We start from the raw sequence: 234,293 nt of genomic DNA, 5'->3' as shown, positions 1-234,293 counted from the left end.
TAGAACAACAGAATGACTGTCTCCAGAGTCTTTAGATGTGGAGCACTTTCAGCCATTAAGTTGCTCAGCTGTTCTCATCGCTGTGGTTGCATTAACTTTTTCATTGGCGAAAGAACAAAGAAATCCTTTATATTGCACAAGGACATACATGTTGTGTCAAAACTTCAGCCCCGCTTGTCATTCAGACTGTATGAGGCCTGGTGTGATTCCAGGTCTCGGTAATGACGTGTATGGGTCTCCTAATCTATGGAGTAGTCAGCTGATTTGAAAAGTCATACGTGGGTTGAGTGCTTCATGCACAGGGTTTGTGTGCAGCAGAGGCAGTACACTTGCCAAGACCAACCTACGAATCAGGATGATTGTGGATTTCATGTGTGGGCTCCACTCTGGGATGCTAAAATATGAAATAAAGATCAAACTTGCAGTTCATATCCTACAACATGCCTATTGTTACTCAAGACTTGTACATCTTGTTATCCGTCTGGGACTGATTGATCAATGCTCTGGTAATCAATAGAGACTTTTCATTGTCCTGTCCTTGGGAGAACCTTTCAACATGTCCTTTGAAGATTAAAATACTTGATCGATGAAATGCACGCATGCAACCAGCTACCTCAACTTAGATCTGATTTGTGTGAAAATAAACCACAACTGGTGCAATTTTAACAGCTGTTGGTTAAGAGGCACCAAACTATGTCTGAGCCATGACCTTGGCAGCCATTCGATTTGTTCGCTTGTTGCTCACCCACTTGTGTTTTTGTATAACAAAAGTGGGTGCTTAAACAGCTGCATCATAACCTCCTGGCTTTACTTTGTCGCCACTGTGTTGCAATGAAATACAAACAATCTGGTCCAAGGTATTAGAGTCAGTGCAGCATGTCCAATAAACTGATCAAACAACACTAACTATATGTGGTGATGTGCTTGGACTAATATTGTCCCGCAGTATTATTAGCTCAAAAAACATATGCCACTCATAACATACCAATCAGCCAAATCGTTAAAGCCACTGAGATGTGAAGCAGATAGCATTGAGCATCTCACTGTAGTGCAACGTTCTCTTGGGAAACCTTGGTTGCAATCACGTGGATCTTTCTTTGATACATAACAAATGCACCCACCGGTCCCACTGCAATTCCATCTGCTAACGGTGGGCTCCCTTAGCAGGATAGTGTGCACACACATTCAAATCCAATTCAGGATCCACAGAGGCTCAACTGTAAAACTCATAGGTTCCACAGAATCTGCCTGTCTGCCAGTGTCAGGACCCCAAAGGACTGGTGTCCATACCCTGATGTGTTTTTCAATTTTATTTATAATAGCGCCAAATCACAACAACAGTTCCCTTAAGGCCCTTTACGTTTCAGGTTACAGACCTAGCAACAATACAGAGAAACTCCCAACAATAAGACAACACTCCATGAGCGAGCACTTGGCGACAGTGGGAAGGAAAAACTGCCTTTTAACAGGAAGACACCTCTGGTAGAACCAGGCTCAGGGAGGGGCAGCCATCTACTGCGACCTGTTGAGCGCGTGGGGAAGGACACAAGACAAAAGACACACCGTGGACAAGAGTCAGAGATTAATAATACCTCATAATTAAATGCAGAGAGGTAAATAAAACACAGAGAGTGAAAAAGAATCAATCAGTGCTTCATGTGAAGTTCCCAGCAGCCTAGGCCTATTGCAGTGTAACTAAGGGAGGGTTCACCGTCACCTGATCCAGCCTAACTATACGTTTCATCAAAAAGGAACGTTTTAAATTTCTTCGCCTGTTCTGGTGTAACAAAGAGGGAACCTATACAATATTAGGCCGTTGAGTATGACATCAGGGCTAATCCAAAATGCCTGCTCAAAACCAAAAGAAAAACGCGTGCAACCGGCCGTTCAGCCCTAGATGAGGGCAGTTAGGAGAAGAGCATGCCACAGAAGGCTTCCTGTCAAAGCAGGAGGACAGGTATGGTTGCCTTAACAACCGGTGCAACACATTCTTGGATATAGCTACATACATTACTGCTATAATTACTGAGCTTCCGGTCAGACAAACTGAGCTCAGAAGAGACAAAATCCTGCTTCAGATTGTTTTTGAACTACCTATTATACATCAAAAGGACTTTACGATCTAAAACTCTATACTTGAAGTGTCTGGAATTAACTATTTGATCATAATTTCAACCAGTGACCAGGGAAATTCAGATAGTAACGCTTTTGCATAAAGGCTCGTCACTTACACTGCCACCAATTATACAGGATATGTAATATTAGTCCCATCGTCCAAATGGTCTGCATTATCACAGGGCTATCTTAAACCCCAGATGATAAAACATCCCTTGAAGTCAAACGCTGATAAGTGATTTCAGCGGATAAGACTAAGCAGATAGGCAGAGGAACGAGAAACCCAATTTTCATGTGACTTGGAGATAGCTAAATTGTTCACGGTGTTGACTTTATGTTTCTCTTTTTTCCCCCCTCCTGCCTTATTCTTTGAATATAAGCGATGGAAAAAGTCATAGTCTTCTAGCATCAAAAAGAATCTGGCATTTATTCTGAGCTTTGAAAATGGGCTTAGTTCTTATCACCAACGGTGTGCATGGTAATTTGCACCTTGCCTAGCGCTCATTCTTCTGAGATGGGTCACATACGCCCTGTGTGTGTGCGTGAGTATATACGTGTGTGAAACAGCAACAGAGAGTTAGAAGAACTGAGCGAGACGCAGCAATAGCATACGTAAGTGTGTGTGTGTGTGTGTGTGTGTGTGTGTGTGTGTGTGTCCATGCATGCTTGTGTCTTCTGACAGCCCGAGAGTAAACAGAAACGATATTAATCCCCCCCCTTTTGCTCCCCCTGCCCTTGTGTTTTCGTCATTTTTAATAACACGGTTTCTATTCAACAATTAATCCAATTAACAAGGATCCAGATAATTAATGAACATGCGTTTAGGCCCTTTTGAAGAGAGGCTGTTAGCTCCCTCACAATGAGCTTTGAGAGCACCTTGGGTTCTCGAATGAAAGTATGCTGCTGGAAACAATCGAGCCCTCGGTAGGGCCCCTGCAGCTTTTCACGGCTTGCCTCGGGGGCCACAGCCACGGGAACGCGAGTCAGAGCTGGTGACTCTGTCGAGGCAAGGCTGTCTGCGATAAAGACTGCAGCTCTGGAGGAGGCGAACAGAGAGAGACCCACGGGCTCTGATAACACGCATACATACAAACAAGTACAACATCTCTCTCTTTTTCTACCGACTTGCTAGTTTGGGGACTGTGGGGAGAAACTGCCGGCAGAATCTGGGTCATTTACATTTTGAGGAAGGTGTGAGCACAACGAGAAAGAAATAAATGTCCTTCTAGCAACCACAGCACATACAGAGAAACGCATAATGCCCCTATTATTCATTTAAACTTGCATCATAGGCGTGACATGACAAATGCACTATTCTTCCTTGTGCATTGTTTCCCTCACACTTGTTTGTGCTTGGTGGTACTAAACAGTGTCCATGCAGTATTTTTTTTTGTCTTCAAATAATCACCTGATGTAAGCATTGGAGATACAATGGACAAAGAGTAAGCGAGTGTAAGTGAAGCAAAGGTGGGGCATGTTCAGATGACAGGCTAATAATGAACTTCCCCTCTAGGTATACTTTAGTGGTCTGTAAAGATTTGCAAAGGTCAATCAATTTACAACCTCTAAACTGCTTTGTAGGCACTCATTTTAAATGTCAATATTGCCACATATGTTGATATTTAACTGTATCTGTGTTTACCTCTCAGTAGCTCCTATCGCCTATTGTTAGGAGAAGCTCCAAACATTTCTGGACAGAGTAATTAAAAACTGCATTTTAGCAGTAAAAGTAGTTCTTAACTTTGAGAAGCTGAGAGGTAATTTGACTTTTTCTGGACAATTCTTCCAAAAATACAGCCATAATTTATTATGAAAAAATATTTCAATGGTGGAGAGTTACATTAATGATTAAATTGGGGCAGCATCACTGAAAATACTGGTTTGAACAGCCATTTTGCTACTAAAATGTGTTTCCAGTGCTGCTAAACATCTCTGCCATCTGTCAGAATTCTTAATGCTCATCAGACTCAATTTTTCCTGACAGTATAATAAGTGAACAGCAGCACCGGTTGCATTAAAACTGTTCTGTTAATTTACATCATCTTTTTAGTTTCGTGTAATATTAAAAATGCATTCACTGAAGCACACAGCATACACTATAGTTAAAAAACAAGAAGCCCTCTTAGCTCTGAAAAAGTGAAGCCATTGTGAAAGTAATGAATAAGCCCGATATCCTTCTAATGACCAACAGGGGGTGACCCTGCATGTTGGAGTCATAGATGGTACAAAATATGGATATGACACGCGGGCTGGAAGCTGCAGTCTATCTAAAGCCCAGCAGATGTGGATGCAAAAAGACCTCTGTTCCTATGTGACATCATGCGCACATTGCTCAAGGGTTGTCCGCCATATTCGATGTGATGGAGCCAGTGGTTGCTAGGGAAAAATTATATTGGCAGAGGTTTCTACCTCTTGAAATTAATTGCAATTTCCCAGATGGTTGTGGACCAGTGTCTTGGCCTTCGTGACTGGGGGCCTTAGTCACTTGAACCTGTATGATTTTTAGATCCAAAATGGCCGACAAGTCAACGTCACATGGTCACGTGAATGTAAACCCCCAGTAGAAGGCTTTGGAGCACCAGTTTTCTTTCTGTCGTGACTCTGTAAAAGCTTTCCCGCTAGGTTTATGGGCTCAGCCGCTTATTTTGGGTCAAACTGAATAAAATGAAAGTTGCCAATCACAAGTTGTTAGCCAATGAGTTTCACAGACAGACCCACTCTTTCCATTCACATTTCGAAATGTTCAACTTGAGGCTTCAACTTGAGAGACCAGTGGCTGACGACATCATGGTTACATCCATTTTTTATACTGTCTGTGGCTGCAAATAAGAAGACATTAAAAAACGAAGACCCCAACTTTGACTATTGCGAAAGATGCTAATTTTGGGAATTATGTCCCCTTTTGGATTAAAATAAATGACAGACCAGATAAAGAAGGACATTTTAAGGAATCAGCTGCTGTTTTTCTCTGATAAGTACATTTTAAGTGCCTTTCCCTATCCAAAACTATCATGTCATTAATATCACAGGGAATCACTCATAGCCAAGCTAGCTAGCTAGCTAGCATTAGCTTTGATCAGTCTTCTTTTCCAAACATGGTCACGTCCCATTTCAACTGAAATGGCGCTGGCCAAATGCCAAATCAATGTGTAATGACATGGTGGCTGCATTCATCTTCTATCTACAGTCGATGACACATAACAGTGGACTGTCAGTCAGTCACTTCGCACATCAGTAGGAAATGAATTCACAAAGTATAATGTCATTCATGCTTGAAGGGCCTTTCCCTTTGCTTGTTTCATTCTTGTTTATTCTTTACTAATAGTTGCTCTCAGCAGCTTTCGGAGTATATCTAAAGAGGAAACTCATAAACTTTCAGAACAGTTTACAATGATTCCTCTAATCTACAAATATAAACCCTGGTGCTTTGGAGTGGTTTCTATATATATATATATATATATATACACTTAGCTAGACTGGTGTGAGTGCGGTCTCATTTGTGTGAATTTCTAGCTCGAAATACCTCGACTGCATGTCGCCCTGTGATCTATTACAGATGCGAGCGATGGGGTCAGAGACCTCTATACATCACGTTATATTTGACGCCTGCCTACTCAACACGTTATAAGGTTAGTAAAGGGCAAAATGCATGTTTTGAAACTTAGCTGACTTAGATTTGTGCTCTCTAAGTGGTTGCAGAATTCATGGACAGGAAACCAGACCAGGAAAATATCCATGTGCTAAAGAAAGAAAAGCCAGCTGCTGAAGTGCTAAAGCATGGGGCAGCATGAGGAAAAAAAAATCTATCACAATTCAATCTGACACTGCAACATTCAAGCTCTTGTGTGTTTCCACAGCCCCTTCTTACCCCCACCACCCCCCTTCAGCTATACACTATTTTCTATTTTGTTAAAGGTCACCTTGGGTGTTGTAGCGTAGATGGTCCAGTGGTTTGGCAATCTGGTGATGGAAATGCCTGTTGGCTCGCCTGTTGTCACTCAGACAGAGAAAGGGAGGGAGAGAGGTGTAGGACAGCTGGAACTACTCGTGATAGTGGGCTGTGGATGGGAAAGCATCGCCTCCAAACTCCCACCTTGAACCTGCTGATCATCAATCAGACACACAAAAACCACTCTTTACCATTTTGCAGGATGAGGCACTTGTACAGGCCGGAGGATATGTTTCGCAGGCCGCCCGGTGAGATCACACCGGTGTGAGCGCAGCTTAAAGAAGTCCAGCTGATGCTTCATCTGTCCGTACCAATTGTTAACAGTGTGGACTCGTTGCCGCTCCTCCCGAAGATGCCTGTATTTGTTTACTTGCTTTTTTGCCTGTTTGTTTGCACCTGCCAAACCGTAGCAGGGAAAAGAAATGAGTGTTTGTGAGTGATAAGACCTGTAGGAGAGGAAGAGGAGAAAGATGAACAGAGAAAGTGGGAGACGGATAGTAACGGAGGGGAGAGAGGCAGAGAATCCTCATTGATCACATCTGCAAAGAGAAGGATCGATCCCGTGGTGTGGTCTGGGATATAAACACATGCGCAAACACACAGGATCACACTGGCAATCATGAGCACTGGTAAGAGAATCACTATATACATATATATATACATATATGTTCTCCCTCTACACCCCCCCCCCCCCAATTTTTTTGCACATGTTGAGGAGCGTGTCAGGCTACATTTCACTGTGTGTTATACTTGTATAACTATGCATGTGACAAATAAAGAACCTTGAACCTTGAACCCTTGAACACTTCAATCAGGATGTGAGTTTTTAGCATATTTTTATTCATATTTAAGGGGAGTTTTGTGGAGGGCTGCGAGAGGGAAACAGAATTTCAGCTTTAAAGTGTTTACATTATTTCTCCACTCTTGAATTAAGCCTGTGAATTAGACACCTGGCACATGGAGAGGCAGATAGATAAACCATTGTGCTGTCCTGTCTCGCACATGCTCAGTAGCTGCCCGGATGAGCAACGGAGTCTGCCAGGCAGACGAGAACAAGACGAATCATTCCCCGGGGGGCATTTATTTGTGTTGCACAGCACAATCCCTTCATTGCCGGTTCTAACAATCTGCCTTTTGAGACTATAACACTGCAGTAAGAGAGACAGGACATCAGAAAAAAAAGGGACCAGATGAAAAGAGGAAGGAAGTGATAAAGAGGAAGACAGATGAAGACTTCCCGAGTGCTTAATCAATCCTTCAGTGTGCACAGGGCTACATTACTGCATGCATCACCACAACACAGCTTTTTATCATATTAAGTGTGACCCACATGGCGGAATTATTTGATTTCCAACACGCGGAGATGTTGCACACAAAGTGGGACATTCGCATTCAGCTTGTTTGTTCAGATAAGGGAGCGTGGTGATGTTGTTAAGTGGCAGTTGTCGCCTCAATTCTCCTCTGTTTTTCACTTGCGAAGGGGGGAAAAAACAGACAAACAAGTGGTTTCTTCTTCGGTCTCTTATTTCTCTTTTCTGCAGCTGACTGCTCCTAAATCTCAGGTCTGGCTGGAGCTAGACAGCTCTCTCTACCAGGTGACACAACATCCCCCTTCCCTCCATTCATCCATCTCGACGTGGCCCACACAGCCTCTCTTTCCCTTCATTTCTCTGCGCGCTGGATTCATCTCAGGCTGCCCGTCTGTCTCCGAGCTCAGGTGCAACCAATCTCCCTGTCCTCCTCTTTATTCAGCGTGCTCTCTCTCTCTCTCAAACAGACAGCACAGGCATTGTCATGGTGCCTTTTCCTCTTCATAATTGTTCCCTTCCTCTTCCTTCCTCAGCCTTTTCTCAATCTCCTTTTTTTCCTCTCCATCAACAAAAAGCTATCAGCGTGTTTGTGTAGCTTTTGTTGCGCAGCTCACTGCAGTATAAAAGCCTTTGTTGGCCTGCCACCACTATGATGTGGCGAGACGGAGATGCACAAGGACAAACTTGAGCTCTGTGGAGCCGGCTCTCACGACGTCACTGTTCATTCTGAGAGAAGCGTCTCATCCTGCTGCTGCTGGGGTGCGAGCTAGACACGCACCTACTCACTTGACTGAGTAGTCAACTGTGTTGATCTGTGTGGCTGGATGACGTCTCTGTATGTATGGTCCCATGTCGGCGTACCGAAGTGTTTCCGACAGTGAAATAGCTCGCGCGTGCTCCTCGGTGGGAGTAGCTGCACGGCGGCGGCAGCTGTTGTGAGTGGCTGAGCTTGCTAAGCTAATAATAAACCTTGGAGCGGAGCGAGTGGCTGTGGGCCCCACACCATCTATGGTTGACCCGTGAAGTTGAGCTGTAACAGAGAGTGGCCATCAGGAGAGATCCTGGATTAGAGAAAGCCATCCCAGTAACATGTGACTTACTGGAGTCAACCTAGAGCCTGCAACGTAACAACGCAGCTGGACGACATTGTTGCTTTGACACTATGTGGTTCTGTCCCAGTGTAGAAAGTCGGGGTAAGTTTGTAAGGGATGTTTGATTGATGCTGGACCTATACAATTAGCTTTCATGAATTAGTTTCTCATGAAAACACGACAACACTTTGGAAGAAGAGACAAGCAGATATATGGACACATTTTGTATTTGATGTCTAGAAAAATAAGACACTTTTTAAAACATGCGAAGCAACTCTCACTGGGAAAAACACAAACTTCACCTACAATAATCTTATGATTTTGTCAACTAAAATTTGACTAAACTAAATGGTGTTTTGTTCAAAAGACTGTGATTAAAGCTAAATCAAAATTTACTGTCAAAATTAACAGTGGTTCAGAGGAATTTGTGGTTTTCATCCCCACTAAGGACAAAGGTAAGTGTGCAGGAATGGTTAATGTTGGGTTTGTGACACCTTAAAACAGCACAAACCTATAAAAAACATGCCAGTGAGCAGTACGATGTTTTTCCAAAATGCAGTTAGAAGGGTGTTAGACTTGTGCAGAAACTGGGATAAACACATCTAACCATGATTCAAACAGAATCAGCAGATTTCCCCCTCTATCTCTGCAGCTATCTCTGTTAACAACAACAGGATGGTTGGTGTGAGGTCGTTAAGTAACACGTTAGATTAATACCACTGACTCCACGAGCTATCAGCAAAATCTTTCAAAATAGACAAGGAATACCAAAGGAGAGCAACAAAACAACTCGGAAATCCGCTCAACTGAAAATAATAATGTGGCTCTATCAGCGGCAGATAGTATCTGCTGTAAGGAAGAGGAGCAGATTGTTGTAACCTGCACTCTATGACTGGAGGAAATGCACCGAATGGGTGGCAATTTATTTCTTTGTGAATGTTGGTGCACCTGCAGTCATAAGATGATCAATTGCTCATTATGACTGAGGGGAGAAGGGTCAGCATATTATGATCAGGATCATTTCAGCTCCGTGCTAAATTTGTTGCCGCTGTGTTTTGTTTTGTTTTTCCGTGTCTGAGAACAGGATGAGAGATAAGGTGGGGGGGAAAGAATTCGGGTAATGTCATGCATGTCTTTCTGGCCTGTAGGTCTGAACCAGCCATGCGGCGATGCTTTTGATAGAGCAAATAACCTCAATGGCTGCCTTCATTCCTGTTCATTTCGCACTTCACTCTATTACTTGGATGAGCAATTACAGCAGTGTAGCTGCTTGGCGTTGGGTTGCCATTACTGCGTGTGTTCGTTTGGTTGTGTTACTCGGATTGTGGGGGTGTAAATATGTTTACACGTTCACATTGTGGGGAAAAGCAAGGAGATGATTCGATTTTTAAGGTGGAAGTATGATTTAAGGTTAGTTTGGGGTTAGATTTAACCTATGAAGATAAATTGAGTGTTTCTGTGCAATTGCAAACTCTGTGTTAACCATCCTGGTATCAAAATAAAGGTAACACTTGTGAGATCTCCTCATAGGTGTAAGGATCACAGCAGATGCTACTGTATCAAAGTAACTGAAGGTGGAACATAAAAATATATATAAGATTTTCTTCATATTTCATATCATCTAACACCTTTAAAAATATGTAGCTGTAGACCAAAAGCTCAAGAAATCCATGAATCTGCATACGGACATTATCTGCTGAAATTACTTGCTTTGAAGGTCATTTTTGCAAAAATTAAAATCATACCAGCAGTCACCTCGAGGTGCTTTATATGCAAGGTAAAACTCTTCAAGAATAGACAGAAAATCCCAACAATTAGACGGCCCCCTATGAGCAAGCACTTGGCAAATGTGGGAAGGAAAAACACCCTTTTAAGAGGAAGAAACCTCCTGCAGCTATCGGTTGGGGGTGAAAGGGGTTTAGGAAAGTAGAAGTTATGGTTAGGCTCACTCTGAATTGATCTTCTTTTTGAAACCATATTCTCAAGCGTTCCTTTCCACACTGTCCCCTTTCTTCCCGATGAGTATGATTAGCGCCTGTGATGTGACCTAATTGGAAAAAAAATCACATTGCCTGGCCCTTTAAGTGTGACAAAGCAAAGTGATCCGTATAATATCTCTTGCATGACACGGTGTTCAAAGATGGGAGGGGGCGGTGGTGAACAAGGGAGAGAAGTCCCATTTCTAAAACCAAGATTTGAAAAAAAGCTTAACAAAATTGTTCGCTCTGTTTCACTTTGTCCTTTTCTTCTAGTTCTCCTCTTTATCTCTAAGCTCTTTGCTGGCCAGCTGCTACCCTGTGGCTCAGTAAAATTGGACAGGTGAAGCGGGACAGCGGGGCGTCACTGATACAGTTCGACAGAACTGCAGGCTATTCAGAGTTCGATATATTCATTAAGTGAGAACACGGGTGAAATTGTATGCCCCCCACCCCCTCCACAACGCACCCCTTTAAAAAGTAGTCAAGTGGCTATACCGTTGCTATCTTTGTTTTGCTATGCAGCTGCAGTTATTAAGGTGAAATATGTGCTTTGTCTCGAAATGGGACCTCTCCGCACTACCTTACGTCTTTCACTTCACAGATCAAGCACGAGGCAGGAGCAGCTCGACTTGAGTTCAGCAGTGTGGAACACCTATTCAGTAACGTTCCTTTCAGGATGTGCTGAGGTTGAAATATGAGCAATATGAACCTGTCTTCTGCTTGAGAATAGATTCCTCCGCAGGCCTGTAAAGCTGCTTTCGCTGGAGACATGACTTACAATAAGAGATGGCGCAAGTGTCCTTGCGAGTTTCAGAAATCAATTACGCTGTGTTTTCCCCCATGGGTCGCAGTGTTGTATATGTATATGTGTCAGTGAGTGTATGTGCATGTGCGTGCTGAAATATGGCTGCTAAAACTTCTGCTGCGTCTGTGAAGAAGTTTACAGCAGAGGATAGAGAGCGAGAGAGGGGAGCTTCACTCAGTGTGAGAACAGAGAGCTGGTTACTGAGTTACTGGCTGGTCCGGATAAACAACGAGGCAGGCGTGTTGTCATGCACAAACACCAACAAATAAGCCCGCATACACACCAAGTGTTCCCTAAGATCACTGTGGGGTATTTGAGTTCAAATATCCAACATAAATGCACGTTCAGACAGGCTGCGTCTCCAGCTGGGTTAGTGACAGAATGAGTGCAGTAGTACAATACGATACAAAAAAGAAAAAAAAAACAACCCCAAACCCCTCCGCAGTTTCTGCGTTACTGAAACCAATCTTTTCTATATCTCAAACAGTATTATCAGCTTTTCAAAGGAAACCTTTGTGGTGAAGCGATAACGGCTTTCAGATCTGGAGATATAAAATACTTTATATTTATATTTCGAAATATCATAAATACACACGTGCTTCGGAGACAGCTGCTGCTGGAGCTGTGGACGCCAGCGTAAGTCTTGTCGCTGTACATTGGCATCTTCTTTAGCCGACATAAATCCAAGATGGCCAACGCTTCAACAGCAACATAAGTGTTTGAAAGGCGAAAAAAATAGATTCTGCGGGATGATTTACTTAAATGCAACAGAATTTTTAATGTTTTCATACATTTTAAAAGAGGCTTTGAAACAAACGTCAGTATGCACCGAGGACTTTCCATCAGCTGTCTAAATAAGTCACTAAAGAAACGGGAACAGAACAACAAACTGATAGCACTTTAAACATGCCGCTGTAAATTAAATCTTAAAGACGTGGACATGGCTGACAGCCCCTTCCTCTCTCCTTAGTTCGTCAGGCAGGACTGATAGGTGGGGATCATGTATTTGATGTTTATATAGGCGTCCGGTCCTCCGTAGCGCTCAAAGATCTGGAGAGTCTCGTTGATCAGTTTGCCAATGTCCTCTTTCTCCAACTGGTCGTAGTCGATGCCATCTCCGAGATTTTCTAGGGGACGAGCAAAGACATAAACCAGACAGAATGAGGAGAAACAAAACAAAGATGGCGTATATTCTAGGAGCGCCCGGGTCATTTCAGACTGTGAGGCTGATGTCAGGGCTCACAAAGCACCACCTGTGGCCACAGCGCATTGCTTTGAGACTGCAGACCGAGTCGGCAAATGCCATCCTTCCATCTGACTTCAAACCCAGTGGACAGACTGAATTTAATTTACTCCTCTTATGCCGAGGGACCGAACGGCAAAAAGAGTTTTCAGCTGAAAGTTTAATGAGGCGGCCTGTGGAGGGGAGAGCGGCGGAGAGGACGCACGAGGTAGTGTGTGCTCTGCTGCTGCACAGAGCACGCGCCGGTGCACATGAGGCATGAGCAGTGAGCTGGAGTCATGCTCCAAAGGTAGGAATGTGCTCAGTGTGTGTGTGTTTGTGCTGTTATCTTCTTTCACTGATGTGATTGTGTGATTTTGATTTGGAGTAAAATCTGAGACAGTAAAAATCCTCAAAAACACACAAAGGAGCTGATCCTCTGCATTTCAGTTAGGACCCCTGCAGTTTATAGTTGTGGATCACGGCTTTATTCTGGGATGTCGGACACAGTGGGTTGCAAAGAGGCTTGCAGGTAATGCTCAAAATGACATTAGCTGAACTGGGATTGTAACTGACCTGGAGTCTTTGGTTTACTGAATTTAAATAAATTCCACAGCTGTGGACGTACATCTGTATGTAATTAAAACTCGTTCACTGCACGATGAAAAAATCTACATCTCTTTGACCCAACTGGACTCCTTTAATGCTACGCTTTGGCTGCATGTTTGCATACTCCACTGTGATTAAAAATAAACTTGTGGCTAACTGAAAAGCAGTGAAACCTGCCCTCCACTATCACACACACACACACACACACACACACACACACACACACACACACACACACACACACACACACACAGTGCAGTAAAACACATAAAATTACAACAGCCGAGCACACAGCGCAGGAAGAACTTGTTATCAGGAAAACATTCCTGAGGTGTCCAGGCTGCACTCCTCCTTCCTCCTTCCTCCTTCCTTTTCACCAGCAGGCACACTTAAATGCGCGCGCACACACACACACACACACACACACACACACACACACACACACACACACACGTTGACTTTATCAGCACACAGCAAACTGCCAATCTCATGCCAGTGCACCGGAGGCTCAAAACACTTTTCAGAGGAATGACACACACACACACACACACACACACACACACACACACACGCACACACACACACACGTCCAAGTTTGTTGCCAATTTAAGGCCCTGCTCAACTAACATATCCTGAAGAAAGAGTGTAGATTTTATTTCTGGAGGCTATAAAATAAAACAAAGAAAAACAAACCGGTCATTTGACTTTAGAGAGATTTGAGAAGAGAAGAGGATGTGATGTGATGTGAAAAATTAAAAGCAGCACTTAAAGGAGGACCCGGCAACCCCTTCTTTCACTCCTAATTAGACGTGGAGAGAGAAAGGGGACACTAAACCTCACGATAACCTCTTCCAAACACTCCATCCTTTATTCTTTCTCAGTCTTTTCTAATCACTCATCTTCCCTTACAACCCCACCAACCCTCACCACCCCTCCATCTTTCTCCTCTCCTTTCCACTCGTCCATGGCCTCCTCATTAAAACACAAAGACAGCCAGTCCCATAAAGTGGACTGTTAAGCAGTAACATGTCTATGATCTCAGTCTGCAGCTCTCGCTTTTTGATATGTGGGGGGTTGGTTTCCAGCTGTGCTTTGACCAACAGTTAGCCCAGATACACTTAAGATTTTTACAGCTTTGGCTTTATTTAGCAGCTATTTACTGTTTTCCTTTTAGAGATACAACAACTACAATAGTCGCATACGCTGAGGAATGCATCATTCGAGAAAAGCTCTTATTCACATCAAAACTCAGGCAGTGGTTCATTTTGGAGCGGCCCACAACACAGGCGTCCGCACCCTACTAGTTAGCAAAGTTTTAAATAGCATCTATAATGCAGCCAGTGAAAGAAAATCAGAGATGTGTGTAAGCTGGGCAGTGAGAGGTAATGAGTACAGTGACTCTTACAAACTTGCAGTCTGCTTCAGCTGCGTGTGTGTGTGTGTTTGCACAAAAGCATGTTGGTGTAGGTTACAAAGCCAAGTCTGTGGAGAGTTGCCCCCTGTTACTGTGGAAATGAGCAGCCAAAGCCAGCCCAGAGGGGGAGCTTGGCCTTCAGACAGAGAACACAGGGAGTCGGGGAAGAGGTGCAGCTTGGGAACCAGCGGAGCTCCGGCCAGTTTCCTGGGGCCTGGAGTTGGGGCAGAGAGGTTGTGCAATCTGGGGCCTTTCAGCCCATCCAAACACATCTCGCCTGGTGAGCTGTTGGGAGGCCAGTAGCATCTGAAGGCAGAGAGCAGAAGAATTTTCAGCGATTCTCAATATTTAAAGAGCAGAAAGGGGAGAAGTGTGTTTAAGCAGGGATGGAGGAAAAGGAGTGAGGAAGGAGAGGAGGGGTGAGGGTGTTAAAAGCAGCCTCTGCAAATGTCCTTCAGCAAAATAACTTCTCTTTCTACTCTTGCTTTTTTTCCCCTTCTCTCCCCCCCCTGCTTTTTTTTCTTCTTCTTTCCTCTCTCCTTTTGGCAATATCCGCAACCCTGGGCAAAGAGCGAGACAGAGGGAGAGCGAGGGGAAAAAAAAATCTTTAAAAACAATCATAATAAAAAAAAACTCCCACCCCATGAACAGAAGGAAAAGGGCCCTAGCAGGAGCCGGCTCTATGTTCCTCTGAGGAAGACGAAAGGTCGATACAGAGGCAGACAGCGGAGGATTCTCGGTGCAGCGACATTTGCTACACAGAAGGTGGAGGAGGAGGAAACGCAAGGTGGCTTGGAGACGCCGCTTTGTTTCTGCCTTTTATGCTAAATCCCCGGGTTTAAAGGGGGCCTTTAGCACATAAAGCGAGGTGAGGAAGCTGGAAGGAAGAGGTGAAATTATCTATCTATCTATATATCTGTCGATGCCTCTCTGGCTCTGCTGTGATTTCTGCCAACCTACAGCAGACCAAATCTAAACTACACACAACAACAGCTGCAGCCTTCCTCCTCCTCCTCCACCTCCTCTCACACCCTGGTCTTTCTTCATCCCTCAATCCCCACGGTCCTAAACAACCTGTCTTCCCACATCAAGCTGAAGACGAGCTGTCACAGATGGAGGCAGCGCTCGCTGTTTCTCCGAATTACCTCCAAATGTACAGACAGCGGCCTTTCGAGGCATATTTACTGCTGGCAAACTGGGTCTAATGGGTTATAAGCAGACCTCCTTATTGCTTCATTTTTCCCTCTGAAGCTGTAACAGAGCTGCGCTCTTACCCAGCCCAAAGATTTCTGACTGAGGTTAGTGTGCATTATGTGTATGCTGTGAGGTTATAATCCCCTTCTCCCCTCTGCTGCCAGGGACTGAGTGACACACACAATGCAAAGGCTTTGGGAAGTTTAGCTCGAAATTCCAGTGCTGGCTCAACGTAGCATCATCCCACCTGCTTTGTTTCTAATCAACTTACGCCTGGTTATGGAGGTTCCTAATGAAAGCAGCTTAGAGAACAGACCCCCCAACACAATAGCCCTTTGATCATAGCAGCCAGATGCTGAAGAGACTCAATGAATGTGAGAGACTTGTTTTTCTTTCCTTCTTCTTCTTTTTTTTTTTTAAAATTTCCTCTGAAGGGCTTTGGCCTTGCTGAAAAAGGGAAATGGAAGAATGCAGGTTATGAGTGTGATGGAGCAGCTTGAGTTCCAGGAATATTTTGAGCATTGCTGCACAGCTGACTGTGTTACAAGAGTGCATGTGTTGCATATCTTTCCTGCTCACAAACCCGATAGCACTCGAAGTCCATTTTTTCAGGCAGACTAAAGAGCGTTTTCATTCAGAAACAAAACCAAACAGAACAGAGTAAATTCCATGAAATTCAATTTTTTTAAAAACCATCAATGTTTGTAATTGTTCTTTCATAGTTATATAGTCGCAGTTTAATGTGACTGTTTACAGAATTTGAGCTTAAAAAGGGCTAGAGAAAGGGGTCGTGCATTTTCTTCGCCTTCTGGGTACAGTGTTTAACGCCTTCAGGTCTCAAAGGACAAGGAGTGAAGAGAGCACAGCGGCGGTCTGTGTGCAATGGAGGGTGTGTGGGTTGGAGGAAGGAGGTGATGGGAAGTGGATGGGACCATTGGAGGAGGTCTGTGCTTAACAGCAGGGCTCTAATTAAAAGTGCCTCACAGTTGGGTGCCAGGCAGGCCTCGCATAAAGGGACTGTGGTGGAGAGTGTGAGACTTGATGTGTGTGTGTGTGTGTGAGAGAGAGTGAACGTATGCTAGTGTGTGTGTAACCACAGGTGTCTGTGAAGGAAAGGCAGAAAGACAGAGTGAAAAGGGGCTTGTATATGCTCTTATATGTGTAATTCTAAGTACTGTATGTAGTTTTATGAGTTTACTGCATGTGCGTGTAGATGACATAAGCATTTTTAAGTGATTACATGTGACAAGGACAGAAAGAGCTAGAGAGCAAGTAGGAAAAGGGTCCTTTCTTAAAAATATATACTTGCAAAATCTAAGAAAGGCTCACAGGATGTTCAAAAATACAACAAACACCACCTCACCCTCAAATACTGTTCTTCCCCTCTCACTGTGCCATTGTCCCCCCCCACCACCACAATGGATTAGGCTAGGCTGATGGACAGCATAGCTGTGGCTCACATATACATCCACCTACACACACACACGCACGCACGCATACATATACATAAACATGCACGCACCTGGAGCTGGGCTCATTCCCTGGCTGTTGCTTTTCCATCACAACCTCTGTGTGTAATCAATAATAACATTTCAGCTTAACACAGCTAGCCCCAATGAGGGCTGCAGCTCCAGTGGCATTACATTAAACACATACACACACGCAAACACACACATGCACAGATATCCAGAGGAGAGACGTAAAACAATAGGCTTATGGTCAGCAGTAGTTTATTAAAGCCCCGGCTCCTGCACCGGCCCTCATCTGAGTGCTCGTGCTTACTGAAGTCTAACCTTTGCTGTAGGTCAGCGATCTCATTTTCCATGTGTTCACCCAGCCCAGCAGTGCTCAATCTATAGGCTAGGTGAAGCAGAGTACCACTTCAACCCTGTGAAAGTTGGACATCAGCAAAGCAGCAAAGCAGGCAGATGAGAAAACGTGTCAAGGTCAGGTTGCAGCCCGGAAAGTAACACCGGAGGAGTGTGTAGACAAGGCCGAGACTAAGACGTAACCAGCCGAGGATGCTCCTGAGCTGCTCAGGTGCTAAAACTGTTAGATTCCTATTGATCTGGGTCCCACTGGCTTAGTAGACTACATCTGTGCGTGGATATACAGAAACTGAATTCCAATTCCACGCTTCCGCCAAAATCATGCCGTGTCTTCGGCTAATCCCAGGTTGTGCGAGGGATTGAAAGCCCGAGCGAGGCAAGGTGAGAGGCTCATCGCACTTCCACACATCACAAAACCCTAATTTTACTCATTTCTTTTTCAATTAGCCCACACGACCTAGCCATGACCGAGAGCAATATCAGTTTGCACCATTTAGTCATGCTTTTAATGCACAAAGAGGGCTCATCTTAGATGATGGATCAATGCTATTTGCCAATCTGTTATCATGTCCATTATTGTTTCAATTACCACCACTCAGATAATGGTTATCCCAGGCTCATCGTATCCAATTTTAGCTTGATACATGCATCTCGAAATCAGCCCCAGCATGCTTATCACAGGTTTAAAGGAAAGAGCCATCCCATAATATGTGTGCAGGTACATTACACTGATGGGCAGTATATGTTTTAATTCTTTTTAGATCAAATTTCACATTGTTTTAGGCGCATAAGTGATCCCTGTTGGCTTGCTGAGGTTTTAATCTGGGCCAGAAAATATGCTTTTTATCACGAGTCTGGTTAGACAGTGGGTCATACATAACCCAGCACCGCCTACAGACAAATCCCACAGAGCAGCAGCAAAGCTACACTCTGAATTCAACTGTACTGAACTCTAAGAGGCTGCGGCGGCTCAGGCTTCAATAATACAGAGGTCGATCCTGAAAATTTGGCTTTCTCGTGGAAGAAGAATGCCAAACGTACCTGCCGTTCTTTTCAACATCTTCCACAGAGATTTTATAGTAAATGATTGTGGACCACGGACATGTTCACCCAGCTTCCGTCTCCAGTGAAAGGTTTCATAAACTGCAATAGGTTTTATAGAACAAAACAAAGCTTTTAACAGTATAGCCGACCACAAAGGACCTACCCTTTCCCACTCTGCCCGTCTGTGTCGCTCCCTGGCTGGGAGCTGAGTGTCAGTGCTGTCAGGTGTGAGTCAATGCCGTCAGATGTGATCTCATTACGCCAACTTACCTCAAGGTTAGCAGCGGGCTGCTGGCTAGGCACAAAATCGATCTGCACCAGGGACAGGCGTTAAAGGCCACCGCAGTGTGCAGTGCGAACACCCGGACACAAGCCAAACACGCACTGCGCTTTGAAATGCAAAGGCCACTTAAACAGGAGTAAGCACATAACATACGTACACAGAGAAACTGAATGTGTACTATAGAGTCTGAGCCCACAGGAATTTGGCGTAGCTTATATATAGATAAAAGAAAGACTTTATAATGGCTACTGTTAATAAATAATCAATTATTCATATCTAAAGTTTAGTTAATAATGATTTTATTATGAAAATAAAATAATAACAATGTTGCTAATTTTTATTAACGTTACATTTTATGATGCTTTTGCCATTAGATTAGTGCAACAATGGTTGCAATGTCAAATTATTTTTTTTTAATTTGTGTGATACATATTAGCAGAATTAAAAAACAAATCTAAATCTCTGCAGCATCTTTACAATAGGTATATAAACAGTGTTTAAAAATGACGTACTAAATAAATAAAATAAAAAAGTATTTATTTGATTTAAAATTTTAATTTTAATGCAAAGAATATATATAGTTTATGGCTATTTTACATGGTTATCAGCCACCCCATAATGACTTTAAATATAGATGAATAATACTAACAATCTCTTTAAAAATAATTTCATTCTCAAATACTAAAATAATAGAAGCAATAATAAACTGGTAAGAAATCATTTTCAGAATAAAGAATAAATATTTTCAGAATAAAATAGCTGTTTCTAATCAGCTATGATACATTTATAAATATTTAATATTACACAAACTACTGAAAAACTGACATTAAAGAAATCATTAATAATTAGCAAAGATAAATAATATCAGTTTAATTGCCTGATAACAATTAAAAACAGACTACAATTGAATAAATTAAATAAAAAAATACAGAAGAATATGGATGGATTCACCCTTTTTAAGGAGTGGAGTGTTTGCCCACAATTTAAAAACATGTCCCCGCGCATTTACACATCTGTGGAGGTCACAACACCACGCATTCCTTACATCTCAGCATGCAGAGAAGTTAAATTAATCATGGTGCAAAAAATATACAAACAAAAGGGAATAGTTTAATTCCTATTCAGGGTGGCTGATGACTTTCAGAATACTGGAGGAATTAATATTAATAGCAAACAGCTTGGCTCGTGCACTTTTGCTCTGGTAGCAGGTGTCTATATGTGGGGGATACAAGCGCCTTGCTAGGGCTACCTGCCTTCCCTTCCTCTCATTTACACATCTTAATGGGTGCAGAGAGCATATGCTTTAGCCGATCATTTTTTAAAGATTTACTTTCTTTGAGAACTACTAAGCTATTGAATAAAACATACTGCACAGCTCGGGAACAGTGTGGCTACTCCTTTCCGTTAACACCTCCATGGTGAAAATCTGGATGCACAAGTATTACATTTAACCTCATATTATAGTCTATAAACACTGTGAATAAACAGATTAATACAATCCTATGTTTATGTCTCGTGGTTTATGTCTAAGGATAAGAGCCACACACACACACACAGACACAAAAGGGAAGGGAAGCTGAAAGAGTTTTCTAAGCGTCTCTACCACCTCAGACGCTTGAGAGACTTCCAACTGCCCTCCAAGGTGCTCAGGAACTTTTAGTCGTGCACCATAGAGAGCATCCTGGCGGGAAACATCTTAACCTGGTTTGGGAACAGCACCATGCAGGACAGACGAGCTCTACAGAGGGTTGTGCGGTCAGCTGAGCGCACCATCCGCTCCGAGCTCCCTGACCTGCACTCAATCTACAGCAGGCGGTGCTGGACCAAGGCCAGGAAGATCGTGAAGGACCTCAGCCATCCCAACAACAGACTGTTCTCTCTGTTGAGGTCAGGAAAGCGATTCCGCTCCCTGAAGACCAACACAGAGAGACTGAGGAGGAGCTTCTTCCCGCAGGCGATACGGTCTCTCAATCACACCACCACACAGTACTGACCCACACATATGGTTCTTACACACACACTGGACTTTCTGGACTTTGGTTTTGCACAACACTGGTCACTATATTCTTCATTTCCGGTTAATACTTGTACAGCTGCTGTTATTGTGTATATATTTATTTATATTTAGATTTCTTCATACATTCTTATATAGTTCTATATTGTGTATTTTGTTGTACAGTTATTTTATTTTCAACTTTAATTTATATATTTATCTTTATCTTATTCTTCCCAGTTAAATTTACCCTTCATTCTAATTTGTGTTGTACAGTTATTTCATTTTTAACCTTAATTTATATTCTATTCCTTCCTAGTTAAATTTACCCTTTTTAATTTTCATATTTATTTCCTATCTTATTCATAGCCTTTCCTTTTTTGTTTTCTTTAGGTCACGAGCAGTTGTCCAAGCATTTCACTACATATCGTACTGTGTATGACTGTGTACGTGACAAATAAAATTTGAATTTGAATTTGAAAAATCAAAAAAATTGCTAAAACGGACTCGAATCAGAGGAATTGCGTCCTGTAAACGCAGCAGAAGTCCAGACGGCAGCCCGTGTGGGTTTCAGGCGGAAAAACTGACAAATAGAAAGCGATGGAAAGAGAGAGGAGGAGAGGAAGAGCGAGACGCAGAGGGAGGAGGTCGGGCGGTGCAGCAGATTCCAAGAGCATTTCCCTTTGTCCTCTTCGCTCGTCACAAGAGGAACATTTGAAGTGACGTGCAAATTTAAGTCAGTGACAAATCAAAGTCCTTCATTGATGTTACTCTGAAGTTTGCTGAGTATTCTCCCTGCACTTCACGTTTTTTGCAAGTCACTGAAGGAATGTGACTGCAGTCGAAACATTAAAAAAATATGGTGGGTTTATTTCTGTATTTTCTCCTCACACCTAAAATAGCACCTGTACAGCCTTATGACTGTACAGACACACACATGGACACACACACACACATACTTATGCCCATACACAGTGATGGGCTATGTGCCTGGCTAATAAAATCACTTTAGCCTTCATAACCACTTTAGCCTTGGAAGCTGCCATCAGTGGAAGGACAAACACACACACACACACACACATTCACGCACAGGAACGAACAGTGAGCGGTCCAGCCCTTCCATTAGCCTAATGAAGTGGCTCCCTGAGATGGATGACATGACATCACCTCCACCACCAATCACAATATCACCCCTAAAAAACCTTCCACTAAAAGCCCCACCCCTCCTCTGATACCGCACCCCCCCACACCGTTGCTTACAGCACCAAATGGACGGCGAGCTTTCCAGGACCCATTCGGCCCGCTCACAACACTTTTATTGGTCTGGTTATTTATCTCTTTAATGCAATTGGCTGGAGCAGAGGCCTCATGGATGGGGAGAGCTAGTAAATCACGGCGGGTTGAGGGCAGCGGTGTGATTAAAAGAACTTTGGCTCAACAATGACAATGGCACCAAGCGGACGGCACTGAGTCCACTTACATTCTAAGCAGAAAGAAGCGCAGGGGAGGGGAAGCTGTTCACTGATGATATTTACAAGAAAGGACAATGCACATAAATACAAAAGTGCATTATTGTTTTTTTCTCCATGCAGACAGAAAATCAAGTTTTTCAGCCAGTGAAAAATGAGGATGCTTTCTCCTAATCAGATAAATGGGAGCTGCATATATATCTGTTGTGTGATATTATAAGCAGTACTTTTGGATGTAGTCCTGTTATGAAGCTTTGAGTTGCCATCTTGGCAAACCGTATGCTGTCCAGTGAGCAGCCAATGAGCATATCCTGAATAAAGGTGTCAGTATACCTGCCGCATTGGTCCAATGGTCTCTATTTATGCTCACCATTAAAGCGCAGTAAGCCACTGCAGCATTCTCCTGGACAACAGGTGTCGCAAGTCACACAATACCGCCACACCTGTTGTCCAGGAAGAGAAGAAGTTAAAACCCAAAACAAAGACATTTCTGAGAGTTTGTTTCAAAGTTTTTTCCACAAAGTCTCGTGTTTCCAAACTGAAATATTAAAATCATGGCAAAAATCTAGTGTACATCTACACTTGTGTCTTCAACTCAGCTGAGACCGGGAGTGAGCGGTAAGCACAAAAGCAATCAAATCCTCCTGACTCAGAATGAATAATTTACAAAATGGACTTCATTATCTATTCGATATGACCCGACACTAGGGAGTGAGTCCATGAAGTCATGAAGAAGGTGCTCGCTGAGGTCTCAGTGTGAGGAAGCTGTTTTCCCATATACGTCTATACAACCGAAAAAGCAAGCCAAAGGCTTTTGGCAAAAACAGGAGTCGCCCCCTTCTGGTTACTGAGATAAATGCGTATTTCTTGCATTTCTATGACTCTCCGCTTCAGACCTGGAGGTTAGCTCCATATTTCAAAATATCGATGTTCAATATCAAGTGTTTCCTTGCCATTTTGGAATGGGATGAAATCTTTAGTAGCTCTTAAGATGCTCTGCGTTAGTTGGTTAGAAAAGAACAAAACAAAAAACAGATGCTATCAGTGTCACGGTTCAAATGTCATTTACTTGCAGAAACTTACATGCCTCTCCACTCATTTAGAGTTTTATTGCAGATGGCAAACTATCTACCAAAACTACAGACAGGGAACACTTCCTGGTTAAAGTCACACAATCTAGTCCCCTTTCGCTCCCTTTCCTCCGTCCACTTCCCAGAAGGACAAAGGAAAGCGTTTATTGGTGGAAAGCTGCAGGTACAGGCATCCATAAACAGTCAGTGTTTTATAGGGAGTGGTAAGGCCTGGGGTTCTGTCACGGTTTATGACTCCCCAAACTCTTTAAAGCAGGAGAGTTTAAGTGTGGTATTTACATAAAACAAGCCAAGGTGTCTGTGTGAAGCAGACCTCACTGCAGCATGGGACATGCTTAGCATTTCTTACAGATCGATAATCTGAGCGTGACAATCACGAGTAAGAATATTACTCTATATTTATATTTTTCCTCTATTTGTGGATCTAAACTAAAAATTGTCTTGTTTAAAGAGTATGTTTTACACCTGAGCAGCTGTGTGTAATAAAGTGTCGCAACATTTTATACCTTTGTAGCACCAGCACATTCAGTACACAGTCAAACTTATTTCCAGCATTAATACGGCCTCATCACCTTTTTTCCAATGGCATCTTTGCCTCCTGTCAGCTTTCCCCTTTTTGCTCCAGCTTTATTTATTTACTTATTTATTATCACACTCCACATGGGAGGGAAAATAGGAGATGACTGATTAAAACACAGTAAACTCTATATAGCTATCCAACGGGCCTGCACAGGTATCTGTGTGTGCGTATGTTTACTTATTATTAGTGGATGTCCCCTACCTAGTGAGGAAGGTGCATCCCAAACCGAAGCAGAAGGGGAGAGTATAGGAGGCATAGGAGGATGCACATAGGGTGGCGGGATGAGGGGGTGTAGAGATGTGCTGGGACAGCAGTACCACCCTGATGTGAGTCATAGGACACACTGTCAGCAACCATCCAGCATCACACACTGAGTCATTACGCTACAGGAGAGAAGGCGACAACAGTAGCCATGATCAAGGAGAATGGAAAAAGGCCCATCAGTGATAGATGGAAAGAGAGGAAATAGTCAGCATCAGCAGTAATGGTGGCGGCCTGTCTGTCATCGTCAGTGATTATGATGACGATGATGGTGCGAACACTTTCAAATGTTTACAAGTGCAACGACAACATGGTAAATTATTGATGCTCTGAACTCCATTTCTTCTCCATTTTAGGTGATCAGATTAGGCTTTATCTCATTTAGACATATTTAATTTTTTTATTTGGCGACTGCCTTTCCAAGAAGCAAATGTTTTTGTTTTTTTTAAAAAACACCTTCAGGGTAAAGGAGGTGGATATGGGCTTTCACAGAGCACACTCTCACTTTTGATTTCTTACTGCCACTCAACTTTTTTTCTTTTAATCCAAGCCAGATTTTTTCCGTGACCCTAAAGAAATCATAATCAAGCCTTAATCACAGCAAGATGAGAAACCGGCAATGATTGCATCTTCCCCATCTGTGATTTGCAATGTCCTTTTTAGTCCTTCCAATAAGGTCATAAAAAACTTTCTTAAGGACTTAAAAAAGTGATGAGGACAATAAACAATTAACTGGGATATTCAATTAAAGGGAAAAAAAAGTCAAGCAATCTGCCTTTTGCTTTTTTTAAACAACAGTGGAAAAAATGAATCTTTGCTACATGTATTACGTACTATATTTATAGTTGGAGGGACTATAAATGCAAGTTCAGAAGAGCCAGATGTAGGATATTCTTACTAGCATGCAAGCAAAACTTGGATACATTACAACCAAATTTGGGTTAAAATGAAGCTAAGCTGATACACTTGTGTGAAAAAGAAGTCTTATGAAATACTAAGTATGCCGCATGATTCAATAGCATGTAGCATGTTATGTAATTGTTATCACTGGTTTCTGAATATCACCATTTTGGAAGGGTTTCCCTCTCGTCTTTGCAACGTTGTTTCAGTTCATTGAGGTCTACAGATATTTGCAGAGCGCTCTTAAGGTCCTGCCACAACATATCAATCAGGTTGAAGTCTGGACTTTGACTGGGCCATTGCAACACCTTAATTCTTTTCTTTTTCAGCCATTCTGTTGTAGATTTGCTTTCGTGCTTGGGATCATCGTCCTGTTGTGTGACCCAGTTTAGGCCAAGTTTTAGCTGTTGGACAGATGCTGTTTGACTCTAGAATACTTTGATATACAGAGAAGTTAATGTTCAACACAATGACTACACGGTGTCAAGGTCCTGTACCTGCAAAACAACCTGTAGTCTACTGCGATTCATAGTTGGTTTGAGGTGTTTGTGCTCATAAACATATCCATTTTGGTCTTGTATGTCCAAAGGCGATTGTCCCAGAAGTCTTGTGGTTTGTTCAGTTATAATTTTTCAAACAGTCTGAGATGAAGCTCTAACATTTTTTGCAGTTTCTCTGAACATTGCACAGTCTGACCTTGAGGCAATAGGACATGAACTCCTGGGAGGATTGTTCTTTTGAATGCTCCAGAACTGAACAAACTTCCAAAACGTTGCCTTTTATAGAGGTGCTCACACTCCCTGATCATCCTTTAACCAAACACATTTAATTAGCATGATCTCACTGCTACACACCCTCATAATTCTTATGAAAACAGCAATGGTGTACTTAGCTTTTCTGTAGAAAGCTTTTGCTTTTCCATGACGATGCCTAAAATTACAATATTCTACATTTTTCTCCATAAACGCAGACTTGCAAAATGACAAAAGAAAGAAGGAAAAACTCGTTTTATGTTTTTGATAGATAAACAGTATAGCAGTAATAATATATTGATGTCATGTTGTGATACACCCTGATAGCTCAATAATTATAACTGCTTAATAATCCCACCACCTGGTGCGTTGACAGAGGAGACAAATTCATAACATATGGCATAACTATCTCCAGTGAGAACCACAAATGAAATGTCACAATGCAACGGATTTTCCGGACTTGTTTAATTATGCAGTCTCCTTACACCTCGTTCTCGTTGACAATATTTAACACGCAGCTGCGCTAAACTGTACAACATAAAATGCATTTTCTTTTGACATCTTGTTGGGTTTTTTCCCCCCTGAACTTCAGAATAAGACGCACTATTTGAAATATGTTGGCATCTATCGCCGATCTGCAAAGGTTATAGAGTGCTGCATGCGTATGAATATTAGCGTATATGTGATAGCGCTTTAGATGTGATTAGGGCTTTGAGATTTGAATTATCTCCCCGTTATGTACTCCTGCAACAGACACCTTCATGTCACATTCATACATCACCATGCAAATAGCACAATAAACATCCCCCCGATAAGCACTGTATTTGTCTAGGGATATGTTGACAGCTGACAGGCTTTATTCATAAGGTGCCTGTGAGGCTTGTGAGTTTTTCTCTTTCCAAGCGGACGTTTGTATCCATGTAGTACCCAGGCTAAGCACTGTCCTCTGGCCAAGTGGAAAGCAGGACCATTAGGTCGGCATAGAAGGGACCATTTATTTGGCTCTTTTTCTGGCTGTGGCTGTATTATCTGCCATGATGCTATTTGTCTGAGACCAGCCAAGCCGCCAATGCGTCAGGAGTTGGGGGTGTGTGTGTGTGTGTGTGTGTGTGTGTGTGTGTGTGTGTGTGTGTGTGTGTGTGTGTGTGTGTGTGTAGATGAATGATGGCTCCAAGACTCAGCCAGTTTTGCTTCGCTGACAAACTGGGGCAAGAGCTGGAGGGCTGAGGCGATGAGAACGATGACAAAGAGCAAGGATGGAGGCAGGCGCAAGGGACACTCTGGGGTGGCCGGTTCACCAGAGGACACAGTTTAACAGCACCTGTATGCAATGATTGATCAAAAGAGGAGGAGAGAGGGCAATGGTGTTTGAGATACTGCATGATATAGGATGAAATTATGTGACAGACATACAGAAGAATACAGAGTTCGAGAGGTGTAGGTGTGGAGGAGGAACGTAAAGACGGAGTGGGAATAAAACAAACAAAAGAAAAACTACAAAAAAAAACCCCACACACAAAGAGCAAGGGCCCCAGATGAAGTCATAGCAAGAGAGTGGGAGACAAATAAAGAGAAAAGGTCGCTGGTGCAGGAATGTGTGAGCAAAAGAGACAGAGAGAATATATATTTGTCCCCTGATGGGAGTGTGTTAGGAGTCCATCTGGGGAGAAATGAGATCAGTAGCTGACTTAGTGGTAGAGGAAGACTTTGCTGCCCTGGAGCTTACACACAGACTCAACACCTTCTCCCATTCTCTCTGCTTGGCTCTCTGGTCTCACACAACCTGCAGCGCATTTAATCTGCTGGACCATTTTGTGCATGTGCTCAGGCTTCTGTGTGTGTGCCCACGGACACCTGTGCAGTCTTATTACCCAGTCCTACTCCACCTCTCCATCAAATGACTAGGGCAGTCTGGCCCCCGCCCCACTCTCTCCTCGCTATCTTTTTCACTCCATCCCAGCTGAGACCACAGAGGAATCTCCTCATAGAATCACCCACTAAATCATCTATCCACCAAAGAGACACCTTGGCAAACACTCCTACTGCCAGCTTTCATTTTCAATCCAAACACACACAGGATAGACAGTGGGTGGGTTTGAATTTGGGGGGAAGATACGTGGAAGAGCTACTTTCATGTTTCACTTTATATATGGACCCCAAATGTATCAATTACAGGAAGTTATCAGTAACTGCTGTTAGCAATCAGGCTCTTTGGTGGCTCAGAATGAGCCTTTGGGGGTTTACTACATGTGCATCATGTGAGTAAATCTCAGGGTAATTTGGGGTTTTATTGATTTTTTTTGTAACTGTTCTATACACAGGCTCAAATATAAACTCACACTCCTACTATGTACCTTAGCAAGTTGCCCCTTCAAATTAATGTCAGGCTTGAGCTTTGGTAGTTCCTTGATTTCTCCTGAACATCCTAACCAAAATTTCCTCTCCTTGTGTACAATTATTTGAACTCATGATCTTGGAATGTATAGTTCTCCTCCTTAGATTTTCACTGAGTTCCTTGAACTTTCCCTTTGTTCCGAGTATTGGTCAATCCAATGAGTGCTGTCAAAAAATATATTTTATGTTGCAAAGTGAAACTAACACTTGTAGTCAAGCATAACCACTAGGATAAGTTAATAGGCCATGGCTAAGATTTAGGTGAGTGTATATATATTTTTGAACCTGTGTGGATTAGTGGTTTGTCATCAAAGATGAATGTTGTACAATTATTCCAGCCTGGAAAAAGCCCCAAATTACCATGACATTCACTCCCATGATGAGTGTATTTATGTACTTCTGACCACAAATGTATCATAGTGATGAATGTGTGTGGTTCAGGTTTGGGGAAGACTGTTTTCGTATTTCTCTGTGTTTGGTTGCAGGTGGTTTGATCCCGCCTGGTTTCCGCCCTCGGGTAGAGCAGGTTTGCTGTCACACACCTGCAAGCAATCTGCTCAGTGAAGGCTGTTTGTTTAAAGCTGCCTGTGACGGGCTCTGCACCAGACTGTCCTCATCACTGTGGTAGTAAATTAGATTTCTGAGTTGGTTCCTGTGCTTATTCATCAATGTTTAGTAACTCCTGTCTCCTGTGTTTCCTCCAGTGCCCAGTCACCTGATCAACCCTCTTAAGAAACTTGCCCTCTGGATCACAAATAAAATTTCTACAATCCCCCCCCCCTTTTTTTTTTTTTTAACCATACAGCTCCTGTATGCTGACCCACTCTGAACTTTGCCTCTCCTTTTTCACAGGCCCTCCCTGTGTGCCAGTGTTGTGTTTAGGGACAACTCGGGTTTTCTCTACATATGTTTCACAGTTGTTTTAGCTTCATCAGCAGCCTCTGTTAGCTATGAAAATGAATGTGTTTGTGTATGTGGAACCTGTTTTAACCAAGTGACAGTCTTCAGGGCTGCATATTGAAGCGCCTAAGACATTTGCTCTCTTGGCCACTTGAGGCTGACTCCACAGGCAAGTCGATCCCCACAAACCCCCCAGCTTCAACCATGAAACAAACTTCTTGGTACAAGAAAGGGTTTGATCTACAGGCAATTTCACCTGCTAGGTCCCGTTATGCTAGTCACATAACTGGACCTCTGGACTGTGTTTGTGGTGGTAATGCCTTCTGGAACACATTCAATGGAGTTACCTGAATCATAGTACGACTTTCTCTGTTGATGGTTATGAATGGGATTTGCTAAAGCTTCTCTCTCTCGTTCAAACTTAATCTTGCTTGCTGAAAAAAACAAAAAACAAAAACAAAAAATAAAAAACAGGCAGCATGGGATTAGCAAAAATGCTTATGCTGAGTCACAGTAGCAATGTAGTCTACACTATATTAACTTGATGTGGTCTGGTGCAAACAGGTGACACATGTACTGTGTGAGTTCACTGTGCAAAGGATCCTTTTTATACAGCATAATCACAGGGTGCACTCAAATCCACTGACGAATATCAACATCCCAGATGACACAGCACGGATCTTTTTCTACCCAGGAAGCCAAAGGAAGACAGAAGAAGGCTTATGTATAGTTCTGGTGACGCTGAGATGAAATGTGCCAGAGGGGAACCAGATGAGGTAGGAGAGTAAGGGAAGCCATCGGGGAGGCAGATTAGAGAGCCTGGAGGCTGCTGAAGAGGGGAAAAAAGGAAAGAAAAGCTAGAAAAGGGATGAAACACAGAAGGAGCTCTGTGGAGGAGTTAGCTAGTGGTTAACAGTACCTGACAGAGATAACACTGCCGGTAGGCTTACCTGATTACAGCAGTGTGCTGGAGGACAATAAAAAGACGTATGCACATGGCGCGTCATGCACATACACAAACACTGCAAACACACACACACACAGACACACACACACACAGAGCCAAAGGGCTCAACAGGAAGCAGTAGCTGCAAAATTCTGGATAGATTCGTACATCAGAGTGGACTGTTTATATCTTCAAGTACTTCTGTATTGCATAAGGTGTGCGAGTGCATTACATTCAAGAGGAAGAAATACATCAGATGTATTAGCGAGTTCGCCAAAGCTATTCCTCCCCCTCACTCTTCTCTGGTTGCAGAACAATCAAGCAGAGGCTCATATAATACAGTCTCTCCGCGCTCAAACTTTCCTCTTGATCTATGTTTCATGGTGTACGAGACCGAGCCGGAGCGCACAGCACTGCGGCAGGCGTATAAAGTCACAAAATTATCCTGGCCTTACAGGACGAGGAAGCGAGAGGAGTTAATTAATCACTAGTGCCTCATTTTCTCTTTATAACGCTCTCATTTACTCTGTGGCTCATTTCTGTGTGTCACTCTTCGCTCACTGTCTTCTCCCACTGCTGATCTGTGTAAGGTGTTTGATGAGGGTAGCAGTGGCTAAAGAAATAACTGATAGTTTTATTTTATTTTTTTGGTTAGCTCTAATGCCAGCTTTACTCTTTATTAATGGATGGACCCAACTTTATGCAAGCAGCATAAAGCTGAACGATTAGCTAATTAGCTGCGTGTGATATTTCGTGTCAAAGAAGTCGGTTTTCTCTCTACGCAGGCGGTTCTTTTAAGTAGAGATGAAATTAGTTTATCAACAGGAAATTAATCAGCAACTATTTTGATAACTGATTAGCCTTTTTTTTCTGTTTCCAAAAAAAAGACACATTTTCTGATCCCGGCTTTTTTTTTTTAAATTAATTATCTAGAGGTCTTAGAGGCTGTTTGGCAGACAAAAACAACAATTTCAGGACACTGCCTTTTTACACTGAACTGAAAAGTTGATTGCTTAATTAAGAAAATGATCAATTATGGAAGTAATTACTAAATTCCTGGTCTACTTACAGCTGTTGCAGCTTTTTAAAAGCTTCGCCTAGAACTGAAGACGACGGGAAAATAATCCCTTGTAAATTTGATCATAATTGGGATTTTCTTTCTTTTCTTTTTTTTAATTATGCTACATGTTCAGAGAAACTCATTTGACTTCCTGGCTCAAGAGAGAGGGACAGAGTTGAGTCAATTAGTCATTTTTGGTGATCATTTATATTAATAACAAGCAGGAGTGTGTCTGCAGCTCTGCCTCAGCTCATGTTCCTGTGATGAATGGTTTATTAGTTGGTGTCCGATCTTTCTTGAATATTCATTATTAGTGTACACATATAGATTTTTATGCAGCTGCGGGTACATTGATTCCTTTTAATCACCAGGAGTGTTATAAAATAATTAAACACTGAGAAAAGTTAACACATTCATGTGCAGTTGCACAAATCAAGGTGATATGTTGTTAACAAACTGCGACCAAAGTGAACAAAGACAAAACCTCCCTGTATGAACTTCCTTCAAACTGCAATCTGAAGTTACTACATGACCCACGGGCCTCCTTCTGCGGTATCCTGCAGAGCCGCAGCTGGACATGGGCGTGAGATAGAAAGAGCCAGATGCACGGCGAGAAAAACACAGGAGTGGGAGGTGGAGAAAAGCCAGTCAAAAGTTATGAAACGTGCCCCTTGAATAATCAACGCCCAAATCAATTTGTTCAACGTCCAAGGGAAGCGGATGGACTACAGAGGAATGCGTGGAGTGGGCGGTCGCTCGGTGCATCCAAGTCCATATCTCAGACAAACACACAACAGCCAGAGAGACTGCCTGAGTGGAGAGAGAGATGGCCAGGGGGGATGGGACCGAGCTGAGACACACACACACACACACACACACACACACACACACACACACACACACACACACACACACACACACACACACTCTCTCTCTTCTTCTTCCTCTCATTCTTTCTCCAGTTTTTGATAGATACTGCAATGCACATAAATTTCCATATTTCTTGGATTAGCGAGCACTTCTATGTTCATACATTTTTAACAATACTTGCTATTTGGCCAAAAGTATGTGGACACTGACGCTGGAACATTTCACTCATTAAGTTTAAGACCGATACAACTTGGATATCTCTATCCATTCATTTTCTTCTCCTTATTCAAGTAGAGAGGAGAACAGCCGAAGTAAGGGCGTCCAGACCTCGGTCTCTCCAGCCACCTCTTCCAGCTAATCCTGAAGTGTTCCCGGGCCAGCTGAGAGATGTAATCTCTCCAACATGTCCTGGGTCTCAGTTAAATATAATACCATGTTCCCCGTGCCTTCACTGCTGGTCGGCAGTTTTGTTTCCCTCACCTCTGTCTGTGTGTCTGCCTGGGCGCGGCAAGTTGCAGTGCACATATATCCCTGGTCCTTCCATTCACTCTTGCCAGACTATTCTGCTGCTAGGGTGTAACGCTTAGGCTAATTCCTAGAGTTTTACTTGTTTGTTAAGTTTGAATTATCCTTGGCTCTTTCTCCTTGTACTCTAGATCCTTCTTTTGTGCCAGCCGTCACATCACAGGCCCAGTCTGCCAGACTAACGCCAAAGAACGTCACCTGCCAGTCCACCCCACCCTGCCTCTGCTTTGGCGGCTAAAGACCTAAACATCATTTTCACAAATAGAAATCAAAAATTCCTGCAACAACAGCACAAAAATATATGCATTTCTTTAATTTATCGCCTTACCCTCCCACTGTTACATTTTTACTCAAAATGTCCTAACAGGGAAGCTTCATTGGACCGAACTGAAGTATGAGTACGACTTGTGGAGTTGCAGTGCAGTACAAGAGTAGAAAAGGCCCGCAGGCAGCAACTGGCCCACTGTGCCCCGCTCAATAAAGGCAGTCGTTTTATGACCCCGCCTCTTGGCATTTTGATTTTAATACTCTTCCTCTTTTCCTTGTGTCTTTCTCACTTCCCCTTTCACTGTTTCTTTTGTCGCCAAAAGATCTGTATTTTCCTTCACTTCTATTTGAATTCCTGCCTCGTCTCCAAGAACGGCGTGTCTGTCTACTGTCTCTGCCTCCTCGCTCCTGAACACTGGCAGAGAGGCGGCCTAAAGTGGCGGTGGGAGGGGGTGGGACAAATGCTGGCCTAACCAGATTAGCAAGTATCCTATTTCTTACACTGACAAATTAATTTCCGTACAAATTAAATGAAGGGACTCTCCCTTGATAATTCCCTTGGAAATTGAAGATGGTTTGGAAGAATGTAATAAAACAGCATCTTCTACAAGACACACACACAAAAAAATCTAATTACTAGCAGAGAAAAATAAAGGTAGGCTAATAAATTAGGGGAAATATAAAGGCAAGAAGCCAGAATACAATATGGTCTCTGAAACCAAGTAATGTGAAACAGAGCGGTTACTAGTCAGGTGGAGTTAGGCTGAGCAGAAATCCAGAAAAGGGTGAGAAAAGAGAAAAACAAAGAAACAAAAACCAGCCATGTCTATTACAGGATCTGCTATATTCCTGCAGGCAATGGCAAGGCAAAGGTAAAAGACAATAATGAAAGTGAGAGGGAGAGGGTGGGTGGGATAACAGAGGATGGGGAAGGAGAGGAGAAAATAAACAGCTCCCAGACAGAGACAAAAAAGAGAAGGATGGATAAAGAAGAGTGTGAGTGGCAGGCGACGGCACAAGGCTGTCTGGGCTCCGGCTGTTCAGATCCACTGACATTTACAGAGTGGCCGATCGCTCCTTGCCATCCTACCCTTGAAAAGTTCAAACGCACACTGATCCACAGAGGAAATGCTATGCCATGTGGATTAACACACTCTCTCACATCTCTCTGCAGGCCTCCCCTCCGTCTTTGTGTGCTGCTGCTGTCAGTCTGTCTGTTTGCGCATCTGTCTGGTTTCACGTCTGTCTCTTACCCGTTTCTGCATTTTCGACAGCACAGGACCAATTCCCCCTCTGATTCAAAAACGTAGCAAAACTTTCCGTATGTGTGACGATGTGCTGCAAGCTTGTATGTGTGTCTATATTCTCTCTAATAAAACCTTTAACCAGCTTTTAGCACATTTCTTCGAAATAATCTCTGTCAGTAAATGCATCACGCTGAATGAACACGGGGGCATGTGTGTGCTGGTGTAAACAGGTAGCTATGGGTTGGCTGTCTGCAGAAAACACTACAGAAGCAAAACAGCAATGGTATTTTTTTTTTTGCTTGGACTGACAATGGAACTGTCACTGAAAGTAACACACAAGTGACATGGTGGAGAAAATAGATTAGGAGTCTTTGCAAAACAAATTTGGTGACATACCAAAGCTGTACCAGGAGTATTATCCATTTCCAGGACAATGGGAAAGGAGCTCCCACATAAGAAGGATTAATTTACAAAGGGTTTCTGAGCCTAGCTTTAATGTTTTGGCTCAGTTTCAATGTCAGGAATTTGGGAAGAGATAACAAAAGTCCCTTTTTTCCATAGAGTGTACATAAAAGATGGACTGGAGATGAGAAATATGTAGGGTGCAAGATAAAGTTTTATCAATTTCCAGGTGAGCAACAGAAGTGACTACCAATGACACTGAAGAATACATTGATTGACATATGACCTAGCAGTAATTGCATAATAAGGTTCCTTAAGCAACCGGAGCCTGGAAAGTCCATAAGCAATCAGCTGTCAGCTGCAAAGCAATGTGGGACGAGTGGGCCGCTTCCAGTGTGGATGCAGCTTAAGATAGCAACAGCCAAAATCCTCAGATCGACGCTTCACAGGACCCGGCTAACAGATGGTTGACCTTGTGGTCGCTATGTCCTTCTTTTATAAACAGTCTATTGTTTCTGACAGTCCACACTAAAACAACTAATTCAACATCAAATAAAATTATAAGAAAAGAAAGTTAAACTAACAGAGAGACTATTACTTTGTCTTTGACACATTTCACTGTGTGAGATAAATGGGCCTTATGTATGGGCATTGCTGCTCTGCTGCTCATTGGGCCTGTAAGCAGGGGAGCAAGTCCCTAAAGTCCTCAGAAAAGTCATTGCATTACAAGTGTTGCATTGCAACACAGGCACTAAGCTGGCAACAATAACGCGTACTGAAGCGTGAGGTCAGTGAGAAGGATGCTAAGGGAATCCCCTAAATTTAAAATCCTACCCCCCAAAAAAACATAAATACAAAGGTATAAACATAATAAAATGTAAAATATTAAAGATGAAAACATTAGTTCAGAAGTACAGTGTGCATGAGGACCTGCCTCAGCTCTGATTGGCTGACAGACAGACAGAGGGTGATGAATGGGAACCCCCGGCTGCGGAAAGGTTACTAAGATAGGTCCAATTAGAGATGAGCAGTCGCTCAGGTTTTTACCCAGCAGAGGAACTCCCCAGCACCATATCACTGACATTTAACCCTCACACCCTAATCACCAACACACACACATACATACACACATGCACACAGACATATGTTTATTGATACTCTGATGGGTGGGCCATTCTCCCACGACAATGACAAGAGAAAATAGTTTTCCTATCACATGACGTGCACCTTAAACAGAAGGCCAAGCCTGTAATAGTTCATGTGAGATGAACATTTATAAAGATTAACATTAAATGGTGCAAACCTGTCTAAACACTGTACTTCTTAAACCTGCGCAACACGTTCTCACGTAGCGTAACATTTTACGCTAGGTGACAAATCGTCGACATATTACGCTTTCAGCTACCCACCACGTTCCTAAATGACGACCTCGGAAAAATGAGGAAATATGAGAACCGTCTGGACTGAATCTACACATGTTCGCTCTTTTTCTTCAAATCGCTTACAAACACGCTATTTAACGTCATTAAAGTCCTGGTTAAGGTCAGGATTAAGGTTATCGTTAGAGCTAAGGATAAGGTTAGGTTTAGGGCTGGAATACAGGGCTGGAACGTCTATTACCGCGGGAGCGTCATTGCACTGGATTTCAGCCGCGTACCATAAGAACGCCGAAGGTCTCCTTTCGCGTTCCTGAGGAACGGGACGTGACAAAACGTCGGTATATTACGCCTCGGGAGTGAGAACGAGCTGACCTGCAACCATGAAAAAAGGCCACGTTCCTTGTGGTGTTAATATTTACCAGCTAACTTAAGCTCCTGACCACAGCAAATCAAACAATGCTTAAGCTTGGGAGCGATACAAGTGGAGCAGACGTGCGCCTTTGTTATCTGGCAATATTTGGATAAGGCAAATACAGACAACAGCTCAAAAGTAATTTTAGCGCCTTTGCTGATTATCCCTCTGGCTACAGTGCTTGAACTTTCAGTGCTGCCCCCTCCCAGGCCCACATGCATCCCAAAGTGAATCCACCTGTGGAGATGATGGTCGGCCTGCCCTCTTCATCACCTCTTAATCAGAGTGTTGGCACTGGCTGCCCAGAATTGGATCAACCTCTGTGACCCCTGCTGCTGCTTTCCTTCCAGAGGTCAGCCTCACATCGCTGCGCTCTGCGTCTGCGAGGCAGCGGCGCGTTCTCTTAAATAAAATCTTATTTCTCTCTCTTTCCGCCTCTTTGTCTTTATCTCCCTCTGGCTTGGTGTATTAACCCAGGCCTGATCTTTTGCAGCTCAGATTTGAGTTTTTTTCTTTTTTCTTTCCCTCTTTATTCGGAGTTTTGCGTAATAGCTCGTGTTAGTCTGGATAGAATGTTTGTTTATTTATTTATTTTTGGTTTTGAGTGCGTCAGTCGATATTACCACGACCAATATTTATGACAAATGATTAACAAGACAAGCTGTTCTTTTAACCACAGGTAGAGCAGGCATGCAGAGGCATAGCTTTCTTGATTGGATTCGATTGCAGGACAGCTGTAGTGTAAACAACACTGATTGCACATTGTCTGCAGAAACTCTTACTTAGTGTCCAAGATTAGGGTTTGTTCACCCTCCAAGGACTGGTAAACAATGACAGAAAATAAAATAAATAAACCCACCAGCTGCCAAGAAAAGTTTCACTGGCTGCTTTTAATGTAAATTTGTTACCCAGACGATTTGCAGCCAGAAAGTTAAGGACACCAAAACAACTACTTGTAACTGGAATAAATCTCTCCCGGTTACACCCTGCATTTAGCTTTAATAACTCTGACTTTCATTGGTCAGAGTAATTTTCCAGACACAGGATGAGAAGATGTTACGTCATGTGTGCTCAAAGTGTCAGTATCAGCGTTGTGTGAATATACAGCAAGGCTGCTTTTAGACATTAATCTGATGTCTTAATGGGGCATCTGCATGTGACATCTGCATGTCTAAATGAGGACCATAGTAAAAGCGGTCCCACCAACAAGCTCACTCAGCCAGACCTAGTCATCCCTATCATAATGGCACAGGTCTAAAATGCTGTCAGGGGTTGTGGTGCTAGAGAGAGGACACAAATGCACGGCTTGGAGGCAGACTGTATGAAAAATGAGCCTTTACTGGCCAATTAAAAGAAGCAAGAAACACAAAGCCCCAAAATGAAACAAAACATGAATCTAAAAAGAGGAGAATGACGAGGATAAACAGACCGAAATGACAAAGACAAAGGGAAAGACGGGATAGCGGGCTTTTCAATTTCACTAATTTGACCCTCTTTGTCTCCTCTGTCCTCAGGCCTCCTGCCTGCGACCAGGAAATCAATCTTAGTTTGCCATGCTGAAGGAGATCTCTTTCTGAAATGCATGTGAAGGACAGAGGAGGCTTGCTGGCAGAGCTATAATTGAGGACGCACAGGTGCATCCTTTGCAGAAGTGTGTGTGTGAATGGGTTTGCCTTTTTTTTTTTTTTTATTACCTCAGACAGACAAATGAAGTGTAGCAAGAGGGGAACTCTAAACAGCTCCTTTTTATTCATACGCTGTTTCACTTAGGTAATCAAACTTGGCTTCATTTGAGGAATTCACGGTGTGCAATTTGGGAAATGAGAACAGATACAGAGGGGTGATTGGTGATTAGGCACATGTGGGAATGAAACACAGGTGAAACAAATGGAGAGAAAAGAGCAAAAGGTCAAGAAAAAAAGAAAAAAAAAACCATAAAGACGCACAAGCGACCCCCCGAAAGTGAAACTCTTACAAATACAAATGCCATAGTGCCACAAAAATGCTCCTCTCCATACCTTTCAGTTACAGAACTGACACTGTGCCTCTTTAGTAAATTCAGCAGATTTTGTATGTCAAAATAAGTTTTGTGCTTCTGCAGACGTTAGCAAATCTGTCCCAAAATGTTCCTGTTTCTTTAAAATTCCAACCTTTATAATAACGGGATATTTGTCATAGCATGTTCTTGTTTACATGACCCGCATTAAACAGCAAGGTAAGAGGACGCTGGTGAAGTAAGATGCACATTTTGTTTGCTATCTTCTGCTCGCTGTAGTTTCGACACTGGATGGATGTCCAGGGTCACACGTCAGATAAGGTCGTTCAAATTCTCAGTGCACCGCTCTTCTCTTTTCCTAACTCCTAATCGAGTCTCCTAACTACCTTTCCTTGATCTCGATGACGTATCCATCTAGATCAAAGAAAGGTGGCTAGGAAAAGGATCTAGGACGCACCCTTACTCTTGTTTGAATGCATCCTTCACATTGTCAGAGAAGTGTTTCTGTTCTCACCTTCCTGTGTTCACTGACCTGCTTACATATTCAGTATAAACACTACATTTACGTTTCTTTTGCTTCTTAAAACTAACTCAACCTAAACTAAGAAGGCATCAACAACACATACACGCACATGCGCACACACACAAATAATGTAAAACTGTGCTTTTCTTGACTTCCATTTTAGAGCCACATCCAATAAGTTGCCTGATGCTTTGCTCCTGAATCATTCCCCTCAGGTATGTAAGCTCTTCATTAAAGCTGTGGCAATCAGAGGGGGGGGAGTACTGCTCCTCGTAAAGAGAATAGATTACTTCCCCATCTTTCACAGAAAGCTGTTTGCAAGAGTAGACACTCTCCTCCATTTTCATTAGCGACCTGACTACTATATATTCTCCATATAATTGAGGTTGAAACCTTCTGCACTGTAATGGGTCTTTCCATAACAGTCTTTTAAAAGTGAAAGTCTGCCATCCTTGGGCACTGTGTGATACGGGCTTGTGTCGTGCAGAGTGCATGTGGAAGTGCGTTGCAAGGTGTGTGTGTGTGCTGTTATCAGACTCATCAGTCCTTCTTATGCCACTTTTCAAAGGCAGCTTTGAAAAAACAAAGGCACATCCTCACGGTCTGAGAACTAATATCGGAAAAAACTAGATGGACAGAGATATTTTACACACACATATGTGTATATCTGTCTTTGTCATGTGCAACCAAGCGTTTCAGCTGGTGCAATTTGGCAAAAATAAGCGTAATCTTCGAAAATCCAATTTTTTATGCATGAGTTTATGCAGGAGTTTAAAATTCTCCTAATCATTATTTTATTGGACTCCTTTTATGTTGCTTTTATGTTCTGTCCTTTAATGAAGTTTTATGCCCGCTGTTGTTTTATGATAAGATGTTTGTGCAAGAATGAGATTATAATGTTTATGATTATTTTATACACTACAAACCACTTTATAGGCCTAACAGTAAGCAATAACTGCAGGGCTTTCTGAAAAACACAGGCTTTGATACATTCACCCACTGTAGCTACTAATCCTGCCTCTCTGCTCTGCATGCAGCGCGCTGGGCTAGTTGAACTCACGTGGCCAGGGTTTTATTCAAACTAGTTTCCTTAAATTATCAGGCAGGGGAGATATTACCGCACGGTGAGCTCAAACACAACGCAGGTGACACTTTCCCCTGTAATCTCAATTTTCTCTCTGTTTCTCAATCAGACTGAACATCTGAGAAGATGACATCTAAGGGAGACTTAAGCTGATGAAAGGCAGCTATCGGGAGTCGTATTTAAAGCGAAGTCAAGATGGTCAGCGGTAAATGCAAGGTAAATTACTCAGCTAGAGCAATTTAAACGGCTAATGAAATGAAACATGTCGAGTATGCCATAAAGCAGCAATTTTAGATCAGATCTCATTCAGGGCCTTGGATGATTTGAGCTTTGCTTTCCACTATAGATGGATAAAAGTATAGAGCAGACACTGTGCCATAATATGAAAAAAAGAATGATCTGCTTTCGCCTTCAAGTAGATGAAAGTCATATAACCCCCTCCTACTACCCATCTGGCTTTAGCTTGTGGTATCATCATCCAAACCTTTGAAAACAAGTTCCTCATTATCTGAAAAACCCACCTGCACTCTCCCTGCATCTCTTACTTCCAGCCTATTAGCCTAGCTTACACCATCAAACCTTCTTTGAACGTGGACAAGTCAGCATCCCGAAGTTAGTGTGGGTGATTTGTAGCTCTGTGGAAATTGGAAGTTGCAGCCTGAGTCAAAGATGAGTCGTAAACGGGTGGGAGAAGAGGACGACAGCACTCAGATTCAGAGAGGGAACTGATGAAGGCCATCAGCCTCCCGTAGATCAGAAGCGCATTCTTAATAACCATCTCGTCAAAACACAACCCTCTGCTCACACCCCGGGTCAAAGTGTACAAAATAACAAATCAGAGCGTCTACGGGGAGGACTGACTTACAAACTGCATTTCTGTCCCTCTGCTGAGAGTAAACCCCACAATTCAAATTCTGCTCAAATTCTCTCAAAATCTTTTACACTTACAGAGTTTGTTTTACTCAAGTTCACCTGTGTGGCGATGTGGGGAATTCATAAAAAAGGAGGGTAAAACTATTGTTCTTCAATTATTTTTGAAGCCCAGCTTTTAGCTTATTCATCCAGGTTGATGTGGTGTGCAGTGAAGTGACGAGTTTGAAAGGTCACTGCTTCAGAGGTTGTGAAGTGTATTCAGACTGAGTGCAGAGTTAATTAATTTTTCTCCACTTTTGTTATTTTCTCTTATTGGGTTTTTTTTGTTATTTTTTTAGGGCTGAAGGATTTCAAACGTCTGCATTTAAATGGAAAACACTGCAAGCTAGCAATAAACACACGGATTTAAACCAATCTACATTTTTATATAAACTGTGTATGGCTAATGCTCTAGACCCGGGAAGGGCAATTAATTTTCCCAATGGACCACCAATAAGCTGGTAAGAGCACACGCCACAATTAGGCACTGGAAATGTGAAATGAACCTAGTAAAAACACCAGCATTTATTATCACTGTTTAATCAATGTTCCTAAAATCAATTATGAACAAAATGTGCCTGTTTTTACAAAATCTGTGCTAATTCTATGTGCTAAGTGAGAGAAATCTGGTCTGTTTTGGGCTTAAACAAACGCATTAGAGTCAGGTTTAATGTCTGAGGTTAAAATATGAAGGACAGCAGACACGTGATCTCCACTGAGAGAGGATCTGAATCTGGATTTGTTAAACTTTGTCTTGAAAGAAACTGCAACCTTCTTGTGAAAGCTTCCACCTTGCCTTGCAGTTTGGTATTTAGCTCATTCATTAGTGCAGTCACATCAACAGCAAATGCAAGATGTGGTGAGAGCTGTTCCAACACATTTTCACATTGCTTTCAAAATGAAAGCAACAAAGTTGTATGATGAGTTGGCAATTCCGTTTTCTCATTGACCTCATGAAGTCCAGTCAGGGACAACCCAAGAGCCTCAACACACACAGATATCATCAATATCATTTCTGCTCCTTTTGGGCTGAATTCATGTCCAGTGAAAGACACTATTAGTGTCTAACACCCTGCCTGAAAAGTGATAAACTTCACATAACACCTGCTCTTTATTAAGTTAATTAGCATATTGATAATCAGGTCATAATTGGGTGAAAGTGGGTTATGTTTATGTATCAGCATACGTGGTGTCAGGACTGTAAACCTATGCAGGTTAGAGAGACTTTAGAGAGGACATCTAACTGAAAGTACATTAGTGAAGAAGTCCTGCTCTCTTGTTTCACAGTGGAAATGACCCCAGTGGTTAAGAATGTTGCGTCGCTGTTCAAAAACTCTCCTGCACACATGCTTTTCTTTCTGCCTTTCAGACACTGAAGAGCCACAGATTAGAACAACCTGAAGATTTTACTCAATTTCATCACACACGTATCTTTACAATATTTGGTACTATGGCCATCACCCACATCTTTTAGCTTGTCTGTGTGTAAGAACGCCACCTTTGAAAATTCTTTATTGCTATAACCAACATGTCCTGAAGGACCGCCTTTTCTATCGAAATACAATATTTTCACTTAAGATTAGGGTTACATCTCTCATCATGGTCATTATATAACCTCCTACATCTCCACAAGGCTGACAAAACTATGCCATCACTGATCCGCATAAAGCTACACTGTTACCAGCAGACGTGAAATGCTGACTCAGACCAGGATCCCCCAGCTTATTCTGGTTTCTGTGTCAGAGGGTGTCTGTGTTTGCTTAAATTAATGCGCATGTGTGAGTACATCTTGCTTTTAGTCTCTGCATCTATAATGTATGAGGCAACACTGTGCATGTTATCGTGAGCATGTATGCCATTGTTTGTGTGTGTTTCTCTACAGTGATGTGATAATGCATCAGCATCTAAAATTGGTTGCGTATGTGTAAGAGTGTGTGTGTGTGTGTGTGTGTGTGTGTGTGTGTGTGTGTGTGTGTGTGTGTGTGTGTGTGCACGCGTGTGTGTGTTGGTAGCTGTACAACCTGGCCCTCCAGGGGACCATCAGTGTGTGAGTCTTTCAGAGAATAATAAATTTGTGCAGGGCGAGGAAAAGAGAGGCTGGGACCGCCAATCGATCCCACCACTGTTTCTCAAATTAGGAAGGAGGGATGAGCGCGAGAGACAGGAGGAAGAGGAAGACAGGAAGAAGAAAAAGTCAGACAGTAACAGAAAGACTAGGGGAAGGGGAACTGAAGTAGACAGTGGCAGAAAGCATTTTAATTTGAAAACGTACGAGCAGAAGGGAAGCACGTGTGCAAAAAAAGCATAAAGAAAGGAAGAGCAGCAGATGCAGGTACTGTTGCAGTGATTGAAGGAAGTGAATAAAGAGAAAGAGCCAAACAATGAGTCCAATTAAGTATCATCCCAGTGGGGAAGAGTGTCACCATCCTCCTCCATCCGGGCTACACGGCAGCAGCTTCCAGGGACACACTGCTGGTCACGTGGCTCAACACACAAACCTCATGACACATCCACTACAACTATTAACACGTACACGGCTGCACAATTTTCTCACAGCTGGAAAACACATATCTTAACGGATTGTTCACACAGAAAAGACATTTACACACACGCACGCACACCAATGTGCAATCGTGCACATCTCCTGAGGGACACAGCCTTTGGAAGACCTGGGGAAGAAGAGGAGCCAAAGATGGCTGGCGCCAGCAGCTACTGCTCCCAGGGTGCAGATGTGTGCCAGGGGCTAACCCACTCATCTCTGCTCTGCCCACCCACCAGCTGCTGCTGAGGGGTAGCAAACATGCTGCCCCAGAGTAAGCCAAATCGATTACAAACACACAAGTTAAGAATACACTCGCATACACACAAGGGAACGTGAGCACACACACAGACGCACACACACAGATTCATACAAATAATCTAACTCATGTCTCACACATAAACAGGCGATGGCCTCGGGGATGGCTTCCTGTCTCTTAGAAAGGCCAAGTTAATGAGTGAGGCCTCCGGCTCTACAGGCTTTGGACTATAGCAGACAGAGTGTCTGAATGACTGACTATGGCACTACAGTGGGATTAGAGGGATGCTTCATATTGACACAGAGAACAAATCGACATACTCTAATAATTCCCTTTCACATTCTGCGGCGGTGTGAGAGGAAACAGCAAATGGATAGGAATAATAGAGGTCGAGGCTGACGGTCCCCTGTGAGTGCTTTCACCCCGCTCCCCCTCCTCAGCACATCCCACGCTCAAACAGACAGATACGTTAATGCACACATCTGAACACATGCAAGTGCGCACACAGACACAAGAGACACACACTGAATAGAGACAAGTGATCCTTTTGACTGCAGGCACTGAGTCCTGAGTTACAAGAGAAAGACAGCGCGAGAAATACGATTTTTTGGTGGTGATGGTGGTGGTGGGGGGGGGCGTATGAAAGGCTGAGCGAGGCAGACTGAATGGCAGGAGGGAGGTGACGAAGGAGGAATAGAAAGTGTAAAAGTGTGAAAAGAAAGCCATGTCTGCATTTCAGCATGTGTAAAAGGCAGCAAGAGAAGAAACCCTGCTTCAGATTTAATCTGGGCCTGGATGCAAACAACACCCAAAGCCCAGCCTCTACAGGGTGCTGCGTGCACAGAGAGTGTGTGTGTGTGTTTGTGTTTGTGCATGCAGGGGTGGGGGCAGCTGAAGGATTGGTTGCCAGGGAGATTCTGACATATCGGGCCCCACTCCCTGCTGCCCTCAGTTTAGCCTCAACAAGTCGGAGAAAACGCTCTGCGGCGGCCCGGCTAATTTACAATCTTTCTCTCTTGTTCTTTCCCACCTGTCTCTCCCTCTTCCTCCTGCCGCTGTCTTCCTTTGTTTGCATCAAGGTTATATGATTCTCTGCTAAGAATGCTTACTGGTCTTTGTACTAGTCTTGACAAATTTTCTTAATCGGTTTTACCTGGACCACTGAACGATTAATTTCCCTTTCTCTTAGTCTTTCTAGCACCTCTTCTCATTTCTTCCTCTTCCTCTTCACAAGCCTCTGTACTCACTTTCCTCTATTCCCCTACTTTATTCTCACTCTAAGGTAGGCTGATATGGTCGGGACCTGTTGTTCTCATCTGGTGACAGCCAAACAGGGCCTGTTGTAATTAGTGTGGAATTCTAATGAGCTTATCAGGTCAAAAGCAGCTTAGTCCTCCAGGACCCTAGCAGGGTGGAAATTAGCCCTGCTCCCCTCCCAGACAAAACGCACACACCCGCCTGCACATTACACAAAAACACATTGTGCATACCGATGATACAAGCTCGATTCATTAACAGACACTCGCTGACAAATTCAGCCTCACTCTCTCCCCTCATAAAGGGATTAGCCCACTTTACATCAGCCGGTTAACAAAAAAGCGAATTATTAATGCGAGTGGCAACAACAATAAAGAAGGCAACAGCACTGATGTGTAAGGCTGTCACTGTGCAGTAGCTGGAGGGGTGAATAAGTTATCTGAAGACAGGATTGTAGGCACAGATAAATAAACAAGCTCAAACAGGCGCATGCACGCAGTAATTGCCAGCATGTACACAAAAGCAGTGCAACCTTTTCTTTACTTCTCTGTGATGGTGTGGAAAGGAGCAGCAGCTTTTAACATAAAAGCTCACGCTCTTATGGTCAGCAGTCTGCTGCTGCAGCCAGACATCTCCATTAAGTATCTCCACAATTAGTTCTGTGGAAGTTGCGCTGATATGCAGAAAGCAGAGGGGGAAAGGCGAGGTACATTGATTAAGCACTGCAACAGCTGCACCAACTGAATTACACTCAAGAATTTCAGTTGCACATTTCAGCCATCCTCAGATTTGATATTTCCATTAAAAGGAAGCCTATTTCAACTTGGAGGGCCTTAATAAGCCTAAAATGTGCTCTCTTGCTAAATTACTCTGTAAAACAGATGAATTGTTTTATAAATCCTAAATGTTTGACCCACAGAGTCAGCCATAACTATGCCAAATGCATTTTGGGTTAAGGATATAGGTGTTATTTCTGGTGGACTGAGGTAAGAAGTATTAACATTTTTTTCTTTTTGTTTTTAGTGAGCAAAGTGGGCTTCACAGCCAGAAAGAAAAAGAAACATGGCTGTGTTTTTGGTGCTTCTCTCTCGCATTTTATTGAACTAAAAGAACTCATAAATGCTGCTGTCTATAAGCAACGACTAAGATGTATTCTTCTTTTCACAGCAGCTCATTTTCCTCCATGTCCTCCTTCACTACATCCATGAACTTTCTCTGAGGTTTTCCTCTTTTCCTCCTGCCTGGCAGCTCTTCAACATCCATTGTACAAAATATCCACTATTCCTGCTCCGCACATCTCCAAACCAACCATCTCAGGCCTGCCTCTCTAACTTTGTCTCCAAACCACTCAGCTCGTCTTTTCTAATCCTGTCCATTCTGCTCACTCCCGAATAAAACGTTAACAACTTTAGCTCTGTCTTCTATCTCTTGGTCAGTTCCACTGCATCCAAACCATACATCATAGCAGGTCTGACTACCCTCTTGAAAGCCTTCCGTTTCACTCTTGCTGCTGTCCTTCAGTCACAAATCACCCCTGACGCTCATCTCCACCCACTCCACCTTGCTTGCACTCTCTTCTTCACCTCTCTTGTGCACTTTCCATCGCTTTGGATGGTTGACCCCAGGTACTTAAACTCATCTACCTTCTTCTTCTTGCATGTTTTCCTTTCCACTTGTCTCCCTCTGATTTGCCCACATACATACTGACTGACATGCTGACTTTCAGTCCTCTACTCTCCAGAGCATACCTGCACCTCTCCAGGCTCTCTTCAACCTGCTACAAAGACACAGTGCAACTCGTTCTGACCTCCTCTATACTTCTCCATCAACACTCTCAAAGCAAACATCACATCTGCAGTGCTCTTTTTGGGCATGAAGTCATACTGCTGCTCACTGATCATCGCCTGGCTTCCTGTGATGTAGAGTCTGAGTAATTTCTTGTAATGTATTTTTCCTAATTTACATTACACCCAGTTTCAAATTGAAAAGGCGGGACAGAAAACATCGTTATGGCGCTAATTAAACATTATTCTTACATAAACAGCGATGTTGGCCCATGAATTAAAGGATTATTTCAAATCCCTTTCAAATCTCTTTCAGTAACAATGTCTTCATAGTGGGGAAATCTGTAAAAAAAAGTATAATGAATGTACATTTGATACAGTGGTGAAATGGTTAAATGCACAAAGATCAGCTACACTACTAAAACGTTTGCTTGATATTGTGTAGATCCAGCTCATGTCGCCAAAACAGCTCCGACCCAGCAGGGCACAGACACGGGACCTCTGCTGGTGTCAGCAAAAATATTTACGTGGGTGGTGTGTGTCACCTTAATGACGGGACTAAAGGTTTCACAGCAAATGTTGCATTGTAATGAGATGATTAATGTTATCCCCTTTACCTGTCAGCGCTTTTAATGTTGTGGATGATCAGTGTATCATTGTATGTCAGTGTGTAATGGTGGGAGGCCAGAAGACAGTAAAGGATTATGGGAAAAAGGAGGAGGGGGGGCTGAATAAATCCATTTCCTGTGTTTGGTGCTGTAGCGCAGCCCTTCCATCTGTTTTATTCCAGACTGGTTAACATCCAATCACTTACTGTGATAGTCCTGGGTGTGTGTGTCTGTCTGCATTTCCGTACCAGGAGAAAAATGGGATGCAAAAACTCCTACACTCAAAATGCTTAGATCTTGAAAGCAGATCGGTGAAGCAATGCGTTTGAGGCAGAAACGAACGCTGCATTTCACCCTTTGCTCTCTCTGAAATACAGCACGACCCGCTGAAACAAGCAAAGCGTATCGCCAGGCACACGACACAGGAGATCATCAAAATGCAATCACGCAGCCACGGGAAAATATTAAAGTCTGCAAGGTGAAAACATTAACCTACCTCTGTTAAAACAATAAAAACACTGAGACATTGTTATTTTTGTAAGATACAAATAGCTTTCTTTTCATGCTTTAGTCTTGGGTGCTACAGTCTGGATTTAAAGCGCATTAGAGGAGTCTAAATGGACCGTCTCACTTGCCTTTACTCTGTAATACACACATCCAAACGTCATCGTGTTATTTAAAACCACAATGTCATGTGGAAAGTTGCCCGAGTTATTACTTATAAATGTCTTCCTGTTGGTAGATTAAGCCATCCATCTTTATGTAAGTGAAATTTACACATCTATCCAATACATCTCGCCTAGCGCCCCCTGTTATTAATGCAAATCCTGGCCTTAAAGGGGGACCAGAAAGGGCCAGACACAACTGAGAGCAAGAGGGAAAAAAAGAGCAAGAGTAGCAGTCTTCCAAGGTGAGCAACACAGTTAGCCACAGCGAGACCACATGGCTGTGGTCTCTGAGAGTTAATGAAGCAGTCCTTCCCTAATATCTCAGCCTGCATCCACTACAGCACAAGGTAAGAGACTGGCAGATAACCCTCTCCTCTGGCCTGAAAACTAATCCTGCACACAACTCATCCCTCACCACTCACCCTGTAAACCATACCTACCTCTGTCCCAGACAAAGGCATAAATCTGCTCTTGTTTCCAGGTAATAAAGAACTTCTGATATAGCAAGAGAGCAAGAGTGAGAAAGAGGGAACTGCAGTGGCAAAGAAACAGATTTATTATAGGAGTGAAAACACATCCTGACTAATGACGTGAGTAAAAGATTCATGGTGTTGTTGTCAAATGATCTAATGAGCATGGTGAGAGAGAATTACAATTAGGGAGTCTAATGCAATCGCATAGTCGGACAAAATACCGAATACCAAAAATCGAATGTTTTTCTAGGGGAATGTTGTTCAGAAAATAAGCAGAAAGTTATTTTGCCATTAAGTTGAAGCGAACTGAAATAGTTTTTATTGCACAATATTAAGTGCATAAACACAACAACAGTAACAAATGAAACAATCAAAGCTTTATATGTTTGAAATACTATGTTCCCATATGGAAAAGATATATATAAATCTTATAAGGTTTGTGTATCTGTCTTGTGTGAAACTTGTATGAAAAGCATACAAGAGTAAAAACAGATATAAGATCCCTTGAAAAATTATATAATGAAACTTGTATGTTTTGGATACTTACTAAAACAATATATGAAAGTAATGTGAAAGTGGCCACTTTCATGAGTAAATCATGTAAGCCTTATATGATTTAGTCATATAAGTTTATATGACATATAAGTCATATAAGTTTTTACTATTTCTTTTCCATATGGGTTCCTTCACGGGCAGTTGTATCCATGAAACACAGCAATGGATACGTTACGTTACTCCACTGATTAGCTTTTGACTGTTAAAACAAAGCTAAAAGAACCGTCTTTGATCAGGAACCAGTTAAAACAGCTCTCTGTGCTCTGTTTGTTCTGTCGGGTAAACTGACACCACAAATCTAATCACACATTTATTTTAAGATAGCATCACTGCATCAGTCTGGATTTATATAGTAGGAGTGGAAACTCTCTTTTTCTTTTACCTGAGTACCAAAAGTAACCTCTAACTCTATCATACCAACCTGTGATAATACCAATAGTAATAACAATGTCGTATCGTGATATATAAATGATTGTGTCTTAGGAAGTAGAGCAAATCATCTAATGATCAGCAGGTTGGTGGTTCAAAGCATCCTTGGGCAAGATACTAAACCCTGAGTTGCTCGTGATGCATTCATCAGAAGCGCTTTGAGTGCTCAATTAGTGCACTCAAAGCACAATAAGGAAATGGAAAGACCTAGTGGTTAAGCAGGGCTTGAAGGAGATGGTTAAAAAGCTTGACCCAAGATAAAGTATCCCAGGTAGAAAATATCCTTATTATGTGGCAAATACTGTTCAGCTTCTGAAGAGTTTCAAGGTTAAATTACTTTAGTTATCATTAAACTCAAGTGTTAGGCAGTTATTTTATACTTGTACTTTAAATTTCCATGGAAAACACTATCTAGGCCTAACATGTCATGTGCTGTGTCACTGTCACTGTATATAATAGTGAGTCACTGCTATTGTCTTATAAAGCTGCTGCTGGCACCTTGTTTCAATTGATTCACATTTTGAATTAGACATTCTGCCATCAGCGACAATCGCTGCTGCCTGCAAGTTACAATCACTGTGTATCTCTCTGTATTTTACTTTCTATATTGTCACAAATATCATAATCGTAAATAAATATCGTTATATAACTTTGAGGCTATGTCGCCCACCCTTTACCAGCATCTTACCTTACCTAAGATGCTCTTAAGTGCTACAGAGTAACTCAATCAACCTACTGTGGTGTTATTTTCAGTTAAAACATTACCTGCTCTAACCAAGGCAACCCAGAGGAAGCACCACAAGCAGTAACCGGGCCACTGGCTAACATCATTATTCTGACTGCCCGTCACCGGCAGCAGTCGACACTGTCGCTATGACTTGCCACCTCAGTAATGCCGGCGCGCCAGATGGAGGAACGCACAAATTAGTCACCGGACTTGTCTATTCCTGCCAGACTAACACATCTCTTGAACCAAGAGGGATAACGTTTCTGTATTTGCATTTCCAGACCCAATGTGCATTTTGTCAAACTAACAAATGTGTTTTTAATCGGAATATTTTTCTCTGTGTGCAGAGCAGAGGCAGCCTTAAGACTGTCAAACTGCTGAATGTGCTCAGGTTTTTTTTCATGGTGGGGATGGGAGCTGTGCAACCTTACTTAACTCTGAATAAATAAACACTACTTAAGAAAATGATTACATTTTACACGTTTTTTTAATAGGAAAACCCTGATGCTTTGTTGCCAAATGCTTTGTTGATTTGCTTGGGGTTCTGCTTTGGTTATAGTTGTGTTGGCTACCAAAAAGGTTAAATAACACTTACTCTTTGAGGTCTGCTTAAATGACTTGCTGGGATCTTTTCCTTTTTTTTCCTTTTTTTTTTGAAAACTGCCTACAGCTATACAGAAGCCTTTCAAGCTGTGTGAGTGTCTGAGGATATTGCCTTACTACTGCTCGTCCCCTGGGAAGCCTGGGTTTCTGCACTGCCTCACACATTGTATCTGATAACATTTCCACTAATATCAATATTGTATAACTCAAATGCTTGTCACATCTCATTTTTCTCCGTTTCATCAGCAAAACAGACCTGACGAATTGTATTTCTTGTAATACGACAGCGCTCTTCACTTAATATATATTTGATCTGGATATTTGTCTTTCACACCAATGCACCAGACAGAGAGGGTGACTTTGTTATTGTTGTGTTTGATTCATGCCTATGTTGTGTTCAATTCAGGCGCACTTATACATCCATCTGTTTCCAAGAGAGTTTGTTAATTAATATCTTTGGTTCCCTCCCTGGTAGCTGCACCTGTATTCTCACCCATTCGTAGCACCTAGGATTTTACAAATCTGTCTTCAGCACAGTCAAGTATAAAGCAGAAATCAATGCCATCCATCCTGTTTCTTGTGGAGACAAAGTAAAGTAAAGCCATAAAGGTTAAGTCTGCCCGTCTGTCTGTCTTAATGGCAGAGTCGGTCCTCTTTAAGTAACGCCAGCTACTCAATTACACAAGAAAACTCACACAGGCAACAAAACAGGAGCAAACTTGTTAATGTGCACGTTTAGTTTAGTACATGATCGAATGATTCATCAGTTTTCAGGTTTTCCGTTGTTTCCTCCTCGCAATCTATTTGACTGTCAGTTGGCCCGCGGCACATTTAAGGATTAAATGTGCTCCATTTCCATTCCACCACGGCAAAAATCACATCTCATGTCTTGACGCCTGGCTGTCATTTCACAGCCATGCGTGGAGTATACCAGAGATCTCAATCTTTAATGCGGCTAATGTCAAACAGGGAGAAACGGAGAGGGAAGGGAAGAGAGGGAAGGAGGAAAAGACACAGAGACCAAGAAAGAGATGACAGCGGAAGAGAGACAAAGGCGAGAGAAATCAACAGTGATATTCTTGGACTGGATGTGAGGCGGTAAGTATGAGAGGATGGGGGGGGAGGGAGGGAGGGAGGAGGAGGAGGAAAATGTCACGGCCAACCTCTAATGAAGGGCCTTGCGGGAACTATAGTTAGATAAATTATTTAAAGGCTTTCATTTAAAAATGTCCAAAAAACTGTGCTGCGATGATTTGCGCAGGGGCTGGGGAAAGGTCAGCTGTGTGTTGGGAGTGCTTCATTAACCTCCCACCACCTCCCCACCTCAATTATTTCTGTCAAAGAGCACCTGGAGGGGAGGGGGGGGGGGATAGGGAAGACTGGAGACAGGGAGGGAGCGTGACTGCTGCGGTCGAGCTGATACCACTCTGCTGCTGGTGTGGCTGCCGCTCAGGAGATGAGAGCTGAGGGGCTTCGACTATGTTCAGCTTATCTCAGAACCTGGTGGCGGTCGTTTCCAGGTGGAATGTTTATGTGACTTCAGTGTTATAAAATCCCCCGAGACGTGCAGGGGTAAAGGCTGGATGAACTAGTACATGTCCTAGTATGTCTGTGTGTGTGTTTGTGTATGTAAGTGTGTGTGTGTGTGTGAAGAAATGGGTTGGGAGGAAGCTGGCCTAGGGCTCGGGAGTGTTAAATGCTTTGATCTTGTAAAATGTTTTCTACAACTGTGGAGCTGACGGAGCTGCAAGGAAGTTTGATCGCTTAAACACATGCACACACACACACACACACACACACACACACACACACACACACACACACACACACACACATTCATATAAAGTAACTTTTTTCACATGTGTAGCAGGAGGTCGAAACTTTCTGCCATTTTTCACTCCATCACTTATCTCATCTCTCACGTTGCTCTTTTAACAGTCCATATGTTGAAAAACGTTACTTTCAGAGTAAAGTGTATGCGTTTATGAAGAAGAAGAAAGCATTTAATGGTTTAGCTGAATTATACTATTGGAACTGCACACAGTTTCAACAAACGTAGATACATTTGTGGTCCGAGGTTTACACACACCATACCCATCATCAAGGGTAGGACTGTCATGGTAATTTTGAGCTTTTAATGAATTCTTTGAACCGCTCTTTCTCCAGGGTGAAGGATTGTACAGCATACATATTTAATGTTTTTTTAAAGAAATGGACAGTTAAGTTTGTATTTATTTTGTATTTTCTAAAAAATACCTTGTGTTTTTATTCATAACCGCTTAGCAAGTGTTTGCAAACCACTTGCCATCTTCAGTATAAACACCATGGGACTGTGGCAATCTGCTCACGAACAAATCAGTCGCAAGGATGTTTTTGGTGTAGCACCGTATACGTCTCTTAGATAGCTTGCGTTAGATAACCGCTTTCAGCAATGACTCACAATTGGTCAGGAAATACGCCTTTTCTGTAGTGACTGGTGGTTGCTAGGTGGTCCTCAACAGGCTTTACCTCATGATGTAAAATGGAAAGCCGTTCAATTTATATTTCCAGTTATCTACATGCCAGCATTATTGCTAACTACTACATAGTTTTATGTGGATTTGTTTGTGACTGATGACGTAATTTGGAAATGGTAAGCTAGATTATTAGCCACATCAGCACTGGATCTTTTACAGAGTGTTTTGCTACAAGACAAGTCTTGAAACTGGGTACTGTTAGCAGAAAAGCTAGCAATAATTAGCTAACATTAGCCAAAAAGAAAACCAATTTGATGCCAGCTTGGAGAAGAAGCTGTCACTAGCTGTCTCCCATCAACTTATTTTATCTTACCCTGCTTTTCTGGAATATATATGGCTCCATAAACAACTGAAATAATTGCATTAGCTTGCTGTAGGGTCAGTATAGCATTGCATATTTTGCCAGAGGGTTAAGATGAAGCATGTGAAATAAAATGTCACATACTGCTAAGGTCATGATAATGCTCCACTTTGGGAAAAAAGGAAAACCCTTAATAGGTGTCTTCAAATGTTCCCAAGGCAGGAATTTATCTTAAACCTGTCTATCTTCCTCTCTTTTGCTCTTTGTCTTGTTATTCTGATCCCATCCCAGTGAGGCAATAGCAGACTAATTGTCAGGCTGTTCCTCTAATGCCTGATTTCAGGGTTAGAGGGCAGCTGTCGGCTCCCCTGAGCTTGTAAAGATGATAGTACCAGGGGGAGAGACAGTGTGAGAGAGAGAGAGAGGGAAACATGAAAAAAGTAGATGGACAGAGAATCATTTTGCTTTGATTCCCTGAAATTTTACAGATTTTCTAAGAATCCACATGCAGGACTGACAACAGTCCAACAAGCTGCAATACATTCCAAAAGTGGCAATACGGAAGTAAAAAAAGTGTTGAAGCTTGGCATATGATGGAAGATGGTGTTTCAGCATTATGTATTATGAGCCCTATTCAGCTAGCAAGTGTCGGGCTGTCTTCTACTTAAGAGCCTTAATATAGGCTGCTACATCAAAGAGGTGACTAATCAGGCAGACGGAGAGAGGTGTCACAGAGTGTCAATCCTTCAGGGCCGCTGCACGTCTCTCAGGAAGCCCAGTCCATCAGCTTTGACCTCAAATACCCAACACGCAGCACATGCACGTGCTGTGTATGCAAAAAGCACACAAGCACACATAGTAGCGTGCAAACACAAATGCACATATATGCCCAAACACATGCATACGTCCATGTTCGTTTGCTAACATAAGCGCATACATGTACTGTAGGCATGCTAACCCAGCAAAACTCATTTAACTGAAAATCAATGTGAAAGATGACTTGGTTCAATGATAGGTCTCTGTTGATGAGAGCTGATTAAAGAGGTAAAAAATGGAAACTCATCTTGATGTATTTGGGTCAATTTCACGTCCACAGCCGTTGCTTGGTCAGGCCTATTTCTAGCAGAAGTGGTGGCGGTAATTAATGGGTGATAACGGACACATTTAATTGGCTGTAATCTATCCGATGAAGCGAGGAGCTTCCATTCTTTTGAGGACAAAGGCCCGTTGGGAGGGCGGAAGAATGTAGCTTCATCTTTAATGCTGCAGGCATACAGTGCAGAGTGGACCATACATCAGCATAACAATACAGCAACTCTGCGATGCCAAACAATTAAAAGCTACACTGCGCATTTAAGACATTGTAAATACACATCCTTCGCTGCGTGAGCATGGCTGCATCTTTCTCCATGAACAAAGTGCAGGATAAAAAAGTCCTTTCTACTTAACATAAAACTCAGCAAATCAGTTCAAGCAGGCGATGCACTATATGTACTCATAGCTGTTTGGTTCTGCCCGAGAGCTCACTATACAATCTAGATCTTCCATATGATAGAGAAGAGAAAATGCAGTCTGCCAAGAACTCCTCCCAGAAGAGGGGTGAACACTTATTTGCATTGAAATGAACTGTCTGAGGCATGTGTGTGTATGTCTCTGCGTGTGGCAACAATACTTGCTCTGTGTGTTTTGTCAAGAGGGTGCTGGCTTGTGTGCATGGATCACTAGTGATGGGGGTGACTCTGCAATCTCACCACCCAGCCTCCAGCCCCAGGGGGACATGTGCATGTAGCTGTACTTACAAATAGTCTGTGTTTTCTGTCCATTCCAGCTCCACTGCCATGCCTTCTCTCCCCATTAACCCCCTATAGTACTGGCAAACATAGCAGTGTCAATGCCATTGAAATGACGGTATCATAGCTAATTCTTCACTCATCTGTAATTGTTCTAAATCAGATCCTAACCTTAATTACCATGGTTTGGACGATTTATTTTTTTGATTGGGGATCTATTTTATGTGAGAGGTCATGGGGATGTAGAGCACATATTTCACCTCCGGCTCTCTTATAGCTAAGAGACAAAACAGTGGATGCTGCAGCATAAGCCTTCTGTACCTTACATGTAGTTTTGCACAAGCCAGCCTAAATCTTTTAAGCCCCAGGTTTGCCACAACATTAGTTTGGAGAACATCAAACAATAGTTGATTAAGTCTGGCAGCAAATCTGCTACGGGGCATGGTTTTACTTAATACTCACAACAAGAGAGATTGTGTTATGATTTCAACTGACAGTGCTGTTATTCTAAGAAAATTTCTATTGAATCTTGCCAGTTTACACTTGGTCTCAATACAACATCGCTCTCCTCTTCCCCCCCCCTCCCCCATACAAAATGAATACTCCATATTTCTCTCCACTGAGAGCAATCAGCTCAGATTAGGGATGGGTACCGAAACCCAGCATTAAACAAGCACTGGGGCTAAAACACTAAGGCTCATATTGATAAGCTCTGACATTATCAGCTCCGCTGTCATTACTGAGAAATTATGATGCATTTTTACTGTTCCCTCTCCAGCAGAGAGAACCCTTTCTTGGAGTCTGTGTACAAGGAACGGACGCAGCTGTCTTTCTTACAGGCTTCAGCATCATGCAGCAATCACACACACAAACCCACAGAGACCCTGCTCTTAGTTAGCGGGCTATATGTTTAAGAGGGTGGTTAAGATATTATAGCGATGGTTATAATTCTCATAACTGGGCATTATGCAGTATACTTATATGCTTCACAATCTGCCACACAGTTATATTGTAAATGAGGCCCAAAAACTAAATTGTTTGGGGAAAGCCACACCCCTTCACCTTAGGTCTGACACGTTTGGAAAAAGGATTTAATCAGCATATAGCCACTTAAAATATTATCAATTGATTAAACTGCCACTTATTTCTCACTCCACTGATTGTTCTGTAAAAATGGTTCATTAACCTTGTGAAACAGATAAACAATGAGAAATTTCTCAGTGACACAGCGGTCTGACCCATACTGTTGTTAGCCAAGCAAGAAAAGAAAAGAGTAAACTAGCAAAAACATTAAAAAAAAGTTAGTTTAGCTATGATCTTTAGCACTGTATTTTTATTAGTCATTGTGTGATAGCAAAAATATGTAAAGCAATTAAGATCTACAGCAGTAAAAACAATATATTCCAACATTTGCCTCAAAATTCTGGTGGACTACAATTATAAAAAATACTCAAAAGCATCTTTTGGTAGTAATTGCTAGTAATACATTAATTAAACCCTTTAACAGAACTAATATTTATCAAATGCGATAAACAAACACAAAAAATAAAATAAAAAAGGGGGGAAATAATGTGGAAATCACAGACAGTCAAATCAATTATAGACAGTTCCAATAACAGAGGAGCATTTTTACCATTAGGCCTATGCAAACATTTTCTAGGGTAATAGAAAAAGTCATTAATGAAATTGCCTCTCTGCTCAACATTATATGGAAGACATTATGTGCGTTGTCTAAGATGAATTAAATTTAGGCTCTAATAGAAATTCAAGAAGGAAACTTTGTTTAGATTCATTCCCAGACTGATGTCGTCCTTTGCTCGGTTCTATTTTGTCACAAAGGCAAAGCTTGCAGTGGTCTTACAAACAGACAAGCACAATGTCACAGACTCACCAATCAATCATCTGTTTGTTAGCAGTAGGCCTCAGAATACATTAGCATAGCAACATTCACATGTAATATTGCTTTTATTTTTTTATTGACACAAGAATAAATGTATTTATTCTGTGTGTTGTTCCTGGCTCTGTGTGTATGTGGATGCCCACGAGTCTCTGTGTGTCTTATTGTCGTGACTTCAAAGCTCAGGCCTTATTGGTACGGTAGCTGAGCCCGCACTGATGTTCAAATTGAAAGCCCATTTTGTTACCACTCCATTATTCTGCCTGATTGCCTTCTTGTTAGCTGCTTTCTGTGGGAGGTTTTGATTTTGCCCTGAAAAACATGTCTGGCTGCTTTGACGTCATTTTTTTTCCAGCACTGAGGCAGCATTAGCAGGGATACTGCTGTTTGTAGCAAGTCCATATCCGGTCTATGACTATGTGGCTGTTAAATGAGCTACAAACTACCAAATAAATAGCAATTGTGTTTTAAAAATATTTAACAGCTGATTGTAAGTACGTTTAATCTCTTAAACTGACTCACTACCACTCTGCTGTGTACTCCTGCCTGCAAAGGCTCATTCTCCAACCTGTTTGCCAGATCCATTTGAATTGCTCAACAAAATTTGAGATGTGGCTGGCGATGCAGAGGTTTGGAACCAGAGTAAGTTGAGCCTCCCTGTGCAAAGCATTATCTATGGATCACAGCACGTCTCCACTGAGTGCTCTTTATAGGTAATCAATAGGCAACTGGCTTATGATGGCTCTCACTCATTACAACTCTTTAATAAAAGCCCACCCTGCGGTGACTGCGGCATTGAGCAGTATGAATACTGCCACATGGGAACCCAAGTCTCTGTTTACGCACAGGGAAGACTAAAACTCACAAACAAATATTGAGCACATCATACTTGCTAGCAGGCAGTTTAATCTAAATCATCTATAGCTGTTCCGACAGCATTAAGAAATCTAGCCCTTTCTTACGTATCCTGTTGGTGAGGACTTCTAAAGTATCTCTGACTTAATCAATATGCACATCACCCAATTGATAGGGCGCTGTGTCATGAGAGTTTCCAGGAGACTCTCGAGAAAAAGGTGGCGCACCCGCTTTAATGCTCCAATCAATGCACTGCTGCCTGCATTTATCAGCGACTAAACTGCCAGACTACAATTCTTGTGACCAAGAGAGCTGAGCTTCAATTTGCATGGTCTCACATAACCTTCAGCAACATATGGTTTCCTCTCTTATTCGCCCCTAAAGCTGGAGGTGTGTATCGTAGTAGCTATTTTCCAATGGCTGAAAAGCAGCTGTCCCATCTCTCTGCACATATGGAGCCAGGTGATGAAATTCATACTACACCAAAGTTGTTGTTTTTTTTTTTTAATCTCTGTACTTTCTAATGAGGGGAGGCCTCATGTTAATCTATAGGTGGGTCACTTTGTTATATATAGAGGGTCAGGGGAAGAGGTCCCGCATGGATCAGTTTCCCATTACTTTGCCTTCATATGTCCAGGAAACACAGGGAGACAAAACTAGAGAAGGAAGTAAGTGACCCTGCTTCTACTACTGCATACGTCAGTACTCAATAAGCACAGATGTTCTCAGTCTACCTTAAATTACCCTACAGCATCTGTTTCAGCTTGCCATCGGCCACCCACACACACATATGTATGGATGCAAATACACAGCATCCTAAATGAAAACACAACAATATATAATTAGGGAAACCTACTGTAATAAGAAGTTTGCCTCCACTACTCTCTACTCTAAATACAAATATAAAACAATACAAAGCAAAGAGGCTAAAAATCATCAGCAGAGAACCTGCTGACTTCTTCTGTAGACAGTGTGCAGTTATGAGCATCCTTAAGGTGCCAGTATCCGAGGGGAAGATGACCTTTCTCTTCCCAGAATAGCAGGCCTGTGGGAAACAAAGACTATGGTGACAAACACAAGAGAGTGACTGTGACCCCTCAGGGGCCAACACACATGCTCTGAACACAAGCTCAACTCCAGAGCTTGCTCACCTGCGTGCAACACACACACACACACACACACACACACACACACACACACACACACACACACACACAATATATATATATATGCATGCTATAGCCTTAAAACTTTTGTTTCAAATCAGTGATTTCTTCAAAATTGGATTTCAATGATAAAATGAACAACAATCAGAGCTGAAATAGTTGAAGGAATATCTTTGTGGACCATGTTATGCTATAATAGTTTTGGCATTAGATGAGAAGAGTTAGATGAGTCACATAAGAAGTAAAACACCACACACATACGTTGGCAAATAAGCCACAACCGTCTCACAGGTAGCAAAACTTAACAGAAAGACTAAAAATCAAAGAGTGAATGATAACAGTAGCAGCATTTTTCTGTATTTCATTGCTTTTGAAGTTCACGTGGCTGTCTACTTCTTGACCGCCTATAGTGACGTCCGGGATTCTCGTTGTCATGGTGCGGTTGCCAGGCAACTCCAAGATGAGTGAGCTCACAAATAACCATGAGCCCTACCCAGTTCAGACTACAGAAAACAACGAAAGAAAAGAAAAAGTGTTCAAAACTTTAAGAGAGAATTGTGTTATTTTAGAGTCACCTCTCAAATAAAAGCCCCCTTCTGCCCCCAGGCCAGCAGATATCATATTACATACATATTTTAGCCTAGCTTAAAAAATAAAAACAATTCAAATTTAACTCCATATGATTCATAAGATTATGGGTAGATTTATGTATTTAACCCTGTGTCTGCACCTCCTTACTGCTGCCTCTTTCCAGTGAGTTGTGTGTGTAGAAGCATCAGCTCCACCACATATTACACTTGCATCAGAGTCACTGTTGTTTTGTGAACTTTTTTTGTTGAGAAAAACAGATTCTCCTTGGGATGAATTGTACTACTACTTAAAAGATGCTGTATTTTTAGTAGCCTTGTACACCTCTGTTGAAGTGAAACCTTTAGAGTACTAGCTAAAATGGAAACTTATTAACTTGTCATTGGTCATTGAGTTACCTTGAATAAGGAAATAGTAAGTTTCCCTGGACCTTTAAGATAAAATGTCCCTGGTGTAGCAGCATATTTCCATATATTCGTTTTTGTTTTTTTGTTTTTTTTTAAAAACAACCATGAAAGAAAAAATAATTTTTTGAAGAAAAATGTGAGAGGAAGATACTGAAACAGTTTGCTATCAAAGCACCGTGAGACCACATCTGTGTAGTATAGATGTGGTTCACAGTAAAGGAGAACATCGAGGCTTGTAGAGAAATGAGGCGAGAGAGGCTGGGGATTTGCTTCTCCATCCACGCAGACTAAATATTTGATGGGAGGAGGTGGTGGAGAAGACAGAAGCTGAGGGGAGAGGAGGAGAACCATGGGTGCATCTCCTTTGGGAGTAATGTAAAGTGTCCCAGGCATGCAGAGGGGTTGGCGGGTCAGCACGTTACAAGAGCTGCCACAAACCTCAAGGTGAATAATTCATCTATCTTGGGTCAACAGTAGAGCAGAACAAAGAAGCTAAGGCTTTTAGCACTTGGGCTACACTGAAGGAAAAAGCGAAAACTATGCATCAGCTCGGTTATGAAAAGGAGGACTGGGAGCAAACACGGAGCATAAAAGATAATGTTAAAGCCTTGGCTGGTACTGAAAGTCAGATAAAGTTAATTATGTGGCCACTGTTGCAAGGCGTTAGATGAAGGGTCCACCTTGCATTGTTATCACCAACACATACATAGAAAAGAAAACTAGGAATACTGGATTTGTATAAATCACCACAGCAGTGTTTTGTTTATGCTCCTAACATCTTTTGATCCTGTGTTTCCAAAGCGAAGATGTTAGAAAGTGCACAGCATGTGCAAAGCTTTCACCGCAGAGGTCAAGAATCTGCCTATAAAATATGATCCCAAGCAGACTGCATACTCTACATTCCACGTGACAGTGTGACGTAGACGTTGATGTTTATATCCCCTCTATTGACTTTGAAGGGCACAGAAAGTGTGTGTGTGTGTGTGTATCCTGCACTCACGCTTGTGTGACAGAACAGATCCTGAAAGTAAATAAGGCACTAAAGTGGGAATTTTCTCAGTGTTTGCGCAGCAGTGACAGTGTGCCCTATTGCACTCGCACGCAAGCACACACACATATCCTGATAACGGTCTTCTGTGTCTGTGCAACTGGTGTGGTAACAATATTATTTACAGATGAAGCTGCACTGAATTAATTATGCAAACAATGTGCAATGTGCATTCTAAATGATAATACTGTACATCGCCAGCAGCCTATTTAAATATTAATCTTTCCTTTATTAAATGAAATTTAACCATTAGCAATGTTGCAGCACTGAAAAGGCAACGCGCTTGAAGCGTATTCCATGGAGAAAAACATTTCAAGTGACGCTACTGATTTCTGAGCACACCGTTAGCTCGTAGCTGAATACTGAAGTCATGTGCTACATTTGAGAGATTTGTTTCATGTACGTCTTTAACACCGTGCAGCTTACAGATGACAGTTTATGTCAGGGAACTTATTTTACATGACAGGCCACACATAGCCCACTTTAATCCTAAGTGGGCAGAACCAGTGAAACTCTCCTTTCTGTAGACAAAACGAAGTTTAACTGCTAATTTGATCCCTGCAATATATGATTGCAAGAAAAAGCAGCATTTCTTTATCAGGTTTTTCTAGCAGATAAAGAAATGTTCCTGTATTTAAAAAAAGCATCTGTCAGAATGACTCTTTGAGTTTAAATTGTGAGAAATTATTGTGTAAAACAACATAAAAGGTTTTGATAGCACATTGCTTGGACTGTTCTGTAATTATAAATCAAAAGGTTTCTGTTAATTCACAGAAAACAGCCTTTTAAAAGAAATAGTGGAACATACAGGACTTTTTCTGTCATTTAATTGTTAAATTGTATTATTTTATTACTTTGGTGCAGTATGAATGGCCATGTAGGGATGCTTTTATCAGGATGAAAAGCTGTAAAACTTGAAAATATATGAAAATTAAACAGTTAAAAGTCAATAACATGTGCTGTCGTTCACATTTTCCAAAGCCATCTATTGGAGTCTGTATAAGGCTGATTATTATGGCATTATTGGAATATGAATTCTGGAGTCATGATAAAACAAAAAAAAAAAATTGTGAGTGAACCATGATCTTGACTGAACATCAGTTGATGAAGAAAATAATGGAAAAAAGTTCCCTCGAGCTGTAAATGAGGATAAGATGGACAGACAGATCAGACAGACTGACAACAGGAAAAAACAAAATAAAAAACAACAGAATAAAATAGAACCTACATGGTATAAGTAAATAAAATTCCAGTGTTCATACCACTCTTGTATGATAGAAACATGACAAAAAAAAGCTGTGTTATTGACTGTATGAGCAAAATACATCAGTTAGAGACAGTGCAGAGACTGGCTGGCATATGATGAGATAATGGGGTATATCTGTCAGTGAAATATGCCCAGAAGGGGCAGTAATGGGGTGTGGGTCTCTAAAGGGGTAGGGTTGGGGGGGCACACTGTGGCAGCATTACGCTGGCTTTGTTTGGTTCAGTGAGAATGACTATGGGTGACCGAGTGGTTTTCCTGGCCGCATTAAAGTGGAACTTCTGTGTGAAAGAAGACAGAGGTGACAAAAAATGACAGTCGCAGATGTAATATGACTGCCACAGCAGGGACGCCTGAAAATCTCAAGTGCTTTGCAAACAGTGACCTGTTTGAAATGCGGGTGTATCACACGAATCCAGACAGAGGTGATAAAATCTATTTTATTCATTGTTTATTATGAGTGTCCTTGCCGGAGACAACAAAATCAGAAGCCTGTAGAAATGCCATTTGTTATTTATTTTGCAAAACCGCTTATGAAAGCCGACAGCCAACCTGACGCAGGGTGCGAACGCTGATCCAAAGCGGGCCGGACAAATGTCTGCACACACACCAGCACTCTGTCGCTGCCTGCCCGCGGAGATGTCAAACACGATGATGTGGGAAGAAGCTGGAGGAGAGCTCTCTGCTTGCCACTACCAAGTCAGGAAGCCCAAAAAATTCTCATGCGAGGACGCGGATTCATACGTATGAATACACGGGAGCCATCGTCACACATGCACTCTAATCTGAATGACAACAAAGTGGCCCACGAATCTAATCCAGGCTGTGACTGGAACGATCACCTGTTTTTAGCAAACACAGCTAATGCTGGCCTATTCATCTCACTCTTTTGTCTGGTTTCGACAACTCGATAATTGTGTTACACATGTCAGGCCCCCGGAGCCAGGACAATCCTGCAAATCGTTTCACAGTGCCCCAAATTCATTAATTACAGAGTGTGTTAATCTCATTGAGATGGGAGGGAATCGGGTGAGGAAAGGACCCTCATAACTCATCCAATTAAGTAATTGGGTGCTTCTTGGATTTAGAGGGAATGAAAGGAGCAGCTCCACTGAAAGTGAAGACTTATGTTTCATCACTAAGGATACGGTACCTACACATTCATCTACAAAGCAGAAGTTACTGTGTTCAGTAACCCGATCTTAGCTGTCTAAAAGCTAAACATTCAGCTTTTAGAAGACTGATCTGGAGCCTAAATTCTTGTCCAATAAATATCCAAGATTTAAATTTTAGTGAAGATTGCTGAACTAGCTACTCCAAGGAACCACAGGGAAGGGAATTACTGTGGATGTATTTCTATAATGAAAAACACCCATTCTACTTCATCCATCAGCTTAAAAACATTTTCTGCATCTTCTGTTGCAGTGATTCCCAGGGTGTAGGCCAGGTTCCCCTGGTGGTAGTTTGTAATATTATTCATTACTCATTGCTCTGACTAAATTTGACATTTGTGTCCTACTGGCAGGTGGGTCACACATTAGTCTTAACCTCCTAAGACGCGAACTCTTCCACAGCATGCATTTTTAATTTCTCTTTGATATTTGGGCATATTGGGGCCCAATGAATGTAAAAACAAAGAATTACCAGATTTTTTTTTTTTTACCTTTTTTTTTTTTTTTAAGAAAAATAAGAGTCACATATGAGAATATTCATTTAAAATTTTGATAGAACAGTAGCAGTATAATGTCCTCGTAAGTGGATATCAGGCCCGTGTAGAGCAAAATTGAGTATTTTGGTCTAAATAACCAAATTCTATTTCATTTTAAGCGCACTGCCAGGTTTTGTGCTTTGTTAAAGATCCCGTAATTCCCCTAAGTGCTTCACATCGCAAGAAAGGCACTATGTACCAAATGATGAACAAATCAACAAACATAAAGCCGGGCTCTTTCTGAGATGCTCCTCTCAAACAATTAGTAAAAGTACATTATGTGGCTTGATGGAACAATAGAGGCAGGCATTTATTCCGGCGAGAAAAGGGCACGTGAAATACGTCTTCTTCTTCGTTTTCTGAGGGTCGATCAGACCAAGAGAATGAGTTGTGTATGCTGGGTGTGGATATGTGTGTGTGTGCATGCTCATTGAGCAGTCTGCCTGTCTGACTGCAGAGCAGCCCAGATTATGCATGAATCTGGCTGCTTATCAGCTGACCTTTAAATTGGAGCCGCGGAGTGACTGCAGGCCCAAGGGCTGACGCTCGCAACTGATTGGCTGCTCCGCCTCAGACCTGCTGACAATAGAAATTAACAGAGACAGGTGGGCATATCCGCAGACGCAAGGAGTATTGGAGTGGAGGGAGATAGAAAGAGGTAGGCGGGAGGGGAATGGGGGGAGTGGGCGGCATTAATATAAAACTATATTTCTACTATTTTCCTCAACTTTGTGTCTTTTCTTAAGCTTTAGGAAAGAAAGAAAAAAAAGTCATTATGTGCTGTGAAGCATGCTAACAATGCAGCAGGTAAGGACAGGCAACTCGGTATACCTGGATTTCATCTCTTGCTCACTCATGCTATATCTTCTTCCATTTCTCTTTTGGCTCTCTGTTTCTCCCATTCATCTCGTATTGTAATGGCGGAGGGGTTTCGGCAGGATGTGATGGTTTGATAGATATCTCCAGTTGGAGGGGGGCTATGTGGAAAGAGGAGCTGAAGATGAGGTGTGTGTTCTGATGTCCACTGGGGGAAAAGGAGCTCTCCGTGCCTGTGGAAGATGATGGATTATAGTGGGGGCATAGGCTTATGTGCGTGTTTTTGTGTGTTTGTGCGAGCGCGGCTCCTCCATAGCGTTGCTATGTACACAACGAAAGCGTGGCAGTGAATTAATTTTTCACAACAGCAGCTGGAAAAGGTCATTAAATAAAGCAAATGTTTGTGACTGGGAATCCCCAGGAATTAGCTTCAACATCATACACGCCACAGTGCAGTGGTGTGGCAGTAAATGGGAGTATTATGTTGTATTGTGGACAGGAGCACAGGTGGTTGAGTACACAGGCATACGCTTGGCCTTCTGTCTTATTAAAATGAGCCGAGGAAAAAAAAAAGGATTTAATTTCCTTGTGTTTCTGCTCAAGATGGCCTTTTCTCTTAGTATCATAGTTGAACACAGTGGAATAGGTCTCCTTCCTCATGACTCTCCATGTCCTTGTATCAGGGTGTGATGGAGGGGGTGGGGGTGGCGGTTGTCTGGTGAACCACCTACCCGTGTTTATTTCCATTCAATTCCAAACATCGGCTGTAACTGAGCCGCCGTATAAATAAAAAAGGCCCAACGTGACCTGTGAGTGTGCCTGTGACCACGTCATGTGATACTCAGATAGAGCGCGGTCATGAGATAAGATACAGCCACAGTGCTGCATCTGTCACCAACACAAAAACCTCACCAGTTGTCCAGACACAGAAGACAGAGAGCCACTATCACAACTTGTAGAGTGTGTGTGTGTGTCTGTGTGTGTGTCTGTGTGTGTAGGCTCAGCAATGCATGTGGGCGAGACCCTATCATAGCTGGCCACATTCCTAGCAGAAAGATAAAAGAGGCTAAATGAACCAGATCACTGGTGTGTGAGCAATAAGTGTGAATAACTGTGTTTCTGTGGGTGTGTGTGTGTAAGAGAGAGAGAGAGAGAGACAGCGAGAGTGCGCTTGTCAGTGATGAATAGGTGTTTAAGGACCTACACCTTACAGATAAGCGAAGAAAATTATCAGGGCAACAACAACAATGCTACCCTGGGAACCAGACAAATCTGCGAGCTTATGTTTCATTCACTGTGGCAGAGCACGCCAGGCCCTCCTCCTGGTCGTACAGATTTCTAAATGCTTAGTCTCCGCTACACCAAACACAACAGCTTTAATACGACAGCTGCATATAAAAGCTATATGATTGAGCAATTTCGATAAACACACAACCAAGATGCTTGCCACTGATGTGGAGCACCCTGTTAAATCCACTTTTGTCTCTATTAAAGGAGTTGGATGGATAGAGAAGAACAAAAAACTGAACTTGAAGACTTCATCTGAAGCCAAGCACCAACATCTGGGGCTGAAAAATGAAGCAAATATGAAAGTCTAAAAAATGCAACTTAAATAGCCACTTGAGGCTGGCTGTGAAAATAAGCCATCCCCAATAAACTCACAGTTTGAAATCCTTCGCTCTCGCCAGTCCTTCTTAGTTTGTCCTTATTTTAAGTTGTATCTTTTCCCTTAATAACCAACCGGTTATAACAGAGGGCTGCCCCTCCCTGCACCTGGCTTTGTCTTCCTGCCAAAACAGAGTTCTTCCTTCCCACTGCTCCCCAGTGCTCGCTCATAGGGGATCATCAGAAGTGCTTTGAGATGGCTGCTACTGTAAACTGAAAACCGATGTTAATTTTAATTGAATTATAAATGCACAACTTAACAGCAGAAATGTTTAGGGAGTATACTGTGGGGTGATTATTTAAATAACCAGTCTGTTGAATTGTTTTAACGTCCCAGCTATGCTTCGAGCACTGAAGTGACCATTTTTGGGTCCCACTAGAAGTGATTTGTGTCGAAAAGACACCATGTATGCAGGACTTTTTAAAAATTTAAACTCGAGTTAGTGTTCATAGTTTTCTTTACATCTGCTCAGCTCACCAGGTCCTATTTATCATAAGGTAACATAACCGACTGTGAAAAAGTGGAATTTAGTAATAAAGAATCTGTATTCACTGATCTAGCCAACATCTAATCTACTAAATAAAATCAGTACTGGCATACATTTCATCTTCATTCACAACCCCGCAATATATTTTCGATGTTGTTTACTCCGCTGCAGAGTCCCTTCCTGATATGATATACAGTACGTCAGATGAGTTCCCATCCTTTGAGCTCAGAAGAGGAATTTGCTGGATGACGGAGCACATCTCTCCTTCTTAAGGAACATTGTTGCATTTCATTAGGGATAAGATTCATCACATCAAGAAAACAAGAGAGCCATGCAAATCGTATTGGAGAAATTCCTACACTGTCCTCAACATTGTCTCTAAAACACACACATGCACACACACATGCACACGTAGACAAATACACAAAGAACAGTTGATAAACAAAAGACACAAAGCAAACAAAAGCTGAGAGCGTTGATTCAGGAGACAAAAGGGTACATCAAGGATGGTGATACTATGTGATTGCTCATTATTGTGCACTTCAAAATGACGCATTACTGTGACAGTGGGAAGAATGGCAGCCAGCAGCCCGGAGTTAAACAGGCATATTTTTCTCTCTTTGAACAATGACAGAGGCCTGGACCCCAAAAAGACTGAACATGTGGGTTGGTGGGTTGTAACGCTGTTCTTCTGGTCAGAGGGCCAGCGCTCTGTCTGAGTGAAAGGACACCCGAGGGTCCATTCTGGAGATGGCTGTTAAGTTCCGTCTCTGACCTTGGAAAAATGGCTCAGATAAGGGCTGTATACAGACCAATTTAACAGGTCACAACCCTGTCTCAGAGTGGGAGCGACACAGCGGAAGCGTGGGAACACAGCCTAAGGGATCTGTCCGGCGATGAGATGTCGGTGATATCTAACTGTGGCCCTGACCCTGCAGCAGTGGCTGTCAGCCTATTGATTCGGAGCTCGAACAACTGGGCAGACAGAAACAGAGTCAGGTTGTGTAGCCTCATCTGGACCGGCGTGCAATGGTATATGTGCAAGTATATGTGGGGCATGTCATAGATGTGTAGTAAAGCATTGTGTGCCCAAGGCTGGCAGACAGACAACAGTGAGCAGGGAGAGACAGAAAGCACTGAAGGCAACAGCTGCATATGGGATACAACAGATCTATTCATGACAGACGTACACAAATGTGGACACAGACACACACATTTGGCATGAAATGGACAGTGGTCCCGTTGTGGTGCAGGAGATAAGAGGGATGCCATGCAAGCTCTGTGAGTTACAGTGTGGGAGTTACCACACACAACTAGCCGGCCTTCTGTGTCTTCTACTGTATTAACACAATGATCGTGCCTGTCTGCTAGAGGCTCGGTCTGAGGCACTGAGACAGCCGACTGAGTGTGGGATGGACCTGGAGGTGTATATAAGTAATATTAGATAATAGATGGACTTCAATGAAAGCTTTGATATTGATATAAACAAGCCATAAAACAGAAGAGAGAAACAAAGACAAAGGCACACAGAGAAAGACTGTGAGAGAACAACAACCCTGAAATATTTGTGGATTAGGCAGAAAGAACTCTAGTTCTAGTTCACACCGTGTTTGTTCCCCCCTCCCAAAAGGGAAGCATCTATTCTCTGTATTTGAAGTTATATCTTTCTCTGTTAGAGGGGAGTGGGTAGAACAGAACATGAATTGTGACAGCTCATCTAAGGCTTCAGACGGTGATCGGGGGGGAAACACAAGGAAATTATCCAGCTATCTATGAACTTACAGTATATAGACGCTTGCTTGCACCGACATACTTTACTTTGGTAACATTTTCAGCCTCAACTCTCGTCAAACTTTACAGGAGAGAAACTCTGCCGGATGCCTATAAACTACTGAAGAGGAAGCTCTGTCCTTGTTTAGCAGATTGGGCCCTGTGCTTTGGCAGCTGTATGGACCTCTCTCTGGCAGAGGCTGGTCTCAAGAGGTGGATAGCAGAGACGCCTGCCAGGTGAGAGGTTGGCTCGGATTTAATCGATGCCTGCCAGAGGAGGACAGAGGAGCAGTTGAGGCAGGTGGACAGAGCGCCACGGTAACTACCAGGCAGATATATTCATGGTGAGGTTCACCGGCTGACTCCGGAGCTTTTGGTGTGGCGGAGAAACTCGCGCTTCAAAACAGTTTAGGGGATTGATTTGACAGCTAATTTACGGAGGAGATTTGCATAAGGCCGTGCGCTAATAAGGCGGGCTTTCCTGTTCCCTCCTTTGTCTTTTCTCACTATCTCAACAAACAGATAAATGTAAGCGAATTAAAGAGACAACAGATTCAAATTGGATATTGATTAAGAGACTAAAGCCTTGTGTTTTCTCCCGTTAAAGCTTGTGTTTAGATGATTGATTCACAATGTCAGTCTCCACACCCTGCTGTGGTGTTTGGGGCTGGTTGTGCCTTTAAGCCTTCAATGGGTCCACATCATGTCACACCATCCTAAGTGCTTTGACACAGCCACACAAAGAGCCCTGCCTATCTGATGCCAATCTCCCCAGGTCCTGGTGTCACCCAGGTGCAGCCTTTCAGTGAGAGCAAGGACAAAGTCTCCTCCTCAACAGCACTGCACAATGCCGCCTGACTGACAGCAGAAAAGACAAAATTGAGCTTCTCTGTCAAGTGGATGCTTAAGTGGAAGGAGGAAAAGTAAAAAGGACTCGAGGGCAGAAGCTTTGAGTCTACAGCAAAGAAAATGCAGAAAACAGAATCCCTTTTTAGTTGGACTCAAATAAAAAGAGACACTTAACCTCTACGTGGCATTTCTCAGGGCTGTCAAATCACCTGGTTCATGCCCCTCCCCCCGTGACTGCTGCTCTGCAGTCATGCCAATATTAGAACAAGCTTACACAAGATCTGCTCCAAAAGACAAACACCTCCCACATCATCTGTCCTTGAAACACTCCAGAGCTTGGTGCCTGAAACTCACTTCTCTTGTTCTTGAAGAGGTTAAAAACGGTGAGGATCTGCCTGAAGTAGGGCACCAGAGCTTCTCCCACCTTGTCTGCAGACATCACCAGGTGCTGCAGGACTTTCACGGTGGTGCACATCACCTGATGGTTCCTTGTGTTCAGGGCATCTGAAGGGCAGCAACATAATTTGATATCAGTTAGCAATATCAGTTAAATACAGTCAATTTACACATTGTTTCTTCATGTAAGTGAAGGCGATGATCTGCGTTGGGAATGGGTTTAGCAGACTCCCTTTTCCTTGAAAGAATTTTCCTTAAAGCAGAGCTTTGATTTAGACTAGCTTGTCTGCAATCAGTGATTTCAAATGCACTGGGGAGGCAGGAGTAAGTGAGAGCCAATCACTGGGCTATTTGGCCTACAGCTGCACTTAACTCCATCTCCCACCGATAGAGAGAACAAAAGAGAATGATGGTGGGAGAAATGGAGAGCTCGTGATCCAGAGAGACAAATATGGAGAGGAAAAAAAGGGGGAGAAAACAACATAAGACAAATGTCAAATCAGAGATTAAGATAGATGAAAGACAGAAAGGAAAGGGCTAGAAAATAACTTGTTATTAGCCTCTAAGACTGGCATATTCATACTTGTTGTTTTATTTCGGCTGCTTTGGATTTTATGTGGCCCTTTGAATGAGCATTGGTAATTCCCTTTGTGCAGTCTAAAACAGTATATCCCCACCAAAAAAAGTTAGGTCTCTTCATGAAACCTTTAACTGTCATTTGACGCCTACTTTCACAAAAAGGGGTTTGCAATACCATCACACTGACTATTCTGCCTGTAAGCACTTAGAAAAACAAATATGAAAGGCATGAAAAAAAGAAAAACCTTTTAAAAGAAATAGTCAAAAACAAAGAAATCAGCTACGGAGTGCAAAAACACTGAGAGCCTGTGGTTGATGGTGAGGAAAATAGGAATAGCAGAGAAATGCCGCTATTATACAGTTTCAATCTGGTAAAAGATACTAGGACACGGCAGAAGTATTAAAGCCAGCCATTTGACTTTAAAGATGCAATGAATGAGGATATCAACTGCTCCACGCTAATTTAGAGAAACCGTAGCCACAGGTTTTGCTTCGTGGTTATGCTACTGACTTTGGTTAGTAAAGCTGTCGTAATATTAAATGCCACAGAACAAATGTCAGTCGACAGGCAAGTCACTCAAGATAGGAATCAAACAGGTTTGCCTTTCAGTCATGTTGATGATGACAACATTCAAACACAATAAATTGTTTGTTTAACGTGAGGTGACACAAATTCACAGGAAAGCTCTTTCGTCATCTTGGCCAACTGGAGGTATCTGGTTCCTCCTCTTCATAAACTGTTGATGTTGCAACTAAAGAGATCTTTGTTTCTGTTACAGGGAACAAAGGCCACAACTTAATGACTGACTCTGAATCGACTTTGCTTTGGAGATCTTTTTAGAATTTCAGCTTGATTATCTGTTCAGTGTGGACTGGTTGTAGCAGTTTTCTTTAACAGCAGGTCTCTACCATTCCCTGTCGCGGGTGGTAGAGGCTAAAAACAGAACTAAAAGGCAGGAAATACTTGACATTCACCAGAAGCCAGAAAGCCGTTCTGGGAGTCCATCAACTGCTTATTTTTAGTGAAAAAAAAAATTTAAAAACTAGGTAATAGACAATCCTTACAAAACTACTGCAATAAATGGCATCCCTCTCTTCCTGTCAACATGGACCGCTTACCTGCAAACCCACATGTGAATGTTCCTTAGCACTTAGACAACATGAAAGCTGGGGGTTCCAAAAATTCTATTGAAATGTTGAACCTGTTTATAAAGATCATCAGAAACATGGCTAAATGACAAAATGAGTGGCACAGTGCTTCACACCAAAAGAAAAAGTTTGCTAAAAATAAGTTTTAAATAAAAAATAAAGGTGAAATTTCTTTTCACTGCCCTCGAGTCACAAAACCTAACGAAATAAAAAAGGTTTCTGGATTATTACCCCCATATCAGTGGTTTGTACACACACACACACACACACACACACACACACACACACACACACACACATACATATATATATATATATATATATATATGTACACACACACTGATTGGACAGTGTTGAAACAGCACTGCATATTTGTGGAGGAGTTATTTAGGCTGTCCTTCGTGATAAAGTCTACAGATTATCATAAACATAAGCAGCTCTGAGTTTTGTATTTTTAGCACAAACTCATGAACACAATTTCTACCGGCAGCACGTGTGTATATACTGTACACTGTAAAAAAAAAATCCTAAAAACACAGTAATGTTCCGGCAGCTGGGGCGCCAAAATAATACTATAAAATAACAGAAAATAACTAAATAACTAACTAAATAAAATACGGTTATTTTCAGTAATGACAATACAGTTTGTAGCCCAAATTTTACATAGGATTTTGCCTTTTTCAAGTGCTTTTAAACATTAAATTAGGAACATTTGAATGTGATTAAAATGTTAAATAAATGGTAAATGGCCTGTATTTGTATAGCGCTTTACTAGTCCCTAAGAACCCCAAAGCTTTACACATCCAGTCATCCACCCATTCACACACACACTCACACACTGGTGATGGCAAGCTACATTGTAGCCACAGCCACCCTGGGGCGCACTGACAGAGGTTTATAGGTAATTTCATTAAACAATGAAATTACCTATAAACAAGGTCAATGAATGCGGCAATATGAATAATAATACTTAAATGTACAGAAATATACAGTTAACAGTTGGTTTAAATAATAATAATGGATTGCATTTATATAGCGCTTTTCGAGACCCTCAAAGTGCTTTACAATTCCACTATTCATTCACTCTCACATTCACACACTGGTGGAGGCAAGCTACAGTTGTAGCCACAGCTGCCCTGGGGCAGACTGACAGAAGCAAGGCTGCCATATCGCGCCATCGGCCCCTCTGGCCAACACCAGTAGGTGGTAGGTGAAATGTCTTGCCCAAGGACACAACGACCGAGACTGTCCGAGCTGGGGCTCGAACCGGCAACCTTCTGATTACGAGACGAAATGCCAACTCTTGAGCCACGATCGCCCTAAATAACATTATTTGATGTAAAAAAAGTTTATAAGAATCATTTTATATATTTTTCCATAGCATTACATTTGAATTTAACAGTTCAATCTTTCAAATAATGGACAGATATTTGTGAAATTATGATACATTTGTGAATGTATTTTAACAATCTAAATATGCATATGTACAGACAAATATATTTAAAAAACAAGAAAATTATGTTTTATTACATTTACAGTGATTTTATGTTATTTTACATTTGAAATGTAAAATCACAGTCTATTTATGTAAATTTAATGATATTCTAGAAAAACAGTACAAAACTGTAAAATACACAGTAAAATACTTTTATATTACAACATTTTTTTTACAGTGTATGCTTCAAGATGAGTACAAAATTGATTGTAACAAAATTGATAGCAACACTATATGAATAGCCCTGCATGTAGCTCAAAGGCTTCCAGAAGTGAGAATAATGACTAATTAACTTCCAGAAACTGCTACTGTGAGTCCCTGTCTAAATGAATGGAGCCTGAAAGTGGTTCTACCTGCCTCGAACTAACCTGTAACAGTAACTAACCCAACCAGTGGGATTACATGTTTGTGTGCAGCCAAGTTAAACCCTTTGTCTTTCAGAGGAATTGGAGGGACATTTGCGATCTCTGCCATGACAGAATTCTTCCATGAATCTCTATTCATTCATTCATGGATCTCTGTTTTTCTGACTGCTATTTAAGTCTTTTGTACATTAGAATCAATATATATTTCAAGTCATTAGTAGAAATAGTAATTTACCCATACCTAGCTGCAGCACCTTATTCGAACTCACATAAGACTAATCGAGAAAGAGGAAAAGGGCACCAGCCCTAAAAGATTGTGTGTGAGCAGCAAAGAGAACAGCGTACTGCATCACTCAGTGCAAGTGTTAAAACAGCTAATATGCAAACATGGAGCAGTCCCGAGCACACGGAGCCACACTCTCATACACCACTCACACATCACACACACAAGCGTACCCGTACGTGTGCGCGTACATGAGTGCACATTCCAGTGCAAGCATTTTACAAGCAATGGGACAAAAATGTCAGCCTCATTCACGAGCACAGGCAGTGCTGAATGTGGCAGTAACAAAACACGAACCAAGTTACGCAATGTTAGAAGAGTCACATAAACAACATGAGGCTCAAAGGTTCAAGGAATATTGCATACGGCATTCATAAAAGACTATGTGAACCAGGGCCACTGCTTTGTGTCCATCTGAGAGCAGGAGAATGAGAAGGAGCGTGACTTTATCTGTGTCGGCGACAATGTGCGAGTGTGTGAGTGAGCGAGTGAGTGAATGAGTGTGTGCTGAATGAGCAAATGTATTGTGCTTCACGCCATCTCTCCATCGTTGCCTTAGTGTCTCCCCCGGATAGACAAGCGCAGTGATATCTGCCATCACCGAGATAAGGTGGAATGTGGAATGACAGGAATTTCAAACCTACATAACAAACAATGAAATTCTAATTACCAGCCAGCGCAAACAATTTTCCCTGCTGTGACATTTGGACCGCGGGACTGTTCAATTATTCATCAGCACTCTTGCCTCACTGCAAAAAAGAAAAAAAAAGAAAAAGAGAAAGGAAAAAAAAATTAAAAGAGCCAGAGTGGAAGGCAGCCGAGGGCCTGATATATTAATGCTGGTTTAAAACCTGTGTTGGGACAAATCTGAATAATCATCTATTCATGCTAAGGCCTGCTTCGTATTCAGCGTGGAAATAAAACAACGCTGACCCCGTATTCCGCTTCCTGTGAAATGTCAGAGGCAGGGGCGACACCTCGGAGAGTTTAGCAGTGAATTGTTCTCGCTCGGGGTATAAATACACTTCTGAGATCAGATGAAGATGTTCTCGTGCAGAGGCGTAACTGAGGATCTCCTTGTAATGAAAGTCTCATTTTAGTTCAAAGCCGAACAAATGCTCTGCCAATCAACTGCACGCAGGCATGGCTCAGAATCTTCCTCCTTGTTTAAGGACGCCAGAGAAAGCCCAAAACAACGGCGTTTCAAAAACATTCTGCCTTGTCTCCTGAGTCACCTTGGATCTGTTTGGCTGAACAAAACCATTTTTTACGACTTTACTTACACAAATTGATGTTTCATAGCAAACCATTTGTCATTTCAAACACACACCGGGAAAAAAAAAGCCTTCTGAAATGCGTCAACGCCACAAAAATATATTAAATGCTCTCGCCTCTTTTCCCACAGTAAGGTTTTCTTTCTAAAGCAAGCAAAAGGGAGCATGGTGTACAGTAGGAAAGAGTTCAGTCTTTAAGTCACTGAGGACCGGGGCCTCAGAGTATAATGTCAGCCAGAGCCTTCCTCATTGTGTATTCTCATTGGGTAACCTGCAGTCATCATCAAAATTCACCAGGGCCTGATGTGGCTCAGTCGCTCTGCAGATAAGAGTCTGCCAGCCACATTGAAGATGTATTAACGTCAGAGGAGAAAAATATATATCTTGCCATTTTAAACTGTGGATGGCTTTTTACTTTCTTCCTCTTTCTGCCATCCCTCCTTCTTTCCAACGCCATAGAAAAGTAATTAATCTGCAACAGAGACACGGACTGGCGGTTTTGCCTTGTGGATGGCAAAACGGGACTGATTTTTAATAAACGAAAAAGTTAATAAGGAGCAAGCCATTTAGAATTCCATTATCAGGGCGAAGTGTGTGTTTTCATTAGGGGCATAACCATCACCTTTGGTCTGGCCTCCAGAAGGCAAATGGCCAAAACTGCTGAGCGGTTTGAACTTATAAAATGCTGTCTGGGTTACTGAGTAGCCAAGTACCACTGTGTATAATGATTAGTTGTGTGTAAAGTGAGTGCTTCATTACAGAGGGCCAAATAGACATTTTGCTTTCACGTGCCTGTATAGAGACTTACAATCTATCTGTGGTGGTAGAGGAGGTTGCAAACACACTTGTGCAAGCAAAAGAAGGCAAACCAGTGCTTAAATTAATTATTAATATAAATACTTATTGACAAAAAACTTTGAAGCACTGACTGGTTATCTCATTTATCAACAAACTCCAGCTGAGCGGGGTTGAATTGCAGCTGGTAGTCCTTGCTCTGCTTAGTGTAGTGGCATCTCATGAACCAATTCTCCACCAGCTGCAGGTTTTGGTTGGAGTAACCCTCAATCTCACAGCATAGGAAAGGAAGGGCCATCTTCACCAGCTTCAACACGAGAAGGTGGATTTGAACAAGAGAAAAAAAAAAAATCAATCAAAAGATTCAGAGAATCTGGAGAAAACTCTGTGCACAAAGGGCGAGCTTCACATTCAACACCAGATGCCTGTGATCTTTAGGCCCTTAGGTGGCACTGCATTAGAAACATGGAAATCACTGCCTGAAATCACAGTTTTCTGTGCCACCCAAAAATGTAAGTTGAAGTTCTATCATGCAAAGAAGAAGCCACAAAAGCTGCATCTCAGATGGAAAAACAAGCCTGTACATCTGAAAGCCACCGTCAATCCTGAGCTGTAAATACAGATTTTAAAGCAGTAACATGCTCACACCCAGGTGGCTTTTTCAGGAATGAGCTAGCATATTTCAGCAAGACAATGCTAAACCACATTAATCATAACAGCATGGCTTTGTAGTAGAAGAGTACAAGTTGCTGAACTGGCCAGCCTATAGTCCAGACCTTCCCACAAGTGAAATGTTTGTCACATTATAAAAAGAAAACTATGTCAACAGAGATCAAGGTCAGCGGACCAGCTAGAATCTTACATCAGACCAAATTTGGGACAACACTGCTCTCCTAAAAGTCCACCAACTGGTCTCCTGAGTTCATTTATTGTTGTTAAATGAGAAGGCGATGCTACACATCGAAAAACATATGCCTGTCTCTTTTTCTTAAAATGGTAGATTTTCACATAATCATTTGATAAAATATTGTTTTATGAAATTTGCAAATCACTGCATTCTGCTTTTATTTACATTCCACAGAGCATCCCAACTTTTGGGAATCTGGGTTGTTATAAAGCAGTAAAGCGTACGCACACACGACACTTCGGAGTTGTTACACTGTATGATGTGAAACAGTTAAGACCGAGCAGCTTGTGCTCAGTGCGACTTTCTGCCAGGGTCAGTCTGTCACCGTGTCTCTGTGTCTCCAACAGCCCTGCCTGGTGTTGGCCGTCATGCCCCTCTGCCTCCACAGACATCCAACACCCACACATAAACAAGAAGCACACACACGTACACACCCCCAGCCAACTGCCCATGACATGAACACTACCGCAGGCTCACTGGGCGCCACTTAAAGGCTCCGACTTTGAAACTGACACTCCACTTGGCAGTGGCGCCAAACAAAAGAGTTTCTGTGTGTGTGTGTGTGTGTGTGTGTGTGTTTGAGACTTTGTGCCTGTGCATGTGCTGAAATTCTTTCAACAAAGCCACACTTTGCATTCCTCCAACTTCTTCTTTCCTTGTTCTTCCTTGTTCTTGCTGCACATGAAACCTTTCCTGTTCGCATCCCTATGAATTCCGAAGTCTATTTTTGAAGTCGTACACCACTTCGCCCTCAGGCACAACCTTTCGGCCCTCCTTAAAAATGTGTGTGTATGTGTGTGTGTGTGTGTGTGAGAGAGACTGTGCGCACGCGTGTAAACGTGTCAGCCTGGAAAGGTAAGGAGGCACAGCATGATGACAGAGTTAAATGTAGCATGTCATCACATTCATTGCAGATTATCAGGCATACTTTTAGAGCCAGCGTCTTCCGGCAAATGAAAAATAGAAAAACAGAAAAAAAAACAAGGACGCTTCACCCTGAGGGTTAATGCAATAATAGGAACTGTATGACAGCGAAACCAAATTAGGACGCCACATCAGGACTGGTTGTATAATATTAGAAGCGGCTGTAGCAGCAGACTGCAAGACAGGTGATTCTTTTCCTGGTAAAGCATGTTGTTCTATTTTTGTTGCATCGAATCTCCAAAGCAAAGTCTGAGAAAAGTCTAAAAAAGATATGTATGTAAATATAATAAATATATATTATCTATAAAACCAAAGTGAGAAATCCATTTTCATTAAGGTCAGATTCCTTAACCCTCTAACTCTTGCCCCTTACTCCTAACTATAACGTTACCAGGCCCTTTATTTGAGTGATTTTCAAATGTGAAAGTTAGATATTCACGGTTGGAAATTCATTTTCATGGTCCCAGTCTATGACCCAGCTTTTGTGTTTTGACTTTTGATTCAGGTTTATTTAATATTCTGTTCCTAGTATTTCATTATTATAGTTGTGATCTCCGTTTGTAGCCTTAGTTTGTTATCTAGGCTTTAGGTTTTCTGTTATCATTCCTCTCTGTGTTCCCCGTCCTCTTGTGTCTAGTTTCCTGTGTTGTTGTAGCGCCCTGTGATGTCTGTCTCTCTCTCTTTCTTGTCCCTTGCTCTCTCACTCTCTGTCTTTAGGTCATGTCTGTCATGTGATTCTTGTGTTCTAGTTTGGCTATTGCTTGCTTCCATGTCTTTTTATCCCCTGTAGTGTAAAGCTCAAATGTCCTTGTCCAAGTCTCAGTGCTCTTGTCACTTCCTGTTTTATTCTGATAGTCACTTGTCTTGTGTGCAAAATGTTCAGTTTCTCATCAGCAGTGTTGGTCAAGTTACTTGAAAAAAGTAATCAGTAACTGATTACTGATTACTTCCCGAAAAAAAGTAATCCTGTTACTTTACTGATTACTTATTTTCAAAACTAATTAGTGACTTAGTTACTTTTTAAAACAGGATTTACACCCTAAATAGGTAATAAAGCAAGAGATCTTTCAGCCCAATTCTACTTTTTCTGCATAATCCATCATATAAAATGCAACCAAATGAAAAAGTCTCTTTTTAAAACTTGTTTCATTAGTTTTAATATTTTAACTTTATGCATCAAGCATACATTAAATTATATGCAACATTCTCTGACTGGAAGAAATTTGTTTAATATTTAAACCTATTTTCTGCACATTCCAGCACATAAAATAAAATAGTTTTTTGTGTTTACACTCACTCTTTCAAATAGATGCAAGTAAAACACAGCAGAAAATAAATAAAATCAATGACCCAGCGGTCCTGTTGCTCTATTTTCACCTGTATAGCAGGAGTGGGGCAGGCGGAGGTTTGCCCTGGTGCAGGTGTGTCGCAGAGATCAGTGGAAGGATACGGCAGTTTCTCTGTGAATTTCACATTCCAGTGGCAGTGCACTCGGTGCTTGCTTGGAAGTTTAGGGTTTTTTTTCGCTGTAAAAGGTTTTCTTCCCACGCAGTGAACAGCAGACGGTAATGTTTTTGTCACTTTTTACAGAATTAAACTCTCCCGCACTCATTATATTATCCATTTTTGATCTGCACACAGCTGTTGCCACAAACGTCGCAGTCGCTTACGTCATTGTCATGAGACACTCTTGCAAAAAGATCAGTTTTAGTAACGCAGTAACGCAGCGTGCTAAAGGGAAAGTAACAGTAATCGAATTACCTTTTTTGCAATAGTAATTCCTTACTTTACTTGTTACTTGTTACAGTTTTAGTTTTGTAATCTGTAATTCCAGCAATAAAGCTGTGTTTTGAGTTCAGTTCCGTCTCCGAGAGTCCTGCATTTTGGGTCCTTTCCTGCCTGCTTCCCACAGCGTAACGGCAGATATAGCCTCCATGCCCGTATAGTGAAGCCAACATTGGCTGTGATTGCAAAAAGACCTCTGCTTACGTAGAAGCAGAGGCCTTGCAGTACAATGACTCTCTCCTCCTGAAACCTCAGTGAACAATTTCCTAGCCAGTTCATGGGTTCAGTAAAAGGAATGCCTTTTAGTGTCAGAGATCATAAGCTAATGAGGCTGCCACCAAATAGTGAATAATGAAATAATGACATGCAAAAATATTTATTAAGGCTGCAGTTCAAGTCTGAGATGATTACTCTGCTGTCTATCAGTGTTAAAATAATAATAATATTTACATATACAAAGGTTTGGAAAAGTAATGTAAATGATGATGAAGATGATGAGGACATTTTGCTGCCAAATGTTGCAGCTTTAAGGCAGGGATGACTCCTGGAGTTGCTTTCTCACTGTATCTGCTTTATTTCACAATCCGATCATAACAAAAACATACAGCAGCTCCTCTCCGACTCCTAGCCCTTTGCTGCGGTGGAAAAAGAACCACTCCAAAACCCCTTCAAGGAACATATGTACAAAAGAGTTTTCCTAACACACCAATGGGGCGTTCAATGCCATCTGGTTAATATGAGTACTCTGGCAGAATAACAGTTCAAATGAAAAATATACCAGAACAAACAAGCAACCAAAAAAGAAGTGTGGGGTACCTTTGAACCAATGAACAAAGTATAACCATTTATACTTTTTAACATAACCCGGCCCCGTCGATATGTGTATCTCTCACACTCTCCCCCACTCGAGAAATGTCGTCCCGACATAAATGTACCTTATAATCGACAATCCATAGAGAACAATAGAATGGCATGGACTATGTACCAGGTTACATTACACCCTTTTTTTTTTTTTTAAGTTACCCAAACTACCGTGCACTGTAGTTGTGTATACTCCTGATATAATCAGTTCAGCTTTTTTTTTTTTTTTTGTCCACAATTCAATCTATCAAATTACCATGCTATTTGTACTCTCCTGTAAAGGCATTAACTTTGTCCACATCTCATCTGAACACTAAGCATCTTCCCTTTACTCATACACATGTTCGGCCTGCAATCCATGTGTCACAATATTTCAATCAACATAGGTACATTTGTTACAATCTGAAATAGTGGTACCAAGTGTAAACATTATATCTTCCCCTTTTACCAAGGTCGCCAGTAACCTTGAATATTCACACATTTGGTGGCCACTATTCTTTCTTCAAGACTTGGTTGTCCAAGTTTACTATAGGTCAAAGTCTGTGGTCTCCTCCTTTCTCTCTTTGGGTATGGACTTGGCTGGTCTGTTTCCAAAGCCTCTTCGACATCAGAGCTGCTGTCCACCTCCCCTGCCCCCACAATAGCCACATCCTCTGGTTCCCTATTGTCCATTTTCTCCTCATCAGCTTGGCTGGGGTCCCCCTGGCCATCTCCTGACATGTGAGGAAGCTCATCTGGCTCACCCCCGTCCCTTAGTGGCATAAACTCTGCCGCTGTGGGGTCCAATGTAGGTGAACACTGAGGCTCAGGATAAGGCCAGGTGAAAACCGCATCAGAAAACTCATCTGTGTCCTCCTCCTCCTCACTCCCCACTTGTGTCGGAGTCATGCATGTTTGTTTCCGTTTGTTATAATGTCTTTTCCTTGTTTTAGTACTAGTTACAGTTGCCTCCTTATCTGCTGGGAGCGGAAGAAAATCGCAAGGCAACAACATATTCCTGTGCAAAATCCTTGTCCTGCCTTTACCATTCTCTGGCTCTAACTCAAACACAGGACTGTCCTCTCCCTTTTGTCTTTTAATGATGTAGATGTTGTCTTCCCAATAGGAGCGGATTTTACCTGGCCCACCCCTCTCCACAACATTTCTAACAAGGACACGACTCCCTATTTGAAGTGGTGGACCATGCACACTTTTGTTGTACTGCCTTTTACCTCGGTCAGCTGACTTAGCTGCATTTTTGGAGGCGACAGTGTAAGCTTCAGCCATTCTCCTTCTCCATCTGTCCACATAGTCCTGGTAGGAGCCTGAACTGTCCTCCTGCTCAATGCCAAAGAGAAGGTCAACTGGTAACCGTGGTGACCTACCAAACATTAGGAGAAAAGGAGGGTAGCCAGTGGCCTCATTAACAGTACAATTGTAGGCATGTACAACTTTATGGAGGTGGCTTTTCCAGTCTCTTTTCTGTTCCTCTGTTAGTGTTCTTAACATCGAGAGCAAGGTCCTGTTGAATCTTTCGGTCTGCCCATTTCCTTGTGGGTGATAAGGAGTAGTGTGTGACCCTTTAACACCAGCCAGTTCTTTTAAATGGTGCAATAGTCTATTCTCAAACTCTCGCCCCAAATCGTGGTGTAGTTTTTCTGGAAAACCAAACCTGAGACAATAATCATTGAATAGTTTTTCTGCTACAGTCTTAGCTGTCTTATTTGTAGTTGCGTAGGCCTGAGCGAAGCGGGTGTAGTGGTCCATAACTACAAGTATGTATTCACACCCCCCCTTGCATTGCTCCAGGTGCAAAAAGTCAACTGAAACCAACTGAAATGGATGAGTGGTCTCTATGCTCAACATAGGTGCCCGTGCCTGTCTGTTTGGCTTCCTCTGTTTGAGACACTCACAAACATTACTGACAAAGTGTTCAATGTCTCTTTGCATCTTAGGCCAGAAGAAACGATCCCTAATTAAATTTAGGGTCCTTTCTGATCCCAAGTGGCCCATCTGTTGGTGTAGTTCTTTGAGCACTAGTGGGTGGTAAACTGAGGGGAGAACTAGTTGTTTTTTGTGTCGAGTCTCTCTGAACATAGTTCCATCCTCTCTGATTTTCAGTTTGCTCCACTCTCTAGCCAATGCTTTAAACTCAGTGCTCTCAGTCTTAATTTCCTGTGTGGTGGGCCTTTTGTTTTGCACTACAGACTCGTACATTTTACCTATCACGGGGTCTTGCCGCTGTGCTGCACAGATTTCCTCTCTCGGTATTGGCTGAATCATGTCCAGCAGTTCCTCTGCTTGTGTTTGATGCTGAAGGGTGTGGAAGGAGACAGCGTTAAACATTAGAGCTTCTGTTTGCTGCACTAATATGCCCTGCTGTGAGGCTACAACCACGTCCTGGCTAACCGTCTGTGTACAGCAGTTCATATAGTCCTCAAAATCGAGGGGCATCCTGGATAAAAAATCTGCATCTGCATTTGTTTTTCCTGGCCTGTATTTTATCGTAAAGTTGAAATCTGCGAGCTCAGCCACCCAACGCTGACCTGATGCATTCAACTTTGCTGTCGTTAACACATAGGTGAGTGGATTATTATCTGTATAAACCACAAACGATGGCGCATGCAGCAAATAATCTCTGAAGCGCTCACAGACAGCCCATTTGAGAGCTAAAAACTCCAGTTTGCCAGCATGCATATGGTAATTTTTTTCTGGCGGCGTTAACGTTCTAGATCCATAAGCTATGACTCTTAACTTGCCATTACTGCGCTGGTAGAGCACTGCTCCTAACCCTGCTTGAGAAGCATCAGTATGAAGCACAAATGGTTGGTCTAGATCAGGGTAGCCTAGGATCGGAGGACTGGCCAGTTTATTGACTAAGTAAGACAAAACCTGATGGTGTGACTCTGTCCATTTCACAGGGGCTGATGAAGGCAACTGTCCTTTAGCCTGTTTGTTTTTCTCCTTCCTTCTCTTGTTCTGTGTTTTTAAGTCCTGTGGGCTACTTTTAGCATTTGTTTGGGCTGCTAGCAGTTCATACAAAGGTTTGGCGATACGTGAAAAGTCCTGTATATAGGCTCTATAATAAGATAGGAAGCCCAAAATCTGTCTCACTTCCCCCACTGTACTAGGGTGTTTCTCTTTAAGTGACATCACGGAGGCGACTTCTGCTGGATCCATACTATGGCCATCTTTTGACACCACTCTACCCAAAAACCTGACCTTAGGCTTGAACAGTTCACATTTCTTAGCAGTAAGTTTGACCCCATGTCTCTGATACCTTTGTAGCACGGCTCTTACATGCTCAACATGGTCCTCAAAAGATTTACTGTGGACCAAATTGTCATCAAGGTACGGTAGACAGATATCATCACGCAGACCCCAAAGACACTCCTCCATGCTCCTCTGGAACTCTGCTGGGGCGGAGCTGAGTCCAAATGGGATTCTAACCCACTGGTATAAACCCCAGGGGGTGATGAATGCAGTGAGTGGCTGACTGTCTTCGTCTAGGAATCCTTGATGATAAGCCTTTCCCTGGTCTAGTACTGTAAACCAGGAGCTACCAGTGAGGCTGTCCAACATGTCCTGTATCCTGGGAATAGGATGTCTGTCAGGCACCGATTTGCGATTAAGTTCTCGATAATCCACACAAAGTCTGAGGTCACCGGACTTTTTCCTAACACAGACTATCGGTGACGAATAAGGCGACTTGGATTTTGTAACCCACCCCCTATTGATCAAGTCTTGCAGGTAAGCTTTTACTTCCTGATGCAGAGGTTTAGGCACACTGTTGTAAGTCTTTTGAACTGGTGTTTGGTCGTTGAGGGTGATGTGCATCCGAAGGCTAGGAATGCAGCCTACATCATTTTCGTCTTTTGCAAAAGCTTTGCATTCCTCCCTAAGCATCATCCTCACCGCCGACTGTTGGCCACTCGTTAGATGGTCTAGAACTACAGGGGGATCCCAAACACCACTTGTCTCACCTGTGGGGGCTAATGGGACTTCGACACCTGCATCGTCTGCTGTTTTAGTTGTTGGAGTTTCTACAGGTTTTAGGGCAGCTGGGTATATTGCTTTTACGCCCTCAATGTGCCCCAGGACCACACGCGGATCTACAGTAATATTATGGCATGTGGTATTTGTGACAGATACTGGGACCATGGCTGAGTTGCCCCTTTTTACTTTAAACAATACTTCCTGCAAATGAAGCCCCTCAGGCAGGCTGGGGTTCAGAACAGGACAAAATAACATTACAGTGTCCTCGTCAGCCTGTATGCGTGTGCGACAGCGAATGGTAGTAGCTTCACTAGGGCCTAAAACAACTTTACTCCGCCCTGTCTTGACTTGGATCTCTTCCGCAGCTGTTCGATGTGTCTCTATCAACTGGATAAAAGTCTTAGCAGATCCGACGTCAATACCAAAAGCACTACTCACAATATTTGCAGCACAGTCACTGTTTTTAACACCCTGTTGTTTAAGTTGCTCGTTGATGATTTCTTCTATAACATTGTATCCAATAATGGGATCCTGAGCTACATTTGGGTCACTAGAGACCAATACGGGCACTAGGAGACTCGAGCTGGTCGTCTCCACCCCCGTCAGTCTAAACTCTACAGGGACCCACCCCATAAATGGTATCTCTGTCTGATTAGCTGCGAGCCCATTTAATGGTTCTGAACCTAAGAGTTCATCTATCCCCCTGATAGTGGTGTGAGGTAAGTGCTCGACTCTCCAGTTCTCATTTATTACGGTAGCCTGTGCACCCGTGTCCCACAATGCGGTGACTGGTACATTGTCAAAGGTGCATCTCACCATTTTTCGTCTACCAATCAGCTTCACTAATTTTTGTCCTTGCTTATCTGATAGAAGGTCAGAATATCCCATGTATGACAACCACCCCTTTTTCTCTCTTTCCCTCAAATGTTGTTCAACTAGCCTCACCGCTTTACATACATGTTTGTGATGGTGCCAGTGTTGTCCCTGACAGGCTTTAGAACAGTAACTGACAGATGAGCAGCCTGCACACCTCTGGAGTGGGGTGCTGACCGACTCTCTCTGGTGGCAGCAACCACAGCGGCGGGACTCCTGATGTGGCGGTGGGGTCACTGCTGGTCCCGTGGCAGTGGCCCTCTGGCGTTTCCCTGCAGCTGAAGTGGAGCTCGGCATCCTCTGGAGATGTGGCCAGGCTGGCCACACTTAAAGCAGTGGGTGCAGTTGTCTCCCTCTCCGTTGCTCTGGCAGGTCCTGCAGCCTTTCTTCCTCCAGGTACCCGCGGCAGCATCTGATGTCCTCTTTGTAGTCTGCGACTTGCCAGCGTTCAGGGAAGCAAGAACCATCTGCCTCACCTCTGCAACCTCGTTCCTCAGCTCTTTCACCAGGTCGTGCATTTCGGGTGGAGGATGATTTTTCTTGTCTTCCTTGGTGGCGGGGATCTGTGAGCTGCTGCGTGGTTCATCCCTAGTATGTAGCTCATTGATTCTTGGTGGTTTTGTATTGTTCCTCTTTAACTTGTTCAGTCTTTCTGTCTCGAGATTGGCAGCTTCATTTAGTTTCTCAATCAGCATTTCATCAGTCACATCTGGGTTGTCAAGAAGGGCTTTAATCTGGAACTTTATGTTGTCATTTTGCAGCCCAGTACCCACTGATCTCAAAAACTTCCTTTTTACCAGGTCCCGACTGTAGTGTTCTGCTTCTTTGTCCTTGGATGCGTACAGGAGGCGATCTTTAAGCTCAATGGCTCTGAATAAAAAGTCTTGAGCTGACTCTTTTGGATCTTGGGAAATATTTATCAGTTTTTGGTACAAATCAGATGTGTCATCTTCTCGGTAATGTCCTTTTAATATTGTCTTTAACTGTGTGAGTGTCAAATCAGTCTTTATTTCAAGCATATCACGCAGTTTGAGACCTGGATTGATGGCTCTTATCACTGCTTCAATAACTTCTGACTCACTGTGGCCTTTGCGGAGTCCATTTTCCATCTGATGCAGCAGGTTGGTATAGGACAGCCGATCGCGCTGCCCTCCCTCACCTATTTGGCCACAGATGCGAAACTCCCTGCGAATTGTCACCTCTGGTACTTTAGAAGACAGCAGGTTCGGGGCAGCGTCCGCCATCTTGAGTTTCTGCCCTATCGCTCTAATTTCTTCCTGCAGCTCGTCATACTTGTCTCTTGCGTCTGAAGGGCGGGAAAAATCACTCTCGGCCGTATTGTCTTTAGCTTTATATTCGCCCAAAAACGATAAAAGTTCTTTCACAAACTGTACAGCATCGTCTGGTGTATAACTGTTTTCCACCTCGTCCAGTTTATGTTCTATAACTTTCATCAGTTGGCGTCTGGAAGTGTCTTTTGTAGGCTCATTTAGCGGTGTAGCAAAGCCTTTCACCTTATAACCCACTTCTATGAGCTGATCACGACTTAGCTGGCAGAGTGTGGCGGTGATCTTATCTCGTCGGGCTTCTATCTCCATTGTGGGTACTCACAAGCTTGTCTTTAGTCCGTCAGATTTCAGGTCCGGTGCTTGAAGAAAGGTTTTTCTTCAGCCGTGCGGTAGCGCTAACGTTAGCCGCTAATGGCGCTAACCAGGCTTCTGCTTCACTCTCGTGCGGGAAGTTCTTCAAACCTTCCTCCTGGCTGGCTCGCCATGATATGTTGCAGCTTTAAGGCAGGGATGACTCCTGGAGTTGCTTTCTCACTGTATCTGCTTTATTTCACAATCCGATCATAACAAAAACATACAGCAGCTCCTCTCCGACTCCTAGCCCTTTGCTGCGGTGGAAAAAGAACCACTCCAAAACCCCTTCAAGGAACATATGTACAAAAGAGTTTTCCTAACACACCAATGGGGCGTTCAATGCCATCTGGTTAATATGAGTACTCTGGCAGAATAACAGTTCAAATGAAAAATATACCAGAACAAACAAGCAACCAAAAAAGAAGTGTGGGGTACCTTTGAACCAATGAACAAAGTATAACCATTTATACTTTTTAACATAACCCGGCCCCGTCGATATGTGTATCTCTCACACAAAGCTAATTGAAAGGCTGCTATATTTTAACATCACAGAAAATTGCCATGATAATAACTCTGTGTGATTGCAAAGCAGACTTTAGCCCTGAAAAGTAATCATTAAAACCGTCAAGTTATACATATTTAAAACTTCATCTGTGGTTTCTCTCTCCTTCTAATTAGCTTTAAAGATGTGATTTTCACGTTAAATCCGGCTCCTCGCTTCTACTAACACTGTAACTGACTTGGATTTGTCTCCAGGTGACTATACATTTCCCTGAGAAAACGAGAGAGTGAAGCGAAGGTAAAATGACATGACACACTGGGTCACGTGAGAGAGGAGCTCTGTTTTGTGTGGTTGGTAAACCGTGAGTGCGGGAACCCTCCCAGACTTACTCCTGATGGGCATGATGAGCTGGGGGATGACAGGCAGGATCTTGGGGCCTCCGCGGTCCAGCATGTCATGGATTCCCTGGCGGGCGAAGAGCTCATACGGAAAAGCAGTCTCAGTTAAACCATCAAAGAACAGTGGCAGGTAGTGGTGGTAGTCCAGTGTCTCCACGTCCACCTGAGGACAGAAACACACATTTATATCACAGGTAACATTAGCTCCCTATTAATCTTACTATTAAACTTAATAAAAGTACTTAATCTTAAGCTTGTCTCATTAAAGCTTTGGGTGTGTAACAGAAGGTTATAATTGTAAAAGCTCAGATTTTGAAATTTAAGTCAAATTTAAGTCAAAACTTTAAATAAGCCACTCCAAAACCTTCATTTTGTTTTGTTTTTTAGCCATTCAGAGATGGACTTGCTAATGTGTTTTTAATCATTGTGCTGCTGCATAAGTGTGCCTGAACTTCAGGGCACAAACTGATGGATGGACATTGTCCTTCAGGATTTTCTGGTACAGAGCAGAATTCAGGGATCCATCAGTTATAGCAGGTTGTCGTGGACCCACACTATCACACCAATGTTCTTTGGACTGATGAGACAAGTGTTGAATTTTATTTGTAAACGCTGCATCCTGCTTGCGACGGAACTACCTCAACGATGCCATTTATTCCTAGTGTCTTTCTTATTGCTGAATTGTGAACTCTGACCTAATTGAGGCGAGTGAGCCTTGCGTGTCTTTAGATGTTGTTCTGGGTTCTTTTGTCACCTCCTGGATGTGTTGCTGATACACTCTTGGAATAATTTTGGTAGGCTGGCCACTCCTGGGAAGGTTCACCACTGTCCAAGTTATCTCTATTTGGGGACAATGGCTGTCACCATAATTCACTGGAATCCCAAAGCCTTAGAAATGGCTTTGAAACCCTTTCCAGACTGATCATGCCAATGATTTTGTTTCTCAGCTCTTTCATTAGATGGTGGTTAGATGCTTCTCCTTGAGATCTTTTAGTCTTCTTCACTTTGTCAGGTTATATTTAAGCAGTTCAACAGGTCTCACAGTAGTCAGGCCTGCTTGTGGCTAGTGAAATTGTTTTCACATAAGATCAGGAAGATTTACATTTTTTTCACTTGATAAACGAATCATAATTTAACACGTATTTTTATTTATTTGTCTTATCTTCGTCTAATCTTTGAAATTGTTTGATGATCTGAAACATGCAAGTGTGACCAAAACCGCTTATCCTTGTCAGGGCTAAATGCGATCAATATGGGAAAAAAAAGCAATCGGGAAGGGGCCAAATACTTTCTCACAGCATTGTTATATTCTGGATTACTCCCTTAAACGTAAAAAAAGAGTAGTGTGTGTTAAATGTGAAAGAGGTCCTGATTAAGTTTCAGGATTCGGTGAGCTGGTGAATGTGTTGCTTACAGCCGTGAGGCCCCCTCTCATTCTTTGCCCTTTCTCTTTGTTTGTCCTTGGCTCTGCACAAAACTAGGGCTAAATCTCCTCTTGCCCTCATTTATAACCCTCACAGTGAACACATACACTCACTTACACACTCTCACACACACGCACACACTGCTAGGGGACAGCTGTTCAGAAGATCATGACACCACAGCATGTGGCGTCCTGTGGGGGCTGACATGTTAACACCTGTTTACACCATTTACAGGACAGACAGAGAGACGTGCAGAAACAATCAGGTGGTAGATGAAGACATTTGTCCGGCTACAGGCTGCTGGCAGACTTTGATGTTGTTCAGCTGTGTTTGTGTCTATTGCGTGACACGTGAAAGTGAAGTCTTTCATGTGTAAGAAGCTATTGGGCTAGAGCCACTCAGGCACAATGAACTCGAATGCACAGGTGATCCAAAGGAAGCTGTCCTTGAGTTACGAAATGCACGCAAATCTTACATCTAGCCGTGGCTCATACAGCATGTGCACCGAGGTACCAAGTGTGTATCAATATATGCTTTAGTGCACAGGCAAAAAAGGCTATAAGAATTACAATAAAGTCACCTTCCTAAAACTCCAAAGTACTGAAATAATTTTTAAGTGACCACGTGCATGTTCACATGAATTCTTGTGACAATGTGCTCTGTGTTATTCACTTTATCTGTCAGTGGCTTTAATGTTGTTGATGATTGGTGTGTACAGGCGCACCCTACTGGGCCACGCTGCTCTGTGCTGAAATGTCACCCAGGCAGTGACACTGTGTGCTTTTAAGTCCCTCGCCCCACTGCCGGTCAGAGCCGAGACTTCAAAGCAGGGCTGACCGCCTTTACCTCGCTCAAGCTGCCAAACCTCCCTGTCGCACAGCTAACTGCCCCCCCACCCCGGGTAAACACAGAGATGGAGGAGGACAGACTAAAGATGGAGACAGGGCAAAGATGGCGACAGAGATGGAGAGTTTGCGCTGTTAGCGCAGAGAGAGACAAGGCTGATTGCTTTGAGGCAATTTGCAACCTTGACCTTTCCCCGCGTTTGGTCAAGATGATCACCGTGAGTCAGGCTGACTGGAGACAAGAACAAAAGCAAACACGAGCCCAGAGAGCAGGGGTGGACAGGGGATGAGAGGGTGAGGAGAGGCGAGATGACACTACATCACCGTGCTGCTCACTAGCCAGTGGCAGTCAGTGGTACACAGGGACACGTCATGCCATAAGCAGCTTTTCTGGATGAGGCTACAGAAATAACACAAACAGCAGACACAATAAAACACTATCACAAAACCCCTTTTTAACCAGTACACTTGGCCTTGTAGAAGCAACTTTAAAATCCTTAACTATTAACACTGGACATAGCAGGCAGTGAATTTCCCAATGTATTATTTAAATACTGCTACATTAGAAACAATGCTAGACATAAAGTAGAATATTTCATTCAGCTGTAAATGAGATAAATTGAATTATTATTATGGAATTAAATAACATAAAAAGGGAGGAAAAACACCCTAATTTGAGTAAATGGAAAAGAATAATACAAAACTACAGCCTATAGAAAAAAATACCCACAAAATGCAATTAGTTTAAATGTAAAAAGATGTGAACTCTACACCAAAATGTGAAAACCTATGTGATATCTTTCCCCCCTAGCTTTAAATTATGCTTTAACGTAATATGCGACTTTTTAAAATGAATTCTTACTTGCAGAAACAAAAAAATGACACACAGGAGAGGAAAAAGTCAAAGTAATACCTGGGGCTAACAGAAAGTGGCACACGCAGTTTTACTTTTCACTGTTAGCACATGATCTGCTCTCACACGACTACGTTGTGAACCTGCGATGTTGCGTGAATAATTACCTGAAGCATTAATTTGCTGCTGTTGTGAACTCTGATGCTCATAATCAAAAGCACATAAACAAGCACTTAGGGACTGACTGAAGATTCCAGTTAGCACCGGCAGAGTGAGGACAATCAGCAAACACTCCTGCAAGCTCGCACTGTTTCACATAAACACATACATTCCTGGGGAATCTTAATCAGACAAAGTGCTGAGCGCTAACTCTTCCATCCGCTATTGATTGTCCGCCCAGGTTTGTTTGTCTTTGGGTGCCTGAGGGAATCCCTCCGGAGTCTGGGGAGTCAATGAGAGTGGAGCACAGAAAGACTATCAGCCCAGCAGCAGCAATTAGCCCTGGGACTCAGACCTGCGTGTCTCCTCTGGTCAGCGCTGCAACGGCAGACAGACAACAACAGAAGCAGGCCAGCCTCTGCTCATTAAACAGCGGTATCAGAGGCCCCTGACAGCCACAGGAGACCAGGAGGAACAGAAAACAGCAGGTTGCCACTTTAAATACATAATACCTGGACGCCATTTGGTGTGAGGTGTGTGAATACATGTACATGCGACTCCATATGAAGCCCGGGAGTGTGCACAGACATGATAAGCTGCCGTTTTTCAGTGGCAGTATTATTTCTGATACACACTCTGGGGACATAGAGGCTATAGAGGGAGTGTGAAAGTGACACGGAAAATGGCGGGGGGTTGTTTTGGGGGGTTTGAACCTGAGGTAAGTGCCGTGGACTATGTCACATGTGATCTGATGTAACAAACAACACGCTGACACTTCCCATTACATCGACTGTTAGGTTGTGGGTCCAAGGTTTTGGAGGGGGCAGGAGTTGCTGTGTGTAAACTTACATTTCCAAAAGAGCAGCAGCAGACATCTAATCAAACTAAAGTAGCTGATCAAATCCTGGCCTGGTGACGCACTGGTGTTGTACCTGCAACTGAACTTTTGCGCGGAAACAAAAAAACACTGTCATCTTATCTTGCTGTCTTAGTGAAGCCTGCCTCATAGAACAGGCACGAAACAGCCTGCACTGAGGCTGTTTGACAGTGATGCTATTTTAATTGATGATGCCATAATGACTTGACCTGGATTCTGCCTCCTGTTAACACAAGTACAGGTTGCTGTATTTAGATGAGCTGCAGATGAGGTGCTGTCAATTATTTCAGCTTTAAGAGGAGAACAGGTTTCCTATTGGAGCTGCTAACACTGTGAGTCATTCACCGCACAGTCAGAGTAGCCAAACAAGCATCCATTAGTTCTGCCGTAAATGTATTACACAAGACCAAAAAAGAATACAGAGCTCACACATGACAGAAAAAAAAAACAGTGTGCGTGCATCTAAAAGATAGGCCCAGGAGAGAAATACACCCTAGAAGAGCTATCAGTCATGAGGGATGCAGGAGGCAGGTGTGAACCAACCGGCACTAAAAATAACCACACACAGCACAACAGTGTAGTCTGGGCTCCACCATGTAATTAACTAACCAAACACTGACTGTACATTGTGTGTTGGTCAGGGTTTTTTTTCTATAACCTGTGTTGTTCGGCAGCTTCAGCAAGCAGGATCATGATCTGTTGAGCCAAACACTCTTGCCTTGCTCTATGAACTCTCTATAGATGCCTCTTCTTAGTCAATTTCTTTTTTTATTCATTTTAATAAACAGATAGTGTACCGATGCCAAAGTTGACAGATGGGGAGGGTCAGATTAGCAAGAGAAAAGAAAAAGATGATGATGATGAAAGAGATGACAAACTGGGGAAAAGATAGAAAAGATTAAAAAAAAATAAGAGAAAAAGCACAAATAAAGTCAGATTCTGTTTCATTTTTATATGCATGCATTCTTCTTTGGTAGATCTCAGATTACAGCACAGTCAGTCTGCAGCCACATCATCATGACTGAGCAAATTTTCTGAAATTTTCTTACATGAGATTTAAAAAAGGAAATTAAATTAGTTGCAGAGTTCAGTGTATCTGAGTGTGTGCAGAAACATTTATCTCCTGATTGGTATTTTGTTAAGAAGTCTTGTTGCTATGATCATAGTAAGCTGTGAATAAATTTGATATCCTCCGTGTCTTTTTGCAGCAATATAACACATATCACATATTTACAAACCTTGCTAAGCATACTGAGGACGGCTCAGGATACCGTGTTTGTCAGATTTTGTCCGTTTTTGTGGTGAACAATCCCAAATGCAAACTCTTGGGCAGATGAAACCACCTTTTATTGAAAGCAAAGCAAAACAAAATACATGCACATGTCATGCAGTGCAGGAGTGCCAGGAAAACACAGGAAGTTCAGAAACAGAACTCGGTACACAACATGAAATTAAGGCAAGCTGAGGAAATAAATGCACAAGAGGTAATTAGGGCAAAGGGGACACAGCTGGGAACTACATACAGCTGAACTAAATCTGAATAATGAGACACGGGAAGCAAAAGCACAGACACATGTCTATCAAAATAACACAGGACGTAACTAATGGCCAGTGACATCCTCCAGCATGCAACGACATAGAGCAGGGGTGTCCAACTCCAGGCCTCAAGGTTTTAGATATCGCCTGGGTCAACACACCTGAATCAAATGATTCGTTTATTACCAGGCCTCTGGAGAACTTCAAGACATGTTGAGGAGGTAATTTAGCTATTTAAATCAGCTATGTTGGATCAAGGACACATCTAAAACCTGCAGGACACTGGCCCTTGAGGCCTGGAGTTGGACACCCCTGCTCTATGCCGTTGCATGCTGGAGCAGCAGGTTGTGGGTCGCAGATGACAACAGACTCAGTAAACTGATCCACAAGACCAGCAATGTTGTGGAGATGGAGCTGGACTGTCATGGTTTGCCGGGGCAAGCTGTGTGGAGTGAAGAATAACGGACCCAAAGCCTGGCACAGGCTGAGATGCAATGAGGGAGCTTTATTGACATGTGGTGGAAGTACAGACAGCAACGGTGGTGACGAGGACAAAAACTAAGACAAACCTAGACTGGGAAAAAACTAGCAAACGAAAATGAACCCTAAGCTCACGGGACGAAACACAGGATGACGCCAGGATGAGACACAGAGTGACACAGGGAGGTGACACAGACGGACCGACAATGAGCATAGGTAACACACACTATATATACATACGGAGGGGAACAAGGAATGCAAAAGAGGAGGGAGGCACAGCTGATTCTAATTGACAGCTGTGCCTCCCAGTCACAGCAGCAGTGACAGAGAGTGTCTGTCAAAGCTCTGTCCGGCTCCTAATGGGATGTTCTTGTTGTTGCCAGCGGATAACTCTCATCCTGTGTTCTGGACTAGAGTTCAAAGAGAGCCTGGACTCTGCAGAGCTCTTGGGGCTGCAAGGACGGAGAAGACAGGAACAGACGACAGAGTAAAAAGTAAAACAGGAAACACAGAACACAGGGGAACACATAACAAAACCTAGAACTAGAACTCAAGAAATACTAAAAGACTAAGGAGCTAGACAGCGTGAGAACGAAACCAAAAACAAAAAGTCCAAAACATTAAAATACACTGGTCACCGACCCAGAACCATGACATGGACTCCCTTAAAGTGGTGTCGGAGAGGTGGGCCTTATCTAAGATAAGGACACCTCCCACCCACTCTATGACGTGCTGGCCAAACACAGGAGCAGGTTCAGTGAGAGACTGAGGCTACCCATAATGCACCACTGAATGGCACAGGAAATCATTCCTGAGAACACAATAGGCAAACTAAGAATCAAACTGCAGACGATTAATAATCACTAGAACTCAGGATAATGACAATGTTACACTAACTCCGGGCATTAATGCGATGTGATTGTAGTAATACATCAGTGCTCCCTGTCATTGATATTTCTTTAACCAGAAGCCCTGGAAATTCTCCACCACTTACTTTTTCCTTTTAAAACATGATTTAACACTAATAACATAACAATAAAAAAAATCACCTTTTTTACCCAACAAAATAATAGTAATTATTATACATAAAATAGAGTACGTATATTCAGAGTTTTCTCTAGTAAGCTAGCAGATGCCGTGCTGAGCGGAAGCACTGAGAACATTTTATTAGACCAAAATTTCAGCCACTGCTTTAACACATCAAACCAGCTCATAAAAATATAAAGAAGTTTAGAAAAGGAATAAAGAACCAGACAAATCTTGTGACTTAGAACTGTTTCACCGATTCATTCAACATGTCCATCCACTAAATATCTATTAATTACAGAATATGATCTTTGTATGATTTTGTTTATTTTATCAATGGAAATCAACTCAAAGCGTCTTGCTCTACCTAAGAAGGTCTGCTGCTCTCCAACAATTAGGATTATCACTAAGGCTAATCTCTCTGTAACTCCAGAGTGGTACAGAGCTGGTATTCCTTGACCTTTATCGCATCATAGGGGTTTGGCTTCCTAGATTATCAAATAATAGGTACATAAAGCATTGGATTAAATTGTTATTCAGGGGGAGCATTTCCCAGTCATTGTTTAAATCCCCCCCGAGTGTGGAGGCCGAGGTTTTTTTATGAAGATCAGATGAATCCGCCATGACACAAGTCAATAAGTAGGAAAGGTCAGTTCACCATCAACATGACACATACTGTGTGGATAGCAAAATCACTCTTACTGCTATAAATGCATAAACTGTAAAGTCGATACTAACGTCAATAGTTGGCCAGAGATGCTCAGCATGTTTAGTTCGAGATTCATCTTATATATAAAAAAAACATGAATTCAGCTTTCAATTTTTTTCCACACACAGAACAAAGATAACAATACACATAGGAAAATCGTGCCTGAACAGATGTGTGCAAACGTTTTTTTTTCTGTAGAGGTTGCTGAGTTAGACAAATCCTGAGAAATAACAGCTGGTGCCCACCTGACTGTAGGTTGCTGCTAACTTAAAATACCACTGAAGCACTTTTGTACATCCAGCTTCCTGTTCTCTGTGAAACTGTTAACACATGTTGACGTCTCCTCATTAACTAAATTAACACAGTGGCAGCAACATAAGTTCTGGCTTTGACATAAATATTGTCTTTTATTTTGAACAAAACTGTGTTTGGGTGGATGCTGCACCTCTTACACACAGCTTTTTTTTTTCTTTCTTTTTTAAAAATAAGCTGTTATAGCAGCACCTCTCCAACATTTCAGAAACATTTCGTGAGCGCACAGCACAGACAAGTAATAATTTATTCATACTAATCCAAGCTTGTTTCCAACTGTGCCACAGGTGCACAGCACACCTGTGGCCACAATGTTTCCAAAAATCAGTCGGCATGCTGCGTGAGCTCACTGCGAATACGAGACAGGGGGGGGAAAAAATTAAAGGGAAAAGGATGAGAATATTTTGACTTCCTTGGAGGTCACAATAAGAGGAGCAAGACTGGAATAGGCAAACGATAAGCGAGGGAAAGAGGAGTGAGTCACTCTCGCTATCTCCCCTGATAGCTGTTTCCATCTAACAAGCATGCAAGTATGCTCAATTCAAAGCACTAGTAGCCGAGTGCATGGTGTCAATTGAAATGATACCTAACACAGGCTGGATGAGACAATTTCGTGGCTTCAAAGATTGTTCAAAACTGGGACATAGTGAGTTATGAATTTTATGTGAACCAACCGCTCTCTCTCGCTCTCTCTCTCTCTCTCTCACACACACACACACACACACACACACACATAAAAACATGCATACAAGTACATGCTGAGATGAAAAGAACTTTATTTAGGTACGCAGTCGTCTTAAATGGGGTGTTGAGGATTAAAAGCAGGAGGTTGTTATTAGTGTAACAAACATTAGCCAGGCGAGCTGAAGGAGCGACCCTGTAAGACAGTGTTTCCATTGAGAATCTGTTTCTATTAACACTGTTGTTAAAGGTGACGAATATTCACGGTAGATTTTACAAGCTGCAAACTGTTGGAGCGTTTCCATTTTTCCCGATAAAGTCTTCATCGCACGGTGAGAGAAAACTCAAATGAGTGTTTTAGCTCTCATTTCACTAGCAGGGACCACATCCTTGGTAACGATGGGCGATGAGGGATGAGGAGTGTGAATAGTGCTGCGGTTTGGGGAAGGCCTTGAAGGGGACTGGCGACGGCTCTCGGGCCAGGCAGAACCCCATGTACTAACGAGAAATAGAGGGAGGAAAGGAAGAGAGGAGATTACAGGAGAAGAGAGGAAAGAAAAAGGGGGGGGCAGGGTGGGGCATGAAAATGAGAACAGCAGGTATTGAAGAAGGGGGGTTTTTATAGCCTGAGCCCGGAGGGGGCATGAAGGAGGAGTGGTCCCGCTCCTGAAATTCAGATAATATCTCCACAATGTGTCATTTGAATATGTAGCAAAAAAAGGGAGGAAAGAAATGCTGCAGGCTTTTCTAAAACAGGCATATTTGCACAAACTGTCATCGTGAAAATCATTACAAAGTTTGTGCTTCAACAGTTTTTTTGTGTGTTTACATAAGAAACAAAGAATAAATTTGGCTTGTTCTCGCAGTCCCACTGAGAGCCCATCACAATTATTCCTCTCCAAACGAGAAAGGAAGTAAACCAATTAATTTGCCACATACATTTCAAACTTGCCAGCAGAAAGCTGGTAATATCCTCCGGTGGATGTGTTTACCAATTTCAATCAGCTCATGCCGTTTGTGTTGAACAAAACATACACTGCTGCCTCTGCAAGCTGCACTCGAGCTGCCAAAACATATCAGGCACTGTACGACTGCAGCGGATGACAAAATGTAAACAGAGTGACGCTGATGGAGGAGTGGAGGGGATTGAGAGCAGTAATGTTAGAAGAAGCTGAGAAAACGGTGCGGAAGCTGCTCCAGTTTTAAAGGTGAGGCAGCTAAATAAAGCTCGGATTAGGACTCCGCTCGGTGTGCGGGACCCTCTGCCACTGCGATGGAAGTAGGCCAGAAAAGTGGAGAAAAGCTGGAGGGATTCAGGAGGCCGTGACAGGAGTCGTGGAACAAAATAAATGTGATCAAAGGTTTCGTTAGAGTTATAAAAGTCCAGACCTACACGTACGCTTGCATGTGAGGTACAGATATTTAAAACAATCTAGCGGTGTGACCGTTCCTGCATCTTGTCTACCAGAGCCACAGCGTCTGCTTTTAGCTTCCAGTGATTACAGCTCAGCAGCCGAGCTTGACAACACACGGGCAGAGTGCAATCAAGTCGGAGAGAGCGAGGTGCAATCAGCATTTCGCCTCCAATCAGCCCCAAAATCACTGTTTCTAATCTGCAGCCAGCCATTGATGGGTTTGATTGATAGGATGGATTTGTTATCTGGCTGTGGGGGTCTGCAGGGAGCAGAACAACAAGCAAGAGACACAGTCAGCTTATCAGCTATCGCTACATTTGTTACCGCTCCCCTTGTTGAGCAAGCAGAGCTTTTCCTCACAGGCTACAACTGCAGTTCTCCTCTCATTTATCATACAGAAGAATTAAATGTGGACACTTCAAAGTACTTCCACACACAAGGGTCCCCGGGGGCATGTGTTTTCTCCCTGTTTAAAATGGAAAAGGCCTATCCATCACCGGCTGTTTGTGACGGAAACAGAAACCACAGCGAGTATTTCTCCTTGTGTGTGCGTCTGCGCGTATGACTTTGCAAGTGCATGTGGGGTATGCATGCATTAATTGCTCACGCATAAGTGTATGTGTCTGTGATTTGTACGTGTCAGACGCCTTGGAAAGATATGAGGACAGAACCATACTTTTTCTGCAAGCAAATACCGTGACTGCAGCATCTACTGTCTGCAGTTTTGATAAATCTTGCTCCTCTGCCTCAAACTACACAGACGAATCCTCACAAATGTTCAAACAAATATGCTCATTTTCAATGAGCATGTGATGAATGAGCTCCATTGATTTTGTGCACAAAGCCAAAACAATAGAGACCAAGACGAATGCTTGGCCTGTTTAAGATAACAAGGGAGCTTTACCAGGTTGAGCGACAATCTTTCAGTGCGTTTCAAGAAAAACAGTCAACAAAGACTGGATAAAAACAACTAAACGGGTAGTTTACATATGTGAATGTGACCTTGACTCTCTGTTGCCAAGATGGTCAGTTGTCTCATACAGTGAAGTAGGAAAAATTAATCAAAAAAATAATCATTTGTATGTTTATACTGGTTTATAATGGATTTGGCTTTCATTTTATTAAACTTCAAGTGAGCAAGAGGGGTCATTTGTGACCTCAGCCGTATATTTAAATGTCCCGTTGTGATATTTTTAACTGTTGCAATAGTGCCAGATGGAAAAACAGAAAAATGGGGGAGGTTTGCATCAGGATGGGCACAAAGATAATTTGTGGATGTAGTGAAGGAGGGTAGGTAGAGAGTTAGTGTGACAGAGGAGGATGCTAGGCTCAGGGACAGGGTGAGATGGAGGCAGGTGAGCCACTGTGGCGACCCCTAATGGGAAACACTGAAAGAAAAAGGTTTTGCCTGTTGCATTTTTCTGTTGTTTTTTTTAGTGATTCTGTAAAAAGTATTTAAATTATTACACATCTACAAGATGTTTGTTTAGATTTAGTTTTAAATAGAATTAGAGAAGTAACAAAGGAGGAAAAAAACACTGTGATGCATTCAGTGTAATTTGTTGTTGATCAAAATATTACTGATCACCAGTTGGTGTTAAAATGGTGCTTGCATAATGTAATACATAATTTACTCAAGAATACCTCATTCTTAGCAAGAAGAAACATACAACTTTTGTTCATGTTTAAGTTTCAAGCTTATTTGTATAGCATCAAGTCACAACAACAGCTACGTCAAGGTCCTTTTTGCTTCAAGATAAAGACAGAACTACTAGACAGTAAAGACAGTCGTGGGTCATTCCATCTCAAATCATCGTGGGAAATCACCACATGCGATTTTATGGTTCCTTTTATGGTTGTATATGTTACATTTCTTGGAGCTTTCATTTTGCCGGCTATCATCCCAGTCGCCTGGCCCCTGCTTGCCTGTGGCAGGTGTGGCTTTAGCGTTTGGTTAGGTTGGGGTTAGGACTAATGGATGGTTTTAAAAGTGTGATGATTTGAAATGGAATAATTCTATTACAGTCTCAAAGCGAAAACACCAACAATGAGATGATCTGCTACGAGCACTACTAGGTGACAGTGGGAGGAAAAACTCCCTTTTAACAGGAAGAAACCTCCATTAGGACGAGGCTCAGAGAGACACAGCTATCTGCACTAACCTTTTGGGAGGTTGGTGCTAGGAGAAAAGAAAAGGGAGAGCATAAGGAGAAAAAAAAACAATTTAATGACATGCAGCAGTGGTATACCGTATGAACAGCTGGGGAGTAAAAAGAGGTGCTGTCACGGCTGGGGCGGCAGTCGTGTGGAGGGTGAGAAAGGAGGATCCAATAGCAGACAATGGCGGAGGTGCAAGTGGGTTTATTTACAGTGCACAAAACCAAGGTGTGAGCAGAACCGAACATAAACCTAAACTGGGAAAACTAATGCAAAAGGGAGGACATGAAACGAGGAGCAGAGAGACACTAAGAAACATGGAATAATGCAGACTACATGGAATTAAACAGACGACGCGACAGAGAGCACAGGAAAACACAAGGCTTAAATACACGGGGAGTAATCAGGGAATGGGCCACAGGAGGGAGACACAGCTGGGAGCAATTAGGCTAACGAGAGAGGGGAGAGGTAAAACTGAACACACTGACATGAGACAAGAACTTTCAGAATAAAACAGGAAACTAACAGACACAGAGAACCAGACAGGACACTGAACTTGACAGGCAGACTCATGAGCAGACACAATAACACCATGGACAGACAGAGGGAACACAGAGAAGTGGGAGCAGGCAGGCAAAGAACAGAAACCTAACAAATGGCAAAATCACAACAGAATACACACTCGAAATGAACAAAAGCATAAGGAAACAAAACACTGAGTCCTCAGACTCAGGACCATGACAGGTGCATGCTCAGTGCCCATAGCAGCCACAGTCCTAGCATTTTAAGTCTAATCTTAAGAGTAGAGTGTCTGTACTCTGAATCCAAACTGGAAATTGGGTCCACAAGAGAGGTGGCAGATAGGAAACTCAAAATTTGGAAACTGTATGAACCACAATTAAGCCTGCAGTCTGAGAGCAAAGTGCACTACAGAATAATATGTTACGATGGGACCCATCATAATAAAATATAATGGGACCTGATTATTCAAGGCTTGTATGGGAAGAGAAGAATTTTAAATCCAGTTATAGACTTAACAGAGAGTCAATATATACACCGTTTCAGTATACCAATATAATACCAACACCTTTATCTGAATAGATTATTTTGTGTATTTTGTCTCTTTTTGCATAAAACTAATTTGAAATAATAATTAGCCGCATTAGAACATTTTAAAATATATTTCATAGATAAAGGAAGCAGTACAGTTACAACAGACACAAAGTAAACTTGAAAAAAGGATTTCTGCACAAAATATCATGAAGTTATAAAGGACCCAAATAGCTTGGTCAATTGAGGGCTAACTAGGCCCACCAATTCCTTTTAAAACCCAGCTTTTACTTCCACCACATTTACATTTTGGTGTTGAATAAATGTCTTTCTACAGAGAGAATAGATTCGTGTTCAGTATTGGCCTGAGCTGTTCATTAGACTGCACTACATGGAGTAAAGTCTGTGAGCTAGTTTCAGCTGGCAGCTTCAGCTGCACGGCATGATACACATCTAACATGCCTCACTATCCTTATGACCTGTGCCAAACACATCTTCCCAATTATGCATCATATTTAAGCTGCAAAACATCTCACATCCAATCAGAAGGAAGCTGCCCTCTACCAATACAACATCCATTACTTATCACTCTTCATTTTTAGATTTATCATATCAGTGGAAGGAGATGGCCTTGGGGTGTAGACATATATAGATTTTAAATCATTTCAAACTTGACTTGTCTGACTGATCTGCACATTATGACATGTAATGCCTTAAATCAGGCAAAAGAGAGATCGGCACAGAGGTCGATTTCTGTCTGTGTCACGTGTAAAATGGAACTGTTGGCTGAAAGATGTTAAATAATATCTTTGAAACAGTCACCAAAGTGCAAAATAGGTCATCTAAATGGACCTTGGGGAGAAATTGCGTGATCAAGAGAATATCCTGGGGAGTACTTGCCTAATTTAAAGTTCCAAATTCTGCTAAGACACCTTGAACCAGGGACCCAGTCAAAGTTTCAAAGCCACAAACACCAATGGCTGTCACATCCATGACTAACCCAAAAAATAATTAAAAGACTGCATTTTAAAATTTTCGATTCAACAAGTGAACCTCACTTTGAGCTTGTGCGTCAAGTGTACTGAGCCAGTAATGCCCACCCTGAGCTACTAAGGAGCATCGGTAGCAGCAGGCAGTGTGCTTTTCGAGCCGAGCCGCTGCAGCAGCAGCAGCAGTAGTCACAGCAGCAGTGACAGAGAGTGTCTGTCAAGGCTCTGTCCGGCTCCTAATGGGATGTTCTTGTTGTTGCCAGCGGATAACTCTCATCCTGTGTTCTGGACTAGAGATCAAAGAGAGCCTGGACTCTGCAGAGCTCTTGAGGCTGCAAGGACGGAGAAGACAGGAACAGACGACAGAGTAAAAAGGGTAAGTAAAGGGTAAAAAACAAGAAACAATGAAAGGAACGAAGCACAAAAACAGGTAAGGACCAAAGCAAGGAAGAAAGAATTGATGAATAAAAAGAGAGAGAAAAAAAGAAAATAAAAATTGTGTCCCTTTGTTCACCCTCACAGGCAGATTATAGCCCATTCTTTTATATATATATATTTTTGCTTCTATCAAGGTGAGGGGAAAGAGACGAGGAAGAAAAAAAGATGAAAGGCAGCTATAAAAGTCAAGTGGGACTGTGGTGTTTTATTTAAACCTAATCCAGGAAAGCTGGGAGATTGATAAGGCTGTGGGCAGTAGCCCAATGTTGGGACTGCACAAGACAGCATCACTCAGAGCAGAGGTTCCCAAAGTGTGGGGCCCGCCCCCCATTGCAGGGGGGGTGGGGGTGGGGTGGGGGTGGGGGGGGTGCAGTATGAAAAGAAAAAAAAGGAAGACACTGCTAGCATAATGGACAGGTTTTTGACGGGGCTTCCACACAAACGCAAAGCAGGAGATGAAGCATCGCCAAATATGTTTCCAAACCAACTTCCTTCCAAGCCAAAGACTAGAAAATATGGTGAAGCATATCTACCCTTTGGCTTCACCTGCACAAGTGCCAAGGTAGGTCTCCCCTGCAGAATTGGTTTTCCCTGCGTCCGGAGCACGCGCTGGGCTCTCCAAATCACGGACAAACAGTATCCCACATTCCTGATTTTTAGTTCACAAACACTTCTTGTAATGACTAACTACTCCTGACATTTTGGAGATGTTAGCTCTTTATACAGTAAAGTTACAGTGGGATACAAATAACATCAGGCTGATCCTGCCACGATTTGTTCCCCCGGTTCAAATCACAGACAAACAGTATCCCACAGTTGTTTATGTTTTTGCACAGAGAGGCATTTTTTGAAAAATGCATTGATAGCAATGTTGAATATTATTACACAGGAAAAAAACAACTACACGTAAAATAATGACACTGGGATGCCTCTGCCTTTCTAAACAGAGGGACAGTAACTGCGTGTGTGTATAAAACCTGAAGATAGAGACAAAATACTGTTACTGTTAATCTGACTATCTGCCATTCTGCAATTCATCTCAAGTAAACAATAACGTGCCGCACAGCGTGACGTGAAAAAAGGCACATACCTTTGACGTTGCGTGACGAACTCTGTATTCCTCGTCCACACGTAAACGCAAAAAAGGAGTTTTTAAAAATCTCTGTTTCCAGTGATTCGAAACACTGTTTACGTGAGGACGAAAGGCCCAAACTCATAGAAACAGCTGCGTTTTCAAAAATACCTGCGTAGGTGCGGACGTAGTGTAAAAGAATTAGCAGTATATTTTATTACTACCTGTAATTTATTGCAGTTTACTTGTATTTGCTTAATTGTTTACTAAATGTTTGAGGTGTGAAATAAACCGCAATGGAGTTTGAAAACAAAATATGGGTGTGTGTGGTTGGAGGTTCTTACCTTTCGAGAGTCAGCCCTGCAAAACAGAGTCATGACTCCACAAATGTGGCATACTTGCTGGGTCTGTAAACGCTAACATGGAGAAGTGAGGCGTTGTCACATTCAAAGCTGACCAGGGTTTTACCATGTGAGCACATGACTGCCCTTTTTGTCAAGGGTCAGTGGTGATGTCAGCGCAAAGCTCTTTGTCAGATGACATAGAATCAGCCTTTTGAGTTATGAGTGGCAGCCAGCTGCAGAGGTGATGGTCCAGAAATCAGAACATGGTCGCGTGCGGTGACAATCAAGAGCGGGGAAAAAAAGGCACTGTGATGGTCGGCCAGCAAAAGAGAAAAAAGCCCTACTTACAGCGTTACACACAGAAAGAAACACACACAGACACAAACACACAGTTCGTCATCCACCTGCGGGGAGAAAGATGTCTTTCCCCAGTGCTGATGATAGCATCTTCCGCCCTGCAGTTCAACACAGTCACTCAAGACCTTTGACAGAAGGACTGAATTCAAAGAAAAGGATTGTTTCAGAGAGATTAATGCTCTCTACATGCAGGGCTTTACGAGTGGGATGAAAGGAAGCTTTTGAAATAGAGCAATGCACCAGTACACATGGAATTGCTGCTGCTGCTACTACTGCAAGATTCATATTTTGGGACAGCCGGACCATTATCTTTTGATAATCATATCAATAACTAAATGGAAAGCAATTCCCAGCACTACTGAAAGGACAGAATTTTCTTCCACTCTTGCAAGCTTTCATACAAAAAGAAAATATCAAAGACAAAGAAGTTGGAAGCTAAAGACATTTAAAAAAGAACTATATTGCCCACCCAGTTTAAGCGAGAGATTATAGCTGATGAGTAGCCATTGCTGTTATAATATTTAAAGTATAGATGGAATTATTTCAATCAGACTTATGCCTAAAGTCTGCTTGTAGGGTTCACATGCAAAATGAACTTTCTCTCCAAAAATGTCACAGAGGTCACAAAAAAGCCTCAGACACCCAGGTACAATCTGATGATGAAATTCAGGCCACTCAGACCTAAGCAAACCCTTTCATAACAAAGGACAAAGAAACTATAACACCTGCAAAAGATACTCTGATCAAGAACAGCAACCCAAATCTCCACACAGAGACACAACTACAAGAATGCATAAAAGAGCATTAACCTGTTACATTTTAGTTAAGATCTATTTATTGCTCATTTCAGGAAGGCCAGGCAAAAATACTCTGCACACTGAGTATTTCAAAGATGATACTGATAGCAAGGAAACAATTTATACTCAGCACCATTTATGATACCACAGGGTGGAAAAAAGAACAACAACAACAACAAAAACCCGTATAAAATAATATAAAGACTAAAACGATATAAACAAAAACATTAATTAATAACATTTTTCAAGTTGTCTGATGTAATGCAATGAATACATATTTTTAGGATGTCTGAGGTAGTGCTGTGCTTCTGCTTACATTTATCTATATTTCTGTTGCTAATCAAATCAAGTTGCTAAGAGAGGCTGCTACTTTTTCCATCCAGTTAATGTAACACTTTTTAAACACAAATAACTTTGCCATCCTGTGACGTTAACACCATCTATTAATATTACAGATGGGCAGAACTGATATTATTTGCTTCCTTGGTTCCCACATTAACATTATTGTTTTATTATTAACTACAGCTGCTAGCTGCTACCTTGATGATAACAGACGACTGCTGTGGCTAATTGCTAATAGTTGAACATATCATGTTCAAGAGTGTGCTGGCTAGGGTAACGTCTAAGATAACTGTATAATACATCACTGTTGCTCAAACAGGAGTTTTAGTTTCACTGATCTCTCAAAATTTCTGTTAATTTAAAGCAAAGGATTACTATAGCATTATGGGTACTGAAAATTTAGCAATTCCAATTCCTTATCATTATTACTTATCGATTCGATTCCTTATCTCAGTGGGTTCTCGTTGGCTCTGCTTTGAGAGTCACCACCATCACTAAGCAGCATATCAGAGACATTACATTTGTGCAAATTAATTGCATGCTGTGTGGTAAATGGTTGTGCATGTTGGAGGTATTTCCCCTCTTTGTTGTGATCAACATTAGAGTCATTACTATAAAAAGTAATGTATTACACATATTACATAGAACATTCTAAACTTATAGGCTACAGTCCCACAGACCAACACAAATCCCTAACCTAACAAGAACAGAAAGATCCTTCTCTTATTGTTTAGGTATAAACACAAAGCACCACACAACACAAAGGAACGATGAAAGCACAAACAGGCACAGTGATTCTACTTTAGAAACACAAATAGGTAGAAACAGAAGCTGCACCACCCATCCAGACTACTCATCCATTTGCTACCAGTTGAAGTTCAGGGTCTGGCTAATGGGCCGGGGGTCAGCATTCACTCGTTCTTAGCTACCTTACAAAGAGTTGAAGCTGTGTTAGCAGCAAAATACGGTTGTTTCTGTCCTGGCTGTGTTTTGGTCTTAACCAACGCACTCTCGTCCTTTGGTGCAATAAAAATAAAAGTAATGAAGTGATGTTCACATCCACACTGCAGACCGGCACTCTAACTGAAATTAGCTGATTGTAGCACAAGTGCAAGTCGAACCGATATGCGGAATCAATAAGCAACCAGGAACTGAACTAATGGGAAACTGTTCTCCACAAGTACTGGTTCTCATTTCACACTCCAACTCCTGGCCTGGGAGACAAAACTAAGTAGACTGACATAACATGTGGATCTTCTTCATGCTGTTTCGTAAAACACTCACTTGTCCAAAAAATAAAATACAAATAAACTACTTGCAATGTCATAAAATCTCTTTTCATCACTGCAAGCTCAAAAATACAGGCATGCACACACACAGCTGGAGAATGCGAAGATTGTCTGTTTCTGGGAAGAAAACAGTGGACAAATATATTCTACAGTTCGTAGAAGACAGTGAAGAGTCACAGTAGGGGAACCATTATAGCCAGTGGAGGGTGGCACTACAACGGATGGATAGAATAAAGATATATGTACTTGAAAAGCCAAAAGCCTTTTTTCAATTTAATGTTTGCTTGGATGTAAGAAAAATAGCTGTTGCCCGGAGATGGTGTACAGGGAATATGCTTGTTCAAACATCCCCAGCACACACACGCACACACCCATCTCACTCCTACATGCATGCATGCACATACAACCACAAATGTATTTGTTATTTGGAAGAAGAACAGAGTGTGGGGAGCAGAAACAGTGCAGTGAAGCTGATGTAATTACAAAAGGCAATACAAGCGGTGCGTCCCCAAGTCTCTCTGACCCACATGGAGGAAGTAAGTCAGAGCTTATCATTTTGCCACAGAATGAGGAAATCTTCTAGCAGGGGTGGGTGAGTGCTCCCTGCTCTTTTCAGAAGTGACACATTGGGAAGATGATGGTAGTGGTGGTGGTGGAGAGGATAGCAAATAAGGAAATGGTCCCTCCTTTCATTTCTGATAGGAGACAATCTCTATTTTTTGCCAATTTCGCTCCGAGAAAAGTGATATGAAGCTGATAAACAACAGCAGTCAAACTATCACATCAGGCACAGACAGGTTTAGACAGGTTTTGAGTTTTAATAGTACTGCAAAAAAAAAATTAGTGCTTCTTTTGCTTGTGTTCTGCTGTTTGTGGTGTGAGGTACATCTGTGTGTGTGTGTGTGTGTTGGAGAGCATCATTTCTGCAGGAGTTGTCAGATGACAAAACAAACAGGTAGGAGATGAAGATTGGTATGCTTCTGACAGGTTTATTGTTAAAAAAAAAACAATAACAAAAAAAACCAAAACACGTAGGTGCAACCTGCTAGGTCTGGATGGTGCCCTGCAGCTACAACCACATGCTCCCAATTGTATGCAAAAAGCAGATGCCATCCATACACTTGGTCTCCCACAGCTACTTTCTACCTTTATCCTAATCTTCGGTATGCAGCAGAGGGGAAGATAATGAGAACAATTTTGCAGAGATTCAATCAATTTTGGTTTAAATTCTGCTCATCAATCCTTGTTCTTACTGCGATTTGGTTGTCACTCTTGGCACATTATTTTCTTGCTAGAAATTAAACTCAAATAACCTGCATATGCTGCCCTAAACTTTAATACAGCACAAATAGCAAGGATGTTTTTTTCATGTTTGGTTAAGATATTCAAAAATAGTCTTTTGGAGAATATATATGCTACGCACTGTGCACTACTAGAGATACATCCATAGATACATTTACAACAGGCGATGTCACAGAAGTATTAACAGGTCCAAAATTGACTTTCAGCATGTCCCGGACCCCTGGAATAAATAGCACGGAGCATTGAGAAAATTGAAGAACAACCTCCTCACAGTGCATTTTGCCTCCAGAATACAGTCCCCATTACCTCTGCTGATTCACCGGAGGTAATCACCAATATAGCACTGGAGAAATCGGAAGGATAAGGAAAAGGGGAGTGGGGGGGGTCTGTTAAACAGAAAGAATGAGAATACATGGTAGGGCCTTTGAATGAAATATGGCTTATATTATTTTTTTCTGCTCTCCAGACAGGACCGTCTGTCATGGCCGGGAAGGGGCCAGAGAAAGTGGGCTAAGTGGCCGGGCCATTTCTTCATGCCTTTCCAAGTGGCTGAATAGATATTAGGATTTTACAGGCTATTACACATGATAATTGCACAGCATATTGAATTTTAGGCAATTTTCTCACACCACCTCTCCCTTTCTTGCCCCTTCTTTTCTATAAATAAACATTTTACAGTATGCAGAGTATCCATCATATGCATTATGATTTAAACATTGTTTATGACACACAAACAGCATCTGTGGCATTCATGCAAATTCAATAACAGCGGTCTGCTAATTGCATGGCTTAAACCCAGCTTTAGCTCTTTAGATATTCATCTAAGCCAATTAAGTGAGAGGCAGGTTGGGGATGGGGCATAATCCTTGTTCGAATGTTAAGAGTGCACATTTAAGAGCAATGTCAGAGGAAGACCCAGCCAACTCTAAAATAACTGCATGATTGCCGGAAAAAATTTCACTCCACAGAAAAACACGCACAGAAAAAAAAACAAAACACTTTCTGCAAGAGACTTTTTAACAAACCACAGAAAGAGAAATGGATTATTAAGAATTGATAGTTAAAGTTATATGCTATTCTGTTTATCTACATTCACAAAGGACTGTCAATCTCAGTTTACAGCATGTATGTGTACTTTGTGCCATTATATAATTGTTCCAGATCTCAATAAATAAAGGAATCTCAATTTGTGTTTCTATCTATGTATTTATCACAGAGGTTTTGTGAACATTTAACCTGTCTGCACTTTTCAACCCTAGTGGTAGCCCTATGAAATTGTGCTACTATGCAATCTCTTTATGTGTGTCTGTTTTCTCAGTAACCAATTTTCTTACCTAAATCACAGTTTGTAGGTTTATTATTGAGGATCTGTGGAAGTGCAGTGTGACTCTAAAGATCTTTGGATGGATCCTCATGTAGTTAATGTGAGAATAGCTCTTTTCTCTTAGTTTTTTCATAACCACCAAGTGCCTGCATATGATCCATTTAGGAAACCTCAGTAAATTGCACCCCCCCCCCCCCCACACACACACACACACACACAATATGCACCACTACAAGCAGAGTTTCATTCTGTGGTAAACACTGCTTTGGCACAGTGATCCAAGAACAGATCTCACCACATACAGTCCACAGTAGCTATTTACCAATGTCTGCCTCAGTTAGCTTATTCTGTTCCTCAGGATTTCTTCAGGCTTTTTATCTTCATTAGCAGCAGTGTTAATTAGCATTAGCACACACTGCGTGTGCGTGTGTCTTCCTCAGAATAGTAACATTACGTGTGTCCTTTCATAACAGCTCAATGTCAGGCATTCAGGGAACATCTATAAATTGTATAGTTCAGCGGTCCCAAACCCCCAGGCCTCGGACCGGTACCGGTCCGTGAGTCGTTTGGTACCGGGCCGTGAGAGTTGAGGCTCGGGTGTGAAATGTATGGTTTTCAGGTTTTTTATCGGTTTTCAGCGTTATTTTGTTATCGTTTTTATCGTTAACTCGGTTTTCCTGGGTCTTTTCACGTGTGTTATGAATAAATCTTTTTTTCAGTACTGGTACTAGTTTTATTTTGTTGTATTTATCCGCGACACCTTAAAGGCCGGTCCGTGAAAATATTGTCGGGCATAAACCGTGGTGCAAAAAAGGTTGGGGACCGCTGGTATGGTCTACTAATAGCCTACATTTAAGGTACTGCAGAATGATCAGTGAAGTGTAGTTCCTACAGATTGCAGGAGCTGCTGCATTCTGTTTTATTTCTGTAAATTCTGTTAAAACAATTACTTGAGTAACGCTCTCGCCTTTGCAGCTAGTAGTTACATAGTAGTACAACCAGTACGACTTGAATCGAAGCAAAGTGTCTGTTTAACTTTAATTCTTAGGGGGAAAAAAATGAATTTATAGGAAATGTCAGCAATCTTAGAAAAAGTCAGAATTCCAGAAAATGTTTGAATTCTCAACAGAAAAAAAAATCTCGGAAAAGTAAGAACAAAATCTGAAATCTGATAAACAAACTGAGAATTTTGAGATTAAATTCAGTTTGATTGATTGATTGATTGATTCTGTTTGATGAAAAAACAAAACCTGTTGTTGGGCACTGACATTTTTATATGCAGGAAAAACATTTCTTACATTCAGAAAATATGCAGCAGTCCTACAATCTATTTTACCACTACAGCAGTCGTGTAAAGACAATGTATAATTACATGTACTCATTCCAAACAGGCTTGTTTTGAACCAGCACTTCACTACTCTTTACAAAAGGAGACTTTTTGCTACAAAAAGCAGAATTATGACGAAGGCAAATTTTTTGCCATGACTAAAATTATCCCCCGTTCCTGCTGCTTTAGGCAAATAAAGGAGGACACATTGACACTGGTCAAACAGCCTTCTCACTAAAAAGTATTTTTTGCATAACTGTGGCTAAAAACATGTTGAGTTGCACAACCTTTTTTTTTTTTACATTTTAATTTAACTGCCCACATCATTTAACGTAGGCAAAGACTCCTCTTATTCTTTTAGTGGCCTGTGGAGAGACTTGAGTTCTAAGAGCCTATACAAGTCAGAGTTCAAGCATGATGTGTATGAGTATTTAAGCACCATTACCATTTGCATCAACCTGCACACTGGCACAGCTTAGCCATGATAAAAGAAGAGAGTGAAGACAGATTATGAAATGCTGATGGAGTACCCTCAGCACTACCATTTATCAACATAATTAACCATAATCAGCGCCATCCTCAGAGAGGGAGAGAGAGAGACAGAGAGAGGTGGATGATGGAGGGGGGGGAGAAGGCTGTTAGTAAAAATGTATTTAACATGGCAGAGCAGCAAGACAAAAATACTTTCACATAAAAAAAGTACATGGAATGATTATGGTTGATTGTGTCTCTTTTTTCTGCTGAATATCAGTGTACTGCGGCTCGTGTGGCGTGGCTGTAGCTCAGGTAGAGCAGGTCATCTACTAATCGGGAGATTGGTTGTTCAACCACTTGCTGCTCCAGTCTGCATGCCAAATATCCTTGGGCAAGATACTAACACCAAGTTTCTCTCTGACGCATTGACGATTGGAGCGTGATTGTCTGTGAACGTTAGAAGCACTTAAACATAGAAAAAAAAGGGCTTGTATGAATGGGTGTGAATGTATGAATGAGGTATATTGTACAAAGTGCTTTGACTGCTCAGGTAGAGTAGAAAAGCACTACGTAAGAACCAGTTGTCCAAGAAAGGAACAGAAGGACCAGGAATAGGATTTTGGGAGGCCAAGGCTCACTGATGCATGTGGGGAGCAAAGGCTGGACCGTGTAGTCCAATCCAACAGACAGACTACTGTAGCTCAAATTGCTGAAAAAGTTAACGCAGGTTCAAATAGAAAAGTGTCAGAATACACATAGCATTGCAGCTTGTTGTATATGCGGCTGCATATCCGTAAGCCAGTCAGTCGGCAACAATGGGTGCAACAACGGGCACGTGAGCATCAGAACTGGACCACGGAGCAATAAAAGAAGGTGGGCTGGTCTGATGACTCATGTTTCCTTTTACATCATGTGGATGGTGTGTGTGTGTGCCACTAAAATGGGGAACACCAGGCGCCAGAACTATTGAAGGAAAGAAGGGATCTCGCAACTTACAGGACTTGCTAACTTGCAAGTTAGCAGCTTGCTAACTGTTGCTAAAATCTTATTTCCTAATACCACAGCATACTTTCAGGGGGCTATTGGAGTCCATGTCTTGATAGTTCAGGGGTATTTTGTCAGCAAAAGGGGGACCAACACAATATAAGACAGTTGGTCATAACGTTGTGCCTGATCAGTGTGTTGCATTCAGGCTGCTGAACGGCTTTTTGAGAGGGCTGGGGCGGGACAATCACGGTCTTGCTATTACAGAATCTCCTCTTCACAAAACAATTTATATGTTATGATCTTTTTCTAACTGAAAAATAAAATGTCTAATCCATCCTCAGAGTCAACCACTTATAATGATATAATCTACTATGTGTTTATAATGCATTTAAAAGCTGAACAACCCCCCCCCCCCGACACACACATACACACACTGCAGGTTGTCAGGTTTTGTTCCCATCAAATGTCTGAAGCTCATCTTGCATAATTGTAATAACTGGTCGCCTGGGTCAGCCGACATTCTGACGAATCATCTGAAATGCCCCGTCAGCTCGCGCCACGTCTTCAGCCAAGTTCCCATTACACATGCTGATCTGTTCGTCTTCATTCAATATTAACAGCCAAATGCAGCCGGGGCCATGTAGGCCACTTTATGGGAGTTTAAAATTTAAATACTTCAAAATTTCTGGGTAATTTGGATGATGACCTGACAGCAGAAATGTGCCTTACTGCGTACAATCTCAGAGGGACTTGCAGCTAATATTGAAGTGACAGCATTAAGGCTTTTATCGGTGACTCACACTCTGCATGCATTCAGCAGTTATTACCATTGAAGAATTACATGTAGTGTTATTTGAGCATAATACTGTTACCAAAAAATGAAAGGGAGGGAAGTGTAACCATAAATAGGGCTGGTAGGTGTTCATAGAGAAAAACAAAACACTTGGAAAGAACCCAAGCACTCTCTCATATAATAATGTTTAATAATCTTTAATTCAAGTATAGAATAGTCATGAATAAAAAATTACCTCAGATCAGTAGGAACTAATATTTATATTCAAACTACACGTTACAGATTTGATAACAATCCAGAGCTCATTTTTAATACTGCATGAGGATTTGAAGTTACTTCGAGCGTAGCCACCTTTTTAAAAAATTATCTCTGTGTATGTACGCAGCATTCTCAGTATTAGGTATTTCACGAGCAAGCCTGCCAGAAGCCGCTCTCGTATGACCCTGACCTTTTCAGGAACTAATAGAATTACAGCACACTGAATGCCAATTAAATAAGCACATAAATGGAAAACAAAACAGGCAAAGAGAGCACAGGAGTGTAATTGGTATAAAACCCCTTAAGGTAAACACATGTTCCCGCAGTCGGCAGCCTCAATGAGATAGCGGGACGAGGAAAGGCGAGGGGGAGTGTGTTTGTGCGTGTGCAGTAGGCAGAGGGGGGAAAAGAAAAGAAAGCAGGGGAGGAGGGTTTCAAATAAGTGAGGCAGGCCAGCCAGTGAATGTGTTGTTAATTTAGCCATGTTTTAATTAGCCCTTGTGCCAGAGAGAAGCAAAGCAGAGGGGGCCCTGAAGATCTGGGCGGACTGGCAGGACCGAAAGAGGCCACCAGATTGGCATACCGACTCCTGCTCGCCTTCAACCTGCCGCAGGGAACACACATAACCCCACAGCTGTTCTACCTACCCAAAGGTAAAAATACAGAATCCACAAAAGAGCCTGACAATAACTGCACCCACACCCACTCACTCGCACTACTTTATTAACTTAGATGCCCCCCCTCCCCATCATATTTTCATTCCTCCTGTGCCCTCTGTCTAGCTTTAATTAAATCATGGTCTGCAATTTTTTTTCTCTCTACTTAACAATGCAAAGACAAAATCTGACAGTTGCTTAAGATAATGTTCCTTCTTCTCGCTCTCTAAGGGACAATCTCTGTTTACAGAGTTCACACTTCAGCTACGTTGAAAACTGGGTGGGTGTCTGCTCTGCGTATATGAGGCCAGCTGATATTTAGAGAGTCTGACTATTTCATGAGTTTTCAGTCTTAGAACAAAAAAAAAAGGAAAAAAGAAAAGGATGGCAGATGGAGACAATCCCCTCTGAGCAGCAAACAGTGCGTGCCCTGACGGAATGAGCAAATATGAGCCTAACTGCCTTAGTTTTCTAAGGGGATTTATGACATGCCGTCTTATTATCTGTAGGTCGGATTACTGCCATACGCTCCACTCCAAAATAAAGAGGTTCCATGCCACATAAAGCCCAAAGTGTTACACAGTCCTTTGCACTTTCAGCACAGATTTAAGGGATGACTACACTGTTGCACTTTTTCGGCTGACGATGAGTTAGTCAGCACTCGCCGCTTCTCATGTTTGCCTTGGCACTTGATGCATCACGACAATCAGAAGGTCAAGAGAACGTCCATTTTTTTCCTTAGTGAGATCACCCTGATGAGACCTACACTTGAAATGGATAGTAATTGGTTGGTGAGTACCCAAGTAAAGCAGCAAAGCTCTCAAGTTAAGACAGATTAAGCTACCTGCAGATGGAGATTGAGCAGGGCCAGGGGACAGGAGGGAACAGGGTCTCCTCTTGACTTTGAAGACACACAGAGAAGATGGAGAGCTTGAGATGAAGGAGGCTGATTAACATATTGTGAAGGAGAAAGTGCCTCTATCTACCAGTCAGACGGCGTCTGGGGAAATATGCAGCAATCGCCACAGCTAACAGGAACGAGTCTGTTTGTGGTCCCGTTAATTAACAAGGATGCAGTTAGGGCTGTAAAGATACATAGTATATGAAGTCAGGGAGGATGCAGGAACAAATCAACAGTGAGCAATGACAGCATATAAACACAAGCTTCTCTTCTCAAATAATAAAGACAAATATTGTTGGTCAGCCCCTTTAACAACCTTCCAGTGAATGGCTGGAAATTTTCCCTGCATCACACCTGAGTAATTGCTGGGTGTGAGCAATATTTCCTGAAGCCTTGGGATAGGTAACTGAGTTGTCTGCCAGTTGGGTTGTTTGATCTGCTAACTTTGATCATACAGAATGTAGAGTTGGGCAGTCTGATTTGACTCCATACCAGAGTGTGGAAAAAACGCTCACAGTATGATTTTTTAATAGTTTTCTTCTCTCCTTCCATCTCCTTCTCCTCTGAATTTTTACATTTATTTCTTTTAAATCCATTCCATGGATCCATACTGCTTTCATACTACTCCCGGTGCATTTGTGCTCTAACTACATAGCTGGTCTAAGCAGACAATATCCACCCAGCTCCCACGGCACTGGACTCATTTTATGCTACTTTGTTTGGCACGGCAGCATGGAGACAAATACTCAGTGAAATATAGTAAAAATAATACCAAAAACCTGGCAACCACTGTTTGGTATCATATCTGATCCCCAGAGAAAACAAGGGATTTTTTTTTTTTAAACAAAGCTTCTGGGCTCAAAGCCCCCAACAGTCATTTCCATAAATCATATGTCAGCCAGAATGTAGTAATGTTGAACACCAAAATAGAAATAATGGATTTCCTGGTCTTTCTTTTGTTTTGTTTTTTCAGTTATCCCTTCTCATACAGTACCTGCAAACAATCCACCTACACAAAGAGAAACAAACAGACACACACACACACACACATAGAGGTCTGGCCTAGACCAGTAGTATCAGAAGACTGCTAGCTGCAGGCTTCTAATTGGCCCCATTTCTCCTCCTCTTTTCTCTCCCTTTGTGCTCGCGAATGCACCAGCTACTCTGTCTGATGCATGTTTCTGAAAGGACGGACACAGTGTACCCTGCTCTTATCCAAATACAACAAAACTGCGCGAATTAAAGTAAAGAGAAAAGACAAGGCCAGTGTCCTGAAATGTATCTGTGAGAGAGAGTCTGACAGAATGGGGATGAGACGGTGGACAGACACAGGGAGAATGTGCGCTGGCTACAAACTGTGAGCCATGAAGGACGGCCATTGAGGGATCTGATGCGAGCATCTCACAGAGAGGACTGTGAGCGTGACAGGGTCCAAGACAAAACAGAGGACTCTTCAGAGCTGACTGTGGCATGCATCACTTAGAGCTTGTGCATCCCACCCACTGTCCAGGCTAGCCAATCAATGAGCCTATTGTTGTGATGTATGCGGCCATAGGTTTATGGGTGTCCATGTGCTGCAGTGTCTGTCTAGCTCTAAAACTGTTACAGCTGATTATAAAAGACCGCTGCCGCACACTCTCACTCTGACTCCCTCTCCCTTTATTCTTCCGTCTACCGCAGAGCCAATTTGCTAATGGATGCAGCAACCTTGTGATTTATTGTTGTCAAAGATATGCTTCAAGTAAAATGCACTAAGTGATTTAAGTTTGCAGGCAAAATTTACATTTGAAAGCCTGCCCACTTTGGAGAGTGCCTCACATCAAATATGCAAAGTTGATTATGTGGAGCATCTATTTAGTTGCTCTAAATCATTGTTCTAGACCTCTCAGTGATATTAAACTCTGTATAGATAGTCTGTGGTTTGTGTCTATTCTTGGATTCAGAGGATGGGTTGGAAATTAAAATACCAGTACTGCAGCACTGTCCATATACTTTACTGTCTGGCAACTTCAGTATTAAAGCTGCAGAAAGGTCAAAGTAGTTTTACTGAATGTTACTGGAAATTTCTACTTTGGTTAAAACACTGTGGGCCGTATGCTAACAAAAGAACAGGCTGTGTTGAATATAACAGCCTGTGCCCAATTTTACTTTTGATCTTTTGGTGTCTTTTTTCAGTATTCAGTGAAGACCGTAGGCAGACGGCGAGTTCTTTGTCCTCTCGCTTGTTTAGGCAAGCCGGATCTATATTGCTCTGACACTTTTTAACCCCTGTCAGCACAAAATTATTGCAAAAACAGACCTGTAGGAATGTCTGCGAGTTCCCTGGGGTGTCGAGCCGCAGCTGAAACCAGCTGCTGCTCTGAGAGCAAAAATGCCCTCTACAAAAACCCCCAAAACAAAACAGACACTTCATAGCTGTAATTTAAAAACTTCGTTTAGATCCACTGCAAACTTTATTGAATATGATATTGTTCATTAAGAGTAAAGCATGCCAATAGCAATCCCGATCTGGCTTAAAATGTTAAATTGTAAAATAAATAAATATTAAACTGGCACATAGCACTAGAAACTGTGAGTTTTGGAAGATCAATGCACCAACACCTCCACAGAGACTTTCTCTGGCCAGACTGTGTCCAGACTTTCTCTGGCAAACGCAAAGTGTCACGACATTAAAGCTAACAATGGACTCAATTATACTTAAATTAAACTTTAATTGTAGTTGTTTAACTTCAGACACAAGTAGAACTAGTTGCTTACAAAGGCTGGACAGTCCCCATTAGCCATTCCTTGATATATGAACTACACATTAGTATCAGCATTGCTAATTTCAGCTTATCTGCAAAGAAAAAATAATGAAAAAAGACAGACATCTCACAATTGATTTGTCTCTTTGTCTTGAGTAGGAAATATATAGAGAGAAAAAATAAGCAAACTGAAGAAAAAAGGAGAAGCCTTGTAGAGATCATGCAGGGATCATTAAGCCACACACTGGACTGGTCTGCCTGTGTGCTTGGACACATGCATGTATGCATTATGCTGTGAGCTTAACCTGTGGGCTTACCTGTGGCTTTAAGGCCAGTACTGAGACAGATTTGGAGGCTGTCAAGGACATGTTAGAACCCATTGAGCAGCCCTCGGGCAGTGCCTTGGGGTCTCCCAGCAGCTCAGTGACACAAATGGACATACATACACTCAGCATGAATCCACTCTGACTTAGAAGTGCTGCTTTCACCACAGGGAGAACAATGCTCTGTGCTGTAAAAAGGTAATTTGCCCTCTATGCCTCAGCACAGACCCAAGCACTTTTCAAATGTCATTAGTCATTAAAAACGATCTATTAGTGATCATATCAGCACTTGCAGATAAATCACAGCACATTTGACACTCAGGGCCCATTTCCATTCTGCACCGATGGAAGTCAAGGATGGTACGCAGGCAACCTGAGGTGCTGTTTCCACGCTTGGTTGAACTTGCTCATCTGCTAAAATGTATTTCACTCCCGCGTAAAATCCAAACACTGACTGATAGAAATGAAAACATCATGCAGATGAAAAATAATAAAGAAAGCATGAGAAAGACCTGAACCCAAGATTGTTTCCAGGCCTAAAGCCTGGTACGGTTATGAAATATTTGTTAAAGGGTTTAATTGGAATAAAGGCAAAGCACAAAGTAGTCATTTCAGAGTTGAATTATCAGATTGTTCAAATTGCTAAGGCAGAAGGGGCAGAGACTCATGCTAACCTTTTAGTTGGTGACGCACCAAGGCTGTGTGGTTCATTCACCCTTTACAATTATTGCAAAGGCTTTGAGCATCAATTGAGTCATCAATATAGAAAACTTACTTTAACCCACTTTTAAAATGCTGTGGATCTGTGCAGCACACAGCAGAAAAAAACAAAGGGGGGAAAAACACTCGAGCACAAGCGGCACATGACATATCTGATTCGTATCTGGCATTTAAAATCCTTCCCTGCTTTGCTCTGCTGTGCTTTACTGGGACTAGGCCTGCATGTATGATCAAAAAGAAAGATTTGGACAACTGACTCTCTTCCTTCTCCTTCACACTGTGCCATGCTGAAAGGCTTCATTAAAGCACAGGGCTGAAGATACAGTATCAGAGGCAATTTTCCATGCCTTTTCCTTGAGAAAAAAAGAGGATCACATTGTTAGAAACAGAGGGAGAAAAGTCTGTCAGGGCCTTTAGATGAGATATAATACAGAGCACCACCGCCTCTGTGTTATAATCTACAGTGATGTGCTTGGGCTAATGGGAGTCTGACCTGCAATGGAGCTCATTGGGAGCCATGCAAAGAGGCAGAGGAGAGGAAGAAGAGAAAAAAGAGGGGGTGGCAGGAGGGCAAAAGAAGAAAGAAAGACAGCGAGAAAGCAAAGGAGGAGTAAGATAAAGAGAGAGGGATGGGGAAGAATGGTTTGAAATTTTCTGACAATGAAATGTCTCCAGTAATTGTTCCTGCAGTGATAAATGGTGTCCCATTGTACGGCAGGTCTCCTTGTCCTTGGGAGTCAGAAAGATGAGGAGTGGGGAGGGGATGAGGGCAGGGGAGGGAGCAGAAGCAAAGATGGACTGGCAAAGCAGCATTTAACTTGGCTTCAGCTGCGTGCAATCAACTTTCGGTGTGTGGGACGTGTACAGTGCTTGTGTGTACCGTCTGTCTGTGGCTGTGCTTGTTTGTGTCTGCATGTCTGTGTGCTGCATATGTCGAAGCATTTCTGTCTAAGTGAACCAGCAGGCAGCACAGTTGTGAGTGGGGTTCCTGCCCTTGGGGATGAGACTGACAGAATAAAAACACATCATAACACTGCAGTAATATTCCCTTGACAACATGCTCAGAGCACTTTGTGCCCCGGAGACATTTTTTCCGTCATCCATAGGGAAGAACGTCTACCATGCTGTGATTTCTTTAGCAGACAGTCTTTTAGAGCTATAATCTTTTAAATGACAACGCCATCATGATTTCTGATTTTACCTTCTTTTTTTTAAAGTCGTTAAATCTTGTCGGGCTTATGCACACCATTAGACTGGAAGAAAAAGTCAATGGCCCACTGCAATAAGCTTTGAAAACACAGGAAATGATGTACAGTGACTAGTTTAAATCTCAGCGCACTAACAGACAGCTACTCTACAATCTCAGTATAGAAGAGTCATCATCTTTTTCAGCGATGCCAGATTTGACTTGACTTGTATAAGTATAGCAAACAAAGCAAAACACCGAAATTAAAAGTTGTGTGTAAAATATCGAAGTGCTCAATTTTGTATTTTTGCTGTGTTTTTTTTAGTTATTTGACATTTACAGTCTGACTGCTGCAGATGTTTGACGTGGTTTCCACTGTCTGTGTAGCTGAAAAGCATTAAGGTTTAACTAGCACTGTACAGCCTGGAATTCATATAGCGATTAACCATCTGCATCAAGTTGGTTTTTAAAAATGTTCAGTATAAGCTACAACTTCAGCTGTGCACACAATGGAAGTGAGTCACTTGTTGCACATCGCTTTACAGCTTGCAGACTCCCCAGGCTCCAGTTGCTTAGGTAACTATAAGTCATTTAACAGTATTTTTCACTCTCACTGTAAGTTCAGAAAACTTTATTTCAGGTCCCGCCCACTTCCTGTTGTCGATGGTAATTTCACCCAAAGCGGCATTAAGTCGCGTTCACTTTCACTGTCTTTCATGTTTCAGATTTGGTCGCCACCTTGCTTCTTAGTTAAATCTGTAACTAAGATTACAGTACGAATACAAAAATTACAACACAGTGGTGAACAACCACCTTTTGTTTTTTTACAGCACAGAGTAATAAACTTTTAAAATAAAGATGTTTCACTGAAAAGACACCTAAAAAAGGTTACAAGAACGGTTTGGTTAATGCTTTTGAAACCCGATCATTTCTCTGTGGTTTGCTCGTTGTGGAATTTTTTTGCAAAGACAGCTGTTTTAGATGGTTTAACGTCTATGCAGTCCATACGCGAACAAGTCATTTCCAAAACCAAAAAAACCCCAAAAACACCAACATATACTGTGGTTAAATAAAGAAGGAATTGACAGAGTATTTTAGTTACTTTATAAGAAGAAGAGACAGGTCCTGTACAAATTTGTTAACATTGGTAACATCTATCATTGTGGGTCTAAGAAACAAAAGTAGACCAGCAGATGTTATCTACTGCGTCGAGACACAAGGAAAGAGCAAAAGAAGCTGTTCAGGCTTGTGAAGGCAAGAGGAGGAGAGAGCCTCACACTGTAAATGCTAGAGAGACTGCAGAGCCTGGAGTTACCCATGGCACACATTAATCACTGGTGGCCTCTACGCTGCATACGAATGGGTGGTGATGATGATCCTCCCCTCTGCACCACAATCTTACCTACAGCTGTGACACAATCACAGACCCAGGAGTCACATGAACGTCTTTCTTTTCCTCTCTCCCTTTCCTGTTTTTTCCTATATTTGTTTCTTGCATTATCTCATGTTATCTCCCTCTTCTCACCCTTACTCCTGTCCCCCACACAGCACGCCTGCACAGAGGCATTCATCTTATCTTGCTCTCACCCCATCTTTGGTCCCTGCTGGCCTTGGACAGGTCCGTGCCAGGCAGAAAGCAGGTGGCTGAAAGAAAAAGGTTACGCTCATTATACAGATTAAACCTGTAAATGCCCTGTCATTGGTGTAATCGATGTGCCACTTCATTGCAGTGACTTATTGATCAATCTCTTCTGGGGGTCGCACACAGTGCATCCTTATTGCATTGGTAGTAGCACAGACTGCCTTTCTTGAACAGGCGCTCACTCTTAATGGCGGTCTACTTCAGGACTCCAGGATCCTTGGCCTTGTAGCAACATCACTATTCATACTATATATTCATTCACTCCATTTAATACTATTCAACAGCAGCATGAAACTACAGTGCTACGAAAAAGTATTTGCCCCCTTCTTGATTTCTTATTGGTTTGAGTATTTTTTATATATCCTACCCCACCAAAAAAATAAAACCCATGAGCAAGTCCACCTTTGAATGGCTCAAAGAACAAAATGAACATTTTGGAGTGAAAGTAATGCTTAAATCAGACTGAGATTCTTTGGCATGACCTTAAGCATACTATTTATACTTGAAAACCCTCCAGCATGGCTAAATTAAAACAATTCTGCAAACAAGACTGGGCCAAAAGTCCTCCAGAAACAATTCATTGCAAGTTACTGCCATCGCTTGATTGCAGCTCTTGCTGCCAAGAATATAGCTAGCTGGTAGCACAACCAGTTATTAGGTTTAGTGGGTAATTACTTTTTCACAAAGGGGCTTGGAAGGTTTGGATAGCATTCACCTAACAAATGAAATCTTCATTTAAAGATTGCATCTTGTATTTATTTGGATTGTGTTTGTCCAGCTAGCTCCTGTGTTCACTGAGATATTCAACATCTCTTTATCTCAGTCGGTGATCCCCACATGCTTCAAAGAGTCCATCATTGTTCCTGTCCCGAAGAAACCCCACCCTGCTTCTCTCAATGACTATCGCCCTGTAGCCCTCACCTCAGTAGTGATGAAGTGCTTTGAACGCCTGGTCAGAGACTTCATCATTTCTTCACTACCAGACACACTGGACCCACTACAGTTCGCTTACCGTCCAAATCGTTCCACAGACGATGCCATCTCTCATCTCCTCCACACATCACTCACTCACTTGGACACTAGAAGGGGGAATTATGTTAAAATGCTCTTCATAGACTACAGCTCTGCATTTAACACCATAATTCCCTCCACACTCACCACCAAGCTGGAGCATCTGGGACTCAGCTCATCTATGTGTCAGTGGATCTCCAACTTCCTAACTGGCAGACCACAGGCAGTAAGGATGGGCGGACATGTCTCAGCCTCCACCACTCTCAGCACTGGAGCCCCCCAGGGGTGTGTTCTGAGCCCCCTGCTGTACTCTTTGTACACATATGACTGTGTGGCCACTACCAGCTCCACCACCATCATCAAGTTTGCTGACGACACCGTCGTGGTGGGCCTGATCTCTGATAACAACGAGACGGCCTACCTGAAGGAGATTAGGAATCTGGAGAACTGGTGCCAGAGGAACAACCTCCTTCTAAACGTCAGTAAGACAAAGGAGCTGATAGTGGACTTCAGCACTAAGCAGGAGAGGAACTACCAGACCCCCGTCATCAACGAGTGCCCAGTGGAGAGAGTGGACAGCTTCAAATACCTCGGAGTTCACATCACGCAGGACCTGTCATGGTCCTGTCACATCAACACCGTGGTGAAAAAGGCCCGACAGCGTCTCTACCACCTCAGACGCTTGAGAGACTTCCAACTGCCCTCCAAGGTGCTCAGGAACTTTTACTCGTGCACCATAGAGAGCATCCTGGCGGGAAACATCTTAACCTGGTTCGGGAACAGCACCATGCAGGACAGACGAGCTCTACAGAGGGTTGTGCGGTCAGCTGAGCGCACCATCCGCTCCGAGCTCCCTGACCTGCACTCAATCTACAGCAGGCGGTGCTGGACCAAGGCCAGGAAGATCGTGAAGGACCTCAGCCATCCCAACAACAGACTGTTCTCTCTGTTGAGGTCAGGAAAGCGATTCCGCTCCCTGAAGACCAACACAGAGAGACTGAGGAGGAGCTTCTTCCCGCAGGCGATACGGTCTCTCAATCACACCACCACACAGTACTGACCCACACATATGGTTCTTACACACACACTGGACTTTCTGGACTTTGGTTTTGCACAACACTGGTCACTATATTCTTCATTTCCGGTTAATACTTGTACAGCTGCTGTTATTGTGTATATATTTATTTATATTTAGATTTCTTCATACATTCTTATATAGTTCTATATTGTGTATTTTGTTGTACAGTTATTTTATTTTCAACTTTAATTTATATATTTTATCTTATTCCTTCCCAGTTAAATTTACCCTTCATTCTAATTTGTGTTGTACAGTTATTTCATTTTTAACCTTAATTTATATTTTATTCCTTCCTAGTTAAATTTACCCTTTTTAATTTTTCATATTTATTTCCTATCTTATTCATAGCCTTTCCTTTTTTGTTTTCTTTAGGTCACGAGCAGTTGTCCAAGCATTTCACTACATATCGTACTGTGTATGACTGTGTACGTGACAAATAAAATTTGAATTTGATTTGATTTGTCTTATAAGAAATATGCAAAAAAAAAAAAAAAAAAAAAAAACCCTAAGAAATCCAGAAGAGGGCAAATACTTTTTCACAGCACTGTGTATAAACAAGGCAGCAGCTCTCTTTGTGGACTGACAGTTTAATTCTATTTGCATTGCATGTTTTATGTCTATAAGCTTTCCAATAAAAACAAGTTCACCTGCTGGAAGCGCTTTTAATGGGTACATTTATTTGTCTATGTTTCAGATGAAGCATTACAAAAGAGTAATAAGCACTTCTTGCTGTTATTGGTCATTCAATAAACAGAGTAAAAACCACTGCAACTCTTCATGTTCTGTGCAAATCCACTTCCTATTTTTTAAGATGTCATGGTAACAAGAAAACACCGAAACTCAAAGTAAAAACTCAAAGTAAATCTAATTCTGTTGATGACGGCAGTTAAAAGTGATAAACATCTAAAGTACTGTTTCCTTTACCGGTAATTGTGTTTTTCAGCTATACTCATGTCTCCAGATCTGCCGGTTTAAGAGAAAATAAAAATGGTTTCAGGAAAATTCACCGGGATACACGTATTTCTACTCGGAGCCATATTTTCCTAGTAAAATAAAGATAAAAATAACTGCATAAAAAGCAACAAACAGCAAAATCCTGGATTCAGCTGAGACACATAAATGAATCACAAAACGGCACAGAAAACACACAAAAACATATTCATGCAGCTCCAAATTCCCGAGAAAAGGAGAAGAAAAGATATTTGTGGGAAAGTCATCCTAACACCTGTTCAATCTTATCTGAAGGCTCAAATGAACTACAGTGACTCCATTTTGCCTAGCTGAAAGGGGATACATTTGGCTCCTTTGAAAGAAAACCCTTTACTGCAGGGAGGGAAGAAAGGAAGAGCAGCTGCCTTGCCTCACGAGATGCCTGCCTCCCCCAACACACAGATCACACCAACCCATAGCTACAAAGGACATCAATTTGTAATTACAAACAGCAGAGCTTGTCCCCGGAATCAGAAGGGCACTGCCCCATACCACCCGTTGGTCGTCTTTAGATGTCTTCTCCCCCTGCTGCATCAGTCAGATGAGGAGAGGTATCATGGGCACCTTTGGATTGAAAAAATAATTGGCTTTGGTAAATGGATAGATAGAAGTGTGTCAGCTCAGTTTTGGAAGCAGAGTTTACACGCTTATCGTGCTGCACAGCTGCACACTGCATGCTTTCTTTGTTTTACGGCGCTTTGCAAAGAAGAGCCTTGATTGCTAGTGAGACAGATTATTTTGTGTTAAACCGGCGGCGGCAGCGGAAAACAACTCCAAATACATAGACTAAATCCAATATTGTGAATTACTGACACCAAAGAAGGTCTGTTTCAAAAGTTAATACTGTTATCTAACCTTTGGACCGAATCATTCTGTGCCTTTCTTTCAGGGAATCAACGCAATTGTCTACAGGGAGGTATAACAAGAGGTTAATGCATAGGACAAAAATGACTGAACTCTCTCCTAAGAGGCAAAGTCTTTATGTTAGGCAGCTTTCCTTTAAAAAAAATATGACACACCCTCCCTCCAGCTGGTAGAATACCACAGTTCTGCAAACAAAAATAATCAGCTGAGCACCACATCACTGACAAATGCGTCATTTTTAAATGGTGAGTATTTGAGAACTGAGCACTGTGCTGAGGAATTTGCCACAAAGTTGAGAGTGCATGAGTCTTGCTTGCCACCGCTTACTAGGAGTAAGCTCCTACAGCATCAGGATCCATATTAAAGTCGCCATCATTCACCATTTTTTTGCCCTCACCTTCAGTTATGGATGGAAACAGATGACCGGGAAATTGCACCCTGTCTGACAAATGACAGGATGGCATCGCTCCACGGGCTGCCCACTGGCAAACTGCTGCTACTGAAGGAGAGGACGTGAACAAATCGACTCCCGCTGCTCCAATTACCGAGCGTGCTCATCTCACAGAGGGACTGCAGTCAACTCCATAGGAGGAGGATGGAAAAACACTGGCTTGTGTGAGGGCACACAATGATGGGGGTCAAGGGTAAGATGACATAATTCCAATCAGCCATCAGCATTAATGTGTTATTTCACTAAAGTGGGACTCCATCAGACAGGTGAGGTATGCAGTTAGGACACTGCTGCATAATTCAAATCGTTAACTGGTATTATAGTGCTGTCTGCTTAACATAAAAGAAGAAGCATGTCATAGCAGTGCTTAATATCTTATTCTAGGCTTTTAAAAAGAGGAGACTCAAGGATTTTCTGTCAGGTTAGGATGTGATATACTTGAGCTCTGCAGTGGGTTTGGCTATTCTCTATTAGCTTGAAGTGCTCCTTAAGGGAATGAGTTCCTAAGTTTTAAAAATAAAATCGGGGCAAAGCAGAGATGGAGGGTGGGTGCTCTTTGTTAGATTTAAATGCTGCACTATGTTCTCTGTGACAGGCTGTTGGTAATTTACTGCCACAGCCATTACGGTTATTAGAAAACTCACTCAGGAAGACAAATGGCAGGCTGGCCGGTTGTTGGTCTTCCGTCAGGGCTGACAAGGGAGACGTGGCACTCTTTGCTATTGACATTTTCACACCTAAAGCCAAGCCCTGCGAGCTCTGCTGCAATTCAAACCCCAACTTAATGAGCTAAATCATCCCTGGCCTTGGCATACAACTTTTCCTTACTTCTTTTATTAGAGGAGGAGTGTTCCGGTCAGCAACAGGGTGCAGCCTGTAGGGACAAACATTTCACGGGCAGATTTTTTACTCCCCAGACTGACAGATTAAAATGAATCTTCCCATAAATAACTTCTATTACAAGGAGCCATTAAGAGAGACCGTTAGGAGTGTCTAAATTGAAGCCATTTCTTCTGTATGACTGAGAGTGCGGAGGAAAGAAAGGAAAGAAGGAGGAGATTTGAGACCAAGGCAATGTGCTTGTTCAAATTCAACATTTCTGAGAGCTATGAGTCATATTTCACTCAGTGGCCCAGAAAGAATGACAAATGATTCCAGTTGTTTTGCAGCAATTGAATGTGAAAGGTGACAGGGCTATCAGTGAGGGCTCCAGCCTCACAATAACACCATGTTCGGTAAAGGAAAAGAAGTGCTTTAAAACAAAAGGGGAAAAAACCCCTAAAAGTATTCCTCAGTACTGTTTATCCTCAAAGACTTTGGGGCCTTTACATTATATTAACTTTACAAATATTTATTGCATGCATTAGCTGAAAGTTTTTCATGGAGATTTTAAAATTAACTGCTGACCAGAGCATGCATCCTTAAAGACAATGTGCAAGGTTCTCTTTTACAGTAACAATCATATATAACCACTTATATATATAAAAAAAAGTTCATAATCCAAAATATAATTCGAAATTCTTGACTTGTTAATAATGCTAGATCGACGTTCCTTAGGGCCCACAAAAGCAAATTGCAAAACAAAAAACTAAATACACCTTAGACTACTGCTTCCATTGGAATTCAGAGGGTAAGTAGCAGCCAGGTGCTGATAATTAAATGCACTTAATTAACTGATCAGCAAGTGTGAGTGCTCCTGTAAAAGCAGAAATTCTGGCAGCTTGCTCGTCTGAAGCATTCATGTGTGTCTTGACACAATTGCACAATCTTCCCAGGAGTGGACACCCCATCCCATCCTTTCCCATGTTTGAAACTAAACATAGTATTTCCGTACAAACACCTCACACCAGCTGTCAAAAAGGTGGGTGGAGGGGCGATTGTCCAGAGCTCTTTTGTAGCCAAAGAACTTGGGCACGTTGCAGTCATGGAGTTGACCATGAACTCCTCTGTATACAGGTCAAAGATCTCGAGCAGCAAATCTACCACAGAATGGCTGAAAAAAAAGAACCAAGTTGTTGCAATGGCCCCTTTTTCAAAGCCTAGACCTCAACCTGATTGAAATCCTGTGGTGGGACCCTAAGAGACCTGTGCATAAATGAATGTTTGCAAACTTCAATGAAGCGAAACGAAGCTCTAAAGAAGATTGGGTAACAATTCTTCCGCAATGTGAAATCACGATAACGTCATAAAGAAAACAATTACTTTATGTTATTTCTGGTAAAAGCAATTCTCTAGACTACTGATTCATGGGGAGTATTCAGTTTTTCACCAGACTGCAGAGGGTCCTATCAAAACTTTCATATGACTGTAAATGGCCAGTGGTTGCCAAGATATCTTACTCTGCAATAAAAATGCAATACAAACAAACTGACAGAAGGACAGAGAGCCAGGCTGAAAAACAAATAGGCCAACACTGAGAAAAGGGCATAATAACTAATAACAGTGTTTAGTTGTCTTTAGAATATCAAATAAAATATCATCACAGACTGCATTTAACAGATAAAAGTTGCCCACAGGTTTTTACAAAAGTGTTTTAAGAATTTAATTTTCAGCATTTTGGCTTTAACAATCTTAGTTTTTCAAATTCAGACTAAATTCAGACAAAAGGCTAATATTACTGAGAAATCAGCTGAGGCTGGCTAAATGACAAATTATAACAAATTATATATATTTTTTAAATGGCTCAAATAATCCTGAGTAGAAATCTGAAGAAGAATTCTGAAACACTAAAGATGGTGGCTGTCCTGCCCCTTTTTCCACAAAGCTAATCAACAACCAAAATGGCAAACATAAAATGCATCAATCATACTGTTGCACTGACATGCACGCAGAGGAAGTTTAAAATCATTTCAGAAACCAGAATAGTAGGAGCATAACTTGAGGGGGAAAGAATATAATAAGAATTCTATAAATGCAGACCACTGAAATTACACCCAAGCCTGGTTCTGCCAGACTTTCTGATAGGTTTGTAGCTTGAACCCATCCGCTGGAACATTGAAGACAATATAATTACACTGCAAAGCAAGACACAAGTAGGCAAGCTTCTTCATGTTTCTCGTGCACGGGAGAGAACCGGACAGGCACCGTTCCTTCGCTTGACCCCAGTTGCTCTCGTCCGTTCTCCCGTACCACTGTTCTTTTATTGAGGTTACATGAATATGCATAAGTTCATTAACATATGACGTCTACATACACACAAAGAGTACCTTGCCTGTGTGTGTGTGTGTGTGTGTGTGTGTGTGTGTGTGTGTGTGTGTGTGTGTGTGTGTGTGTGTGTGTGTGTGTGTGGGGACTGCTGATCAAAGGGTCAAACATCCTTGGTCAGGAAGAGGGTAGCCTCCCCCTCACCCTAGATGGTTCATCCTAGATAACACGGTGAGGAAGTCCTGCAGTTCATCTAAACAAAGAGCACTTAGACTAGAACAGACGCAACTACGTTAATCCTACCATAAAACAATAAGACACGGTATGACCTCTCATGCTCCCAAAGTGCTGTCTAATACACACAAAGTTTGCAGACTATCAAGGATCAAAACCTCTACCAATCTACAACTAATTACAAAACTCTAAGCATATATAAGTAAATATTTCTAAGCATAAATGACAATCAACAATACAAATCTAACACTTTCCTTCTGTTAAAAAGGACTTTTTCATTCCCACTTTTGCCAAAGCTTTTGCTCATAGGCAGCCATCTGATTATTGGGGCTTTCTCTGTTCTCTTTTTGTAGGGTCTTTACATTACAATACAAAGTGCCTTGAGGCAACTGTTGTTGTGATTTGACGTGATAAATAAAACTGAATTAACAACATACTACTTATAGATATCTATAGGTTAATGCCTTGCAAGCCTCATTTCGAGGAATGGCAGCTTTTGGCACTTTTCAGCCCTGGACTTGACCCTTGAATTTCACTCATGAAAGAAGCAATCTCCAAATGTCTGTGTTTTGTTACACCCCGGCCTAGGCAACCGGGGTGCAACGCAGAAAAACAAAGATAAGGAAAAATAAACCACGAAGGCCCTCCACCAAAATCCCAAAACGAAAATATCCCATGACGAAAGTATTTACAACAGACTATTTATTTATAACAAAACACCAAACACAAGACGTCAAACTATTTACAACGGGGGGAGATCGCGACCATGACACACTGAAACACAAGGCTTAAATACATAGAAGGGGCAATCAGGGAATGGACCACAGGAGGGAAACACAGCTGGGGCAAATTAGAACTGACGAGACAGGGCAAAACGTAAACTGAAAACACTAAGATAACACAGACTTTCAAAGTAAAACAGGAAACACATAACAGTCACGCCAAAAACAACACACCGACAACACCGAAACGTAACAGTTCCCCCCACCCAAAAATCAAACATGTAACCCCAAGTGAAATGTTTGATCCAGACAGATGAAGCCGATGAAGGCTGGAGCGGTCCCACTGACCCTCCAGCAGACGACGAAGGCTGGAGCAGTCCCACGGACCCTCCAGCGAAGGCGGATGAAGGCTGGAGCGGTCCCACGGACCCTCCAGCGAAGGCAAACGAGCAGCTCACTAGCTGCACACATGGACACGCAGCCCACCAGCTGCACACACGGACACGCAGCCCACCAGCTGCACACACGGACACGCAGCCCACCAGCTGCACACACGGACACGCAGCCCACCAGCTGCAGAAGGCTGGAGCGGTCCCACGGACCCTCCAGCGACGACAAAGGCTGGGGCGGTCCCACGGACCCTCCCCCCAGCGAAGGCGGATGAAGGCAGACGAAGCTGATGGAGGCTGGAGCGGTCCCACGGACCCTCCAGCAGACGACGAAGGCTGGTGCGGTCCCCCCGGACCCTCCAGCAGAGGCGGATGAAGGCTGAAGCGGTCCCTCCAACGGACCCTCCAGCGAAGACGGACGAAGGCTGATGAAGGCTGGAGCGGTCCCACTGACCCTCCAGCAGACGACGAAGGCTGGAGCGGTCCCTTGGACCCTCCAGCGGAGACGGACGGCTGAAGCGAAAGCAGATGAAACTGATGAAGGCTGGAGCGGTCCCACTGACCCTCCAGCAGACGACGAAGGCTGGAGCGGTCCCTCGGACCCTCCAGCGAAGGCGGATGAAGGCTGGAGTGGTCCCACGGACCCTCCAGCGAAGGCGAATGAAGGCTGGAGCGGTCCCACGGACCCTCCAGCAGACGACAAAGGCTGGGGCGGTCCCCGGACCCCCCAGCGAAGGCAATCCCGGACGAGCCCCCATATGTTACACCCCGGCCTAGGCAACCGGGGTGCAACGCAGAAAAACAAAGATAAGGAAAAATAAACCACGAAGGCCCTCCACCAAAATCCCAAAACGAAAATATCCCATGACGAAAGTATTTACAACAGACTATTTATTTATAACAAAACACCAAACACAAGACGTCAAACTATTTACAACGGGGGGAGATCGCGACCATGACACACTGAAACACAAGGCTTAAATACATAGAAGGGGCAATCAGGGAATGGACCACAGGAGGGAAACACAGCTGGGGCAAATTAGAACTGACGAGACAGGGCAAAACGTAAACTGAAAACACTAAGATAACACAGACTTTCAAAGTAAAACAGGAAACACATAACAGTCACGCCAAAAACAACACACCGACAACACCGAAACGTAACAGTTTACTTTACACTTGGTGGTTTTATTATCTTCTTCAAGGATGTGCAGATTATTTGAACTTAGTTAGAAGTTACCAACTGTCTGCATATGGCTCGGGTTATGCTGTTCTCATCTTCAAAAAAAAAAAAAAACCCCGAAAAACTGTCTCTTAGGTCATTTTACAAACATGATATCGCTGCACTGATTAAGATTGCCATTCCATTTCAAAAGCTAACCTGTGCTCTGTGCTGGTGAAATGCTGGATACATGAGGTTAATACGGAGACTGTAATACATAACACATAGCCAGGTTCCATTACCTTATGTCAGTAAACAGGGAAACATTTATTACATTTCAAACAGTTGCCAGTTTTACCTGTAGCTCATAGCAACAGCGAGGCTTTCCTGGTCATAAAGGCAAATTATTTCATTCTTACTTCACGAGGCAGGGTAGAAACAGATGTAGGCTTACTCATTGGGATGTCTGCATTCTTAGTGCTTGGCCTTTATTGAAAATATGTATTGGTTTAGTGAAGGCTAAAGTTCAGGGCAGATTGGGGTTAACTACCCTTCCCCGACAGCACAGATGAAAAAGTGATGCGCACAGTGGGAGGTTACTGTGTGTCAGTCTGCCAGCTAACACTGGCTCATTGGGAACCCGGCACGCTCCATTTAACTTCACAGGGCATCCATATAGTGCGTGCTCCCCCTCACACAAACACACACACGTCGAGACTCTTGCTCCCCCTGCCTCTCCTGCATGGCTTTGCTGGGTTCCCTGCCTCCCATACCCTTCCAGGAAAGCCAGAGTCACTCTGCCTCATTAGGGTAATTGAGACAGGTCCTCCCGGGACTAAAGAGCTGCTGAATTGCTACCCACTCGCGCATTTAAAAGACCACTTAATCAAGACCTTCTGTGTATGGTTTTATTCTCTTTCTTTCCCAGCACTCCCTTTCTTTTTCTCGTCATACTTTTCTTTCATTCCCTTTTTTCTTTCCTCGTTTCTGTCAGGTCTCTCAAACAGTGAGACGTCTGTGTGCTGCTAATTGCCAGCAAGGAAATGATCTAGGGAGTTTCCTTCCCTACTACTATGCAGTCCCTTGATACTGAGAAAGCATCTGGTCCGTGGAAGTGTGAATGGGTGACAGCAAAGAAAAAAAAATTGCTGACCTGTGGATACTGTGAAGGAATAAAGGAGGGAGCGGGGGGGTTGACAATGAGTGAGGAAGGAGAGGAAAATCCACCACCTCAGCAATTCTGGAGGCCGAGCTGCTACGAGCTGACAAAGACACCCAGATTGTGGCCAGAGGTTGTCTCAGCGAGGCGAGGTGTGCCAGAGCACTCGCCATGTAACAAGTCAGATTTAGCAATACTGCTGGGTCAGGTCAGACTCAGACTGAAGTAAGAGTCACGGCTGCCACCGCGCTGCTGTCCTCTTCAATTGCTCATCCATCTGAACACAAATTACCGAACCTTCCCACTTTCGCTAAGAAATATAGACTGGAGTGTGTTTTGTGAGGGTGTGTGGTTGCACTTTAGTTACACACACACACACATAATCAGAATAAAATTGACAACCCGAAAGACGCCCGAGGACGGCTGAATGCTCAGTGTGTATTTTCTCTCAAGATTTGCTTACAATATTGTAGCCCAGGTAGATGAGGACAAAACAGATATGGTGTTTATCTGCTCCCAGGAAAAAAATGACAATGACAACAACTTATATAGCACAAAACAGAGGAGGGGGTGGGGAGGGTGTCACCACAGAGACCCTTCTCCTTAATCATGCCCTATTTCTTCCTCTATTTCTGCCTTTCTCGGTTACCTTTTTTACTACACCTCTCTTTTTCTTCTCATTTTTCTTCTTTACCCAGCTTCTGCTCCCTCCATTCCCTCTTATCAGTGACAGGCTGGAAACAGAAGCGAGATAAGGAGACGCCAAAGCCAATACAAGGTGCGGTGGTCGAACACCCGGGGAGATTAGTCATTGACATGTTTGTCAGTTAACAATGGCATACGTGCAGCTCAAACTGGTAAACGGGCACAGAAACAATGAGATGAATTTCTCCTCATAATGCATTATATGCCTCGCAACTTTAACAGCCAGATCCTGGCGCATAGTGTTCGTTCCCTGAGGTATGGTGGGACAGATTACTAAAACGGAGCTGCCACTGCATACCTTAATCAGTTCCTGTCACTCACTCACTCAGACAGACACACAAGTTACATTTACACGCATACATGAATTCAGCTGCATCTGCTTCTGATCTAAATAACAGAGCCCTTAACAGTCGAGTGAACCAACAGTTCTTTGTGCACTTATTTCCTTTGAGTATGTCAGTATTACTGATTGTCTGCTGTGGTGCTCGACGCTGTACGGATATAGCATAAGTTAAACATCATGCCCAAAATATTTTCGGAGAAAAAAGGTAAGCGGTATTTTCAAGGAATGATGATTTCATGCAGACTGCCTCTTTGAAAGTTAATGCACATGCAGCTGGAAATATCGCCAATTTGAGGCAATAGTTCGAATAGCGTGGAGAAGACATTAAGTTTTAACCCCCCACTCCCATCTCATCCTCCTGTTGAAAGAAGTCTTCTTCTATTTGTATTACTGTATGATTAAGGTACAGAGTTTTTTTCATGAATAAAATGTGAAATTTCTCTGTGGTCATTTAAAAAAAAATCAAGATTTTAAAAGAAACTATTTTTGCTTTTGTGTCTTAATACACTATAAATGTTTTCTCCTACTAGGGAACATTGTAAAAAAAAAATTGTAGCATTAAAAATTCTCAAGACTGAATAAATATTTTGACCCTTGAATTTTGCCATGACTTTGCATGCACCGTACACTCCAGGTCAATGATGTGAATTGGTTGCACCCCAGAGCTATTATTTCTAACAGTCCACAGTCAAAGAACGCCACACTATGCTGCCTTTGATTGCAATTTTCAGTCCACAGGAATCAAGAGAAGCGATATTAGGCTTCAGAGCTTTCCTGTCAACAAAGAAAAGGAGAAAAGAGTGCGAACAATGTTTGTGGACAATAACAACTTCCGAAAGACCTAAGGCATTTCTCCCCTTATGCATTTCAAAAATGAAAAACATGTCCTATATTATTATAGGGCATTAAGTTTTTCAGATTAGCAAATATAAAAATAAATCTGCTAATTAGAAAATATAAAAATACATTTACTAATTAGACTTTCTTTTATTTTTTTGCGTAAACCATGTGAGATACCCATTAGAGAATTTCTGAATTTTTGAACATGTGTGTGGAGCACAACTTTAATGACTCTGCAAACAATATTTAAAAATTGTTATGATTTGGCACCACAGTTTCATGACGGATGGATAATGTTGGATAAGCTGTGTGCTAAATTCCTAAATTAAGTCTCCTCTGAGACTGACAGAGATGTATTCTCGCGTGTTTTAAATACAAATAACTGCTGCTACTTTGTCTTCTACAATTAAAGCCAGAATGTTCTGCACCACTTCTGCAGTAATGCGTGCAACGGTTTGTTGAACCCCATTTAGCTTACATTCACTGCCTTTCCCCACTTTTCTACAGTAATCCTACATTTTGGCTGCTAAGCGGTATCTTCATAGATAAAATTACTGCCCAAAGCTCACAGGAAAATTGCTCCTGTTTGACATAAAAAGCCCAACATTTGTTGAAGTTCACCATGACTAAATATATAATGCTGTTTTCAAATGTATGTCTTTTACCATGTCAGAGCTCAAGATGCTCTAATTTCCATTTTGTGATCCCCACAATATTGGTTGAACTTGAGTATGAATATGAATCTCCAAATCATGATCTACAAATTGCAAGAACATGAATTTTGTTTAATGAGCATTCTGACTAGAGTTTAAATTGATCAAACTCTGAAATATCTAAGGAATTAAAAGCTCTGGTCTCTGATTAACAGTTGATGAACATGTTATTGACTTTACCGCTGTTGAAGTCAACAAATAATATTTTTTTCATATAAAAGCGCAAAATGTGTTCCAAATGCAGGGTGCTATGCAACCTGCTTTCAGTCCCACTGGCACAGTGGGTATAAAATTAAGCCTATGTCTCCACACGTGTGACAGAATGGGTCATTCTAAAGAGCTCAATTAATTCAAGCTCGGTATTGTAATAGGAGGCCACCATTTGAATAAATCCATTTGTGAAATCTTTGCCCTCCTATATATTCCGCAATCAACTGTAACTGGCATTAATGCAAAGTGGAAGGAGGCTTGGAACCACAGCAACTCAGCCATGAAGACTGCATAAAGTAACAGAGCAGGGTCGCTGAGTCCTGAGGCGCATGGTGCATAAAGTTTCATGGGGAGCAGCTTCTGTAGGTGTCATGTGCAGGTGGCCCAGTGCTTTTTTCCCCCCATATATTGTATTTGCAAAGAAGCTTTTTAAGGTATGAAGACTTGTAGGATATACTATGTTTTATGCACACTTTACTAAAGTGTGCTTGTGGGTTTCAGGTGTCACTTCCAGAAAAAAGTCCACAAAAGACAAAGGGTAAAGCCATCTTCTTGCACTTGCCAATTTAAATGGCAGTTAAATCAAGAGAATGGCCACGAGTCCTCTACTCCCTTAAAACGCTGCCATTTAGAATTATTTCTGCTTTAAGGCAGTGAAGGCTAGATCAGAGCATATAGAAGCATATAGTAAATCCAAATCTTGTGTAATACTGTCCTTAAAACTATGAGGGAAAACAAAGGGCCTTTACATTACAGCACTGGCGATTGTGTCCCTCGGTTCCGCAAAGTTTCTGTTTTTCTCCCAGACAACTCCCGCTGGCTCAATTAACTATTGATCAGATTTGTGGAACCGAATGTAAATAATTAACAGAAGTGGAGATAGCATCTGCAGCCCTGTAAACAACTTCAATACACAGGCCTCTGTTTCTCTGATCAATAGGGCGTGGACAGCATGCACAGCAGCCACTGTGAAGACCTCTGCAAGGTGGCCATGGAAACAGAGAAAATCACATTTTTATCAGACATCGCAGCTGCGTCAGCAAAAAAAAAAATGAAGAAAAAACCCATCAACACCAAAGCAGTAATCAGGCCCTGGCTGTTTTATTGTAAATACAAGTGTAGGAAAAACATTATCTTCTTGACATTTAGATGTCTAATTAATTTTCTGATAGGTAATAGTTAAATGAATTTTGAAATCACTGCTGTTGAGGCCCCAAAATGACTTTCGTATACAGGGACTACACTGAGAATGAGGTGGCCCCAGTAAAAATCTGTCATCCTTATAAGCAGCTCTGAGGGAAGAGATCCTGGTTATGCCCAACAAAGCCCATGTAAGAAAAGCTCCAACACTACAGAGAGAAAAGCAGGACGCTCTTTGGGGGAGCAAGTACTATATGGCACTGTTCAGGGGAACTGAGAGAAGGCCTCTAGGTAACCCTATTTGAATATCAATGCCTCCTGTGATCCACATCAAGGGCACTGACAGGGGCACCTCTATCTACAACTACCTCCAGCAGATGTAGGCGTGTGTGTATACGGATCACTCTGCACAGTCATCAGCCACCGCATTATTCCAAGGTACTTTGTACAGTGCATTAATCACAGAGACCCTTGAGCGCTTCCATGGATCCAAATATTCCGACCTTGAGGTTACAAGAAAGACATTAGTCCTGATCCATTCAAAGTATTGGAGACAGGGAGGGGAGGAGAGGGAGGAGGCAGAAAAGCTTTCAAGGTAATGAAATTCTGCCATAATTTAAAGGAAAAGACTTGTGGGGACAAGCCAGAGCTAGAGTAAGAAAAAAAATTAAATTGGATTTTTTTTTTCCTTTCCCCCCTTTATTTTAAATTAGGCTTAAGTGCATGTGGGGGGTAGTTTTTCTTTCTCTTTTCTTTTTTTTTTTTTTCAAACAAAAGCATGATAACAGCATTAACGTTGAGAATGAATCGAATCATTTCCAAACCAATTAACCTTTGACAGAATGGATGAGTGGACAGGAATAAGAATGGTGCAGGGGAGAGCGGGAGGAAGAGAGGGGTGGGTTGAACAGAGTGGGCAGCGTGTGTGCAGAAATATGGGCTTGGCAGGAAGGGGGCTAACATTTCGAGGTCATTCCTGACTTCAAGCAGGCAGCGAAGGGTCTGAGTGTAAAGGCTATATCTGACTAACACAGACATGCCAGTACTGTTGGCGGTCAGTCTGAATGGGGAAATGTCATATTGTCGTAGACATCGCTACTGGAAGAATGGCGAAGAAAATCAGCACCAAAAAGGAAAGGTGGACACTGAGGAACGGGGAGGACATTGGTCCCTTCAGTCTTACCTTCTTCTCTGTCCTGGCCCGCCTGACTGATTATAGAAGGGGTCTGCAGTTAACCCCACTTATTCTTTATGCTGGCTCACACTCCCTCTCTACCCTAATCTATCTATTTCTATTCCTCCCTTACTGGCTCGCACACAGCTGCAGCCGGTCCATTAAGTTAATTAAAGGCTCCATTTTGAGCTGGAGCCCGCTAGCAAATACGAGTGCCAATCAATAGATCTCTGGCTTATTTTGTGGGAGGGAGGGGTAACGGTGCCGGTGCTGCATTCGGGGACATGATTTGTAGCCTTGGCAGACACACCATGTCCCTCTCTGTCTTGTCCTCTGTCTCTGTCTAATTTGGTAGCCACCCTGCCCGTACCACAATCTCCTTCCCTCACTTCACTGTGATGTCATCTATCACCTCCCTCTCCCGTCTTTACCCCAAGCTATCCATGGCTCTTCCCATCTGTCTAGAAGGAATCACAATCCTATGTTTCCCTAAGAGAGTGCGTGGGCATTTGTTTTAGTCACCATCTGCACAGGGAAGCCAGCTGTGTGGGGTTGCATCTGGTGCTGGAGGCATGGGAGGCTAGGGGGGAAGACAGTAGCAGGGCCGGGATCAATAGGGTGTCCACAGGGATGATGTTAGCTTGGAGACGAGGAAACGAGCAGTGGGCCAAAGGGGAAGAGATTCTCAGTGACTCCAAAGATCACAAAAATGAATTAGAAGTTGATCGAGCCACTCTAAGACATAATCAGAAAGGATTTTTGAAAGTATTTGTAAAAATATTTGCAAAGTGTTTGCAGTATTTGCAATTGTGACATTGTCCACATAAATTTGTCCAAAAGTGCATACATTTCAGGAATAGAAACCAGAAAATTACATAAAACCAGGTTAAAAAACACTGTTCAGTTTTGTTGACACATTAAGCTGAATGCTTTTACAGAGGAAATTTTGGAAATAGCGTTTATCACTTAGAAATCAAACGTGTTATAAATAAGGTGATGAACAGTATGCAACAAGCCTCTCTGTAAAAACTGTGGGAATATAAATGGGTATAAAACTGGAGAGTTTAGAGTAAGTGGTGCTGAAGTGGACATTTGTGGCTCAGAGTCTGAGAAAAAATACATTTTGAGATGACATCCTTTAGAGATATGTATTGTTAAAATGTATAATTTCACTGGAAACTAAAAAAAATGAATAACAAACATCACTATGAAACATCTCCAGATAATTTCTTGCATTGCATGATTTCTAAATATTTATGTCTAACCATGCAAATAGTAACTTATTAAATATGTACAATCCAGCAATTTTCTTAGCTACTTAATTTAGGGTCTCAGGAGAGCTGGAGCCCTTCCCAGCTGACAGGTCACCAGTCAACTGTAGGCAAATTATGCACTGACATTTGTGAACTGAAAAAGCTCAACAGACAAAGCCCAGTAAAATATAATACACATGTGAATTTTGGATTTCTTTAATTTTATAGCCCAAAATTAAACAGTGCATCTAAAAACAATGTTTTTCTCCTTAATATTTTGGCTTACATTTGCATGGCCATACCTCTGAGTCTACAGGACTCAGAGGAAGGACCAAAGAGCTAAACAGCTTTATACTGAGTCATATTGTAAGTCATCTTCTGAAATAAAAGTATCTCCAATGATCCACCATTTTCTCCCAAAATTCATTTTTCCTATTGTCTCGTATCACAGCAAGAGTGGAAGGCCCACAGGCTAAACAACCATCATCAGCTTCACGCGGCGTTCGTCTGCTATGAGTAATGGCTCAGGGCGGCAGGCGGTGTAGCAGTTCAAGATCCACAGACAAGCTCTCTCTCTACTGGATGCCTCCATTCCAACAGTTCCCCTCATTCCTGCAGTCACACCAGCAGCATGGAAGTGGTGCAGCTCATCGGGCTTCTTCCCAGCAGTCATTCGGCAATTCTTTCCCTCCAGGGAGGCAGCCCATGCACATCTTGATGGTTAGCCAGCGTTGTTGGTTGGAGGCCTTTTCCTTCCACCTCCTTCATCTACTCCTCCTTTCTCTTCTCGTCTCTCATTTTTCAGCGAGGATGCATGCTGCTTTTTCCACTTCTCTAATCTAAACTCCCTCTTTCTCTCTTCTCTCTTCTCTCAGTGAAAGCCCAGGGGGGCTTGTTCATATTCTCTCCTCTTATTGTGTTTCATCTCTTTCCTTATGACACAGAACTATCCCCCCAGAGTATCCAGCTTTCAGCCAGGGAGCTGTAGAAAACGCATGGTTAACCCCATTTTATTCTGTCTATTCAAAGGTTCCCTGACAAAGCTCTAGTGCCCACAGCAGATAAGACATCATTGCCAAGGAGCAGAAAGGGAGGTATGGTATGTATTCACCAAAATTAAAGAGAAGGTCATTTTCTGCAAAAGGAGCAGTATTTCCAAGCAAGATGTTGCACCATAATGTGCATCTTAAAAAACAATGGAAAAGCCCACTTGCTGAAGCTTATTTATGAAACAGCTGTTGGGGAAGTGCTTTGCTGCCGTACTTCTGGCTGGGAAAAGTATTTGCTCTTAGATGGGTTACTTTAAGGTTTCTAATGTCTGAATAAAACTTCAGTGGATAATTTTAGCATCATGCTACAGTAACCTTCTGTCAATGATAATCTGAGACATGAAAACTATGAATCATGTAATAGCTAATTTAGGTGCGAGACAGTGGAACAAATGCCATAACCTTACTGCTGGTGCACACGCAGACTGTGTTTCACTTTGCTATTAAATAAGTGAAAAATCACTCGAAAGCAGTAGTTTACTAAATTGACTGCCAAGAACAAGAATACACCGATAATATGTAATACAGCTGTCAAAAAGAGGGGGTCATCAACTATAGGGTATGACACATAAAAATGCAAATAGTTAGATGGTATAAAAAGAGGATGTGCAGGGAGGAAGGCTCCTTTCCACTGCTGTATCTGCAATGACCTCATCTCTCGTGCACCCCACTCTTTTTCCCGTGCTCTTTTTTCATTCTCTGTCTATCTTTCATTTGTATCAAGCGCGCACTCCCACTGCATCTCTCAAGCACATGCACCCTCATCCTCGGTCACCCTAACCACCTCATTTCTCCAGCCCTCCCTCTTCTCCAACTCTCACTCTGTGCGTAATTCAATCATCCCAAGGAGATGGATATCCGTCCCCTAGGAGCGCTTACGCTCTCCATTTCCTAAAGCGCTTGATCAGATTAATTGATTGTCCCCTCCCCATACCCACCACCAGCATCTCTGCGCCCCCTTATACTGGCCAAAGTCAGTGTGGTGGCGGAGGACGAGCAGAAATCCGGTTTGCATTGATATTTTTATAAAATGGCTTTTTCCTGCTGCCCCTAAACAGGCCTTGGACAAAAGGGAATAGATAAAGTAGATGGGCTGGGAGAGGGGAGGGGGCTGACAAGCATGATTTAAAAAAAAAAAAAAAGGAAAATAAAACAACAACCTGGAAGCATACAAGAGAAACACAGAGCTGAACATAAGATCAAGGGACAAGATAAAACAGATAAGCAATCAATGAAATGAAATATACAAGTCTGTTTAGGGGGTTTATAGTACATGTGAGGTGAACGCGTGTGCATGTATCTGAGTGCCACGATGTCTGCCTGTAAGCCTGCAGAGCACAGCGGAGGGTAGAGATGGGGAGTCAAACCAAGCCCCGCAGGGAACGCGGGAAGACCTCAACTCATCCATTATAACTGAGAGCCAAACGGCTGCCATGTCTCCTGATTGCTGAGTCCCTGTGGAGCTCTCTCTCTCTCTCTCTTTGTCTCCCTCTCTCTGTTCCCTCTCTTTCTCTGTCGCTCTCTTTTTGGCACCAGGGATCGCTGTAGATTACACTGCTGTTCCAGGCCTTTGGCTGCTACGTTATGGCAGTGGCCAAATACAAGCACAAACCATACAAGCACTCATGCACACACACACACACACACACACACACACAAAACACGGCACACAAACACACAGGCACACAAAAACACATAGACAGGGATAGGAACTCGCTCGACACTCTCTTATCTACCTGCCGCACATGTTCCCCATACGTGTAAAGCTTTTACCTGAGCGCCCCATTACAGCTGAGGCTTTTACCTCTGGAGAGCCAAATTACCTTTCAGATACAACCTTCCCTTTTTCAACTTGCCCTTGACATTTGGTTCACTTGCTTTCCCCCTGAACATATAGACTCAACCACACATTATAAAGCCATACATACACCGGCAAGCTACACATACAGTCACAAAGCCACACGTCTCTGTGATCATAATGGATCACCCGTGCCTAATAATTTCCACGCATTTATAAGAAGTTTTGTTCTTCAGTTACCAACCAACTACTCCTTAAAAACCCAATTACACACTTTTTAAAATATGAACATTAATTTATATGAAGACCTGTTAAATTATTTGGTTGGTTTGGAGCCCATTCCCCTGTGAGTGAACGCTATAATCTGCAGTTATGCACAGCAGTGCTCACAATTCCACACTGCCCGCCCAGCGAGATGTGGAGGAGAGTTTTATCTATTGAGTCACTCTTGAAGAAAGCATTTCGTGAGTGAAAGAGACATTCTTTTAGCGGTACTTGAACCGACTAAAAGGAAAGCATGAGTGAATTCTGGTCTGACATTTCACAGTTAACAGTAAAGAAGTTTCCAAAAGTCAAAAACACCAACCTGCTTTATTTCACAACCATGTGTAAAAAGTAAGTTAGAGTCTCCTCTCTGATTTCTAACTGTCAAAGGAGTCACATGCATTGTTGTAGCATAAAAGTACTCTAATTAGCTGGCTAAATAGGGAAAATCCAAGTTCTAATAAAAATGTAAAAACAACAACAACAAACAAACAAACTAAAACAACAAAGAAGAAGAGGTTAAAGGCAAAATCTGAAATTTTTTTTCAAATAAGCTTCATGTTCATGATGAACAATCGCACAAAAATGTCTGATCACAGGAGCAAAACTGGGAGTAGTTATTGTTTTATTCTGGATTTATACACGTAGGAAAACCAGTAGTGGGAATAGCCCCCTCTTCGCTGCCACGTAGCAATGTTTCAGAAACAAAATGTGTTGCCAGTAAGTTATGACATATCTGATTTTCCACCAGAATATTAACTCGTGCAACTGCCTACAGCCCCAGCGCCGGGCTACTACACTGTAAGAGGAGAAATGTTAATAACGTGTAGCTGGTGATTCATTGAGAGGCCAGTAACACATGCTGCTCACCCTGCTGCTCAGAAAGACTATGACTATGTACTGTAAGTGGAAATAGGGAAAAAAGGAACTACCTGTCTGCACCTTTACAAGCGAAATGCTGATATTGATGGCAAAGATTTGTTTGGCTGTGCATGAAGCCTGTTTGTCTATTTTGTGGTCAATTTGAGAAGTGAGTGGCGTTGATGTTTGCTGCTTTGCAGAGGTAAATAAGCATAAAAAAAATCTTTGTAGGGGGCTTGAACTGCTGACCTGAATGCACACACTAATCAGGTGACAGTAAAAGCAGATATGTACAGCATACACATATATGCTCACAGTCTGTATACATGGGCACACAAGCTAAATAAACATACCAGTCATTTTTCTTTGCGAAAGGCTCTCTCTGTTACTTACCTTCCCCAGACTTTTTATTTGCTAGGGGGCTGTGTTTTCAGACCGGGATTGATCCTGAGCTGCCGTCTTGAACCCCTGCCCCGAGGGCAGCTCAGTGCAAACACGCAGCAACCCCTCTCCACTTACTCCGATCATAGCTGCACTTTTTGTTACAGTATACCCACACATACAGTGCAACATGGGCTGCCTCCAGTAAACAAGAGGCTGGCTAAAATGAGTCATATTCAGCAGGTTTCCCAGACATGGATTAAAGCTAGTCCTGGACTAAAAGATCACTTCAGGAAAGCCAAAACGAACATAACCGCCAAAGATGCTTCAAAGTGCAAGCCCTAAGTGTGAACGAGCACCCAGGAAAACCCTTCTCTTACCGAGGATTTAAAAAATGATGAGGCTGTGTGTAAGTGCTGGGAGGGAGGATCAATAAGCATAACAGCAGCACTGAGTATGACAGCAACAATTACATACACCACATCCCATTTACTGAGTGTTTTTTTCATCGGCAAAACACAAAAGAAATCCATTACTTTTTTTCCAAACACATAGATTCATTTGAACACTTTACATAAATAATTCATTCAAAGGGAGATGCTTTTACAGTGTTTTCACCTGAAGACAGACAGCTAACTAGCAAGAAAGCTCACTCACTCACCCACCCACCTCTCCTTCTCCCTTTGAAGTAGGAAAAAAAGAAAGAGGAAGGGGGCATAATTTTCTTGATTCATTTATCATTGCTTACTATGAATAAATGCCATTAAGCATAGCGGCTGCATGCAGTTGTGAAGTTATGGAATAGCTGGCAGCATAGTGGGAGCTGAAATAAAGCAACATGGCGATTAGAAAAAAAAACCCAAAATGCATCAATTCTACCCACGCTGCAACGGTTCAGAGCGGAGTGTTGAAACACACATATACAATAAACTTGCAAATGCATACACAGTCACTCCCTGAGTTTTTGCTGCGACTGCCCTGAGTTCCTATGGAGTTTGTGATTGATGGATTCTCTGACTGGTGCTGTGGGACAGGTGAAGCCTTTCGAGTGAGCTAATCTACACTGCCTCCTACAGGATAACAGCCCACACTGGGCCCGTGAATATGTGAGAAACTGTCATCTTCACCTCAGCCGAGTCGATAATGATGACGATAAACGGTGTTTGCACAGCACTTATCAAGTCTTCAGATTCAACCGTCACATGTATTTGACAGCAAGGATGGTTTGAAACGTTAGACAGTGCAAAAAAAAAAAAAAAAAAAGACTTTAGTTGTATTTCATTCCAGAATTGAGATTGTTGGGGTTATTATCAAAGGATGGCCTTGCTGAGGTTGTCAATACTTTAATTTGCTGCTATTAGCTTTGTATTGCTCCCAAAGGTTATTTAAAGTATCTTTTTTTTCTGACATACAGCGTTACAGCCTTTGCTTCAATACATTAGATTGTGAAAACCACAAGGATAAGTCATCTCTTATCAGAGTGTAGCGTCCCTACCTTCCATGCAATACTGTTCCCTCGGTTTTCATGTTTCACTGCAATCGGAAGCTCCCCACGCTCGTAGTATTTGCGGAATGTGCTTGGTTTGGCAGGGCACTCATGAAAAACCCTGGAAGCTCTGGGACCCACCACCTGGTCAGGCAGAAAAGAGAAAATGGTAATTAAGAGAAAGGAGCAAAATAAAGATTTAAACAGAAGGAGACATGCACAGTGAGTGAGAGTGTTGTTTTATGAAATCAGAATTGACTGTGTTTTCTCCTACAAGAATAGAATCACTCCCACTGCCTTTTCTTTAAAGTAATTCGGGGAGACACATGTGCCTGCTTTTCTGCTCCTCCAAGGAAGGCAAAACACAGAGAGAGTGTGTGCGTTTGTGTGTGTCTGCATTGGCCATGTAGCCAGAGGCACTGCCAGAGGCATTGTTAGGATCATCTTTTCTCTGCCTCCATATTGGATATGTGCTATTACTGTGCCACTGAAAGCCAATGGGACTCCTAACACATCAGCCAGAGTGTCTGCCACTATTGCTGTGGGATCCATTGATGGTGGCGCCACATAAGATATGTAAGTAAATGCAACACCCCTACAAAATAGAGCAAGTAGAGAAAATTATTTTTTAACAATTTCCATGTAGACCTGTGCCAGTGGATGATGATCTCTGGGGACTGACCATGCTTGGTGTGATTGCAGATAGCTGGCCAATCACAGCAACTTTCCCATTAATCCATTCAGTTAAGATTATCATTATTATTATCAGATTAAAATGAAATTTAATATGCCTGACTGTAGTCATTTGTGACAACGGCGTGGACACGCACGGTAACACGCTCACACCTCTGCGATCTTTGATGTGTTCCCCTCATCTCAAAATGAGAGACAACAGCCTTTCTGTCCTGTGTCTTTACAGAGATGCTAGTTTAGCCCAACTACTAAAGTTTGTTCCACCGAATGTGTGTGTTTGAAAGAATAGTAAAGAGTTTTATCACACCAATATAAAAACAGGCTGAATGACTTAGCGGTACTATAGACCTAAAGACAAATAAGCATAAAAAAGCCATGTTTAATATTATGACTTTACATGGTCTTTCGATATTCATCTGTTTATGGTCACTAATTACAATAGACTGAATTGCTGAATAATTCATCTCTGTATGTGAATGGGGCTCTCCTGCTGGTATATCCTCACGTGTTTCTCATCACGCTGAAAGTGGCAAATAATCTCCCCATGGTCTCTCTCTTTCTTTCTCTATTTCTCTCTCTGTCTCTCTCTCTCTATCTCTTTCTCTCTCACACACACACACACACAGGCTGTGTGTGGGTTTTCTTGTGTTTGGGCTACACACTGTGTATTATAGAGGGTGGGTAGTGCTACCATAATGGGTAGAGATTAAAAACATCCCCCTCCCTGGCAACACTAGCACTGGGTACTGGTGATCACACAGGGGGGCGATAAGGCTATGAAGGAAATCGACCCAGCCCTAGTCCCATGTTACAGTACAACTGGGAAACAAGAAATTGAACTTTTTCATAGCCTATTATTGTTTTCATAGGTGACACATATTTTGGGGACTTCCAAACATCATCTCAGTGATATGAGTGAAGAGACTATTTCAGCTGAAGCAGCTAGATTTGTTAAATCTTACAATAATGATCGCCGTATATGTATGTGTTTGTATGTATCCTGTCTTTCTTTTATTGGATGGGCAAATCTGAACAAAACTAACAAATACTGTTAAACAACATCTGTAGGGTTTAAAAAAAATGTGTTATGATTCCAGATTTTTTGATTTTCATATATATTATGTTCATCTCATTACCTCCCCTGTGAATGGTTCATTTTTTGATTGCATTTGTTTGTTTATAGTTAAGACTAAAATATTACACCTTTGCAACAACACAGTGTAGTGGATGAATGGCAGAAAGCCAGAGTCACTATTTTCCCCATCTGTGTCCCTTGTGTGCATTCCTTGCCATCTGTGTCACACTGCCACATGACTGTCAGATGTGTGGATGTCATTAATCCTCAGATTACCACTCTTGGAGGAGCTGAATTATGCCACAGAGACCCACACACAGAAAAGTGGGTCTGGGATGCGTTATCTTTGGCAGGACATCCTCAGATGGCTGTCCAACTTGACAGATTTTAAAGAGGATCCGAGCTATTACATGCTACTCAAAGTTTTCATGTTACATCACTCGCTAGTGTTGCCTGTTGGTGACTTGAGTTCAATTTAAATACTAGAAGGGCACTAGGAGAGCGTATCCTTTACCAAGGCCAATGAGTTCACCAAGCTTCACGAATTTCAGCCTGGTAGGTTTTGCATAATCTTGCTGACAGACAATCATCGCGATCGTGGCTCAAGAGTTGGGAGTTTGCCTTGTAATCGGAAGGTTCCCGGTTCGAGCTCCTCCTCAAGTTGTGTCCTTGGGCAAGACACTTCACCCGTTGCCTACTGGTGGTGGTCAGAGGGCCCGATGGCACCAGTGTCCGGCAGCTTCGCCTCTGTCAGTGCGCCCCAGGGCAGCTGTGGCTACAATGTAGCTTGCCATCACCAGTGTGTGAATGTGTGTGTGAATGGGTGGATGACAGGTTGTGTAAAGCGCTTTGGAGTCCTTAGGGACTAGAAAAGTGCTATACAAATACAGGCCATTTACCAAACTGCACCGAAAACATACCTCTGCCTGGCTCTCGCTTCGGAGCAGGACTATAAAAAAATTACAACTCCAAATGTATCTCAGTAAAACTGCCACCAAGGAATGATGCAACGTGGATCAAACTTTAAGCTGCGCGTGCAATACGATGTAGTGGGTGCCAGGATCAATAGACTCTGGAGAAACAAAAAAGAGAAACTACCGTGAGGGACCCCAGGTGAGTGTCGTCGAGCGCTCAGTGCATTTAAACAGCCCTAATGCACCGTGGGATTGCAGCACAGTCATTTCAAATGAATCCGTTTGGAGCATTTGTTTACCATGCCAGGGAATACTGAATAATATTATGCTGATTAATAGGCACAGGTTTGTATACCTGCAGGAAAAAGACAACCCAAATAAAATGTCTGTGACTAACAATGCATGTAAAACACAAGAAAAGGCACTCTGCAGTACCGTTGCTCTACTAGTCTTAAGGAATCCCAGCAAACATGTATACCTATTATCAGGCTGTTATTTTGAGTTTAAACTCAGTTACATTACCATAAATGTTACCTATCGTTTCGAATAATCCCATCAACAGTGCCCTTATAAAGAGACTTTTCCTTTTTATTAGATTCAAAACCAATTAGTCTATAATTGCTTGGATTGCTTTAACTTAGCATTTTCATGAATAGAAAGTGTCAGCTTGCCTCATTAGAATTTTATTTCTGCCTTGTCACATCACATAAGTTAATACAACACTGGGATTGTTGTTTCATTTAGACTCTGAAGCACACACCACTATTATCTGTTTGCCTTCTCTCTCTCTTTTTTGTGTGTTTTCTCATTCTCTTCATTGTTGGAGTTTTTTTTTTTTTCCTTTTTTCCAGCTGAGGAAATAGCTGAGGAAATAGCTGAGGAAATAGGAAGCTGTAAGGCTTGCAAGATCACTGCTGCTCCAGCCTGCAGGAGTGACAAAGCCCTCATATCCAGGTAGCTACGGCAGTGGTTGAGCCACGCTGCACGGGGAGGCTAAAAATAGCTCAGACTGTCCAGCGAGGAGAGAATGAAGCCAGACTGCATTGACTGGCTGAGCAGCTTTTATGGTCAGGAATGATGACGCTGCAGTCAATTCAGTGGCCTGTGTTCATAGCAGAGGTGTTGCAAGCTTCAAAGTCACCTCCCTGTTTTCTCTTCAATTATCATCACCGGCAGACAGTTCACGTCAACATTCATATGCATGTGTGCATATGAATGTTGCCAAACACAGAAGCCCCTTCCCCTTTGTTGCTGATGTAGGCCACCATTCCCAGCAGCTTACAGAGAACTATAAGAGGAATAGCGTTGTGGGGAGATTACCACCTGCTGTCTTCCAGATGTCATTCCTGTTATTTGCCTGCTGCTTTTCTGCCATTTTTCAGAAGTGTTTCTAAAGCTTTTGCATGCTGTGAGGAAACCCACAAAAAATAACTAGCCACTAACTTTGTTTATCTCAATTTGACTCCTAACATATACTCTATGAGGAAAGCTATACAATCCTCACTTAAGCAACTTAAGCAACGTCTATGTGTGAGAAACTCTGTATATCTGCGAAAATGTGTTGATAAATTGTAAATATTAGCCTGGTCTTTTCTTCATTCTGTGATTTAGGTTTATCTTGCAATCAAAGTAAAAATAGTCATATAAGAACAGGATTTGATGTTATAGAAAATGTGAGAAACCTTCTTTGCAAACCTAAAATCATCCCTGTTCTAAAACACTGGCATAAACAGAGAAAAAAAAAAGAAAAGGCAGACAACTGCACAAGAAGATAACCTCCCGCCCTTCTGTAGAGGCCATAAAGAGAGTCTGCAAGACAACAGACTACAGAACAGAGAGAGGTGGTGTAAGGCAATAAGTGTCTGTTTTGTGTGCCCCTGGAGCACATATCAGAGAGTCATAACAAGGCAGTGCTGGTCAGATGAGCTCCAGGCTGTCATTTCTCTCCTTCGTCTTCACTCTGCCTCCAGATCTGTTTCCTCCCTAATGCTGTTGTCCGCTCCAACTACATTCACCGTAAACCTGGCTGCCGTTAGAACCACCGAGGCAGTAAAGCACAAACACGCGCTCGCACACCACACATGCTGAGTTCCCCACGGGCAAGCCGAGCAGAGGTGTGATTGAACAGCAGCAGGGCCTTGTGCTCCTGTCATTTATAAAGGTGTCATCATGAGAAACAGAGATGCTCCCTCTAACCTTATTAGTATGGTTCTCATAATGTTGACATACAGAGTGAAGTCGAGCACCCAAAAACAGGCAATATAGCAATATATGCGATATTGTATATTGTATAAAAATTATTTCCCAAGACATTTCTCAAATGGAGGTTATTTTGGTTCAGGAGTATTATCATTTTTCCTTATCAAATAATCAGAAAAAACAGGAAAATGCATGGATGCCTGTCAAATAAGCTGACGCACTCATGGGCTTTATTGTACACAAAGCAATCGTGCTTACTGTTGCATCGCCTCTCAAAGGGCCGTTCTGAGCCGAGAAAAATCCCAAAAATGAGAGATAAAGGTGACGCATGAGACAGCTACTGAAAATGCTGGAAAGAACTGGAATAAGAAAAACCAGAAAGACAGAGAAGAATATACGGGATAGAAGCAGGAAGCAGGGGAAGGAGATGGAAGACTTGTGGATATGATAGGAAGAGGGAGACAGGGAGACAATAGGTGTGGCTCATCAATTCTGAGGGTGAGTTCAGCATGGCGGGGCTGCCGCAGCGTGTAGGTGATCCATCATTTTGCCTGGGCCTTCAGCTCCACCGCTCTCTCACATCTCTCCATCTCCAACACCACCTTAAAACTCCCTTGAATTCTTCTGATAGATGTCTGGTGAAGGCTTGTCAATTATTGACAGCTCAGGATTGCCTTTGCTATTGCACTTCTTGGAATTCCTGAAATGTGGCTCATCTCCCATCACCTTTCTGCAATTTGCTGGGGGGAGAAAGGTATTTTGCTGCCTTGCATTTGTATGGGGAAAAAGGTGCCACTGCAACTTGCATCACCTGTTCACTGAAGGGAGTTAGGTAGTTGCTAGCTTTCTCACTTGCTCTTTCTCTCTCTCTGAATTTCCTGAGTGAGAAGTTATTGAAACCTACTTCCATGCACAAGGCCGCTATTCCCGATGGAGGGTGCGGGGTAAGTGAGTCACAGAGGATGGAACAGAAAGGCAGAGGCTCTCCTGATAAGGTCAGCTTGCACATCGCTGCCACTGGCAACAAAATTAGCTTGGTTTTTTTACAGAGCATTTTTCGCCGCCATATAGCCCAGCCGACTGCCTGCCCGCTGGTCACAAGGGATGCGACGCTGGGTTACACATGCATACTTTAGTCTGAAAATTTAAATGAGCAAGAAGACAAAATAATGGAGGTATTTAGGCTGTTAGGGAGCCAGTGTTACACAGCCATGTCCAAGCAATCATTCAACACAATATTTCTGCTAACTCATTCCCTCTGCAGGGCAAAGCACAGACTGGTGGGAGGCAGATTCCTTTCAGAAGAATAAATGCACAATATTTGTGCAACACTTCATTAATTTCTCATGACCAAACAGCAAGTGCAGTGAGTTTCATTATGTGCAGAAATTAGCCGTGTTGCGAGACACAAGGTCGGATGAGAACAAATGGGTAAAGCGGCCTCACTGGACGGGAAAACCACAGACTGATGAAAGGTAACAGACTCTTTTGTTCTGAGTCACAGGTACATAGAGGTGCTGCTTTATTGTCATTGTGTCACAGGCGTTTGCGTCAACGATATTGTGCACACAGGCACAAGGGCAGGGATGTTAGTAATGAAAAATGACGACACTGCAAGGTAAAGACGGCACTACACGCCTCATGTCACTACAAAGACACGAGGATGAAACAGGTGACAGCCACCTACTATTGAACTGTGCTCGAGAGGGACAACTTTAAAGAAGAACTTCAAAAAGCATCGTCAAGCATTGAAGAGCGCCCCACTGTTTTCTGTCTCCTCTAGTTTAACCCCATCACTTAAAAGAACAGCACAGACACGGGGAGACGTTAAGGGGATGTGAAAGAAAGAGTTTGAGGTAGGAGTGCGAGAGGACGAGTGTAAATGAAAGAGGAGCTGTGCGAGGGAGAGAAAAGAGAGCGAGCGAGACAGAGCAAGGGAGAGAGAGAGAGGGAGGGAGAATGCCCTGAGTATTTTCCATCTTCTCTGTGTGGCCCACTTATCAGCCAGGCAGCAGGGCAGCCTTGTGCTTACGGAGCCCTATTGGATGATTCATATCACCAAACCACAGTTGAGATGATGGCACACAGTGAATAAGCCTGCATGGAAAAGGCAGAAAATGTTAGCTCCTGCTCCTTGTTAAGTGAATGGAAAACCAAATGCACTGAGCCTGGGAGGTTAAACTTTAGAAAGGAAAGACCACATGAATACTTATGGTGCAACACATATGCACAAGAGGTGTTGAACCCACATAAACCGTCATGCAGATGGACTCAAACAACTTTTATTTAAATAGATCTTTTAGTGCTACTTCTCATTTTTGCACTTTAGTGTTTGTTTCATTTGTTTAGCAAAATACAGAATGATAAAGATCAAGGGTGCAATGCTGATCAGACTGATGCAGATGATTTTCTGAACATTTAATAATACAAGTGTTTTAAAATGGAAGGCAAACAAACAAAATTGGCCAATATCTGTATCATCCTTTCATCTGTTTTCCTATTCACTTATCCAATTCAGGGTCTTAATGTTTAGTATTCCTTTTCATGTTTCATGTGTTCATGTTTCAGTATTAATGCCCTTTTGACTACTTCCCATTTCCCACCTATGTCTAATGATCAGTCACTCCTGTGTGTGTATATATAGAAATGTCTTCCCGTTTGTTCTCTGTTTGCAGTCTGCTGAGCTACTTTGTTTCTGCTCCTTTGTTTGTGCATCCCCTTGGTGAATCTTAAGCTCCTTTTGTATGTTTTGAACTCCTGTTTCATGTTCAGTTGTGGACTTTGTTAAAGTTTTGATTGTTGCAACATCAAAATGAAGGGCTTACGTTTTGTTCACTTTGTTTGCATCCGTCTCGTGCATGTAGGGCCACTCCAGCTTAATGCTGACATTTTCTAGCTATTTATTTCCGCCTATGTGCCACTTTATAAATGTTTGGATCCTTTGCTCATACCAAGGCTGCTGGCTTGTGGCTGGCTCTGAGTTGTGTATGTGTTTTAAATGTATGAAACTCATAAACAGAAATATATGAGGCATCCCAGCCGGTAATCCGGCTGGATCAAGCAGCTGGAAATCAGCCATTCCCTCACAAACAGTTTACCGTAAGTCACATGACTGCATCGACTTTTACGTAACTGAGTCACTGTGACCACATCATTACACACACATACATGGAAACAAGCATATAAACATCTCTGTAAGACAAGCTGACTTTTTATTTTATTTCTGACTGTTAAAAGAGCAGGACATGCGCTGATCCAATGCTGTGAGTTTACAGCTCCAATCAGTAACAACACCTGAAGGTATTAAAACACAGCTCAAGGTCGTGAAATTAATGATACACACAAGAGGACCTATAGATCCCTTCCATTGCCACTTCTGCTGCCGAGAATCAGGAATTTGACTCTCCTTCCAGTTTTACTCACTGAATAACTAGCTTCTTGTCAATAACCATCCTCATAACTGCATTTAAAAGAGGACTAACTGAAAACCACCTCACAGAAACTTAATGTTCATGAACTCAGTATAACAACACGCTTTGTTAGTTGTGGCCAAAGCTCAGAAACATCTGCATGACTCATCCAGAAGTTTAAACCTAACCGCGTGTCTTATTTGCAGGCAGTAAGAAGACAGCCACTTCAGCAGATAAGGACGCATTAGTGGAAATTAAATAGCCAACCAGGGAAATGCTGAGATGTGCAAGAAGGCTAGAAGAAGCCTAAGCTAGGAGATGAGGTGATTAATGGTGAGACCAGCCAACAGGTAAACACAGGTATGACCACATACTTTAGAAAGGGAGCGGCATGTTAGCGGTGGAAGGGTTATCAACAAGCCTCCGGGGGCAGGGACAGGAAAAGAACAGACCCAGAGCAGCAGGAGACCATCGATTTCACCACAGAGATGCAGACAGACAGCCATAAAGATGAGACAGGAGAGCGCAGGTCAGTCTGCAGCTTCATCCACAACACACCACAGCCACATACACACACATTCCCAGGTGTCACAGGTAGCCCAGCACTGACAGACAGAGGTGGGACCAAGTCATTGTTTTGCAAGTCTCAAGTAAGTCTCAAGTCTTTATCCTCAAGTCTCAAGTCAAGTCTCAAGTAATGTCAGGCAAGTCAGAGTCGAGTCTCAAGTCACTGGTGTAAAAGTCCGAGTCAAGTCACAAGTCTGAAATTTTGAATTTCAAGTCCTTTCGAGTCGTTAAAAAAAACGAAAAAAAGCATGTTGCAGTTATATGCTAAATGTAAATATTAGACCATGTAATTTTTAAATCTGTGTTTTTCTCAACACATGACAAAATAGTGAACTTAGAAAATATACACAAATTGTGAAATTGCACCTCTTTAAAATGCAGCTCAATTAAACCTAGCTCCAAGAATAATTTTCACCGACAGTTCTGAGATAAGCTGCATGTTATTCTTGGATGCGGTTGTAGGACCGGCTTTAAAATCGCATGACAAAAATATCATACATAAATAAATGATATTTTTAAAAAAAATATCATTTAAAAAAAAAAACTGCATCACCAACGTAGCCTGGAAAACATTTGCTAGTTAGATGAAGTCAGCTATCTCATCGTAGCATATTTATATGCATATTTATAATTATACGGTTCTTGGAGTGAGTGCACACACTCATGAAGTTTAGTAACTTCAGGTCACTGCAACAAGCCCAGGTACAGTTTACCGACGGATGGGTACAGGACCTTGAAATGCACCGTGTAGAACGAAAGACCATCGTACGTATCATAAGTTTACCAGTCTCACAAATCGTCATCATAAATACACATTCATTAACCATTTATTAATAGGACCTTTGAGCTCAACGGTAATTAATTAGTAGTGGGAATAATTTCTGGTAGCGTCACAGAAATGTAGCAGTGACAATAATACTGTATGCTGTAATCGTACTGGGCAATTAGTGATACAAAAAACCTGTTTTATCCTGTGAATAAAAGTATATGTTTTTGTCAATGTACCATAATAACAGAAGCGAAACGCAATATTGTGTCAGGACAATTCACTATTTATGCACAATAAACAAAGGAGCATAGCGCGACAATTTCTGTTCAGCGCCAGACTTGCTTGTAACCTATATCACCAATTATGTTAAGAAAAATGACGCATTAACTACAACAGCAGACTGACCTTTGTGGAAATGCTTGGAGCAGACTAACCTGTGAGCTGGAGTGTTCTGGGACGTTATATTTGATCTTTGAATGGCTGCAATCCAGGCCATCCGTCGCGTCTTTGTTACTTCGGAAACATGGCTCGAACAATTTCTCCTCAATGACGTAATCCGATAACAACCGATCTCTTTACCCGTCGGCTTCCCGTGGCTGTCATGCGACCGGCTATTTGCAGTTAATAATACAACAGCTTCTTGACATTTTTGTGTTTCTTTTTATCGCTGTATAACTGATTTTAATTGAAAGCCTGCGTGCGCTAGTACCGCTTGCCACGAGTTCCCAGAATCCTTTGCGGTTCTACCCGTGAATGACGTCACATTTTCAATCTCTATATAATATGCATGTTAAATTTTATATTTGGGGTAAAATATCAAGTCTTTTCAAGTAAACCGGTTCAAGTCCAATTCAAGTCCCAAGTCATTGGTGTAAAAGTCCAAGTCAAGTCACAAGTCTTAGAACATTTTTTCAAGTCAAGTCTAAAGTCATAAAATTAATGACTCGAGTCTGACTCGAGTCCAAGTCATGTGACTCGAGTCCACACCTCTGCTGACAGATCCCTGAGGAGCATTGGGAGGCGTGAGGAGATAAGCAGGCTGCACATGGTAAGCGATACAGGTTCTACCTCTGATATGGGAATATTGTTTAACACTGAAGAACATTATCTAGGTGATTAGTATGTATTGCAAAACGAACCCCAGGCCCTTGGTCTTATCGCAAGCCCAGTGTGACTTTCTATTCCTGGAAATCAGTCTTGCTGCCTGTAAGGCCGTCTGTTAGAAACGAAGCTGGAAGTTTGCTTACAGAGACCAGAGGTCTGAAATTTGACCTTTATACAAATTAAAGGGAAGAAAGCACACTGAAGGCTACATCACTGCGACCAAACACCCTACACGGTCAGCTTGCCAAAATCAGCTGAACTCATCAAGTCACACAAATGCATCTTAGGCAAAAAGTTTTGTTTGGGTTATAGACAGTGAAAAATAAAAGACCAGAGGGCTACTATTGTGACCTCCTGCAAAGATACTTCTTTGAATGGCAGTCCCTCCAATACAAAAGAAAAAAAAAACATTTTGCTGCCCAAGTGCCTTAAAAACAGGCACTTCTCCATCTTCTCAAATCACACACTGAGCTTGTTGCTTCAGCAGCTCTCTCAGAGAGAGAGGCGGCACTTTTAGTTGAGCTACAGGGAGGCAATAACACATGCAGACAGTCAAACAAACAAACAAATAAAAAGAAACTAAAGCAAAGCCATACCTCAAAGCCTGCTGTGCCAGCAACACCTGGCTTTTGAGCTGATTTATTCAAAAAACACGATTTCTACTAAAGTCATAGAGATTTACTTCAGTATCATTCTCTTACAGTGTGATCCATTCATCTAGCTACCCACCTTCTATTCAATCACTCCTCCTACTTCTCCACCTCTTGCTCTGCATTGCAGGTTGCTGATGCTCTGACAGTGAAACAGGTGTCTAGGCTATTAGTATGAGTCTTGCTGCGCCACCTCCTCTATCTCACACCTTTGATGACAGGCATAAATCAAGGCTGTGTGAATGAGGAATAGTAAATAACGGGTTTGCTACAATAGCAAACTGTGTGCCTCCAGTCTTGTTCTCAAACACCAGTGATTTAGCTTACAGTCAGCATAAAAGATGTCAGAAACAAACCACACCAGCGCAATCATTGAAGAGATTATTTTCCTGTTCATTTAGCAACAGCAGAAGTTCAATCTGAGCAGCACATTCTCCTTCACTCATAAAACACTTACCCATTACGGGATGTGCTACGTCATCCTCTCCCTCTTGAATTTTATCACTCTTCTATATCTTTCCCCTCAACTGCCTTGAGTTTCCTCTCATAAAAAGGCTGCCTGACTCTCCTTGGCTTGAATTTTTATGTCTTTCTCTGGCCCATCTCAGAGGAATATTGTCAAGGTAATATGATGATGACCCTTAAGACTCCTCATTAAATCACTCAGTATCAGAGCATCAACTAAAAGTCTAAAGTGTTATCATAAAAGTACAACCAAGACAGTCCAGACGACCTCAAAAAGAAAAAAGGCGGCAGGGAATTTCTTTTATCTTTTATAACTGAAGGTCTTAGCCACAATATCTTACATTAACACTCACATCAGCATCCATGTCACAACCTTATTCAGACAGCCAGACAGACAGTCAAAACAAAGTCAGTTAGATTCAACAACACTAAAGAGATGGGTGTCAGAGTGGCAGATGGAAAGTTGAGCATCTGTCACTGTGCTGAACCATTTGGCTGAAATCAAAGGGAGATGAGCTCCTTCAAAGGACAGGCAAAGCCTTGTCTGAGGCCAGACATGCTCTGGTGTGCTCCGAAGATAAGGGCCAAGAGGTTATATTGCTTTTCTTCTGTCTCTCCCTTTGTTCTCCTCTGTCTTAAGGGAGTGGGAGGGATAGAGGGAAAAATACAGACAGAAGTAGAAGAGAGAGAAAGGTAGAGAAAGGCAGAGAAGGAGAGAGAGAGAGAGAGAGAGGGGGAATGAGTCATGAACAGGTTGCCTGTCTTCTTCTGCTACAGCTTGGCATGTTGATCAAACACTCGTTAGTGGAATTTGCTTGGTGTTTCCGGACGACGATCGTAATGAGCAGAAGTGGCTGGAGCAGAGGGGGGTTGCTGGGCCGTGATGTGGATCACTTCTGACAGTATCAGAGTACTTTTCCCTTCCAGCTCTTCCCTTTCCCTGCCTTCTCCAGCTTGCTGCAGCAGAGCTGTTGCCTCCAGCACACCTTCAACTGGGAGCACTTCAGCTCAGCTGGATGTAAGGCATGAGCTAAATAGCAGAGTAATCCTCAGTGGAATTTCGAAGGGAACATACACACTGCTTCTAATCTCAAAGGGTTTGCAGGTTTACTTTCTTGGCACCGGGTGAAGAACACCACAGCCCTGGAGCACCATCTATGATGTTGGCTGCTGTGCTTTTTAAACTGCATCCATTGCGCTGCTGGTGCTGCTTTGCTCTGCCCTACCATCCCTTTTCTCTTTACAGAAAGCATCTAGTTAATAAGCATTGTGACAGACACATTCTTTTACATTTAAACACATTTGTTTTCTAAAAATCACAACATGGTTTCAATTGCTGTGTTCCACTAATGGATAGCAGATTTTGTTATTGTCCTTGAGGGGTTACAGATAAAAAGGCATTTTTGGTCTCTGTGCTGGTCAGCAAAATTCAAAAGGTCAGGCCAATGTTTTAGCGAGATGGAGATTTTCAAAGTAGGGGGTGGCGAAACAAAGGCCACCACTTGGTATTATTGGATTGGAACAACTGCGTTTGTCAGATACATTGATTTTTTTTGCCACTGGTCCCCATTATGTTGATGTAGGCAGTATGCGAGCTGTCACATCTGACCCTGTAGTCAAGTTCATAACGCACACTTAACATCGGACAATTAGAAGACTCAGAAGAGGCCATTCTCCTCTGGCAAGGACAAGTCAGTGCGACGGGTGATAATGATGGAGGATGTGTGTATGTCATCTAATATCTCATCAGTGTACCACACTTGATCGCATCCTCATTTATATTAAAGTTTGTCCCTGTCACAAGCAGGTATATTCTAAATGCACACACACATAACAGTATGACTTAATGTTGAGGTAAAATTATGAATACTGTTTTCAGCTATGAAAGAGTTCTTAACTGATAATGAGCCAAAGCACACGCTTAAAAAAGATGGCAAAATGCAGACAAACTGGATTTAAAAAAAATGTGGTCACAGACTGAAACTAATAGTAGTTTAATGGGCACACAATGTACACCACTCAAATCCTGCTGAATGGAAATTAACTATTTGGAGCATTTCTAATTATGATTTTAAGGACTGGTATTTAGGTCATATAAGTCACATAAAATAGATTATTATGGTTTATGAGTAGCACCGGTATATGCCTGGAAATGCTCTGACCATGCCATTCCTCATGACACCAAAGATGAAGGACTTAAAGGAGTGAGCAGGGACTGCGGTGCGACAATACAACCTTGTCCAAAAGAGGACACCGGAGAGAGGGTGCAGCTTCTGAAATACTGTCAGTATAACATTTTGGATGGCTTTGTGCAAAGGAATGTAGCAAAAAAAAGAAAGTGAAAAGAGCACTGCGATTTAAAAGGTTTATTTAAAAGGATTTATTTCTTGCTTCCTTACTGTCAGTCATTTTCAGATGTCTATCATGAAGTAAATATTTTGAAAGCTGCTCAAAGCACAGTATAAGCCCAATCAAGAAGGTTTATTGCATAAACCAAACAGCAACTCAAACAGAAAAACACATTACGTGAGCAAAAGCTAGCATTACGCGACATGTTAAAGTTTCACAGTCAGCCACCTTCACTCTGAACCACCACACACAAGCCTACTCATTGCAAAATAGAATTCAAATCACTGATTTTTTTTCCCCCTCAGACAAACCTGTAAATCTGACTTGCTTATGTAATCAAGCAACCTTGCAACTCTAGGCAGTAGCATGAAAGGTTCTGGAAGTGGCTACTTAGTGTGGTTTATCCATTTGCTTCACATGTGAAAGATCCTTGGTTTGATACTTGGAAAAAAAAACCTAGTGCTGGTCCCAGGCCTTGATAAATGGGAAGGCTGGCTCAGGAAGGATATCTGGAGTGAAAACTGTTATTGTTTATTGTTCCTGAAGCACAACAAACATGTGGTAGACTCAGCAAAAACCTGCCAAAATGGGCCAGGGACATGGTACTATGCAAACAACAAAGACTGAGTTATAACTATAAGGAAAAGGGATTTTATTTTATGGCAAAGTCTGCAAAATTGTTTTTATCAGATTTTATATATACGGTTTTGGGGATGGCTAAAACAGTTATTAAATAATGTTTTAAATGAATTTTCCACAATTAAGTGTGATCAAGGTCTTAAAGATGACTGTTAAGTGACAAGGACTTCTAAAAATACTTTAGTTTATCCTAGGAACCACAAGTAAGCAGTTTGTGTCTAAAAAATAACTCCAATATTCCTCACAATGTGACTGGAGGCCAAGGTAATGCCTTCCAAAGTAAGCATCTGGTTAGAGGTCCTGCAGGCCTTTATGTCTTTAAGATATTCTTGTAACCTAACTAAATAGAAAGACAAAGCTGGGTATAATTTGGATATCAATGAAAATATATGTGTGAAATGATCAGGACCCACACAGTGTTCAAGTGTCACTTCTAAGCACCTTTATTTTTAAATACTGCGTTCCCACTGCTTCTGCACTGTATATATTCCACCGCAAGGCCAGCTTCCCAGCTCCTTTAAACACCACACACTAAAAAGGGGCAGAGTTCATTAGTTGTAATCCCTCTCACCTGTCCCCACCGTCTTCCCGGCACAGCCTCATGAGCCTACTGTACCACCCCTCCACTGCCGCAGAGCCAGAGACCACACCCGTGCCATGCCTATGTCTTCTAATAATGCTACCTAAGCTGAGCATGTACCATGTAAACAGAACTGGTTCTTCTGGTGACCCAGTGGTTATCACTGACTGATTTCTAGGCCTGCTTGATTGGGGTTTTATTAATCAATTTTACAGTGACTTCCAGCAACTTCCACTCACAACCATTTGGGAGAAAATCAATGTGAAAGCTGTAAAATACCCTGTCTTACAGCTTAGAACAGACTTCACTGGCAACATATTAAGCAAAATATGTTAAGAAAACACATTTTATGGTGATTCCTGATCATTTCTAGCAATTTTGTACCTAACGAACAAAAAGAAAAAAAACTGGCTGTTTTTATACAAGGACAGGTCTAAATGCCCTCAGTGATGGTTATCACATGACATAGGGCTAATTAACTCTTGAGCCGAAAATAGGGGCCCTGCAAGGAGCAATAAACATTCGCTATTAAACGCTATCTAATTAGAATTCAAGCTACAAGGGCATGAAGGAGAACATAACAAACACAGAGGCCAGTATAATTGTCAACCAAGCTCAGAGGAAGGCAAACATAATAGATATAATCAGCTGAGCACTTCCTGTAAGGTCATGATAGAATGTTGTGGAAATACTTCCACATATCTGACTGAAGTTTACTGACGGTGTTTTTCCTCAATCGCGGAAAAGGTCACAGACATTTCAGCAGACGTGCAGTTCAGACGCCATGCTATCAATTATAACCTAATCTATTTGTTGATACCTGGCGAGAGAACATGAATCAGAGAAACTGCTTTTTGTAAGTTCTGCCAAATTTACCCTGAGCAGGAATGTAGATCTTCAATGTGATCTAAAATCCAGGATCAAAGCAAAGTTTCAAATGGGCATTGCAGAAGTAAACTTTTTTTCTCTTTTAAGGTGACTTTAAATTAGCGGCATTTCATGGATTTCATCTTTATATAATGCTTAAAATGTATTGTCATTTCTATGCAGTATTTCATGCAAAGAACAACATACTAAGTTATGAGGAAAACTGTAAGATGTCCAAGTCAGCCAATGTTTTGTGCGCTTAAGACCTTTAGGCTCCGTGGTTGATCGATAGTAATGGAAATGCCAGCAGGCCTCCAGAGTCTGTTGCCAATTTAACCTTTTTTGTACCATGACTCAATTCTTCCTCAAATAACCCAGCTGTTTGCTGGGATGGACTGCAGGCTTGTGGTGCTGATAAGATGAACACACGGGAGCGAGGGAAGGGAAAGACGGATACGGAAAAATAGTGCATGTGTCCCTACAAGTACTGCTGGTTTAGAAAACATTTCCGGGAGGCAGTTCAAGTGTGGCGGCCAAGCAGATGGGTGAGGACATCCAACTTTGCTCAGTATGCCTTGCCTTGCATAGGCAAGACACAACACAGACACAAAATACCTGATTGTGCTGCATGGGCAATTTATGGCTCATGCTGGGCACATTATGAGTCTCTGTGTCAGTAAACGTGTTCAGAGTGATGGGGAAGAATGATTTTGATGGCAAGTGAGAGTAGTAAATAGGCAGATTCATCTTCATAAAAAATTTCAAGGATTCAATCTTGGTCAAAAAGGAAAAAAACTGCTGCTATCGTTTATCTGAAATAGCCTCATTTTTATTTCAGACTCTTATTGTTGTCTTATTGTGTTTGCTATGATTATTCCACCCTATGGTGTTTTTCAGTGATTCGGGTTTAATCATTTTAAATCAAGCTTTAACTAATGCACATAAAGCTATTAGAAAAACTTTGAAATCTTCTAAACAAATCAAATTTGAGACAGCATTTTAACCAAGTTTACATCACATTTTTAAAGTGAGATTACATTTAATCGAGTTGTACTGAAATTCTACATTCATTTAAAGCCCTAATCAAGGATCAATTCGAAGCTGTCACTTGTTTAATTTGTTCAGATGGATTCATTTATTACGATGACACTCTGGGGCTAGAGCATCAAAAACAAATAGCTAAGATGTGCATATACACATCTCTGACACACTCTCTACAAAGCATCCTTCCAAACTATCCACTAAAGCAAATTACTATGATACAATACAATTAAATCAAAATGCATCTATGCTCTGTTGCTTTTTAATTTACTGTCATTATTATTTAATTGATTTAGTTTACGATTTAGAGTGCATATGAAGTAATAGTCTGATAGCCCATTGTTTCTCTACATAAATGTTTTCATCTCCAGAGTGCTGGCTGGTTGAATAAAGGTTCTGAAATGAAAGAAAGAGAGAACAAGGGAGAGCAAGAGAATAGCAGGGGAGACTGTATAAGGGGCTGAGACATCTGCTCAGGTATATAATGATTATGCTGCGGGGGAAGGATAAGATATGGAGGTCACGTTTGCTGGCATGGAGTATCCTATCTGTCCCCTGAGGTTAGTGGGGTGAAAAGGCAGGATGACGGCACACTGAAAAAAGTCTAACATGCAGTCATTCATTCAATCTAATAAGTGCCATTCAAAACAGAATAAAATCATTGATTTGATTGTGAAACCCTTTCTTTTTGCATTTTAAAATACCACTTTTGATTTGGATGAAACTAAATATCTGTACAAAGGACACAACGCAAAGTTTTTGATTTCTCTCAAAACATATATTTCTTTTCATGTTGAACAGATAATATCTTTAATTTGAGTCAAAGTGATTTGCACTTGAACACGCCCACCAGAAATAGACCGGGACCCATTTTTATTCTGCATGGCTGCTGGAAACATCATGTCACATCTTTGATTAATTTCATCTGAAAATAAACGTAAGTAAAGCCAAGTGTGTTACAAAAGCTTTTATAATTTGTATTACCAAAATTGCAGAAAATAACCCTATTTAAGCTGGGTCGACAGCCACCCCCAATTTTTGCATGATTGTAGCTGCTAGCTACAAGCTAGCTAGCTATCCGGCGCGACGGTAGAACTGGTTACCAGCAACCGACCATCACAGTCGGGAATGCAAGTTAGGCAAAAAGCCGTTTTTTACCAGTATACTAACTAACTACCTAGCGTTACCACGATGCATCGGTGGTGGATACAGCTAGCTAGCATAAGTTCATAGTTCATAACATTCATAGTATAACTCCGTGCTCCGCTTCGTTTGAATTTTTCTGGTGAGCTCGCGGTTTCTAGACACAAGCTTGTGTTTGTGCGCGCACGTTTGTCTCTGTCTCTCTTCATATAAATATCTGTGTGTTGATGGCCAGGGCCCTGTTTCAGGAAGCCGGTTTAGAAAACTCAGAGTGAAAAACGATACGCAGGGTTGAGTAACCCCGAACTGTCCAACTCGGAATATTCGGTTTCAGAAAGGCTGATAACAATTAGTTCAGTCAACGCGGAGTTGCTTTAACCCCAAGTGAAGCGCGCGGACGAGGATACATAAAGCCCTGATAAGCGGAGCACAGATTAAGCGAGTCACCATGGAGACGGAGGGAAAGAAGGCGCGGTCAATGTATTTCACAGCGCTTGAGGCCGAAATTCTGATGGCAGCATATGCCGATAACATGCAAATTCCGCGGAAAAAAGTAACACAGCCACAGCTGCAAAACAAAGGGAGCATGCATGGCAAAACATAGCCGACAGAGTCAATGCGTGAGTGTTAATCTAAACATTGATCTAGGGATTTCCACCCATTTAACACGTTATTTTATCATATGTTATTTTATTTGTTATTTTATACATTTTATTTTGTGATGTGATGTGAGCGCAGGTGCAACCCAACAGGCCCCAAACGTTCCTGGCAGCAAGTAAAAATGAAATATAAAAATATAGTCCAAACAGGTAAGGTGTAATTGTATTATGAGCCATAGTGCTTGGTCTGTTTGTCCCATGTAAATCAATTGCAGTTAGAGGCTACATTAATTTTCTTTCTGTAAGCACTTATTGAAATTATCTGAGCACATTACAAGTACATATTTGCTTACTCTGTATGCTCAAATGTGACCCGTTATAGCCAACAGAAAAAAAGCGGAGGCCCGAAAAACAGGTGGGGGTCCTCCACCACCACCACTCACAGAGGCTGAGCAGTTGCCCTCAGCCAAAACAGTGGGCGCCCTGTGGCCGAAGGCATCTCTGCGGGGACATCCTCTGAGTCAATAACCCCGCAAGACACAAGTGCCTACATAAGGGGTAAATCCAAAATAATACATGATGTGCATACATCCTTTCTTCACAGTCACCTTTGCAGTGCTACTCATTCATTTGATAAACTCTTTACCATAATGGATTATTTTGTAGTGAAGTTATTTTCCGACTGATTTTGCCTTCCCTCAGTCTTGGTTGTCTTTGAGAGCATAATGACAATGAAGTGTAAGGTGATTGGTATGTTTGTTAATTGCCATTTGGTCCCTTGTAAGTTATAAGTGACCTGTATAAACCTCATATTCTATCAGTTGATGGTGATGGTGTACTGCATCTGGTGCAGCCTCCTGTTGAGCCAGACCAACATGCAGTTGTGAGTAATACTCCACAGATTATATGAGTTTACAGTAGAACAGCAATGTTGTCTATTTCTTTATTACAGGAAAATAATGAAGAAACATTGACAGCTGTTACAGAGGAGGAAGCAACAGAGACACTTTATGAGGTTTACATCTTTTAATACTTTGTGTACAGGAAATACAGGCGACCAATAAAGCCAGTTGAACAAAAAATCTGTTTATTCTTCTTTCAACATGTTGAGGTGATGGGTCAAAAGAAATGATTGTGACATATGGTGTCTCTGACTGCGCTTCCATCTTGTATGTCCGTGGGAGGGTCAGGATGTTCATGGTTTGGATCACTGCTGTTTGGTTCAGAAGGACAGTGTTCTCCTCTAATTGTGGCAATGTTGTGAAGAATCACACATGCCACAATAATGTCACATGCCCTTTCTGGGGTGACCCTGAGTCTTTGCAGGCACTGGAACCGGGCCTTAAGCATTCCGATAGTCATTTCAATTCTGGCTCTTGTCCTGCAATTAGCCAGATTATATCGCTGCTGTGGGCCCGGTTCAGGGTCAGGGTAAGGGGTAAGCAAATAGGGTAAACATGGATACCCCCTATCACCAAGCAAGTAGCCAGTGAACTCTCCTAAGACAGAAGGATACACTTCAGTTCAAATGTCCCTGAAGCAATTGGTCTTTATATATTTTACAGTATTCTCAACTCACCATGTCCAAATTTTGTGCTCAGTGTACATTCACGGAATATTTGTGAGTCATGGACAGAGCCTGGCCACTTGGCTTCCACATTTGTGATAATGTTGGCAGCATCACATATGATCTTCACAGTGCAGAGAACACAAATTAGCATCCATTACTATAATGAAATAATTTGTTAGTTTGAAATGCTACAGGGAACTATGTACCTGTACATTGATGCTGTGGAAAGACTTCCTGTTCACATAGTCTCCTTCATTTACTGAAGGAGCAATGATTGGAATGTGAGTGCCATCTATACAGCCAATCACGCCTGGGAACCCTGAAAATACATGTAAAATTTAAGTAGTAGTTCAAGTATCACCACATCATGAATTAAGTTTTGTTCATCCTGATACCTGCAATTTTGTGGCATCCCTCTTTGATAAATCTTGTGGGTCTATGACCGGGGAACACCACAAACGAGTGCAGGAGACGTTTCAGTGCAACTGTAACATTCCTGACTGCCCGACAGACGGTAGCCTTGGAAACGTGCTCAGCGTCACCAATATTATACAGAAAGCTCCCGTTTGCAAAAAACCGAAGTGCAATACAAATAATATGTAATGAACTGAGAGCATGTCCGCGATGTGTCACATGCGTAATATATGGCCTGAGGATGTTATCCAAATAACTTAGAGATTGTGCTGAGAAACGGTAACGTTCGCACAGAAAATCATCAGGAAATGATAAAATGTCCAAACGCGCTCTAATCACTCTCTCCCAGCGGAGAGCTCTGCGGAGAATTTGTGCTTCACGATCTACTGGCTCTTCAAGGAAGGGACACGCCATGTCTGACACTTCCTACTGTCAGGTTTCCGACAAAGGAGCGGAGACAGTCAGGGTTAGTTGTAGTAAACCTGCTAGGGGGCAGGTTAGCTTCACGGAGTGTGTCGTCATAGTGACTCACTGAGGCTTCATCTGAACTCGCTTTGTGAAACCGAAAACCCGGAGTTTTCGTTAACTCAGGGTATACTTACTCAGTTTTTCCACTAAACCGGCTTCCTGAAACAGGGCCCAGGACCTTCGAATTCAGGAGGAAAGAGGTTGTGGATAAGAAGCCTGACATCAAGAACCTCTTGGAAAGATGGCCAGAGGTATAACTTTAACTTTTTTATACTAATGCCTTTTATCATAGTTTGGAAATTGGAATTATGTTTTGACTTTTTCTTGTTGGAAGTTGGTCTTTAAAAAAATGTATTGTACACTGTCTACTCATGTACAGATTAATGCAGAGTTTCTGCGGGTTACTGCAGTTCCCCTGCTAACCAGATTCATGGTCCAGCTGGACAAGCACTCCCCACAGCTACTTAAAATAATCAGAAAGAAAGGAGGGACAACCAAAGCAAAAACTGCCATAATCCTAGAGTTTCTTGATCAGGTAGGGTGTATATAATTAACTATTAACATGACAGTTAGCATTTTAACCGCTGTATCTAATGAGAATTTGTATCCTGTTACAGTTTTATTTTGGTAACGTCAGTGATTATGGCTGTGACCTTTTAAAATGTTGAAAGGAAGTGTGGGCTTTGTTCTTGAATGAATGAAGAGATTTATTGTCATTATACAAGTACAGAGCACAACTACAACAAAATTTATTTTGGAGACACATTTTCACTCTCACTCGCCAGATACACATACATACATATATACGTATAAACTTTTATTTAGGGACAAGAAAGCATATGCCGCTTTTACACCGACAGAACACGGTGTGGCTCAGTTCGCTTTAGCCCCCTGCGGACGCTTTTCCACCGCCTTTACACCTGATTGGCCCGGGTGTGTGTGGTGCCCACGTGATGTGATATAGAAGCGCTCCCACAAAAGGCTTTAAAAAAAACTCCCAGCAACCATACTCCATTGACTTTGGACCATGGCCACTTCCTCCACAAGAACCAAAAATCAAACCAATCAAAATGAACCACAGACGGAGCAAAGTACAAAAACACACATATATTGCGATTGTTGTTGTTCTTCGGGCTGTGACGTTGCGGACAAAGACTTTTGCACACGACTTTTCATAGCCAGATGGGTTCACCCCTGTTCCCAGTTACGTCTGCTTTATGTTTCCACCACAACAAGCGAGTTCATCCGCGCTAAACTGAACTGCTCTCAAGCGCACCGTGCCGATTTGTCGGTGGAAAAGGGGCATTAGTCACCTCATGAGGATAGAGAGGTGAAAAAAAATTCCTCTCACGCAGCATACTCTCCATATTGCATAGTAACAATTTTAACTGTTCCTGCAGGATGCTGATGCTGACATTAGGAGGGAGTGTATACTTAAATCTCTCATTATCTACCTTGGAGAACGTGTTGAGGACTTGATAAAAGAATACACGGTATGTCCATATCTGTTCTGTCTCTACATGAGATGCAGTCTCTTGATGTAAATTTGACAACTCTGCTATTAAATGCAGTGATTAATGTAGGACAGCAATGATTAATCAACTCATCAAGTTAATATCTTAGGGTTCTGTATTGTTTTCTTTTTTTTTTCTTGGGCTTTGTGGAACATTTATGAAAATGTTCCGCCATTGATTTAATTTAATGATTATGCAATTCACAATCTGATTAGTCAAATAATTGTTCTAATAGTCTGTGACCAAACAACTATCAAAATAGTAGTTATTATGGTCAAAGATTTATCAGGTGTGCCAGACTTCAGTTCTTCACTTGTACATTTTGTTCCATATTTTACCTCAAGATATCCCAGAAAGATGAAGCTGAGGAAGAGCTGCAGAGTACCACCATGGCACTCTTCGTCTTCAGGGACAACTCAAGCCTCCTACATCAGCCTCGAGACATCGGGATAATCATTGATGGTGTGGAAGTCCTGAATGAGTTGCCTTCTGTGGCAGCTGGAGTGGCAAAGGTCTTTGGACTCTGTTATGCTCTTAATATGGAATATCCACGAGGATTCAGGTTCACCTTTGAGGCTCTTCAAAAGATTATGATGGAGCTTGACTTTAACAAGATGACCTCTAAGATTCGCATTTGCATGCATGTGTGCATGTGTATGTGCACATGCATGTGTATGTGCATGTGCATGTGTGCTTGGTTATTTTTCTTGGTTGGCCTGCAGTGATATTCTACATTTGAAAGGGAGATTTAAGTTGATTTCATTGATACATGTGTAGATTTTTTTTTTTTTTACATTGTACAGGCACAGTGCACATATAAACATTTTTGAGTACTGGCAAATTGGTTTAAAAAGAGTTTTTATAATGGTTTTATGCCAGTTTTAGACAGGTTGCAGTTTTAGACAGGTTGCAGGTTTTATACCAGTTCTAAAAAGATTGCAGGTTTTATACTGGTTTTCAAAAGGTTGCAGGTTTTATAAAACAAACATTTCTCTAATCATTTCTGCCGTAGCACTAAATCTGTATATTACTAATCCTCTCTATTGATTATAGTTAAAATGGTTTGGAACAATAAATAATTTAGAAATAATTGGTTGGCCAACTGTCTTTTTTATAGGAAATGCAGAGCATTTTTGAACTGAAATAAAATGAAATGTAAAAAATATAGTTTGAATATATGTAAATCAATTACCTGGCTTCAACACAAACATATTAGTTCATGTTAATTTGGTTCGATGTGAATACATTAGGTTGGTTAAATTTCAATATATTAGCTTGGTTCAATAATTAAAATATGGTTCTATGTAAAAAAATCAATTTGGATCAATGCAAAATTTAAAGTTTCAGTCAAGTCTAGTAATATTGTTTATATCAACATAAAAGTATCAGGTCATATCAAGTGACTCATTTTGGATTCTATGAAGTCAAATATTTTGGATGTGACAATTGGACATCATTTTTTTTAATTTGAATAGGGTTATTCTTTTTACAGTGCAGGACTGGGGGATTGGAGTTAGCGGATAGTGGGGAGCCTTGTATGAGTCTTGGGGACACTGTTTGCTGGCCTTGGTTTTACCACAGAGACCAAGTAAGCAGTAAATGAGTTGTGATTTTTCAAAATCTATCATCTCAGCAATCTGCAGAGCCTTGTTACACAAAAGTTGAGGTTGGGCTCTAGTGTAGATTGTATCAATTTGCCCTCTAAGGTGAACTGTGCAGCAGAGCATGAGAGGGTTGTGTTCATGTACTTGAACATGTATTACGTTGCAGAGATTCAGACAGGTGACATATTACAGGAAAAACCAACATTAACTGTCGCTGTAAGGTGTTGGATGACCACATGGATTTGAGCCCCTTGATTCTTCTTCTACTTGCAAGGATGCAACACATTGTTTCCAAAAGACATGCCATCATTTTGTGTTTCATATGTTAGCCAAAAATTAAAACTTTTTAAAACTAGGTGGAACTGTAGGGACACACTGAAGATGCAGCTGGTTATTGTGCTGTTATTTCTTTAAGTTTATGAAGTATTAAGTATTAGTTAATCTGAGAAAGAGTGGTTGCACCTAGGGCTGGGCCATATCATACCGTTCATGGTATGATATGGCCCGGGGGGGTTGCACTAATAAAGTTGTGGAGTAGGGTATTTTGTCTTGCGTCAATTATATCGTCAGTTATATCGTTATCGCAAATTTTCAAATATATATCGTGATAAATATTTTTGGCCATATTGTCCTGCCCTAGTTGCACATCCTTTGGCACGTCCCTTGGCACACGAATCTCCAGATTTAGATCTTGATTTTGTGCAAATGTAAAAAAAAAGAAAAAAAAAAGGTACCTCCAAAAATTGCCTGGTGCTTTTTAAAAAACTTTATTGCTCATAAAAGAATCATTACTTTAAAGCAGGGGTGTCAAACTCAAATACACAGTGGGCCAAAATTCAAAACTGGAACAAAGTCGCGGGCTAACGTTAATATTTATTGAATTATATTTATTCCTCCAGATATAAGAATGAATCTTTTCTTATGGACTCAAACACGTTTTGCTAAAAAATTGAATATGGAACAAGCAAAGCTTAATACTAAACAATATATATATTAGCTGTATAATACCAGTAGGCCAGCTCTGATAGTAATTTGGTATGGCTTCGCGGGCCAAATTTGGCCCACAGCCTAATTAAATTTGGCCCGCGGGCCAGAGTTTGACACCTATGCTTTAAAGGTATAGCATATTATTTACTAAGACTATTGCAGACTATTATATGTAGAGTGTATGAAATATGAGTGCAGAAATGTTTGAAACTTTCTTTTATCACCTCAGAAAGGAGGATTTCTCTAGATAAAGGACTTTGTGACATCTAAGACCTTGAAAGACCTCAGAGCTGAGGTTGGTTAAGCATAAAAGCAGTACACACAGAGAGGAAACATTGCAGGATGTGTGATGGCAAAAATCCAACAAATTACAGACTACATATATCAATCTCAGGGCATGACAATCATCAGAGGTCATATATTCTACTCTAATTTAATCTTCAGTATTCGATAAATCAATACCCAACCCAGAAGACAGATCTGTGAGCTCAATAGTTATTGACCAATGTTTTTATTTTCAGAATGGTATTCATGCAGCGAGATGTAATAACATGCCCTGATTAAACACCTTTGACTGGTTGCCCACATCTCTGACTCTGACAACTCAAACAAGGTTGACTACAGAAATCTGCTTCTACCAAGTATATACATAGTTACTTAGTTTTGTGAATCTCCAGAATTTCACTGCAATACTTGCTCTGTCATTCCATTCAGCCACAGCATAGGTGATGAACAGGAGCTCAAAGTTGAACCAAAAACACCTGAGAGGAGGAATTGACTGTCCTCCGGGCTCAAGCAGCTTCTCCTTATGACAGGGAAGAAGGTGAGGCAAAGATAACGGGACACTCTGCCACTCAGAACAACATGTGCCACAAAGTTTGGAATCATAATCCCAAATACAGTTCATAGCTCCACTGTGCGAAGCATTAGCGCTAACGAGCCAGATGCTAACTGTGTTTTAAAACGGTTGAACGAAAAACTAAGCTCTAACTGTTAAGGACTGATTACACCTGTGCCAGATATATATAAAGATATATGTAAAGAATGTGGTGGAAGAGTATATTAATTATTGTTTTCATGCTTTATTTCTCTTTTATGACAATATTTTATGACAAAATATTTCCATACGATGCTGAAAATAATTTGTGATGTGTATCATTCACTCACACCATTTTTGGGGGCATTACTTTCCATGTAAAGTGTGTGTAGTCATATCCATTCATTTTTCTGCACTGCGCAGCTGTTTGCAGTCGCTCTCCAACCTGTTATTTTTTTCTTGGTTTTTTTTGTTTTGTTTGTTTTGGGTATTTCTTTTTGTCATCAAGCCAGAATAAGCCTCTGACACAGAAAATAACAGCTTTGTTGCCCTCTCTGTATGAAGCGTACAGTGACGACCTCCCACCAGAATGTAAAGTGCATCTTGTTTCTCTTTAAATGCTTGAGGATGAATCACTGGAAAAAAGAAAAAAAAACGGTGGAAGGGTTTCAGGGGCCTGTGCTATTGATTCAATTTCTATAACCACAAATACTTTAAAGCATAATAAGCCTATGCTTCAAGTCCCCATACCCTTTCAAGGCTTGAAATGGCCTTGTCGTTACCTACAAATCACAGCTCTCCGCAAAGCTGCCCTCTCTGGAGTGAAATGTCCGTGACCACGGGGGACAAAAAAAAAAAAAAAAAACAGGGAGCAAGAGACACAAGCAAGCCCCTGAAAAATGTAATGGTTTTTGTTGAAGATTTAGCCAGTGGTATGCCGGTGTGCGCGCATCATTCATGTTCCAGACACAGCAGATCCTCTGGGGAGATGGTGAATATTAAAGGGCTTTGCAGGAGCCTTCCTCATGAAAGCTCTTGACAACAGATTTGTTTATGACCTTCAAGAAAGGAAGAGCGAGTCAATGATAGCTCTACACAGCCTCTTTTGCATCTCAAGGTGGACGCGGCTACAAAAAAATAAAAGGCAGCTGTGGCTTCAGGTTCAAGTATTTGTCGTTGTCATCAGAAATGTGCAGCCCTTCTGCAAATATTCATCACATATAGGCAAGATGTCTCAGACCTGAGAACCAAAAACCATCTGACAAAATGTTTTAAAATGATGCTCATATTCATTCAAGAATGCCACACTTTCCAATACAGTACCATAAACGGCCATGAACCAACTCAAAGCTGTCAACATAACAGCTTTACAACAATAAATCTAAATGTAAGGAATTCTTTGAACTTACAGATGAAAGAAAAGTTTTCATTTTTTTACTAATTCAGCATGTCATTCAGCATATTGTCATGTTTTTTAGTATGCACCCTTTAAGAAATAAGCTCTAATGAAGAGCTTTGTGTTCTCTAGGAAATAGGGCTAATTGTCAGAGCGTTTGGGGGGAAAACAGTCAGATTTAAGCAAAATATAAACATTGTGGTTGCCTCTGACATGCTTTGCCTTTAACCAGCTGCCACTGCCTTTGTGCCAACCGAGAACGACTGTAAAGGCAACAATAGCCCTTTGAAAAGGGACAGGTTTTGTTTTTTGTTTTTGATACACCCTGTATTTACAATGACAGAGCAGACGCTCCTGAAGTCAGGAGGGAGGGGAAGGTTGTGGGATCATTTGGCTGTTTGCTTTCAAAAAATATAGTTTACTCTTGTTGGCTTCTACAAACGTACACCCTACCTTTAATGATCCTTTTTGTCTGGCAGGTAGGCCAAGACCCTGACTTTTAACAAGCTGGTTAAAGTGCAGCCTGAGCACTGAATCATTCCAGTTAATCTTCCAGCCTTGCTTGACTCTGGAGACTTCGTGGGTGAACTGGAGCAACTTTTATTAAAGCTACATTTAAGTAATCTGACAATGTGTGACTATGACACCACTGCTTGTGTTTAAAGAAGACCTATTATGCTCATTTTAGCTCTGAATTTTTATTGTTGGACTAGAGTAGCTTTGCACTCAGCATTCAAAATGAATCATTACTTATGTTGTGCTGGTCATTGGTGCAGTTTATCCTTTGTGTGAAACACACATTCAGCCTTTTACCAACTTCCTTTACATTTGCTTCCATTTGTAAACAGAAGGCTTGACCAATAAGATCACCCTTTTTGGGATTTCTACCTTTTTTGACATAATATGGACCCAAGAGTAAAAAAAAAACTGTAAAGTGTTAATTCTGGCCTCATTCTTTGAAAGTTTGACAATGTTTTAATTAAACAAGCATAAATGCATATGCATGGCTATATGTATACCACATACGTTTGGGTCATTATTATGCATCTGATTAGGCACACTGTTCTGCATATAGTTAAAGCAATGAGTCTATCTGCTTTATCTGCTTAACAGAAGTCTATGCATTTCACTGTTATTTCAGGGAACTGATAAAGAAAAGTAATTTAAAAATGTTTAAAAATATTTTAATACACTGTTTTTTTCCTTTGCCGGGCACTGAAATTGTTTGTGATGCAGTAAAACCCCTGTATATGTCACTGAAATAAAAGGAAAGACATTTAAATGTTCAATGTGAGACATCCCAGAATAGCAAAGCACAGCATAACTTTACTCCTCAGACACAGTAGTTTTTGGAAAACTCATTAAAAAGACTCCAGTAAACTATAAGTTATTTAAGTAAAATGATATGGAGTTCTGCACAAGACAGCAGTCAAGCCCAAATAAAATTAGATTTGGATTTAAAATAATAATCTATTTCTGGCCAGACAAAAACTAGTTTTACTGACCAATCAATAAAGTCCATGAAGTCAATAGAGACTAATGTCTACTGCCATACAACCTATTACACGTTCCTGATCCATCTTCATTTGCAGTAAATGAGAAGAAGAAAGTCTTTCTTTGGAAATTAGTCAAGCCCTTCAACAGTTTAACTACACTTGAGGTCCCAAATAGGGACTTCTCGACAAGGAAATCAAGATTCAGGAGGTTTCTTGTTTTTCTCAGTGTAAGACAAGAGGATGTACAAAAATAAATGCAGTTCCTTTTCTATTTGTAGCAAGGCAATCAAAAACAAAACTATAAGCTTTTAAGCTCAAACCACGTGCTACACACAACTCCACCACCCCACAAGCCCGTTAGTCTATAAAAGGAAAATGCTGTTATAAAAAAACAGCATTTGCATTTTTCTTAGCACACGGTTTCTGCGTTTCATAGCATCTAATCATTGCCATATAGCTTCTGAATGGGCTTTATACGTGTCATTTTAGTCCATAAATGTTATTGGATAATTTTAGAGTTCCCAAATGTCCATGTTTGTGTGAAACCCACTCAGGCTTGTCTGACCAAAAGGGTTAGGCACACACACACATACATAGAAGACAGATACAGTAGAATAATGGTTGAAGAGTTTGTTCAGGCATTCTGATTTTTCCTATTGCTACCTCAACTCTCTGGGTTGATTTGCGCACAGAGATTTTGACGCAGAGCAAAAAATAACAGACCATGCAATTTCTGGAAAAATGGCGGTAGGATTGTTGCTACCACCAGTCTTGACTCTGTGGCTTGCTGCAAAAAAGTTGGAGATAAATAGGTAGACTGAAAAGCTGAAGAGAGATAGCACTTGATATTAAAAACATAAATCAATAGGGGGTATTTATTTTGAAAATCTGTACCCCCTAAAGTGGATAAATGTGTATAACTGAGGTCTGCTGTTTTCAAAATTATCTGAGTATTGTGTTCATTGTCTGAAGTTAACTGTGGCTGCTTTATTTTTCTTTTAAATTTCACAGCATGAACGCATCATGATAACATCCACTAAATAACTGAAGACATTTATTTAGAAAAGGTGAGACTCCTGTTCAACTCTTATACTTATCCGGGCTGTAATCAACAGCAACGCTTCCTGTGTGAAACTGTGGTTTTTTTAGTAGATTACAAAATTTTAAAGCATATTGGCTATTCATTAAGGGCTGCAATAGGTTGGCGACCTGTTTAGAGGGTACCCCTACCTCACACCCCTATGACAGCTGAGATAGGCTCCAGTCCCTCCGCAACCCTTAAATGGCTCAGTGGAAGAACATGGATGGATAAAATGGTCTTCTTTTGATCAACTGTGTTCTTTTATTCTGAAAATTTGACAGTCACCTGTTCCCTGCTGTTAGTCACTGCCAGGTTCCTTACTGCTAGTTGTCCATCAGTATGTGTGTGAGAAAGAAGCAGACAGGAGGCTCTTTGAATTGTGAATGACAGCTTAAATAGTCTAAAACTGCAGTATGATCTCAGCTGGAATTAGATCAATATCTTGAAAACATTTGTTTTCTTTTCCCATAGCGTTTATAAATAACTTTAAATTGGTTAAAATGTGTCTAACACCATTTCTAGCAGATCCCTATAGTCATATTTAAGCATTTGTCAGACAGAGACAAACATTTGTCAGGAGGTAGTGCAGATTGTCCACTAATCAGAAAGTTGTGTTATGTTTAATGCTAGACATAGCATTTAAAAGGATAGAATAAAAGCAGTGTGTCAAAGAAGTGCTCTGGGTGCTCAGTTATAGCAGAAAAGCGTTATATAAGTACAAGTCCATTTACTATTTAATGTAAAGAAACATGACAAGTACAAGCCAATCGCGAAGAGAGGAGATTCAACTAGCCAATGAGGTGAATTAGATTCAGTTACTTCCTGAATATAAGACTATATGCCAGTTCTCTCCAGCTGTAGCAGGTAAAGTTACAATGATAATGACATTCAATGTGACTAACTGTATGTAACCAGCTCTATACATTCTTCCGTAATGGGCTTGGCACTTCTCTCACAAAATTGCTTATAAAATGCAAACCGTAAATTCTCCATCCCTGGGCTTCCAGGATGAACGCTCCCCACTGCTATTATAGCTAGTGCTAACTGAAACAACTACACTCACCACTGCGTTCTTCAAAGTGGCCTTTACGGTGAAGCCCTCTGCGTTTAGCTCCGTCTTCCTCCTCATCGACATTGCCACAGCTTTTATTGGTGGAAGTCCAAATTAACGAAGGGCAATGTTGCTGCAATTACTAATTATTCTACGCGGCTCTAAAAACTTGACGCCTGTTGTGTTCTGTAGTGGTTGCTATCAACTTCTGAGACGCTTAGACCCGGTTGCCCCGGAGACGTGTGCGCCTCCTTGTTACCATAGAAACTATGGGGCGCCGCTGAAAATATGCAGATCAAAGTGTCGTGGTTAACCAGGGGCTGAATATTCACAATAATAGATTTAGGTTTTTTTTTTTTCCCTTAGTAATATATAATGTTATTACGATAATACTGTTACAGCGACGAAGGAAACGAGGCTACTTGACCTTACTGGAAACTCAAAAATAAAATAAAAATGAGCTATTCTTAAATAACTTATTTTTAGTGTGTTTTTTTTTCATGATGGACATTAGATGGTTCATTTCAAGAGCATGCAGATATAGTTTTTCCATGATTAGAAAACATGTTTTTTTTTTTTTTAATAAAACAGAGTTTTTCATGGTGAAGTGTTGAGGATGAATTCAGTCGTTGTGAAAAATTCTTATAAAAGATACTGCTCGATAATTTTAAAGTCCTTCAGGCTCAGACATCTCTCATCCTCATTAATGCTTTTATCTGTGATGTTCTGGACCTGTTGCAGAGCCTTGGGTTGTATGGGCTTGTGATGTCTACAATTGCCATGACTTTTATTCCTCATCTATGTTAAAAACAACTAAAATGATCAGCCTTGGTTTACTTAAGAGGTGGGGTCATGTCTGAGCTTTCTTACACCAGTGTGTAGATGGGATGGCAGCATGACTGGTTCTTTACTATTCTGAGCCTCACCTGTTCCATCTCAGCCATACTGATGCAAACAGGGGTGTGTATCTTGTCCTCCTTTCTTCTTAGTTCATCAACCAGCCTCTCAGTTTTGCTGATGACAAGCAGTAAGTTCATCAAAAGTTACTGATTTGACAAACTCTTACCACTCTTTCTGGTTGGTGGGTTAATCCACAGTCTTCAATATAAAGGGATAATGCATAGTAAATGTGCATTGAATGGGTCAAACAACCCGTCAAAAGATCTACAATGTTGTTGATGTCAGTAAGTCAAATTGGTGTTCTCATCGCTTCTTTTTAATCTACTCTGCTACAAATGTCAAAAAGCTGACCTGCACTCAAACAGGATGACCTGTCTTTTCTGTGCTCCTGCCACAACTCCCAGGCCACTTCAATCTCAGACACACGGGATCGATAACACCCTCAGCTCATTATGCAGTAGACGGTCATCCAGAAGTAAATACTTAATGATGCTCTTTGTCTGGCAGGTAGACCAAAGCCCTGACTCCCAATAAGCTGGTTAGAGAGCGGCCCGAGCACTGAATCATTCCAATTTAGGGATGTGGCACTTTTAATCTTCCAATATCGTTTTTGCTTCTGGAGACTTTCTTGGGTGAACTTGTGCAACTGTTATTAATCTTCAGTGCACAGGCAATTTCTCTAAAAGCCCCTATTTGTTTTTTATGGCTCCATTGAGAGAGGAGGGTATAGCAGCAGGGAGGGAGACTGTAAACAAGGTATGCAGGGTAGGCAAGTTATGTCCCTGTCAGCATTCAATGCTGGTCTCTCCTTCTTTCTCCACTCCCCCCTCACCATCTCACTACCTCACCACCCAGAGGATTAAAAAGAGGAAGAGGGGAGTTTTCAGAAAGCAAACTGAGCAAACTGGAGCGTCAGCATGAATTCAGCTGGACTGAGAAATGATTGTTCAAACAGCGCTGGCTGCGCTATCTCACTTTTCTGAGTGTGCTGAGAGGACTGGAGCTGGTCTTTTTTTTAATTGTAGAAACAGACCTTTCAAGAAAGGAGCGTAAAAAAGAAAAATATTGCTAGTTCATCTTGGTACATGTATGTAAATGTGCATCTGGATGTCAGGCTAACAGTGTGGATCAATACACGGGTCAAGGTAATATCTCAGCTTCTTACACCCTGTTCAAGGACACACACACTGACTGCAGTGACATTGACTGACACAGAGAAAGCACATTTGCATTTCTTTTTTACACTAATGATGCATTGTGGATAACCATATGGTTTGGCTGGTAGGGAAAGAATGAGGGAGACACATCAGCATTAAAAAGGGACCGCAATACATTCTCCTTTGATGAGTATGTCTTTAGTTTTTTATGCATCTGCACTATCTTCATTGTCGTGGTGTCCCCGGTTTGATCTCCAGCTCATTTTCTAGGCCACCTTCAGGCTTGGCAACCATTGTCCACTGTGTGAGAAAACAGCAATTATGATATCATTAGAGAAGAAACTGGTACCTACAAAGCACAGGACCCAGAGGGGGCCAGCAGACGAATCTCAGTAGTAAAAAGCGACAGCAGAGACTTTGCTGCATTGTCAGTTGCCCCCCAATTACAATGAAACAAGACAAACAGCCATTAGAGTAGGCCATTAGGCAGCAGGGGAGAGCGCCCAGGGCCTTGTTGGGTATAACACTTCATCAGGTTGTGAAAGTCACACAAAGCATACAAGGTATGTGGCTGAGATAAATGCCTTCCACTGTAGGAGTGAATCTGGATAGTTGCATGTTCTATTTCCCACCGTTACATTTTTATGACTATTAACTAGACATGAAAAATACAACCCAAGCTATATTTATGTCCTATAGAAATACTATAGAAGAGATATATTAGATATTAAGACCTAAAAAAAAAGCGAAGTTCAATAGAACTGCACTATTTTAATAACTTGGTTAAGTTCAATAGATAATTTAGTCCTCCCAGTAGGAATATCATTAAAATATTGCAGTGATTTGTGTCCTGATCTCTGCCACATCCTTACTTCTTTCCCCTCATGTTCCTGGTGTTTCTACCTTTGTTTCCAGCATGGCCATGTGTGTATCTCTCCCACAAACTGTGTGTGTCTGTGTGAGTCTGTGTAGTAAGGACATGGCAGAGAGCAGGACACAAATCACTGCAATATTTTAATAACATTCCTGCTGGGAGGACTAAATTATCTATTGGACTTAAGAGTGCTATTAAAATAGTGCAGTCCTATTGAAATTGATCACAAGTAGAGATTTTCAGCTTTTAATAAGTCTAAGAATCACAAGCCCAGAAGGTTCAGAACAAGTGCACTGAAAAGTAAACATCAGTAGATATAGCTTAGGTGGACTGGGGTACAGTTTTAAGCACCAGAAGTCCTGCTTTTATATTCCTCTGCTTTAATAGTGTTATGAGCTGTATGTGAAAACAAACACTGATAACTTCTTTGGCAGAACAGTGTCCTAATGGCCACTGAAACCCCAGTCTGAAGCCAGGTGGTTCTGTTTGGAGTTTGCATGATGCCAAATGGGCAAGTCTATTACCTGGTTTCTCTCAATATGGAGGGCCACTGTGTTTACTCGCCAGGTGCCCAGTGTATCCTGGAATAGGCTCCAGCCCATGACCCTGACCTTGAAAAGTTTAGATATGAAATGAAATAGTACGACTGACTGACTCGATAAACATCCATTCTCTCACTCCAGAGGAGTTTTTAACGACATGTAGATGTGTTAGAAAAATCACTTGCATAATGTAATGTGTTCTTCTGGACATAAGGCTTCACAATAAATGTACTTATGCATTACACCAATTTTGAGAGGTAGGAGATGAACAAAATGTATTCCACTGAAAATAGCTGAACATAAATGGGTTTCATTTCTTGAAGATAAAAAATAAAAATCTTCAGGGAATCTTTAACTAATCTATGCTGAGCGTGGAGTGTCTTCAGTGTAATACAAAACTGTCACCACACCAGGGGAAGGGGGGTGAACTGCTTTTGGAGAATGTGAGAGAAGCAGATTTGACCAGCTTTGACTGTTCCCAGTACTTTTTTCAGCCGGCACCGGGACTGTTTGATCACTTTATTCAGTAAAGACATTAAAAGCACACAAGTGAGTTTGTGTATCATCATTGTAGTCAGGTTGTGTTTGACTATTACTGTGAACTATGAAGATCAGACCACACATTTTTACTAGTCTTTTTCTTGAAACTGTAGCTTCAGATGTCTGATGTGCTGATACTGCCCAAGCTTCCATTATGACCATGACGTAAAAACAATTTATAAAAAAATAGATAAATAATCCAATAAAAACACCAACCATATTCTTTAATGGGGAAGCTTTAGAGCACAAAGTTTGGAGAAGCGATGGATTACTGGTGTAATGCCCCTTTTGTTCTGATCTCTTGAAAATGCCTCTCTGAAAGCCATCATCAAATACTGTCGTAAAACTGCAAATGTCAGAAATACCCTAAACACAGCACTGCGAGCTTTGTTTTTGTACCAAACAATAGCAGTTTGGGTATCCAGCCTGTAGTCTGTTATCCCCAGAGCCCTGATAAATCCAAAGGCATAGATCTCTTCAAACGGCGGGGCAGTTGCCGAGAATACTTGATATGGGCACAGAGTTGCAAGGCCTCAGTCACAAAGCCACAGTGTATTGATCTTCATGCATTATAGAAGCAGCTTTGAGGCCAGCTGATATTGGAAGTCATGGCTTGCATCCCCGAAGAGCATACAATCTAACATGCCCACTGGACCATCCCAGCAATAATCGGACACATGCCCAGATTATAAACATATGGGTAATAAATTCTTTATAGTATCAAAGCACTCTGGTTGATAAGTGTTCTCCTGATTATTTTTCTCGTTGGTAATACAGATTTTTGATTCACATGTGGCATGTTTCTCTTTGATACTGTCAAACATCGACAGACTTTAATCTAAACAGATTCCGGGTCACTGGGTCACAGCGGGACTGCTAGACTTTTTCTGCCTGAATCATTAAAGTAAATGCATCAAATGCCACATGCCTCACAGTGTGACCTCGCTGGTGGTGCTTTCAGCAGCCTTGGCAACACCTAAGTCTCCAGAGAAAGCAGCTTCACTGTCGCCCACAGGTCAATGTCACACGAACCTGAATGTGTGAACAGTGACACCAATGATCCCACCGGGACAGCCAGCTTCTTCTCCCCACCACTCCACTGTGGACTCAGTGAAGTGCGGGGAGTGAAAGAGAGCGAGGAAAAGGGATAAAGGAAGTTTGATATTGACAGAATCTGCTTTTGAGAGCTCATCTTTAAGGGTCAAAACCACCAGCTTAATGTGAATAGAAGGCCAGGGTGAGTGATTTCAAATGTATTTTCACTTTTGAAATTCTTGCTTTATGCTGGCGTGTGAATGTGTGGGTGAGGAAAGGTGAGCTTTTTTTTTTGTCAATACTAAAAGCCTTGCCACTAACTGTCAGATGATGAAATTTCAAGGATCATGCCTGACATGCATTGCAGTTTTCTATTTTTCTTCCGCTTTGTTTTGGTTAACTAGTGGATGTTGAATGTAATCAGATGTAATTGAATGTAGTCGAATGCAGGCAGGCGTTGTGTTTTTAGAAAATATGTTGAGTTTAAGTCTAATTTGTAGCATAAAAACATGTTTAGGAAGCGGAAATTGTGTCGTCTTGTTACTGAAAGATTTTCTTTTATCTCTTTCAGAAGTCTATGAAAGCTTGTTTCTGTCACTGATTGTTATTATTTATTTCATTGCATTTATTTTTTGTTTTCTACCATTTATACATACGAATTTTGGGTTATTTCACATTAGACCACCACCAAATAATATAAAAATTATTTCTAGTGTTTTTGTAACGAGTATGTGCAAGCTATTTAACTAAAAAGATATTTTAAATGGTAAAATTTCTAGAATTATTAAAAATATTTGTGTTTTATTTTTATTTTTTTATGTTAGATGGTCTAATAAGTGTGTTAAGCTCTAGATTAAGTTAAAAATGTAAAGATGTTAAACCCAAATTTGGGTAAAAAGGAAAAATCAGTGGTCAAAGCTTACTTAGAAGACGGCTGTTTCTGTAGATCATAATGTAAGTCAACTAAATGTTCAATCACCTGCTCTTCCTGTGGGTCTGAGGCTCTCGCAGTCTCAGCCTGCATGTGTGTGCAAGTGCTGGTAGCAAACAGAACGATATGTCACTCGTTATGCAGTCTGCCAACTGAAAAACAACATAATCACAGTGAAAGCGCGATGTGACATGGCCAAATCAGCTTTAGCAGATCCTGACTTTAATGCACCATTTTGTTTGTGAAAGAAGAAGAGGAAATGTAAATATTGACAGCAAACAGTTCGATAATGATCTAAAAACAGGATTGTGGATGATAAAACTTTTCCGCCCATAAATTACATTTTCAGATTTATCCGCGTTTGCGTAAGTCTAACACATTGTACACAGTTTGATAGTCTACATTTTGTTTTAATCAAACTATTCATATGGATCCTGCTCTTCGTCATTCACAACAGCACATGTGCATACAGAACATCCCCGTGGCGACAAACTGCGTACGGCGGAGCAAATGCAATTTGGTTTAATTTCGGAAAAAAATAACAGCAGCCTTCTCATTCACCTGACTGATCTGCCTGTGCTCGCTGTTTAAAACATTCAAATGGAGAGAGACAAGCATTTTATAAGGCCTGTATTTTTAAAAAGCAGATTCCCCTAAGTAAAGATGATACTGAGAATCTCATCAAATAAGGGCAGATGGAGGTAGTGAAAAGGGGACAAGAGGAGTGTGTGTCCCCCCCGAGAGAACTGGAAAAGTCATCTCTGCTCACATCACATCTGCCTCTCTTTTCCTGGAGCAGGAGGCTTAAAGCCTTCCTCTCTGGTGTTTCTGACATCTTGGCTCTGTTAATTGCAACATTTGCAGCCGTATTGGTATTCAGGTTAGACCCTGGGAACAGATGGCGTTTAACTTTAAATATTATTAACACTTCCCAGAATTCACGGCACTGGGTGTGGGGGTTATGAGGACAAGCAAACATGCAGGTGAAATGAGCACAATTAATCTACCAGCATCAAAGGAGAAAATACAAATTGGGGTTATTTTCCAAGTGTCACCACTTGCTTTGATGCTTTTTCTTTCACAACCACCAGCGTTTCTATTTTCACATGTTTAATCTGTGCATCATTATTTATGTTAAGAGTAATTTGTTATCTAGAGAAGGCAGCAAATATTGCTGATGACACTGAAGAGATCCCTTTAATTAAAGGAATAAAAAAGTTACCTTTTGGATAAGTGAATATGTCTTCTTAGAGCTAATGGGGAAAAAAAGTGAAATATTTTATTTGCCCACTTTGAAAGTCACAAAATCACGAGTACACTTACACGCTACGCTGACAATGAGAGCATGACATTCAAAAATGTCTTATTGAAGGAGGGAAAAACGACTCCGAAAAGCCACTGTGCGAATATAAGCCCCGCACAGCCTCTTGGTGAATGTGCATTCTGTCCATCTAAATCGGTTTTTGAAATGGTTTTGAAATATATATGACAGCCTATCTGAGAGGGTCTGCAAATGCACTTAACTTTCGGCTGGTAGGAGAGGTGTCGGAGAGGTGGGATGACATGGAATGACTGGAAGGCACCGCAGTGGAGAGGAGGAGTGAACATCAGGAAAAGAGAAGACAGTGGAAAGGGAAACATAAAAGCACGCTGTTACTTTTACACAGTGTAGGGCAGAGTGGCTGCTTTTGATGACAGCCACAGGGGGAGTAGAGTGTGTGTACCTCCGTGTGTGTGTATTCATGCAAGAGTGAGTAACTATATTTCCCTGTTTGAGTGTATTTGTGTTTCTGTGTCTGCTTTTGTGAGGAAGACAGAGTGAACTCCTTTTTTTTTGGATGTATGTGTCTGTTCCAGTGTGTGGGAGTGTTTGTGTACCAAGGAAAGGAACAGAAGCAAAAAAAATAATACACCAATATGAGTGAAAGAGGGCGATGTTCTTGAGCACACACTGACATGTCACATCGTATTTGTCACATTTGAAGGGAGAGCACCCCGTAGTCCCTTGTGCCTTGACCCTGCAGAGTTGGGTAGTGTTGTCTTGCTCCAGTCACACAACAGCCACCATCTCTGGGACTGCGGGGCTGCAGATCAGTGACCCTCAGCAACCCCACTGGCATTACTGTAACGCCCAACAACTGTCTTCTTCTCATGACAAATTCACTGAATATTGAACTGCGTGACCTGCTATCACCCTGTTGGTGTTTCTGCAACATCATAGTTAATTCAGATCCATTAGTACAATCAATTGATCAGCTGACTGATATTGTGACTTGAGGGAAAAACAACAAACATGGGAAAAGTGTGTTTTTTAGGGCTTTCTGGATAAATGGTTTTCCAACATATAGTTGTGAAACATTGTAACAGGGTCTAAAATTACTCCTGAAATCTGAAAATCAGTGAAAACAGTCAACAACATCCAAAAATAGTAAATCAACTTTTCTATTACTTTTGACCCCAATTTCCTGGGTAAAAGTTTTTCCACCCGGTCTCCAATTTTGTTCGTACTTTTACTACTACCATATTGTATTTTTATGCTCTTTTTCTCTGAATCACAGAGCTGTGAAATCAAAGGTTATTGGTCAGTTGCAATTACAGTATTGTGCAACATTAATATAAAGTTGCAGGAACAACCTCAAAAAAGTCAGAAAAAATCAATGAATACAATATACGATTTTTGTTCGTCCTTGTCTGTTTTGTTTTCTTGTGTTTCAGTGACGTAAGTTTTGCTCTCTCAGACAGAAAAAAATATTACTAGCTAACTAAAATCTTCAAAGAGGGCTGGTGGTCACACCCCTAAAAAAAAAAAGAAAAAAAAAGATGTTTCAGAGGACTACAAGGAGACAGATAACTAAACATGTAGCTGATGTTTTATATAATGAGATGTCAGTACGCTTTCTGTTTCAACTACAGAAGCAGGACACCTGTCAATACATTCCTGAAAAGTCATATCAAAAACATACTAATTAGGCAAAACTCAAATTCTATGGACTTGCTATTTAATAGTTTAAACTTGGGAGACAGTCCAAAATAAATGGGGCCCTATGCAGCTGCAGACTGGAAACAGTCATCAACAATCAAACAGCATTGCACACCCTCTACATGCTGGTCATCAGCTTGTTCGCACACTGCTGTGGGATTGCATCCCATTTGTTGTAAGTCAGCCAATGTGGTTGTGTTGGTTACTTTGGCATGAAGAACATGCTCAAGTTGATCCCTACTCCCAAATTCTGGAAGAACTCCCTGCTCTGTGGGGGCGAGTTCAGTCCCAGACTCATATGGGATTGTCACTGGTTGCAGAATCTCATCTTGATATCTCTCTATACGTAGATTGACCCCAGTGATGACAAGCCTTGTTTTTGCAGTCAGGGAGATTCTGCAGATCTGTAGAGGACTGCCTACAGTTCCTGAAAACTCACAGGGTGGAGAAATTGTCTTCTTGTTGTGTCGTCTTCTTGGGACTTTGCAGCCTGTCTCTGACATCCCCTGCTAGAAGGAACGTGACCTTTGAGTTGGTGATGGTACAAGGGCTCACTTCAAATAATTCTGCAACGTGGTTTTGCAGGACACCAATTTGAAGTACCTCTATGGCATGGGCCTCATCCAGATCAGTCAAACATGGCAGCAGATTTCAACTGACCACTGTAGTGGGGTCCATTTCCCACTGGTGTTGATAATCAGGTGCCAGTCAGGCACCTAGTTGTCAGCACCTGGGGTACCAGAACCTAAAAACAAGAGTCAATAGCGTAATAAGCTGTTTGGCATTGGCAGAGAAGATTTGGCATGTTTTTTATGCTTGTTACCCACATGCTCAATTCTGCTGATCAACCCAGAGATCTTATAAATGTGGCATCATTTAATGGGAAATAAACAGGTTTTCCAATGGTATAAATTTTTTTGCATTGTTACAACAAAGATATAACCAAACACAAATTTGAAAACAGCAAAACATCAAATTCCCCATCAAAATTAGCAATCATTTTCAGCTAATTGCTGAGCAAGTACAATGCTGTTTGAGCATTCCCCGTCAACAATGCAGAACACTCACTGAAATGCTGCCGGTCTAGAACCATAGGAGGTTATTAATCTATGAATAGAGGTGATTGCAGTCTGGCTTCAGGTGAATCATCTGCTCTTCCTTTTCAGTTCTTAACAGGTGCAAGAGTAACTGCTTTAGTTACCCTGGAGACAGCGATTTTAAAGGGCAGACGAATCCGCTCCCAGATCAGTCGGGTTAATGGGAAAAGGCTAAGCTTTGCTGTAAAGTGCATGCTGCCACAGCAGAAAATGACATTTTGTGACAGCCTTGAGCTTCACATGAGACAAGCAAATGCTGCTTTATGTTTATTTCACCTTGTTGGACATTTATGTGCAATCTTTGTATCAATTTCCACAATAGCTGTATTTTAAAGCTTAGAAACCTTGTGCATTAAATGGACTCTAAACAATACAAACAGACGGTAGCTCTGTGCCTCACCTGAATTCTCTTATGCTTAGCTCCTTCCCCAGACTCATGTGTTATTTACTGTTCAGACTTTATATAGGCAAAAAGCATCTATTATTCTACTTATAGCTTCATACTGTAGGCATCTTTGATATGTCAATTTACAGCAATCACTGTGTTTAAGCTGCAAAGTGGTGCTTAGACAGTATGCCTCAGTAGCAAGGCTATTACTGAGCTACTGGAAAACAATGAAAGGCTGAAAGTTTCCTTCATAACTTGAATCCTTGGATCCAGAATCCTGATCCAGATCTTGGATCATGATTACTTTGTGATTTTGTGTGTGTGTATGTGCAAAATTCCTGAATCCTAATCCAAATCAGCTCCAAAGTTTTAACAAACAAACACCTTCTTCTTAGAGGTGATATTGTTTTACTGTAATCAGATTAGAGTTCAGATTTTGCCCATGGTGCAACTTAAAACAACTCACTACATTATCATATCAGTCAGTGCAGTTGGATAAACAGACTGGACAATGTGATGTTTTCTCTGGGCCAACCTCTGGGCTCCTTGTCAAAGTAATTACGCAAATCAGCCTCTGCAGTTTATCCTTGTGTGCAATGACCAGACATGCCAGATACCTTCACAGTTCTAATTGATAGAAACATATTGCAAGCTCTCGCCTATTATCACCACTGCCTCCTACTCGAGGCCCCCCTCGTAAAAAGTGGCTGATGTTTGTTTTCAGTGCTTTTTTATCCTTTATTTCATATGTGTACATCAGTTCTTCATTAACTGCCTTTTTATAGACAGGGGGTTAAAAGCTGTTTTCTGGTGCGAATCAATAGTCCGACATGTGCTGTTACCATACGTGGCTTTAATTTAATTAGCAATAATCTGTAATCTGCGCAGCACAGTAACCAACCATGCATGCAACATAATATACCAACACTAGTCAGATGCTACATGTGATCAGAATGTTAAGTTGCACTATCCATGAAGTTACACAGACCTAGAGACCTGCTGGCAACCATCTGGCAATCACCAGGTGCTAGGGAAAAGTATGTTCCAAGACCAATTGGCAAGTGATCGCACCAGTGTGAAACTGGTCAAAAAGGGGTGTACAGTGCAGCTCCTTGCGAGTACTTTGGTCACTTGTCAAAGTAATTACACAAATCAGCCAGCAAACCTCCAGCTAGACATTGCTGTGGTTGCCTGTAATTTGCATGGAAGATTTTGTCTGCAAAAATTCCAAGCTGCTTACCAAGCAGCACTGAAATTGTGAAAAGTGCACTGCAAACCAGAAAAAGAGATATCAAAGTGAAAGTTGCACCTCTTGAAATTTGTTGGCTGTAATTTTTAATCTGAAAGTGAAAGTGATTGAGTCACACTTTTTCAAATTCCACTGCAGCCTGGAGATTAGAATGGAAAGTGTTTGTAGACAATTTGGCATCTTCTATAAAAACTATGGGCAGCTGTGACAATCTACTGGAGTCCAATGCAATTACAAGAAGGTTTTGGGTGCATTGTGTTCTCTATGGCCAATTTTACCTGGAAACAACCAGCAACCTCCAATACTGGCCGATAGGTTAGGGAATAAACATTTTCTGATATAATAGTAACAGTCCTCCCACTGTTTTTCAATACAAAGTCCTTTTTTGATTATATGCTTGAGGTTCTCCTTCACTCTAAGAAACCACTGATCCTTTAACTTTAATTTAGAGGAAGAGGAAAAAGTTGCAGAACTCCAAATAGAGGGAATGTAGAGGGGATGGTGAATTTGTTGGTGTGCAGAAAACTTTCAGTGCATGCTTCTGTTCACTCTTGTGACCTGATGTGTGGCCTCTTAGCTAAAGGTGGTGCAAAGACCCACTTCTCATCAACTGTCGTGATCTTGTACAAGAATTGTGTCAGTTTGATACGAGATTTCATGTTTTGTCCTTGGTAAATGAAAAATATATGAACATATGAGCTTAATGAAGTTGCAAAATGTTTTCAGGTTTGTATATAGGAGAGTTACAGAATTAAGACAATAAATTTAAGATATAGTACGCAAAGTATAGCATTTAAATAAGAAATTGCTTTACCTATTAACTTTGAAAAGCGATTATATTCCCACATTGCATTTGCAGCTTGTCATCACTTTTCAGTTTATGGGAATTTCAAGCATTTATAAAGGAAATAACCCAATAAAGATACAATGACTATGACTTTGATTTTGAGCTTTAAAAGAACAGCGTTTCACTGTCGAATGAAATTATATACACTGGCAGGTCGATACTTAAACATCCTGCATTGTTGTGTAAAGTTGCTTCTTAAGAAATGTATACAGAGAGAAGAAATACTATATTTCCTTTTTGATTAGTGGTAGGATTTAAGGGCATGCATATTGGTCATATATCTGCCATTTATCCTGCCAATAATTCCATCACAGCAAAAAATAATTCCCTGTAGGATGATTGACTTGTAATTGTAGCCATGACTCTTAGTGTGTCCCTCTTTTCAGGACTTGACTGAATAATTTATGCATGAGTAAAATGATCAGTTGTAAAGCTTTTAGATCCAAGTGCAGTTTCCATTTTTGCAATAGCATCCTTCAAGGGTCATGGCCTATGTCTTGTTGTACGATACCAACTTGAAAGACTGAACGGTGGATGAAAACAGAATAGTAAGGAGGCTTGGAGAGACAGTCAAGGGGGAAGACAGATTCAGTGTGAACAAAGGGAGTAAAAAAACAAAAGACAGAGTGACAGAACGGTGGGAAGTATATGCTGTTTGTCAGCGTAAGGAGAGCAAATTGTCAGTTTTTGTGCTGCATCAGTGAGTGATGGCTGCCATTATCCCACCCAATGGGCATTAGCAGGCAATATTAGCATACTCTTTCCACACCCAAATGAAACAGACAGATTTCTCCACAGTGAGAATACCTAGAGCCAGCATTGGAAAATGGGGTGTGAAAGCACACGAGGCATACAGATTGGCTGGGGTATAAAAAGAGAAGCTTAAAGAGACTAGGTTAGGAAAAAAGAAAAGAAAATAAAGAGAGGAGGAAAGGAGCAGGTGTCACTGCACAAAAAAGACAGTGCCTTCTTGGCACTGTCTTTTTTCCTCTCAGAGAAAGAGAGGAAATTAGAACAAAGGAACCGAGTGGCCCTGCTGTTTCAGAACTTCCTACAGTGCTTTAAATACAGTGGTCTCTCAACATAGACCACACAGTGAGATCTGACATCCATTGAACAAAGTGGCTGAGGCAGATATGGTGGTGTGGGGCATTGCGGTGGGATGTGCATGATGAGAGTCGTAATTATAGAACAAGAACACCTCAGTCGCTCTCTTAACACAGAGGGAAACTACCTGTAATTGTTTTAGCAGTGAGAATAAGTGTGTATACGTGCGTGCGTGCGTGCGTGCGTGCGTGCGTGCGTGCGTGTGTGTGTGTGTGTGTGTAGAAGAAAGATGGTAATGTACTAAAAATCCACTTTGCTGAAGATCAATTTAATTCTGGAGACTATAGCAACACCGACTTTTGGAAACTTTTTTGCCTTTTACTTTAAAATATTGTCAGATAGAAAAATATAAAAGTAGATTATAAGACAACCTGGGAGATCACAAATTAATGGCTTTGTTTGAAAAGGTTCATCATTTGAAATTATTACAAACTGCTGCACTGCCTAATTAATAATCTCCTCCCACCTGTAATATCTACAATATGTACAGTCCAAAACAAATTGTTTATCCCATTTCTGTCTCTGTAGGGACCATAACAGATGTTCATTAATGATGCATATTTACAGTCCCATTTGCAGTATAGCAAACACCACAGAGACTTTTACTCCCAGTTGTCACTTTTGTTTTTCCAAGCGATGCTATCATGTACAAAGAGTTTTCCCCCCAACTAAGCAATTGGTACCGTTCATGTGCTCAAGAACATTATTACTGTGACTCAAATCATGCATATCTACCTGCTATTTTAAGTGCACAAGTGTGTGTATTTACAAGTGTTACACTACTAGCTACCTGGATGGTGTTTTTATAATAGTCTAAAGGTTGAGGGTGGAAGGCTGATCTCCATCCAGGCAGTGATGCAGACGGGGAATGATCACCAATCCCTTTTCTGCTAGTAGGAGGAGGTTACACTGTCATCTGCAATGATGATTCCAGTGCTAGCAGGATTATTAGCTAGCTAGCTAGTTTAACACACTGTGTTTATGTATATTAATTATTGTCTTCAATATAGACAAATTACAGAAACAAACCAAATTCAGAAAACAATCTGGGACACTGTAAAATCAAAATATAAAAATGTTTAAAAAGTAAGAGGTACAAAAAAGAAATGACTTTAGGAAAATTGCACGTAATCAGGTTGATTAGCAACAGGCCAGCAACATGACTGGGTATAAAGAGCATCTCACGTAGGCCGAGTTTCTCAGAAGTAAAGACGGGCAAATTTCATCATTCTGCAAAGATGGCATCTACAAATTGTGGAACACTTCCAGAAATTGCAAATGCAGGTTAAAGCTCTATTATCCAAAGAAGAAGCCCTATGTGAACATGATCCAAAACTTCATCTGTGTGAATGGAATTGGCTGCTTGGGTATCTGAAAGAGCACTATCAGTGCTCAAAGCAACAAATGCATTTTCTTATTTTTAAACATCTGATGTTTTCTACCTTCTATTGTGAGTAAAATATGGGTTTTAAGAGATTGTTAAATGCTTGACAAGTTGTAAATGTTTGCTGCAGCAAGTGTGTGAGTCAAGGTCAAATGTTGGATATGTCATCTTAGACAACTTCACAACTTAGACATCACACATGTGAAATACACCCACTGTGCTATTAAGTGTATAGTGTCCAAAATGAGACACAGTGAATCAATATGTCTGTATCCAGCAGCCCATACTAACTGGGCAAGATGTTGGCCTTTCATTGTTTTTATCATCTGTCTGTGGAAGCAATCATCTTCTCAATGGGGCCCCCTCTTCACATTTACATCCGTCCACTGGTGTTTTTCTAAGAAGAATAATTTGTGTCATCCATCGCTGGAGAAAGTTGCAGTTTGTCTGACACAGTGTATGACAAAGCTAGCAAATTAAAGAGCCATTATTACTGAGTAAATGCCCTGTATAGGTTATATCCTCCATATTGATCAGTTTCCCCAACTGGTACAATCCAAGCAAGCAGTCATAAGGGCCCAGGAAATTATAGTGATTAAAGCTTCCTGAGAAGAGTTGCTATAAAAGCATTTTATTTTGCCATAGCGGTTTACTGGTCGAGGCTGCATATTTTGGCAGATAAATACATGAGTAGGCATGAAATATAATGGTTGTGGTTTTATGAGAAACTAAAGTGCAATCTAGAAAGCATGACAAATTAATGGCAGAGCTGTTATTGATCAATAACACTGTCAAATAGTCTATCCTATGATTATTGTGTGATTGGACGGTAAAGAATATATTAAAATCTTATTGTCTGGTCAGTAAACTTTATGGCTAAAAAATAATGTCTGGTGCAGAAATACTAAAGCTTTTTACTCAGAGGACTTTACTTCAATTTGCAGTGTAGAATAATTTAACGTTCAAGTGAAACAAAATATGTTTTCCAGACACTCAGAAATGCCATTATTTTTGTGGCACAAACAGGACAACATGCTGGCACCTGCATGTGACAAGATGAAGCCGCTGAGATGGATTTTGTTCAGTAAGTGATTCACAGTCCCCTGGGCCTTCAATCAATGTTATTTTTCCTCTGAGATTTGTAATGGCATGCATAATGACACTTTTTACTCACTTTTTTTTAATGTCAGAGAAGCTAAGAGAATGACGCAGGAAAGCAAACCATTATCAAAAAATGGCATGCTGAGTCAGATGTAGAGAGGGCGTTTGTGCACTCTCAAACAGTAGGCCAGGTACGAAAATCTCTTCAAATGCTGCACTTTCTTTGTCAGTCATGTCCACACTGGAGTGCACAGACTATGGCTGAAATAGCAGAGAAATTCAGACAGTCTTAGCCGTTTCAAACAGAACCGAGACATAATACAGCCGACAACTACCCAGACGTCACCGGCTGTGGCTCACCTACTCTGTCATTCTCTCTTAAGCGTCCTTATCTGTATAAAGCAAGTCGACAATATGAAGGCTGCAAAGTAATCAAAACAAAGCCCTAGCTGTGTACATTTGATCAAGGAGAGAGGCGAGGTGACGAGAGGTGAAGCTGAGAAAACTGTAATTCTGGGCTTTTTTTTCTCACAGGAAAAGTAGAAATGAACTGAAGATGCCAAGGTGTCAGCACCGAAAGGAGATTATTTGTTTTCAGAGCCGGATGAGGGCAGAAGCACAAGGCCCGCGTTAAGAGGCAGAGAGCTGATGCGGAGATGCCAGGAAAAATCATTTTCTTTTCAGCCTGTTTGTCTTCACTACAAGCACAGGCACAGCTACAGATAGATTACTGGAGGAGCCTATGGAAACCAAGGGGTAAGGGAGCGTGTGGGCCGCAGCCTCCGTTTGAGACGAGAGGTCAGTGTAACAATCGCAGTGTAACAGCCCAACATGAACTACAAAGAGATACAAAACAGCAACAATTCAAAGACACGAAAAATGACTATACAAAGGCAAAAATACAGTTTGAAAGAGACGCAAAATGTCATTGTCACACCTAGTGTCTTGCTCTTGTGCGTCTGGGTCTGTGCACAAGGGTTTGTTCTTTCATAATCTGTCTAGTGCACAGCACATGCAAACACACTCTTTGGTTTTTCCAATAGCAACAATTCAGCAACAATACTGGTGAATATAACATGTCAGAGGGAACAGGTAAGATTCCACCTCAAGTTAGCTCTAAACCCCTATACTTTTGTGTGTTTGCCTCCTCTCCCGCTTTGTTTTTTATTGGAGCGGTGACAGCTTGGCAAGGCAGTGTGAATCAGATTGCAGGAAATGATTGTGCTTTTCCATCAACACAACTGGTGAATGCGCTCATTGTGCCCGTGATTGTAAGAGCGCTGACAATTGATTAAAAAAGATCTTTTCCCTATTATGTCTGCAAAGCCTGGAGTATGATGCTATCTCCCACCTATTCTCAACCATCTTTTAAACACCTCCTACAGACATTTCTGTCATTTTTTTTTGTCCAGATTGAACTAAATGAGAATAGATGTCACGGAGTTACATTTTTGGGAAATGGGGACAGCTTATGACTCTTATTCTAAATCAGCTCCATCAGTTCAGTGAACTCCGCTTCTCGCCGTGACAGCAGAATATGTGTGGGTGACAGTACAAACAAAGGTGAATCGATGCATTTCCCCAAGGAAGGGGGGAAAAAAAGACAGGTTGAGAGGAAGACAGAGAGAGAGCAAGTGAGGGAGAGAAAAGACTGAGAGATGAAGGTGGCAGCGTGACATAGGGAGTGTGACAGTGTCATGGAGACTGGTTTCATCGTTTCTCCCCAGCGCCCTAGGGAGATCATTAGCTCACAATATGGAGTCTATCAATCCTCACAGAATACCACTCTCCCCTCCAGATACATGTCCCGTCTGTCTACTGCTCTCTCTGTCTATCTGTCTGTTTGTCTGCATGGCGTTCATAGATGTACGTTCGGCGTCATGAAAATCGGGTTAGTGGGAAACGCGTGGTATTTTATCTAGCCTTTGGCGCTATGTCACAGAAAACGGAGTAGCTAAAAGAGTAGTTATTATCCTTTATGAAAGCTGGACTCCCACTCTGTGTGTGTGCCTGTCAGAGTCCTGCCTTTTTTCCTCTGACTTGGGTGAGTTTAAAGAGTTTATCAACCATATGTTGAAGAAAAAAAAAGAGATTTCAAATGCCAGAGCATCATGGACAGTTACAGTATAGCACACAGTTATTATTACGACCGTCTGTCGCCGTTCAAGCACCAGATTTGTTTTGGGAGCGCTTGCGAAGAAAATTAAAAATAAGAACTAATACACATGTACGGTTTCTTTCAGCCTTTGCAATTAGGAGGACAAAGTCATTTGCAATTTGGGAAAGGTCATAAGATAAGATGAAAAAGAGCCATCACGTCCTACACTGCTTACATTTTCTTGATATATCCTTGTTGGGTAAGCATCGGGCCATTTTAGTGTTTACATTCGATTGCACATCTAGGCAAATACTTGAGTGATTGTTATCTGATTGCCTAAGATGCCAAGAAAAAAGTATAAAGTGGGACAGAGAGGCACAGCAGCTGAGGTGAAAGTGTCTTTTACCTATTTTCAGATGTTCAGCTATGTATTCTTTGGAGTATCAGCTGTGTAATCCACTTCTTACTAGAGGTGAAATACCCCACGATGCAATATTATCACAATACTTTACTTGCAACTATTCCCAACTATGGGAATATAACCATGCAACCAGAAGGCAGCCAGTTAAGTTGAGTTCCCTAAAGTTGTGCTCATTGACAAAGACTCATCCAGACAGATCAGCAACATTTATAAATTAGACAGCAGTTATTTGCAAATCTCTCTGAGATTCCTTGCAGTTGGTCCAAGTGAGAATGGGACTGTTCGCAGAAAGTTCGCCTCCTATCAGGTGACCTGTGCACCTATCTTGCAGTGCTGCATGAGTGCGCAATACCCCAAACCATTTAGTCACCACACATTGCGGTTGATAGCAGAATGTGAAAAAGTTAAATATAATCACCAGCCAGCTACTGAGGAAGTCGCTGTCCTGTTTTTACTCCTGTAAAACCAAGATAGCCATTAGCTTGCATAAGCTTGAATAAGGAGGTAGCGTTGCTGCTAATTATTTAACTGTTTCAGGATGGCTTATGAGATGAGCCCTCCTGTTTGTAGTATTCCTAGAGTATTTTAATTTATTTAACATAAATATCAATATTTGTTGCGTCATTGATTCCCCCCACCTCCCCACCGCTACCTTCTGCTCATGCAGTGACAGGCTTCAGCCACAACATACATGAAATTCACTGAAAAATACAATCCCAGTCCTGCTACTATGCATGCAATAGTATCGTGTGTTTTTTTGTTTTTGTTTTTAAAGAAATAGTAGAGCTGTTAAATCACAGCTTTACTATTTTTACTAACCTTAAATGTAAGGCTTGTTCAACCCAGACTCTGTATAGCCTTGTACCATCTTATCTCAAAGTGCACACACTATGTATTAAAAATACCTGAACTGACCCTGTCACATTGTTTGCTCCAACATTTAGAAAGTATGCAGCGATAGGGCTGTGGAAGATAATGCTCTAATGACCCTGGTGGCAAAGAGAGGAATGTGTCCCTAATTGGAAGGCGATGTCATAGACACACACATGCACACACACATGCATGCATTCACACACTCATGTGAGCACACACATGCACACGCACCCAAAGAGACCCTCTGGGAGGTAATCTCTCTTCCTGTTCCGGCTATGCCTGGTCAGCCAAGCGGAGCTGCCACCTCATTGTGTCCTTCTGTACCAAGGCTCTGTATGGTCTTTCTGCAAGCAGAGAGAGAGGGAGAGAGAGGGAGAGTCTGTCCATCTCCTCCAAGGCACACACAACACACACAGACGCACAAAGGGCCGCATGGAGCCCGATGCCCTCCAGTACAAACAAAAAGATTTTACAACAGCTGCAGCAGCTGATTCATAGTCTGCCATTTTCTGTGTATGTTTCTGTGTGGTGTATCTGCGGTGGTTGCTTGCATGTTTCATTAAAAATCTATGGCTAAATTATAGAAGTAGAGCTCAAAGTTAATAATAAAATAAACAACAGAGTCTGGTGTGCAGCATGTAACGTATTTGGTCAATTTGGTTGTAATTTTCAGTCCATAAAAATACCCCATGTGTTCCTTGTAATACTTTAGCTGCTATAGCTTTTTTTGTAAATTATATTTTAGAAGAAATTAGTATTTTATGTAAAACATAAAACCTGCTTTTATTTTAGAGAAAAATTATTTCCTCTTCATATGTTGTAGTGTTATTAAGGATGTGGGCTGTATCAGAGAGTATCCTAACATCCCCTTTATATATCTTCATTTTACATTATTTTGGTTTTGTTTGGTCAGTAATGTAAAATTGAATAGATCTTTTTTTTCTAATGCTAGACCGTGTAGACTATGTAAAAGATGCTACTGTGCCGTAAATTGATATATAATGCAAGAAGTGGAAGCTAGGACAGTCTATTAAACAGCTGTTATTACAAATTATAAATAATAGGATGAAACATTACTTTTTCTTTCATCTAAAATATGCAGAACTAATTAACTTAAAAGCATTAACAGTATAGTGTACATCACAGCATAATCTTTGTTTTGTAAAACCATTGAAGCACTCATTTAAAAACAATATATAATTTCTATGTCCTTTAAAAAAAACAACAACGAAAACAAAACAAAAAACTTGGGTAATTATTCATATATACTGAAAATTACACCATACAGGGAGTGCAGAATTATTAGGCAAGTTGTATTTTTGAGGAATAATTTTATTATTGAACAACAACCATGTTCTCAATGAACCCAAAAAACTCATTAATATCAAAGCTGAATGTTTTTGGAAGTAGTTTTTAGTTTGTTTTTATTTTTTAGCTATTTTAGGGGGATATCTGTGTGTGCAGGTGACTATTACTGTCCATAATTATTAGGCAACTTAACAAAAAACAAATATATACCCATTTCAATTATTTATTTTTACCAGTGAAACCAATATAACATCTCCACATTCACAAATATACATTTCTGACATTCAAAAACAAAACAAAAACAAATCAGCGACCAATATAGCCACCTTTCTTTGCAAGGACACTCAAAAGCCTGCCATCCATGGATTCTGTCAGTGTTTTGATCTGTTCACCATCAACATTGCGTGCAGCAGCAACCACAGCCTCCCAGACACTGTTCAGAGAGGTGTACTGTTTTCCCTCCTTGTAAATCTCACATTTGATGATGGACCACAGGTTCTCAATGGGGTTCAGATCAGGTGAACAAGGAGGCCATGTCATTAGTTTTTCTTCTTTTATACCCTTTCTTGCCAGCCACGCTGTGGAGTACTTGGACGCGTGTGATGGAGCATTGTCCTGCATGAAAATCATGTTTTTCTTGAAGGATGCAGACTTCTTCCTGTATCACTGCTTGAAGAAGGTGTCTTCCAGAAACTGGCAGTAGGACTGGGAGTTGAGCTTGACTCCATCCTCAACCTGAAGAGGCCCCACGAGCTCATCTTTGATGATACCAGCCCAAACCAGTACTCCACCTCCACCTTGTTGGCGTCTGAGTCGGACTGGAGCTCTCTGCCCTTTACCAATCCAGCCACGGGCCCATCCATCTGGCCCATCAAGACTCACTCTCATTTCATCAGTCCATAAAACCTTAGAAAAATCAGTCTTGAGATATTTCTTGGCCCAGTCTTGACGTTTCAGCTTGTGTGTCTTGTTCAGTGGTGGTCGTCTTTCAGCCTTTCTTACCTTGGCCATGTCTCTGAGTATTGCACACCTTGTGCTTTTGGGCACTCCAGTGATGTTGCAGCTCTGAAATATGGCCAAACTGGTGGCAAGTGGCATCTTGGCAGCTGCACGCTTGACTTTTCTCAGTTCATGGGCAGTTATTTTGCGCCTTGGTTTTTCCACACGCTTCTTGCGACCCTGTTGACTATTTTGAATGAAACGCTTGATTGTTTGATGATCACGCTTCAGAAGCTTTGCAATTTTGAGACTGCTGCATCCCTCTGCAAGATATCTCACTATTTTTGACTTTTCTGAGCCTGTCAAGTCCTTCTTTTGACCCATTTTGCCAAAGGAAAGGACGTTGCCTAATAATTATGCACACCTGATATAGGGTGTTGATGTCATTAGACCACACCCCTTCTCATTACAGAGATGCACATCACCTAATATGCTTAATTGGTAGTAGGCTTTCGAGCCTATACAGCTTGGAGTAAGACAACATGCACGAAGAGGATGATGTGGACAAAATACTCATTTGCCTAATAATTCTGCACTCCCTGTAGATTCAGCAAAATTACATGTCAAATGGGCGACTGTTAAGTCTTCTACACCAAAAAAATTAAACAGAGATGGACACATTATTCCAGAACAAAATTAAATCAGTTGCTGAAGAGGGATTGTGAAATTGTGGTGGTGGCTTGTTGAGCTGAAGCCTAAACTTTTACACGTGCAGTGCTGTGAAAAGAGATTTTTTTTTGCATATTTGTCACACTTAAATGTTTCAGATGATCAATCAGATTTTAATATTAGAAAAAGACAACCTGAGATGCAAAATGCTTCTTCTTTTTTTAACGATGACTTCATTTATTGGAGGAAAAAAAGCCGTTTAAACCTTCCTTTCTCTGTGTGAAAAGTAATTGCCCCCTAAACCTAATAAATGGTTGTGCCATTCTTGGCAGAAAGAACTGCAGTCAAGCATTTGTGATAACTGGCAGTCAGTCTTTCAGTTCACTGCGGAGGAATTTTGGCTCACTCTTATTTGCAGAATGGTTTTAATTTGGTCATATTGGAGGGTTTATATGCTTGCATGGCCTGTTTAAGGTCATGCCAGAGTATCTCAATCTGATTTAAATCCAGACTTAACTAAGTCACTCAATTTAGATATTGTAGGCATTCAGAGGTGGACTTGGTGGTGAGTTTGGATTATTGTTCTGCTGCATATGCTGGACATTCTCCTGCAGGATTTTGTAGTAGAGGTTCCATCAATTAGAGCAAGTTGTCCAGGTCCTGAACAGTGTTGGTCAAGTTACTTGAAAAAGGTAATCAATAACTAATTACTGATTACTTCCCCCCAAAAGTAATCCTTTTACTTTACTGATTACTTATTTTCAAAAGTAATTAATTACTTAGTTACTTAGTTACTTTTTAAAAACACGATTTACAACCTGAATAGGTGATAAAGCAAGAGATCTTTTAGCCCAATTCTACTTTTTCTGCATAATCCATCATACAAAATGTAATCAAATGGAAAAGTCTCTTTTTAAAACTTGTTTTATCAGTTTTAATCTTTTAACTTTATGCATCAATCAAAAAATAAATTATATGCAACATTCTCTGACTGGAAGAAATTTGTTTAATATTTAAACCTATTTTCTGCACATTCCAGCACATAAAATAAAATTTTTTTTGTGTTTACACTCAGTCTTTCAAATAAATGCAAGTGAAACACAGCAGAAAATAAATAAAATCAAACACTCAGCGGTTCTGTTGCTCTATTTTCACCTGTTTAGAAGGCGGATGTTTGCCCTGGTGCAGGTGTGCCGCAGCAGTCAGTTGAAGAATCCACAAGTTTGTCTGTGAATTTCCCATTACGTGGCAGCGCACTCAGTGCTTGCTTGGAAGTTAAGGAATTTTTTCACTGTAAAAAGAGGTTTTCTTCCCACGCAGTGAACAGCGGACGCTAATGTTTTTGTTACTTTTTACCGAATCAAACTCAAAGTAAGGTCAGTACTTCCACGCTTTAAACGCTGCACACTCATACTCTCTCCCGCACTCGATGTATTATCCATTGTTGATCTGCACACAGCTGTTGCCACGAATGTCGCACTCGCTTACGTCACAATCATGAGACATTCTCACAGAAAAAATCAAGGTTTTAGTAACACAATAACGCAGCATGCTTACAGGAAAGTAACAGTAATCTAATTACCTTTTTTTGCAATAGTAATCCCTTACTTCACTCGTTACTTGAAAAAAGTAATCGGCTATCGCACCACCTCCACCATGTTTGACTGTTGGTAAAGTGATCTTTTTATGAAACGCTGTCTTTGTCATTGAATCATACGCTCTGACATGAATTGACTCAAATGAGGCGTGCAGTCCTTCAGATGTTTTTCTGAGTTCATTTGGGTTAGTTTGTCAGACAGTTTGTATCGAAGCCATTTCTTGATTCAACATGTCTGGTAGTAATGGGGCCTTGGTGTGGATAGTGAGATTGAACTCCTTTTCAAAACGTAGAGAATTAAATTCATGATCCCTTTATGAAGGAAATCATCATTTAAAAACTGCATTTTGTATTTACTCAGGTTATATTTGTCTAATTTAATAAAATGTGTTTGATGATTTGAAACATGTAGGTGTGACAGAAAGAAAGAATTTGGGAAGGGGTGAATATCTTTTTCATAGCACTGTATAAAAAAAAATCCTTACAATTTTTATGCAAACATTCATCCTCTTTTTATTGTATGACTACATAATATGTTAAAAAAAAACATGGGAAAGTGGAGATGCCACTAATGTGACTTATGTATTCATTTTCATTCCAGACATGCAGCAGTCAAAAGGCACTTGGAGGTCAAATAAAGGGAAATGAGGCCGGCAATATGAAACACAAACTCACAACACATCAATACATGTTTAACAGATATCAACAACGCCATAAATGTAAATTAAAATGATATGTGGGGAGCAATAAATATGATGTATAATGGCTTCGCTTCTCCAGAAGGACCAATATTTTTTTTAACTTCCACCCTCCCTCTCTGCTCACCCACACATTTACACATTTACATACAAAACAATTTCATCACCAAGACTGGATGCAGACAAAATATAAATAAATTTTGCATTTTTTCCATATCATTTACTTCATAATCTGTATGTGGCATTCAGCACTCTTTTAGTTTACTTTCTTCAGTTTTTCAATCTGTTTCACCTACCAGGTTTTTAAAAATTCATTAACGTTTTGTGCAAAACACTCCTGGGAGTCTCTTATTGATTTCTTATTAATAAGTTGTTTGTCGTAATAAATTATTTCACTCTTAAGGCAAGAAATATGTAAAGTTGGAATGCACTTGGCGAAAAGAAATGCCCTGAGGTGCCACAACCAGCAGAGAGGAAAAATATGTATTTATTCACTTGCTGAAAAAACAATGTTGAAGCAATCGTTAACTGTCATTTGCTACAACTCATAAATTTATATTGTCGTGCTCAATCAGGTTTCTCCCTGAGTGGTTCACTTGTGATCGATAACTGTGTATGTATGAATGTGTATGTGTAATAAAAAAAATGGGTTGCTACTGACAAAATACATTTTTCGAAGATTAAATCAGTGTAAAGTAAATACAGATAACAAAGGTGCTCCGGAAATATGTTACATCCTGGTTAGCTGTTTCAGATAGGCTAAACTGTTACTGACTAATAAGGGCACTTCATGGAAATTTGATCTGATATTCATCTATTTTCTTAGCTGGAACTGCAGGGGCTGGGTACCAGTCCATCACAGGGCAAGATGTAGAATTACCAGTCCATTAGAGGGCTAATGCAATGCCACAGATGATTCCACACTCTCACATCCACATCTACAGCCAACTTTGAATCATCAGTTAATCTGACATGCACATTTTTGGCTTGTGGGAGGAAACAGAGTGCTCATACTAAACATGGCTATAGTCAACACAAGCACAGACCTCTGGTCGTTAGGCTTTACCCAGCTGGTATTCAAACCTTTTGTTTGAAAGGGGCAGCCAGTGAGAAGAAAGCTAGCTTAAAAGTAGCATAGTCTTAAAAGAAGAGGAGCTTTAATGGTTTGTTTAAAACATAGATGAACTGAGAGGCTGTGCCAAGGCCCAGTGTGAGATAACATACAATTCTACTCTAACAGAATATAAAATGCTTGAATAAAAATACAATATGGATTTGATATATAGTTCCCCCTTTAAAATTCACATATTTCTCCTCTTCACAGTCAGCAGGCTCTGCAGGACCACATTTTCCTCGTGCCACATTATTTGATCATTCTCTTAATAAATACAAAACTTAGTTTCTTTCCTTCTCTGTGTTGCTAACCCATGAGCCAGAGCTGCAACATATGGGGTCTCATCCGGGATCAATCAGTCAATGTGCCATGTGACTTTGTAGCATCTGCAAAATTAAATGAATGCCAGTTTGAGTGAAAACAAATATAAAGGATGAGAAGAATAAGTGCTTTCATAACTGCATGGTAAACTGTAGCTTTTACCTTGATTTCTTTATTTGAACAGTTTAGCATTACACTGCCAGACCCCAAATTTATCAAAGAGACACAGCAGAGCCAAAGACAGGTTTGTTTATTCTGTACATTTTTCTTCTTTCGTTTTTTTTTGGGGGGGGGGGATTCAGAATGTTTTTATGCTGGAGCCTCAAGCCTTAAACAGAAATGTGTACGCTCACATGAAATACTCTTACATTAAACATACAGTAGCATGTCTTGTGGCAGCAACTCTTGTTAATGTGTTATTAAAGCTGCCATTCGGATTCACTCTATTTATTGCCTTTTTTTTTTTAAGTTTGTTTACTGCAGCTCATAAGTCATGTCATCAGCAGACAGATCATTTCTATCTTCTGCACGTATAAAACTTTTACTGGGCTAGCAAACTGCAGCCGTCGACAGGTACCCTGGTGGGCCAAGGATGGGAGGGAGAGAAGAAAAAGGAAGGATTTATAGCAGCTTGTAAATGTGTCCATCAAAGCTTCCGTTCTTATCGGCTACATTTGCGCCCTTTGGCTTCACAGCTGTTTAACTTCCACTGTAACCCTTTAAACAAGGAATATTTAACTTTAAATGAAAGGACGTTTTATTTTTGGATGCGGGAGGAGGAAAAAAATAGTTTCCAAGCTTCTATAGCTGCTATTTCATTGTTTGATGGATCCTGTTTCACACATAAGTTGGAATAAGTGGGGTAAATGAAAGGTAACAGAAAAGGGGGCTTAAATGTGGTGACGAAAATGTATGCAAAGCCACAAAAAAACCCAACAACACACCTTTCTGCTGGATGAGAATCCCTCTCATTAGCTTTATGAATTTAACACCATGGCAGAGAAAGCCACAGCATTCAGCTGGCCTGCTCTGTTTGTTGGCAAAGCTAGTGATTATTGTTTATTACCTCAATAAAAACCATACAATCCTCAGCCTTCCTGTGCCCATCTGGTATAATGACAGCTTAAATATTCAGAGCTGCGCAGCCATAAAATAAAAACAGAATGTGTAAAAGATAAAGTGTGTGTAGTTGCTGGCTAGCTTTCCCTTTGGGTTTCTTTTTTTTGCCCTCATTCACCTCAAGTTTGAGGTTGAGAAATGGACTGGCATTTAGAATCAGCTGCTTTCCTCCTTTTCAGCGGTAACGCACGAGGGATAATCTTTTATTTACCTGCATGCATGGGCATATGCAAGTGCACGCACACACCAGCAAAGATATATTCACGCGCTGGCGTGCACACGCCAGCTCAGCAAGTATACACACTAATCACATGCCCAGAGGACATGATATAACGAGATAAACCACAATAATTTTCCATGCACAATAATTACAACGAAGTATCATACATACACTGTACCAATTAAGCTAACACAATTAACTCCAGGGCCATGGAGGATCTAAGAGGCTTGGTGAACCTTATGAGGATTTGTAGCAGGTCCCAGTAATTTCATATTATTTTTCCATGTATCAGGTAACCGTCTGCGCTGAGCACCTGTGGAGTATTAGGAGGGCCATTTGGCTCTGATTACATCCTCTGTCTCTGGTGAGCACTGTGTTTTGTTGTCACATTTTCTCTGCCAAACTGTTTTGCTTTTGTAGGAACACTTAGCTCACCGTAGAAGTCTCCCTAGCTCTCGCTGTACAAACCTCCTCATCAGCACCCTCCTCTCTGCATCACCTCCCTCCTCTCTCTTTGCTTCCCGTTCACATCCACACCTCACTCTCCGTGTCTTTCTGTCTCTCTCTCACTCGCTCCCTTTCTGCTGTGAGGGAGACCACTGTAGGCGATCAATACCTGACAATATGGCAAAATCATATATTTTTCCTCTTCTTTAGCAAATTCAATTTGGTCCTTAACATTCCAGTGGCTTTAATTAGATGCCCACGGAAGCAAATTGCAATTTACATTTTTATAGTTTTTCGAGTTAATTAGCTTGCTCACTCAGCCAGACCTGACTTGTTTATGCTTTCTCCACTTCCTTTTCTCATTCTGCCCCCTCGCCTAATGTTTGAGGCCTCTGCATATGTTGCATTTACAGGGAGAGGGGGAGGTGGAGCGCTCATAATGTCACACAATTCTTTCTCAATGAATTAAATAAAACGTTAAGTCCACAACCACTTCTTTTATTTGCCATTAGGCTGCCACTTATTGTGTGTTGTTTTGGTTATATCAAAAAGTTGCGGCCCATTGCGCAAAAAACATTTTAATTGTTGTTTTTATAAGGACATGTAGGTTAAAAAAAACAAGTAACTTGTCCTGTGTGTTTCCTGTTTAACTCCCTGTGTGATATTGAGTTTGACCTCTTTTCTGTGGCAGCGACCTCTTTGTCCAAAAGTGCCTTTACAAATACATACAGTGCAACCTTATTTCACTTCAGTTTCTGGGTCTAAGCTTCTCTTTAGACTTAGCTTTAATTTTTTCGAGTATTGTAAAGAAAAGGACAAGACTGACAAAGTCAGTCAGCAAGACAATCAGCTGAGCAGACAGGCGAGTCACCTCTACTGTCAGTCACCACCCCCCCCCATGTGACCAGAGGACTAAATGAAACAAGGACTTAGATGTCCTCCATGTTGTGTTCTGTTTCACCCTCTTCCGTGATCGCTCTTCATCTTTTCAACAGACGTCCGACATTTCAGTCATGCAGCCTTGGAGAATATGGGACTGGCTGGGGGGACCGAGGGGTTGGTGGCTGCCAAGAGACCATGTAAGCAATGACCTCCATTACAACACAATTAAATGACTCGTGTCCTCCTTCAAGGTAAGAAAGCACTTCCTCCTGTTCCTTACATGTTTTCCTGCTTCCCACCCTCCTCCATCTCGCCTGTCTCGTCCCTTTGCTCCTCATTAAAACATCACATCTATTTAGTGGGGTCTAAACTGACATATTGAACAGAATTGTCATTGTTTGACCAAGGCTATTTCTTTCAGGGCTTCGGGAAGGCAGAGGGGTTAGACAGGGGGCTAATGTTCATGTTAACCACTAATTGGTGATTTTATGCTGATAAAAAAGGTCAAATAACAGCCCAAAGATCCCCGGATGCTCTAGCTGGTAGCAAAACATCAATAGACAATGAGCTATAACCTGCTGCTAAAGGACGCAATGATTGCTGAAATGGGGCAAGTCGAAGCTTTCCATCACATGACAAAGAGACAGTAAGAGAATCAGTATTTGAACATCAGCTGTCAGATCATTTCATGGTACAGAAACTGGGGGCGCATTTATTCTTCCTGCGAGCCTTTAAATACCACCGAACAAATGAATGAATCAATCTTTCAAGAAGTCTTTGTCAATTTAGAAAAGACAAATAGCCCTGACTTTTTAGAAAAAGGAAAAAAATATAACAGGACCATCTATCCACAAGCTAAACTAAAAGAAAATATCTCGCTGAGTGAGTGGGCTTCTTTTAAGTTTTGAAGTACTAAGAGTGCAGAAAAAAGAGCTTAATTTAAAAGTCTGTGGGGATACCTCTAGGCCCTGCAGGCTGCATCATTATAGGCAATATTTTGGTGGAAAACATGCCCAAGGAGAAGCTCCTGGCTCTGAGCGAACACTGTTTGAAATCACACAGAATCTTTGAAAGCAAACTTTTGTGTTTCTTTGGACTTTCTGGAATCACTGTCTTTTTCCTTTTTTTTTAACTTAACCCTTTTAATGGACTATGCGCTCACCTCAATCAGAATTCACCAATATCCTCTAATTATACACTTCTTGTTTTCCTATAAGTCCACAGTGCCTTTGAATTCTGAATGTTATTCATCTCATTTTCCTGACAGCTCGGTCCTAGTTATGTTTTGAAGTGCTTTTCAGCTATCCTAACCTTATTTTTCTCCACGCAAATTGCTATTGCTGCATCTATTCTGTCCTAAAAACTGATAACTAGAAACATAAACACAGCCAAGACATCGGTCCAAAAAAGCGGCATAATCTCTGCCTGAGGGAAAGAGGGTGAGTGGATGAGTGGTAGGGAGAGGAGGGCCTCTGACCTGATGTTCTAGCCCCTATCTGCTAATTAGCTCTATTCGCTAACCAGATGCTTATAATTAAATTTACATGCAGTGGTGAATAGCGGGATAAAAAAGAACAGATCCATCAGATGGCCGTGAAGGAGGCGTTGAGCGACCATCGCATGGTGTGTAAAATACACAAGAACATAAAAGGCTCATTAAAAGAGACAATAAAGGGAAGAGAACCCCGGAGCACTTCAAACACCATCTTGCGCCGTGCCCTGGAAGCATCCACCCACCTTCACCTCTTTTCTCCTCCTCTTTTCTTCCCGCCTTTCCCCTCCTTCCCTGTGTCATGCTTTCCCTCCCATTTTCCTTCAGTTGTTCATCTGTCGTTTCAATCATATTTGTGTTAGCCTGTCCCATCCGTTCACTCTGCACCTGCTCCGCAGCAGGGTTGTTTGTTGTCACACAGGTGATGGGAGGCTACCAGAGGCGGCCCCTTTCTCCTCTGGAGATGTTCAGAGGAGACGAAGAGGGGGAGAAAGAACAAGCTCCTCTTTAATGCAGTGTTGGCACCATGCCCTGGCGGATGGAACGAGCTGCAGAAGCAAAACAACAACAACACACCACAACAGAAAAAAGCCTTACTCAATCACTTACTCCCACTTTGATGCTCTGGCTAGTTAATTATTGCTCGGAGCTATTTAAATACACCTAATTAAAACAAATGTAAAGTAGATCATTAGTTGAAAGATGTTTGCTCCCCACTGAAAGGGAACTGGTGTTGTGGGCAAGCAATCAACAGGGCACCCTGGATTGCTCTGTGGTCAGTAACAACTGAGATATTCAGGGCCGATGGAGGATAAACTGGCACCAAAATGCCTGTCGATCTTAAAAAGCTGAACAATGGTTTACGTTCCATCAAACCGCAGCGGCCAGCAGGCTGCGAGCCAATCAAACCAAGTACATATAGAGGGCAGCCCATCAAAAGTAAATATCAAAGGATCTGACAGCCAGAGGTCTAATTGCTGGTATTTCCCATGAGGAGCTCTTGTGTTCTGTAGATAAATAAACCAGAGCACGGTGAAGAGAAAGTGGAGGTATGGAGAACTCACAAAGAGCACTTAAGGGATGCGAAGGAACATACATTTGAGAGGGTATTGTTCAGGCAAACATTTTGATGTGTCTTAGCAGGGAAAACACAGGGGTAATTAATATTGGCTGAATTTAATGTGGATGTTTATGCTGCTTTATTGATATGGTTTAGAGAGACATGAAACGGAGCCATCTTTAGTGTTATTATGCTGTTCATGCTCCGACAAGTCAAAATATCTACTGTGAAAACACCCCGTTGCTGTGAAGGTTTACTGCTTATGTATTTACAAATTCTAACACCTTCAGAATTCTAACTTATTTCATTGTTATTCTCATGTCTGCTCGATATAGTGGCTGCTTAAGGTAACCCAGTAAACTGCTTGTGACAACGTCAATACAGGGAGTGCAGAATTATTAGGCAAATGAGTATTTTGTCCACATCATCCTCTTCATGCATGTTGTCTTACTCCAAGCTGTATAGGCTCGAAAGCCTACTACCAGTTAAGCATATTAGGTGATGTGCATCTCTGTAATGAGAAGGGGTGTGGTCTAATGACATCAACACCCTATATCAGGTGTGCATAATTATTAGGCAACGTCCTTTCCTTTGGCAAAATGGGTCAAAAGAAGGACTTGACAGGCTCAGAAAAGTCAAAAATAGTGAGATATCTTGCAGAGGGATGCAGCAGTCTCAAAATTGCAAAGCTTCTGAAGCGTGATCATCGAACAATCAAGCGTTTCATTCAAAATAGTCAACAGGGTCGCAAGAAGCATGTGGAAAAACCAAGGCGCAAAATAACTTCCCATGAACTGAGAAAAGTCAAGCGTGCAGCTGCCAAGATGCCACTTGCCACCAGTTTGGCCATATTTCAGAGCTGCAACATCACTGGAGTGCCCAAAAGCACAAGGTGTGCAATACTCAGAGACATGGCCAAGGTAAGAAAGGCTGAAAGACGACCACCACTGAACAAGACACACAAGCTGAAACGTCAAGACTGGGCCAAGAAATATCTCAAGACTGGTTTTTCTAAGGTTTTATGGACTGATGAAATGAGAGTGAGTCTTGATGGGCCAGATGGATGGGCCCGTGGCTGGATTGGTAAAGGGCAGAGAGCTCCAGTCCGACTCAGACGCCAGCAAGGTGGAGGTGGAGTACTGGTTTGGGCTGGTATCATCAAAGATGAGCTCGTGGGGCCTCTTCAGGTTGAGGATGGAGTCAAGCTCAACTCCCAGTCCTACTGCCAGTTTCTGGAAGACACCTTCTTCAAGCAGTGATACAGGAAGAAGTCTGCATCCTTCAAGAAAAACATGATTTTCATGCAGGACAATGCTCCATCACACGCGTCCAAGTACTCCACAGCGTGGCTGGCAAGAAAGGGTATAAAAGAAGAAAAACTAATGACATGGCCTCCTTGTTCACCTGAGCTCAACCCCATTGAGAACCTGTGGTCCATCATCAAATGTGAGATTTACAAGGAGGGAAAACAGTACACCTCTCTGAACAGTGTCTGGGAGGCTGTGGTTGCTGCTGCACGCAATGTTGATGGTGAACAGATCAAAACACTGACAGAATCCATGGATGGCAGGCTTTTGAGTGTCCTTGCAAAGAAAGGTGGCTATATTGGTCGCTGATTTGTTTTTGTTTTGTTTTTGAATGTCAGAAATGTATATTTGTGAATGTGGAGATGTTATATTGGTTTCACTGGTAAAAATAAATAATTGAAATGGGTATATATTTGTTTTTTGTTAAGTTGCCTAATAATTATGCACAGTAATAGTCACCTGCACACACAGATATCCCCCTAAAATAGCTAAAAATAAAAACAAACTAAAAACTACTTCCAAAAACATTCAGCTTTGATATTAATGAGTTTTTTGGGTTCATTGAGAATATGGTTGTTGTTCAATAATAAAATTATTCCTCAAAAATACAACTTGCCTAATAATTCTGCACTCCCTGTAAACTCAAGATTGTCTGTTTCTGGATAATTATGTTGGTGATGAATAGTAAGAACAGACAAAAATATCTGTCAAATTAAAAAAACTGATGTAAAATATTTAAAATCACTGAAAACAGAAGATTCGTGCTACATGAAGAAGACAATCAGAGTGAATAAGCCAGTTTAAAGAAGTGCATTGTGAGACAGGATTTTAAAATTGAGCGAGTTAATGCTGGAAATATCTGGTGGGAGGGAATTCCAGGGGGGAGAAGCAGAACAACTGAAGGCTAGACCACATAGTAGATGTAGGTAGGTGAAATGAAGAGAAGAAGGAGAAAAAAAACTGTGAGTATTAATGGCATTTTGGAGAGGTGCTGCAGAATGAGGTTATGGGTTCCCATAAAGGTGAGGAGCAGAAGTTTGAAATCATCACAATAGTTAACTGGAAGCCAATGGAGCTGCTGAAGGACAGGCGTAATGTGAATAATGGAAAGAGATCTCGTGATGCAAGCACCAAAGTTCTGGACCTGTTGAAGTTTATGTATGGACTTGAGAGCAAGACCAAAAAGAAGAGAGTTAAAGTAATCAATCAATGTGTAATCAACGTAAGATGGACAGAGGTGATTAATGTTATGAAGATGGAAGTATGAGGACCCAGTGATGTTACTGATATGCTCTTGAAAAGAGTGCACGCTGTCAAAGATGACACCTAGACTCTTGACCTGAGGGGAAGGAGAAATTGAACAGTTGTCAACTGTTACATTAATACAAGGTGCCAATGAGGACGACCTTGGTTTGATCACTGTTTAATTTGAGAAGGTTACATGAGAACCACAATTTGATTTCTTGGAGGCAAACAAAGAGGGCAGTGGGTGGTAGAGCACAGGTAGGCTTGATACACAGGTAGAGATGGGTGCCATCAGCATAATAATGAAAACTGATATTGCATTTATGGAAGATATGACCAAGAGGAAGTACATAGATGAGAAATAAAAGAGGGCTCAGTACAGATCCCTGGGGGACTCCAGTAGTAACAGGAAAAGGATGTGGATTTTACTTTTCTTTAGTTAAATTAACTCTAAAGTCTAAATTTATGTAGAAGAGTGTGCTTCTTGATCGGTAAATGTGTGCAAAACATGAGAAAGTAACTCTCAGAAATACATAAGCTACAAGGTAAGGTGGTTACAAAGAGTCAGCTCTCGTACTGACAGTACGATGTTTTTTCCTGGTAATTTTAATCAGTTTTTTTTTTCTTTAATTATAAGTTTGTGGCATTAATTCCAGTCTCCCGAATAACAGTCAAACATGCAGAATGCACACCCATCCTCCATCATGACTTACCATTTGCCTTCAGACATGAAGGCTAAACTATTAGGGCAAAGTCAATGAAATTTTACAAATGATGTAAAACATGAATCATCAGCTTTGGATGTAAACTGAGTAGCTAAGTCCCTGCAGTGTTATTATTATTATTATCGGTGAGCAGAAACTAGTTTTAATAAGTTGTATGAAACCAGAAATTACCATAAAATTAAAAGTAAAAAAAGAGAAAGTGAAGTAAATCAGAACCGTTCCACACTCCAGGAGTATGAAGGCTCCTCTCTTGTGTCAGCCTTTAATTAACTATTGACCGTGCCACCAACAGAAACCAAGAAGCAGCAGACAAAAACCCCAGAAGGCTAATGGCCTGAGAACGTGATACATCCCTTAAAGGCCTTCTCTGCGCCCTGCCCATCCTCTCTCCCAGATTTAAGCAGCGTTTCAAATCCTTGCTGAGATGAGCCTGCTGCAGGCAGCACACACCATCAACAAGTTCAGTCTTCCCAAAATCTATGAATTTGTTTGATCCAAGTCTGATGGCAATTACACACCCACACAGATACTGCCAACACACTCATAAAAGCATCTGCCGACGCTGCGTGCACAGAGACATTTTCTGTTTTTGTTCGCTTGTTTTTGTGTCAGCGGATACGCTGCTCGTGTATACCTGTTTGACTGAACTGGCAGCCAAGACAAAGAAAGTCAAACAGAAGAGAGCTGCAAATGTCTGCGAATATGGGGGGATTTGCAAAGACATAACTGCAGGCAGAATTAGCAGTCGCGGCATAAGGACACAAACATACACTCACGCAAACACAGTACATACAGCAAGCCACAGGGACCCTGTTTCTGCTGCCCACAGTATGACAGGGGGCCATATGCAAAACACATACACCCACACGCAAATTATATATGCACACAGGGAAAGAAATAAAACATCCCTCCAGTTATGTGCTGCAGCACGCCAGGGTCCAGCCCCTATGGACTGAGAGCCTGAACCACCAATCTTAATCTGGTAAATCAGGTTAATCTGAAAACCAAAATCTGATGTACTGATGTATTTTGTTATTGTAAAATGCATATATTATTTATAGTACACTGAAAATAGGAGGTAATTAACAAACACAAGCAGTCAATTATTATGCTCACTCATTAGACGTAGCCACCTGATAGAAAGTAAGAGTAATTGAGGTAGAGCTACTATATTTATCTCACATGTCCATTGTTGTCTGTCAATCACTTCCATTTATGTATGAGATTAATTACCACCTGCAGCACCGATAGTGTACAGATCTCCTCCATACCTATAATTACAGAGAGATAATGCCAAGCTGAATGTATTTCCACATATTTGACAGAAGTGCCTGTTGGTGTGAGCCATCCTCCCACTGCAGCGGTACAGTATGAGCAAGCACACAAATAGTGCACCGTATGTGCAGGTGAGGCTGGAGGATGAGGCAAGATAGATAATTCAAAGGTGCTCGGAGACGACATATACTTGGTCCGCTGTTTCTCCTTGATATTGTAATGAGTCTCCACGGTCTCCAAACATGCCCATAAATTTTCATAACTGGTGGGTGGACCGTAGTTGGCACAGAAAGTGAACAAATGGCTCAGTCTCAGGCATCATGAATATCAATGAACGATGGGAAATATGACTGTCCTGACAAAGCAGGCGCTGGGCAAGCAAATCTCGGGCACTTCCAAACCATAAACTGGATCACAAAATTTCCCAAGGCTCATGATGACTTTTCCCGTTTCATTCTGCAGTGTGTCTTAATTATAGTTTTCACAGTCTTTACGACAGAGCCCTAATCAAATGTGAGTTTATGGTAAGCCTAGATATAGAGAAGTAATCAGCATCCTGCTGAGATTCAGTCAAATTGAATTGTGTTATATTATATTGATTTAAATGTTCAAATGTTAAATCACTTGACTGCAGCCTGATTGTAGTATATCCTCCTTCAGAAGACAAAACAAATAATTTAGCTTTAGTAGTCTCAGTCATTGCTTAGAAGTTTGACAATGTGATCGGGAACTTTTGTTAAGGTTTTTGCTGAAAATCTGCAAATTTATTTTAAAGCAATGTGGAAAAGTGGTTGCTGTTCTTTCTTCAAGGCGAGAGCAAACTCTCTGAGAGGTTATCCCACCGGCAAATGTAGGTTAAAGTTAAAGGCTGATATGGAAAAAGAAAAGAAAAAACATCCGCTTTCTTTCATTGTTTATCCTCTATGCACAATGGAAAACCTGTCACTGAAACCTACTGTTGAATTATAAAGTTAAGCAATGTCAAATGTGAGAATATTTCAATATTTAATGTGCAGTGATCTTAACACAGGATGAAACTTACCAGTCTAGCAGACTAGGAGTAAGGAGGTACAACCAAAACTGGCTTTACCTGTGTAAAATCAGATTATTTTCCAGTATATAATATAAATTTATATGAGTTAATGTTGATGATGAACAGCACAAAGCACAAGTTATGTACTAGTTTAGACAAATATCAAATATTACCTTATCATACTTCACTATTTAAAACTTCTATCTATCTATCTATCTATCTATCTATCTATAGGTGATGGCAAGCTACATTGTAGCCACAGCTGCCCTGGGGCGCACTGACAAAGGCGAGGCTGCCGGACACTGGCGCCACCGGGCCTTCTGACCACCACCAGTAGGCAATGGGTGAAGTGTCTTGCCCAACCGCGACTGTCGGAACCAGGGCTCGAATCGGCAACCTTCCGATTACAAGCCGAACTGCCAATTCTTGAGCCACGATCGCCCTGCGATCAAACTTACCTTAAATGCAAGGCTGTAAAAAACACACTCAAAGACAAGCAAATAGTGAGCAAAACTTCCTCCCATACATGTTTTTACATCTGGCTGAAAATCTGTCCTTCTTTAGGGCAGCTGGACATTGTTGCACTATATTACACTTCGTTTCAGTTATACTTAAAGGGTTAATATCATAAAGTAGAAACAAAACAACCAATATATTTTCGCTGAAGGACTTGCTGGGACCTGATAATGTGTGTTGTGATTTTTTTCCAATTTACCTCAAGGTGACTACACAATTTAACTATTGATTATCATAAGCTTAATTTTGCCTTGAAGATACCCTGAGGATACCTGAGTGGTTGGTTCATTCCAGCTTGAACCAACCGCTACAAGGTGTGCCAATCACAAGCTAATGACCCACAATGCACCCGTACAAGCTCAACTGTCCCTGAATCCTGCTGTAACTCAGGACAAAAGCTTCTTGTTAAGGCTGTGGATGGATTTAGAGTAGGGCTGCCACAAACGATTATTTTGATAGTCGACTAGTCACCGATTATTTTTGCGATTAGTCGACTAATCAGATCATCATCCATTGGACGTAAAACTACAGCTTATTGCACCAGCAGCATCTGCTCTTATATAACTATCATTAGCTTACAGCTTTAAGTGTTTAAGGTCTGTGCTAACTAAAAATAAAGACAAGATAGTTTATTAAATTTTAATGAAATTTGCAGATTGTTTCGGTGAAGTTTAATAAACTCCTTGCTATCTAAAATATAACAGGACACTGGAGTATATTCTGGAGCATCTCACACTTCTGATAATCAGCTGTCTGCTTGACGTTTATTCAGCTGTGTAAAAACTATAACTTTAATCTCAGACAAACTGATTTACTCAGGAACAAATAAAATACTAAAAAAAAAGCCAAACAATAACATTTTAAGTTATCTAAGTGACTCATATATATTTAACCTGAGTAGCGAAAGACGGCGGTGGGTTTGAAAACGATTTGCGGGGAGTCCGGTGTTCTCACGGCGCTAGTGAGCCTAGCCCCCGGCTCGCTAACGAGCTAGTGGGTAACAGATGTCTCCGAAAACGTCGGAGCGCTTTTGAAAATATGTGGTGTCCTGATAAACTGAGCAGATATTTGAGGTTTACACAGCTACATTCTCGCCTGAAAATATGTTAAACGTTTATTTTGTGACCCAGAAAGAATAATAAGAGTAACATTAAAACTAACTAGCTGCCGCCATTGTTGGAAACTGCGCTGGGCCGCGCTATGAATTCTGGGACACAGCTGCTTCTTCTTCTTCTTCTTCGGGGTTTAACGGTAGCTGACATCCTTGTACATGCAATGCTGCCATCTTCTGTTTCAGTCCGTTATTACACTCTTAAATCCTGCCACTTATTCCTGCGTCTTTTGTGATCTTACAAAGCTTCAAACGACGCGTCGACTATTAAATCAGTCGTCGACGATTTTGATAGTCGACGTAATCGTGACTAGTCGACAAATCGTGGCAGCCCTAATTTAGAGGCAAGAAAACATCTCTGCATGGCTGCTGTGCTGCTAGGAAAACCCAGTGAGAAAAGGAAAGACATCTGCTATTAAAAAAGAAGCTGTAACCACAGAGCACTGTTGTAAAAGAGCTCTGTAAACTCTCACCAATATTCTAAGTAATACTTGTTAAATTATTAACACATCAAAAAGGTTCCAAAAGAGCTGTTGATGTATGCTCGATGTCGTCTCACAGTAGAAGTCAATGAGTTTGGTGGGTGAAAGTGAACCGAGCCAGGAAGAGGGATTATAATGAGCATGTGCAGAGGACCAAACAGACAGAAGGAAGCGAGACATGAGCGAGACACAGTCAGTCCTCAAAAGATGCAAGTGTGCTTCTGTTGTTTGTCCAGGAGGTCAAACAACACATTTTCCAGCTTTCAGTGAATTAAAGTTAAACTTAGATAGTAAAAACTTTGCAGTCTCACATATCATATTTTGAGTCTGTTTACCTTGCAAATCTTCTCTTCAGCCATCTAACTCTCTGGTTGGAATAAGTGAGAAACAGGAAAGCGCTTGTTACCCATTTTGCTCTAAAAAGCAGGCGAGACGACAGTTAGAGACATCAATAGGCAGTTGGCTTTTCCACTAAAATAGAATAATGAGCAGGAGGGACAGTTGAGTCATGACATCGATACTTACTTATTCATGCATCCGTTCAGAAATCAGCCAAGAAAAGTGTGATTAAGCTTGTGTGCTTCATGGGTTCACTTTTATTGACGCTCCTGCATAAAAATTATTGGAATTTGCATGTTCATGACAGACACACAATGACGCTCGTAAAGCGTAACAAAATTGTTGCAATATAACAGCTTTTGCAGTTACTATGTGTTAGCATTACCTTTGGTTATTGTTTAGCATCATCCTTTGATATTTTCTAATTTACCCTTTTATATAGATGTCTATAAATATCAGAACAGAGGTGGTCAGACTGATATCATTTCGTCTTCCTCACAGTAACACACACTCACACACACAAACTAGCGTGATGCAGACTTTCATAGTTTGCCAGGCCAAACTAGACAGCTAGTTTGCTGTGAATTTAAAGCGATAAGCTAAGGAATGGCGAGCAGAAGCTATTCCTGGACATTAGGTGCACAAAAAGCGGGCACTGCCGGAAGATTTATCTCCTCCTCTGAAATTTCATTTGGGCAAGGAATAATAAGGCATAGGAAATGAAAGTTAATCATGAATTTTCTCTCAGTCCCTCACCTCTCCTTTCTCTCTCTGACATTGGCTGTGAGAGCTTGGCTCAGGCCTGCTTTATTTAGTTGGGAACCTTTTGTCTTTTTTCCCCCCTGTAACCTTTTAAATGCTTCATAAATCAGAGACAAGGCACGCACTCGTGACGGTTTGTTGTTCCACAGATATTAATTACAATGAGAGAGCCCTTATACCAGTGAAACAAACTGGAATGAAATAGCTTGCTATCCATTAGAAAGGTGGGCCAGTAAAACAAAGGCATGACTCAAGATGTAATATGATTTTTTTCTTATACAGATACATTTTTCTCTTATTTTCACTTAAATTTTATGTTTTTCTTCAAGTTAGTGTACAAGCATATCTGTTAACATTTCACACTAAGAAAAATATTAACTAAAGTAGATACATGGAACATGGAGCTCAATTATTACTAAACACCTTATTCACATTTGAAAAAGAGTGGTGCCTTTGTCTGCTCTGTCCAACATCCTTCCACCTGTTCTTTGAAAGTGTTGTGTTTCTTCCTCCGTCCTTTATCAAACTTGCTGTTTACCTTTCTTGTGTGTCCACGTGTTTTTCATCCTTCCCCTTTTTCTTTTTGGATGGTTCTTTGTCGGGAACAAAGAAAACTCCCAGACACCTTTTGTTTGCCAGCTTTTATTCACAGAAAATTTTATTAAAGTTACTTTTGTTTGCTTGAACTGAATGTCTCTTTGTCTGCATTTGTACTTCAATACAGATACAGATTCTCTCTCTCACTTCATTGTGGAAGAATTTTGGCCTTTTTCTCTTTACAGCATTGCTTCAGTTTGTTGAGGTTTCCGGGCCTTCGTTCGTGCGCAGCTCTCTGAAGGTCCTGCCACAACATTTCAATCAGGTTGAGGTCTGGACTTTGACTAGGTCACTGCAACACCTTCATTCTTTTCTTTTTCAGCGAATCTGTTGTAGAGATGCTGCTGTGTTTGTGATCATTGTCCTGTTGTATGGGTCAACATATGCTCTCACATTTTACTCTATAATACTTTGGTATACAGAGGAGTTGATGGTTGACTCAGTGACTGCCCAAGTCCTGTAGCTGCAAAACAAGCCCTAATCATCACCCCTTCACCAGTGTACTTCGACGTTAGTATAGGTGTTTACTAGAGGCTTTTATGCTGATAGGTTGTGTCTGGTGCCACTTTGCATTATGGTCAGAGACGCCCACTTTGGTCTCATCTGTCCAAAACACATTGTTTCAGAAGTCGTGTGGTTTGTTCAGATGCAACTTTGCAAACCTGAGCCATGCTAGTAATCCTTCCAAAAGACCCCTGCAGTGGTTTATCTAATTATACTGTGATGACCTTTAACATTTGGCAACCTTCTGAGATCAGAGATGTGGCTCTTGGGTTTTCTGCAGTTTCTCAGAGCATTGCACAGTCTGACTTTGGGGTGAATTCACTGGGACATAAACTATCTTGGCTATTTTCCACTTGTGAATAATGTTTCTCATTTTAGAATGATGGAGTTCAAATTGCTTAGAAATGGCTGTATATCCGTTGATGGACAACAACAGTTGCTTCTTTAAAATCATTGCAGATATCTTTGCTCTTGTTGCATTTCGTTAACACATAGCTGAATACTCCAGACCAGCAAACAGACAAAACTTCTGCTTTTACAGAGACACTCACGATTGCTGATGATTAATTAATCAAGGACAATCAAGAGCAGCACCCAGCTGCTACTTACACTCCTAATTCCCGTGGAAGCAATAAAGGTGTACTCAGTTTTTCCATACGGTGCTTCTGAAATTTGAATGAGTTTTTGTTGAATAAATAATGACACAGTGTAATATGTCACGTGTTGTTCATCTAAAGTTGTATTTATCTCATTTTAAAATGATCTTATTTTGTCACGTACTTTAAAGTGATGAATTTAGCATTTAAATCTTATAAATTATTATCCATTCATCCATCTTCTTCTTCTACAATCAGTTAAAGGGCCCAGTTTCTGCTTTCTAGGCCTAAATGATCTACATTTGCTGATTTTAAAAAATATATTTTTTTCGTGTTTTTATCCATTATAAGAACATGTTCCTCAGAGTGTGGCAGTCCTTGTTGGTACAAGTAAACCATTTTGCAAAATAATCCTTTCAGCACAAAGTGTAAACATGTGCATCCTGCTTGTTTGAATAGGGAGTAGATCATTGTTGTACAAGTGGAAAACATCCTCCATGATAAACAGTCATTTTGTGCTAGAATAAGTAGCTGAAATGGGTGTAATAAACTAAAACAAAGGGTTCAAATGGCACAAAAAGGAATTCGGAATTGCTTTTAACCTTCTCTTATTCTGTTCTATTATAGCCTTATGTGCAACAGACAAATGTTGGTCTGTGTTAAAAGTGCACTCAACCTGCTCTTCTGTGGTGACCACAGGTCATTCTAAAGAAGTAATGGGGCATTTCACATGTAATTGAACAAGTGCCAAGGCAGATATAGTAGATTTGTCCTGAACGCAAACAAAACAGGGAGAGAGAGAGAAAGGAAGATATAAAACAAAGGGAATAAAAAAACAATGAATCAAGGAGAAAATCAGTGAAAGGTTTTTTTTTGTTGTTTTGTTTTTTGTGTGTGTGTGCTCATGCTACTGTAGAGCTGCTGAATCGAAATAACATTTCGAAATGACCTTGGGATCAGCTACTGTTCCCCGTGTTTCCCGGTAAAACACATTAGAAACACACTTCATGCAAATAGGCAGAAAGATGCAAAAAGCCTGCAAATTAGCATAGTGAATGTGAGGCTGTTTATTGCTGTCGTTTATGGCGGGGAAGCTGGAGAGTGATTTTTATAAGGCTCAGGGATGGAAAAGCTTTGGGCTTTATGGTTGTTGAACCGCTGATAGCAAAAACCAACAGCATATTTTTCTATCCCTTATTGAGATCATGAGGCTTGGACATTTATACAGGCATACATGTGAGCAAAAACACGGATAAATACGCCACAGACACCTACTAATGTGTCAGATGGAGTGTAGTCAAAAGCTTGAATGCAACCATTAAGCAGTGGCTGATGAATCCAATTTTCCTTGAATAAAGGAAAGCTGCTGTCTGTCATTGCTCTCAGAAAGTCACTTAACCTGAATCGCTTGCGTAAACACCCTGTGGGATAAATGGGTATTATCTTAGGGGAGGCTAAGAGCTGGCAAAGCCGAGGGGTGATGGAAATAACTAGGAAAAAGCTATCGCTTCCACTTCCTGGACAATGAGAATGACTGTAATGAGTATGGGTGTTGTGTGTGTGTGCTCAAGGGAGACCAGGGGAAAGACGGAGAGAGATGGCGACTGGCAGAGTGAGGTAGAGAAGAAGGGGAAAAAAGAGAGGGGGCAGAGGGAGATCGCTGAAATTAGGTGTCTGGGATGCTGATGTGTTTTCAGAGATCCACAACGCGTACAGCTAAACAGTTCCCTGAGCAGGGTGCTTTAACACACACGCACCCTGACTGAGTGGAGATGATCCAGATTGCTTCTCAGTGATGTGACTGCAGCGAGCAGGAGTGTGATTGGCTCCTGTGTTTACTTGCCAGTTAGGGCTTGAAAACAGAAAGGCTCTTTGTTTCTCTCCATCCTTCTTTCTTTTTACACACGAAGAGCAGTTTTCTTAGAAATTGCTGAGGCTTCTGATGTAGATGGTAAAAATGGATCGCAGATGATTTGTACAAATTACAAAATTACTGCAGAAACTGCTCGGTAACATTCAACAAAAATCCCATAGGATGATATTTTATACATACATATGACTACTTTCTCTTGGTTTTCTCTTACTGCTAATTGTCCCTTGCACTTTAATTGGATACTGTTCATTTCCCATTTGAGTAAGAGGAGCTTGACTCTGGCTATAAAAATTACACAAACAATGCATCTCAAAGAACATTAAGCTGCCAACTATAAGACCCTAAAGTCATTTGCAATGATTTAAGAGCCTGACATCCTTAAAAATGTCAAGTTAATTCCATCTCCCAAATTTCAAAATGGGTTGAAAATGCAAATAAAAAGAGAATGCAATGATTTGCAAACCTCATAAACTCATATTTAATCACAATAAACCACATCAATTTTTTTTTTATTTTATCTAATATAAATCTGGGAACTTAATAGACAGGCTGCTGGACTTTTGGGAGAGGAATGTTGTCCTATTCTTGCTTGATGTAGGATCCTGGATGCATGGACTTCTTTGTCATATTTTTTGTGTGATAATGCACCAAATGCTTTCAGTGATGGAAAGGTCTGAGCTACAGACAGGCCAGTTCAGCGCCTGGACTTCTACTATGAAGCCATGCTGTTGTAATAGACGCAGTATGTGGTTTAGCATTGTCTTGCTGAAATATGCAAGGACTTCCCTGAAAATGATCTCACCTGTTTGGGAGCATATGTTGCTCCCAAACCTGTATAACACTTTCATCGCTGATGGAACTTTTTTAAGTGCACAAGGTGCCAACTCAATAGGCGTTAATGTACCCTTGTACTATCAGAGATGCAGGCCTTTTAGGTACACACTGATAACAAGGCAGATGGTTCTTTTCCTCTCGATGTCCATGTTTTGAAAACATATTTCAAATTTGAATTTGTCTGACCACAGAACAGTTTCCCACTTTGCATCAGGACATTTTAAATGAGCTTTGGTCCGGAGAAGACAGCAGTGTTTCAGGATCACGTTCACATATGTCTTCCTGAGCCCCTGCAGGGATTTCCATGACAGAATCAAGCCTGTTTTTAATGCAGTGCTGCCTGAGGAATTAAAGTTCACAGGGGTCAAATACTGATTTTCAGCCTTGTCCCATATTGTGTCCTGTAGATGAACTATTCAAGTCTTCATAATTTTATGTTAATGACCATTATTCTGAAATTGTGCAACAAATTGTAGATGCAGTTTGTTGCAGACTGGTGAACCTCTGTCCTTATTTATTCCTGAGAAATTCTGCCCCTCTAAGATGTCAACCTGTTGCCATTTAATCTAATTAGTTGCACAATATTCTTCCAGCTGTTTCTTTTTTATTACCGCATACTTTTTAATCTGTTTGTTGCCAATGTCCCAACATTTTTGAGTTGCCACATAAAATTTTAAAATGTCTCAGTTTGAACATTTTCTCTGTCTTCCGTGTTCTACTATATATAAAATATGGTTTTATGAGATTTGCAAATCATTAAAAAGAAGCTGCTTTCGGCTGCTTCCTTACTCACAAGGTGTTGCCGCAACGGGTAGCTCTGCATGTTAGATTTGGCAGTTTGTACGCTGGATATCCTTTTCTGATGCAACCCCAAAGGGATGTGAGTTATTTCCCGGGATCAAACCAGCAATTTTTCACTTGTTAGGCAAATGTGGAAACACTGCGGAGCTACTAAATCGTTGCATTCTGTTTATATTTACATTTTACACAGCGTTCCAACTTTGGAATGGGTGTTTTATTTGTAGTATCTATTAGGTATGTTTCAGTGACATTGCCTGTTGCTCGGTGATCGATACATCTCCCTCATCATGGGCCTATCCTGTCTGCTACTGGGCAAAAACACACAATATGCACGATGCGACTGCGCTAAAACAGTGTTCGTGTTCCTTAGTGGGTATACACATCATGTGCAAGTATAGATCTGTGTGTGGGTTAAGTAGGGACGAATCTGAGGCATGCATCATTTTCCAGGCAGACAAATAAAAAAATGCACAGCAGTCCTTGCGTGACACCTCCGTCATCATCCATCCATCAATCAAGTTTACAATATACTGTATGCACACAGAGAGCGCGCACACACACACACACACACACACACACACACAAAAGCACATACCGCGGGGATGCAGAAATATGCTGATTGAATGTCATGCCATTTATTATCCAATATACTGCTGAGAGATAAATTGAGAGAAACAGGTTGAGCACTGAAGAAGTGAACATGACACCTCACCAACCCTGTCTTAAAATCAGGTGGCGCCGAATCTCGCCACGGAGTACAAAACCCATTTTGTCCCTCATTTGGTCGTCACTGCATGTTTGTAGGATGTCAGATCAAATATTTGTGGATTCTGGGGGACAGGATGGCTGAAGTGAGATGCGCAGGAGGATGTAAGTGTTGGAGGAACAGTAAAAGCTGGCAGATGGAGAAATTATACCTCTAAGGTGTGTCTGGTTGGTGGCAATCTCGCGCTTGAATGAGCTGTCATTTAATTTTTCAGTAATATTTCTAACACAATCTGCCAGCCAGCTAAATTTAATTTTACCAATACATCATTACAGTGTGGGAAATTTTAATTACTAACCATATATACTAATGTCTAAAGGCTTCCCTTTCCTCTCCGGTCCCCGTATCCAGAGTGTAAATCAGAGCCTTAAGCAGGCAATATCCTCAGCTAGTTCCCTCGGCTCTCTCTTATCTCTAATTCCATATATTGCCTTTTCCATGCAGCAATTTCCCCAAACTTAGCCCACCTCTCCCCTCAAGACTTATGAAGATCACGTTTTATTGGTTGGGGGTCTACTACAAGTGGATTCAGAAAGGTACGGTTGGGGGGGGGGGGGGGGGGGGGCAGGACGGAGGACGTACAGATTTATTTGCAGGAGAAACAGAGGAGTCGGCTGTCAGTTCAACCAGTATCTTTTTCAGTTGTACACAGTAGATATCAAACTCTAGGCGGGCTGTACTGTAGAACTGTTTGGGGAAAAGGTCACGGCGCTGCCTCGCTCACTGCATGCAGTCAATTTGTTCAGCTGAAGCTAAACCAGAGCGAGAGGACAAGTGTAGCATTTGAGATGTGTCATCATGCTTCACTTACCACTTTAAAGAACAGCCATCAGTATGATTAAATGCCATATGAGAAACACAGAACATGATGCATATTGATTACATCATTACACCACATCCAATTGATTCAACTCCCTGTTTGATATTTTTCGTAATAGTGCTGCAGCTGAGTGAAATCTGGACTCTGCAGGGCTGAGATTGGAAAGGTTGTTATAAGCCAAAGGCGTGGTCATACAGATAAAATATGGTGCCGGTCGTTTTTAATATTAAATGTATTACGCGTGAATGGATCTCATTCATTTTGTGCATGTTTGAGTTTGATAACTAAATGTAAATGAACTGTATTTTCAGCCACAGTAGGAGCCCGTTGTAAATGGAACATCAAACGAACACTGTCATCTTTCTGGGAATAATGACAAAAGCAGTGGGAGAAATTATTCAGAGACTCGTCTTTATAGCTGTTTTTCATCCTAAATTGCATTGCTTGAATTGCATCTTATTATGATTGCTATTTGTAAAATATGAAGCTTTACTTTCTCAAAGTTAGAGTGGCACAATTTGCATTTCCTTAACTTGGAGGGAAGAGGAATTGTCAGAGAAACTAACCAGATTAGTGATACCTGAGAATATTCTATTAAATTCCGACTCCTTTCCTCCCCCAAGTGCGGCGGAACAGCTCGGCAAAGCCCTGCGAGAGCAGAGCAGATTCACCGTAATCTGCTGTATGATGTCGGCGTGTTATTGTTCCCTTGGTTTGAGCCATGATTAGACAACAGATTGAAGACATTTGTTATGTGCAGTCCCGCAGATTACTGAGAGAAGCGATGACAAAAAAAACACAACCAGCACAGTCAGCCATACATTCAGGACTGAGTGGGAGGCGTTGCTGCTGTCATGACAAAGAAAAACGAAATGCCCGTGTGTCACGTCATATTACACAGTCAATAGAAAGTACACAATCAGCTGCACAGTAATGTATGCTATTACACTCACTAACATGAGTGTGAACATTAAACCGTGCATACAAAAAGCAATGAAAAGACAAACGTTGACACAAGAAAGACTAAGATTAATGGATTCTGACAACTGCATCGTGAATTTGGACACAGTTATTGTGTCAATACAATTCCAAAATAAAAAATCGGTGTGATTGATATTCAAATCTATGACTTCACTAATAACACAAAAATGCATATTTAGAAGGCATTAATGCACATACACGTGAAACAGTACACTTAAGCACAGTGTGGGTGTGTGTGGTAGGCAACGACGTGTGAGTTTTCCTCCTGTCTAGCACTCTAATAGTGTGTCCCGTGGATTAAGTGATATAAATGGATAGCTCTTCCCCTTCATTCACCACCTGCAGGAAAATAGAGGCCCCCAAGGGAGACGTTTTTGCACACAGCCAAGTCTCTCTTGTAACCCCTAACCCAGCCTCTCGGGGGGAACGTTATTTCGGTGGCCAGTGTTACAGTAACTGAGGATCAGCAACAAGAGGGAAGAGACAAATGGAGGAGAAGAGGCAATCAGCAATTAAGATGAGTCACCCTGGCATAAGACGTGGGTCACAATATACATCTGAGTGATGGGAAAAAGCAGGGAGGGAATACAGAATCGTCATAAAACTAAATCAGCCTTTTTTCGGGTTTCATTTCAAGTGGAGAAACAATGCATCCTGTATTTATTTATGCATGCAAGAGGTATCTGTGCAGTCACAGACATACAGTGACTGACTGCAGCGCTACAACAGGAGAAACACAGTCTACTAGAGCTCACTTTCCCTTTAAAGTGCTTAAAAAATGTCGTTTATGTGTAAAATGGTTTTAAAAAATGTTTTCAAAGACTTCTTTCAGAGATCCAGGCGCACTAGTGATGATAATCTATGCATTTTCCAGCTTGATGGAGCAGCATGTCACAGGGCAAAAATGATAACTAACTGACTGAGAGACCATCACATTAACATTTTAGATCCATTGCCAGCAAACTCCCCAGATCTTTATCCAATCAAGAATTTATGATCAACTGAGCGAGTGGACGAGCAAAACTCCAAGCTGAAGCTGAGCTCAGTGATCAGCTTTGAGCACCAATAAGACAGAAATGGATTGCAATCAATCAGGATTTGGCTGCAGAAGTTATGAAGAATAATAATAATAATAATGATAATAATGGATTGGATTTATATAGCGCTTTTCAAGGCACCCAAAGCGCTTTACAATGCCACTATTCATTCACTCTCACATTCATACACTGGTGGAAGCAAGCTACAGTTGTAGCCACAGCTGCCCTGGGGCAGACTGACAGAAGCGAGGCTGCCATATCGCGCCATCGGCCCCTCTGGCCAACACCAGTAGGCAAGTAGGGTAAAGTGTCTTGCCCAGGGACACAACGACCAGGGCCCTGTGCTTCGTACGTCGCTTACTACATCCAAGATCAAATGAAACATCCAAGACCAAATCATCGCGCTAACTCTGAGCTCGCTATTCCGGTTCCCCGAACACACCTGTTGTTGACGATTAGTATAGCTGGATGAAGTAATGTGAGATCACTGGGTGGCCCAACAGGGGCTACGCATCGATAGTAGAAACATTGATCGGCAACCCTTTGATTGGTCGGCGAAAATGTCGAAGGAGCGCGCTCGGTATTTTTCGGCAGCAGAGCAAGAACTCTTGAGTGAGGGATTTCAGGAGTTTCAGAGTTTAATTAAAATGCAAGGGAACACTGCAAAGGCTGCAAAAGCAAGGAGAGAGGGCTGGCAGAAAGTTGCTGACAAATCAAACTCGTAAGTAATTCAATAATAATAATAATAATGGATTGGATTTATATAGCGCTTTTCAAGGCACCCAAAGCGCTTTACAATGCCACTATTCATTCACTCTCACATTCACACACTGGTGGAGGCAGCTACGGTTGTAGCCACAGCTGCCCTGGGGCAGACTGACAGAAGCCAGGCTGCCATATTGCGCCATCGGCCCCTCTGGCCAACACCAGTAGGCGGTAGGGTAGATTTATCATATCACACCATATTATCCAATATTATATTACATTATATTAAATTATAATATGTTATATTATATCCCCTTTCACATTAGAGCCACAACAGGACCCACTAGAACATGGGAACAAGTAAAAGTGAAATATAAGAATATTCTACAGCAGAGGAGGAGCCAGACATTTGAAACACCCGGGGCTTAGCCCTAAAGGGTAGTATGCATGTGGGATTTTTTTTTTTTTGAGGGGGGGGGGGGGGGGGGGGGGGTGTAGAAATGACTGAAAGATTAATAGGCTCTGTTTTGAGTTTTGTTCAAAAAAGAATGACTTCATCTAGGGAAATATATATATCACACATGCAGGACACCTTAAACTAGTTTTTTAATTGAGCAGCAAGACAGAACGAAGTCGGGGCTGTATCAAGACACAGGGACTAAACCCCAATTCAACCAGACCCAGAACTGATCCAGAATTAAAACAGGACTACAACAGTTCAAAAGCAGGATTACTGAGGATTTAACCAAGACATAACCACAATCAGAACTAGATGATAGTAGCACTAAAAATCATCATAGACCTGCACTACACTTATTTATTTAATTCTACCAAAGTACAATATTTAGATTGAGAAAAGTTTATATAATTATTTAGCCTTGTTGTGCAAACAAGCCTGCAGAACTTAATAAATATAGAATTTGAAAAATAGCAAACCTAAAAAGAAACACTAGGTACGAGATACATGAGTACCTATGATACAGTGATACTTTTAGTAAGCAACCATTTGACTAACATGTGTGTCTCACCTGCTCTTGTTCATCTCTGTTCTGTCCTCATTCTCCATCTCAATCTCTGCTCCTCTCTCTCCCTCTTTGTGCTGACAATCATCAAATATACAGTTGAAACCAGATATTTACAAACTCTTCAGATCAAAACACAAACACTTTTTTAATTGTAACATCAAATCAGACTAAATGTTTATTTTTTTAGATTGATAAATATAAAAACATATTTGTTAACTTTAAGAGTAAAGAGAGAAACTGTCTGTGTTTTTTTAATTGCAAATGGCACCAAATTGTATTCAAATTGAGCCACACTTATGGAGCTCCACGATTCTTTTCCTGGTGTTTTGGTTGACATCTCTTGATTTTCCCATGTCAAAGAAACAGGCTCTGTGTTTTGCCTTGTATGCATCCACAGCTGTGCCACCAATTTACTCACATGGACTCTACTAACCTATCAGAAGCTTCTTCAGCTCAGAATGGAATCGTCTGGAGTTTTCTTATTAATTAACAATAAACTTAGTGTACATGTACTCCTAAATTTAATGAAAGTGATAAAAAATAGACAGCTCTGTCTCTCTTTATTCTGACATTTAACTAATTCAAAATATATTTCAATATTTATCTAAAACAAAAGTTTACTCTAAATTGATGTTGTACAGTAAAAATGTTTTATGTTTTCTCCCTAAAGTGTATGTAAATATCTGGTTACAAATGTGAATATCCTGCTGTGTACTGAAATCCCTCTTGTTTTGCATAGAAATATACTGAACAACATACAAAGCATAATATATAAAATAACATTTACCTGAGTTTTTCTTTGAAAGAACCCTCTAATGTCCATTCTTATATTTCAGTACATAACTGAAACCGAATTAGTCGGGGAGGGTAAGAACTGAAAATATGAAATAAACACACGTAAGCTAAGACTCTCTAAAAAATAGCATTTGTTCGGCTTTTCATTTCGCCATTTGTTGATTCACTTGAAGAGCAAGTAAAATAATATTGGTCAAGTGATCAGTTTCATATCAATCTTTCGTGATGCACCGTCATATTTACATTATTTGTACGGTACGAATGATTTGCTTTGGTACCTGCTCAAACTTAAGCTCTCCTTAGTATGGCTGGCTCCGTCTCTCCAACAGCGCACTCACGGGCAGCAGCTCCCCCCGCCCCCTCGCTCAGTCGCTTAGTGCCTGAGCTTGGATCATACCAATATCAGGGGGGGATTCACGCACAGTCGTAAATTCCCACAGTGTGCACTATGTGCTTCGAATATTGTGTGTACTTTTTGTTTTATACAGTTGTCAGCCAGGCATCTAACTATGAAAAAATTACACTCCAAAATACCCCGGGCTTCTGACAAAACAACCCGGGCTTAAGCCCCGTAAGCCACCCCCACGCTCCGCCCCTGTTCTACAGAATGGTAATATTTATCACTTATATTGCTTGTCGTCTCTTGGAAAGAGACCCTGAAATAATCTGTTTGTTTGTTCATAACAGCAACCAAGAAAAGGGCAGAGCAAAAAAAAAGACAGGTGGTGGTCCTGCACCCCCTCGTCAACAAGTTGGTTAAGTGAATAATACCCTCACGGGAAAATCGATATCTCTCTATGAGCACACTGTCGCGCTGAGCTAAAGGATCCTGTCTGTCCCGCAATATACGCTGAATTCTGAGGACTCTCCTTATCAATCTTGCACCTTCCGCAATGGGTTGCTCGCGTAAACGGACAGGATATGACTGCGACAGGCTTCCCAAATCCACCTTCGCTTTTATAGCCGTGGTCTCTCATCTTGATTACACGAAGTAATTTACAATTGCTACTCTGAAATATGAATTACATCTGTAATAATCACATACATGTAATAGAATGTTAATAGTACATTTCCCTTTTTTAGGAAATGACCTGTATGTATCTGTGTGAAATCAATAAAAGGATCAAGTGCTGCATTGTCTTTAGTTACATTGATGTTATTTATTTATGGTGAAACAGTGGTGGAATATCGCTGTTGCTTTCGTATGAATGACGCGGACATACCTGCGTGGCCGCGATCTAATCCTGTTTACATAAAGAAAACCTGCTCCCCAGCAGGTTTACGCTTACGGCTCTGTTGCTATGACAGCAAGTCCCGGATGGGCTTCGGGGAACCGAACGATCCAGGATCACGCGAAATCGTCAACAATCAAATCCAGCTAACTCACTTAGCGCGGTACGAAGAACAGGCCCCAGGACAGAGAGCCCAGGGATCGAACCGGCGACCTTCCGGTTACAGATGCGATTCCCAACCCCCTGAGCCACGGTCGCCCGTGAAGGGTCAACACTGTAAATACTGCCTCTCTGCATGCATTTATTTTCCAACAAAAGCCTTTGAAACTTTAAAATGCTTACAACTGTTTATCACAGAATCATTAAAAAATATAATCCGAGTTTACCTGCAAACTTGAGTCTCTAAGTTAAAGTCCCTGCTCTCTGTGTTATTTTAGCTTCACACCTGTTTTACAGGAATATGAAAGTTACCCAGAAGTCTATTTTCAGGACCCCAACCTACATTTGAAACATGCAAAAGTTTCTAATTTGCATCACAACATCTTCACGCCATTTGCCTCCCCTCGGCTCTTCTTTGTCTTCCTCCTGTCTCCCTCCATCACCTCCACACCTTCGCTCAACTCGCTACCACACATCAGTAACAATCTCATTTGCCGCCCCATTAACTGCCAGAATCCCAGACACTGGTGAGAGAGGTATGTGTGCATGTGTTTCTGAGTGTGTGCCTGAGAGTGTGAGCTCGTATTAGTCATGTTGTGGGGACATAAATCTCTTTAAATAGTCAAAATGTGGGAACCTAGCTATCCTTTGGAGACTAAAAGAACTAAATTCTCACATTTAGCACTAAAGTTTGGTTTGATGCTTGGAATAAGGTCGAGGCTAAGATAATATCTTTGTAATCATGAGTTGTATTTAGGGGTTAGTCTGCATTAACCTAAATCAATGTGTAGGTCAGTGGAATGCAGGCAAAGTAAGGGAAACAAAAATGAATGCACTCATGTGGCCAAAAGTGACGAGCATCACAAGAATCCTCTGTTGTGCCAACAGCAAAGCATTCTGAAACTATTCGTATGTAGGGCTGCTACACACCCATGCCTTACTCACAGTTCTGCCCCAGAACCCTGCCGTGTACAAAGACTGGTATAAAAAACAACCATTCAGGGCCAATAGCGGTGACAATCCGTGCATTTTCCAGGGTGAGCACCGTGTCATAAGGCAAAACTGATAACTAACTTTCTTGGAGATCGTCAAACTCCCCGGATCTTAATCCAATCAAGAATCAGAGGTCACTCTTTAAAAAGAGGGGCGCCCACAAACTATGATCAGCTTTGAGTACTGATAAGGCAGAAATGGATCACCATCAATCAGAATTTGGCCCAGAAACCGATATCCAGCATGTCACAGAGAACTGCCGGAGTTATAAAGAAGAAGGGTCAACACTGTAAAGGCTGACTCTTTGAGTAAATTTGATTTATTTGCCAATAAAAGTTTTTGAAACTAATGAAACGCTTACAATTTCTTTTCATTGTATCATAGAGGCAGAAAAAAACATCAAAAAAAGCAATCTGAACAAAAATTGAAGCAGCAAAGTGTATAAAATCCTTTGGCCATGAATGTTCTGTAAAATCAAACCTAGTCTCATTTCATCATGGTCATACAGTATAAAAGCCCTTTATTCACAACAGAAAGCTTTTTACACCTGATCCCCCCCAAGACCTCGTGTCTCCTCACAGGACTGAACCAAGGATCTCCTGCTTGTTAGGTAAACTTAGCAGTCACACAAAAACTCTAAATCAGCAGTTGTGAGATGTTTTCATTATGACATGTAATTGTGGTAACCATGGACGCCCAAGCATGGCAACAAAGGAAATGCAAGATAACCTTGATAACATACCGTTAACTTTGCAAACAAATCTATTTTAACCCGTTATCTTTCCTCTAACCATAGCTACATCATTAACTCTCAAATTTAAAGTCAAAAACTAAAGGAAAATAAGGGCAGAAAACATGGCCTTGTACAGGACTTGAGCTCCTTTGTTCTTGGTTGTTTATCGAGAAGTAAAACAACCCTAAAGGGGTATCACTGTGTCTCTGAAAATGACCCAAAGATGATACACACCGTGTGTTAAAATATGACAAGAAGAGGGTTTTATGTGTTTCAGGATCTCATTGCTTCCTTGGAAGGTTTGGCGGTTTATTCCAGTCTTAACCCGGAGATGCTCTGGGATGCATGAATGTTAGATAGAAAGCACTTTGACAATAAATGTGCTTGGGTGAATTGTAATGCTTTTGGTGCTAAAGTGCTATAAGAATATACTAAATATCAGTACTCCTGATTCTGTTGAGGTGAATCTACATGGAAGCCATTATTTTTTTTCATTGATTTCCCTTATTACATCCCAATGACTCACAAAGGAGGATATGTGGATGAGGACTACATAAGACAGAACAAATTGCGGACTGATCAATATCTGACAGCTTTGGAGTTTGCTTATTTAGTTAATACTGCAGAACCGCAGGCACACAGATGTCTGTTTCATCCTCCGTCATGCCTGCATTCAAACACCTGTACAGTGTGTTTGGAGCGCAGACGTGCACTTTTCCATCACACAACTTTTCTATCTCTCTCTTCACGTATCACAAGCCAGTGACACACACAGACTGGCGAACGCACACAAAAAGTACAAAAAAAGTAAAGTGGCACATTAGCAGGGGGCTGTTAATGAAGTGAGTCCCTGCCAGCAGTAATGAGAGCGCATATTTAACCACATTAACATCCCATTCTTCTTCAGCGGTGCATAAGGTAGGGCATGACAGCGCTCACAGTCAGACATATTAGAGTTATTTGTTGCAACATTGATCCAAGCATCAGGAACCGACTGCTTTACTAGCAGAGGGGACGCAGGGGGAATTCTACTCTGATGCAGGGTAAGTTCTGTGGATTCGCTCTGAGCTTTGTTTGTATTTGTAGTAATGCTTTGAGAGGGTTTGTTGTTTGCTCTGGTGTTTTCCTTTCATGAGCATCACAGGAGAGACTGTGCTCATCCAAAAATTTGATATTTACTCCCCAAAATGAAAAACGAGGGGAAAAAACTTGCCCTAAAAGTCATCAAAACAACCACTAGAACCGTCATTATTAGCAGAATAATACCAGCTATGTTTGCTCAAAAAAAAAAGAAAAAACTTGTTTGTATGCATGCAAATGTGAGAGCGTGCTCTTTATGTGCTCGCCGTTGTGCTGCACTGCACAGTTGTAACCCCTGCATCTTTTACTGGCGCTGCTTTCGAAGTCGCACCCTGACAGTGCATCTACTTTTTCTTGCTCTCAACAGGCAGATGCCAGTTATATTCCTGATGTGCCATAACCCTAATGAGTGTCTCTGCATGCAGGGCACATCATGCGGATACTTGGCCATGAAATGAAAGCATAATTACACCAGGGAAGTGCTTTTGTCTCTTCATTTTCTCTCATCTTCGCTATTCTGTGCTCGGTTGCTCTCAGGTGGCCCCCAGTTCTTACGCGAATGCACTCAGGGGCAGCCTCTCTCTGTCTCTCCATCTTCCTCGATCTTTCTCGCCCTCGCTCGCACGGGCACACATGTAGACTCCCAGCACTCTTTGTAACAATCATTGTCAGGGCAGGCCAGGAGAGAGTGAAAGAAATAGAGAGGAAAAATTTGAGTGTAGACAGGCTTGAGTCCCGGATAAAGGTCAAACAGATTGATGCTTCTGAAACACTCGGCGCAAGGACACAGGGTTATGACATCTTATATCACCACTGTCTCCGCCGCCAATGCCATCAGCGTTGTCTCCATCAGCGTGAGTTTTATATTACCAGTAAGTGGCGAGAGGTATCTGACATTCCAAGGCTTTCGCAAATTGTTCTCTCGACAGTTTGAGTTGGTATTTCTCTCCCGCGCAGGTTTTACTTGGAGATGAATAGGGATGTTTAAGTGGTGGCTGGGGATGCCGTCAAATCGTCCTTGAGTGTCATACAATAGACACAAAGCGGAGCAGAGAGGGGCGAGAATAGGAGGCGGAAAGAGATAAGAGGGAGAGGGTTAACAAAGAGGCTGTCAGAGACTGAGGCGCTTTGTCATTGTCTGGAGCATTTAATGAGCAAGAATTAAATAATGACACCCTGTAATAACCTGAGAGCAGTTTGTGTGTGTGTGGGTGGGTGTGGGTCGAGGTTTGTGTGTTTGTTTGAGCAACACTTCACCTTGTCTTTTAAGTGTTTAACTGCTATTAACAACTAAAGCCAAAGTTATGATCTGTAATGAAAGCATACTATCAGTACGTAAGCATAGAAAACAGCTGCACCAACGTGATATTTTTGTGGTTGCCTGTCAGTCTCTGCTGTCATCTGTCCAATCCAGGGGTGTCAAACATGAGGCTCGGGGGCCAGAATTGGCCCTAGAAAGACTCCAAATGAAATTAAATGGAAAATAAAATGTGAAAAAGATTAGAAATCTAAGACTTTTTATTGTGTTTTAATAAATGTTATAGCCTCGGGGATTAAATATGTATTTAATTTCTCTACACTGGCAGAAAGAGCAGTTTCACTGGTCTGGCCCACATGAGCTCAAAGTGGGCCCAACGTGGACCACAAACTAAAATAAGATAAGATAAGATAAGATAAGATAAGATAAGATAACCTTTATTAGTCCCACACGTGGGAAATTTGTTTTGTCACAGCAGGAAGTGGACAGTGCAAAAGTTATGACGCAAAAATTTGAATACAATAAGAATAAATACAGTACACAGCTGTACAGAATAGAATAAAATAATATACTATATACAGTAGAATAAAATAGAATAAAAATATA

At 41.6% G+C, this 234,293-nt stretch overlaps 2 protein-coding genes across 3 annotated transcripts; one reads left to right on the top strand and one right to left on the bottom strand.

Moving 5' to 3' along the window:
• Positions 1–12,215: 12,215 nt before the first annotated feature.
• pacrg (PARK2 co-regulated) lies at positions 12,216–176,797 on the bottom strand. 2 transcript variants are annotated; one of them, XM_085343263.1, is made up of 6 exons: positions 176,726–176,797; positions 145,261–145,395; positions 88,033–88,204; positions 70,192–70,341; positions 29,532–29,618; positions 12,216–12,376 (listed from the first exon to the last, which is right to left on the bottom strand). In XM_085343263.1, exons 1-6 carry the CDS (start codon positions 176,795–176,797, stop codon positions 12,216–12,218), a joined length of 777 nt encoding a protein of 258 aa, XP_085199389.1. The 2 variants fall into 2 exon arrangements, with proteins under 2 accessions (XP_085199389.1, XP_085199390.1); XM_085343264.1 differs by lacking the exon at positions 29,532–29,618.
• Positions 154,053–169,006, top strand: LOC146612357 (uncharacterized). Its single transcript, XM_085343512.1, has 5 exons — positions 154,053–154,071; positions 166,936–167,018; positions 167,147–167,302; positions 168,168–168,260; positions 168,626–169,006. The coding sequence occupies exons 1-5, from the start codon at positions 154,053–154,055 to the stop codon at positions 169,004–169,006; spliced, it is 732 nt and encodes a 243-aa protein (XP_085199638.1).
• Positions 176,798–234,293: the final 57,496 nt, after the last annotated feature.

The sequence above is a fragment of the Diplotaxodon limnothrissa genome, linkage group LG19 (genome assembly GCF_057381915.1).
Source record: "Diplotaxodon limnothrissa isolate DT_005_m linkage group LG19, D_limnothrissa_male_GT1.1, whole genome shotgun sequence".
NCBI lineage: Eukaryota > Metazoa > Chordata > Actinopteri > Cichliformes > Cichlidae > Diplotaxodon > Diplotaxodon limnothrissa.
This window is presented reverse-complemented; position numbering and strand designations above follow the sequence as displayed.

Bases quoted from the DNA above. Each gene is read 5' to 3' on its own strand.
- LOC146612357 (XM_085343512.1), top strand. The intron at 167,019-167,146 runs GTATAACTTTAA...ACTCATGTACAG, and splicing joins TCTTGGAAAGATGGCCAGAG to ATTAATGCAGAGTTTCTGCG. The intron at 168,261-168,625 runs GTATGTCCATAT...TTTTACCTCAAG, and splicing joins ACTTGATAAAAGAATACACG to ATATCCCAGAAAGATGAAGC.
- pacrg (XM_085343263.1), bottom strand. From the start codon at position 176,797: ATGTCGATGAGGAGGAAGACGGAGCTAAACGCAGAGGGCTTCACCGTA. The intron at 145,396-176,725 runs GTGAGTGTAGTT...CTGCCTGACCAG, and splicing joins CCACTTTGAAGAACGCAGTG to GTGGTGGGTCCCAGAGCTTC. The intron at 70,342-88,032 runs GTAAGTCTGGGA...GCTGCCCTTCAG, and splicing joins GCTCATCATGCCCATCAGGA to ATGCCCTGAACACAAGGAAC.